Source organism: Myxocyprinus asiaticus, chromosome 31, assembly GCF_019703515.2.
Source record: "Myxocyprinus asiaticus isolate MX2 ecotype Aquarium Trade chromosome 31, UBuf_Myxa_2, whole genome shotgun sequence".
NCBI lineage: Eukaryota > Metazoa > Chordata > Actinopteri > Cypriniformes > Catostomidae > Myxocyprinus > Myxocyprinus asiaticus.
In genome coordinates this window covers 36,785,467-37,054,966 of record NC_059374.1, presented here as the reverse complement: position 1 = coordinate 37,054,966, position 269,500 = coordinate 36,785,467, and the positions used below count along the sequence as shown (strand labels likewise).

General features: G+C 39.0%; 8 protein-coding genes, 1 long non-coding RNA gene and 2 pseudogenes across 26 annotated transcripts; 8 read left to right on the top strand and 3 right to left on the bottom strand.

Moving 5' to 3' along the window:
* The first annotated feature begins 51,102 nt into the window (after positions 1-51,102).
* LOC127422476 (TBC1 domain family member 15-like) lies at positions 51,103-74,888 on the top strand. Of its 3 annotated transcripts, none has more exons than XM_051666022.1 (10): positions 51,103-51,811; positions 56,174-56,359; positions 56,527-56,645; positions 58,667-58,770; positions 62,808-62,875; positions 63,711-63,857; positions 64,030-64,120; positions 64,386-64,534; positions 66,024-66,165; positions 74,750-74,888. In XM_051666022.1, exons 1-10 carry the CDS (start codon positions 51,565-51,567, stop codon positions 74,757-74,759), a joined length of 1,263 nt encoding a protein of 420 aa, XP_051521982.1. In that variant the 5' UTR covers positions 51,103-51,564; the 3' UTR covers positions 74,760-74,888. The 3 variants fall into 3 exon arrangements, with proteins under 3 accessions (XP_051521982.1, XP_051521981.1, XP_051521980.1); XM_051666021.1 differs by lacking the exon at positions 74,750-74,888 and adding an exon at positions 69,939-71,087; XM_051666020.1 differs by lacking the exon at positions 74,750-74,888 and adding an exon at positions 67,501-68,228 and having other exon boundaries at positions 51,114-51,811.
* On the top strand, positions 74,861-87,275 carry LOC127422475 (heat shock cognate 71 kDa protein-like). The gene is made up of 9 exons (XM_051666019.1): positions 74,861-75,009; positions 79,550-79,759; positions 80,097-80,302; positions 83,369-83,521; positions 83,809-84,364; positions 85,354-85,556; positions 85,721-85,919; positions 86,073-86,305; positions 86,646-87,275. The coding sequence occupies exons 2-9, from the start codon at positions 79,555-79,557 to the stop codon at positions 86,820-86,822; spliced, it is 1,932 nt and encodes a 643-aa protein (XP_051521979.1). The 5' UTR covers positions 74,861-75,009; positions 79,550-79,554; the 3' UTR covers positions 86,823-87,275.
* A 4,250-nt stretch (positions 87,276-91,525) lies between these two features.
* LOC127422480 (chymotrypsin-like protease CTRL-1) lies at positions 91,526-94,593 on the top strand. Its single transcript, XM_051666026.1, has 7 exons — positions 91,526-91,676; positions 91,934-92,037; positions 92,460-92,539; positions 92,652-92,733; positions 93,566-93,746; positions 94,053-94,183; positions 94,285-94,593. Exons 1-7 carry the CDS (start codon positions 91,631-91,633, stop codon positions 94,444-94,446), a joined length of 786 nt encoding a protein of 261 aa, XP_051521986.1. The 5' UTR covers positions 91,526-91,630; the 3' UTR covers positions 94,447-94,593.
* Positions 94,594-107,673: 13,080 nt separating this feature from the next.
* On the bottom strand, positions 107,674-166,858 carry LOC127422483 (protein lin-37 homolog). 12 transcript variants are annotated; one of them, XM_051666034.1, is made up of 13 exons: positions 166,792-166,858; positions 164,724-164,791; positions 164,536-164,602; positions 162,473-162,523; positions 162,276-162,305; positions 161,569-161,654; positions 159,679-159,836; positions 158,165-158,296; positions 154,100-154,185; positions 152,073-152,241; positions 148,874-148,977; positions 144,325-144,402; positions 107,674-108,353 (listed from the first exon to the last, which is right to left on the bottom strand). In XM_051666034.1, the coding sequence occupies exons 2-9, from the start codon at positions 164,785-164,787 to the stop codon at positions 154,168-154,170; spliced, it is 606 nt and encodes a 201-aa protein (XP_051521994.1). In that variant the 5' UTR covers positions 164,788-164,791; positions 166,792-166,858; the 3' UTR covers positions 107,674-108,353; positions 144,325-144,402; positions 148,874-148,977; positions 152,073-152,241; positions 154,100-154,167. The 12 variants fall into 12 exon arrangements, with proteins under 12 accessions (XP_051521994.1, XP_051521996.1, XP_051521992.1 ...); XM_051666036.1 differs by lacking the exon at positions 152,073-152,241; XM_051666032.1 differs by lacking the exon at positions 154,100-154,185.
* On the top strand, positions 109,532-116,330 carry si:dkey-42l23.2 (C3a anaphylatoxin chemotactic receptor). The gene is made up of 2 exons (XM_051666025.1): positions 109,532-109,675; positions 114,464-116,330. Exons 1-2 carry the CDS (start codon positions 109,672-109,674, stop codon positions 115,522-115,524), a joined length of 1,065 nt encoding a protein of 354 aa, XP_051521985.1. The 5' UTR covers positions 109,532-109,671; the 3' UTR covers positions 115,525-116,330.
* LOC127422482 (chemerin-like receptor 1) lies at positions 129,793-133,631 on the top strand (annotated as a pseudogene).
* On the top strand, positions 138,588-143,303 carry LOC127422484 (uncharacterized). 5 transcript variants are annotated; one of them, XR_007894177.1, is made up of 5 exons: positions 138,588-140,219; positions 140,389-140,413; positions 140,544-142,514; positions 142,807-142,934; positions 143,166-143,303. It is a non-coding gene; the product is annotated as an uncharacterized LOC127422484 (long non-coding RNA). The 5 variants fall into 5 exon arrangements; XR_007894176.1 differs by having other exon boundaries at positions 138,588-140,413; positions 140,544-140,771; positions 141,258-142,514; XR_007894174.1 differs by having other exon boundaries at positions 138,588-140,413; positions 140,544-140,854; positions 141,258-142,514.
* A 78-nt stretch (positions 166,859-166,936) lies between the features above and the next one.
* LOC127422179 (uncharacterized) lies at positions 166,937-189,423 on the top strand (annotated as a pseudogene).
* Positions 189,424-189,556: 133 nt separating this feature from the next.
* LOC127422199 (alpha-crystallin A chain-like) lies at positions 189,557-191,613 on the bottom strand. The gene is made up of 3 exons (XM_051665531.1): positions 191,224-191,613; positions 190,447-190,569; positions 189,557-190,218 (listed from the first exon to the last, which is right to left on the bottom strand). Exons 1-3 carry the CDS (start codon positions 191,380-191,382, stop codon positions 190,051-190,053), a joined length of 450 nt encoding a protein of 149 aa, XP_051521491.1. The 5' UTR covers positions 191,383-191,613; the 3' UTR covers positions 189,557-190,050.
* A 6,696-nt stretch (positions 191,614-198,309) lies between these two features.
* On the bottom strand, positions 198,310-199,976 carry LOC127422045 (gamma-secretase subunit PEN-2). The gene is made up of 4 exons (XM_051665383.1): positions 199,861-199,976; positions 199,356-199,450; positions 199,168-199,272; positions 198,310-199,020 (listed from the first exon to the last, which is right to left on the bottom strand). Exons 2-4 carry the CDS (start codon positions 199,414-199,416, stop codon positions 198,881-198,883), a joined length of 306 nt encoding a protein of 101 aa, XP_051521343.1. The 5' UTR covers positions 199,417-199,450; positions 199,861-199,976; the 3' UTR covers positions 198,310-198,880.
* A 974-nt stretch (positions 199,977-200,950) lies between these two features.
* Positions 200,951-268,584, top strand: LOC127422178 (histone-lysine N-methyltransferase 2B-like). Its single transcript, XM_051665514.1, has 38 exons — positions 200,951-201,326; positions 210,584-210,662; positions 211,231-211,389; positions 211,423-214,506; positions 214,875-215,068; positions 215,229-215,333; positions 217,584-217,740; positions 224,957-225,167; positions 225,295-225,359; positions 225,863-226,114; positions 227,129-227,235; positions 227,352-227,462; positions 232,273-232,386; positions 232,860-233,006; positions 233,482-233,574; positions 234,147-234,264; positions 235,501-235,614; positions 236,380-236,585; positions 239,378-239,479; positions 241,229-241,339; positions 245,354-245,430; positions 245,988-246,193; positions 246,279-246,382; positions 247,882-248,019; positions 248,795-248,953; positions 249,073-249,190; positions 249,286-249,364; positions 249,486-249,646; positions 249,908-250,057; positions 250,155-253,200; positions 253,300-253,392; positions 253,785-253,894; positions 254,040-254,177; positions 258,529-258,781; positions 259,430-259,537; positions 260,939-261,022; positions 261,844-261,973; positions 265,867-268,584. Exons 1-38 carry the CDS (start codon positions 201,018-201,020, stop codon positions 266,140-266,142), a joined length of 11,268 nt encoding a protein of 3,755 aa, XP_051521474.1. The 5' UTR covers positions 200,951-201,017; the 3' UTR covers positions 266,143-268,584.
* Positions 268,585-269,500: the final 916 nt, after the last annotated feature.

Genomic DNA, 269,500 nt, shown 5'->3' with positions numbered 1-269,500 from the left:
CGGTTCATTCCAAACTTCCTCAGCCGTCTCAGGAAGAAGAGGCGCTGATGAGCCTTCTTCACAACGACTTCAGTGTGGACGGACCATGTGAGTTCCTCAGTGATGTGGACACCCAGGAACTTGAAGCTGCTGACTCTCTCCACTGGTGCTCCATTGATGGTGATTGGACTGTGTTCTCTGTCTTTTCTTCTGAAGTCCACCACAAGCTCCTTTGTCTTACTGACGTTGAGGGAGAGGTTGTGCTCCTGACACCAGTGTGTCAGAGTGTGCACCTCCTCTCTGTAGGCTGTTTCATCATTGTCAGTGATCAGACCTACCACCGTCGTGTCATCAGCAAACTTAATGATGGCATTGGAGTTATGTGTTGCCACACAGTCATGTGTGTACAGGGAATACAGTAGTGGGCTGAGAACACAGCCCTGCGGGGCTCCAGTGTTGAGGGTCAGTGATGAGGAGATGTTGCTGCCTATTCTAACCACCTGGCGTCTGCTTGACAGGAAGTCCAGGATCCAGCTGCACAGCGAGCTGTTTAAGCCCAGAGCCCGGAGTTTCTCATCTAGCTTGGAGGGCACTATGGTGTTGAATGCTGAGCTGTAGTCTACAAACAGCATTCTCACATAAGTGTTCTTTTTTTCCAGGTGGGAGAGAGCAGTGTGTATTGTAGATGCAATGGCATCATCAGTGGAGCGGTTGTTGCGGTATGCAAACTGCAGTGGGTCAAGACTGAGTGGTAATACAGAGCAGATGTAATCTCTGATTAGTCTCTCAAAACATTTGCTGATGATGGGGGTCAGAGCAACAGGACCCCAGTCATTTAAACACGTTATTTTTGATTGTTTTGGAACAGGCACAATGGTGGATGTTTTAAAGCATGTGGGGACTACAGACAAAGAGAGGGAAAGGTTGAAAATGTCCGTAAAAACACCAGCCAGCTGGTTCGCGCACGCTCTGATGACACGGCCCGGAATGCCGTCTGGACTCGCGGCTTTGCGGATATTCACCCGTCAGAAGGATCGGGTTACATCCGCTACAGAGACGGAGAGTGAACTAACCTCTGTAGCTTCAGCCGCGAGAGCTCTCTCCGCGAGGGCGGTGTTATTTCCCTCGAAATGAGCATAAAAAGTATTTAGCTCATCCGGTAGAGAGGCAGCGGTGTTCATGGCAGAGTTTTTATTCCTTTTAAAGTCCGTGATGATGTTAATTCCCTGCCACATGCTTCTAGAGTTGGTGGTGTTAAACTGTCCTTCAATCTTGCTCCTGTACTGGCGTTTTGCTGTTTTGATAGTTTTTCGGAGGGCATAACTGCTTGTTTATGCTCCTCCGCGTTCCCGGAATTAAAAGCGGAGGTCCGCACATTAAGTGCCGCGTGAACATCGCTATTGATCCACGGCTTCTGATTCGGATAGATTCGCACAGTTCTGGTCGGAATCACTTCCTCTACGCACGTTCTGATGAAACACATTACGCTATCAGCGTAAAGCTCGATGTCGTCATCAGAGGTGGACCGGAACATCTCCCAGTCCGTGCGATCAAAACAGTCTTGTAGCGTAGAGTCTGATTGGTCCGACCAGCACTGGATCGTTCTGAGGGTGGGTGCTTCCTGTTTCAATTTCTGCCTGTAAGCGGGCAGAAGCAGAATGGAAGAGTGGTCCGATTTGCCAAATGGTGGGCGGGGGAGGGATTTGTAGCCATCCCGGAACGGAGAGTAGCAATGGTCCAAAACCCGGTCCCCTCGTGTGTTGAAACTAATGTGCTGGTGATATTTTGGTGCGACTGATTTTAAACTGGCTTTATTAAAGTCCCCGGTCACAATGAACGCGGCCTCAGGGTGCGCGGTTTCCTGCTCACTTATACTCCCATACAGTTCCTTGAGTGCCCGGTCTGTGTCGGCTTGTGGGGGAATGTACAATGACCGCTGTGAATTCCCTCGGTAGCCAGAATGGTCGACACAGAAGCATAAGAAATTCCAGATCAGGAGAACAGAAAGACTTGATGGAATGTACGTTCCTCTGATCACACCAGGATTTGTTGATCATAAAACATACACCACCTCCTCTAGTTTTACCTGAGAGGTCTTTTGCTCTGTCCACTCGGAGCATGGAGAACCCCGCGGGTTCAATGGCTGAGTCTGGAATCTCCACAGACATCCAAGTTTCCGTAAGGCAGATAATGCAGCAGTCCCTCGTCTCTCGTTGGAAAGAGATCCGCGCTTTCAGCTCGCAGAGCTTGTTATCCAGAGACTGAACATTTGCCACTAGAATAGTGGGTAGCGGGGGTTGATTTACTCTGATGAGAACGCCGGCTCTGTTTCCCCTTTTCCTCCTGCGTTTCCGCGGCCGTGCTGCCCAGACAAAGGGCTCCGCTTGCGTGTTTGTAAACAGCGGGTCGGCATTGAGGAATGTGAAGTCCGGTTTTCGGTGTGAGATCGCTGAACCAATGTCCAAAAGTGTTTGTCTGTCGTAGACAATAAGGCAGACAACATCCAAGACAAAAAACATAAGAATTGTAAACAAAACAAACAAACCATTGCTATGTTGTGTCGGAGCTCGCAACGCAGCAGCCATACTCGGCGCCATCTTGAGTCCGTATGAGTCCCTCCCTTTCGAACGCAGCATGAGCAAACTCAGTAAGAGCCCTCGCGTTCGAATGCGCTGTTGTTGAGACCACCCAAATTCACACGTACAGCAGGTTTCCCCTTTCGAAGCTCTGAGTGGGCTTTTCCATTCAGATGCAGAGTGGACCCATGTTCAGATGCATGTTGGGCTTACCCGTTCGAATGCCGCGAGCTAAAACACTCTTTCTTTAGAGCAGTCTCCCGTTCGAATCGCAGTATGAGCCCTCCCTTCCGATCACAACGTGAGCAAAACCTCTTTCTCACCTTCACCGTTTGATTGCATGCTGGGCTTACCCGTTTGAATGCCGTGAGTTAAACTACTCTCTCTTTAGAGCAATCTCCTGTTCGAATCACAGCGTGAGCCCTCGCTTTTGAACGCAGTGAGAAACAATTCTCGTTCTCACCTTCCCCGTTCGATTGCTTGCTGGGCTTACCCGTTCGAATGCCGTGTGCTAAACCTCTCTCTCTTAACAGCAGTCTCCCATTCGAATTGCAGTGTGAGCCCTCCCTTTCGAACACAGCACGAGCCAATTCTCGTTCTCATCTTACCCGTTCGATTGCTTGCTGGCCTTACCCGTTCGAATGCCGTGAGCTAAACCTCTCTCTCTTAACAGCAGTCTCCCATTCAAATCGCAGTGTGAGCCCTCCCTTTCGAACGCAGCATGAGCAAACTCTCGTTTTCACCTTCCCCTTTCGAATGCCGTGAGCTCATCCACTTATATGATGAGTGGTGGTCCCCCGTTCGAATCGCAGTATAGCCCCTCTCGACCAGCCATCATACAAGAACACACCTTCAAACAAATGCGTAAAGCGCTCCCTGTACATAGCTTTTTTTGGGGGAAGAACAAAATTTTCAGAAGTATCCACTAAGCCAATTTACCATATAGAGTTGTCACCAGCTTGCTGTCCTAAATATTTCCTGCCATTGTCATGGTACCGATTTTCCACCTTAACGCCTTTTTGGGGGTAATCAGGACTCCAGTCGAGCCCTCCAGTATACGGTCAGCAAGCCAAATAAATAATAAATAAGTTTACCTCTTCTATACAAGATTACATTAACATACAAACTACTGCAATGGAGTTAATTAATAGTTCGGAAGGAGCATGTAATCAGGAGTTGAGTCTCGAGCTCCGAGCCCTCCAGTATACAGACTGTAAGCCAAATAAATAAATAAATACGTTTACCTCTTCTATACAAGATTACATATACATACGAACTACTGAAGTGTATTTTATGTGCTGAAGTGCCGCCTATAGGCACTAGAGGCCCCGTTGGGCTCACACATCTCTGACTCAAATGCTGAAGGAGAAGTACTGTTTGTTTACAAAACGCAGGCAGCATGTTACGGTGAAGCGTTACCGTGCAGTGACAAATTACTATTTCATTAATTTAATCAATCATGCAGCTTTGATGGATACCATACCGATGTCTCAGAGGAAAAAATCTGCAGGTTCCAGAGTGTTTTGAATGGTTTTCCTTTAAAGTATGTGCTACTTTTACTGTCACTGTTTGTAACATCGGTTTTTCCACATGAATGTGAAAATAACAATGAATAAAAATTAAATAATACATGGAGTGCCAACCCCTCTACATTCTGTGGATATTATTATTTCTGAATTGCATTTTAATTGAACAGTTTTGACCAAATGTGTGGTTGCACTACTTTTTCTCTGTGTCTGATTTTGAACAGGCGGATCCACTTCGCGTCGGGTGGTTCTTCGCCTCCATGTCCTGCATTTAAAATTGTTTAATGCACACCTAGCCGTGGATTAACCCTTACATGTAGATCTTCTTGTTGGTGTAATTCACTGGAATTTAATTGACTGGATATTAAATTTACATTTTAGGGTTGTTCCCCTTCTGTCACTCACTCGATGTTGTGTTGATGCAGTGACACTAGGGGTCACCCTTGAGAGCCCCGAACACCTCTATTCTTTTGAGAAAAGGCCATTGAGAATTGGCGAGTGAAATTTGCATGCCACTCCCCCAGACATACGGGTATAAAAGGAGAAGGAATGCCCACTCTCATTCAGATTTTTTCTTCAGAGCCTAGCGGTTGTACTACCAGCGAGCTGAATACTACGGCCACGGGTGCTGCCTCACGTGTCTGGGCAGTGATCACACTGAGGCAGCGTTTGTGGATGGTTCATGTTCTCATTGCGAGAATATGACCATGGCAACGTTGTGGTCGCGGCTTTCCATCTTCTGAAGCGGGAAAGCCACTCTAGCCGCCCCCCGCGGTGTGCCTTCTACCCACGGGTATGAGGCCAGCCCGGCTGGCACAGGAGGCGATTTGGGGAGTTCAATGGGTGCGGTCTCGCTGGATAATTCCCCGCGGACCTCCCGTTCCCCAGCACACTCGTTTGCTCCTGTCCGTTTCCAAAATGAGACCAGCCCGCCTCATGGCCAGCTTGACGTCTCTTTTGGGTCGCTGCATCTTCGATCGCTGCATCGGAGAGCGCACTGGCCCAACTGGCTGAGGACCCGACTGGGCTGCCACCTTCGGGTCTGCCCGCCCAGTCTGAGGCTGACGCAGTGCTGACCGCCATACTTGCCCTGGCCGCCGCAAGTATCGGGTTGGACTGGAACCCTCCACCATCCCCTGAGCGCTCGTGGCTTGATGATTGGTTCCTGGGTTCGGGGCACTGCTCAGGCACCTCAGCCGTCTAGGGCTTTGGGTCAACTGGGAATAGAGCAAGCTCTCCCCGGTTCAGAACATCTCTTTTCTCAGCATGGAGTTAGATCATCGGTAATCATCGGTCTCAATGATTGCATGCCTCACAAGCGAGCGTGCGCAGTCGGTGCTGAACTGCCTGAAGTCATTCAGATGGAGGACAGCGGTTCCACTGAAACACTTTCAGAGGCTCCTGGTGCATATGGCTTCCTCAGCAGTGGTCACGCCGGTCGGGTTGATGCATATGAGACCGCTTCAGCACTGGCTTCAGACTCGAGTCCCGAGATGGGCATGGAGCTGTGGCACACATCGCGTAGCTATCACACCGCTCTGCCGCCACTTATTCAGCCCTTGGACAGATCTCATGTTTTTGTGGGCAGGAGTTCCCCTACAGCAGGTGTCCAGATGCGTCGTGGTCACCACAGACGCCTCCAAGTTGAGCTGGGGCGCCATGTGCAACGGGCACGCAGCCGCTGGTTCCTGGACAGGACCGTGGCTGGGTTGGCACATCAACTGCCTAGAGTTGCTGGCTGTACTGCTCGCCCTTTGTAGGCTATTGCCGTTGATCCAGGGCAAGAATGTGTTGGTCCGGTCGGACAACACAGCGACAGAAGCATACATAAATCACCAAGGTGGCGTACGCTCTCCTCGCATGTTGAAACTCGCCCACCATCTCCTCCTTTGGAGTCAGAGGCGGCTGAGGTCACTGCGGGCCACTCACAACCCGGGCAGCCTCAACGCTACAGCAGATGCACTGTCGCGGCAGGCAATGCTCAGCGGAGAGTGGATACTCCACCCCCAGGTGGTCCAGCTGATTTGGAGTCGATTTGGCAAAGCGCAGGTAGACCTGTTCACTTCCCGGGAATCCTCCCATTGCCCGCTCTGGTATTCCCTGACGGGAGCCCCCCTCGGGACAGATGCACTGGCACACAGCTGGCCCCGGGGGCTCCGCAAATATGCGTTCCCCCCAGTAAGCCTACTTTCACAGACCCTGTGCGAGGTCAGGGAGGATGAGGAACAAGTCACCCTCATGGCCCCATAATGGCCCACCCAGACTTGGTTCTCGGACCTCACGCTCCTCACAACACCACCTCCTTGGCAGATTCCCCTGAGGAAGGACCTTCTTTCTCAGGGATGGGGCAACATCTGGCACCTGCGCCCAGACCTCTGGAACCTCCACGTCTGGCCCTTGGATGGGATGAGGAAGACCAAAGTGGCCTACCACCAGCAGTGGTAGACACGATCACTCAGGCCAGAGCTCCCTCTACGAGGCAGCTTTATGCCCTGAAGTGGCACTTGTTCGCGAATTGGTGTTCTTCCAGAGCCGAAGACCCCCAGAGATGCGCAGTAGGGTCAGTGCTTTCCTTCCTGCAGGAGAGGCTGGAGGGGTGGCTGTCCCCTCCACCTTGAAGGTATATGTAGCCACTATAGCGGCCCACCATGACGCAGTGGACGGTAAGTCCCTAGGGAAGCACGACTTGATCATCAGCTTCCTCAGAGGTGCCTGGAGGCTGAATCCTCCCAGGCCACGCTTCTTCCCCTCATGGGATCTCTCCGCAGTCTTCCTGGGCATTCGCGGAGCCCCCTTTGTGTCACTAGATTCAGTCAAGTTGAAAGCCCTCTCCTTGAAGACGGCCCTCCTGATTGCGCTCACCTCCATCAAGAGGGTTGGGGACCTGCAAGCGTTTTCTGTCAGAGTCACTTGCCTGGAGTTCGGTCTGGCAGATTCTCACCCCGGCTGGGCTATGTGCCCAAGGTTCCCACGACCCCCTTCAGGGATCACTACAGTGTTCTGGTGCAGAGATATGTGATTTGTTACTTGGTTGCTAGGGTAACCCCCTCTGGTTGCTAGGCAGTTACCAGGGTCATCCTCAAAAGGCTTCTTGCTACCCTAAGTCAAATGAATGAAACTGGAAGTCTCTACAATGTTCTGGTGCAGGGATATGTGATTTGTTACTTGGTTGCTAGGCTAACCCCAACTTGTTGCTAAGCAGTTACCAGGGTGATACTTAACAAGGCTCCTTGCCATCCTGAGTGAAAAAATTCAACCCCGAAGTCTCAACGATGTTCTGGTTCAGAGATATGTTATTTGTTACTTGGTTGCTAGAGTAAACCCATCTGGTTGCTAGGCAGTTACCAGGGTGATACTAATCAAGGCTACTTGCTATCCTGAGTGAAAAAAGTCAACCCAGAAGTCTCTACGATTTTCTGGTGCAGAGATATGTGATTTGTTACTTGGTTGCTAGGGTAACCCCATTTGGTTGCTAGGCAGTTTCCAAGGTGATACTTAACATGGCTCCATGCTATCCTGAGTGAGATAAGTCAACCCGGAAATCTCTACAATATTCTGTTGCAGAGATATGTGATTTGTTACTTGGTTGCTAGGCAGTTTCCAGGGTGATACTAAGAAGGTTGATTTCTGTCCTGAGTCATACAAGCCAACAATGAAGTCTCTAAAACATTCTGATCCTGAGATAATTCTAAGGGGAATGGTTGCTAGGGTGCTCTAAATGGTTGCTAGGGCGTGGCTAGTCAGTTACTATAGTGATTCTTATTGGCTGTTTACTAACCTGACTCAAAAGAGCCAATCCCCAAGTGTCTACAACATTCTGTTCTGAAGATATCCTTCTGAGCCATTTTGAATGGAAGTCTAAAGGGGCGGTTGCTAGGGTGCCATAAATGGTTGCTAGGGTGTGGCAACACCATTTCCAAGATGATCCTTAAAGACTGATTGGTAGCCTGAGTGAAATGAGCCCGCCCCATGTCTCTATGACATTCTGATTGGGAGATATGAGCCCACAAAATTCAGTATCTTGTCATACTAGGAAAAAACAAATGTTTTCATGGGCGAGACCCTTGCCATAGTATGCCTATGGGACATTATTGGGACGTTTTTTGCCCCCCAGGGGTGCACTATACCCCCAACTCCTTAGAAAAGTCATAGCACAGGTGTCGACGATAGGCCGGTCGATTTGACAACTAATTCATGGGTCTACTACAAACGGTGCAGGAAGAGTTAGGTGCCGAAGGTTTGTACGGAATAATAATAAGTATGTGAGATTATAATAGTGATGCTTTGCTCCGCAAGCACCACTAATAATGTGAAGCGGTTGCTGCATCAAGTGCTTTGACAGAGCACTTGTGCTGTTTGATGCGCAAAAGTTGTTTCTCTCCAGCGAATCACTTACATTTTACTGCTATTTTCTATGTTTTAAAATGTAAACATGTTATGAATTCAAAATCAGCCGCGTATTTCACAAAAGTCCTTGTTTTTACCACAAGCGAGTCTCGGTTAAACTCTAATAAGCAAGCGAGCATGTGCATAGGTGTCAATCAAATCGCAATGGAGAAAGGGAGCACAATCATTATGATTAAACTCTCCAACATCATACCATGATTCCAGTTTCAAACTGTAATCAATTTTGCAGCTTTCATGGATATCAGACTGAAGTCTCAGCAGTCAAGGTGTGCCGGTTTTTAAAGTGTTTTATTTTTCCAGCTCATGTAAGCGCATATAATACAATGCACTGAGATGAGTCTTTTCAGCGCGAGAGTGAATTTGCATAGAGTTTACAGATGATTGTACTTTATTAAACTGTATGTAATGATGAATATAATGTATTATAATTATAAGGGTCCTGATATTTTATTTTATCCTCCTGATAATGCCAAATGTAATATCTGATTTTACTAATAAATGTGTACTAATGGCAAACATTATTTTACTGGATAAACATACAACATTTTTTTTAAAAGAATAGTTAAATGTAATCAATGAAAATACTATTTTAAAAACTATAATATTAAAATACTTAAATGTATGTAATCAGTGACAGTGTACAAGCATATGTATCTAACATGATTATGTATATTATTAATATTTCTATTCTCGTATCACTGTTGCCCTCTGCTGGGCTGATTATTTTGTCCCACTCTGTGCCCTATGGATCATTTTACTCTTTAATGATGAGCATTTTTTGTTAAGTTTTACAGGTAAAGGAACTGTTTCGCATATGTCCTGAAACTAATAATAATAATAAATTCAAACTTAATGATTCAGGCTTTGTTCAAAGTTTTGTGAGAGTATAGAATTGTGAATTCAGTAATGTAAATCAGATCAAATTCTTACGCCCTTTATTAAAAAAAATTTTTAAATCATATTTTTATAAAATACAGGAAATAAAATGTTGCTTTACCCAATTAATCAATTAATCGTAGAAATAATCGAAGATTATTACACCAAGACAAGAATATATTTCAAGATTAAAACTGCAGCTCCAATTTAGGAAAACACGGTGAGGTAAGTTTTAGAGATTGTGACAATGTGGGTTTGTCTGTGTAATGGTGATCCTCATGCTTTTACATTTACATTTATTCATTTGGCAGATGCTTTTATCCAAAGCGACTTACAAAAGAGGAAAACATAAGCAAATCATTTTAAGGAGACAGTGGTATGAAAAGTGCTGTATTACAAAGTTTCACTAGCATCAGAATAGTATTCAAAACAGAATAAAGTGCAACAGGACATTTTTTTTTTAATGACTGGTTAAGTGCTCATGGAAAAGATTTGTTTTTAGTTGTTTTTTGAAGACAGAGAGTGAGTCAGCTTCACGGATGGAGTTGGGAAGGTCGTTCCACCAATGTGGTATGATGAAGCTGAAAGTCTCTTTGTGTTGGTACAACAAGGCGACGTTCCTTAGCCAACCGCAGGCTTCTAGTGGGCGAGTAGCTTTGCATAAATGATTTTAGGTATGCTGGAGCAGACCCAGTGACTGTTCTGTATGCCAGCATCAGTGCCTTGAATTTGATACGTGCATCAACCGGTAGCCAGTGGAGAGAGACAAGGAGTGGTGTAACATGCGCTCTGCACGTGTTGCTGCATTCTGGATCATCTGCAGGGGTCTAATTGCACATGCAGGGAGGCCTGCAATGAGAGCGTAGTCCAGTCTAGTTATGACAACTGACTGGACAAGCAGTTGTGTGGCATGTTCAGAGAGGAAGGGTCTTATCTTCCTGATATTGTAGAGTGTAAATCTACACGATCTTGCAGTCTTTGAGATGTGGTCTGTGAAATTTAGTCTGTTGTCGATGGTTACCACTAGATCTCTGACCGATTTGGAAGGCGATACTGTAGTTGCACCCAGCTGCATGGTGATGTTTTGTTCAACAGCAGGGTTGGCTGGAAAGACAAGGAGTTCAGTCTTGGCTGGGTTGAGTTGCAGGTGGTGCTCCTACATCCAGGCCGAGATGTCTGCAAGGCAGGCAGAAATTCGAGCAGTCACTGTGGTGTTGTTGGGCTGGAAAGACAAGTAGAGTTGCATGTCATCAGCGTAGCAGTGGTAAGAGAAACCATGTGCCTGAATGATGGGTCCCAGTGATGTTGTGTATATAGAGAAGAGAATTGGCCCAAGCACTGATCCCTGAGGTACCCCAGTAAGTAGCTGATGTGGCTTGGATACCTCACCTCTCCAGGCTACCTTGAAGGACCTATCTGAGAGATAGGAATTAAACCAGTCAAGCACAGTTCCTGTGATGCCCAGTGAGGAGAGGGTAGAGAGTAAGATCTGATGGTTGACTGTCTCAAAGGCTGCAGAAAGGTCCAGCAGAATCAGGATGGATGATCTGGATTCAGCTTTCGCCCGTCTCAGCGACTCAGTGACAGACAGCAGGGCAATCTCGGTGGAGTGTCCACTTTTAAAGCCTGACTGATTGACATCCAGCAGCTTGTTCTGTGAAAGATAGGCAGAGATTTGATTGAAAACTGCCCTTTCAAGTGTTTTTGCCATGAATGGGATGAGAGAGACTTTTATATGTAGTGTTCTATATGTGCGGGGTTAAGTGCGGGTTTCTTCAGTAGCAGGGTTACTCGAGCCTGCTTAAATGTAGTGGGGAAAAGTGCCTGTAAGTAGAGATGTGTTAATTATGTGTGTGAGTGCAGGTATGGATGGAGAAATGGCCTGGGGAAGGTGAGAAGGAATGGGGTCAAGTGAACAGGTGGTGGGGTGGTTGGAGAGGAGGGGTTTAGAGACCTCAGTGTCAGTCAGAGGAGAGAACATAGAGACAGAAGAGTTGCATACAGGAGACAGGTGTTTGACAATGTGTGAGAGATCTTGGCCTGGAGAAGGTGAGAAGGAATGGGGTCAAGGGAACAGGTGGTGGGGTGGTTGGAGAGGAGGAGTTTAGAGACCTCAGTGTCAATCAGAGGAGAGAACATAGAGACAGAAGAGTTGCATACAGGAGACAGGTGTTTGACAGGGTGTGGTGCTGAGAATGTATTGCTGATGGTTGTAATCTTATTAGTAAAAAATGTGGCGAAGACATCTGCTGTCAGTGATGTGTCAGGTGGTGGAGGGGGAGGGCAGAGAAGTGTTTTGAATGTTCTAAACAAGCTGCGAGTGTCTTGTTCTGGTAATAGGAGGGTTTTGCAGATTTAACGTTATCTGAAAAAGTTGCAAGCAGAGACTGATATTTACCTAGATCTGCTGGATCATTCGATTTCTGCCATCTCCTCTCAGCTGCCCTGAGGTCAGTCTAATGTTCACAAAGGACATCAGACAGCCAGGGGCTCGGTGGTGTAGCACATGCTGGCCTAGAGGAGATAGGACAGATGTTGTCTAGACAGGTTGTTAAAGTAGAGCTTAGTGTGTCTGTGGCACAAGTGTGGAAATACATTTAGTGTGGGAAGAGAGGTAGAGACAGCAGTGGAAAGGCATGAGGGTGAAAGAGAATGGCGGTTATGGTGAAAGGAATCCAGAGGTGGAGACTGTTTTAATGTAGATGGGAGGGTCATGTTGAATTGAACAAAGTAGTGATCAGAGACATGTAAAGGAGTAACAAGAATATTTGAGTTGGTACAGTTACGTGTAAAAATTAGGTCCAGCTGGTTGCCCAATCTGTGAGTTGCTGTGGTGTGTAGTCTTTCCAAGCGTGAATCAGTTTCCAAGCTTTTTAAGTGTGAATCTGTAACTGTGGGTTCTTATGACCTCAAGTTTCTAAGTTTGCATTTTTATATCAGTGCTGCAACACATCAGTGCCTACTGTATACATCCTTGTAAACATCCACGTTAAGTGCAAATGTTTTGCCCTGCCCATCCCGATTGTGAGCATTTCTGCATGTGCAATGTCGGCTCGCAGGCACGTGCACACATATACATTAAAGGGGGCTTGAGCACCTGCCCTTAGCTTTTTATATATATATATATATAAATGAATATACATATATTCCTGTTTGCACACAGTTTCCCTGTCAAACAAATATATTTATTGAAAACAAAAATCAAAATATCAGGTCGGGAGATGAGACTTTGTCGAGTTCCAATGCCCTCCCTCCTTCCCTCTCTCTCTCCCCCTCCTCGTCTCCCTCCGCATCTCCGCGCAGCAGTGCAGCACACATCGGCACATCAGACACACAGACAGGCAGACAGGCAAACAGCAGCCCCTCCCAGCTCCTATCCCAGTTGTGTTTTTCTTGGCTTGTGTGGAGGTGAGTGGTGATGAACAAAATACTAAGCTACCAGTGCCTCGACTTTACAGCTAATTAGCCAAAAGACAAAAGACAAATATAGTTAACTTGTGTCTTGCTAACATGCATGACTCATGAGCTACTAGCTAATGTAATAAGTTAGATAAAGTTTAGCTAAGGCAATATATCATGGACATACAGGCTAATGTACTGTACTTAATGGAGACACTACAGTAAAATTTGTGTCTAATAACGTCATCACAATCGCCACATTGATATGCAAATTAGGTGTAAACTAATTAAAATGCGCTAATTTGCATACATTTGACAAGGCACTGCAGGTGAACAGGATAAAATAGAACTTCCCAGTTAATGACTTACATCAAGAGTCTTTTCCCCTGAATTGTTATGTTTAAATATGCAGATTAGCTTGTTTTGGTTAATTTAGAAGAAATCTATAGATGCAAACAGACGGAGGGTAGTAGGCTTAAAACAAACACCATCTAAATGTGTATTTTGGAAGTTTTCTTTCCATTAGAGTAAAAGAAGACATGGAAGCAAAATAGACCAAAATCTCAAAATTGACCACTACACGAAAAAAGTGTCCTGCCTTAAACAGTAACTTCATAATTTTGATCGTAGGCTCCTCATTTAAAATGATTTATTGCCTTGTGAAAAATAAACAAATTATAAGTGAAACTATGTCCCTCTCTCCTTGGTGCAGTCATTTATTCCAAATATATACTTGAAAATAGTAGCATAGAAAACATGCACATTGTGGCATAGTTTCCTTTGCTGTTGACTGCTCTTGCGATAAACCTAGTGAATACTAAATAAGACCATGGTCTCTGTGTGAACTGATTATTTTGTAGAAATCTGTTGAGTATGAAACAATTGCGTGAATGTGAGGGAATTAAAATAAATTGGTAAGGAAGTCAGAGTTGTGTTATTATATTTAATGTTTTGTTTAAAAAAATTTTTTTAAATAAATAATTATGAGAAGTGCCCTTTTTTTCCACTTGAGCCTCTGCCCCCCAAAATGTCTTTGCACTTGTTGGCATATGCACAGTGTTTGACAGATGCGGGCAGCTTTGTCTTATGCAAAACAAGCTTCCAAACACAGAGATATGGTGCAATTTACCCTTAGTGTACAGAACTAATTATATAAATTCTTTCGACACTGACAATGCTGGACCGTCAGAACGCAGGATGTAAGTTGTGAAATAATGACAGAAGGCATGAATAAAGCATGATCTTGCTTTAGTGTATTATTAAACATCATATATAACTTGGGACTGTGTGACATTGTTTACGTTTTTCACCGTAATAATTACTAGAAAACGGCTTCCAAACTGCTCTTCTAACTGACAGATTGTCCAAATCTGAGAAGCATTCTTAAAGTGATAGTTCAGCCTTTAATTAATATTATATCAATATTATAAACAAGCTTGTAACAGTTTAAACATTTGTAAACAACTGCTTGGGCTGTGCTACTCTGCATCAAAGATAAACTGATCATTGGATTTTACAACTCAAAATTACAGTCGAAACAATAGAATTAGAAATACAAAAAGTCAAAAGCTCTTGCGATTGATCTGTCTTTACTTATTGAAAAAGTCTGCACAGTTCTGTTTTTAAGATCTTTTAAAAGTCTTTAGGTTTTCTTAATTTGCCACAACACAACAGAAAGGCTATTTTTAAATGGATATGAAACTTTGTCACCACCATTATTCAAATTGTGGTTAAATAAATGAATGCTTATCAGTGAAGTTGGGTGGTGTCATGTTAAACTGAATGAGGAACTGAAACAGACACAGTAAGGCTAGATTAAGAATGATGTGTGTGGGTCTTTTTATTTCCATTCTTTCGGTTTCTCTTTTTAACCAAAGTTACTTTCAAGGTTCAATTGTAATTTTTTAACACTGACAATCATTATGGTGATTAAGTTTCTTGTGCACTCCGAACTGAGCTGAAGTCCACAAAAATGATCCTTGCATATGTCCCTGGTCTGTCCAGATGTTGCAGGGACTGTGTGACATTGTTCACATTTTTCACTGTAATAATTACTAGAAAACGGTTCCCAAACTTCTCTTCTAACTGACAGATTCATCCAAATCTGAGAAGCATTCTTAAAGTGATAGTTCAGCCTTTAATTAATATTATATCATAATTTCCCCACCCTCTTGTTCTTCCAACCCCATGAAACTTTCTGTATTCTGTGGAACCCAAAAGATGTTAGACAGAATGTTAGGGAGTGTCAGTCTCAGTCACCATTCCCTTTCAAAATATGGAGGGGGAAAATACATGCAGTGAAAGTATATGATGATTAAGGTTAACATTCTCTCTAACATCTCTTTATAGGAATAATTTTTCCAAAATTGAAAATTCATGCATCATTTACTCACCATCATGCCATCCCAGATGTGTTTTTTTTTTTTTTCTTCTACTGAACACAAAGATTTTTAGAAGAATATCTCAGCTCTGTTTGTCATACAATGCAAGTGAATGGGTACCAAAACTTTGAAGCTCAGAAAGCACATAAAGGCAGCTTTAAAGGAATTCAAATGACACTGGTTCAATCTATGTCTTCAGAAGGGATATGATAAGTGTGGGTGAGAAAAATATCAATATTTAAATCCTTTTTTACTAATAAATCTTCACTTTCACATTCTTCTTCTTGTGTTTTTGATGATATAATTATTTGTGCATATCGCCACCTACTGGGCAGGGAGGAGAATTAACAGTAAAAAAAGACTTTATATATTATCTCATCCACAGCTATCATATTGCTTCTGAAAATCAAATAAACTCTCATTCAAAGAGTGGAATGAATTAATTTTATGTTGCCTCTATGTGCTTTTTGGCGCTTCAAAGTTCTGGTCACCATTCACTTGCATTGTATGACAAACAGAGCTGAGATATTTTTCTAAAAATCTTAATTTGTGTTCTGCAGAAGAAAGAACGTCATACACATCTGGGATGGCATGAGGGTGAGAAAATGAGAGCATTTTAATTTTTTGGTGAACTATCCCTTTAATATGATGGATGGAAAAAAAGAATTTCTATGGGTTTGGAACAACATGGTTGTGAATGATGACAATTTCCATTATTTACAATAATATTAATAGTATTATTATTATTAATCATTCTGTAATGAATGTTAAATGTGTATCATGTACTGGAATATAGGAGAGTAACCAATATCATTTATTTCTATCATTACCTTGTCTATTCTGTGTATTTTTCTCACCACAATTGTACAGAGCGGTTATCTGCATTACCGTAGACTTCATCAGTTTGAACCAGTCTGGCCATTCTCTACTGACCTCTCTCATCAACAAGGCGTCTCCATCCACAGAACTGCCGCTCACTGGATGTTTTTTGTTTTTAGCACCATTCTGAGTAAATTCTAGAGACTTTTGTGTGTGAAAATCCCAGGAGATCAACAGTTACAGAAATACTCAAACCAGCCCATCAGGCACCAACTAACATCCATGCGATTATCTACTATCGACTTGAATGTGTTTACTGTAGATTTGAATAGCCCAGTCTCACACCCCACACCCGCTCTGACCTTCATTTTACACAAACACCAACACCTCCTGCAACCCTTAAACTCCTTAAACTGTTGTAAGCTTTGAAATAGCACATGATGCATAATACAGATTTTTCTCTTACTGTAACTGTATCCAGTTTAAACACTTGATGTAAGCACATCTTAGACACACCTACCAAACTCATTTCCTTTGTTTTGGTTTCATGGGTCCTTGTCCCTGCTCTGTTTCACCCAGTCTACTACGGATTTCACCTCACCGAAATCTGGTTATTTCAAAGGCAAACAAAAAAATCACTGCGTTACACATTTGTTTAATCCAGTAAATGGTTTAAAAAGTTGTTGACTTTAAAAATCAGTTTAAAAGTTTGGCATTCCTCCTCACCTTTGAGATATTCTTTACAGCCGATTCTGCATTCTAAACATATTTATGAGCAATAAATATTAATCTCAGTAAATCAAGTTGCAGTTCATTTTCTTCATGCTGTGAATGAACTGCCCAACAAAACCAAAATGCATAAATGCATAATATAACCATTTTTTAAATCAGTGTTTTTTTGTTGTTTTTTTACTCTTGGTATAACACACACCACCTATTACTGTAATGCAAAACTGATCAGCTCAAAGATGATCAAAAGTGTGCTTGATATATTTATGAGGATATAAACCTGGGCCTTATGCATATTACTGGTTTTTGTAATAAGTTAAAGGGAAATTTCACCCAAGAAGGAAAATTCTAACATTATTTACTCCTTTCATGTTCCATGGAAGAAAGTCATATTTGGGATGAGAGTAAGTAAGCCAAGGGCATAGATTTGGCTTGAATATTTGGGTTGCAGCGTGAAGCATCTACATGTTTCTATTGATCATGGAATAAATATTGGGGGGGGTTGTACTTATTGTGGGGGGGGTTACCTATCATGTTTACACACTCTACTGATTGGTTGGGTTTAGATAAGGGGTTTGGGTAAGGGCATAATATTAATAAGCATGTCCTTAACACCTTGTGCGCGAAACTTGCGTTTACTTCCGCATTAGACATCTGGGCAATTGCACGTGATGAAATAGTACAAATTTATATGAACAAACATGTAGGAAACATATAAAATAGCCAACTCGTAAAATATGTATGAATTTTCATGTGACTGGGTTGGGTGTGGGAGACAGAGGACTGCAGGAACACCCTCCTCCACAGACTGCTTATAATGCAGCTCTGGTTTTAGTGCACTCTCTGCGTTATATGAATAATAAATCACATAATTCACAATTTACTACATATAGTAGTCACTTAGAAATCAGACTCTTAATAAAGGTTTTATTAGTTATTTTGTGACTGAAAGCTCCTCCCTGCTGCTGAACTTCTACGAATTACCAGTTGACATTTACTTTCAACTATATTTGTCCAAATATTAGTTTCACTGTTAGTATTTTAATTTGCTTAAAGGAGTGAAGATATGAGCAATACATTTTCCTTTTGACATTGTAATGGGGTAAGGGATGGACAAGGAGACGGGAACCGGCTAAACAGTCAATGTAAAGGTTAATGATAAATCTCAACATAAAACAAACAGAAACTAAACAGAAATGATCAGGGTGAAGTTCCGAATTTGGGTGTTAAAATGTTTATCAACATTTGAAAATATGAATTTATCATGCCAGAGTTTAACATGAGCCAGTGGAGTATAAAATCTGACACTGTAAACTAACAGGCCTGAGAGACCACAGCTGTTATAATCACATAATACACAAGCAGTTATTGACAAACTGGACAATTTTAGGTAATACTTTATAAAAATGTTTGATAGCATTAGCAAATATTACATAAGATCATTAACGTTATTATGGATATTTTTATTCATTTTTTAAATAGTCATATTTGAATAGGCCTACGTAACTGTTAAGCAGTAGGCTACAGCATTAGCTTACATGATGTTGATATGTAATATAACTGTGGCAGCGGGGGGTGGTCGAGCATTTGTCCGGAGAGAGAAAGCGGTAAGGGTACACACCAAGAGAACTATAATGTCTAACACCTATTTCTGATTGCAGTAAGCACTGGGGAGAGCAATACAAGGAAGGACCACGCCAGAGAAAAAGGGGAGAGAGCTAGACTCCTGCACGCAGAGACGGTGGTGTCTCATGTTATAAAAAGCGAGTTTATAAGTAGGAAAATAAATATTCCTTTTGAGTCTCACTTCCTCCTTCCATAAGACATGAACTTTGTTACAAAAATGTTTCTCAAATACTTGGGTAACACTTTACAATAAGGTTCCATTTGTTAACATTAGTTAACAACATTAGTTAACACAAACTCACAATGAACAATACTTTTACAGAATTGATTAATCTTGGTCAATGTTAATTTCAACATGTAGTAACAAATTTTTTTAAATCAAAAGTTGCATATGTTAACATTAGTTAATGCACTATGAACTAACATGAGCCAACAATGAACAATTGTGTTTTTATTAACTAGCATTAACAGAGATTAATAAATGTTGTAAAAAAAAAAAAAAAAAAAAAAAAATATATATATATATATATAGTTCATTGGTAGTTTATACATGGTAATGCATTAACTAATGTTAACAAATGGAACAGTACTGCAAAGTGTTGCCAATACTTATTATTCAAAATTATTATATATTTTCACCAAATTTTGTTATTTGTGCTTTAAAAAAATTGTAACATAAAGTAGTAGCTAAATAAATTAATGTGAGGTTATTGCAAGTCTATAGGTCAAGTGGGAAAATTTGCACTTCATATACGATCGCTTCAAGTCAGGGCCGGTCAACCCATTAGGTGACATAGGTGAGCGCCTAGGGTGGCGTCGCTTCGGGGGCGCCGATCTACCAAACCAATAAGTATGTGTTCAAACTGCGTCGAACAAAATGCGCCCTGTGTGTTCCGATGACGTGTTGTGGCGCCCCCCACGCAACAAATAGACCGTGTACTAAGTGCCTTACTACCATACTACTCTTACTGTTTCTGTTATACCTGTGTTTGGCAAAAAACAGTGAGAGTAGTATGGATTGTATGCCATTGTGAACACAGACATAGGCTCACGAGCGTGGGGCTCCTGAATCGAAGTGATGCCCAATGTGTGAATTAATCAGTCTTTTGAGTCAGTTCTTCTCAATGAATTTGTCTAACATGAAGGCTGAATCGTTTGAAGCTCTTTGTCACGCAGTAAAACAGTAACGGGATGCTTTAAAAGACAGAACAAAAACAACGCTGGCCAAGGGTGCCAAATAGGGTAGGACCGCCACTGACTTCAGTCAGTCAGCTACCTCATTGTATCATGATCAATTTGACTGGTTTCTATTGGGGATTGTAAAAGTAATGTTTAATCACTCATTGATTGATTGTAAGAGACCAGGTGATCCATTGTGTTTTATAATCCTATTGTTTTCCGTAATCTGGTCAAAGAACAAACATCTATCCAACACAAAACTGTTAATTCAATTTACTGAGAGGTGAAACAGAAAGTTCAGTACAAACTGGGGGTTCCCATCACTATTTATATCAGAATCCAGCTGCATTCCAGGAGAGACCTCCATTCAAAATCAACTCAGGTAAGGTCCATGACAACTTTTCCTTATTTATTTTTAGGCATTTATGTAATTTTTGTGTGCTGGTTTGATCATTATAGAGACTAAAATGACCTCACAATGTAACTTGACATTTGCTAGGACACCATTACTTGTCTCATTATTCAAATGGATTAATAAAGCCTACTAAATAATGTAAACATGCAAAAAGGTTTGTGTGAGGGTAATAAAATATAATTAGCTCAGTATAAAAACCATTACACCAGTGTAATGTCCTTTTAATGATAGGAGTCTCTCTTTGTGTGTGTGTGTGTGCATGTTTATCCTACATTGTAGGGACCCAATGTCCCCACAAGGATAGTAAAACCTGAGATCACCTACCTTGTGGGACCCAGCCAGCGGTCCCCATGGGGGAAATGGCTTATTAAACATACTAAATGATGTTTTTTTGAAAATGTAAAAATGCAAAAAGGTTCTGTGAGGATTAGGTTTAGGGGTTGGGTTAGGGGATATAAATTATCGTTAGATCTGTATAAAATCCATAGAATTCTATGGAAAGTCCCCACGATGATATAAAACAAAACGTGTGTGTGTGTGTGTGTGCGTTCATGTTGAATGGAGAAAACACAAATCGAGAGCCTATTGTGTGAAAGACATTGCTGTCATGCTCTTTATCATGTATGACTGTGTCATTTTTAAATGTGATCTAATCTAATTCACAGAAAATAAAGCTTAAAAAAAGAAATATCAACCACTTTTAGTTAATTAGCGGAGCTTGCTAAGGCAAACTTAGGGTTAGGTCTATTCAACAAAGCCTTAACTTTGAGTACTAAAATTCGGCACATAACACGTACAGCAAAACATATCATTTGTGCTAATACAGCACCTAAAATTAAATAATAATACTAATCATAAATGTATTATTAAAACAGTACCTGTGTGAATAATGCCTTAAATCAAGTGGCTTATTGAAGAGATGTGTGCTATTACTTTTCTAATAGATCAGACTTACAATTGGACTTAGCCCCTTTCACACATAAAGCCTTTTCCAGAAAACTTACTGCATTTATCAGGTTAGACATTGTGTGAACAAAACTTTTTTGAAAATACTGGTAAACTTTGTTCTGGCAATTTCCCTTAATGAGAAGTTGTATCATAAATTTCCATATTGATGGTATGTGTGAACAGCACATGTGGTACATTTACCAGTAAAGGCATCCCAACAATTTTCTTGTAATTCACCTGGTTGCATGTGTGAAAGGGACTACTGAAAGATCTGAGTCATATCTATGGGACCAGAACATCATAGAGAATTAGAGGTGGGCTCTTCTGACTTTATGTAACCAACTAGCAACCACCCATGACACCCTAGCACAAGCAAGCACTGCTCACATTTTCTTTAAAAAATTTACATTCTATTATATTTGATTATTACATTGGTTCCTGTTAATCCCCTTTATTATTCATTTCTTTATTACAGAACATTACATCTCCCTCCACCAGTCTCACAGTGTATCATGGGTAATGGCACATCAAACCATCTAATGAGCCAGGGTCCTGGAAAAAATATTCGAAGAAGTGAAAAGCTCACAAAGCATGTCCCAGAAGATAAAGCCCCTTTGGAGGACTTCCTGCAAAAACAAAACCATTGGAATGTACAATCAAAGAAAGACTGCCGTGTGGCAAAACTAAAGATCATAAGAGGTAGTCACATCCCTTACTGCCATCTGCCACAAGCGCTGGAGTCTGAGCAGGCACACTCTTCAAGACAGAACTGGGAACTATGCAACCCTGCCTTCACAGAGGAGAAAAAATCTAAAAACAAATCTGAGTATGCTGAGCTCTAGTGAACCAAAATAGAATGTCAGGACATCTTTAAGATCTCTAGATTTATGCAGGCAAGATACATATGAAGTCTGTTTTGGAAAAAGATATTCTTCTGAAGTCATATAAAAATATTTCCTACACGGTTCCTCTATCTATAAAATGAAAATGGAACTTCCACTTTTTTGTTATGTTATTTGGTGTTGCCAGTGGCAACTGGAAATTTTAATGAATGGCATTTCTGCAAACCATATCTGTTACTGGCCCAAAGAATCATTTTAAATATGCTTTTATTGGATGTGGAGAATAAACCTATGTATTCAAAGTCATTCGGCAAGGATACTATTGTGATTTAAATGTCTTAATGAAGTTCAAATATACAGTGGCTCCATATGTTTTTGGAAACTTAAAAATGTCTGAATGTCATTAGTAAAACATAAATAAATAAAATAAAAATACCAGGCCATATTGCATCTGCAAACAAATTAATCTAGACATTTTCACAGAACTAACTTTACTTTTGTTAGCTGTTTCTGAAATTACCATGGTGATTTTAAGTGAATGTACAGTATGAAGTCAGTTCCTTTTAAGTTCACTAAGGTGTCCTAACAGAGTAACCACACTGAAAAAAATAAATAAATAAATAAATTGTGGTGAAGTAAATATAGCAGGAAAAAAAAGTACTTTCTACATTGAAAAAGTTAGTTTAGGCCTGAAATTGAAAATATTAAGTAAATACTACATTTGTTTTAATTCAAACATATACAAATGAATGCTTCAGCTTATAAGTAAATATTATTGATGAGTATTTGTTATTTTTACAATGTGTTATCTAAAGTAGAAAACCTTGTCATATGTATTCGCTAATTTGAGCAAATTTCACTGGTAAATAAAATGAGCTTGCATGGTTTCACTGTTTGCAAGTTTATTTACAACATTTTTGTTGCTGATTTTCTTGTTACATTTGGTAACTTCCTATTTTGTGAAGTCTGAAGCTTTTTTCTACACAAAATTACCCTTTCATGATCAATAAAAATTCTGTTAATTGTAACCATCATCTTGTTTTGTCCGTTTTGATCTCTTTGCCAGTAATGCAAGCCAGGCGATGTTGTCTAATATAATACATAGCATGCATGGAGTTTTCCTGTGGAAAGCTTCTATATGTCATGTGGTACATTATTTCGAGTTAATAATGAAAGTTCAAAATGTGGAATTTTGTAGTAAAATGTTCAATTTAAGCTTATGTAACTTAACCATATACATCAAATTTATAAGTAAAATATATTCAATGTTTAAATTAAGTTTACTCTCTCACTTCAATAAAAACATTTGTCATGAAATTAAGTAGATTTTACTTAATTCTATACTATTAAAATTTACTTAAAACAAAAACTGTGCAAAAACTTGCGATATAAAAATTAAGTATATTTTACTCTTATTTTTTTCAGTGCATACAGTAGGTGGAGTTCATCACTTTAACTATGGACATAACCAGAAAATGTCCAAATACCCTTTAAAACATTTAAAGCATTTTTGTCAAATGCTTTATGATTTGTTATATAATGCAATTGCATTTGTAATTCCAAATACGCAAATACATTTGCATACCAAATATGTTTTGTGGAACTGTAACTGAATTTGAAGAAAGATTTAGAACGATCATGGTGTACTGTAGACACAAGCATCCTAAAACAAATATTGTAGTTTTTGTTTTTTGAAGACACTACTCTGTCACCATTTTTTGTTTTTGCAGCATACATCTTTTGCATCAAGTGTCATCTCTTGAGCAAATAAGTGAAAGGTCATTGCTGGTTTGACGATCAATATAATGACACTTGAAGTTCATGATCACACAGTGACTGCAGTCAGAGCACTGGTGTTGTATAATGACAAAATGCACACTGGTTAACACTTCTTTCAAAAGCAAAACCTCAGTTTAAAAGCCTCAGAATTAATACTTGTGATTGAAATAGTGTGATTTATTGTGATTGTGGTCTTTTTTTCTTTGATTTTTTTACAACAATTACTGTATGTCTCTTTAGTTTAAAAAAAGCATCTAGTTTCAAGGTTAAAAGTTGTTGTGGTGGTTTTCTAATGCTCTAATTCTAATGCTAATGCATTTGGATTTAAATAAGCAGATATTTAAGAGCCTATGATTGAAACATTATTGTAGTGATTAATATGTTTCAGCTGGCAACAATTCTTTTAACCCTAACTGATACAGTGTGCAGCATCTCATTTCTTAAACAACCATCTCGGAAGTCGTATCCCGTGGTCGTGGAAAAGGTGTTACTGTATTTCAGAAGGGGCAAATTATTGGCCTGCATCAAGCAAAAAAATAACTAAGGAGATCGCTGAAATCACTGGCATTGGGTTAAGAACTGTCCAACGCATTATTAAAACCTGGAAGGACAGAGATGAACCGTCAGCTTTGTGGAAGAAATGTGGTCGGAAAAAAATCTTGAATGATCATGATCGTAGATCACTAAAACACTTGGTGAAGTCACATCGTAAAAAAATCGACAGTAGAACTCACGGCTATGTTTAATAGTGAAAGTAAGAGCATCCACACGCCCAATGCAACAAGAATTTACAGCATTGGGGATAATGCTGTGTGGCCACAAGAAAGCCACTTGTTATTGAGGCTAATCTGAAAAAATTACTTCAATTTGCTAAAGGTTGGACAATGGAAAATGGTCATGTGGTCTGATGGGTCAAGATGTACCCTATACCAAAACGATGGGCGCGTCAGGGTAAGAAGGGAAGCACATGAAGCGATGCACCCGGCATGCATAGTGCCCACTGTACAAGCCTCTGGAGGCAGTGTTATGATCTGGGGTTGCTTCAATTGGTCAGGTCTAGGCTCAGCAACGTTATGCGGCAATAAAATGAAGTCAGCTGACCACCTGAATGTACTGAATGACCAGGTTATCCCATCAATGGATTTTTTCTTTCCTGATGGCACGGGCATATTTCAGGATGACAATAACAAGATTCATAGGGCTCAAATTGTGAAAGGGTGGTTCAGGGAGCACGAGGAAACATTTTCACACATAAATTGGCCACCACAGAGTCCTGACCTTAACCCCATTGAAAGTCTTTGGGATGTGATGGAGAAGACTTTATGGAGTGGTTCGACTCTCCCGTCATCAATACAAGATCTCGCTCCAAAATTAATGCAACTCTGGACAGAAATAAATGTTGTGACGTTGCATAAGGTTGTCGAATCAATGCCACGACGAATGCGCGCCGTAATCAAAGCTAAAGGCGGTCCAATGAAATATTAGAGTATGCAACTTTTTTTGGCCAGGCAGTGTATTATGCTGCGATACAAGAAAGTATTTTAACATCGAAAAAATTAAGGATCATAAACTGAAGAGTTCATAAGATCGTTTTCCTCATCAAACACAGTTTCCTTATCAGACATTCAACATACAGTACATTGTTTTCTTGCACAAAGCCAGCTCCAGCAGATGTTTCTTACATTGTTTACTAACTTTGAAATAAATTAAAGTAAAAGTATATAAACTAGGGTTCTGGACAAACATTTTTAGGTGACCCCATGGCCCCATAATTAGGCTATAACATATAGAAGACCTTAGTCTCTATCCCTAATGCCCTAAGAACACTTTATGTTAAGCTTAACGCATTTATATTTTTGAGACATGTCTATTACTAAAGACAATTTGACACACATGTTCTGGGTTTTTAGGCAGTGAAGTGAAGAGCTGTGGCCCTTTGGGAACTTCCTGTGTGATATCTACACAGGATACTGGTGTGTTGGTGAACATGAAATTATTAAATTATGCAAAATATATCCTATATATATCATGACCACTTGATTTGCTAAATTATTTTTGTTCTCCCAAAAGACATTTCTTAAAGAAAGTGGTTTAAAGGAAATGTTTTCTTTAATAGATAAATGAATCAGTTCAGAGGAAGTCTTTTAACATACGCTTAGTGAACATAAGACTGTACATCTGTCATGCTTTTGCTCTTGAATTTTTAAAAATGTAATATATATTACAGTAATTAAATATATATGCTTAAAATGCAACAATAAAAGTATAGAAAGTTATGCTTTTACTTTTCGAAGCGATCAGACTTATGATTTTTGCCTGGCAGATGATCCTGTTTAATGGATGAAAAAGAAAAATCCATCCACTGAATTAGATAGGAGGAGGGACCAAAGCCGTAGGAATCAGAATATCACGAAGACTTGGAGTAGGTTCATTTGACTTGGGCCAGAACACCCTAGCAACCACCTGGCAACCCCTCACAAACACAGCAATGCAAACATAACTCAGAGCTCCTTATAGTTACCACAGAATAGATGCTGCTCTATTTAAAATTGCTGAACTTACCTACATTCAAGATCTTCCTATATCCCTAATACAGTATTATAATATGGAGTATTGCTTTATAATAAAGTTATATAATTCACCTATTTAACACTCTGTAAAACAAGTAGAGACCAGGGTGAGCATATACAGCATGCTCACACTGAATATGTACAGCAAGTCTTCAAGAAGGAAACAAGTCAAAGGTGTCCTTGAGATAGGAAGTGATCCTGACCATACTAAATCCAAGATTACACACTGCCAGAAAAGGGGGAAGTATGCTCTCAAATATTTATCTTGGCAGTCTTGTGCAGATCAACTTAATGACAGGCTATAAAGTAGGTGACAAAATTAAATTATCAATCATTTTTTATGGCAGACACTCTCTATTTAAATGCATTTCTGATGTGATTATTCTTCTGCTTGTTAAAGGAAAGAAAAGAAAATACGTGTATTCTGTGCACGAATGGCACTTAAAATGTTTGCTACTTAGTTGGTCTGTTAGCATCTACAGTATGGATTGTTGTTGTTTTTTAATTGACTTTAATAATACATCTTAATGAGGTACTTGCACATTTCTGATGAGGCTGTGGGGATACACAAGACAAACATGGTTGGGAAACACTGATCTAAGTAAAAAATATTCAATCCTAGGTGCTCAACTTTGATTGGAAGATGGTGATTTTCTGGAGCTGTTTATGCACACTCTTTCTCTGGCTCAGAGGTTAGTAAAAATTAAAAATGACAACTACTTATTTATTTTTTATAAATAAACTCAGGCATGAAAGATCCTGTTTAAGGAATTAAACCTTTGAGGCATGACTTATTAAACCACAGAAAAACACAATTTTGAAACCCTTAACCTAAATAAAAATGGTTAATAACTGTGTAGACAATATTACTGAAAGTATCTGAGGTGTTTGAAGGACTGAATGGAGGCTGCATGTGTAGGGGTGTATGTGACTGCACATGCAGCCTCTATTCAGTCCTTCAAACACCTCACAACATGACACTTCAAATCAGAAAATCAGATTGTGAAAATCAGACAAAAAGACAAAGGTACAAGATGTATACTTACTGTCTTTCATGAAGGAATGAATTACATGAAGCACTGCGAATGACACACGAATTAGAAATGATAGAAAAATATACAACTATTGATTAAAAGTTGTTTATTGAATAATATTCAGATATACAAATATACTGTTTAAGTAATTTGAGAGTGTAGAGGAAATCAACTCAACTGCATCATTCACAGTGCGTCATGAATATGGATGGTTGCAGCTGGGCCTGTTCGGTGAAATTTCGCTTAAAGGTTTTTTTTTCATTTTTTTTTTATTAAGTAGAAATAACATGGACTGATGGCTTTAACAGAAGCATATATGAAAGGAATAATTGACGACGGACCATTGAATTCTTGAAAAACAATGCACACCCAGAGGTGGTAATGCGGCCATGACGATGTGCATAACATATTTTTTATAATTCAACAAGCCTGTAGCGAAGATGCCGGGGCAGTAGTGTAAAGATCCATGTGCAGTTTAATAAGGCAAATAAATAGTAAAAACAAAGGCAGGCAAGGGATCGGTACACAGATAGGCAGTCCAGAAAGGCAAACAAAGTAAGTCCGATAGGCAGAGGGGTAATCCAATAAACAGGCAGTAAATCCAAAACACTCACAAGAAGGCTGGGGAATTCAGAGAACAGGCAGGAGTCAAAACACAGGGTAATCAATGACAGTAATAACACTCGGAATTGTAGACTAGGCAAACAAGACTTCGCGTTGAATGCCTGGAAACTGGGAACTTAAATAGACAGGGTTAAATGTGATACAGGTGGAAGAGTAATCAGTCTGACTGGAGGATTATGGGAAATGTAGTTCGTGAAATGTTAAAACTCAGGTGATGGCGACCTCTGGCGGCGTTCGGGGAAGATGGCAGGCGCTGTGGGTGTAACAAAGCCGGAGTCAATTATATCGCTTATACCATAGGTACCACACCTTAAGACATTGCTCAGGGTTTTATATAAAGACATTTTCTGTTTTTTAGTCCCTAAAACGCTCTTGTGTGTGGAACTACTTTCTTCTGCCATGGATTCAGCTTTGATCTACAGTGGTCTAACTTTGATACAGCCCAAACATTCATTGCTAGTTTCAAAACGTCACTTTAGAACTAGCAACAGAGGATATGCTGCTTTTCAGCTTTGTAGTAATAAGGTAGTGTGTGCATTTAAGTATGCATGTGCATGTGTGTGTGTGTGAGAGCGAGATAAATAGAGAGATTGTGTGTGGAATTACCTGTGTTTGATGCGGCTCTCGTCGGCAATAACACCACTTCTGATTGCCAAGATGTAAGTTTAAGTATACTTCTCAGCAGCAGCGAGTGTCACCATTCTTGTATATAGCTTTTCTGTTGCTAAACAACTGTTTACAACCCCACTGAGTCACAGTGGTGCGCTGATTTTGCTCCCGAGTATGTGTGTGTGTCTGTGTGTGAAAGTTTGTGTGAGAGCTAAAAAGAGGGGGAGGGGAGCACGAAGGTGCGTTCCACTATGAGCTGAAATAAATTGAAACACTTGCATATATTAAAAGTTATTTCGGATAATACAGAAAATGTTGTATTGATCAAGTCGTGGGGGTGTGGCTCTGTTTGTTGGTCATGACTCGAGTCTCTATGTGCATGTGCGTATGTGTGTATGTGTGTCAGCATGTGTGAGTGTGGTTGAGTGTGGTTGAGATGAGAGTGAAAAAGAGAGAGAGAGAAAGGGAGCGCAAGGGCACTTTTCAACCGAAATTTAAATAGATTTAGGATATTATAGACAATGTTTGTCATTCTTATCCGAAGTACTTAACCAATGTCTTCGTTTTAATTACTTATTTTGTTGCGGTAGCCTGTTCGCTATTGAAATAACTGAAATAATTTGGCGAATTTTTATGGAACTGTTATGCGGTCAAGACCTGGAACTACTTCATAGCTGTGCGTTTACTGGAAAATAATAGAGTGCAACAGTGTCCGCCCACTTTTTCAGCCGTCTGGGTTCTGGAAGTATTTTCCCCATTCATTTCTTCCATATACTTTTAATAAAATCCTTCATAAAAAAATTTTCAGCCATGAATCACAACACCATAAACTTTGTTTTGAGGCAAACATGTATTTGAAAATCGGATATAAAGACAAAGGTAAAGGGCTGTGTACTTATTGTCTTTCATGAGGGCACAAACTACAATCCCATGAAGCATTGCAAATGATGTCATTGAATAAAAAAACGATGGGAATATATAAAACTAATGAGTTTAGATTGTTGATTATAAGTATAGAAGCAATATATTTTCTGTTTATTGCAAAATATTCCGATATATACAAATATATAAGTATTTTAATGGTGAAGGGAGACCGACACTTACGTCATTCACAGTGCATCGTGGGAGCGCACGGTCGCTGCAAGGCACGTTTCACGGGTTTCGTTGGCCACAGTTTTCTTATTGGTGGATCTTTCTCTGCTGTGCCATGGGTAATGTAGTTGTTTACCATTAATTCTGCTATCAAACATGATTTTTAAACAATGAAGTTGAAATAACGCAGACAGATGGCAACATCGTAGCTCACTGTAGGTCTGTCTTTAAAGGTTTATAAGTTATTGTTAATAATCAATTCGTCTGTGGGATAAATGAATGAGATTTTTACTTCCGGAGCCAGACTGCTGTGCTCTATTGCATGCCTTAGAACATCTGTCAACCAATCAGAATCAAGCATTCTAGAGACCTTGGTATTACATTGATTAACAACCTCTGAGCTCATGGTAGTCCTGTCTTTAAAGGTTTATAAGTTATCATTAAAAATCAATTTGCATATGGAGAAAAATGAATGGGATTTGTACTTCCGCAGCCAGACTGATGCACTCTATTGCTCTATTTCTTCAAAATACAAGCACTGAAATTTACAATAAGTCTTATAATTATCTTATAATTATGCATAATATTGTTTATTCAAATACTATTGTGAAAGCTGCAACAACTCTAGGTAAAGGTCAACTGTAATTCTCCCATGGCGGTTTGGATGAACATCACACCCTGAATGGGTAAAAATGGCTTTTAAAGAGGACACCATGCATCAGAGGGTTTTGGTCCTGTTTTTCAGTGACTCAGAAAGCAGGTCTATATTACTCAATTAATAATCTCATATTTAAGCCTAAGTAGAATTTAAAATATAACAGTCATTTCTCAGACAATGGAATTACAGTGAAGTTCCAGTCATCTATGGGAAAGAAACTATTAACTATACAATTTAAAAGAAATTACCAACACAAGTGTTTGGAGAAGACAAGAATTTTAGACAGAGGGCCATTCATGTTCCGGATTGTGATGGATTTGGTAAAGTACACATACAAGGACAAACACGTTTCTGTAACAGTAAAAGGTAAGAGCTGCAGAGAATATAGGCAGACTGTTAAAGACCCCAATGAAAGTAACTGTTGAGCGCAGTTCCCTATCTGTCACTCACTCGACGTTGGTGTCGATGTAGTGACACTAGGGGTCACTCTTGGGAGCCCGAGACACCTCTGGTCTTTGATAAAAGGCCAATGAAAATTGGCGAGTGGTATTTGCATGCCACGCCCCCGAACATACGGGTATAAAAGGAGCTGGTATGCAACCACTCATTCACATTTTCTCTTCGGAGCTGAACGGTCATGCTCGCTGAGCTGAATACTACTGTTCATTCACCTGCTGGATCTGACGGCGCATTTCAGCGGCTTCTCCCTCCTCTGCACTGGTGCACTGCAGAGAACGCCCCTGGGCGCTTCAGCAGAAAAACTAGAGAGTATGTTTTCTGAAAGAGCATTTTTCCCCTCTAAAAGTGTATATATTTCTCTAAAAGAGCGCACACACGGAACGTCTTTTTAAAGACGCGTCTTTTTAAAGATGCTTTTCCGATTGTGTGTTATTCCTGGTTGTGCTCGTTATCTCTCGCCTTCTAACGGTCACGATCACTGTCTTTCGTGTCTGGGCACTGCTCACGCGGAGACAGCGTTCGTGGATGGTCACGTTCTCATTGCGAGAATATGTCCATGGCAACGTTGCGGTCACGGCTCGCCTTCGTAAGAAAGCGAGCCACCCCAGATGCTCCCGCCTCGGTCCTTTTACCCACGGGTTTGAGGCCAGCGCGGCTAGCACTGGGGGCGATTTGGGGACCCCAATGGGACCGCCTCCACCGGGTATCCCCCCGCGGACCTCCCATTCCCCAGCACGCTCGTCTGCCCCGATCGGGCTTCCGGGTGAGTCCGCCGGCTCGTCTCACGGCGAGTTCGACCTCTTATTCGGAGCCCGCGAAAGTGATGAGCTCTCGAGCGCAGCATCGGAGAGCGGGCTCATCCAGTCGGAAGCCTCAGCTGGGCTACTCCCTTCGGGGTCGATCGCCCAGTCACAGGCTGACGCGGAGATGACGACATGCTTTCCCGGACAGCCGCGAGCGTCGGTTAGAGTGGATTTCACCGCTCTTCCCTGAACCCTCGCGGCTCTGTGATTGGTTCCTGGGCTCGCGGCGCCGCTCAAAGCCATGCCCCGCCCTGTTCCTTTCTTCCCGGAAGTGCATGAAGAGCTGACAAGGTCGCGGGAGGCACCTTTTACTGCCCGGTCCGGATCTTTTCAGCTTCCCCGCTCTCACTACCCTCGATGGTGGGGTGGCCAAGGGTTATTCGGCAATCCCCCGGTGGATAAAGGCGCTCGCGGTGCACCTATGCCCGCAGAGCGCCGCCACCTGGCGTGGGTGCCCAAAGCCCCCATCCAAGGCCTGCAGGTTTACGTCGTCTCTGACGGTCAAAGCCTACGGCGCTGCTGGACAAGCCGCCTCCGCCCTGCACGCCATGGCTCTCCTGCAAGTCCGCCAAGGCGCTAAAGGAACTGCACGAGGGTAGTTCCGCCCCGGGATTGATGCAGGAACTGCGTTCGGCGACCGACCTCGCTCTCTGAGCGACGGAGGTCACGGCGCGGTCTCTCGGGCGAACGATGGCCACACTAGTGGTCCAGGAGCGCCACCTTTGGCTCAACCTGGTCGAGATGGGTGAGGCCGACAGGACACAATTCCTTGCTGCCCCCATTTCCCAGGCGGGCCTATTCTGCGACACCGTCGAGGACTTTGCCCAGCAGTTCTCGATGGTAGAGCAGTAGATGGATGCTAGCCGGCTTATCCTGCCCCGGCGTGGCTCAAGATCCCGCACCCCATCTACTCATCGCCGAGGGCGTCCCCCTGCGGTGACTGCACCGGCTCCGCCGCAGCCCGCCCCTCTGGCCCGGCCCTGGCGTGGAGCCCACCGCAGGAAGCCGACGCCACCCGTCTCACAGCCGGCACCGAAGAACCCACGGAGGTCTTCGAAGCGCCCCTGAGACGGGCGACCCAGCGACAACGGAACCTGCTGCTCTGGAGCTGGTAAGCAGATCTTCATCTTTTTGTTACCTTTTGCATTTAATTGCGCTGCATGCCTAAGTGGCTGCAGTACTCAAGAGCTCCGCAAGAGTGGTTTCCTTGTTTCCTGGGTCACATATCCGGTGTGTACGGCTGGCATCACGACCACCGTCCACCACTCCATTTGGCAGGTTGGCGCTCCAGCGGCGGTCTCCCGCCCTGAGCGCCCAGCTGTGGCACAAATCCGCCCCCGATGTGACAGTCTCCACGGGTCATGAGGACAGGCCTCTTCCTCCCCCGTCCCAGGCTGTTCCGGGGGTGGTCACAAGGAGCCAGGTAAGTGCTTCGATGTCCTCGGACTCAGCACGGCCACGATGTGGTGTGGCACCTCGAGCTCCACCCCGCTGCGAGGCCCCATCGGCCGGTACATCCGATGACGTTGTCCCTTTGGTCCCCCTTGCGCAGAACTTGGACGCATGGCTTGCGCTTTCCAGTCCGTCACGAGGGCTGGTCCGGACAGTCCGACTCGGCTGCGCGATTCACTTCGCCGGGCATCCGCCCAGGTCCAACGGTGTCCACTTCACCTTGGTGAAAGTCGGAAACGCTGCTACCTTGCGTGGAGATCGCTACCCTCCTACGGAAGGACGCGATAGAACCTGTCCCTCCAGCCGAGATGAAGAAGGGTTTTTACAGCCCCTACTTCATTGTACCGAAAAGAGGCGGTGGGTTGCGGCCAATCTTGGACCTGCGAGTACTGAACTGGGCCTTACACAGACTCCCGTTCAAGATGCTGACGCAAAGACGCATTCTAGCGAGCGTCCGGCATCAAGATTGGTTCGCGGCGGTAGACCCGAAGGATGCGTACTTTCACGTCTCGATCCTTCCTCGACACAGACCCTTCCTGCGGTTCGCTTTCGAGGGTCAGGCGTATCAGTACAAAGTCCTCCCTTTCGGCCTGTCCCTGTCTCCTCGCGTCTTTACGAAGATCGCAGAGGCTGCCCTTGCCCCGTTAAGGTAGGTGGGCATTCGCATTCTCAACTATCTCGATGACTGGCTAATCTTAGCTCACTCTCGAGACGGGTTATGCGCACACAGGGACCTGGTGCTCTCACACCTCAGCCGACTAGGGCTTCGGGTCAGCTGGGAAAAGAGCAAGCTCCTCCCGGTTCAGAGCATCTCTTTTCTCGGTTTGGAGTTGGACTCCAGTCTCCTTGACATGGCACCTTACGAACGAGCTCGCCCAGTCGGTGCTGGCCTGTTTGAAGGCGTTCAAACAGAAAACAGCGGTTCCACTGAAACTTTTTCAGAGGCTCCTGGGGCATATGGCATCCTCAGCGGTGGCCACCCTGCTCGGGTTGATGCATATGAGGCCGCTTCAGCACTGGCTCCAGACTCGAGTCCCGAGACGGGCATGGCACCACGGGACACACCGCGGGCCATTACGTAGGTCTGTCACCGTCTTTTCAGCCCTTGGACCGACCTCTCGTTTCCACGAGCAGGTGTTCCGCTAGAACTGGTCTCCAGGCGCGTCGTGGTCATGACAGACGCCTCCAAAATGGGCTGGGGCGCTGTTGGCAACGGGCACGCAGCCGCCGGCCTCTAGACGGGTCCGCGGCTGCGTTGGCACATCAACTGCCTCGAGTTACTGGCAATTCTGCTCGCCCTGTGGAGGTTCCGGCCGTTGATCCAAGGCAAGCACGTGCTAGTTCGGACAGACAGCACGGCAGCGGTAGCATATGTCAACTGCCAAGGCGGTCTGCGCTCCCGCTGAATGTCATAACTCGCCCGCCGTCTCCTCCAACAGAGTTAGCAGCACCAAGTCGCTGCAAGCCACTCACATCCCGGGCAACCTCAACACTTCGGCGGACGCACCGTAACAACAGGTTACCCTCAAGGGAGAGTGGAGACTCCACCTTCAGGTGGTCCAGCTGATTTGGAGTCGATTCGGTTAGGCACAGGTGCACCTGTTCGCCTCCCAAGAATCCTCCCACTGCCCACTCTAGTACGCCCTCACCGAGGCCTTCCTCAGCATAGACGTGCTGGCACACAGCTGGTCCCCTGGCATTCGCAAATATGCGTTTTCCCCCAGTGAGCCTGCTCGCACAGACCCTGTGCAAGATCAGGGAGGATGAGGAGAAGGTCGTCCTGGTAAGCACCCTACTGGCCCGCCCAGACGTGGTGCTCAGACCTCACGCTCCTCGTGACAGCTCCCCCCGGGCAAATTCCCCTGAGGAAGGCCCTTCTTTCTCAGGGAAGGGGCACCATCCGGCACCCATGCCCAGACCTCTGGAATCTCCATGTCTGGCCCCTGGACGGGACGCGGAAGACCTAAGCTGTCTCCCACCTGCGGTGGTAGACACGTTCACTCAGGCTAGGGCTCCCTCTACGAGGCGCCTGTATGCCTTTTAAGTGGCGTCTGTTCGCTAAGTGGTGTTCTTCCCATCAGGAAGACCCCCAGAGGTGCGCAGTCAGATCAGTGCTTTCCTTCCTGCAAGAGAGAAGCATGATCTGATCATCAGGTTCCTAAGAGGCGCCAGGAGGCTGAATCCCTCCGGGCCGCGCCTTGTTCCCTCATCGGACCTCTGTAGTTTTTCAGGGTCTACAGAGAGCCCCCTTTGAGCTTAAGGCACTCTCCTTGAAGACTGCCCTCCTGACTGCGCTCACTTCCATCAAGAGGGTAGATGACCTGCAAGCGTTCTCTGTCAGCGAAACGTGCCTGGAGTTCGGTCTTGGCTATTCTCACGTGATCCTGAGACCCCCGACCGGGCTATGTGCCCAAGGTTCCCACCACTCCTTTTAGGGACCAGGTGGTGAACCTGCAAGCGCTGCCCCAGGAGGAGGCAGACCCAGCCCTGGCGTTGCTGTGTCCGGTGCGCGCTTTATGCATCTATTTGGATCGCACGCAGAGCTTTAGAATCTCTGAGCAGCTCTTTGTCTGCTTTGGTGCACAGCGGAAAGGAAGCGGTGTCTCCAAGCAGAGGATCGCCCACTGGCTCATTGACGCCATAACTATGGCATGTCTCGCCCAAAACATGCCGCCCCCGGTAGGGCTACGAGCCCATTCTACCCGTGGTGTAGGGGCTTCTTGGGCCCTGGCCAGAGGTGCCTCTCTAACAGACATTTGCAGAGCAGCGGGCTGGGCAATACCCAACACCTTTGCAAGGTTCTACAACCTCTGGGTGGAACCGGTTTCATCCCAGGTAGTGGCACGCAACACAAGCGGATAAGCCCGGGATAGCTGGCCGGGTGTATCGCTTGCACATAGCGCCTTCCACCTCCTTTTGAGCTGAAGATGTGCGCTGTTAATTCCCAGTAGTGTTCACAAAAGTTGTTCCCTGGTTGACTTCCTCCGAGCCCTGTGGCAGTCGAGTTTTCGGAGAGACTCGCTGCCGGCCCAGTACACGCGCTAACTAAGAGCCTGGTTCTGGGGTAGGTGCTCCGCATGTGGCGGTTCCCTGTAAGGCTAACCCCATGCGATCTATATCTTCCGCTAGTTCGTTTCCCTACTGGCAAACTGCGTCTTCCTTGGGCAGAGCCCCTCAGTCTCCATGTTGTAGTAACTCCTCCCCATTGGGCAGGATCTACCTTGAAGGCTCTCCACATGGTTGGAAAGACCATGTGATGTATTCTTCCACTTAAATATCCCCCCCTCTCTTGGGGCGAGGTGTGGTAATTTCATGGGGTCTTAAAAAATGGTCAAATCTTTTAATTATCAGCTTTGTTTACAAAACATCCATGTTCACCCTAAGTGTAAATCATGTTCATTTGAATTGTGGATATCTGTTTAGATGGTAAAATGGTACAATTTTGTCAAATTGGCTCTTGAACCATAGTTTGATGTTTACTATCCACAACAAAAATTTTAATGAATGGGTCTGGAACAACATTAAAACAAAAGTGATGGGGAAAAAAAAAAATTTGTGTTCCTACCACCTCATCAGATGCACCAGAACAACCAACTGTCTCTGTGGCAGAGGAAGTAGCATCAGGGGAACAGGTGACAGCTACCTGTGTTGTGACACATTCCTGTCCATCAGACCCCCAGCGTCTCACCTGGAGCCATGACGGCACCCACACGAGTCAATCGTAGGCACAAGATCACAGTCAATGGAAGATGACATCATCTCTCACTTTCAATCCATCTAGAGAAGACCATAATAAACCTCTCGATATTTTTTTCATGAAACCACAGGCCAAAGGTTATCACAATACATTTTTGTAACTACACCACTTCATGTTGCCCGAAAAAATTAAACATGTGTTTTGATCCTAAAGGAAACCGCTGCATCACACATTTCTTTGCATAATTGTCCATTGTGTATGTTGAATTCTGTGAATACAAATCTTTTTAACAACTATGTATAATTACTACATATACATGCACGGTTAATCCAGACACAAGGAAAAATATAGAGGTAAAAAGTACATTTCTCAGTTCTTTCCAAGTCTTAACTGAATTATTGTTAGATATGTTGCATTAATACAGATTCTATACATCCGGGTTTTGATTGAGAAGCAGATCTGTAATTAAAATTATACGTAACTATTAATTAACTGTATGCTTGTTATGATTTCTCTGCTGATAAATCCACCACACATAAAAAAAAATATATATTGCATTATTTTCCCTTATTTTTTTGAGTCAAGTGGCTTATTTTGAGCTTGTTTTTTTCAGACCAGGTTTCTGTTGCGAGATCTGACAACATGGCAACTGGTATTCACCCACCCTTAGCGCAGTACTGTCATTTAAAAAAGAATGTTATTAACCATATTATTTTGTTTTAACCAGTTACCATTTGGAAAGGAGTCTGCGGAACTTCTGAACCAAAACGAAAAAATGCAGTTTTTGCTCAGAACGAACCAAAATGTTAAACATTTAGTTTTTAGTCCCTGAATATAAATGTACTGGAGCAAAGAGAAGTTGCACAGAAAGCAATGTACTTACACTACAAGTCAAAAGTTTACACACACCTATTCATTCTTTACTATTACTGTAAAAGCTATACTACGTTCTTCTGTGTGCCATTCTGTCTTGCGCACAGTTGAGTGCTTAGCCTTTCAAAGTATACACTAGTATGCATGCTTTTGAAGCATTTGCACTAGGATTGATTTCTGGTACTTTTTAGGTTCCATTTAAAAATCTTCAGATTTGAGGCACATACCTTTGCATTACTTCTGCATTAAAAGTGCCACCTTCTCACGCACTCTGCTGAGAACAACTTGGTCTCTCCCTCATTCTGGTCTCTCCCTCATAAAAACTCTGCTGTGAACACTGCTGCCTCTCTCCCGGATGAGCTAAATACTTTCTATGCTCATTTCGAGGGAAATAACAAAGCTACAGAGGTTAGTTCACTCTCCGTCTCTGTAGTGGATATAACCCGATCCTTCCGACGGGTGAATATCTGCAAAGCCGCGGATCCAGACGGCATTCCAGGCTGCGTCATCAGAGCGTACACGAACCAACTGGCTGGTGTTTTTACAGACATTTTCAACCTTTCCCTCTCTTTGTCTGTAGTCCCCACATGCTTTAAAACATCCACCATTGTGCCTGTTCTAAAGCAATCCAAAATCATTTGCTTAAATGACTGGCGTCCTGTTGCTCTGACCCCCATCATCAGCAAATGCTTTGAGAGACTAATCAGAGATTACATCTGCTCTGTGCTGCCTCCATCACTAGACCATTGCAGTTTGCTTACCACAACAACCGCTCCACTGATGATGCCATTGCATCTACAATACACACGGCTCTCTCCCACCTGGAAAAAAAAGAACACATGTGAGAATGTTGTTTGTAGACTACAGCTCAGCATTCAACACCATAGTGCCCTCCAAGCTTGATAAGAAACTCCGGGCTCTGGGCTTAAACAGCTCACTGTGCAGCTGGATCCTGGACTTCCTGTCAAGCAGACGACAGGCGGTTAGAATGGGCAGCAACATCTCCTCATCACTGACCCTCAACACTGGAGCCCCACAGGGCTGTGTTCTCAGCCCACTCCTGTATTCCCTGTACACACATGACTGTGTGGCAACACACAGCTCCAATGCCATCATTAAGTTTGCTGATAATACGACGGTGGTAGGTCTGAACACTGACAATGATGAAACAGCCTACAGAGAGGAGGTGCACACTCTGACACACTGGTGTCAGGAGCACAACCTCTCCCTCAACGTCAGTAAGACAAAGGAGCTTGTGGTGGACTTCAGGAGAAGAGATGGAGAACACAATCCCATCACCATCAATGGAGCACCAGTGGAGAGAGTCAGCAGCTTCAAGTTCCTGGGTGTCCACATCACTGAGGAACTCACATGGTCCATCCACACTGAAGACGTTGTGAAGAAGGCTCATCAGCGCCTCTTCTTCCTGAGACGGCTGAGGAAGTTTGGAATGAACCGCCACATCCTCACACGGTTCTACACCTGCACTGTAGAGAGCATCCTGGCTGGCTGCATCTCCGCCTGGTACGGCAATAGCACCGCCCACAACCGCAAAGCCCTGCAAAGGGTGGTGTGAACTGCCAGACACATCATCGGAGGTGAGCTTCCCTCCCTCCAGGAAATATATACAAGGCGGTGTGTGAAAAAAGCTCGGAGGATCATCAGAGACTCCAGCCACCCGAGCCATGGGCTGTTCTCACTGCTACCATCAGGCAGGCGATATCGCAGCATCAGGACCCGCACCAGCTGACTCCATGATAGCTTCTTCCCCCAAGCAATCAGACTTCTGAACTCTTGATCTCCCACGATCAATATACATCAGCACTGCACTTTATTGATCTTATATCTCACATCGGACTGTCATAAATTATATTATATATTATATTCTCTCTTAACAGCACACTGGCAACTTACTATCAACCGACAGCCTGAATGTCAATACAGTACAATACAACCTACTGTATAGTTTATATATACTATATATACTATTTTATTGTATAATGTGTATTCTGTATTGTGTGTATTGTATACTGTACATTGTATGTTATTATTTGTATATTGTGTTGTGTGTAAATATGTGTATATTAGATTGTGTGTTAATCTGATGTTTATTGTAAATTGGTATATGTCTCATCACTGTCACGACTGCTATGTTGCTTGGAACTGCACCCAAGAATTTCACACACCATTGCACTTGTGTATATGGCTGTGTGACAATAAAAGTGATTTGATTTGATTTGATTCATTCACACACACTCACAGCGCAACATGAGATATGAACCTTGAAAGATGATGAATAAAACAAAGGCTTGGTTAAATTGTTTTTCATCTTTGTTATCTTCCAAAATGACAGACAGTATTTGGAATTATCTGTCAACGTTTAAAAAAAAAATGCAAAAGTGACGGAGAATTAGTTTAATGCAACCTCTGATTATTACAACTGCTTCGACTCGGAATGTTTCAGCATTAGCAGTTTTTGGGGGGCTTATTGTTGTGACATTCATTTTCCAGTAGTTTTTGAGCCACCTGTAGTTTTTATAACACCCTATAACAGCGCATAATTATCCAGACCCTTAGCTGCTCGCCATCACCAGTAACGTTAGTCTAGCTGATAAAACAACTAAGCGGAAGTGTGGAGCATCCGAGAGGAAGTCTCTCACCGCAATGGCGCAACCCATAGAGAAGTCAGGAAAAAGGTGGATACTGAGGCCATTTCCTGCACAGCTTTTAACACAGAGGGAAAAAACAGTTCCAGTCCACAGAAGCTTAACGTGTTGTGTAAGTAGTGAATATTGTGTGTAATGGATCCAAGTGTCTCAGTATTTAAAGGTGAAGTGTTTCTGTTCAGCGTCACCAAACATAATTACAAACATAATGATTGCTTTCAAATAGCTTTCACAAACAGACTGATCTCACAGTGAATTAAGTTCTGCAGCTGAAATCAGTCCTTTCTAACTGAAATTTGAACCACTGCCCCCAGTGGCCGAAGCTGGAAGTGTTGTTGAACGTATGGTCACGTGTGAGCTGCAGTTTTCATGTGAAATGTCCACAGAGTTGAGCCAAAAATTAGTTGCAAAGCAAGTTGTTTTTAGTTGTACATTATTTAGTACACTAAAAAGAAATACATATTTTGTTAACCATAAACCCTAACCCAAACCCCAACCTAACCATCTGTGGAGTAAAAATATAATATTAGTGGGAAAATTCAACCTCTGAATCGCACTGGTTATTGATTATGTGAACATGTGTGTGCAATTAGTAGTGTCTTAAGAAAATGTAGTGTCATAGGAGAACATAAACACATTTGAATTGATGCAAAAATGTCTGATGGGAGATTGAGCTTGCCAGTAACTCTGCAGAATGGGGTCGATGTCAGATCACAGAAACATTCAGTAGCAACATGCAACACAACGAATATAACACAACGCAGGTGTCTGGAGACTAACTTTTAAAAGCTGCCATTCTTTTAAAATCTAAGACGACATCTAAAAAACAAGGCGCTCCTGCACGAGGCACTGAAAAACGAGACATGCGTTGGTCAAAAACGTCCACCTAGAGAATGTTTACATAGAAAAACAATGGAAAAAAAGTGTGCAGACTTACGCAAAACCATGATCTTTGATCATTGCACCATGTACTCTGTTTTTTTCAGTGCCATGTTTTATAGACACTGTGTTGAGATCAAAAGCACTTTTGAAAACACATATCTAGACACATGGATTCTGATCTGTTTGTTGCACTGCAAGAATGCAGTTGGTCTGAACAGCCCCTTATTCTGAATTTGGCTGAAATTTCCATGTAATTTAATAACTAATGTTTCATCAAACTTTTATTTCTAACAGATCCTCCATATAATGTAAAGGTGGTCAGTAAGCTATCAGTGAAGGAGAACAGCTCTGCACAACTGACCTGCTCCAGTGACAGTAACCCTCATGCAAACAGCTACAAGTGGTTCAGCTTAAATGGGACTCTGTTAGGAAAGGAACACACCTATAGACTGGAGCGAGTGTCTCGGCATTTTGAAGCCATTTCCTGTACAGCCTTTAACACAAAGGTAAAAAACAGTTCCAGTCCTTGGAAACTTAACGTGTTGTGTAAGTACTCTATCTAGATTCAAGATTCAAAAAGCTTTGTTGACATGGTAGCTTTACATTGCCAAAGTATTAGTGACATTAAAAGTATACTTTTGCACATATACACACAAAAGAAAATAAAAGAATTGGAAATAAAAGTATACGTAAACAGTGGTAGCTATCTATCTATCTATCTATCTATTCTATAATATTCTTTAATTAGTCTACATTTCACATTTATTTGATCATGGTCTGTTGATCCTCCAGAGATACAAAATGGATCTTCCTGCAAGTCTGAGATGTCTGCAGTGTGTGTGTGTGTGTGTGTGTATTGTGGACAGCAACCCCCACAGTTAAGTCAAGTGGTTTAGTCCAGATTCCTCCATAACCTTCCCAACCTCCTTATAATAAATCTCTTATAATATTCACCCTACAGGGGAGACTCTCAACTGTTTTGCCAATAGCAGTGAGGGGAACTCTTCCATAACCTTACAAGTACCTCATAATGGTGAGACATCATAACCAGCCCATTTGATTTGTTAATGTCTTTTTGAAACATGCTATCATTATGGTTTGGCTGCAAAAAGGTAACTGGTTAAAAAAAAAAAAAAAAAAAAAAAAAAAAAAAACATATATATATATATATATATATATATATATATATATATATTTTTTTAACCAGTTACCTTTTTGCAGCCAAACCATAATGATAGCATGTTTCAAAAAGACATTAACAAATCAAATGTATGTATATATATATATATATATATATATATATATATATATATATATATATATATATATATATATATATATATTTCTTTTTTTTTTTTTTTTTTTTTTTTTTTTTTACAGGTGTAATAATATATCTTGCTGTTGCTGTATCTGTTATTGCAGTTATTTTATTGGTCATTGTAGTATGTGTAGTGAGAAGACCATGGTAAGAATCTCCTTCTCTCTTTAAATCTATGTGTCACTCACACAATCACTTACTCACTTATTCCATCTCTCTTGTTCCTAATATGTTCCCTGGCAACCTCCCTGCCTTTAAAATTCCAGTTTCTCTTAAAGCGGACGCAGAGCTACACAACAGCCTATAATGAGAATGAAGAATGAACAGAATGAAATGAAGACAACCACAAAGTCTTGTTTAGAAAGGTATTCATGTGGTAACTTGCAATATATATTGGGAATATACAGAGGGATTAAAAAAATCTGAGGCCACATTTTTTTTTTTTTTAGGATTTAGAAAAGAACAAACAGACAAAGAGAAGTTATGATATAAAATGAAGTAGAAATTATCTTCTGATTCTGCACTATTACTAATCAAATGTACCTGTGAGCAGAATTGTGACACTGACCAGAATGGTGGTCAGTGTCACAGTGGTGGCTCAGCGGTTAAGGCTCTGGGTTACTGATCAGAAGGTCGGGGGTTCAAGCCCCAGCACCGCCAAGATGCCACTGTTGGGCCCTTGAGCAAGGCCCTTGACCCTATCTGCTCCAGGGGCGCCGCATCATGGCTGACCCTGCACTCTGACCCCAGCCTAGCTGGGATATGTGAAAAAGAAGAATTTCACTGTATATGTGCAAATGTGTGATAAATAAAGAAAATTATTAATTATGTTAATTATTTTGTACAAAAGGTCAGATTTCCTTGCTTCCACTCAAACACAGGACATGTCCACAATGCGAAACCTCCATTTTCAGTTTCCTAACATCATTGTTTTCCAAAGCATGTGATTGTGGAGAGTGTTTTCGAAAGTCTCAGTTTTCAATGGACGAAAACGCCATTCCAGTGTGGATGAGAGGCGTAAACGTCGCAAAATGAATGCATTTTCAAATTAAAACATATCAGTGTGGATGTGGCCAAAGAAGATGCTTTTTGGAACATTCTCAAATCATGCTGGATAACATGGATCATCAGGTTTGGGACAACCTTGTGTCAGTAGTGTCTGAAGAGGTGGGCATACCCCCCACACACACACATACACACACAAAAAACATGCACCTGGTTATATACAGTACATACACCGATCAGCCACAACATTAAAACCACCCACCTAATATTGTGTAGGTCCCCCTTGTGCCGCCAAAACAGCGCCAAGCTGTTTAATAATTAAATTATTCTTCCCACCACAATTGCACAGAGCGGATATCAGAGTTAGCATAGACTTTGTCAGTTTGAACCAGTCTGGCCATTCTCTGTTGACCTCTCTTATCAACAAGGCATTTCCATCCACAGTACTGCCGCTCACTGGATGTTTTTTGTTTTTGCTTTTGGCACCATTCAGAGTAAATTCTAGAAACTGTTGTGTATGAAAATCTCAGGATATCAGCAGTTACAGAAATACTCAAACCAGCCCATCTGGCACCAGCAATCATGCCATGGTCCAAATCACTGAGATCACATTTTTTCCCCATTCTGATGGTTGATGTGAACATTAACTGAAGTTCCTGACCCGTATCTGCATGATTTTATACACTGCACTGATGCCACACGATTGGCTGATTAGATACTCGCATGGATGGTTGTTGGTGCCAGACGGGCTGGTTTGAATATTTCTGTAACTGCTGATCTCCTGGGATTTTCACACACAACAGTCTCTAGAATTTACTCCAAATGGTGCCAAAGACAAAAAACATCCAGTGAGGGGCAGGTCTGTGGATGGAAATGCCTTGATGATGAGAGGTCAACAGAGACTGGTTCGAACTGACAAAGTCTACAGTAACTCAGTTAACCGCTCTGTACAATTGTGCTGAGAAGAATATCATCTCAGAATGCTATTCTGAGATGCGGGTTGGTGCTGTTTTGGCAGCACGAGGGGAACCTACACAATATTAGGCAGGTGGTTTTAATGTTGTGGCTGATCGGTGTATGTAAAATGTGCAAAAAAATAAATACATTTTCATTAATGTTTTTTTTTTTTTTGTCTGTTGTAATAATAGTCCCACATGAATTTACAAAATGTATAACAGGGTAAGTTTCTTGCTGGAATTGTGTACAGAACAACTAAGAACCATGGTATTGTAACTAGATGTTAAATATGTATTTAACTTTATAGGTCTTATTAATATTCCTTTCATTAGGCTACTATAAAAATTACTCTATTTAATAAACTAATACATACATAATATGCAATAAACTGTTAAGCATTGTATAGCTTATATGAGTGCTAACACATTATCTAGTTTTTCCATATATAGCCAATGTAATAATTAATGTTTTTTTTTTAATTATTATTATTTGTGTCCTATAATGTGCTTTTCTGTGTATAATGAAATTATTTTTTCTACTAAGAAATATAAATGTAAATTATTTGATATCATGAGAAAAAGGCACCACCAACAGCAGTAAAATGCACAAAAAAAAAATAAAAATAAAAATTATATAATCAGAATCAGAATGAGCTTTATTGCCAAGTATTCATACACAAGGAATTTGTCTTGGTGACAGAAGCTTCCAGTGCACAAACAATACAACAATAACAACAACAAGAGTACATGTCTGCAAATTCAAGGCAAAGGGTGAGTACTTTGAAGATGCTAAAATCTAACACAGTTTTGATTTATTTTGGATTTTGTTTAGTCACAACATAATTCCCATAGTTCCATTTATGTTATTCCACAGTTTTAATGACTTTACTATTATTCTAAAATGTGAAGAAAAAAAAATTATAATAAAGAATGAGTGTTTCAAAACATTTGACCGGTAGTGTATGTATTTTGTGTATGTACTTTCATATGTTTATTTATGCAATGTAATGCTTTTTATGGTGCTGATAAAGCTTGTGGTTTCTTGAATCTTTTCTCCAGAAATGAAAGTGAAAAGAACAGGTGCACTATTAATAGAATACTGCCACAAAAACTCAACTGAGACCAGTTGAAAGTTGATTCAATTCTGTTGGGAAACTAAGATTTTTTAACTAAACCAGGCACTCCAGCAATCCCATTTACAACACTTTAAAGAACAAATACTAAAGTTTGGAAGTCGTGTAATTAACTATTATAGAAAGTATCTTTCTTGGCTTTCCCTTAGTGATTTTGAGTTAGGTACTGTATAAAGCACTGTATTTGTAGAACTTTTTGCTTGGACAAAGACATTTGCAATAAATTAGCCCAAAACAATTTATTCTTAAACTGGAGGTTGCTGAAACTAACACTATGTATTGTGTGATTTTTTTGTAATCTGGAATTGACAGGAATCTTGCTAAGGTCTTCACTGCTGTGACTGCCTGAAGTGTGGTCAGCTATGGCTCCACATGTCAAAATATTTCAAAGCAAGGTGCAAAACAGGAAACTGATTCAGTGAATGGGTCAACTGTATCTAAGTCATTCAATGAAAAGGACTTGATTCACTCATTTAATCTTCACTCTTTTAATCTACTAATGAAAAGGACTTCAAAATGCTATATCTTGTTACATATCATGGTTGCAAAATAATTTATGTGCAAATGTTTTGCAATGTGGAAATATTTATATTTATATAATCATAAGAATCATCTTTGAAATAAAGATATATATATATATATATATATATATATATATGAAGCAGGGCATAACCCATGGTTAAAAGTGGTGCTAACCCCTTTTCTAAATTACAAATGTGAAACTTTGCTTTACCCAGGGTTAAAACAGATCTTAACCCAGGGTTAAGCACAGTGTGAAAAGCCTTTTTACCTTTGGCAATGCAATTAGTGGTTAACCCCACAAAAGTGGTACTAACCCTTCTCTGAAGCAGGGTTTCATAACTCAGAGTTAAAAATGATGTAACCCAGGATTAAGTGTAGTGTAAAAAAAAACAGTTAATCAGTGAGGCAAGGATAAGTTATAAGAATAAAGTGCCATCTAGTGAATCATCGTCCAAATTAATCAAGTTCATCAAACCCTAGAATGCATGTTTCTATAAACGTGTGGTTAAAACCCTAAAATGTTCAATTGTAATCTGAATTAAATTGAGAAATATTTCACATGCTTTTTAATTTCTTGAGCAGCTAATGGAATGTGCAGCATTCTTTAATTCACCATTCATTAGCTGCTGTCCACAAATATATATATATATATATATATTCTCCATTTGATCTACATCCTCAACAGATTCAGCCTGACAGGAAAAACAAAAGCTTAGTAAGACGATTAGATCAGATGATTAAAAGTAACTGTAGAAAGTAGAAATAAAATCCAGTCATACCATATAAATATGGTAGGTGGATTAATTTACACTTAAGTTCTTCGAACAAAAATTACTTGCAAAAAAAAAAAACAAAAAAAAAAAACATTACATTACATGCTTGCGCAGTGACATGAATGAATTCATCATTATCTGTTCACAGTGATTCTTGATGATTATTCTCTTGAAATATTTCTCAGTACTGCTCAAAAACAGAAAACAGCTCAATGAAATAGATCACCTTTTTAACTTTAACTTCTACCTGTTGATGCAAAAAAACAAAAACAAAAAAAACAAGAAAAAAATACTGAGGGCACAATCTGTAAAAGTTAGTCTCACGCAACCCAAATCATCAAATGGCTTTTCATCCAAACTGTCTTACTGTCAAACTGTTAAAAGTTTTACTACAACATTTTTCAAACTACATTTTTTTTTTTTTTTTTTTTTGCATGAGTAGTATAGAACTATAGTACCTTCTACAAAAATGTACATATGTGGTTTTGCGTGATGTATATATATATATATATATATATATATATATATATATATATATATATATATATATATATATATAAAAGCATAATAACAAATTATTATTAATAATAAAAACAATCCTTATTTTTATGCATTTTTCATCTTGCAAAGTATGAATATATGTATATGTTTACATTATTTTAATGACTGTAGATCAAATATTCAAGGTTAAACTGTTGTCCATTTGTCTTTAATTAACATGACAGTTTGGTATATAGTAGGCTATAGTGCTACATATGTGCTCATTCTGTAGCAAGAAAACAAAGCTCACCTCATGTAAAATGCTGCTCTGAACCTCAGCAAAAATCCAAATCCAGATAATTTTGATCCAGATTAAACTTTTTGAACAACTTGGCTTAGAGGTACAAAACAGGAAATTAGAATCATCATGGCGCCGCCCAGTGGTTACTCAGGAAACCTGTGGATGTAGATATTAAAGTATGCAAAGTACATAAGTTCTAAACAGCCTTAAAAACTTAAAGACTTCTAAAACGTTTTAAAACTTTCAGATAGTTCTGAACATCATGGATATCACCCCACTCTAACAAATATATCAAGTTGTGAGTAAGTGTGAAATAAATAGCGGAATGCATTAATGCTTTTAATTGATCTGGTTTGGATATACTTCTGATTCTGACTGGCATGAGAAAAAACAAAATGCAAAAGAAAACCACTGGTTTCCATACCATTTCTTCTCTTGAATTCCGAAAACACCATCTCATATATGACCATGCATACAGTTTAACTGCACTGTACTATTCTGAATGCTTCAAAGAAAGGCAAGTCATTGGCACATCATAGACTTCCTGTTAACACATAACATTCCGTTGTGAATAAATTCAAAAAGGCACTTTTTTATTTTCTCTTTCTCTCATTTTCATTCTGTCTGCAAAAGCATTGTTTCAAAGCATTGCTATGGCCAACGTACAAACTTTGCAAGAGACCTATCTGATTCTTGCTAAGAGTGTAAAAACTGTTAAAACAGACATTGCTGTTAAATTGTCTGTCCTGTAACTAACAGGTAAATTGAACATCCTGTTCCTTTCTGAATACAGGAAGTGTGACCATATCAGATGTGTGAAAGCCCCCTCACAGACTGAATTGAGCATAGCATGTAACGAGTAATCACAGCCTGATACGAAGAAGAATATTCGCACATTATAGGAAGCCCCCTATTTCTGAGAAGCACAGAGGTAAGTCAAACAACAACAAAACAAAATGTTTCATAATTTATTTCAAAAGGTATCAGAGATCGTACCAAACAAAATGGCATATAAAGACTATCAGTGCCCATAGCTGGGTAAATGGTTTTTCAGAAGAAATAATGGTAAATGATCTGTCCTAAATGTTAATCCTAATGTTTCTATTATGTGGGTGTATCTAGCGAGCATCTGTAACACAAGATCTGTGTTTGATTTTTCCTACATACAGAGAAAGATATGCTGTTCCGTGATGTTGTCTTTGCTGCTGTCTTATTTGCCCTTTGTCTCTCAGGTAAAACACGTTTTCTCCATTTTTCTCAAAGTTTTCTTCTGTTTTAATCACATTTTCAGCTTTTGATTTTTTTAATTTACTGACTTCCATTCCATATAATGGAGCTTTCTTGTCCTTTGTCACAGGTAATGCGCACACTCAAAATTGGGTAAAGCAGTGGCCAGGTGATGTGCACGCTACACCTGGAGAAAACATCACCATACACTGTCAGATTAATGTGGAAATACAGGGGTCAATTTCCAAGTGCTTTATTGAGTGGTACGCCAAGAACGAAGACGGGACATATCCCGCAGTCGACAAGCTTCCTCAGTTTAGTGGGAGACACTGTGAGCGCAGAAATGAAAGCCACTGGAGCACAAGCCTTGCCCTGAGCTCCCTGGAGCTGAACGACACTGGCATGTTCTACTGTAATTACTTCTGCAATATTAATGGCACATATTGGCAGCACTATGGAACCGGGACTCGACTTTTTGTGCATTTAGGAATTTATAAAGAAAATGTCACTCTGGACCACCAAATTTGTACATCCAATATTACAGGTAAGAAGATCAGAGCATTTCAATTACTGTGCATATAAAATGCTTATAATAATTAATAAAAGATAAACAAGTTAATAAAGATAAAAAGCTTACTTGAGGAAAGACTGTTTGAACTAATGCAATACCTGCAGTTATTCTTGCATTTTCCAAATACATTTATTTACTTATTTTCAGATGGAGTGGATGGTGAATCCAGAGTTTACTTGCTCTACCGACTTCTTGTTTTTACTGTTTTATTGTTCAAATCTGTGATATTAATACTTATGTGTTCTGTTGCACTTTTTTCTCCACTTTAAATTGCACTTTCCTGTGAACGCTAAATCAGCAAATTTTGTTGCAACAATACATATTCACGTCATAATGAATCCCAGCAATTTTTCTCTGTTATGACAAAAGTAGAGGTGAGCCATTTTGTGGGCCCATTGTCGTTGCTCACACATGCATGGTGTTGAACAGTCCCTACATTCATTTCACTAAAACTATTGTTTTTTTCCATCAAGTTGTTCCAGTGACGACAGCAATAAAAGACTCTGACTTTTTTCCACTGCGAAGTCTACCACCTTCAAATATGGTTTCATATTTATACTTTCTACAGTTTGAAGGCATTGTGGTCCACCGTTCAGTGTGTGAGAATACAACGCTTTAAGCCTTGATTTGTGTTTGAATAAACATTAGCCAAATGGTGTTAGCCAGCCTGGTTCCAGATCAAAATCACTGAGGGTGCTTCTGAAAATAGTGGGGATGCAACGCTTTGGGGATGACGTACCAAAGTGTAGCTTATTCAAATAATCACTTAATCACATAATCTGCTTCAGTAGCTACTCTTTAAAGTTTATTTATATAACACATTTTATACACAGGGCTCTATTTTCGTGAGTGCGCAAAGCGCAGGGCAATGCGCTTCGACCGTGTGCAATGTCTAATCCAATATTCGTGAGAGCGCTAATTCTAAGTGCAATTTTGGTGCTGGCGCAAAGCACTACTGGGCGTGGGTGGGAGTGTTTGCGCTACTGTGGGTGCGCGCACAAACTGTGGGTCTATTGTATTTAAATGAAGTGGTGCAAAGCGCAATTTTTTTTTTTTTTCTCATAATTATGACTAAGCATCAGATAATTAGGACTTTTTGTCTCATAATGACTTATCTCATAATTTAGCGTTTTTATTTCAACATAATGACTTAGTATCTTATTTTTACTTTTTCTCGTAATTTTGACAAAGCATCTGATAATTATTATACCCTTTTACCTCATAGTGACTTATCTCATAATTATGACTTAGTATCTCATAATTTTTGACTATTTATTTCAACATAATGATTTTTATCATAATTTTTCATTTTGATTTCAACATTTTCATTTTTTAATCTCACAATTATGGTTTAGTATCTCCTAATTTTGACATTTTTCTCGTAATTATGACAATTTATCATAATTGTGATTTTTTTTCTCCTAATTATGACTAAGCATCTGATAAATATGACATTTTATCTCATAATTATGATTTAGTATCTAAAAAATTATGACTTTGTATTTTATAATTTGACTTTTTATTTCAACATAATTACTTTTTATCTCATAATTTTTCATTTAGATTTTTTAATCTCACAATTATGGTTTAGTATCTCATAATTTTGACTAAGCTTTTGATAATTGACTTTTTTTTAATCTCATTATGACTTCTCATAATTATTATTTTATTTTATAATTTGACTTTTTATTTCAATATCTTGACTTTTTAATCTCATAATTATGATTTACTATCTCATAATTTGACATTTGTCTGGTAATTGTGACTATAATGATTTTGACTTTTTTTCTCCTAATTATGACCAAGCATCTGATAATTATGACATTTTATCTCAAAATTATGACTTTGTATTTCAACATAATGACTTTTTATCTCATAGTTTTGACTGACTTACCAAGGCACGATTATTATTATTATTATTATTATTATTATAATTATGTGGCGGAATGGGCTTCCATAAATTTACAGTAAAGATGCAATTCGAAGTGACTGAACAAATCTTTTTGGTGAACAGAAGACTCGACTCACTAGGATGAATCAAAATCCAATGAAACATCGTCTCGCGCCTTCATGTCCCAGCGTTCAAACTAGGAAGGACAATGGCAGGGGTCAGACATTTCAGCATTTATTTCAGCACTTTCGGCTCTTGGGCTTTAAAACCCTGATGTCATGAGAGAGCATTCAAATGAGTCATATGACAAGTGGAGGGTGTGTGCTCACCTCATATTACGTTATCGTCCAAACATATTAAATGAGCTTTCCAAAAGACTGCCGAAAGTGCCAAGGGCTTTTACCTGTTGACTCTATCTACTATGACCTCAAAACAACTTTAATGTTTGGGAGAAAGAGTCTAAGAGGAGTTAAGCAGCGCCAACGCGATGATCGCATCTTGTGATGATTCACATGTGGAAGAGAACAATAAAAACCATCTGGAAAGTAATGGAAACGTTGGGAAAGTAAAGGGAATGAACTGCAGTCTTTCTGCGGGGAACAAGAGCATCTGTCCGTCGGTCGCAACGGTGATTGCACCTGAGTCTACCTGTCAACGCATCTCTCTGCCAGGTGTAATGGACGCGGAAGGCAGAGTGGACGAGTCCAGACTCAGGATGTATATATTTAAAAACGGTAATTTTTTAAATGGTGATCTTGAACTGGCACCTTGGTCATCATGCATATAGGAATTTAGGCTATATATTGATTTATAGTGTATAATAACCATTATCATGATAATTGGACAAACCCTTTTTTCTTTTTCTTTTTTTTTTTAAAAAAATAGATTTTTTTTTTATTTTATTTTTTTTTTATTAATTTCTATCATAATTAGGATGGAATCTGGAATTAAAAGCAAACCCTCTAAGAAACAAATAAGATCTTACTGGATAAACTGAAATTGTGAGAAATAAAATAGAAATCGGAATGTCAGTTTATGCAGTAGGATTGTTTTAATTCGTAGATCCTGATAGGATTGCTTCCAAAATATAATACACATCATTACATGTCTTATTTATGGATTATGACAAGGGAAAGGTAGGACAGAAATTATGAAGTAATTTAATCACTTTCATCATTCTATCTCACACTATCTCTCTGCCACATGTAGCCTGATCTAAATCCCTTTTTATTGTATTCAAATGGAAGCAATTACCTATAAATGCCTAGTTTAATACTAGTCTTGAATCAGTGGCATACCCAAAGATCCTCTTCCTGTCAAGTGCTAGTCAAGTGATATATTGCCCAACAAAGTGATGAAAATGTTTCTGGGCCATGTAGAACTACAGTCATAAGATTCATGTTAAATGCATTGGCCATACTTTAGATGTGTCACCAGAAAGCATGGTTGAGTTTAATTTACTTAAATGCTCCTTTGGAAAGTACGGTAGTAGTCAAGCAAGTCAGCAAAAGGCTTATTAAGTTACAGTTGTCTTGGTTTTACAGTAGAGTTGCAGGTCATGCCTGTCAGTAGTATGATGTTCATGGTTTTCTAGCAGATCTGTTTAGTTATAGTATCAGTAACTGAAAACTACTGTAGTAGCCATGTCAAGCAAATGGTGCTACCAGACAAGGAACAACTCAGCAAGAAACTGAGATAGGCCTACATGTTTCAAACAAACAAGGTTATTGGGGAAACCATATTGATACTTTGATCTTTCAGATAAACAACCACTCATGCTACTGTTAGGATACATTGTGTTGCGTGTATTCACATTCTTTAATCTGTCCTTTAGAATCAGAATCTTAAATATGTCTTCTTAATTTAAAGGAATATTCCGGGTTCAATAGATATATTAAGCTCAATCGACAGCATTTGTGGCATAATGTTGATTACCACAAAATGCATTTTGACTCATCCCTTCCATTTAGGCACTTACAATGGAAGTGAATGGGGCCAATCCTTAAACATTAAAATACTCACTGTTTCAAAAGTATATCCATAAGACGTACACAATATGTGTGTTAACATGATTTTAGTGCAGTAAAATCACTTACAAAGCTTTTCTGTGTAAAGGTATATCCAATTTTACAACTTCATTACCAGGATGATGTATTGATGTAAACCCTGTTATCTTGTAAAGATGATGATTTAAATAACTTTACAGCTCAAATAATACACAGAACAATTAATGTTAGTGCTTTTATAAGCATATAAGCTTCACATTTTTGCCTTTTAGACCCTCCATAAATTGGCCCTATTCACTTCCGTTTTGTGCAATTGAAAACTAATTTGTTTTGTTTTTAACGAAAAGGAGGAACAAGTCAAAAATGTATTTTTGTGGTAACATTATTCCACAAATGCTGTCGATTGAGCTTAAAGGGATAGTTCACCCTAAAATGAAAATTCTCTCATTATTCACTTACCCTGATGCCATCACAGATGTATATGACTATGAAGAAGATAGAGCTCTTTCAGGTCCTTAGAATGGATGTACATGGGTGCCAGCACTTTGACGGTCCAAAAGTCATATTTAGGCAGCATAAAAATAATCCACATGACTTCAGTTGATCAGTGAATGTCTTCTAAAGCAAATCGATAGGTTTTTGTGAAAAACAAATTGATAATTAAAATGTTATTGTCTTTTAAAAAGCACTTCCTGCCAGCAGCTGACATGAAGCTTGACATAAGCTCATTGGCGAGTTCACGTGAGAATTCGGAAGCAGCGCCCATTTACAACAGAAGAAGGAATGTCACGCGAGAGTTCTGACATTTCAAACTGCATCAGAGCCCTGGATGGAAGCGCCGACTTCAAATTAAAAACGTTTGGATTATCTAATTGTTTCTTACATAAACCTGTCGATTTGCTTCAGAAGACATTCATTGATCAACTGAAGTCATGTGGATTACTTTTATGCTGCCTAAATATGACTTTTGGAAGTGCTGGCACCCATGTACCTCCATTCTAAGGACCTGAAAGAGCTCTATCTTCTTCTAAAAACCTTCATTTGTGTTCAGCTGAAGAAAGACCCATTTAATGGAAATTAATGGTGACTGAGACTGAGCATTCTGCTTAACATCTCCTTTTGTGTTCAATGGAAGAAAGAAAGCCAAACTAGTCTGGAATAATATGAGTGAGTAAATGACAGAATTTTCATTTTTGGGCGAAACTCTTTAAAAAATACAATATAATTCCAATAGAGCCGAACCGCCTTTATTGCATTATTATTTTCAGAACATGCAGATAGGGATAATAATTACATTTCTTTAGCATATCTTATGCTCTGCATTTAAAGGGCTTCTCATCTTCAAAACATATTCCTCTTATTCGTTGACATGATATTTTGCAAAGCGTGATCAAGTTACATAATCAGTATCAGAATGAGCTTTATTGCCAAGTATACTTACACATACAAGGAATTTGTCTTGGTGACAGGAGCTTCCAGTACAAAGAAACAATCAGAATCAGAATGAGCTTTATTGCCAAGTATGCTTACATATACAAGGAATTTGTCTTGGTGATACACAGCAATACAATACAGCAACAAGACAGAGATGCTCCTTGAAACAACCACACCATCTTTTTCCAGAGCAGCCTGTATTTCTCCTGAGGTTACCTGTGGGTTTTTTTTTGTATCCCGAACAATTCTTCTGGCAGTTGTGGCTGAAATCTTTCTTGGTCTACCCGACCTTGGCTTGGTATCAAGAAATCCCTGAATTTTCCACTTCTTAATAAGTGATTGAATAGTACTGACTGGCATTTTCAAGGCTTTGGATATCTTTTTATATCCTTTTCCATCTTTATGTAGTTCCATTACCTTGTTACGCAGGTCTTTTGACAGTTCTTTTCTGCTCCCCATGGCTCAGTATCTAGCCTGCTCAGTGCATCCACGTGAGAGTTAACAAACTCATTGACTATTTATACACAGACACTAATTGCAATTTAAAAAGCCACAGGTGTGGGAAATTAACCTTTAATTGCCATTTAAACCTGTGTGTGTCACCTTGTGTGTCTGTAAAAAGGCCAAACATTCAAGGGTATGTAAAGTTTTGATCAGGGCCATTTGGGTGATTTCTGTTGTCATTATGATTTAAAAAGGAGCCAAACAACTATGTGATAATAAATGGCTTCATATGATCACTATCCTTAAATAAGTTTTTTTGTTTTTTTATATGATCAGTCATATTTTCAAAATCAATGCCAAAATTTCACAATTTCTGCCAGGGTATGCAAACTTTTGAGCACAACTGTATATACAAACACACACACACACATATATATATATATATAATATATTACATACATACACACATATACATATATACATACACATATACTGTATATATAAACATATACACACACACACACATACATACATACACACATACACATACATACACATACATAGTGCAAATATAAATACAAATCTGTTATATACAGTGCAAGGGAATGTAATTGGTCCTCTCAAGCTCTGTAAGAAGGGGGATAAAGCTGATATAGAAGGTGATTAGAGGTTGTTTTTGTCCTATGTGGACCCTCAAACTCTCTGCTCCAACCTGACAAGCACATTGTGAAATTCTGAATCAGACTTGCCTCTGCTGATCTAATGAGATTTGGTACGTTCCCTTTGGTGCAATACATTCCTTTAAAGTGATGCAATCAAATTGTGAAGCTACTTATCTTATGTGACAATAAGGATGCCTTGTCATTTTTTTTTACTCAATCTCAGGAAATTAGCTTAAACTTTTTACTGTTAATGAATCATTGCCATACTAATAAATTGTATCTGTTGACACTTATCAGTTAGTTGACGACTTCAAGAGATCCAATGTTTTTTTGTAATACAGTAGGCATATTTCTAAAGCAGTTTAAGGGGTTAATATCTTACATTTCTCTTTTATGAATTGAAATATGAATTATTTATTGAAATTCTTGCATTTTTCATTCTCAGCTTTTGACTATTCCAAATGTTCCTTACAATATCCCATGCAATATTTTCATATTATACCTGCAAATCATTTGCCAATGCATGACTTGTTCTGTTTGGGGGTGTCAGGTGGTGTGTCTCCTGAGGAACGGGGTCAGGTATGGCGCTTTCTTTTCGGGATGTATCCCTGCAGCTCTACGACTCTGGAGCGCCCCCTATTGCTAGAGCAGATGGCTGTGCGCTATCAGGTCATGAAGAGGAAATGGCAACGGCTGCTTCCTGGAGCCGTTCGCCTGCATCTCAATGGCACGGATGGTAAATTATATTCTTGGGCAGAACTAATGTGTTCTCCGATGGAACAATTAACCCTTAAAATTAGAACTGATCCCCCATTGATATGATATTTGAAGTGTTTTGGTACATTACTGATACGTTGTGGCAATGTGAAAGAACAGTACTAGACAAATTCTTTTTTTCCCTAGCGGAACTGCTGGCAGCTGTGAAATATTTTGACCAAAGGCAGGACAGAGAGTACAATCAGCAGCAGTACCGGTCAGAAGAGGTCAAAGAGAGGTTGTCTTTTTTGGAGCTGCAGGCTCAGGTAAAACATGCTCAACTTCCTTTCTTTCCTTAAAAGGTGCACTCAGTAATTTTTTCCTCATTAAAAAAAAGTTTAACTCCTAAAGACAAGAATTGTAATTTTGCAATACATGTAGGAAATCATGATAACTCACATTAAAATGAAGACTCCAGTCATATCAGTAACCTTATAAAAGCTGTTTTATTCTACATGGAGAAGTCCACATGGTGGCTGCCATGTTAGAGTCACATGACCAGCCGAATACTAACTCTCTTAATCTCAGTAACCGTCCTGTTATTTGACACTTTCACACTCATTGATTAAAGTAATCATGGCTGACTGTGAATACTAAATTTCTACAATGGCATCTGAAACTGAAAACTATTGATTTTAAATGATGCTGCATCCAAGCCGCTAGGTGTCAGTGTATGTCCAAGATGACACAAACACAAAAGTTACTGAGTGCACTTTTAAAGGGATCATGACATGAGGATCAAATTTTCCTTGATCTTTTGACATATAAGAAGTCATGGTACTTCAAAAACATAGTGTAAGTTTCAGAACTGAAAACTTCCTCGTTAATATAAAAGAATAATTCATTTAAACCAAGCTGCAAAAATGGCTCATTTGGAATTCATGGAACTTGTGACATCATAAGGACCAAATACATCTGCATATGCGACACCTATTTTTCCGTCATTGCACCCTTGGCCCCGCCCACTGGATCTCAGTCAGTCACAGGTGAAGAGGAGAGAGATTGGGCCTGTCATGGGGGATTCATCCATAGTGGACTAACACAGGACACTTTCATGTGCCTGTCTGGATTTAAATGTTTTTCTATATAAACATGCACAGACAGACGTCTTTGACCGCTTGATACAAATTTCGGGCCACTTTTAAAAGATGCATTGTCAAGTTACAACTCTAAAGAGGAGAAGCTCTCTGTCATTCAGCTGCTGCCTCACGTTCTTTCGCCCATCTGGGCTATTTTTAGTTGTTGGTGTATAAAAACATGATTGAATGATACTGGAAACTGGATTTTGGTGTGTCTTCAGCATATTTTAGAGTGGATTATATGTTCGGGTCATATCATACCAGTAATTATACGATTCAAGTTTTGCAAAGGAAATGTTATTGAAGGATGGGGCAGTTAAAACACTTGGACGTGATCGCAAAAACCATCAGTATACAGTATCATTCATGAACATTTCATATGTCATGACTGTGTGGAAGTTTATGGTGTTGACACTGTTTACACCGAGCACGTCCATTGACACGACGTGATGTAACAGCTTGAGGCTGTCTACACCGGGCATGTCAACACAAACTTTCTAAACCATTTATTTGTGTTGGTGGCAGTAGTAGCGCCACCGCGTGCTGCGCTAAATGGAACAGGACATCTGTTTACTCTCGGCGCAACGTGACGCACCGCAACGGACACTTCCATGGAAGACATCGTCATTGATTATAATGGGTTCTATTGCTTTTGACATGACTCTTACGTCCGGTGTAAACAGGGTGTGAGTGTTAACAGTTGTGCTTGAGATGAACAGTTTAATATATCCGGATGCAATGTGTTGGATGTGCGTTATGTGTAAACCCTGACATTTAGTTTTATAATGTTGTTGAGCTGGTTCATTCTCTTCCGATTGAGTTTCAAAAATGGCTCTATTCGAGGGATTGCACGATGTTAGCCATTCAGAACAGTGGGCTTTAAACGTTGAAGTTTTAAGGAGGCACTTAGACCAAAACCAAGCATTTCAGACAAAGGGCCAGAGACACTGTGCAAAATTATCATATATTACTAAATTATGCAAAATAACTGTACTAACATTATCAGTGGACCTCAGGGAAGATAATAAAACTATAAAAAAAAATTAAAAAAAAGAGCATTTTCATCATTTTGCCATCATTTATTCACCCTCATGTCAAAGACGTTTTTGTTTATTTTATTTTGGAATAACATTCACAATAAGACCAGTAAGGTGTATTTAAAAAGTAAATCAGGTCAGTTTTGATTTCATGTTGACTTTAATGTGCAGGTGCTGTTTGAACGGGTAAAATTTAACCTGGAAGAGCTTCAGGAGGCCATACGCATTATTGACAAGGATGTCCCCCGAACAGACAGAGATCTGCCCTACTACCGGTGAGAACTACCTATTTTTGGTGTTTAAAGGAAGAGTTCACCTAAAATTGAAAATTGTCTCATCATTTATTTGTGTATGACTTTCTTTCTTTTGCTGAACGCAAACAAAGAATTTTAGAAGAATATCTCAGCTCTGTAGGTCCATACAATGCAAGTGAATGGGTACCAAAACTTTGAAGGTCCAAAAAGCACATTAAGGCAGCATAATAGCAATCCATATGACTCCAGTGGTTAAATTCATGTCTTCAGAAGTGATGTTATAGTTATGGGTGAGAAACAGATCAGTATTTAATTCATTTTTTACTATAAATCTCCACATTCACTTTCACATTCTTCTTCTTCTGTTTTTGGCTATTTGCATTCTTTGTGCATAACGCCACCTACGGGGCAGGGAGGAGAATTCATAGTAAAAAAGGACTTAAATATTGATGTGTTTCTCACCCACACCTATCATATCACTTCTGAAGACATGGATTAAACCACTGGAGTTTTATGGATTGCTTCTATGCTGCCTTTATGTGCTTTTTGGAGCTTTAAAATGTTGGTACCCATTCACTTGCATTCTGAGGACCTACAAAGCTGAGATATTCTTCTTAAAATCTTCATTTGTGTTCTGCAGAAGAAAGAAAGTCATACACATCTGGGATGGCATGAGGGTGAGTAAATCATGAGAGAATTTTCATTTTTGGGTGAACTATCCCTTTAATATGCCAAATAAAGAAAATGCTGTATGTGGAACTTTTTGTTTACATCTTGTACTGGCTCTTTGAAGCTCAATACAACAGGGACAGACATTCACTTTGCAGGTCTAATTATTATATCGATCACTTCCTTAAATACTCCCTTGTTCAGATGATTGATTTTCTTTTGTTCATATTTATGGCTTTACCTTTGCTGAAATTGGAAACGGTCATTAACACTACCATTTCAGGGATAGTGTACATTTTTAAGGTTATAATGTAAAGTTTGATGGTTGTTGGGCTGTTATGCATGATGTTACTTTTGTCAAACAACACAGTTCCTCAGTATTCTTCAAAGTCAATAATTCCATGCTCATGTTTAAACAAACAACAAGGTGTGTGGAACAGATGGCTCATTTTGCATCACAAATGTTGGTTGCCAGTGCTAAGCAAACATTTGATTGCCACACCAGTTTATCAAACAACCTTGGAACTCAGCGCAACTAACACTCAGCTCTTATATCAGATTTGGAGAGACCTCTACCACACCATTTTACTGTGGTTAAACCGTAAATAGCTTATTATTTAAATAATGTCAGCTCAACTCACTTTGGCAGCTTATAGAAAATGTACAATTTACAATAATGCCAGTTTAGTAACAGTAGAAATGTATAACTCTTTCCTCAATTCACTGAGGCCTTAAGTTTTATGATAATATGTAAACATGGACATGAACAATCACTCTTGCAAAACACATTTATTAGTCAGGTATAAATGATGAAAAAAAAAAGTGTATCCCTGACTCTCCTCCATAAAAGCATTGTTAGATCTAGCAGGCTTTAATGACCTTTGCAGTGTTGTAAATGATTTTGACCAGACTCAAATTATTTGTGCAACGTGAATATTATTTGTTGTCAGTGTTAACTGTTAACCATTTTAAGTTTGGCTTTTCAAACTGACTGTGATTAATAAATTGTATAAAAATATGACATTTAAAACATGTGACAACCTGCCCCGATAAAAATGTGACAACATGCCTGACTTTTACAGTAAATACTTTTGTCCTAAGAACACATTTAAACCTTTCTGTAAAAAATCTGCCATCATTATATACATTAGTTATGCTGGTGTGGATTGTTTATGTTCGCTGGTTTACCCAGGAGCCAGGGGCGGACTGGCCATAGGGAGAACCGGGACTTTTCCGGTGGGCTGGCCGCGAAACGGGGCCGAACAGGCGGCGATAAGCTGAAACGGGCTGCCGCGTTATGCCGAATGGGCTGCCACTGTTTGAAGAGGGCCGCAAAACAGAGCCGCGATATGCCGAAGGGGGTCGCGATATTCAGAAAATGACAGCGATAAACTGGGCCGAATTCTCTTCCAAGTCTGCCCCTGCCAGGAGCTATAACAGAAATATAATGTTAGTGAAAATTAACATTGGAGGGCAGAATTTACAAAAATGATTCTAATTTAACAGGGCTTTGAAGTAGGTTTTTGAAACCAACATACAACACACACATTTGCATAGTTGGAGTTTTGACAAATCTTAGCGTGACTGAGATATACTTTCCCCGATGCCCTCAACACATTAACATTTTTGTACAGTGCATTCGGAAAGTATTCACAGCGCTTCACTTTTTCCACATTTTATGTTATGTTACAGCCTTATTCCAAAATTTATTAAATTCATTCTTTTCCTCAAATTCTACAAACAATACCCCATAATGACAATGTGAAAGAAGTTTGTTTGAAATCTCTGCAAATTTATTAAAAATAAAAAACGAAAAAAAAGAAATCACATGTACTTAAGTATTCACAGCCTTTGCCATGACACTCAAAATTGAGCTCAGGTGCATCCTGTTTCCACTGATCATCCTTGAGATGTTTCTACAACTTGATTGGAGTCCACCTGTGGTAATTTAAGTTGACTGGACATGATTTGGAAAGGCACACACCTGTCTATATAAGGTCCCACAGTTAACAGTGCATATCAGAGCACAAACAAAGCCATGAAGTCCAAGGAATTGTCTGTAGACCTCCGAGACAGGATTGTATCGAGGCACAGATCTGGGGAAGGGTACAGAAAAATTTCTGCAGCATTGAAGGTCCCAATGAGCACAGTGGCCTCTATCATCTGTAAATGGAAGAAGTTTGGAACCACCAGGACTCTTCCTAGAGCTGGCCGCCTGGCCAAACTGAGCGATCGGGGGAGAAGGGCCTTAGTCAGGGAGGTGACTAAGAACCCAATGGTCAGAGCTCCAGCATTTCTCTGTGGAGAGAGGAGAAACTTCCAGAAGATCAACCATCTCTGCAGCACTCCACCAATCAGGCCTGTATGGTAGAGTGGCCAGACGGAAGCCACTCCTCAGTAAAAGGCACATGACAGCCTGCCTGGAGTTTGCCAAAAGGCACCTGAAGGACTCTCAGACCATGAGAAACAAAGATTGAACTCTTTGGCCTGAATGGCAAGCGTCATGTCTGGAGGAAACCAGGCACCGCTCATCACCTGGCCAATACCATCCCTACAGTGAAGCATGGTGGTAGCAGCATCATGCTGTGGGGATGTTTTTCAGCGGCAGGAACTGGGAGACTAGTCAGGATCGAGGGAAAGATGAATGCAGCAATGTATAGAGACATCCTTGATGAAAATCTGCTCCAGAGCACTCTGGACCTCAGACTGGGGCAAAGGTTCATCTTCCAACAGGACAACAACCCTAAGCACACAGCCAAGATAACAAAGGAGTGGCTCCGGGACAACTCTGTGAATGTCCTTGAGTGGCCCAGCCAGAGCCCAGACTTGAACCCGATTGAACATCTCTGGAGAGATCTGAAAATGACTGTGCACCGACGCTCCCCATCCAACCTGATGGAACTTGAGAGGTCCTGCAAAGAAGAATGGGAGAAACTGCCCAAAAATAGGTGTGCCAGGCTTGTAGCATCATACTCAAAAAGACTTGAGGCTGTAATTGGTGCCAAAGGTGCTTCAACAAAGTATTGAGCAAAGGCTGTGAATACTTATGTACATGTGATTTTTTTTTTTATTTGTTTTATTTTTTTATTTTTTTATAAATTTGCAAAGATTTCAAACAAACTTCTTTCACGTTGTCATTATGGGGTATTGTTTGTAGAATTGAGGAAAATAATGAATTTAATCCATTTTGGAATAAGGCTGTAACATAACAAAATGTGGGAAAAGTGAAGCGCTGTGAATACTTTCCGGATGCACTGTATGCAAGCATCAAAGGTCCTGTCACTCATTGTTTTTTGTTTTTCTTTTTACTTTAGTCGTACATTAATTTAAATAATTGCTAAGAGAAAGAACTTTCTAATCCGCTGTTTTTTTGGGGGGGGTTATCACAGGAATGAAGGCTTGGGTAACCTGCTTGTGTTAAGAGATATCCTGATCACATTTGCTGCTTTTCACCCAGGTATTTGGTTCTAAACATATTTTACCTTTCTTATTGTATTTCTTTTTTTATTTTATTTTTTTGCTCCGATGTTTTTGTTTGCATTAAAGTAATAGTTCACCCAAAAATGAAATTCTTCTTTTAGAAGAATATCTCAGCTCTGTAGGTCCATACAATGCAAGTCAACAGGGTCCAAAACTTTGAAGTTCCAAAAAGCATATAAAGGCAGCATTAAAGTAAACAGTATGACTCTAGTGGTCAAATCTATGTCTTCAGAAGTGATATGATAGGTGTGGGTGAGAAACAGATCATTGTATATGTCCTTTTTTACTATAAATTCTCCTCCCTGCCCAGTAGATGACAATTTGCACGAAGAATGTGAATTGCCAAAAACAAAAGAAGAATGTGAAAGTGAAAGTGCAGATTGACAGTAAAAAAGGACTTAAATAATGATCTGTTTCTCACACACAAATAAATCATAGCGCATGTGAAGATACGGATTTAACCACTAGAGTCATATGGATAACTTTTATGCTGCCTTTATGTTCTTTTGGAGCTTCAAAGTTTTGGTACTCGTTCACTTGCATTGTAAGGACTTACAGAGCTGAAATATTCTTCTAAAATTCTTAGTTTGTGTTCTGCAGAAGAAAGTCATTCACATCTGGAATAACATGAGGGTGAGTAAATGATGACAGAATTTTCATTTTTGGGGAACTAGTCCTTTAAACCTATTTCTCCAAGGGAAGAGGGTGACATCTGGTGGTTGAATTGAAGTCTTATGTTTATTTTATGTTATGGTGTGTATAGTTTTCTTGCTGTATCATACATTTCTTCCACTCATTTTCTTTCTCTAAAGAAGTGAGTTACGCACAGGGTATGAATGACCTGTGCAGCCGCTTTCTGGAGGTACTAGACTCCGAAGTAGACACTTACTGGAGCTTCACCTGCTACATGGAGAAGTTTTCCAAAGACTTCCGTGCTGATGGACTGTATCGCAAAATGGGTTGGTTTCCCTTACGGTTTTCCAAGTATTCTAGATCTGTTATTATCAATATTGATTCTATGGTTTATCATGAGTGTTGCAACACTCTTAATTTTAAGTATGGGTCCATAATTGTTCTTATTAAAGCATTGGTAAAGATGGTGAAATGCTATTTCTGCTGTGATATTTTTAGAGCTGGAGGCAGCTTTACTAAAGGAACTGGATCCTAAGCTACATTCTCATCTGGTCACAGATAACATGGACAGACTCGCATTCTGTCACAGGTGTGTGTGTGTGTGTGTGTGTGCAGGGTGAATTTAAGTAAATTGGGCCACATTTTAAAATCTAAATAATTGTCAAAAAATGTCCCACTTTACTTGAAATCACCCTGCCTGCTCTCCTTTACTCCATTGTTTTTCCTAGCCCAACTTTTTTTCTTTTATTTGTCTCTCCTGCTTTCTTCACATACCTTCCCTTTCCTTTTTCTTAAAGTCATCAGTTGGTAATTATTGTAACATGGCCCCCAAACCTCCCTTCATGATCCGTTAGGTGGCTGCTGTTGGGTTTCCAGCGTGAGTTTGAACACAGTGATGCTCTGCGTCTGTTTGAGATTCTCAGCTGTGATCACCTGGAGCTCATCTCACAGCAGGTGGATCAAGCTCGATATCAGGAGAGACTAACACGCAAACAAAGCCTGGGTACGAATCAAAGTCATGGGTTTGATTCCCAGGGAATACATGGATGGATACAATGTATAGCTTGAAGGCACTGTAAATCACTTGGAATGAAAGCAACTGCCAGATGTATACATTTATATATTCTCCAAGTAATCAGATTTGGGATTATTGCCAAGTGGGATGATAGGTGCCTGATTAGTGGCTTCAAGTTTTCTGATTGGTTAGCATGCACGTTGCTATCTTTTTTGCTGTCTACTGAGTCTAGGGCTGTCACGGAGACCGGTTTGATATCTCAAAACGTCTGTTTCCGTTATATCTGTCACTTAATCGCAACAGCTTTAATATACTTCATGGGTCATTGACAAATAAGGATGTCCAAGGTGATAAAAATTAGAAATCTTTTAAGATTTCATTTAAAACACACGTCAAGTTTGAACAAAATGTGCTTTTTCATAAATAATGTAAAAATATCAGATTTATTTTAAACTTCACAGAGCTCTGTTTTATGTTTTGTCTTTTTCTTCTTTTTTTTTTTTTTTTTTTTACTATAACTACAAAGTGAAAACCATACATGTTGGTTGCACCAAAAGACTGATTTGGTCAACGAAAGTTTTTAAATAATAATAATCTAATTTAATAATTAAAAAAAGATTTATTTAAAAAAAAAAAAAAAAATGTAGTAAATGAAAATACAAGATTATTCTACACTACTCGTGCCAGTGTTTTTTTGTTTTGTTTGTTTCTTCAAAAAATGTCAGCTTTTAATAAGACTTTTATTTATTTATTTATTTATTTATTTATTTAAAAAAAAAAAAAAAATTCTCTGGATAGTTACACCACATGACGTTTCTTTGCTTTAAGCCCCAGAAAAAAATATCAGTAATTGAAAACATGTTAAATATAAAAAAAAAAAAATAATAATTTTTTTAAAACTTCACACAGCTTGTCTGGTTCTCAGCTTCACAGGGTCTTCTTTGTTTTTCGTTTTTTTTGACAACAAAATTAAAAAATACATGTTGGTTATACTAAAAGACCTTTATTTGGTGGATGAAAGTTTTTAAATAATAATAATTACACATTTTAATAATATTTTAAAATTAATAATAAATACTTTAAAATGTATCAAATTTATAAATTAAAATTTAAGACAAAATAATAAAAGATTATTCTGCACTACTCTTGCCAATGTTTTATTTTTTCAATAATTTCTGCTTTTAATAAGACTTTTTCTTTCTTTCTTTTTTTACCTTCTCCAGATGGTACACAACATTTCTTTATTTTAAGCCCCAGAAAAAATATCTAAACAAAAAAACTCAGTAATTGAAAACATGTTCATCATAGAAGAGGTGTAATCAAGTAATTGTTCTTTGTGAATTTCATTTTAAATATATTTTTGAATAACTTAAAAACACACAAAAACAAAGGAGCGTCACATCATTGACCTTCAAGCGTAATCATTTTAATGTGATTTTCTTAATACTGTTTTGATTTGTGATTGTGTGATCTCCAGAGGATGAACCTGTGATGGAGGCTCAGGCCATCAACACAAACTTCACCTTTGAACTCTTCATGTGTGCCACCATCCTGCTGGATAACAGAGAAACTCTACTGAGCTGCAGGAACGATGTGCAACTCATCCAGTTTACAAGCAGGTGTGTGTGTGGGCATGAGTTTTTGAAAGAAATGTTCCAGGTTCAATACAAGTTGAGCATAATCGACTGTATTTGTGGCATAATGTTGATTACAATGTTTCGTCTCGTTCCTCCTTTTCTTTAAAAAAAGCAAAAATCTGTGTTACAGTGAGACACTTACAATGGAAATGAATGGGGACAATAAAAGTGAACATGGCCAATTTCTGGAGGGTTTAAGCACAGAAATATGTAACTTATAACTTTATAAAAGCACTTGCATTAATTCTTGTTAAAACTTGTGTTTTATTTGAGCTGTAAAGTTGTTTCAGTTGTAATTTTTACAGTCGTTTTAGGGTTTGTTGACATTACATCGTCATGGTAACGAAGTTGTAAAATTGGCTATAACTTTACAGAGAAAAGGTTAATAAGTGATTTTATCGGGGGCCTGGGTAGCTCAGTGGTAAAATACGCTGGCTACCACCACTGGAGTTCGCTAGCTCGCTAGTTCGAATCCCACGGCGTGCTGAGTGACTCCAGCCAGGTCTCCTAAGCAACCAAATTGGCCCGGTTGCTAGGGAGGGTAGAGTCACATGGGGTAACCTCCTCGTGGTCACGATTAAGTGGTTCTCGCTCTCAATGGAGTACGTGGTTAGTTGTGCGTTGATTGCGGAGAGTAGCATGAACCTTTACATGTTGTGAGTCTCCGTGGTGTCATCACAACGAGCCACGTGATAAGATGCGTGGATTGACGGTCTCAGAAGCGGAGGCAACTGAGACTTGTCCTCTGCCACCCGGATTGAGGTGAGTAACCGCGCCACCACGAGGACCTAGTAAGTAGTGGGAATTGGGCACTACAAATTGGTGAAAAAAGGGGGTAAAATAAAAAAATTAAAATACACATTGTTTCAAAAGTTTAGCCACAAGAAGTAAACATGATTTTAGTCTGATAAAATCACTTAGTAATCATATCATTGGACTTCTATCCAGTATGATATCCGCTGGTAAACCCTGTGAGTGATTTTCTCACTAAAATTATGTTAACATGTATAATGTCTTGAGGCTATACTTTTGAAATGGTGTGTATTTTAATGTTTAAGGACTGGTCCCATTCACTTCCATTGTAAATGTCTTTACAAACGTCTTTTTGCAAATGATCAAGGGATGAGTCGAATATATTCTCTGTGGTAATCAACATAATGCTACAAATGCTGTCGATGGAGCTTAACTTGTTTTGAACCTGGAATATTCCTTTAAATATCCAAATACAATTTGGGGTCACTGTATAATTCAATGTATTCATGTTTCTCATGGAGCACAAGAAGTAGCAACAAATCTAACAATGCTGTCACTGGTCAGTCTGCAGGGCAAGCTGGACCTGAACAGCACCGTACAAAAAGCTGAGGAACATTTTTATAACTACTGCAAACGCTCAGCTTGGGACTATTTGAGTGGTCGCTATCGCCTCCGCAAAAGCAAAGAGGACAACTTCTTATGTCAACTCCGTAACCTTTTCTCCTGAGATCAAAAGGTCTGCATGGAATTTTCCTAGAAGAGATCTTGTTGACCTATACTCATGAGACTCTGGGTCTTGTGCTCCCATGGGACTATTTGATTTTATTCTGAAGAATGATGCTGCTTTTAGCCAGGGACTGGTTACGGATCAAGGACAACGAATTGTCCTTTTCAAATAATTCCAGTTCCTTCTAAGATAACTGTTGGATCTACGTTTATTAGCCTTCCATTATAGTGCCAGGATTTAGTTCTCACCCTCATGGTGTTCCAAACCTGGATGCTGTTGTTTTTTTTATTCTGTGTAATACAAAATGAGAAATTTAAAAGATTCATTACACGGCTCTTTTACATACAGCGACAATTCATAGTAACCATAGTCTATCAAGCTCAAAAAAAAGATAAAAAGAACACCATATGACTTTCATTTATTCACTGAAAGTCTTACCTTCTGACCAAAGCTTTCAAATGTCATTCAGTATGTATTTTGATTTAAAAATTGAGCACTGATGCATCTAGCCATGTCATTGACGGCAAATGCCATTGGTTCTCGTAAATGAACGTTTATTAATTTTTTTTTTGCTCTTTTTGTTGTGTTCCAAATAACAGCATACAGGATTAAACAACTTAATGACAGAATGTTCATTTTAGCTTGAACTATTCTTTTAAGAAAATCAAATAAGACACAAATTATGCTAAACACTTTAATATTACCACCGTAGTTTCACTTTCCTTTTACCTTGACTGTGCTTAAAAATATATGTAGCATTTGGGAATTTCAAAATAAGTGATTTTTTTTTGTTTTATTTTCTTTTTTTCTTTTGGTATCACTCAAGACTTGATTAAGCCCACTGACTGCAGATATGCTTCATTTGTTACAGTGAAGCATGGCCACATTTTGAACAGGATTTTTAGCTAGTTATCTAGTCTATGTGTGTATCTGCTAGGAAAATACAGGAAACCGAAATCCTGACTGCTTATCTAAGCAGGACCTGGCCTGTGAGTATTATTTAATCCCAGAAGTATCAAGTGCTCGCTTATGTGTAGGCCACATTAGAACACAATATAATTATAGAAACACATGCTGTTCAGATGAAGTTCTAAGAAGCTCTAGAAGAGTCTCTGTGGTGTTCCATGACCAAATGTAAAGTGTTCTCAAGTATCAACTCATCAGAAATAGCTCACTGGGTGTTGGGGAGACACAAGAACCCCCTTTACCCTACAGTAAGTCTGCACGCTTGTTTTAATGTAAAGGCCACAAAATATATTTGCACATGGGTATGTGGAATATTACATATTTATTTCAATTTTAAATAAGCCACCATGGATGAATCATTTCTAATATGTATATTTGGTTATTTATTACGAACTGACACAATGTGACACTACACATTCAAAGAGGGGGTGCTGTTAAAGTTTGTTTTCTTTAGTTTTTTTTGGGTAGAACATGACTAGAATGACTGACCAACACTTTTGGGATTGGGTACTGTTATTTTAGATGTTTGTATTATACTTTGATGTTTGCACATCATTTTGATTTTAAAGGAATGTTCAGGATTCAATACAAGTTATGCTCATTCAACAAAATTTGAAGCATAGTATTGATTAGCACAGAAAATTAATTTGAAAAAAAGGAAAAATTGAAGGCACTTATAATGGAAGTGAATGGGGACAGTAGCGTTAAAATGCACATTGTTTCAAAAGCAAAGCCACAAGACGTAAACATTATACATGTTAAAAAAATTTTTATGATAATATCTCTGTTCTGCATAATATTAGTGTGATAAAATTGCTCTCAGGGTTTACCAGCATTGTGTCGTCATGGCAATGAAGTTGTTATATTCTATATAAATTTCACTTTTAAGGTTTGTAAACTAAAATCATGTTTATGACTTTTGGCTATACTTTTGAAACAATGTGTATTTTAACGTTTATGGACTAGCCCCATTCACTTCCATTGTAAAAACCTTACTGTAACCGCAGTTTTGCTGCTTCTTTTTTAACCACAAAATATATACAGTGGTGTGAAAAAGTGTTTGCCCCCTTCCTGATTTCTTATTTTTTTGCATGTTTGTCACACTTAAATGTTTCAGATCATCAAACAAGTTTAAATATTAGTCAAAGATAACACAAGTAAACACAAAATGCAGTTTTTAAATGAAGGTTGTTATTATTAAGGGAAAACAAAATCCAAACCTACATGGCCTTGTGTGAAAAAGTGTTTGCCCCACCTGTTAAAACATAACTTGACTGTGGTTTATCACACCTGAGTTCAATTTCTCTAGCTACTCCCAGGCCTGATTACCGCCACACCTGTTCTCAATCAAGAAATCACTTAAATAGGACCTGCCTGACAAAGTGAAGTAGACCAAAAGATCTTCAAAAGCTAGACATCATGCCGAGATCCAAAGAAATTCAGGAACAAATGAGAAAGAAAGTAATTGAGATCTATCAGTCTGGAAAAGGTTATAAAGCCATTTCTAAAGCTTTGGGACTCCAGAGAACCACAGTGAGAGTCATTATCCACAAATGGCGAAAACATGGAACAGTGGTGAACCTTCCCAGGAGTGGCCGGCCGACCAAAATTACCCCAAGAGCGCAGCGACGACTCATCCAAAAGGTCACAAAGGACCCCACAACAACACCCAAAGAACTGCAGGCCTCACTTGTGTCAGTTAAGGTCAGTGTTCATGACTCCACCATAAGAAAGAGACTGGAGAATACAGGACTCATCGGACCAGACAACCTTCTTCCACTGCTCCAAGGTCCAGTTCTGACACTCGCGTGCCCATTGTAGGCACATTCGACAGTGGAGAGGGGTCATCGTGGTTTCTCTGACCAGTCTGCGGCTACGCAGCCCCATACACAGCAGGGTGCGATGCACTGTGTGTTGTGACACATTGCTCCCATAACCATCATTACAATTTTCTGTGACTTGTGCCACAGTAGACCTTCTGTCGGTTCGGACCAGATGGGATAGCCTTCGTTGCCCTTATGCATTGATGAGCCTTGGGCGCCCAACATCCTGTCACCGTTTTGTGGTTTGTCCCTCCTCGGACCACTGTCGGTATGTACTCACCGCTGCTGACCGGAAGCACCCCACAAGCCTTGCCGTTTCAGTGATGCTCTGACCCAGTTATCTGGCCATAACAATTTGGCCCTTGTTTAGTCACTCAGGTCTTTACTCCTGCCCATTTCTCGTGGAGTCAACATGTTGACTATGAGAACTGATTGTTCGTTTACCATCTAATCTACCCAGACCTTGACATGTGGCCTTGTTAGGAGATAATCAGCATTATTCACTTCACCTGTGAATGGTCATAATGTTTTGGCTCAACAATGTGTTTGTGTGTGTGTGTGTGTGTGTGTGTGTGTACATTTTATATATATATATATACAAATTACACACATTGTGAATAATCCAGAAATTATTCACAGTGCTTCACTTTTTCCACATTTTGTTATGTTACAGCCTTATTCCAAAATGGATTAAATTCATTCTTTTCCTCAATTCCACAAACAATACCCCATAATGACAACGTGAAAGAAGTTTGTTTGAAATCTTTGCAAATGTATTTAAAAAAAAATAAAACGAAAAAAAAAAAATCACATGTACATAAGTATTCACAGCCTTTGCTCAATACTTTGTTGAAGCACCTTTGGCACCAATTACAGCCTCAAGTCTTTTTGAGTATGATGCTACAAGCTTGGCACACCTATTTTTGGGCAGTTTCTCCCATTCTTTTTTGCAGGACCTCTCAAGCTCCATCAGGTTGGATGGGGAGCGTCGGTGCACAGCCATTTTCAGATCTCTCCAGAGATGTTCAATCGGGTTCAAGTCTGGGCTCTGGCTGGACCACTCAAGGACATTCACAGAGTTGTACCGGAGCCACTCCTTTGTTATGTTGGCTGTGTGCTTAGGGTCATTGTCCTGTTGGAAGATGAACCTTCACCCCAGTCTGAGGTCCAGAGCACTCTGGAGCAGGTTTTCATCAAGGATGTCTCTGTACATTGCTGCATTCATCTTTCCCTCGATCCTGACTAGTCTCCCAGTTCCTGCCGCTGAAAAACATCCCCACAGCATGATACTGCCAACACCATGCTTCACTGTAGGGATGTTATTGGCCAGGTGATGAGCGGTGCCTTGTTTCCTCCAGACATGATGCTTGCCATTCAGGCCAAAGAGTTCAATCTTTGTTTCTCATGGTCTGAGAGTCCTTCAGGTGCCTTTTGGCAAACTCCAGGCGGGCTGTCATGTGCCTTTTACGGAGGAGTGGCTTCCGTCTGGCCACTCTACCATACAGGCCTGATTGGTGGAGTGCTGCAGAGATGGTTGTTCTTCTGGAAGGTTCTCCTCTCTCCACAGAGAAACGCTGGAGCTCTGTCAGAGTGACCATTGGGTTCTTGGTCACCTCCCTGACTAAGGCCCTTCTCCCCCGATCGCTCAGTTTGGCCAGGCGGCCAGCTCTAGGAAGAGTTCTGGTGGTTCCAAACTTCTTCCATTTATGGATGATGGAGGCCACTGTGCTCATTGGGACCTTCAGTGCTGCAGAGATTTTTCTGTACCCTTCCCCAGATCTGTGCCTCGATACAATCCTGTCTTGGAGGTCTATAGACAATTCCTTAGACTTCATGGCTTGGTTTGTGCTCTGACATGCACTGTTAACTGTGGGACCTTATCCATGTCCATTCAACTGAATTTACCACTGGTGGACTCCAGTCAAGTTGTAGAAACATCTCAAGGATGATCAGTGGAAACAGGATGCACCTGAGCTCAATTTTGAGTGTCATGGCAAAGGCTGTGAATACTTATGTACATGTGAATTTTTTTTATTTTTTTCGATTTCAAACAAACTTCTTTCATGTTGTCATTATGGGGTATTGTTTGTAGAATTTTGTGGAAAATAATGAATTTAATCCATTTTGGAATAAGGCTGTAACATAACAAAATGTGGAAAAAGTGAAGCGCTGTGAATACTTTCCAGATTTTGTGTGGGGGGGGGGGGGTAATCAGTATTATGCTACAAATGCTTTTGATTAAGCTTAACTTGTATTGAATATTCCTTAAATCCTTAAGTTAAAAGCAATGTTAAATAGAGTAAATGAATTCCAGACTGATTTTCTTTTCATTTTCTCTTTTTTATTTTTTTATTTTTTTGGGGGGGGGGGTTACAGAGTTATGTCTCTGTACTTCATGTCATTCATGAACTGAGTGTGTGTGTGTGTGTGTGTGTGTGTGAGAGAGAGAGTGGGTGAGAAATGTTGAGAAGGAAGGAGGGGCTGAGTGTTTTATTTTAAGATTACTGTGACATTTAATCTGTGTCTTTCTAGTGAGTCCCTTCATAAAGAATAGGCTAATGCACACTGGCCTTTTTAGATGTACAAGTACTGTTTTAAGTTAAATATTCTTGTGAAATAAAGTGCGGCAATCCAACTATGTTTGCTTGACCTCTTACTAAGGTTTCTCTAAATGAAATTAAACAAAAAAAGCTGAGCTGTAATACATAATGTTTAAAATACTGATGCACAGAATACTGAATGCAATGCATAGTATATGGAGGACTCAACTGTGTCTTTTTGATGTTGAGTTGTCTTATCTTTGGACTTTTAAGTATGCTTTTAACTGACAAAAATGTGTTACTGTTAAAGGGATAGTTAATCAGTTGGGGCCTGGGTAGCTCAGCGAGTATTGACGCCGACTACCACCCCTGGAGTCACGAGTTCGTATCCAGGGCGTGCTGAGTGACTCCAGCCAGGTCTCCTAAGCAACCAGATTGGCTCGGTTGCTAGGGAGGGTAGAGTCACATGGGGTAATCTCCTCCTGGTTGCTATAATGTGTGGTTCTCGCTCTTGGTGTGGCGTGTGGTGAATTGTGCATGGATGCTGTGGAGAATAGCATTGGCCTCTACACGCGCTACGTCTCCGCGGTAACATGCTCAACAAGCCACGTGATGAGATGCACGGACTGACGGTCTCAGACGTGGAGGCAACTGAGTTTCGTACTCCGCCACCCGGACTGAGGCGAGTCACTACACCACCACGAGGACTTAAGAGTGCATTGGGAATTGGGTGTTCCAAATTGAAAAAAAAAAAAAAAAAAAGGGATAGTTAATCCAAAAAGGAAAACTCTGTCATATGTAATATGAAAAAAGTTATTTATAACAGAATGTCCAAGCTGCTCTTTTCTATACAATGATATTGAATGGTGACTATGGGTCCACGGCTGTCAAACAAGATTTTCAAGGCAAGATATCTGTTAAATAACGACTTAAATTTCAGATCCTCACACAGACTTGGAATATAGCACACCAGTAAAAGGTATACGGTTATAGAATAATTTACCAATAGAAATTAAAAGACAAACAGAGTTCAAAGTGTTCAATAGAACTGTAAAAAAAAAAACTGGCTTAAACAAAATCAGGGTTGTGAACATTGATGTATTCAGTCTCTATATTGTCTATTACATATTAAATATGTTTTTTTTTTTTTTTACTAAAAGCCTAACCAGGGACAGGTGTTGTAAATTAGCTATTAGCTAGAAGTCTGTGTGCAGAGCATCTGCTGCTTAAACATATGTAGCAGTGTTATTCTGTGTTGTCCCTGTCAAATAAACCAATAAATAAATAAAGTACGAAGTACTACTTTCATGGTGCTTTTCCCCTAATTATTAAGAGCTTGGCCACCCCTGATCCCCATCCACTTTCATTGTATCGAAGTAAGCAGCTTGGACATTCTGCTAAACTTCACTTGTTATGTTCCACTAAAAAAGAAATGCATGTGGATTTGGAAGGACATGAGGGTGAGTAAATGATTACAGAATTTCATTTTTGGGTGAACTACTCCTTTGTGTTTTAGTTCTTAACACTGTCTGACACTGTCTATCTTATGAGAGCATATGTTTATCTACATGTTGCACACTACTGCACTACCAGTCATTTTGAGGTAAAAAGCACCAGAAAAACATTCTAAACATACTTAAATCTGTCAAAAAGGAAGGGAACTCAACTTAAAGAGTTTGCACTACACTTAATGGAGACAGAAAATCATCTTGAATACAAACAAGTGCCTTCTGTGTTTCTTTGTCCCCCTGACACAGCTCTGAATGACAGAGATTAGGCTGGCGAGCCCACAGCACATGAGAGCTTCAGCCTGGAACTTTCTCTCTGCTCTGGGTCAGGTGACTGCACACTGAAATCTCTCCAGCTGGCGTGGCTATATACATAGTAGAGTCCAGGGCTTCTGTCTCTGAATCCAGCAGTGCAGGAGTGCGAGCTCTAGCTGGGCTTTGACCAAGGGCGAAGAGAAAGGACACACATTTCCACTCAGTTATCTCTCAAATACAACTTTGCCAATAAGGTAAAAGTTTTCTTTGAAGTGTTGCAAAAAGCCTGCAAAGATTTGACTTGGTGTTCTGTTCTGTCCGCTTGAGTCTGTTTTAGATTTGAATAGTTTTGATAGCTTTTTTTTTTTTTTTCTGCGTTTCTGTGCTTTTTGTTCATTTTGTGGCATTTGCTATGGGCTGCTACTAAACGGCTGCCATAAAAATGCAAAGCTTTGTGTTCAAGTCCAAAGTGGACTAGCTGTGCTTCAATCCTTCATGGCCCATAATAAACTTTTGGCGTGTGTGTCGTATAAAAAGGCACCAGAAGTAATTTTCCTCCCAAAAAGAAAGTGGCGATAATAGGAACTTGCTGTATAAGCATGCTTACATGTGCTAGAATGAAAAACACACAGAGTATACTAATTAATATATATATATATTTTTTAAATTGTATTTATTTATCACACATATACAGTGAAATTATTTTTTTTCACATATCCCAGCTAAGCTGGGGTCAGAGTGCAGGGTCAGCCATGATACGGCACCCCTGGAGCAGATAGGGTCAAGGGCCTTGCTCAAGGGCCCAACAGTGGCATCTTGGCAGTACTGGGGCTTGAACTGTCTGACCTTCTGATCAGTAACCCAGAGCCTTAACCGCTGAGCCACCACTGCCCCTACTAGGCCTACTGGTAAAAAGTTTGGACACGCCTACAAATTCTTTATTACTATTGTCCACATTTGGAGTAATAGTAAAGTTGTCAAAACTATGAAATAACCCAAATGTAAGTATCGGAATTATGTAGTGGCCAAAACAATTGAATAAAAAAAAAATTATTAAAATTAAAAAAATATGTTATATCTAATATAACTTATATTTGAGCTTATAGCTTAAGTATAGAGGACTTTGTCTAGATTACAGTACACTCTGGTTATTCTCTCAGTCAGCTTTATGAGGTGCATCCTGAAATGCTTTTTAAAAAGTATTGGAGTTCCCATGAGTATGTAAGCTACTCACTGGCTGTATTTTTCCTTTTCTATCCATTTCAAAAAGTTTTTTTCCCATACGTAGACACGTAAGCGTTAACCTTTAGATTAAAATGTTTATGAGATCACGAGAAACATAAAGTCATTCAAGTGTGTCCAAACTTTTCACTGTGCATGTCAGTGTTTCCTACAGAATTCAGCTCTTGCAGATAAAATTACATAGTTTATTATATTTGTATTATATATAAGTAACATTTCAATTTTTACATTTATTAAAAAAATGAATGCAAAAGTGTATCTGTAGCTAGCTACTCTGTCTTTTGAACATTGAACAACACTGATTCAGTGAGTTCAGTAAGCATTGTCACGTGCTTGTCCTTCAGATAAGTAAATTGGGTATTCACTTGTCCGAGTAAAAAAGTTGCTCATCCGGTATATTATGATACATTGTCACAATGCACTTTGTCTCGACACACGTACATGTTCAGCACACACACATAAGCTGATCGCTAGCGAATGATACAGTTATGCACTCTGGATTATTAATAAGAATGTTAACTTTGTAATATATGGCACAGGCCTAGACAATATCACAAATATAGCCGGTTATTTTTTGTTATTGAAATTCTAATCAGGCTATTTGTTCGGCTGAAATAAAAAACAAGCGTTAATGTCGACCCTTAATTACAAATGTATTATAATAACTAATAACAACAACCCTATTATTATTATACAAGTAATATTCTCTAATCATTTTGTAATTTGTACACAGCATTGCTATGGGATCTGGTAAAAAAAAAAATGCGGTAATTTTCTGTGTGAAGCCGCGTAACAAAAGCCATTGAATGAGCGCCTGTGAATTCCAATATGGTAAAATGCTCTCATGTCCACTTCTGTCCACAAAAACACCTGGTGTCATGAGATTTTCAATTTGTAATTGTATAGTAACTTGTAGTGGCAGTTAAAGTGAATTTAGAGCGCTGTAAATACAATTGAACGCAACACATCCGTTATTCTGTGCATGAGATGAGGTTCATAGAGGGAGACAGACAGAACCACCTCATGTGCGCTCAGAACAGAGCTCCGCAGAGCAGCACGCCGCGTGCAGACTGTTTGCTTGATTAAATCAGCCCTTTGCAGTTTAATATTCACAAGGTCATATCTTAATTTCGATTTTATTTCAATGGATCGTTCAGCCATACACAATGCAATAGAAAGACGTGTTGTTTTTGCGTTATTTCGCAAAATTCTCTTGCCGTGGCGCTGGAGATTCAGTAGCGGCGGAGCGCCGCTGATGAATAATGGTGCAGGAAACACTGGTGCATCTGTCTGTATGCAAATGTGCTGTTATCCTGTATCTGATGAATGTGACACCCTCAATTCATAGTCAACATACTCCTACTACACATTTTGCATACTTCTCTTGAGTCGCAGAACATGCAGACGCATCAAATCTTGTGGATAGTGCAGACCACATGACCCCTGTGTCAATAAGTTCTTTGTATCTCTCAGCTGCCTCAGTGTGCTCCTGTCAGATTGGCTGTATGAAGCAAAATTGCAGCAAAAATTATGCTTGATCAGGCGTGTTTTCTGGCAAAAATCCTCCATTTGATTTTCTGTACTGTGTGAACCAAATATTACAAATATAAAAATACATTTTCGCCCAATTTTTTTTTTTTTTTTTTTACCAGAATTTCCTTAACAACAGAAAGGCGGCACATTCAAACAGTTCTTTCACACTTTCAGAAATCAGAATTTATGCATTTTTTTTTTTACTATTTTATAAATATATATTTGAAGTCAAAGAATAATCTCTAATATTCTGGTGGGCCCAGTAGGTCTAATTTGCTCACCCTTGGCTACGCCACTGACATGAACGATCATACAGATGTAGGTAAAATTGCACCAGCTTGCACTACACACCGGTGTGTTCTTGTTGACTGATTTTGACTGATTGAACAACATAAACAGAAATGAATAAGCTGTCTGCATCAAGGTAGGTGGAGCTCCAGGTCACACCTAACAACGACGTGGACCAATGGCAGTAAGAAGGTGTTAAGCAGTAAGTTTGCCCAGGCGAGCATTTACGAACTACTGAAACAAATGCAAAAACATCGTCTTTTTGGCCAGATTTTGTTCTAAATGACATCACACCCATTCGTTCTTCGATTTCGTATGAAGTATATTTGGATCTTTAGTCATGGCATGCTACCAAGCAGGCAGTCCAGGGCTTTCTACAGCTGCTGACAACATGGGACAGCATGACTTCACTGCACAACGAATGTGGCTGCAGGTAGAAAAGTGCCAGTCTGTATACATTATACATTTCATTAATAATAATTATGCACATTCTTAGATATAAACTGAAATATTTTTTTTATTACTGATACATAGCCTATGATTTATATATATATATATATATATATATATATATATATATATATATATATATATATATATATATACTGTGTATATACTGTATATATATATATATAATATATACACTGTGTGTGTGTGTGTGTGATATATATATATATATATATATATATATATATATATTCACAGAACAAATTTTTAATTATTGTTTTATTTCTGCTCTTTGACTTTGACAATAATAAAAAAAATGATCATTACTACAACAACAAATAACATAAAATCACAACTGTATGACTGTACAGTTATACAGGCTAACTGTAAAGTCTACAATGCTATGCGTTTCTGACTTGAGAATGAATGTACAGTATGTTACATAAACGTTGAGGATTTTATGCAAACAATAACCTACATTTAATAAGTTATTATAAACAACGTTGATTCCTGATGAGCAATGCTGTTGTTGGAATATTCTGGGTTCAATACAAATTAAGCTAAACCGAAAGCGTTTTGTTACATAATGCTGATTACAAAAAAATAAAAAATAAATAAAAAATGATGATAATTTCAAATAAAAAAGTTACAGTGAGGCACTTATAATGGAAGTGAATGGGGCCAATTTTTGGAGGCAGAAATGTAAAGCTTATAATTTTATAAAAGGACTTAGATTAATTCTTCTGTTAAAAGTTGTTAAATCATATTCTTTTCAGTCATTTTTGGGTTTTCGGGTTTGTTGACATTACATCATCATGGCAACAAAGTTGTAAAATTGGCTATAAGATTACACAGAATAGGTTAGTAAGCCATTTTATCACATTAAAGTCATGTTAACACACATATTGTTTATGTCTTGTGGCTATACTCTCGAAATAGTGAGTATTTTAACATTTACGGATTGGCCCCATTTACTTCCATTGTAAGTGCCTCACTGGAACCCAGATATCTGCTTTTCCTGTTAATCAGTATTATGCCACAAATCCTGTCGATTGAGCTTAACTTGTATTGAACCCGGAATATTCCTTTAAGAGACCCAAAAAATGCCGGCTCTTCTCAATAGACCAATTAAGAAATGTAAATATGTGTTGACACACACCCTGGGTGCAATTAAAAAGCATAAGTTTACAAGAAAGAAAACATTATTTACCTGTCATTCATGATCAAAACCAAATCCTTTTATTCAAATACTTTTCAAAAATCTCTTTTGGTCATTTTATCTAGAAAGCATGTCAAAAGGTCCAGCCGTTGGAATTGATTTGGGCACCACCTACTCCTGTGTGGGCATCTTCCAACATGGAAAGGTAGAGATCATTGCCAATGACCAAGGGAACAGAACGACGCCCAGCTATGTCGCCTTCACAGACACAGAAAGACTGATCGGAGATGCAGCCAAGAACCAAGTAGCCATGAACCCCACCAACACAGTGTTCGGTAAGGAAGTCCATTCCAGAATTTGCATGCTCTAATTTAGATCTTCAAGACTTCATTCAAGCTGTAACATCTGAGGCACTCCATATGAATAGATAAAGACAACATGCAAAATAGAGACAGTTGTTAAGAACGTATGAGGTACATGCATGCACAAAGAAGACTTGTAACAAGATACATTTTTTAATGTCATTGACTTTTGTATATATTACTCTTCACCATTAGATGGCATTACAGCTTATATAATGCTAATACTGTAAGTCATTTGATACCTACTCTAAGTAGGTTCAATTATTTTTTTGCAACTACCAGCCCCTTTGCCATCTCATTGGTTCAACAGATGCCAAACGCCTGATTGGTCGACGCTTTGATGACCCAGTGGTCCAGTCTGACATGAAGCACTGGCCCTTCAAAGTCATTAATGAGGGTAGCAAGCCCAAGGTGGAGGTGGAGTACAAAGGAGAGATTAAGACCTTCTACCCTGAGGAGGTGTCCTCTATGGTCCTCACTAAGATGAAGGACATTTCTGAGGCGTATCTGGGCAAGGTGAGAAGGACTGGACATTAAGTTATTCAAGGACCAGCCAAAACATTTAGCACTCTAGCAAAGTTGCACATCTAAATACTTTCGCTTTGTAAAGATTTTGATCATAAGTCTGATCATTCATAAGTAATAGCACTACCTCTCCTCTGCAAGTTGATTTAAGTTATCATTCACGTCTGAAGCAATCGCCACTTATCAGAAACTGGATGAACATGCCAAAGAGAAGATTACATTGTTGTTAGATTCATGAGAAAATATGTGTATACACAGTTTGTATGAAAAGATGCATATGATCAACTAATGAGGATGTGGTGATAAATTCTGAAACATATATGCAATGTTTCATGCGATGATGAAATGTGCATACACAAGGACAGTTCCTAAAATTCTAGAAACTGGTGTTGTGAGGTCACATCATTTGTTCTGAAATTGCCCTGCAGCCTTCTACACCATTATTATAGTGTTGCACACAAAATAGTCAGACATTATAATTCTATATGCATGAAAATATTATATTTTTCTGCTATGTCAAACTCAAAAGAAAAGCAGAAAAACATAAGTACTGTGGTAAGGAATAACTTAGCTCTACATGTGGAAAGGTTTGCAAACACAGCTCTACACGTCTTTTTGTAACTTGCTGAAGAGCGGTTTTGAGAAAGTCACGACAGATTTATATCTGATGCTTCTCTGAAGATATCTTTCATACAAAAGGGAAGGTAAATATCTGCATTTTACATTTTGAATGTGAGGTTTTTGAAGATGAAGCCATTAGATAACACTGCAAAATAAAGTATTACTTTGATTACAGGAAGAATGTGTGCAGTGAACTTGATAGCAATCAAATAGCTTGTTTTTGTGAACCTATATTACTATACAAACTTGCATATCTTGCTAGAAAAGCAAGAAAAGCTTCTGAAAATGTTTGGGGGCCACAGTTTCTTCATGAGAGCTGTCATGAAAAAAACTGGTAATCATCATCACTAATGCAGAGAATCTTTCATTATTAATCGCATAGATAAAACCACAGAAATTAACCTCGAACAATTATGAACACTTCACATATGCGTAATCACGTAAACAAAAATCAAAATGTTTGTGTGAGGCATGAACTTGTTACATTTACATTACAGTTATTTGTATGTATTTGGCAGACACTTTTTTATACAAAGTGACTTACAGTGCATTCAAGGTAAATATGTTTTTATCACATTGGGTGTTTCCAGTGGTGGGCCGTGCATTTAAAGTCTAGGCCTTCAGTGTGATTCATGCCATTAAACACAGTTTCACAATGAATAAGACACCCTATGCCTTTGGGCATCATACATTATATCGCAGCTAACTAGTAATACCAATTGACATTTTAAAAACACGTCCACGCACGAAAGCCAGAACTTGAAACAACACTTAATGCTCAAGCAAGCCTAATTTTAACTGCAGCGTGACTGTTTGTGAAATGAACGTCTCCCGAACAGACATTCAAAAATCATAATTTTTCATATGAATCTATCAAGGAGGTCTATAATACCTGGAAAAATCTCTCTAATAATATTTGCGATTTAAATGTTGCTTGCAATAAATTTCATTTCATCAGGGTACACGGATATGCTGCGTTCCATTCAAGTTGGATGACGGATATTCCTACTTGATATCTCCGACCATAAATGCATTCCATTCCCCGATATTCAGGAAGATGACTTTTAAGGAAACAAAACTGCAATGCTCCCGTTAGCTTAGCAGGGGTTTGACTCTCATTAGAGATGTCTCCTAGCAACTCATCTGATAAACAATGCTGCAGCGCTAGCATTTGTGCTATGGGTGTACGATTATCAAAAGAGATTATAATTTACCATGTTTTACACACCTGTTTCTGCAGGCGTTTGTTAAACAAGCTTTAATATAATGTAATGTGGAAACGAACTAATTTATCGATATTACTTAATAAAGTGAATGTTTATCACTTACTTTGTGTATCTCCCTGAGTGTCAACATGTTTGTGTGACATCATGCACCTGCATCTCAGCGAAATCGGAGTTGAGAATTTCTGCACGAGCCTACAAGTTGTAATTCTGACTTCAAGATGCATTCCATTGCACTTTTCCTAGTAGGAATTTGTAAAATCCGACTTTCCGAGTTGAATGGAATGCAGCACTACTTTTCAAAACTTGATCCGACACTGACTGCTTAAGCAGCCTAATTTACACTTAGAAAACTCCTCATGTTGCTATAACAATGCAAAAAGCACTTACCAATTTACTTGAAGTGAAAATCAGTCCTCCTTTCCTGTTTAATAAATTAAGCAATCACACGGTCATGCAGAACATCTCGTGTTTTTAAATCCATAAGGATCTCTTTCTCAACGGCATTATCAGTGATGACAGCCGACTGTTAGCAAGACCTCACGCTCGTCGCCTTCTAATTACATCACTTAAAGCGTGATTGTGTCACTCAAGATCAGCTAGAAGGCCTCGACCGAGACATATCCTAAAGATCACACCCACCAAGAACAAATAAATCAATCTGATTGGCTGATGAATCTGACAATCTGACTTTAGTTGCCCATTCATTTGCACTGTTGAGGGATTCTGAAGAAATTCTGAAGGCTTGAGGGGGTGGAGCTCAAACTCACACGCTGCTTCGGCTTCGGGCATGCGATTTGTGAAACAGTTGTCACACTTTGCTTGTAAGCATCAAGGAATAAATTATGACTGGATAAACTTTTCGTTTTTCTTTATTTGTTTGTAGATTAATTAAGAGTGGGAAGCGATTAAAAATACATAGGCAAAAAGGTGATTGAGAATGAAAGGATGAACAATATTTATTTATTTGGCATGTTAGGCCAGCAGAGAAGGCTTTGCTGGCCCTGAGAATTCGCCACTGGGTGTTTCCTTGGGAATCAAACTTACAACTACAGCATTGCTAGTGTGATGCTCTTTACCAGTTGAGCTACAAGAACTTGTACAGTAGTCTACTAATTGATAAATAAGTCAAACTTAATGCTTGTTTCACAATGGATGCAGAACAAATTATGTGAACTATACTAATCAGGATTTGACCTTCTTAATATTTCAGACTGTATCAAATGCAGTCATCACTGTGCCTGCTTACTTTAATGACTCTCAGCGTCAAGCCACCAAGGATGCTGGAACCATTTCTGGCCTTAATGTCCTGCGTATTATCAACGAACCAACAGCAGCTGCCATCGCATATGGATTAGACAAAAAGGTACACCGATATCCTGAGCTATACTGACCTGGACTAGTACAGGGCTTTTATATATTCCTAGTTTAAATGGATAATTCAACCAAAAATGAAAATTCTGTCATCATTTACTCACACACCTTTAGTTCCAAACTAGTTTGTCTTTCTTCCTTCCGTGGAACACAAAAGGAGATGTTAGGCAGAATGTTCAGTCTCAACTTTCTCTTTCATTGTATGGAAACAAAATGTAATGAAAGAAAATTATGACTGAGGCTATCATTAGTCATTCAAATTGTGTCTTCTGGCTATAGGTTGGTGGTGAACGCAATGTCCTCATCTTCGACCTGGGTGGCGGCACTTTTGATGTGTCCATTCTGACAATTGAGGATGGCATTTTTGAAGTTAAGTCCACTGCAGGTGACACCCACTTGGGTGGCGAGGACTTTGACAACCGAATGGTCAACCACTTCATTGCAGAGTTTAAGCGCAAGTTTAAGAAGGACATCACTGGCAATAAACGTGCAGTTCGTCGCCTACGAACAGCATGTGAGCGTGCCAAGCGCACCCTCTCCTCCAGCACACAGGCCAGCATTGAGATTGACTCTCTCTATGAAGGTGCTGACTTCTACACTTCCATCACCAGAGCGCGTTTTGAGGAACTCAATGCCGACCTGTTCCGTGGCACACTGGAGCCAGTTGAAAAGTCTCTGCGAGATGCCAAGATGGACAAGGCGCAGATCCATGACATTGTGTTGGTTGGTGGCTCCACTCGCATTCCCAAGATTCAAAAGCTGCTTCAAGACTTCTTCAATGGTCGGGATCTTAACAAGAGCATCAACCCAGATGAAGCAGTAGCCTATGGAGCAGGTAGGAGGATCCATTTCCACTCTTAATGTGTCATTTTAATTACATCCCTGCTGATAAAACAGCTTAAACCAGCCTAAGAGGTTTTGCTGTTCTTAGCTGGTCTCATATCCCTGACAAACTGATCTGCTAGCTGTTTTTTGGGCCACTTTTCAAGGCCAGCTAGACCAACTTGGCCAGGCTGGGAGACCAGCTAGACTAGTTAAAGATCAGCTTGGCCAAGATAAAGGCCAGTCAGACCAGATAAATGCAAGTTTGGCCAAGATGGAGGCCAGCTGGAACAATTTAGCTAGACTGAGAGACAAGCTAGACCAGTTAAAGATCAGCTTGGCCAAGATGGAGGCCAGCTAGACCAGATAAAAACTAGTTTGTCCAGCCTAGAAGATCAGCTAAACCAGCTAATGATCAGCTTGGCCAAGATGGAGTCCAGCTAGACCAGCCAAAGATCAGCTTGGCCAAGATGGAAACCAGCTAGGCCAGATAAAGACCAATTTGGCTATCCAGGCTGGGAGACCAGCTATACTATTTAAAGGTCAGCTTGGCAAAGGTGGAGGCCAGCTAGATCAGATAAAAACCAGTTTGGCCAGGCTGAGAGATCAGCTAAAGATCAACTTGGCCAAGATGGAGGCTAGCTAGACCAACTTAGCCAGGCTGGGAGACAAGCTAGACCAGCTAAAGATCAGCTTTGCCAAGATGGAGGCAAGCTAGACCAGCCAAAGACCAGCATGGCCAAGATGGATGCCAGTTAGACCAGATAAAGACCAAAAAAAGCCCTCCTTGGCCAGGCTGGGAGAGCAATTTAAACTAACTAAGACCAGCAAACCATCTTAGGCTGGATTAAGCTGTTTTTAAGAGGGCATTAGGGTAATTTCAAAAGTTCTCTTTATCTTTTGCTTCCAAAATGTTTCCTTCTTCCTACTGTTTACCATATTTGTGTTTTGGCGTATTGCATGTGTTGATGATGTTCTAATCTTTCCCCAAAACCTATCCAGCTGTCCAGGCAGCCATCTTAGCAGGTGATAAATCTGAGAATGTCCAAGACCTTTTGCTGCTGGATGTCACCCCTCTCTCTCTGGGCATTGAGACAGCTGGTGGTGTCATGACAGTTTTAATTAAGAGGAACACCACCATTCCCACCAAGCAAACCCAAACTTTCACCACCTACTCAGACAACCAGCCTGGTGTACTGATCCAGGTAAATGAAAGTGCTTGTTGTAGATCCGTATTTTAATAGTTCCTCCTGAAACCATTGAAGCTATAGAGGTGTTTGCATTAGTTTGTCCTGAAACCATTTAAGTGTTTGCACTTTGTACTACACTTTGTAGTCCGTTTTAGTGATTTTGCCTTTCTTTTCATTAGGTATTTGAGGGAGAGAGAGCCATGACGAAGGACAACAACCTTCTTGGCAAATTTGAGTTAACGGGAATCCCTCCCGCCCCTCGTGGTGTGCCGCAGATTGAAGTTACCTTCGACATTGATGCCAATGGCATTCTCAATGTATCAGCTGTGGACAAAAGCACTGGCAAAGAGAACAAAATAACAATCACAAATGACAAAGGTAGGCTAACTTACACAAACCACTGAGACCTAGGCCAAACTCTGCATGAAGAGTTGACTTCATACAAATTTCACTTTAGCAAAGTCCAAATATCCAAATATTATCTAATTTTTCTGCCTTAAGTTTCCTTCTAATCTCTTCTGCTTCTTTCAGGTCGTTTGAGCAAGGAAGACATTGAGCGTATGGTACAAGAAGCTGACCAGTACCGAGCAGAGGATGATGCTCAGAGGGAGAAAGTCACAGCCAAAAATGCATTGGAATCCCTGGCCTTTAACATGAAGAGCACCGTGGAAGATGACAAGCTGAAGGAAAAGATCAGTGCAGATGACAAAAAAGCCATTACTGACAAATGCAATGAGGTCATTGCCTGGCTGGACAGGAACCAGGTAGGTAACTACATACACATTTGAACTGCAGAAATTATATGCAAATCTACAGGTTACACTTGTACTCAATCAAGATTATGTCATAAAATGATCTTTGGAACAATGAGATGTTCCACTAGATGAACAATTAGACCTAGAGGAAGTGAAAGCCATTTGTGTAGCCACTAAGAACAACTTCCACAATAACACATAGATCATTAAACAATGAGCCAACACAGAGAACAAAGAAATGTTTGTGTAATGATAATTTGTATTTCCAAACATTTAATCTTTTCTTTCTTTAATTTCCTTATTCACACTTTACATTCAGTGAGAATTTATTTATTTTTTTGTCCCACAGACTGCAGAGAAGGATGAGTATGAGCACCAACAGAAGGAGCTGGAAAAAGTTTGCAACCCCATTATTGCCAAGCTCTATCAGGGCACTGGTGGTATGCCAGGTGAAATGCCGGGTGGATTTCCTGGAGGTGCAGGAAGTGGCGCCTCCTCTGGCCCTACCATTGAAGAAGTTGACTAATCTCGACAGTATGAGATAAAGAGGAATCCAGGCTCACATGTAGTGCAATCAAACTGAAGAGTGATTTCCATCAGCATATCTCAAACAAGCTTCTTATGAATTTGATAACATTTATATCACAGTGGTCAGTGCCGAATGAGACCAACTTATAGCATGTGACCAAAGCAATTTGGCACACATTAGCTAATATTTCATAACAATATGTTTGCATAGACATTTGTAAGCTATTATATAATGGTTACAGGGTTACAAGGTAAGTCATGTTACACATAGCGATGAAAATACCAAGCTGAAGTGGATGGAGCACTGTTAGCTGTTCAGTAAGCCATTGCATTCTTTTTATTATGATTCTACACAGATAGGTTTTTAATTGCACCACTGCTTTATGGTTCATTTCAAGGAGTGTTTTACATTAGGACTCAAGGAATTTTAAATAAAGCATATTGGATCTTCCTCAAATCTTGTTCTGTGTTTTTGTTAAAATGGCCATTCCCCAGGGTTATGGTTAGGTTAGATCTGGCTCCCTTATTCTAGCCAGTACTTTTCCTCATATGACAGATACATGGGAGAAATGCATGGAGGCAGAAGATTGCACTTATTTATCCTGAGTGTTACAAGTAGTGGTCAACCGATATGGGTTTTGCATTGGCCAATGTCTATACCAATAACTCATGTGCTGGCCAATAACCAATATAATGTCAATATATGAAATAGGCTGATAACATTTAATTAAAACAAAAAAGATCTTTAAATGAAATACTGTACACATACAAAATAGTGAAACAGAATATTTTCTTGAATTCACTACGATACATGAGAAACACTACAATAAGGTTCTATTTGTTAACATTAGTTAATGCATTAGGTATTACATCTTAAACTAACATTAAACAATGACTTTTTACAGCATTTATTAATCTTGCATACAGTATTGCATGAATTAGTAGGAACCTATACAACTTTTAATGTAAAAAATTATTAATACCTGTAAAAATAACATTAACCAAGATTAATAAATATTGTATTGTTTATTGATAATGTTAACTATATGCATACATTTACTAATGTTAACAAATACAATCTTATTGTAAATTGTTACCAATATATGAAACAGAAACTGTACAATGTCCATTGACAAGGTAGACTTTGCATCTTACATAAGGGAGATCTACTACTATTAGTCATCTAAGTGGATAAGGTTATCAGCCAATCCAATTAAGCCTATCTCAAAATTGTGGGGAGACTGATTTCGGAGAATGAATTTAGAGGGGGGATGGTGTTCCACTGCCCTTTGTCCTCCCAGGTGAGAAGGATTTAGCTGCAAGCAGAGCTCCAAACCGCCATCAAAAATATACGGAGCCCATAACCTAACCCTTTCCCTAAACCTAACCGTGTGGAAGTGACGTTCCCTTTTGGAGTTGCTGCAACCCCCTTTTGGAGTAACCCTGCCCACTTCTGGAGTAACCCTGCCCAATTTTGGAGATTCTGCCCCCATTTGGAGGTCTCTGGCCTGCAGGCTGTACCTTGTCCCAGGTGCCCCCCTGGAGAAAGTAATTTAATTTGCATATATACATTTTTCCTGATGCTTTTTATCCACAGTGTCAAAGCTATTAATATACAGTATGGTGAATAGCACAACACTGTCTGCATGATTTTAGGTATTGTTGGTTTATGTAAACATGCGCTAGACAGCCATCTTCGGTTGTTGCATCATGTCTCTGTTTCGCAGGGCAGTGGATCATTAGCGGGAGGGGGAGAGGGCCAAGTAGGTATAGCTACAAGCTGGAGATCTCCAAATGTGGGCGGAATCTACAAAAGAGGACAGGGTTACTCCAGAAGGGGGAGGGGTTACTCCAAAAAGGGGGCGTCACTTCCACACATGCTAAGGGTTTGGGAAAGGGTTAGGTTAGGGGCTCCCTATATCTTTGCTGGCAATTTGGAGCTCGCACCCCCTTTTGGAGCTCTACCTGGGTCCTATGCTTGACCAGGTTCAAATGCGTCAAAAACGTGCATTAATTAGTATTGCTTGTGTGGGTCCAAACGTGTTAAAATTTGCATTAATTCATAAGGTAAATGGTACATCGTCGAGCTAACGTATCTAAAAATCAATACTTTTCTTTAAATTTGTTATTTAAATGTAAATGTAGGCTGTCCAATGGTTAGAATTTAAATGATAAAAATAAAGTGAACCCTTGAACTGTTGCTGAACTAAACACTGTATGAAGCAATCTGTCTGCTATCTGTATCTTGCACCCATTTTTTGTTTGTACTGCTATTCCTGTTCTGTTTCTAGAGCCAGATATTATATGCTCTCCTTGGAGAGTATACTATTGGGTCCAATTCTGAGCATCTGCAGATTATTCCCAGGGCATCAGCCTTCAAGTGATTAGCCAGTGGCAGCTGGTGCCCAAATTTTCAGGTGGGGCTCTGAGCCAATGCGTGCGCAGGAAAACAATTTGCGCATGTGCACGTTTTTTTTGTTATGGAGGCAGGTGGATTTATCAATAAATCCAAGTTCAGACAAAAATTGCGTTTTACACTGAATTCTCTTTTATTCTTTATATTATTTAATGCCAATATGTAACAATTTACAATTTTACAAACGTGTGTATGTGTATGTGTGTGTGTGTGTGAGACAGACATCTTATTTGTACAAGAATTTTGCTCTTCTGTCCTTCTGAGTGGCAAACTTCTCAATGACCCTGTTACTGAAGTCAGGAATGCTTTTGATATGTTTTTTCTCCATGGAGAGCATAGCCAGAGCATTCAGCATTTCACACAGTCAATTATCATTTGATAAAATGTGCCTATTCTTATCCACCTCTTCATTGTGCTTTCTTACCCCAATTCTGTGGCCTTCATCCAGTTGCTTAGCTATGTTGACTCTGCCAAGGATTGCTAGCTTGACAATATTGTCCATATGTGCTCTTGTAGACTCATGTTTCTTCATCCTCTCTGATAAATGTTCTAGGTCTCTTAATCCTAAAACAGTCCATGATCCATCTGTCCCCGTCATTTTAAAAAGTAGACATGGAAAGCAAAATAAGGCATCTGCATGACTACATCCAGCTAGCCAAGCCAATCTGCTGTACCAAGTATGGGAGTAGCATCGTGTGTACGTTTTGCTCTTTTCGCTAGCCTGTTGTTTGTCAGGTTGACCTGGGCCAAGCTCTTTTACCTGTAGTTTCTCCACCAAAGTTCTCCTCTCACATGGATTGTGCTGGAGAGATCTTATTGAATTTGGGGGCAGACTGGGCAGCTGAGATCCTGCTCCTGTGTCCGTCTTCATCATTGCTATAGTATTACAATCTATTGGCAGAGACTGTCAGACATCCAATGAGATGATGGTGAGAGGGAACGTCTGCGCATGCTTGGGGCGCTTCTCTCAGCACCCCTCAGGCCATAATATCGAGGCCGTTGATTGGCTACATTTCTTTGGCACATTTGAATATCTTGTGTCAGCATTGGTTGGCACTGCTCCACCGAGGGGTGCTGGAAAAAGCGCCCCAAGCATGCGCAGTCGGTGGTGGTCGGGACTCTTGATGAGAGAAGGGATGAAAAGGAAGCTAATTTCCCCTCATATAATGATTTATATTTTATATATTACACGTTATTATGCATTTTAAATGCACACATACCACCACTGTGATTAGCACAGGATGGCTTGTGCATTAACACAGCTCAGAAACCACAGGGTTTTCAATTCCTTCTGCACTGATAGTGTTGTTGCCCATTTAACACTATAGTGTTAAATAACCACAGAACACATCCTGCACAAAAAACACGAAATTTTCATAATTATCTGATAGTGAAGGAGACTCAATAAATATACTTTGAATGTTTTAAAAATGGGAGAATATAAGCGATGAAGTAAAATATAACAATGCATTTACCTTGGATAATTTAGCAAAGATGGAGAGGAAAACTTTTACATTTTAACACAAATTGCATTAATGCATTCGGGAGACACTTTATCAAAAGCTACACACACTTTACAATAGGTTTGTTTTAGTTAACATAGTAAGTGCATTAGGCATCACAAACTAACAATGAACAAAATATTTTAACAGCATTTATCAATCGTGGTTAATATTAAAGAATGAAAATGCAACTGTTCTTTTTTAGGTCACATTAGTTCATAATGCATTAACTGATGTCAACACAAAACTTTTAGTTTTAAAAATGTATAAGTACATTCTGAAATTAACATTAACTGAGATTAACGTGCTGTAAAAATCATTGTTCATTGTTAGTTCATGTTAACTAATGTTGTAAACTAATGTTAATAAATACAACCTTATTAAAACAAATTCCAAAATCATTCTATAATTAATGGTATTATGAGATTTTTCAATAATATTTTATATTTTTTAAGTTTATGATTTGCTGCACATCTGGTATTGAGTGTAAGAGAACTTTAGGCTTCATAGATAATGTCAATTTTAAAATTTCCATGCAAATAATTCCAAGTTATAAAATTACAGGTGAAAGAATGTCAAGTTGTCTCTTGAATGCATTCAACGAGAAGTACGGTAGTCAGCAAATATTTCAATAGTTCTTTTTAGTTTAAAAAGTGTGGGTGCGTTCCCTTTTTGATTAGTTAACCCAACTGTTCAAGTCAGCATATTTCAACACACCTTTCGTCACATGACTATATGAACGAGATATGAACGTTCCCGAATTGTGAGATCCTTGCAGCTGCTTGGAAGCACCTTGATGAATTCCCAGTTTTATCAGATGCTAGAGAGAATATAAAGCAGGAGAGAAAACCAATAGGAGCAGCAGGATATTAAGCGTTTGTCTTCACCATGATCTGGATCATTAGCTGTTTTGCCTTAGTGGCCTCCACTCTTGGTGAGTATATTTTGGTACAATTTGGAACAAAGGGAGTAGTAGGGGTCCATGAAAAAAAAAAAACAAACATCTAAAATGAATCAAATCAACCTGCATATCCTGGCCTAAAAGATACAGAATCTGAGCAATTAGCTGCTCATTATTTTAGGAATTTATCAGGTTCAAAGAATACACTATCATACCCAAATAAAATAAAAACAAATTAAGAGCTTGTTTACACATAATTGTATGTTTATGCATTTCTTTACTTGCCACAGGTTGTGGAGTGCCTTCAATTAAGCCAGTAATTAGTGGATACAACAAAATTGTGAATGGAGAGAATGCAGTCTCTGGTTCTTGGCCCTGGCAGGTCTCTCTTCAGGTACAGTGTTACCATTTTTTTTATTATTTTTTTTTTTACAGATTATTGATGAAATGGGTTGTGCTTGTGTACTTTGATAAAAAATGAACAGTTGATGAAACAGTTGATGAAAATGTGTCTAGTAGTGTGCTTGATTCTGTTCTTAGTGTTAATTTGACATGTATCTTTGCTGAACAATCAGCTTAATCTAGCCTAAAGTGGTTACAGGGTCTCCCAGCCTGCTCAAGTTGGTTAGGCTGGTCTTTTTTGCTGGTTTTAGAAGGTTTTGGGCACCTGTCAGCTAAACAGACCAACTGGGACAACCAGTTATACACCAGCTTCGTCGTGTGGAAGACCATCTAGACCAGAAAACCACCTTAGACTGGTTTAAGATGGGTTGTTTTCATGGTCATCCTTTATATTTTTTCTTATTTATGAACCAGCAATCCAATGGCTTCCATTTCTGTGGAGGATCTCTGATCAACCAGTATTGGGTTGTGACTGCTGCTCACTGCCGTGTTCAGTAAGAACTTCTGAATCTATTTAACTTCATAAACAGATTGCCTTTTCTTTTCTTTCATTCTAATGCATCTATTTTCACCTTTTCATGCCTTTCGATCTCCTTGTCTTTCTAGGGCCGGATATCACTTTGTTATCCTCGGAGAACATGACCGTGGCTCCAGTGCTGAATCTATTCAAGTCAAGAGTATTGCCAAGGTATCGGCTTTAATGTGATTGGCTCAACATCCCATTTGAGTCACGTTGCTGTAATTATATGATATATTGGGCATTACCATAGAAACCACAGTGTTGTGACAGCCTTCCATATTTGATTGTGTTTCTCTTCTGCTAAGAAATAGTGTGCGTCAGATGTACATGTTTGGCCATAGCATCACATCTCTCAGCTTATTTTCTTTCTTTTTTCTTTTTTTTTGAATACCATGTGTAAAATGTTCTACTACATGACAGATACCACTGAAATAGTTGTCCTGACAGATCATACTTGTCTCTGTTACAGACATAGACTCTATAAACTGCCATTAGAGACCGGGGGTAGCCCACTTGTTTTTAGCCAATCAGAAACTCTCTCTGCATGTGACTCATTATGCATGTTGGCGTTAGTTTGGCTGACTTGTCTTGGAGGACAAGGTTTTGGAGGGAGGGTATGCGGTTGAAGGGATGGGGGTTGTCTAATTCAGCAAATGAAAACTCGCAAATATGTCATTCCAAAATTCCACATTTTTATGTGGACTAAAAACTCTGCAAAAGACTTGATAAAAGACCTTAAGACAGTATAACCAATTGAGTGATTGAAAATCTTGTTCTGACAGCCTCATTTTCATTCATGTCTAATTGAATATGGCATCTACCTGACTAAAATTCAAAAAGGCTGGTTCACACTAGCCCTACAAAACAGCAACATTTTAAGGGTTCTTAAATTGGCTGTTGGATTAAGAATGTTTGGGGAAATAATTGTAATTTTCACAATGTCCCAACAAACACCAACACTGTTGTTGACACACTGAATTATTTCCTTCAAATTCTGTAGTCCATCACCCATCCTTACTACAACAGCCAGACCTTCAACAATGACATCACACTGCTGAAATTGTCCTCTCCAGCCCAGATGACATCCCGTGTCTCTCCTGTATGTCTGGCTTCATCCTCCGACAGCGTCCCCTCTGGCACCATTTGTGTCACCACTGGCTGGGGCAAAACTGGAACCACCTGTAAATCTCCTATTCTTATCACTTACTTCAAAACAATTCCTGTAACTTTCAAAGTATGGCAAACACCCATGTATTTACCATGAGAAACAAAGCAGTTGGTCCTCTCTGAAGGCCATGATACCATAGACCATATTCATTCATGTGCAGCCGTGTTGGGGAAGCTACTTTGAAACTGTAGCTTGCAAAGCTACTCATTATTTAAAGTAGTTAATCTGAAACCATGATACCCTTTAATAAAAGTAGTTTGCGCTACGCTACAAATACGACTAACTTAAGCTTGACATTCTGCTTTTGCTTTGTCGTTAGCAAGCCCTCGCATCTTGCAGCAGACCGCCTTGCCCATGATGAGTCCTGCTCAGTGCAAGCAGTACTGGGGTCAGAGCAGAATCACAGATGCCATGATCTGTGCTGGAGCCTCTGGTGTCTCCTCTTGCCAGGTATATGAAGTTATATATATATATAGTTTCAATGTGAAAATGTTACAATGCTTCAATCTCTGATGTGTCTTTGTGGGTTTGTGTCTCTGTGTTAACTCCAGGGTGATTCTGGTGGTCCTTTGGTATGTGAGAGTTCAGGTGTTTGGTATCAGATGGGCATTGTGTCATGGGGCACAACCGACTGCAATGTTCGCGCTCCAGCAATTTATTCCCGCGTCGCTTACCTACGACAGTGGATTGACCAGACTGTCGCCTATAACTAGAGCACCAACCTGAGGATTTTCTCTCTAAAGTTGACAAAAGAAGTCTGTCCACTTAAATGTATCCAAACATTTCACAGTGGTTGGTCCTTCTATGTCCTCTTAGAACATGATGCAAATAAAAAAAATAATAAAAGCACCATAAAAATATGATGGTTTATGACTCAAGTAATTTACAGTAACTATACCAATCAAACATTTCCAACTTATCCATTTAAAAATATATATATAGAAATAATTATAGGCTAAATATATGTTTTGTTTACACAGCTAATTTCAAGCATTTAAGCATAAGCCTTTAGATAAAATGTTTTAAAGATCATGAGAATAAAACAAAATGTAAAAAGTTAAAAAGTGAAAAAAGTTAAAAAAGTTAAAAAAGCGAACAATTGTAGTAAAAAAGTATATAAGTATTGTTTTGTTTCAAAAAATAATCAATCGTTTGGGTTCAGAAGAACTTTATTTGTCGACTGGACCCTAAATATGCATTTTAGACCATCAAAAAATGGAGTACATTCACTTGCATTGTTTAAAGGAGGAGGCCTGAAATGAAATCCTAAAAATCTTAAATTCTGTTTTGATGAAGAAAGAAACTCAGATGCATCCTGGATGGCTTGAGGGTGAGTAAATTATCAGCAAATTTTTATTTTTGTGTGAACTATTCCTTTAAGACATGCCAGTCTATTGCATACTGTGGCAACTCAAAAACAAACACAAAGACAATTTTAAGCTTCATTTAATGAACCAAATAGCTTTCAGCAGTGTTTGATATAATGGCAAGTGATTTTCTAAATGATCAATTTAGCATGATTACTCAAGGATAAGATGTTGGAGTGATGGCTACTGGAAATGGGGCCTGTCTAGATTTGATCAAAAATGACTTTTTTTTTCAAATAGTGATGGTGCTGTTTTTTACATCAGTAATGTCCTGACTATACTTTGTGATCAGTTGAATGCACTTTGGTGAATTAAAGTACCAATTTCCTTACGAAACAGCGAAATCTGTACATTATTCCAAACTTTTGGCTGCCAATGTATATACTGAAATATGCTGTATATTTCATCATCGGGAAGTAATTTACCCTGATCAGAAACTGGTTCAAGTGTGTCAAACCTGTGTATATCTATCAACTACTCAAAGTGAGAATCGCTATATACTTTACCATATTATATACTCATATCAATAAAACTAGAAGTTAATATTTGTTGTAAATTAAACACATTTCATGCTAATTTATTTCTTCACACACATTTGGTTGACCACGCACAAAAGCCACATTCAAACAGAGGTATTTCCAAACTATTTCCAAAGCTACATACACAATTATTCTTAGTACATCCTATGCAGAATGCCCACAAAATGTAATAATAAATTAGGGGCTTTCGACAGAAGCATGTTTTCCCTCCTACATCACCATCAAACTCCAACCGTGAATCTTCTTTTATATAAAGAGAACTAGAAAGAAAAAGTGACCAAAGGAGTGAGACCAGAGAGTTTGAAGCCTAGGCTAGGTGTTCAAAGGAATAAATGGCAGGAATGATGATGGTGGTTGTTTTGATGTCCTTCCTGTACACAGCAGCAACACCACCTCCCCGCCCCTCAAGACGAGGTTTGTTGATGTATGTTTAGGTCTACATGGTGCCTGAAAGCACTATTAAAGGGGGCATCCTTAATTTATTATTCAGTGTAATTACACAAAATTGCCAGTTTATTGAAAAGGAAAGCTTTTTAAAAATATTTTTCAACCCATCTAGTTGTTTTATTATCATCCAACTTCAGGATCTTTGCTTTGATTACACAGCACTGAATTAAAAACATGGACTTTAATCCCGTAGAAATCTATTTGTCATCACATAGCATTTGTCTCTGTTGCTGTTTCCTAGAGTATACTCCAATTTATAGACAGAAAAGCTAAAAGAAATAAAGGGGAGACCATGGTTAGTTGTTACACCTTTCACTCCAGTGAACATTTCTGTTTATGGTTGTTTTTTTAAAGTCCATTTCTGAATAGGCACATACCTTAAATTATTTGCTACAAAAAACCTATAACCATACGAGGGTGAATAAACTGTGACAGAATTTAAAATGTTGTGTATCATATCTTTAAATACAAAGTACAGTATACAGTATGCTTTATATAAAAGGGTAATCCAAAACCAGTCACTCACTTCATGTTTTCTCTTTTCTTTGAAGGAACCAGTTTAGGACATCATCATTTGACAACAATGGAGCAGTGACATCTTATATGCAGTTGCTGTGTCGTCTCTATAGTGGGTCTTATTTGGAAATGGGCTTGTCATATTTGTGATTGGCAATAAAATGATGATGACAGTCAACTTCATTTCGTTTCTCAATTTACTGATTGCAGACTTCTGTTTCTTTGTCGCAATCATAGGCATTGTCTCAGACTTTGGCAGTCGGCCTGGTGACTCTATGTGCAGATTTCTCTCTTTCATTACAGAGCTAAATACTGTATGTTTAATAGCATTGTTCTGCTGACAGCTATCAGTCTGGACCGATGCCTGTGCACATGGATGGTTGTGTGGGCTCAGAATATGTGAACAGTCATCAAAGCCACGATCATCTGTATGCTTGTGTTAGTTTCATCCATCAGATGCAGCATCCCTTTTGTCATCAGTTTCTGTATTGTAAATTTTGACTTAAAGTTTTTGATCACCTTTTGGTTTATAGTGGGCTTCCTCATCCCCTTCCTGATTATTGCATCTTCATACTGGAGTGGGAGTCAAATGCCTCAAAATAAAAAAGGAAGCTACGGCATTGGGTTATATTGGTGGTCCTGGCCTTTTTGCTGGTTTCCTATCCATGTTTATGACTTTTATATCATAAGTGCAGATAGTCACTGGACTGTCAGTGTTTAAGAAGTAGAATATCTAGTTGAATGCATGTTTTATCTAAACAGCTGTCTGAACCTGATTCTCTTTGTGTTCATGTGTAGAGGAGTAAAGGGGAAGAAGCTTAAAAAGTCCCTGTTGCTGGAGCCAGCTTTTGCAGAGATCTGGAGTTCAGAGGCATAAGTAATCAAATGACAGCACCATCTCCCTGTCTGCTGGCCACCAGGACATGTAAAAACACAGCCAAAACATCGCCCTCTAAAGACATGTCAGCCAATTGATGTGAGCAAACCCAAACATGCAAAATGGTTGACAGGCAGAGAGCATTTCCTATTAACTAAGTTTTCTGATTGGCCAAAAAGGGCAGGCCGCAGCACTCCCTGAACTCTTTTTGTTTACAGAACCTAGTCAAGTCCCTTTCAAGGTAGGTCAGTCCACTCAGTGGACATCTAGGGAACACTCCTTACAGAGGCAATTTTACAGATGGTGATGATGACATGTTTCCGCCTTATTTAGCAACGTAAATCTAGCTAAATTTTTATATTTTAATTTTTTTTTTTAAGTATTTACTGCACATTTATAACATTATACTTTGTGTTATTTTACCCTGTAGTTTTGAAAAACTAGTTGCCAGAGCTGTGATGGGTTTTCTAATACAGCTGCTGAGGGAGTGACAGTAAATTTGTAATCTTTCTCTCTTCTGACTGCCGTAATCCACCGCTCTTTATATTTTTCCTGTTTTTGCGTGCACCATCACGGCACGGCCACGCCCTCCTCCTCGTTACAAATGGTATCATAAATCATGCTTCTTTAGCTCAGATCACGGAAAAAAAAAAATACGCAATTTGTCAGGCTGGTCCAGCTAATGGACTTTCTTGCTGGTCGCAGCCAACGCCATGTACTTCGCATATACTGTAGATAAAGCAATTGTTGGCTGCTTCTTTGACTTCCAGGAAACAAGAGGACCATTTTCAGTTAGACTACAACAGTATCCAGTTGTACTTTGTCTGTCATTTAGTTCTGATGCCCAGTCAGCATCACTGTATGCCACAAGTTTTAGCTTTTCATCACCTTTCTTGTAATATAACTTTTGAATGATTGTACCCTTCATCACGAAGTACTTCATCACATGTATCGCTGTACATCAATTTTGTTCGTTTGGCTTTGACAATAACTGAGACAGGTCTAGTACATCATCACATAAATCAGACTGCCTACTGCTACATGATACTTGGTAGGATTAACAGGATTTTCATCACTGTTGTACTCTAGCTTTTGCTCAAATGGGGTTGACCTTGGTTAACAGTCTGACATATTGAACCTTTCTATTTTATACTGTATGTACTTCTTTTGATTCATTTTTACAACTCCACAAAATCAATACCTAGGAAACTCTTCAATTTACCAAGGTCCTTCATCTTGAATTTAGCTATCTTTTTCACATAATTTAGTAACTCGCTGTTACTAGCAGAAATAATCAGGTCATAAACTCAGCCTATCAGTATCACACTTTTTTTTTTTTCAGTTTGTGTGTTGTAAACACAATGGTCTTCAGGATTTTGCACAAAATCATTTACACACAGGTAATCATGTAATATTTTGTTCCAATTCCTGCCCATACATTGACTTAGTCAGTTTACAAATTAGCCTTCACCAGTGTCTGATTTCACCTTAATTCCTTCTGGCTGTTCCATATAATCCTCACAGTCAAGTGGAGCATGCAGGTAGGCTGTCTTTACATCCATCTGATCGAGGTCTAGGTCATATTTTGGGCATTTGCATTAAGGCATGTAGTGATGTGATAGAGAAAGTCTCCTTGTAGTCTACTCCCATTAACTGACTATAACCCTTAGCAACATATCTGGCCTTATATGTCTTAGACTCCTCTGCATTGTTTTTGATTGTATAGACCCACCTTCCACCCACTGCATGTTTTCCCCCGGTAGAGTGTTCAATGTGGAACTATCCTTTTCTCAGAGGGAATCTGTTTTCTCTTTCACAGCTTAAAGCCTGTGATTTTGTTGAACTCATAGCTTCCATGAAGGTTTGTGGTACATTACACACTCTGTAACAGTTGTCAATATCAGTTAGAATCTGTTCATCACACACAACAACATATATGTAGTCAGAAAAGTATTGAGGAGCTCTTCTGTCTCTATTGGGGTAACGTGCATTCTGAACATCTGTCTGAGCACCATCATGTCAATCAGCCATTTTGTTTTCACTCTCTCGAGTCTTCTTTGGACTCTGATCAGTAATGTTTGTTGTTGCTATGGAGGGAAAATATCCCTTTCCACGAAAATCATCATCTGCTATTAGCAGCTCAGTTTGGGTTTGTTGTTCAACAACACATTTCTTGTAAAACTTCACAAGCCTGTGTTTAAGAACTTTACAGTGTCTGGGTAACAGACTAGGTATGCCATCATACCCGAAAGATATCCCTATTTCACACTGGGAGTCTAGCTTCTTTTTTTCATGTTTGTATGCATAGTACACTGATCCAAATACCCTCATCTTTGAAAGTCAGGTTGTTTCCCCATCAACATACAGTAAGGAGTCCATTTCACTCTGCTATTAAATAACCTGTTACAGGGGCCTGGGTAGCTCAGTGGTAATGACGCTGGCTACCACACCTGGAGTTCGCTAGTTCGAATCCCAGGGAGTGCTGAGTGACTCCAGCCAGGTCTCCTAAGCAACCAAATTGGCCTGGTTGCTAGGGAGGGTAGAGTCACATGGGGTAACCTCCTCATGATTGCTTTAATGTGGTTTGTTCTTGGTGGGGCGCATGGTGAGTTGAGCATGGATGCCACGGTGGGTGGCATGAAGCCTCCACACGCGCTATGTCTCTGTGGCAACGCGCTCAACAAGCCACGTGATAAGATGCGTGGGTTGACGATCTCAGACGCTGAGGCAACTGGGATTTGTCCTCCGCCACCCGGACTGAGGCGAATCACTACGTGACCACGAGGACTTAAAAGCACATTGGGAATTGGCCATTCCAAATTGGGGAAAAATCCAAAAAATAAAATAAAAAATAACCTGTTACAAATTACTGCAGCAGTTAATAGGTAATTTGCTCTCCATGAGCATGCACCTTGTCATTTCAAACAGGGTTTGTCAATTTCTTTCAGCAGTACCATTTTGATGGGGTGAATATGGTGCTGAGGTCTCATGCTTTAAGCAGTTCTTGCTGAGCAGTCCTTACGAAAATCGAGAGTTCATGGCAAATTTGCTGCAAACTTGCTGCAAATTCACCACTGATAATTTTAACATGCAAATGAGCTTTGCGGCAAACTTGCGGCAAATTGTCTATTTTTGCCAAAGATTTGCCGGAGGTTCACCACTACCGGCAAAGAGCTGCAAACTTTAGTGGACATATCTTACCTTACAAAAAACTAAACTAGCAGCAAATTTGCCGTTTGTTATTTTCACATGCAAATGAGAAGTTTGCAGCTCTTCACCGGTAGTGGTGAACCTCCGGCAAACCTTTGACCAATGGACAATTGTCACAAGTTTGCTGCAAAGCTCATTCACATGTGAAAATTATCAGTGGTGAAATTGCAGCAAGTTTTGCAGCAAATTGGCCATGAACTCTCAATTTTCTTAAGGGCTGTAGTAGTCTTGCAGGACACAGACACTTCTACTTCAGCTGGATACTATTGTGGCAGTTCTTATACTTTCAGATGTCTATAAATATGTGTGATGTTTCTCCCGTTTCAGCCCTTTTGGTTTCAGTCAGTTAAGCTGATAGTCGCTCCCTTTGAAGACAAATGCATGTTCATCTCTGTCCTCTTTATCTGTTGCTTGTTTTATGCTGTCTCTCTTTTTGCACCCACAAGATACATATTTGTGTGTCGAGCTTTTGCAGTAGCTACACCACTGTGTCTGCCTTTTGCGACGTTCATTCGGACATGCCCGGGCCTTATGTCCCTTTTGAACACAGTTGTAGCATGTTTTGTCCGGGTTAACATTTCACTCTCTCCCCCTTCTCTTAAGGGCTGTGGCACTCGCTCTCATCACGTTATCATCATTTGAACTGACATGATATTTTTCAGTGTTCATTAAAAATTTCTTAGCTTAGTTTTGAACTCTGTAAAAGTTATATCTTCATCATTCTGTGTGATGTGGATGGCAAACGGCCTAAACGACTTAAACCTTTAAGGATCAATGCGATCAAAAGCTGTGATGGCCTTTTCTGCCTGAATAATGGAAACTGTATCATTTTCACCTGCAGCTTTCTGGAGGGATGTTAATTCTTTGTACAGGCTAATAACCTTTGGCTTCCCTTAAAGGATTAGTTCACCCAAAAATTATAATTCTCTCATGATTTACTCACCTTTAAGCCATTCCAGATATGTATGTCTTTCCTTTTTCAGCAGAACCGAAATGAAGATTTTTATAAGCAGCTCTGTATGTCCGTACAATGAAAGCGAATGGGTGCCATGACACTGCTTGCTGATTGACGGTCCAAAAGGCATATTTAGGAAGCATGAAAGTAATCCACACGATTCCAGTCGATCAATTAATGTCTTCTGAAGCAAATCGATAGATTTGTGTAAAAAATAAATAGATAAATAAAACTTTATTCACTTTCAAAAAACACTTCCTGCAACCAGTCGACCCAGTAAACACAATGGCACGTTCACGTGAGAAATCGGAAACGCGCTTTGTATACAGCAGAGGAACGAACGTCATGTGAGAGTTAGGCCATTTCAAACAGCAATACAGCTATGCAACGATTTAAAGTTAAAAACTTTTTAATTATCGATTTGTATCTTACACAAACCTATCGATTTGCTTCAGAAGATATTCATTGATCGACTGGAGTGTGGATTACTTTTGTGCTGCCTAAATATGTCTTTTGGACCGTCAAACTAACTGCCTCTGACCCTCCGTATCCATTCTGCCGAAGGCTGTGTATGACACACACTTTAAAAAATGACACATTGTTGCCTCCTTACGTGAAATTGGTGACGTATTCCCATGCTCCGATCCCTGTACTTGGTTGCTTACCTGTCACAGTCTCCAAGGATGATGTAACATGCTCCATATCTATCTTTGTAGTTGAATCCGGCACGGCTCTGCTCTGAATGGATCTAATAAAAGGTCTGCATCTGCGCTTTGAAGGCTGTTCTATTCTGCCAGCACCAACACCGTCATCGGCTCCTGTAATGTGCCTCTCGACTTCAATGTCTTCACCTGCTCTGGGTTGTGCCAAAGGCTTTGTGCACAAAGTAAACACTTCTACAGTTATTGCTTTTGTGCACCAAAAACTTACCCTAAACTGTCCGTAGTGCTGTCAGTGCAGAAAGTCCAGCGCCTCCTCAAATTAGGCATCGTCAAGAGAGTGAATGCCTCGCCATGGGTCTCCCCAAATGTTTTTGTACAGAAAAAGTCGGGTGGCATTTGTTTGTGTATAGATCTACAGGAGCCCAACAAAACTGTAATTATGGACTAACCCCCTCTAATACTTATGAGCCACTGACAAATAAGGTTGTCCAATGTGTTAAAAGGAGAAATCTTTTAAAAACAAATCTAGTTTTAAACATGTGTCATGTTCTCAGAAATGAAATCTTTGTATCCAATTTGGTTTCATACATTTTTAAAAAACCTTTATAGGATTTTCTTCAATAAAAAAAAAAAAATCAACATTTCAAATTGTCAAGTGGTGTAACCATCAATAAAAAAAAAGTATTATAATACTTTCTTTGCACCTTGAGTACATGAGTGTATAAACAACTTAATCATTAATTTCCAAAAAGTTTTCAAACACTTTTGTGAAAAAATATAAATATTATGAATTTTTGAGTCTAAAAGTTCTCAGGGTTACACCATGACTTGAACAAAATTTTCCTTTTCATAAAAATGTCAAAATAAATATCAGATGTTTTTTTTTTTTTTAAACTTCACGCTCAGTCTTGAGGGTTTAAATGTGTTCACTCTGTTTTATGGTTTTTATGGTCAACATAACAAAATGGCTAACTATTTTTTTTTCTCCCAATTTGGAATGGCCAATTCCCAATGTGCTTTTAAGTCCTTGTGTAGTGTAGTGATTTGCCTCATTCTGGGTGGGGGAGGATGAATCCCAGCTGCCTCCAAGTCTGAGACCGTCAACCTGTGCATCTTATCACGTGGCTTGTTGAGCACGTTGCCACAGAGACATAGAATGTGTGGAGGCTTCACGCCATCCACTGCAGCATCCATGCTCAACTCACCATGCGTCCCACCGAGAACGAACCACATTATAGTGACCACGAGGAGGTTACCCCATGTGACTCTACTCTCCCTAGCAACTGGGCCAATTTGGTTGCTTAGGAGACCTGGCTAGAGTCACTCAGCACGCCCAGGGATTTGAGCTAGTGAACTCCAGGGGTGGTAGCCAGCGTTTTTACCACTGAGCTACCCAGGCCCCTCTGGCTAACTATTTTTTAAGCATTTTTAATTTAATAGATCTGGACAAAAATGAGCATCACTTCATTGACCCTTAGGACACATGGCCATAATATGCACCCGTTACCCTCTGTAATTTTTTTTTATAATGAATCTTGTCAAAAGAATCCACGTTATGATCATGAATTATTTTTATTTTTTTTCTAAATCACTAGTTTGAACTAGTTTGGGCTGTTTCTATGAAGGATGCTTAAACAGTTCTACACACAAAAGCGTTTAATGGGTGAAACCCTAACATTTTTTGGAATTAAAAACATGTAGTGTAACTGTACACTTGTCATAGCAATATCTTCTGTCTTCTTTAAAATAAAAGGCAAAATATTTCCTTGAACTGTAATCTTGGCCATTTTTGTAAGTGTGCGAAACTTTTGAAAACTTGCATTACCTTCAGCGGCATGTTTCATGTGAACACTAGGAAAGACAAATCAACCCATCACTAAACTCTGACATACCTGTTTGCCAGTGTTTTCAGAAAACTGGCATCTTTTTGTAAAGGAGAGAGAGCTTGTCCCCCTGGCAAAATATATCGAAACTGTTCAAGTGTCAAGATCTAATTGTGGGATTTCACCAATAGAAATCTGGCAACCTCACCCATGTCCGGGAGAACCGGTTATTCACCCTTATTTAAAGTCTGTTGTTTATCAAACATAGGAAATAAAAAATTATACTTGCATGATTAGTTCTAAATAATACATGACACAATCGATCTAAAGGGGATGGTAAGGGGGATGGTGGTTTTACAAGAGGGATGCTTTTTGGCATTTCTTGCAACAAGGGGGATGGCATCCCCTCGCATCCCACCTCAACTCGAGCCCTGGCTTTGATACTAATTGATTATCACAGCAAGTGGCCCGAAGTGGCTTTCACCGCTTCCATCACGACCCAGAATGCCATAAGCTTCTTGACTGTCTTCAGTAGATTCAAAAATCTACGTTGCGTCGTGTCTGATAATGGATGACAAGTTCAGGTCAGCGGAGTTCTCGACATTTCTGAAAGGCATTCAACACATATGTACTTCTGTGTACCATCCTGCGGCGAACTGAGCCATCGAGCAGTTCCATCTAGTGCTCAAAAGTTGCATTCAATCTGCTGTTGTGGATGGGAAGCCGTGGAAAACCACTGTAATGGAATTTCTCCAAATCTACAGTGCCATGCCGCATTCTGCCACGAGTCTCCCTTTGAGTTGCTGCATAACAGAAAGATGCACACTTTCTTAATGTCCTCCCTCTTTTCGTCACTTGCATCGATGTCCATGCGCTTAGTCAGAGAGTTTCATCCTAGCAAAGGAAAATTAAAACATACACGGACTCTAAACATGGAGCTCACATTCCTGATTTCTAAAAGGGGGACTAGGTATGTTCGTGCATTCCAAGGCATGTTCTGAAAGCACACCCAAGATTTTCCAAACCACTTAAATTCATGCGCAAACTTGGTCCATGCATTTACCTGTTGTCCGACATGAAGAAGTGGCATGCCTCTCACCTTACACGATCTGTTGCACCTGTTGCGGATACAGCTGATATGGAACCTATGGACTTACCTCTTCAGTTTCCTCCTCCTCCTCTTCCTCCTCATCCTGCGCCTGAACGTCCTCATAAGGCCTTTTAAAGGGGTCATGACATACTCTTTTTTTTTTTTATCATTTTATTATCTTCCCTGAGGTCCACTTATAATGTCAGTAAAGTGTTTTTGCACCAAAACAGTCATCATTTAATAATATATTAGCTTTTTCCACCTTGTCTCTTGCTCTCTGTCTGAAAAGCTCGGTTTAAAGTTATCTGGCCCTTTAAGACTTCGTGCAGTCCCTCAAACTCAGTCAAAAGAAAATGAACAAACTTTACATTATAATTTATAAAACTACATTTCCGTGTTAACACATAACATATACCCAACATATTTCATCTGAATGTATCAAAATGTTCACTCAAGCACAGCAACTATCAAACAGTAATGACATTTGAAACATTCGTGAATTAAACTGTGTACGCACGGTCCAGTAGTGTTTAACTGCCTCATCTTTCAGTTCCTTTGCAAAGCTTGAATCATATTGTGACAATTCACTCTGATATGAGCCTACAATCCATCCAGAAATGTTGTGAATACGCAAAGGTAATACAGTCAGTGGTGATGCTGGGTGCTTCAACCGGCTTCAACAGGCCAAAGCAGAGACGCTGGTCTTCACCGGAGTGACATCTCACATCTTCCATGTTTGAAAACAAACAGAACAGCACGTGTTTCTCCCAGACAGCAGCGGCAGCTGAATGAGACGCGTTCTTAAAAGTTGTACTTGTACTGCTCTTAAAACGTGGCGCACATCGCCGGAAAAGCGTCAAAAACGTCCATATACAGTGGTGTGAAAAAGTGTTTGCCCCCTTCCTGATTTCTTATTTTTTTGCATGTTTGTCACACTTAAATGTTTCAGATCATCAAACAAGTTTAAATATTAGTCAAAGATAACACAAGTAAACACAAAATTCAGTTTTTAAATGAAGGTTGTTATTATTAAGGGAAAACAAAATCCAAACCTACATGGCCCTGTGTGAAAAAGTGTTTGCCCCACCTGTTAAAACATAACTTAACTGTGGTTTATCACACCTGAGTTCAATTTTTCTAGCCACACCCAGGCCTGATTACTGCCACACCTGTTCTCAATCAAGAAATCACTTAAATAGGACCTGCCTGACAAAGTGAAGTAGACCAAAAGATCTTCAAAAGCTAGACATCATGCCGAGATCCAAAGAAATTCAGGAACAAATGAGAAAGAAAGTAATTGAGATCTATCAGCCTGGAAAAGGTTATAAAGCCATTTCTAAAGCTTTGGGACTCCAGAGAACCACAGTGAGAGCCATTATCCACAAATGGCGAAAACATGGAACAGTGGTGAACCTTCCCAGGAGTGGCCGGCCGACCAAAATTACCCCAAGAGCGCAGCGACGACTCATCCAAAAGGTCACAAAAGACCCCACAACAACATCCAAAGAACTGCAGGCCTCACTTGCCTCAGTTAAGGTCAGTGTTCATGACTCCACCATAAGAAAGAGACTGGGCAAAAATGGCCTGCATGGCAGAGTTCCAAGACGAAAACCACTGCTGAGCAAAAAGAACATTAAGGCTCATCTCATTTTTGCCAGAAAACATCTTGATGATCCCTAAGACTTTTGGGAAAATACTCTGTGGACTGACGAGACAAAAGTTGAACTTTTTGGAAGGTGTGTGTCCCATTACATCTGGCGTAAAAGTAACACCGCATTTCAGAAAAAGAACATCATACCAACAGTAAAATATGGTGGTGGTAGTGTGATGGTCTGGGGCTGTTTTGCTGCTTCAGGACCTGGAAGACTTGCTGTGATAAATGGAACTATGAATTCTGCTGTCTACCAAAAAATCCTGAAGGAGAATGTCCGGCCATCTGTTTGTGACCTCAAGCTGAAGCAGACTTGGGTTCTGCAGCAGGACAATGATCCAAACCACACCAGCAAGTCCACCTCTGAATGGCTGAAGAAAAACAAAATGTAGACTTTGGAGTGGCCTAGTCAAAGTCCTGACCTGAATCCTATTGAGATGCTGTGGCATGACCTTAAAAAGGCTGTTCATGCTCGAAAACCCTCCAATGTGGCTGAATTACAACAATTCTGCAAAGATGAGTGGGACAAAATTCCTCCACAGCGCTGTAAAAGACTCATTGCAAGTTATCACAAATGCTTGATTGCAGTTGTTGCTGCTAAGTGTGGCTCAACCAGTTATTAGGTTTAGGGGGCAATCACTTTTTCACACAGGGCCATGTAGGTTTGGATTTTTTGTTTTCCCTTAATAATAACAACCTTCATTTAAAACTGCATTTTGTGTTTACTTGTGTTATCTTTGACTAATATTTAAACTTGTTTGATGATCTGAAACATTTAAGTGTGACAAACATGCAAACAAATAAGAAATCAGGAAGGGGGCAAACACTTTTTCACACCACTGTAGTCCATGTTTACAACAGATCAACAAATAAATATAGCACAGATGGGTCCAAAAATTGTCCAGGATGCCTTCAAAACAACAGGAAACAGCGCAGCTAAATGAAACACAATGGAGCTCTCCTTTTTAGAGTAATAACTTGATATAGCGTCTTTTAAAAGCGGCGCAAGATGCTTGATAACGGTCAAAGCCGTTCATCTAGTGTAGAAAAATATTTAAATCCAGATAGGCACATGAAGGTGTCCTGTGTAAGTCCACTTTGCTGTAGATGAATGACAGGCCCTCTCATATTTTCACCTGTGACTGACTGTGAACACCAGTACGCAGGTCCAAGGGTGCAATGACAAAAAATAGGCATTGATGTCTTGCTGGAGGCAGTCATTATGTAGATGTATTTGGTCCTTGTGACATCACAAGTTCCACAAATTCCAAACGGCCAGTTTCTAGAGCCTGGTTTAAATAAATGCTCTTTTTCTATTAAGGAGGAAGTTCTGAAATTTACGGTATGTTTTTATAGTACAATGACCTCTTACGTGTCAGAAGATTCCTCATGTCATGACCCCTTTTAAGGAACAGGAGAATATGTTGTGTTCTTTCATGTATTAACCGGCCAGTAGATGGTAGTGGTTCATTGATGTGGAAGCCTGAAAACAGAAAAGCAACTGAGTTAGAACAGCCTGTATTGCTACACATTGTGCACTGCTTATATACCTTGATTTTAGTTATTAAAGTTCCATGCCTTACGAGAGCCTCTTCATTGCTCCCTACTGTTGACAAAACGCCCTTTCAGCCCCAGCAAATGCAAGAGGCACAAAAAATGCTGAATTCTTTTCATCTCTTTTGAAACACAACCTATTCCATCGGTTACCTGCTTCCCTCCTGGGCCCATAACCGGTTGGCGTAGACAGCATAGCGTAGGATAACCAATAAATTGTTCAGAATTGACGAAGGTAATGAAACAGACGCTCACACCATCTCTCTCCTTGAACCAGAAAATAATGACTTTTAATTGACATATGTGCAGCAAAGAGACAACATCACGTACAGAGGTCAAGTAGGCATGACATCAGCAGCATGAGAGCACACTACATTCTAAAAACTATTAACAAACACCTTAACCATGGTAATTCGGAATAATAGACTAATGGAACGTAGTAAATCGCTGCTAGTGCCAGTCTTGCCATTTTCCATAAAATAATGTATAATGTGTCAGAAAAGGTTTAATTTGTTATTTGAAGTTTATGCATCAGTTTATAAAATGTATGAACAGGAATGTTCATGAAAAGATTTTATCAGCTTATCTGACCACATTTCAGTCATCAAAGTAAATCAAATTATGATTTACAGCATATGCAATTTATTTGTCTAACAAACCCATGGACGAGAACTGACAAACTTTCTGTGGATTGATTATTTTAATCGCTTGCCTTCACATTACTATTATTATCAGAAATGTGATATTTGAGATGCTTTTTATCAGGGAATATAGAAACAAAGAATAAGTAATAAGTATTTGCTCCATTCATTATGGTGAAACACCTCTAATGACACCCTCTGCAGTATTAAAACCTTGACAAGATCACTTGTTTATCACTTTGGGCAAGTCCAATTTGCATGTTTTGAATAATAGATGTATGCTCAAAACATCAGTATCAAATGCAGTTTCATTTTTAACTGCTATTCTAACATTCATTTTCGGACTATGTTTTCGTAATGTTATTTATGGTTCCATTTGGGGTTCTTATGGAAGTTCCTGTATCCTTAGAAAGTTGATATTCAAAACTGTTTTCTATAGAAGCCTATTTCCCTTCTTGCGTCATCATTCACCCCACCCCACACACTCTGTTTCATACAAGGGGAAACTCATGCAAGGGGAACCAATTGTTCATGCATAGACGTTGTTGTGGGCTTACACATCTCACACCTGAAGAGAGAAGTAAGGAAAAGCAAGAATAACTGAATATGGGTAAGAATCTATGCAATATTCTAATGGATGACTATATTTGGTATGCTTTTGCACATTTTATGATGCGGTAAATGAATTACTGTTTTAGAGACAGTCAGTGCACACTGCAAAAAAAAACGAACCGCACCATTGGTGTGACGGGCATTTTATCAGTCAGCTGAACTGCGTGAAGATGTGTTTATCACTTAAGAAAAAGGCAGGCATTTATTCTTTCCACACCTCTTTATTTGTTTGTCATTATCTAGCCTTCTTCAGAATCTGAGCATTGATCAAGATTATGCAGCATGACCACTAAGTTAAAAGCTTGGTCTCTAATAGACATCCAATAGAAATTGTCAACTGTTACCTGCTGATGTTTCTCAGTGTAAACCGCTATTTAAAAATAAAATAACAAACAAATAAATAATTATCATGAGTCACAGCAATACCTGAACAAAAAGTTCCTCAATGTGTGGTTTGTGGAACTATGCAGACCATGTGTTGCGTGTGAAACACATTTTAGTTTAGCCTGACCTGATCGTTTTGACCCGAACTTACACTTAAGCTGTAGACAATGGTGAAAAAAAAAAATATTAGATGAATAGCAGTACTCTTATTTATTACATTAGTTACAATGAGAATAGAGATTTCACACTTTTGAAAGACTTTTATTTATATATTTAATAGTCATTATAACTGTAACATTTTCAGTGTTATCTAGTCTACAAGTTTTCCCAACACACATGATATAATACAGTACATTCTAAATTTTGAGCCTAGTATAGGGGAAGATGGAGCAAGATGCCACCTGGTTTAATGAGTATTCACAACCGCCCTTTTAAATTGTCTTCAGATCATAGATTGCATCACATCACATCACATTTGTTGGCTTTGTTTGTTTCGTCCCATACAGAAATCTGATATATGGCAGTATAGGTAAAACATGCATATAAAAGATACGATCATATATGTTTTTCACTGAAAAAAAATCACATACTTGTACTTTAATATATACAGGTGCATCTCAATAAATTAGAATGTCGTGGAAAAGTTCATTTATTTCAGTAATTCAACTCAAATTGTGAAACTTGTGTATTAAATAAATTCAATGCACACAGACTGAAGTAGTTTAAGTCTTTGGTTCTTTTAATTGTGATGATTTTGGCTCACATTTAACAAAATCCCACCAATTCATTATCTCAAAAAATTAGAATACATCATAAGACCAATAAAAAAAAACATTTTTAGTGAATTGTTGGCCTTCTGGAAAGTATGTTCATTTACTGTATATGTACTCAATACTTGGTAGGGGCTCCTATTGCTTTAATTGCTGCCTCAATTCGGTGTGGCATGGAGGTGATCAGTTTGTGGCACTGCTGAGGTGGTATGGAAGCCCAGGTTTCTTTGACAGTGGCCTTCAGCTCATCTGCATTTTTTGGTCTCTTGTTTCTCATTTTCCTCTTGACAATACCCCACAGATTCTCTATGGGGTTCAGGTCTGGTGAGTTTGCTGGCCAGTCAAGCACACCAACACCATGGTCATTTAACCAACTTTTGGTGCTTTTGGCAGTGTGGGCAGGTGCCAAATCCTGCTGGAAAATGAAATCAGCATCTTTAAAAAGCTGGTCAGCAGAAGGAAGCATGAAGTGCTCCAAAATTTCTTGGTAAACGGGTGCAGTGACTTTGGTTTTCAAAAAACACAATGGACCAACACCAGCAGATGACATTGCACCCCAAATCATCACAGACTGTGGAAACTTAACACTGGACTTCAAGCAACTTGGGCTATGAGCTTCTCCACCCTTCCTCCAGACTCTAGGACCTTGGTTTCCAAATGAAATACAAAACTTGCTCTCATCTGAAAAGAGGACTTTGGAACACTGGGCAACAGTCCAGTTCTTCTTCTCCTTAGCACAGGTAAGACGCCTCTGACGTTGTCTGTGGTTCAGGAGTGGCTTAACAAGAGGAATACGACAACTGTAGCCAAATTCCTTGACATGTCTGTGTGTGGTGGCTCTTGATGCCTTGACCCCAGCCTCAGTCCATTCCTTGTGAAGTTCACCCAAATTCTTGAATCGATTTTGCTTGACAATCATAAGGCTGCGGTTCTCTTGGTTGGTTGTGCATCTTTTTCTTCCACACTTTTTCCTTCCACTCAACTTTCTGTTAACATGCTTGGATACAGCACTCTGTGAACAGCCAGCATCTTTGGCAATGAATGTTTGTGGCTTATCCTCCTTGTGAAGGGTGTCAATGTTTGTCTTCTGGACAACTGTCAGATCAGCAGTCTTCCCCATGATTGTGTAGCCTAGTGAACCAAACTGAGAGACCATTTTGAAGGCTCAGGAAACCTTTGCAGGTGTTTTGAGTTGATTAGCTGATTGGCATGTCACCATATTCTAATTTTTTGAGATAGTGAATTGGTGGGTTTTTGTTAAATGTGAGCCAAAATCATCACAATTAAAAGAGCCAAAGACTTAAACTACTTCAGTCTGTGTGCATTGAATTTATTTAATACACAAGTTTCACAATTTGAGTTGAATTACTGAAATAAATAAACTTTTCCACGACATTCTAATTTATTGAGATGCACCTGTATATGCAACATATATTCCAAAATACTTCAAAAATTGACATTTTCATACGTAAAACATTTTTTCAAATACTAGTGGAATGTACTGTAAATACGTACATATACTGTATGCTCAAATGCATAAACTACAGTTTTAAAATATATATATATATATATACTGTATATACAGTTGAAGTCAGAAGTTTACATACACTTATGTTGAAGTCATTAAAACTCATTTTATAACCACTCCACAGATTTCATATTTAGGACATCTACTTTGTGCATGACACAAGTACTTTTTCCAACAATTGTTTACAGACAGATTGTTTCACTTTTAATTGACTATAATCACAATTCCAGTGGGTCAGAAGTTTACATACACAAAGTTAACTGTGCCTTTTAGCAGCTTGGAAAATTCCAGAAAATGATGTCTAGCCTTTAGACAATTAGCTTCTGATAGGCTAATTGGGGTCAATTGGAGGTGTGCCTGTGGATGTATTTTAAGGCCTAACTTCAAACTCAGTGCCTTTTTGCTTGACATCATGGGAAAATCAAAAGAAATCAGCCAAATTGTGGACCTCCACAAGTCTGGTTCATCCTTGGGAGCAATTTCCAAACGCCTGAAGGTACCACATTCATCTGTACAAACAATAGTACATAAGTATAAACACCATGGGACCACGCAGCCATCACACCACTCAGGAAGGAGACGCATTCTGTCTCCTAATGTAGTTTGGTGCAAAAAGTGCAAATTAATCCCAGAACAACTGCAAAAGACCTTGTGAAGATTCTGGAGGAAACAGGTAGACAAGTATATATATCCACAGTAAAACAAATCCTATGTCGACATAACTTGAAAGGCTGCTCAGCAAGGAAGAAATCGCTGCTCCAAAACTGCCATAAAAAGCCAGACTACAGTTTGCAAGTACACATGGGACAAAGATCTTACTTTTTGAAGAAATGTCCTCTGGTCTGATAAAACAAAATTGAACTGTTTGGCCATAATGACCATTGTTATGTTTGGAGGAAAAATGGTGAGGCTTGCAAGCCGAAGAACACCATCCCAACTGTGAAGCATGGGATGGCAGCATCATGTTGTGGTGGTGCTTTGCTGCAGGAGGGACTGGTGCACTTCACAAAATAGATGGCATCATGAGGAAGGAAAATTATGTGGATATATTGAAGCAACATCTCAAGACATCAGCCATGAAGTTAAAGCTCGGTCGCAAATGGGTCTTGCAAATGGAAAATGACCCCAAGCATACCTCCAAAGCTGTGGCAAAATGGCTTAAGGACAACAAAGCCAAGGTATTGGAGTGGCCATCACAAAGCCCTGACCTCAATCCGACAGAACATTTGTGGGCAGAATTGAAAAAGTGTGTGCGAGCAAGGAGGCCTACAATCCTGACTCAGTTACACCAGTTCTGTCTGGAGGAATGGGCCAACATTCTAGCAACTTGTTGTGAGAAGCTTTTGGAAGGCTACTTAAAATGTTTGACCCAAGTTAAACAATTTAAAGGCATCGCTACTAAATACTAACAAAGTATATGTAAACTTCTGACCCACTGGGAATGTGATGAAAGAAATAAAAGCTGAAATAAATCACTCTCTCTACTATTATTTTGATATTTCACATTCTTAAAATAAAGAAGTGATCCTAACTGACATAAGACAGGGAATGTTTTCTACAATTAAATGTCAGGAATTGTGTGTATGTGTGTGTGTGTGTATACTATATATATATAAACGTAGAAGGATGGCACTTAACAAATTTGCTTAGTAAAATACATTTTCATAAAATATGTTCTAAAATTTTTATTATGTAGTATTATGTAACCATTTTCTAAAAGCAATGAGGCACTCAAAGCCGTGCTATATTGTGAATATATACTCAACAACACCATTTAGTTGTGATAATGTTAACAATATCACATGGTCTCTTGTACCTTATTGTTCACCCAAAAATAAAAATTCTGTCATCAGTTACTCACCCTCATGATGTTGCAAATCCGTATGAATTTCTTCTTTTTTGGGGGGGGTGAACTATCCTGATTACAGATTGAGTGTATAGTAGTGCATCATCAAGCATTTTAAACTAATGGACTCTTAAGATTTTATCTAGAGCATGTTTTACAGTGGATTGGTAATTTGTAGAGATGATTACTTTTTTTTTTCTATGTATACGTTTGTTTACATTTATCAAAAGGCATTTTCTCTCTTTTTCCTTTGTGTAGTGGGCAACGTTTCAGGACCTCTGAATATGACCAGAGACACAGCTAACAATTCCATGGATTTATCAAGCCTTGACATCTTCATTATATGCACGTATTTTGTCATCTTTGCTGTGGGTATCGTTGGAAATGGTCTAGTCATCTTTGTGACTGGCTACAAAATGAAGACGACGGTCAACTCCATTTGGTTTCTGAACTTGGCGATTGCAGACTTCATCTTCATTTTAGTCCTGATCCTCAACATCGTTACTACATTTAACAAGATGGCTTGGCAGTTCGGTGACTTAATGTGCAAATTTGTCTCCCTCGTAGCGGTGCTAAACATGTTTGCAAGCATTTTCTTTCTGACAGCTATCAGCCTGGACCGATGCCTGTGCACGTGGGTGATTGTATGGGCTCAGAATAAACGAACACTCGTCAAAGCCAGAATCATCTGCACATTTGTGTGGGTTTTATCTATCAGCTGCAGCATTCCTTTCTTCTTAAATCGCTCAGTATACGAAGACAATATTACTAAAATTAAATACTGCAGCTTTAGAAGCACCACTGATATTTTAAAGTCTCTGATCACATACAGGTTTTTGGTGGGCTTCCTCATCCCTTTCCTGATCATTGCATCTTCATACATAGCTATTGGTGTGCGGGCCAAACGCCTCAAAAGAGGAAAGCAACTTAGACCCTTCCGGGTCATTATGGCTGTGATCATGGCCTTTTTCATATGCTGGTTTCCTTTCCATGTTCAACAATTGTGTTACATCAGCGCAGTTCAGAATAAATGGAGTGCTAAGAAGATAATTGAAGAGTCAGGAATTTATGTTACCTTCCTGGCTTATCTAAACAGCTGTCTGAACCCCATTCTATATGTGTTTATGTGTGAAGAGTTTAAGAGGAAGCTTAAACAGTCCCTGCTCCTGGTTCTCGAGACGGCTTTTACAGAAGAGTATCTGAGCTTCCGTTCAACTCGCTTCTCCACTTGTTCACGCCTCTCAGAGTCACAAGGTGCCAAGCAGACAAACGACACCATCTCCTCCAATGCCAGTGGCCAGGACAAAATCAGCTTTTAAAAACACCAGTCTCTGAGTGATTGGAAATATTAATTCTTCATGTTATACTGTGGTGTCAGATCTAAAAAGCATTTCAACAAGCACTCCACGTTTGCTGCCTTGCTGGAACAGCGAGTCTCAGATTCATAGGCAATTGGCTTTAGACTTGACTTAGACTTCAGTTTGAAAGTCACAAACAACACAGACACGTCTTTATGTCTACAAGGAGAATTATGTTCTTTGAATATTGAAATACTGTTTAGATACAAGGGAGTTCGGCCAACTGCTCACATTTTCTATTAAGTCCTTTGAAATAATATATTTTTAAAATATATACTTATATATGTATGGGACTTATATTAGGCCTTAAATGATTTGTTACTTGACTTGGACTAATGATAAAAGACATGAGACTTTACTTGGAAACTTGTAAAAAACACAAGCCTTTATATCTACAAGGAGTAAAATGTTCTCTAAATAGTCACATACTGTTTAGATACAAGGGAGCTTCTCATGCACCCTTGGTTGCTTATTCCTGTGAAAATGAGGGAACATTTGCTCACCATTACATTTTTATTATTTTTTGTATTGTTCTGTATTTACATTTTTTTTCTTGTCTTTCCAGGATTTTGTTTTCTCATTGTCTTGTTTTATTCAACCACTTAGTGACTTTGTAAAACTGTCATTTCAGTGCTTATGTTACTGTCTATTTTTTATTGTTATGTCTATTGAATCATCAAACTTTAAAAAAAATAACTTTTGAGAAACACTTTGCCTGTAGTCTTCCACAACTTTTTTATTATTATAAAAACCATTTTTATGCTGAATTCCGTCTTTCCTTTATTTAATCAAATCTACAGTTAACTATGGCAAATATATGTAGATGACCTACATGTTTCAGGTTCCACAACATGCCGATTAAAAATGGTGGAGGGGTGACACACATATCGACTCACCGCAACTATCTCTCTCTGACGAAATAACAACATGAGTAAAACTGCAATTGCAGCAGAGTGATTTAGGGTGTTTACAGACCTGTAGCTTGCTTGACTGTTCTGAAACAGGGGTATAACTCCCCTGAGTAATTTCACGAGCACAAGGATTCTCTGATGACTGGCGATTTATTGACTGGTTCATAATCAACCAACTCAAGATGCCGTGAGAACTAAATACACAAATATAAAGTGAAAACAAAGAATATAAAACACATGAATATATTATATAAATAAATGTTGTCTTTGTAAACATTTTAAACAGAGTTAAGTTCACTTTAAAAGCTTAACTATAGTATTTGTACAGATATTGTTCTCTTCCACACAGCAAAACAATCTAACAATCACATATAATATAAATGAAAAACTTACTTCATTGGCTGCTTTTTACCAAAAGGAGAACTTAATCTTGCATCTGATGTCCTTTTTAACTTCATATGAGTAGAATGTAAATATTAGAACTTGAACACTCTTTGACTTTCCATGCAGTGCAGACATCTGTCTTTTTGAGCCACTCTGAGCTTTTTTCATAATAAAAGTCTCCACTCAAACCAGCGCTTTACTAAGCAGTTTCAAATTAAAGGTCCCCAACAAGACACTTTCAAAATAATTAAATAAACAAGAAATACAAACTGACTTCTAAGACAGTTACACTCCCACCAAAGCACTTTCTTGTGATTTTTGTAACTTCATAACACTTAACCAAAAATATTATAGACTAACCCAAGGAATGGTAGGAATTCTTAATCTGCTTCAATTAGGGTAACAATTTTCTGGATGGGCCTTTCAAGGTAAGTTGGGTTTGTAACACGCTTGCCACTTCTATCCAGTGTTGAATCACTGATCAATAACTTCACTGTTCTGACACAGCCATCTGTGCCAGTGTGCACTTTTGTCACCTTCGCTAACTTCCATTGACTGCATGGAGCTGTGTCCTCTTTCAGAATGACAATGTCATTGACCTTTGCATTTCTACGGCATTTGTGCCATTTCTGCCTTTGTTGAAGGTTTAGAAGATATTCTTTCCTCCAACGTGACCAAAATACATTAGCTAAAAATTGCACTTTGCGCCATCTTTTACGAAGATAAACGTCTTCGTTAACGAACTCTCCAGGTGGTGGTAAAATTACTGAAGACTTCATAGTCAATATGTGGTTAGGTGTAAGAGGTTGTGGACCAGATGGATCATTTAGATGCTCTGTTGTTAATGGTCGGCTATTTATGATAGCCATGACTTCATAGAGAAATGTTCTTAAAGAGGCACTATCCAGTCTTTGAGCTGACTGATCCAGAATGGTTGTCAAGACACTTCTTACTGTCCGAATTTGCCTCTCCCAAATGCCCCCTGTGTGACTGGCTGATGGGGTATTCATGATGAACTCACAGCCAAACTCCTTTAGGCTTTCTGGATTCATTTCTTTTAGTGCTTCAGCAAATTCTCGTCTTGCACCAAAAAAATTAGTGCCCTGGTCAGATCTAAGTTGACACACAGGTCCACGTATGGCAATGAAAGTACGTAACACATTAATGAATGCGTTAGTGGATAAATCATCCAACATTTCTACATGCACAGCTCTTGAGCACATGCAAGTAAATAGAAGCCCATAACGCTTTAGCTCTTTTCTTCCTTCCTTGATGTAGAAAGGACCAAAGCAGTCCATTCCGCAGTATGTAAAAGGAGAAGTTGTCTCCATATGTTCCTGCGGGAGATCTGCCATCCTCTGCTCTTCAGTGGGTCTTCTAAATTTCCTGCACTTAGTGCATTTGTAGATGTATGAGGAAACCGCCTTGCTACATCCCAAGATCCAGATACCATTTGAACGCAATTCGTTCATAGTCATCCCTCTCCCTTGGTGACGCACTTGTTCATGATAATGTTTGATGAGTAAGGATGATATCTGACTGTCCTTTGGGAGAATTGCAGGATGTCTCACATGCGGATGTAATGCAGCATGTGTTAGCCGACCTCCCACCCTGAGGATACCATGCTTATCTAAGAAGGGATTTAGCTGATGCAATTTTTTGTTGGATTTAATCTCCTTCTGATGTTTGAGACTCTGTATCACATCACAAAAGGCTGATTGTTGAACCATTTTGATAATGGTCAATTCTGCCTCCTTTCTCTCTTCAATAATTGAGGCTTCGTTGACTCTTGGATTGAGACCTGTGGCTTCCTTGGCACGTCTCTTAAGTCTCGCAATAGCTTTCACCGCTCTTGTCCAATCAAAAAACTTGTTGAGCTGATCAAGTAATGATTTTTCTTCATTTGTATGGGTATTATGAACCTGTGCTTTTCGAAACTCTGGGTCATCGACTTCGATATCTCCCACCTTAACATCTCTGGGCAATTCATTTTTCCACAGGAACTGTGGTCCTGTAAACCAATTGGAGGTGATGAGCTCTTCTGCTGTAAGGCCTCTGGATGCGTAATCAGCCGGGTTCTCTTCAGAGGTCACATATCGGTACTGGCACAATGGTGGACGTTTTAAAGCATGTGGGGACAAAAGACAAGGAGAGGGAAAGGTTGAAAATGTCTGTAAAAACACCAGCCAGTTGGTTTGCGCACACTCTGATGATGCGGCCCAGAATGCCGTCTGGACCTGCGGTTTTACGGATATTCACATGTCGGAAGGATCGGGTTACATCCGCTACAGAGACAGAGAGTGAACTAACCTCTGTATCTTCGGCCGCCGTAAAACCGCAGGTCCAGACGGCATTCTGGGCCGCATCATCAGAGTGTGCGCAAACCAACTGGCTGGTGTTTTTACAGACATTTTCAACCTTTCCCTCTCCTTGTCTTTTGTCCCCACATGCTTTAAAACGTCCACCATTGTGCCAGTACCAAAGCAAACCAAAATCACTTGCTTAAATGACTGGCATCCTGTTGCTCTGACCACCATCATCAGCAAATGCTTTGAGAGACTAATCAGAGATTACATCTGCTCTGTGCTGCCAGCTTCAGTGTCTTGTTGGTGACCTTTAATTTGAAACTGCTTAGTAAAGTGCTGGTTTGAGTGGAGACTTTTATTATGAAAAAAGCTCAGAGTGGCTCAAAAAGACAGATGTCTGCACTGCATGGAAAGTCAAAGAGTGTTCAAGTTCTAATATTTACATTCTACTCATATGAAGTTAAAAAGGACATCAGATGCAAGATTAAGTTCTCCTTTTGGTAAAAAGCAGCCAATGAAGTAAGTTCCCTCGAAACGAGCATAAAAAGTATTTAGCTCATCTGGGAGAGAGGCAGCAGTGTTCACGGCGGAGTTTTTATTCCACTTTGAATTCTGTGATGATATTAATTCCCTGGAGGTGGTGTTATTTCCCTCGAAACGAGCATAAAAAGTATTTAGCTTGAAGCTCGTAATGCTGAACATCCTTGATAGTTGTTGGCAGATAACATCGCTGAATCTTGACATCTGCCAAGCTTTGTAGCCCTGAAATCCAATGTTCCCACTGTGGTTGCAAGTCATCCTTAAGTGCTTCATCCCAACCAACTTTGTCTTGACACATCATCTGCAATATTTGCTTACCAACAAGGATGAAAGGCGCTGCAAAGCCAAGTGGGTCATACACGGAAGCCACTGTGGACAGGACTCCTCTTCTAGTAAGTGGTTGTTCCTTAACAGATACTAGGAACTGGAAACTGTCAGATGTGACACACCAATTCACACCGAGTGCCCATTCCATGTGAAGCTCACCCAAAGTTAAGTCATGCACCATAGAACTCTCAGCACATTCTTCCTGGGGAATTGATGCTATCACTTCTTGGCTATTCGACACAAATTTGTGCAAACGAAGTCTCCCTGTGCTGCAGAGTTCTCTTGTTTCCTCAATTAGCTGGATAGCTTCACCCACTGATGAGACACTTGTCAGTCCATCATCGACATAGAAATTTCTTTCTATGAATCGAATGGAGGTTTCACTGAAATTTCCTCGCCCCTGGGCAGCAAGGTGTTTGAGTCCATAGTTGGCACATCCGGGCAATGAGGCTGCACCAAACAAATGTTCCCTCATTCTATAGCCCTGTGGCTGGGATTCTAGAGCTCCTTTCTCCCACCAAAGGAATCTTATATAGTCTTGGTCTTCAGGCTTGACCTGAAATTGATGAAACATGCGCTCAATAATCGCACATGATTGCTACTGGACCCATACGAAAACGACAGAGAACGCCTACAAGGGTGTTGGTTAACTCTGGACCAATTAACAGATGCTCATTGAGGGATGTACCATGGAACTTTGCTGAGCAGTCAAAGACAACCCGGATTTTCCCAGGCTTTTGAGGATGATAAACCCCGTGGTGGGGAATATACCAAACAGGGTGCTTATCGATTTCTTCAACTGGGACTTTTTCAGCATCGCCTCGAGCAACTGTCTCATCCATAAAAGCTACATAGTCCTTATAGTATTTCTCATCTCTTTTTAGCCTTTTCTCTAAGCATCTGAGACAGTGCATGGCACATTCCTTATTGTTGGGCAGCTTTGGTCTTTCTTCCTTGAAAGGCAAAGGCATTTCATAATGACCATTTCCCTTGAGTCTGATGCCTGTTTTCAATTTTGATAGAAAACGCAGGTCTTCTTGAGAAACATGACTATGCTCTGATGCTTTCTCAATGAAATCAGACTCTAGCAATTTGATGACATTTGGTGGAGTGACTATTTCCTTGATCTGTGTTCTACAGATATATTTAACTTCATTCGTCAGATTGAAGGAAGATGGCAAACTTGGCATCACTTGTTTCACAATGATACGATGACTCACTCCAATGGCGTCACCATAGTCTACACAGGATTTACCACCACCAACAATGCTCCAGCCTAGATCCGTCCTTTGAGCAAAGGGCTGATTTTCTTTACCAGATACTATTTCTCTGGGCAGGAGAGCTTGAGGACAATTGTAGCCAATTAGAAGGCCAATATCACAAACTTGTTGAGGGACAATTTTCTCAGCTATGTGCATTAGATGTGGCCAAGCTCTTGCAGTTTTGGGTGTAGGAATGTGAGTTCTATTCGCAGGGATGAACTCTCTTGAATAAGTTACTGGCAAGGAGATTTTCTTGCTTGAATAAAATCCTCTCACTTGTAAGCCAGTTAACTTTTGACATGGAACAACTGTGCTTTTGGATACCATTGTTGAGAGTTTCAGTTGCACATATTCTTTTGTTGTATCAAGAGCTTGCGCTATCTCTTCAAGGATAAAGGTAGTGTCACTCTGAGTGTCAAGAAGTGAGTAAACAAGAACTTCATGGTTTGGTTCATTGGTAGTTGAGACCCATACTGGTACAATTGTAGAGGTATGAGTATTGTTCACATCCAGTACAACTCGATTGGATGTTGCATCAAATGTGGTCTCTTTATTCTGTGTCAGCTCTTGATTTCTTTTCTGTAACTTCTCATTTGTTTGTTCCAATTTTGAAAACTTCTTTGTTTCTTTTGTGCGGTCTTCATGTAGACATGTAGGGTGCTTCTTCTGACATGTCTCACATACACTTCTATCCTCACAGTTCTTTGAGCGATGGCCAGGCTTCAAACAGCCAAAACATAACTTATTCATTTGAACAAACTTAATCCGTTCAGCTACATTTTTCTCTGTAAACTTCCGACATTTGTGAATAGCATGTCCTGGTTTATCACAGAAAGCGCATTTTGCATCTGTTTTCTCACTAGACTGAACAGCTAACACCTTCACTCTAGTGCCTTGATTTCTTACTACCTTTCCTTTTCCAACCTCAGTACACTTTAGAGCATGAAGGGATGTCACTGGGTTGCAAGCGATCTTAGCTTCTTTTGCAAGAAACTCCACAAACTGACTGAAGGTAGGAAACGTCTTAGTTTCTTCTTCAGTCTCTATTACCTGACGATTCCACCTCGAGGCTAACCAATCAGGAAGTTTGGAAAGGATCTTGTGGTTTTCGTTACAGTCATTGAGAACTTTAAGGCTTTTAATCTCAGTCATAGCTGTTTCACAGCCTCTGAGAAAATCAGTAAATTCCCTCAGCTCAACACTGTCCTTAGGACCTATCTTGGGCCATGAATTAAGCTTGTCCCTAAAGGCTTTGGCAATGATGAACGGATTTCCATACCTTTCTTCTAGAATAGCCCATGCTGCATGATAAGCTGACTCTGTGCCCAATAGGAAGTAACTTTCAATGGCTTTCTTAGCTGGTCCTTCAACATACTTTCGTAAGTAGTAAATCTTTTCACTTACTGGTATGTTCTTTCTGTCAATCAAAGTTTGAAAAGATATTTTCCAATCACTAAATCTGAGTGGATCTCCATAGAATGTTGCAGGTTCTGTTATAGGAAGACAACTTGAACTGATTGATTCTGCTAACATCCTAACAAGGTCTGCAGTGCTATCTTCTTGATGTGATTTTGTTACTACTTTGTGTGGAGGTGTGTGCTTGAACAAGGAGCTGCTTGATTTAGGTATGTGCTTCTTCTGCACAGGTGCACAGTCATGGAGTAACTCTCTGGTTTCATCCTTTGAGTTTTCTGTCTGCTCATAGACTTGCATCCGTGCCTTTGCAGCATTTAACTTCTTAAGCATCTCCAAGCATTCTAGCTCTCTGCGCTTGTCTTCCAATGCCTTCCGTCTGGTGGCATTTTCAGCTTCAAACTTTACACACAGTCTAGCTTCTTCTTCTTCTCTTTCTAGTCGACGCTTATAAGCTTCTGCTTCTTGTTCTGCTATTGTCCTTTTCTCTTCAGCCTCAAGTCTTTGGAGTTCCTCTATTTCACGTTCTTGTTGTTGTAATATTTCTAAAGTTGCTTCAGTTGCAGCAATTTCTGCAGCAGCTTCTTGTTTCTTAACATAGGACAAACTTGAACCTCTGGAGCTGACGCTTGAGTTGTTTAAGGACTGAGAAGAAGACTTTTCTAGAGTCGGTGGTGTTGAACTGTCCTTCAATCTTGTCCCTGTATTGGCGTTTGGCTGCTCTGATTGTTTTGCGGAGGGCATAACTGGCTTGTTTATGCTCCTCCGCGTTCCTGGAATTAAAAGCAGAGGTCCGTGCATTAATTGCTGCACGAACGCTATTAATCCATGGTTTCTGGTTAGGGCAGATCCGTATAGTTTTGGCACTACATCATCTATGCAATTCCTGATGAAACATGTTATGCTAACAGCGTAGACCTCAATGTCGTCATCAGAGGCGGACCGGAACATCTCCCAGTCTGCGTGATCAAAACAGTCTTGTAGCATAGAATCTGATTGGTCCGACCAGCAATGGATCGTTCTGAGGGCAGGTGCTTCCTGTTTCAGTTTCTGCCTGTAAGCGAGCAGAAGCAGAACGGAAGAGTGGTCCGATTTGCCAAATGGTGGACGGGGGAGGGATTTGTAGCCTTCCCAGAAGGGAGAGTAGCAATGGTCCAAAACCCCTCGTGTGTTGAAACCGATGTGTTAGTAGTATTTTGGTGCTATTGACTTGAAGTTGGCTTTGTTAAAGTCCCTGGTCAAAATGAACACGGCCTCAGGGTGCGCGGTTTCCTGCTTGCTTATAAACCCATACAGTTCCTTGAGTGCCCAGTCTGTGTCGGATTGTGGCGGGATGTACACAGCTGTGATAATGACCGCTGTGAATTCCCTCAGTAGCCAGAATGGTCGACACAGAAGCATGAGAATTTCCAGATCAGGAGAGCAGAAAGACTTGAGATAATGTACGTTCCTCTGATCATAACAGGATTTGTTGATCATAAAACATACACCACCACCTCTGCTTTTACCTGAGAGGTCTTTCACTCTGTCCGCTCAGTGCATGGAGAACCCCGCGGGTTCGATGGCTGAGTCTGGAATCTCCGTAGACATCCAAGTTTCTGTAAGGCAGATAATGCAGCATTCCCTCGTCTCTCATTGGAAAGAAATCCATGCTCTCAGCTCGCAGAGCTTGTTGTCCATGTGTGTGTGTGCGAATGTGAGTGCATGTTAGCGTGTGTGTGCGTATGTGCGTGCGTGTGTGTGTGCATATGTGAGTGCGTGTGTGTGCAAATGTGTGTGTGTGCGTATGTGAGTGTGTGTTAGCGTGTGTGTGTATGTGAGTGTGTGTTAGCGTGTGTGTGCATATGTGTGTGTGCGTATGTGAGTGCGTGTTAGCGTATGTGAGTGCATGTTAGCGTGTATGTGCATATGTATGTTTGCGTATGTGAGTGAGTGTGTGTGCATATGTGTGTGTGTGTGCGTATGTGTGAATGTGAACATATGTGTGTGTATGTGAGTGCATGTTAGCATGTGCGTATATGTGTGTGTGTGCGCGTATGTGAATGCATGTTAGCGTGTGTGCGTATGTGTGTGCGTATGTGTGTGTGTGTGCTTATGTGAGTGCGTGTGTACCTATGTTAGTGCTTGCGTGTGTATGTGCGTATGTGAGTGCGTGTGTGTATGTGTGCGTATGTGTGAATGTGAGTGTGTGCATTTGTGTGTGTATGTGTGTGTGTATGTGAGTGCGTGCGTATGTGTGTGTGTGTGCGCGTATGTGAATGCATGTTAGCGTGTTAGCGTGTGTGCATATGTGTGTGTGTGCATATGTGTGCACATGTGCGTGTATGTGACTGTGTGTGCGTATGTGAGTGCATGTGTGCGCGTATATGAGTGCGTGTGTGTGCATGTGTGTGCTTATGTGAGTGCACGTGTGCGTATGTGTGAGTGTGTGCATATGTGTGTGTGTGCGTATGTGAATGCATGTTTGCATGTGTGTGCGTATGTGAGTGCGTGTTAGCGTGTGTGTGCATATGTGAGTGTGTGCGTATGTGAATGCATGTTAGTGTGTGCGTATGTGAGTGCGTTAGCGTGTGTGCATATGTGAGCGCGTGCCTATGTGAGTGCGTGTGTGTGTACGTATGTGAGGGTATGTGTGTGTGTGTGCGCATATGTGAGTGCATGTTAGCGTGTGTGCGCGTATGTGTGTGCGCGTATGTGAATGCATGTTAGTGTGTGCGTATGTGAGTGCGTGTTAGCGTGTGTGCATATGTGAGTGCGTGTTAGCGTGTGTGTGCATGTATGTAAGTGCGTATGTGTGTGTGGGCGTATGTGTTTGTGCGTATGCGTATGTGAGTGTGTGTTAGCGTGTGTGCGCGTATGTAAGGGCGTGTTAGCGCGTATGTGTGTGTGTGTGTGCGTATGTGAGTGCGTATGTGTGTGCGTGTGTGCACAAATTGAAATAAATGTAGGTTGTTTTAGACATTGTTTGATGTTCTTTTCAGATGTACTTAACCAATGTCTTTGTTTTAATTGGTTATTTTGTTGTGGTAGCCTGTAGGGCTCTTTGAAATAACTTAATTTGGCAAAGTGATATGGAACCGTTATGCAGTCAAGACCTGGAACTACTTTATAGCCGTGCATTTCCTTGAAAAATAATTGCACACCTTAGAACATCCATCAACCAGTCAGAATCAAGCATTTATCAGACCCGCACTAACATAGTTTAGATAAGATTTTAGATTTTGGTTAACCCTTTTGTGTGTGTGTGTGTGTGTGTGTGTGTGTGTTTAGGTTACAAACTGGTAATTACAAGGGTATTATACTATAAATGTGGTTTATGAGGACATTTCTAGTGTCCCCATAATTCAAGGTTAGGTGAGGGTTAGGGTTAGGGGATAGAATCTATAGTTTGTACAGTATAAAAATCATTATGTCTATGGAAAGTCCTCATGATAGCTGCACCAACATGTGTGTGTGTGTGTGTGTGTGTGTGTGTGTTTCAGCCTCTTGAGCAAATATAGTCAAAATGATTAAGTATATGTTCAGTCTCTGGATAACAAGCTCTGCGAGCTGAAAGCGCAGATCTCTTTCCAACGAGATACAAGGGACTGCTGCATTATCTGCCTTACAGAAACTTGGATGTCTGCGGAGATTCCAGACTCAGCCATTGAACCCGCGGGGTTCTCTGTGCACCGAGCGGACAGAGCCAAAGACCTCTCAAGTAAAAGCAGAGGAGGTGGTGTATGCTTTATGATCAACAAATCCTGGTGTGATCAGAGGAACGTACATTCTGTCAAGTCTTTCTGCTCTCCTGATCTGGAATTTCTCATGCTTCTGTGTCGACCATTCTGGCTACCGAGGGAATTCACAGCGGTCATTATCACAGCTGTGTATATTCCCCCACAAGCCGACACAGACCGGGCACTCAAGGAACTGTATGGGATTATAAGTGAGCAGGAAACCGCGCACCCTGAGGCCGCGTTCATTGTGACCGGGGACTTTAACAAAGCCAGTTTAAAATCAGTCGCACCAAAATATCACCAGCACATTAGTTTCAACACACGAGGGGACCGGGTTTTGGACCATTGCTACTCTCTGTTCAAGGATGGCTACAAATCCCTCCCCCGCCCACCATTTGGCAAATCGGACCACTCTTCCATTCTGCTTCTGCCCGCTTACAGGCAGAAACTGAAACAGGAAGCACCCACCCTCAGAACGATCCAGTGCTGGTCGGACCAATCAGATTCAACGCTACAAGACTGTTTTGATCACACGGACTGGGAGATGTTCCGGTCCGCCTCTGATGACGACATCAAGCTTTACGCTGATAGCGTAATGTGTTTCATCAGAACGTGCGTAGAGGACATCGTTCCGACCAGAACAATACGGATCTATCCGAATCAGAAACCATGGATTAATAGCGATGTTCGCGCGGCACTTAATGTGCGGACCTCCGCTTTTAATTCCGGGAACGTGGAGGAGCATAAACAAGCCAGTTATGCCCTCCGAAAAACCATCAGAACCGCAAAATGCCAGTACAGGAGCAAGATTGAAGGACAGTTTAACACCACCAACTCTAGAAGCATGTGGCAGGGAATTAATATCATCACGGACTTTAAAGTGAATAAAAACTCCGCCATGAACACCGCTGCCTCTCTACCGGATGAGCTAAATACTTTTTATGCTCGTTTCGAGGGAAATAACACCGCCCTCGGGGAGAGAGCTCTAGCGGCTGAAGCTACAGAGGTTAGTTCACTCTCCGTCTCTGTAGCGGATGTAACCCGATCCTTCCGACGGGTGAATATCCGCAAAGCCGCGGGCCCAGACGGCATTCCGGGCCGCGTCATCAGAGCGTGCGCGAACCAGCTGGCTGGTGTTTTTACGGACATTTTCAACCTTTCCCTCTCCTTGTCTGTGGTCCCCACATGCTTTAAAACATCCACCATTGTGCCTGTTCCAAAACAATCAAAAATAACTTGCTTAAATGACTGCTGTCCTGTTGCTCTGACCCCCATCATCAGCAAATGCTTTGAGAGACTAATCAGAGATTACATCTGCTCTGTATTGCCTCTCTCTCTAGACCCGCTGCAGTTTGCTTACCGCAACAACCGCTCCACTGATGATGCCATTGCATCTACAATACACACTGCTCTCTCCCACCTGGAAAAAAAGAACACTTATGTGAGAATGCTGTTTGTAGACTACAGCTCAGCATTCAACACCATAGTGCCCTCCAAGCTAGATGAGAAACTCCAGGCTCTGGGCTTAAACAGCTCGCTGTGCAGCTGGATCCTGGACTTCCTGTCACGCAGACGCCAGGTGGTTAGAATAGGCAGCAACATCTCCTCATCACTGACCCTCAACACTGGAGCCCCACAGGGCTGTGTTCTCAGCCCACTCCTGTATTCCCTGTACACACATGATTGTGTGGCAACACATAGCTCCAATGCCATCATTAAAGTTTGCTGATGACACGACGGTGGTAGGTCTGATCACTGACAATGATGAAACAGCCTACAGAGAGGAGGTGCACACTCTGACACACTGGTGTCAGGAGCACAACCTCTCCCTCAACGTCAGTAAGACAAAGGAGCTTGTGGTGGACTTCAGAAGAAAAGACAGAGAACACAGCCCCATCACCATCAATGGAGCACCGGTGGAGAGAGTCAGCAGCTTCAAGTTCCTGGGTGTCCACATCACTGAGGAACTCACATGGTCCATCCACACTGAAGTCGTTGTGAAGAAGGCTCATCAGCGCCTCTTCTTCCTGAGACGGCTGAGAAAGTTTGGAATGAACCGCCACATCCTCACACGGTTCTACACCTACACTGTAGAGAGCATCCTGACTGGCTGCATCTCCGCCTGGTACGGCAATAGCACCGCCCACAACCACAAAGCACTGCAAAGTGTGGTGCGAACTGCCAGACACATCATCAGAGGTGAGCTTCCCTCCCTCCAGGAAATATATACAAGGCGGTGCGTGAAAAAAGCTCGGAGGATCATCAGAGACTCCAGCCACCCGAGCCATGGGCTGTTCTCACTGCTACCATCAGGCAGGCGGTATCGCAGCATCAGGACCCGCACCAGCCGACTCCATGATAGCTTCTTCCCCCAAGCAATCAGACTTCTGAACTCTTGATCTCCCATGATCAAATACATCAGCACTGCACTTTATTACCCTTACTCTTATATCTCACACCGGACTGTCATAAATTATATTATTATTATATTATATTCTCTCTTAACAACTGACTATCAACCGACAGCCTGAATGTCAATACAGTACAATACTGTACATTCTATATATATATATATATATATATATATATATATATATATATATATATATATACACACTTTTTTATATATTTTTATTTTTATTGATTAATGTGTATCTATATAGTGCATATTGTATACTGTACAGTGTATGTTATTTGTATACTGTTGAGTGTAATTATGTGTATAACAGATGTTTAATTGTGCTGTGTTAATTTGATGTTATTGTAAATTGGTATATGTCTCATCACTGTCACAACTGCTATGTTGATCGGAACTGCACCCAAGAATTTCACACACCATTGCACTTGTGTATATGGCTGTGTGACAATAAAGTGATTTGATTTTGATATATGTATTCCTTCTAAAATGACATTGCAATTACAATACACTACCACAACAATTTAAAATATCCTGTAGCAATGTTGCATTTTCCGTATTGCTAGGGAAATATCTATAAACACTGTCCATTTCTGGATTTCTCTGCCCCCTTCAGCATAGGACGTTTTGTGGCCCATTCTGCTTATCGTGGCCCATTCAGCCCCGTTTTGCGGCCAGCCCTTCGGGAAAAGTCCTGGTTCACCTGATGGCCAGTCCACCTGTCTGTCTGTCTGTCTGTGTGCGTGTGAGTGCATGTGTGTGCGTATGTGTGTGTGCACACTCACAATACCATCTGGTTTCTGAACCTGGCAATCGTCGATTTCCTCTTTACATTCTTTCTGATCTTCAACATAATTAACGCATGCCATAATTTCGACTGGCCTTTCAGTGACTTCTTGTGAATGTTGAGCAGCCTAGTGACAGTGCAAAATATGTTTGTTTGCAGCTTCCTGTTGTCCGCTATCAGTCTGGATCGTTGCCTGTCCACATGGTTGGTGGTGTGGGCCTGGACCAAAAGAACAGTACTGAAGGCAAAGGTAATCTGCATACTTTTATGGTTAGTGTCAGTGGTCTGCAGCCTTCCTCTGGCCATTTTTAAATCAGAGTTAAATCAAGGCTGCACATGCTGAATCGCAAAAGGGGTACAACAAGGAGGTTAACTAAAAAGATTATGTTGAATGTTACAAATGACAATTTTAAATAAATGCATTTGTCAATGTACAAAGATATTTAGGTGAAGTTTCATCCTATACTTTCTGTAACACTTTCAAAAGATATAAAGGGTTTGTTAGTAACTTCTCACGGACTTTAAACTTTATTACTAGTGTTTGGCATGTACTGGCCATTGAAGCTTCCAGTTAAGGACCTGTGAGTCCATTTCTCAAACAAGAGACTTTGATGTACTTGTCCTCTTGTTGTTGTGTATTTGGACAGTCCACTTTCTCTCTATGTCCTGGTTAGATCCAGTTTGTTTATTAAGTCAGAAGTGCATGGAATAGCCTTTATCTCTTGAAAAACAATAGACTGGTGAGTTTCATGAGAAAAGTGTTTTTTTTTTTTTTTTGGTCATTCTAAAACCAAAATTTTACTTGGTTTGTGTCCTCAGTACTTCAGCACTTTGAAAAAGACACTGTATTGCAATGTCTATAATGCATTAATTATCACACCCATTTTCAACTTTTTTTTAAATAAAAAGTTTCTTGAAAACCAAATTAGCACATCATAATTATGTAACAGTGTTTTCTAGGTAGACTGGAGTAATGACTGCTGAAAATTGGGCTTTTTTTAAATATTAATTTAAAAATGTAAAACGGTTATTTAAAACTGTAATAATTATTTTCCATTGCTAATGTCTTATTTGTCATTCACATGTCATTCACATTTGCCTCTTTTCACCAAAGATGCATTAGTTTCTTTCAAAAACATAAATGTCTTAGTGTTACCAAACTTTTGAATGGTAGTGTAAGACCTCACAAATTATCAATCTTAAAGGGATATAATAAAAATCAATCAACAGTGAAATTGACTAATTTATTACAACTTAATTTTTTAACTTCAACATAAACTTTTCTATTAAAGATTATTGCGTAAGCCATTAGATTTTCTTATAGGGTAGTATTAAAAGTGTAAACCTACATCATTAATTACAATGCAAAACAGTTTATAAATGAATAAATGTGTATACTGTACATCTATGCTTTGTATAAAATATGAGTCCTGGTTCCTCCCAAGATTTCTTCCTCAACTTATTTACTTGCAACTGTCACCTTTGGCTTGCAACTGGATATTGTAAGGCACTGATCTTTGTAAAGCTGCTTTAGAATTATTTGTATTGTGAAAAGCGCTTCACACATAAATTTGAATTAAATTGGATCTATAAAAAGAACTCTTGCACAAACATGAGAGATACTTTTCCAGAAAATAAATCCTCTTGAAAGCCTCTAAAGACCATCAATATTTGAAATTCAATTTATTTATTTATTTTAAATAGGAGAGATATCAGTTTTAATGTTACAAGTAGGACAAACCGTTCATTTATTTATTTATTTTTAACTACTCATCCAAAAATGAGCAGCTCAGTTGGGTAAAAGTGTGTTCGTATATTTTGGAAAGGACAAAGAATATTTAACTCTTCTTTTGTATTACTTGTGATACATTAATGCAATTTATTAAATAAAAAAACATATAAAATTCCTCTTCCATTTAGTACTAAAATGTATTAAAAGAGAAGATGAGAGAAATCGAATTAAAGGTGCACTCAGTAATGTTACCCTTATTAAAAAAGTTGAACTCCTAAAGACATGAATTGTAATTTTGCAATATGTAGGAAATCATGACATTAAAATGAAGACTCCGGTCATATCAGTAACCTTATTAAAGCTTTTTTATTCTACATGGAGAGGTTCCACACATGGGGGCTGCCATGTTAGAATCACATGACCAGCCGAATATTACTCGCTTAATCTCATTAACCGTTCTGATATTTTATGCTTTCGCTTATTGATTAAAGTAATCAATGTGAATACTAAATTTCTACAATGACATCTGAAACTGAAAACTATTGATTTTAAATGATGCTGCATCCAAGCCGCTAGGTGTCAGTATAAGTCCAAGATGACACAGACAAAAGTTACTGAGTGCACCTTATAAATCAGGTCATAAAAGAGCTACTTTTTTTGAGTTAATTGGGTAACACTTTACAATAAGGTTCCAATTGTTAACATTAGTTATTAGTTTGTTCATGATACCCAATGCATTAACTAATGTTAACGAATGGAACCTTACTGTATAGTGTTAACGTTAATTGTTTCAGGTTTAATGGGTTTTGCAAATGTTATTGTTCGACAATATTTTCATATGCGCATTGGATCATTATTGATTCATACACATTGTACCTTGGTTAAATGTAAATAATAACCAGATTTTATAGACTTACGAACGTCTAAATATGAACAGTTCTCGAGAACAGGCAGGAGACTCGAATCTTATTGCACATAACTTCATCAGTATTTCACAACGTTCATGATATCTAAGATAAAAACATATCAAATAAAAAAAAAATAAAAAAAACATATTAAAACTTACATGAACAGTCTTTTCACGTTAAATTTCTTAAAGGAGACACAGGCAGCAGGCATTGTCCCCTCGTGATTTTGATTCAGATTCACGAATCGATTCGCTAAACGAATTGTTCAGTCAGCTTTTTAAAACAAAATGGGGTTCAAATGCATCAAATTGATCAAAGGAGTCAACCAAAAGGACTCGATTGCGAATCGGACATTACACCAAGCTGCATGCAGTTTACATATGCAGCAGCAAACTTGTTTACGGTTTTCAGTCGCAAAAGTAATGAAAGGATCTGGAAAACGCATCAGAGTAAAAGTATTACTTTTTCCTTCAAAATCTAGTTAAGTAAAAGTGTAAGTCAACAGAAATATTTATACTCGAGTAAAGTAGAAAAAAACTGTACTTAAGTAGGCTACATTATCAAAGTGTTTGAAGCCTACTTCGTTATAGACCTCTGTATAGCAATAACTGCTTGTGGTACATTTTGTCTCTCTTTCCTTTGTGTAGTGGGCACCAGTTTGGGACCTGAAAATGAGAACATAGTCATCCCGACACATAATTCAACAGTGCAAGATGAGCACTGTAAAATCTTCTGTATATGCCTCTCTGCAATAGCTGTAGTGGGTCTCGTTGGAAAAGGGCTTGTCATATTTCTGACTGGTTACAAAATGAAGATGACTGTCAACTCCATTTGGTTCCTCAAACTGGCGATTGCAGACTTCATCTTCCTCTTGACCCCAGTCATAGGCATGTGCATGATGTTTAACACTTGGCATGTCAATTACTTCTTGTTATAGTTTTTCATGTTTAATTTTTCCTGACAACTATCAGTCTAGACCGATGCCTGTGCACATGGATGGTTGTGTGGGCTCAGAATAAACGAACTCTGGTCAAAGCCAGGATCATCAGGATTTTAGTGTGGCTTTTATCGATCGGCTGCACTATGGTCCTCTTTAAAGTGGACTCCATGTCTATGGTCACATGCAGGTTTATGCTAGGCTTCCTCATCCCATTCCTGTTAACTGCATCTTCATACATAGCTATTGGAGTGCGGATCAAAAGCCTACAAAAAGTAAAGCAGTTCAGGGCTTTCCGGGTCATTATATCTGTGATCCTGGTCTTTTTCATATGATGGTTTCCTTACAGTGTTCTTTATTTATGGCTAAGTGCATCAGAGAATCAGCTGAGTGCTCTACAAAATGTTCTAGATATTGTTAATTAGTTACAGTGCATCCGGAAAGTATTCACAGCACTTCACTTTTTCCACATTATGTTATGTTACAGCCTTATTCCAAAATGGATTCAATTCATTATTTTCCTCAAAATCCTAAAAACAATACCCCATAATGACAACATGAAAGAAGTTTGTTTGAAATCTTTGCAAATTTATAAAAAAAAAAATTAAAAAAAAATACATTTAAAAAAAATCACATGTACATAAGTATTCACAGCCTTTGCCATGACACTCAAAATTGAGCTCAGGTGCATCCTGTTTCCACTGATCATCCTTGAAATGTTTCTACAACTTGATTGGAGTCCACCTGTGGTAAATTCAGTTGATTGGACATGATTTGGAAAGGCACACACCTGTCTATATAAGGTCCCACAGTTAACAGTGCATGTCAGAGTACAAACCAAGCCATGAAGTCCAAGGAATTGTCTGTAGACCTCCGAGACAGGATTGTATCGAGGCACAGATCTGGGGAAGGGTACAGAAAAATGTCTGCAGCATTGAAGGTCCCAATGAGCACAGTGGCCTCCATCATCCGTAAATGGAAGAAGTTTGGAACCACCAGGACTCTTCCTAGAGCTGGCCACCTGACCAAACTGAGCGATCGGGGGGGGAAGGGCCTTAGTCAGGGAGGTGACCAAGAACCTGATGGTCACTCTGACAGAGCTCCAGCATTTCTCTGTGGAGAGAGGAGAACCTTCCAGAAGAACAACCATCTCTGCAGCACTCCACCAATCAGGCCTGTATGGTAGAGTGGCCAGACGGAAGCCACTCCTCAGTAAAAGGCACATGACAGCCCGCCTGGAGTTTGCCAAAAGGCACCTGAAGGACTCTCAGACCATGAGAAACAAAGATTGAACTCTTTGGCCTGAATGGCAAGCGTCATGTCTGGAGGAAACCAGGCACCGCTCATCACCTGGCCAATACCATCCCTACAGTGAAGCATGGTGGTGGCAGCATCATGCTGTGGGGATGTTTTTCAGCGGCAGGAACTGGGAGACTAGTCAGAATCAAGGGAAAGATGAATGCAGCAATGTACAGAGACATCCTTGATGAAAACCTGCTCCAGAGAGCTCTGGACCTCAGACTGGGGCGAAGGTTCATCTTCCAACAGGACAACAACCCTAAGCACACAGCCAAGATAATAAAGGAGTGGGTCCGGGACAACTCTGTGAATGTCCTTGAGTGGCCCAGCCAGAGCCCAGACTTTAACCCGATTGAACATCTCTGGAGAGATCTGAAAATGGCTGTGCACCGACGCTCCCCATCCAACCTGATGGAGCTTGAGAGGTCCTGCAAAGAAGAATGGGAGAAACTGCCCAAAAATAGGTGTGCCAAGCTTGTAGCATCATACTCAAAAAGACTTGAGGCTGTAATTGGTGCCAAAGGTGCTTCAACAAAGTATTGAGCAAAGGCTGTGAATACTTATGTACATGTGATTTTTTTTTTTTGTTGTTGTTTCATTTTTTTATTTTTAATACATTTGCAAAGATTTCAAACAAACTTCTTTCACGTTGTCATTATGGGGTATTGTTTGTAGAATTGAGGAAAATAATGAATTTAATCCATTTTGGAATAAGGCTGTAACATAACAAAATGTGGAAAAAGTGAAGCGCTGTGAATACTTTCTGGATGCACTGTAACTGGACTCAAGATGGCGCCGAGTATGGCTGCTGCGTTGCGAGCTCTGACACAACATAGCAATGGTTTGTTTGTTTTGTTTACAATTCTTATGTTTTTTGTCTTGGATGTTGTCTGCCTTATTGTCTACGACAGACAAACACTTTTGGACATTGGTTCAGCGATCTCACACCGAAAACCGGACTTCACATTCCTCAATGCCGACCCGCTGTTTACAAACACGCAAGCGGAGCCCTTTGTCTGGGCAGCACGGCCGCGGAAACGCAGGAGGAAAAGGGGAAACAGAGCCGGCGTTCTCATCAGAGTAAGACGCAGCGCAAATCGACCCCCGCTACCCACTATTCTACTGGCAAATGTTCAGTCTCTGGATAACAAGCTCTGCGAGCTGAAAGCGCGGATCTCTTTCCAACGAGAGACGAGGGACTGCTGCATTATCTGCCTTACGGAAACTTGGATGTCTGCGGAGATTCCAGACTCAGCCATTGAACCCGCGGGGTTCTCCATGCTCCGAGCGGACAGAGCGAAAGACCTCTCAGGTAAAACTAGAGGAGGTGGTGTATGTTTTATGATCAACAAATCCTGGTGTGATCAGAGGAACGTACATTCCATCAAGTCTTTCTGTTCTCCTGATCTGGAATTTCTTATGCTTCTGTGTCGACCATTCTGGCTACCGAGGGAATTCACAGCGGTCATTATCACTGCTGTGTACATTCCCCCACAAGCCGACACAGACCGGGCACTCAAGGAACTGTATGGGAGCATAAGTGAGCAGGAAACCGCGCGCCCTGAGGCCGCGTTCATTGTGACCGGGGACTTTAATAAAGCCAGTTTAAAATCAGTCGCACCAAAATATCACCAGCACATTAGTTTCAACACACGAGGGGACCGGGTTTTGGACCATTGCTACTCTCCGTTCCGGGATGGCTACAAATCCCTCCCCCGCCCACCATTTGGCAAATCGGACCACTCTTCCATTCTGCTTCTGCCCGCTTACAGGCAGAAATTGAAACAGGAAGCACCCACCCTCAGAACGATCCAGTGCTGGTCGGACCAATCAGACTCTACGCTACAAGACTGTTTTGATCGCACGGACTGGGAGATGTTCCGGTCCGCCTCTGATGACGACATCGAGCTTTACGCTGATAGCGTAATGTGTTTCATCAGAACGTGTGTAGAGGAAGTGATTCCGACCAGAACTGTGCGAATCTATCCGAATCAGAAGCCGTGGATCAATAGCGATGTTCGCGCGGCACTTAATGTGCGGACCTCCGCTTTTAATTCCGGGAACGCGGAGGAGCATAAACAAGCCAGTTATGCCCTCCGAAAAACTATCAAAACAGCAAAACGCCAGTACAGGAGCAAGATTGAAGGACAGTTTAACACCACCAACTCTAGAAGTATGTGGCAGGGAATTAACATCATCACGGACTTTAAAGTGAATAAAAACTCCGCCATGAACACCGCTGCCTCTCTACCGGATGAGCTAAATACTTTTTATGCTCGTTTCGAGGGAAATAACACCGCCCTCGCGGAGAGAGCTCTCGCGGCTGAAGCTACAGAGGTTAGTTAACTCTCCGTCTCTGTAGCGGATGTAACCCGATCCTTCCGACGGGTGAATATCCGCAAAGCCGCGGGTCCAGACGGCATTCCGGGCCGCGTCATCAGAGCGTGCGCGAACCAGCTGGCTGGTGTTTTTACGGACATTTTCAACCTTTCCCTCTCCTTGTCTGTAGTCCCCACATGCTTTAAAACATCCACCATTGTGCCTGTTCCAAAACAATCAAAAATAACGTGTTTAAATGACTGGCGTCCTGTTGCTCTGACCCCCATCATCAGCAAATGTTTTGAGAGACTAATCAGAGATTACATCTGCTCTGTATTACCACTCAATCTTGACCCGCTGCAGTTTGCATACCGCAACAACCGCTCCACTGATGATGCCATTGCATCTACAATACACACTGCTCTCTCCCACTTGGAAAAAAAGAACACTTATGTGAGAATGCTGTTTGTAGACTACAGCTCAGCATTCAACACCATAGTGCCCTCCAAGCTAGATGAGAAACTCCGGGCTCTGGGCTTAAACAGCTCGCTGTGCAGCTGGATCCTGGACTTCCTGTCAAGCAGACGCCAGGTGGTTAGAATAGGCAGCAACATCTCCTCATCACTGACCCTCAACACTGGAGCCCCACAGGGCTGTGTTCTCAGCCCACTACTGTATTCCCTGTACACACATGACTGTGTGGCAACACATAACTCCAATGCCATCATTAAGTTTGCTGATGACACAACGGTGGTAGGTCTGATCACTGACAATGATGAAACAGCCTACAGAGAGGAGGTGCACACTCTGACACACTGGTGTCAGGAGCACAACCTCTCCCTCAACGTCAGTAAGACAAAGGAGCTTGTGGTGGACTTCAGAAGAAAAGACAGAGAACACAGTCCAATCACCATCAATGGAGCACCAGTGGAGAGAGTCAGCAGCTTCAAAGTTCCTGGGTGTCCACATCACTGAGGAACTCACATGGTCCGTCCACACTGAAGTCGTTGTGAAGAAGGCTCATCAGTGACTCTTCTTCCTGAGACGGCTGAGGAAGTTTGGAATGAACCGCCACATCCTCACACGGTTCTACACCTGCACTGTGGAGAGCATCCTGACTGGCTGTATCTCCGCCTGGTACGGCAATAGCACCGCCCACAACCGCAAAGCACTGCAAAGGGTGGTGCGAACTGCCAAACACATCATCGGAGGTGAGCTTCCCTCCCTCCAGGAAATATATACAAGGCGGTGTGTGAAAAAAGCTCGGAGGATCATCAGAGACTCCAGCCACCCGAGCCATGGGCTGTTCTCACTGCTACCATCAGGTAGGCGGTATCGCAGCATCAGGACCCGCACCAGCCGACTCCATGACAGCTTCTTCCCCCAAGCAATCAGACTTCTGAACTCTTGATCTCCCACGATCAAAATACATCAGCCCTGCACTTTATTACTCTTTTATCTCACACCGGACTGTCATAAATTATATTACTGTTATTATATTATGTCTCTCCTAACAACTGACTATCAACCGACAGCCTGAATGTCAATATAGTACAATACTGTACATTCTATATATATATATATATATATATATATATATATATATATATATATATATATTTATAAATATATATATACATACTTTTTTTTATATATTTTTTAATTTTTATTGAATAATGTGTATCTATATAGTATCTATATAGTAAAAAAAAAAAAAAAAAAAAAAAAAAACAGCATATTGTATACTGTACAGTGTATGTTATTATTTGTATATTGTTGAGTGTAATTATGTATAACAGATGTTTAAATTGTGTTGTGTTAATGTGATGTTTTAAGTTGAGTGTAATTATGTATAACAGATGTTTAAATTGTGTTGTGTTAATTTGATGTTATTGTAAATTGGTATATGTCTCATCACTGTCACGACTGCTATGTTGATCGGAACTGCACCCAAGAATTTCACACACCATTGCACTTGTGTATATGGCTGTGTGACAATAAAGTGATTTGATTTGATATGATTTGAACTGCCGGGCTTATCTAAACAGCTGTCTGAACGTGATTCTCTATGTGTTCAGGTGCACAGCAAAGCTGCCGGTGTTAAAATCCCGGTGTTAAGTGATTTTTAGAGTAAAGAGATGATATTTTGTAGTTAAACTTCAAAGAATGATGCCATTTAGTGTAAACATTGCCCTGTGTCTATTGTGAAATTATGGAGAGTTAATTGAAATTAACTCTCGCAGTGTAACTGGATACATTTATGCGCTGTGTGCCGAAACTTTCTTGACAAGCACCATTTTCTTCTGGTCTCAGCTTCGAGCAGGTAACGGAACAGGCGATTTTATCGACAGGACAAATAGTAAAGTAAGTGGTTTTGAATTTAAATTATGTTTTGTTTATAACATTAGTTGTTTTACTTAGAATTAAACAATAATTGCCTTCAGAGCTCATCCGAGTTTGTTAAAATTAATGTAGGTGTGCTTGTTGTCTTAGTTCACAGGATAGTCATTTCAACAGTTGATTTATCTAGACCACAAAACCAAAAAGAGCAAGAGTAAGTTGTAAATGTGTTTGTTTCTCCTTCCCTACTTTAAGAGTTCAGTAAGAGGTCAAAATGATCATCAAAGCACAATTTCGAAATCAGAAGTATATAAAAATGACTTTATAAGAGTGACTTTCTTCATCATCAGTGTTATTTAATTCACCCGTCATTTAAAATTACAGGTTTATATTCCTCTATCTTTGTGTTGATAAAGCAAAACTATTTTGGAAAAGAATGTTTTATGGTATAAATGGTATTGTCTTCCACATCTTTTATTGCAAATTATTACTTCTAAATTAGACTTGTGTTAATTAAAATGATCTGTAGATTATAAAATTAATTTTAACACCACTTTAAACATTTAAAGGTCCGTCCACACCTCAATCTTCAGTCAGTTTTACAGATACACTGTCCATAACTTCAAGAAGCAGTGATGACAGTGACTTGCTTAGTCCAAAAAGAGTCAGAAGAGAGGATGAGGCTTCACAAAGCTCAGAGGCGAGGGATGCGAGTCTCATTAGCCCTACACTGGGGGTTCAAACAGCATCATTGTACAGCATTCGTGCATACTTGTATAATTTTTTTCTCCATGCAGTTGTATGGAGATTTTTGTTTTTTTTTGTTTTTATATAAACCAATGTAGTAATGGTCCATTCCAGATCAGGAAAATGGTATCACAATAATATGTCTCTGTTTATATTGTTTCTGTTTTTATAGCTAATAAAACAGATTCTACAGACAAAACCAGGTGGAGCTAATGTGCTTAAGGAGTATGAGGAAAAATTGACAATTAGTGGTGACACGAGAAAAGTGATGGTGAACATCTTGGTTGCACACATGATTGAGACAGAAGGGTACATTTTCAAATATAATTCAAAGTCTTGGGATGTTGAAATGCAATTTCTCTCTTTTTTGAGAATTAACATTGAGCTTTCCCAGTGCACAAGAGAATCCCACATCGACTTACCTACTTACCAAGCAGAAGTATGCACTGGGAATAATCACTTTGTTTCCCTCACTCAGAGATCCTCAAGGGAGGACTGGATTTGTAAGTTATTATCAGTGATCATTTGATATTTTGGTTTAGAAATGACTTCCCAATCAGTTGTTTGATTATTAATTGGGGGGGTGGGGTGTAATTGAACCTTGCGTTTGAATTTGTCTTATTGTTTTGTCAGGAAAATTTTTTATGATGGCCAGAAAAACACTGGATTCTTGTCATGGCACCTAAAGACAGTTCAAAGGGGAACAAAACCCCAAAACCATGCGAGTAAGGATGATCCAAGAACAGAGGAAACAGGTGGTCCGTTGCTTGGAAGACAGACGTGTTACCATGATGATCGAAGACTAGAGGCCATCTCTTTGATGAACCATACAAGTGACAGAGAAGTCATCATACAGAAGATGTGAGCAACTTTTGAATACAGACAGCGCCTTGTCCATGATCCAGAGAAATCCTCAACCATTTTCTCAGGGAACTAAGGGATTGGTAATATTTTGTCATCCTTTTTTCTTAAACCACAATATTTTAAACCGCTATTTTCAAAGAACTGTCAAATAGGGCAGGGGGATATGACAGAATAATCATATATCGACGATATCTCACAAGTGCCCTGATGTCAACTGCAACAGTGAGTTAACAGACGGTTGTGTCTATTTTCACTACACACACCGTTTGCCGTGGCAGTTATTATAGCCATAGCCCTATTCGGACAGCAATTGTTTTACATGGGGACGTGAGGTAATTTCAGCATTTACAGGGGCTAGTAGTCTGTGATTTTATTCCCGTCTGAATCCAAAATTTCGCCATCTGCCAGAGAATTGTTTTCTAACATGTCATTGCATTGAATGATTTATGGCTGTTCATATATGTTTTCTGCAAACTGCTTCAGATTCTTCAGGACTTCACGCTCCTCTTTGGGTCTGAAACTGCTTCCAGACTTTTGGAAAAGTGGCAAACTGGTTTCAAAGCAAAAGTTATCAGACAAGCAGAAACCTTGACTTCCACTGCTTTGCTGAAAAGAACATACAGAGCAGCGAGCCACAGGAATCACCAGGTAGAGTTGTACAGTTGCAATTTGCAGTGCCTGTGCAGTTGGGTTTGTCAAGATGGCCTCATAAAGAAGAACTGATTCTGACAGAATCTGGGTTCTGGTCTGACTGTTTATTGATATAATGCTGACAGATTCAGAGCCATTTGCATTCATTCGGCAGTATTAGGGATGTACTGCTATGTTTCATGTGATACTTTGTTTTTTATATAAACTCAGCAAAAAAAAGAAACGTCCCTTTTTCAGGACACTGTATTTTAAAGATAATTTTGTAAAAATCCAAATAACTTTACAGATCTTTATTGTAAAGGGTTTAAACAATGTTTTCCATGCTTGTTCAGTGAACCTTAAACAATTAATGAACATGCACCTGTGGAACGGTCGTTAAGACACTAATAGCTTACAGACAGGAGGCAATTAAGGTCACAGTTATAAAAACTTAGGACACTAAAGAGACCTTTCTACTGACTCTGAAAAACACCAAAAGAAAGATGCCCAGGATCCCTGCTCCTCTGCGTGAACATGCCTAAGACATGCTGCATGGAGGCATGAGGACTGCAGATGTGGCCAGGGCAATAAATTGCAATGTCCGTACTGTGAGATGCCTAAGACAGCGCTACAGGGAGACAGGAAGGACAGCTGATCATCCTTGCAGTGGCAGACCACATGTAACAACACCTGCACAGGATCAGTACATCCAAATTTCACACCTGCAAGACAGGTACAGGATGGCAACAACAACTGCCCGAGTTATACCAGGAATGCACAATCCCTCCATCAGTGCTCACACTGTCCGCAAAAGGCTGAGAGAGGCTGGACTGAGTGCTTGTAGGCATGTTGTAAGGCAGGTCCTTACCAGACATTACCAGCAACACCGTCTCCTATGGGCACAAACCCACCTTAGCTGGACCAGACAGGACTGGCAAAAAGTGCTCTTCAATGATGAGTCATGGTTTTGTCTCACCAGGGGTGATGGTCGGACTTACGTTTATCGTTGAAGGAATGAGCGTTACACCGAGGCCTGTACTCTGGAGTGGGATTGATTTGGAGGTGGAGGGTCCATACTGCAGTACTTAATGCAGCTGGTGGCCATACCAGGTACTGACTGTTACTTTTGACCCCCCCTTTGTTCAGGGACACATTATTCCATTTCTGTTCAGTTTATGTCTTAGTTGTTGAATCTTTTTATGTTCATACAAATATTTACACGTTAAATTTGCTGAAAATAAAAGCAGTTGAAAGTGAGAGGACATTTCTTTTTTGCTGATTTATATATTATTATTATTATTATTATTATTTCTATGTTCTATTTCTTTGGTTACAATTTATGATTTAGAAGCACTTTGTATTACATTGTAAATATTTAACAAATGTTTTTTTACTTCTACAGAATGGGACAGTGACATGTCATCCTTCCTTTTACTTCTGCATCTCTTATCACCCCAGGCTTCAGGAAGAAAGAAAACCCAGAAGATCAGCATTGTTCAGGCTATTGATCATCTGGTCGTATTTCATAATGTAGGTAACTGGTGGAGACATATAAGGGCTATAACTTATCTTTGGAATTGATCTGTTAATTTATACAACAGACAAATCACCTCAGTAATTAAACTGTAAAGTGGGGATAATACAGTGACGTGATAAACCTAATTGATGTTTATAAATAGGTAACCAATCCACAAGCCATTTGGTGTATGCATCATGTTGTTGTTGTTTGTTTTTTTGTCTTTTCCTGTGTTTGTTATTCAGTCATGCCGGAGTCTTCAGGAACACACTGAGACTGAAGAGAATCGTCAACCGTATCTTCTCACCTCAGGGACCAGCAAGGACGCCATCAGTCAGTTCTTCATTGTGGTTGATTAAAAGCTTATCCCCTGTCAAGCATCCTCTTCACTGGCAGCAAAAGCTTATCCCCTGTCAAGCATCCTCTTCACTGGCAGCAATGGATGAACTTTTAAGGTCCACTTTGTTTTCAGCATTTGTTATGATCTTCCACTCAGAAACATGTATATGTTTCTCCAGACTACAGTCTACAATATTGATGTTGGCACCACCAGTGAGAGCCCAAGAGTAAAGGAACTCCGAGCCAAATTCATGAATGATGTTTAGATGCTACATCTGTCGATCACTGTTTGCCACAACTGTTAAATTAATTTGTTACCTTAAGCTTTTACATGGCTTGTATCCAGGCAAGAAATTTGAACTAGTTTGTGTTCAGGATGGTTGTTCATTGCAATTCAACATTTTTAGAGCACAGGCAGCGACTGGGGAACAACCTCCGTGGTCGTGTACATGGTTAGAGACTTGGGAGAAGGTGTATTTTCCTTCTCCTTTTCCGGACAGCTGGGAGCATAGTTATGGGAACGGGTGAGGCCACAAGTATTGGCTCTGGGACGATTGAGGCTACAGGCATGGGCGCTGGCTCATTGGCCGTGGCAGGCAGAATACAATAGCTTGGAAAAACATTGAAATTCATGCCAGACTTAAATGGTCTTTTCAGCATGGTATACAGCTTCATGAAGTGCTAAGTTCTAAAATTATGTGCTTTGTAACATTCTGTCATACCCCTTTACAACTATTTACCTTTAGATGTTTGGTCATTCTCATGTTCTCTATTCATTATTCTGAATCAAACGAAAGGCACAGTGTCTGTTTGTCAAAAATGTATGTTGTCTGCATTTTTACAGTGCAGCATGGCATGAAAATACATCTAATCTGGGTATATCATAATTTAAAGTCATAATTTAAATTCATTGGTCAGCGCATTCATACATTATATCACCACAGCAAATTCCTCTTCAGTTCAGTACTTCAGATTTATTCAAAGATTAAAACTAATAATTTGAGCACACAAAATATATATTTTTAGGTCAGTTCTTACTCAGTTACATTTAATTGTTTCACTCACCTCTATGGCATCATGCCTGGTACAGCTTGGTGCATGCAATGCCAAGGTCATGGGTTCGATTCAGGGAACACAAAAAACCTGATGAAAAAGCATACCATACCAAGTTGCTGTGTATAAAAGCAACAGTCAAATGCATAATGTAAATTTAACGCTAATACATTTCCCTCAAAATTCTATACTCTCGCTGTATTCTATCCTCCTTCCACTTAAAACAGAATTATAGAATGATAAATAAAAGGAGCGTGGGTAATAGCTATCTGCTGCAGCATCCCTTTGTTCATTAATTACCCAACACTTTGTCATAAACGAGAGAGTTGAGTAATGCATCATAAATGAGCACACACAAGGTACAAGTAATATGTATGTAATCTGAGGGGTAACTGAGGGTCTGGCCCATGCCAGGAGTGCAGTAACAGTGATTACTCATTTAGCCCGGCTTCCGGAGAATGTGCATTTTATGTTGTATTGCATTTATTCCACTTCTATTTCATAATGAATCATATACCCTATTTAATGATTTGATTATATTAAGGATTGATTAATCACAAGTAGTAATCTAAGAGAGAGAGAGAGAGATCGTTGTTTTGATTTTTTGTTATTATCTTTGGTTCGTAAAAGTAACCATGACTGGACAACACATCTACCTCATGTCATCAATGAATTGAAACATGAATTTACTTCCTGACTTTACTATATAGTAGGCAACTAGATGCAGCAATTGTGTGCTCTCTTGTGCTCTTATTTGTCCTAAAGTTCCACAGATGGTGAGGCCCGGCATTCCATCAAGTTTGGGGAGAAGGCCTCTATTCCTGAGAACAAGATAATACCTACACATTGCATGTCTAAATAACTCAAGTTTCTGAATAATTTACGGTTATTGTGTCCTCTCACATGTGACTGTACCATAGTTAAAAACAACTTCCAAGGATTTTAATTGCTCTCCTTGGTACCCCTTTGACATAAAGAAATAAGGAGTAGCCATAACTGATAGCTAACCTCTGATATCTGACCATAAGTTTGTTTCAACCAAGGATGGGAACTCGATTCATGTTGTGGCTAACAATTATTGTTTGCACGAAGACGAAAACAGTCCATATTTGTAATATGTTAAAATGTTTGAAGTAATTAACCTACCAGAATGCTATAAATTGTGGTACGACACCCTTAATGTAATTAGCATATGACTATAATTGCTTTGGAAAGTCTGTAAAACCACATCTTTCTAACTGTTGTATCTCATTGACTTGTGACGCCTATTGAACCTACAGATAACAATCAGTAAACTCTCTCTCATTTGATTATTGCAAAACCTGACTCTGAGTTTTTATTCTTCAATATCCATATTGAGAACCCAGCTGTCGCCCCCTACAGCCCCCCTACTATAGTTTCCTCTATATATTTATCTGTTGTATCTTAGTTTTTATTCTTATTTCACTGTTTATGTATATATGTTTATATGTATATTTAAAATGTTTGTATGTATACAGTCGTGCTCAAAAGTTTGCATACCCTTGGAGAACTGGTAATATATGTACCATTTTTAAAGAAAACATGAGTGAGCAGGCAAAACACATTTCTTTTATTTCTTATGGGATTCATTTTCAACTGTAGGTTATAACAGAATTGCACAATCATAAAACAAAACATGGCAACAAAGAAAAAAATGAAATGACCCCTGTTCAAATGTCTGCATACCCTTAGTTCTTAATACTATGTATTGCCCCCTTTAGCATCAATGACAGTGTGCAGTCTTTTGTAATAGCTGTCTATGAGGCCCCAAATTCTTGCAGGTGGTATAGCTGCCCATTCGTCTTGGCAAAATGCCTCCAGGTCATGCAAAGTCTTTGGTCGTATTGCATGAACCGCATGTTTGAGATCTCCCCAGAGTGGCTCGATGATATTAAGGTCAGGAGACTGTGATGGCCACTCCAGAACCTTCACCTTTTTCTGCAGTAACCACTGGAGGGTCAACTTGTCCTTGTGCTTAGGGTCATTGTCGTGCTGGAAAGTCCAAGAGTGTCAGATGCCCAGCTTTCGTGCAGAAGAATGCAAATTGACTGCCAGTATTTTCTGATAACATGCTGCATTCATCTTGCCATACATTTTCACAAGATTCCCAGTGCCTTTAGAGCTCACACACCCCCAAAACATCAATGAGCCACCACCATGCTTCACAGTGGGGATGGTATTCTTTTCACTATAGGCCTTGTTGACCCCTCTCCAAACATAGCGCTTATGGTTGTGATCATAAAGCTCTATTTCAGTCTCGTCACTCCAAATTACAGTGTGCCAGAAGCTGTGAGGCGTGTCAAGGTGTTGTTGGGCATATTGTAACCGGGCTTTTTTGTGGCATTGGCGCAGTGAAGGCTTCTGTCTGGCAACTCAACCATGCAGCTCATTTTTGTTCAAGTATCGTCATATTGTGCTCTTTGAAACAACCACACCGTCTTCTTCCAGAGCAGCCTGTATTTCTCCTAAGGTTACCTGTGGGGTTTTCTTTGTATCCCAAACAATTCTTCTAGCAGTTGTGGCTGAAATCTTTCTTGGTCTACCTGACCTTGGCTTGGTATCAAGAGATCCCTGAATTTTCCACTTCTTAATAAGTGATTGAACAGTACTGACTGGCCTTTTCAAGGCTTTGGATATCTTTTTATATCCTTTTCCATTTTTATAAAGTTACATTACCTTGTTATGCAGGTCTTTTGACAGTTCTGCTCCCCATGGCTCAGTATCTAGCCTGCTCAGTGCATCCAAGTGAGAGCTAACAAACTCATTGACTATTTATACACAAACACTAATTGCAATTTAAAAAGCCACAGGTGTGGGAAATTAACCTTTAATTGCCATTTAAACCTGTGTGTGTCACCTTGTGTGTCTGTAACAAGGCCAAACATTCAAGGGTATCTAAACTATTCATCAGGGCCATTTGGGTGATTTCTGTTATCATTATGATTTAAAAAGGAGCCAAACAACTATGTGATAATAAATGGCTTCTTATGATCACTATCCTTAAATAAAAGACAGTTTTTTTGCATGATCAGTCATATTTTCAAAATCAATGCCAAAATTTCACAGTTTCTGCCAGGGTATGCAAACTTTTGAGCACAACTGTATATTGTATATTGTATAATGTATATTATTACAGTTTTTATTTTATTCATTACCTGGCACCTTATTTTAATTCTATTTTTATTGTTAATTGTTACTGTTTTATTATTATTATTTGTCTTGTCATTATCTGTTTTGTGTATTAATGCTCTGGCAATATTGTATGTAAACAATCATACTAATAAAGCACTTTAAATTGAAACTGAATTGCAAGAGAGCGAGACTTAAAGCAAATTAAAAGGTATACAGTAGTTCACCCAAAGATGAAAATACTCTCATCATTTAAACGCCTTCATGCCATCCCAGATGTGTATGACTTTCTTCTGCTGAACTCAAAGATTTTAAGAATATTACAGCTCTGTAGGCTCTCATAATGCAAGTGAACAGTGACAAGACCTTTCAAGCTCCAAAAAGCACAAAGTACACAAAAAGCAATCCATATCACTCCAGTGGTTAAATCCATGTCTTCAGAAGAGATATGATAGGTGTGGGTGAGAAACATCAATATTTAAGTCCTTTTTTTACAATAAGTCTCCACTTTCACATTCTGAAAGTAAAAGTGGAGATTTATAGTAAAAAAGGATTGAAATATTGATCCATTTCTCAACCAAGTGATCACTGAAGACATACTGTAAATTAAACCACTGGAGTCGTATTGATTACTTTATTATTCCACATCCACACTAATCAGTTTAAGTTTGAAAACTCATTTTCGGTTTCATAATATCAAATGTTTTCCAAAGTATTTGTTTAAGGAGAGCATTTTCAAATGCTCTGTTTTCAGTGCAGTTACAGTGAGGAAAAGAGCTGTTAATGTAGCTAAATTAATGCGTTTCCAAATAAACATTAATTCAAATATTGGTGTGGATGTGGCATTAGGATTTTTCTGATTTTTGATTGTTCGTTATGTGAAAACCTTAAGTCCGATTAGTTAGAAAAGACTACTCCACAGCAGTCTGAAGGTCTGTACCAAGTTTGCCAAATGTAGCTTGAAATCACTAGGAGTTAATATTAGAAATTTTGGTCTCAGTTTAGGGATTTTGAATAGAATAACACTAGAATAGCAATATGTTTTTCAAGCCAAGATAACTTCTAATGCTGTTAAAAAAAACAAAAAAAACAAAAAAAAAAACTTTAGTTTCTTCCATAAGACATTGCATGAAGTGACAGTAAACGATTGTGTGCATCTGGTGCACCGCAAGGCTGTTTGCTTAAACCACAGCTGTAGACACATGCCCACTGCCATACCGGATACAGGTATTGACATACTTGATGTAATCACATCATCAAGGGTGCTGATGACACAACATTTTAATACCTTATTGGTAACAATGACAAATCAGCCTATAGGGATGAAGTGCAACGGCCTGGAGCTTCATATAAAACCAACAATTTGTCAACAAGACCAAGACGACGGACCAAGACCAAAGGAGCCATTTACCTTTGAAAGACTTGGCCGTTCCAGATGCTTGCATCAACAGTTCAACAGTGGAATTAGTGCAGTTTCAATAAACATGCAAAGTTGTGGGCTTTGACAACAAACACCTGAAAAAGAGAAAATAAGTGTTTAATCCGTGCAATATTCCTATTACTGCTTTAAAGATCATTTTAATTTGTGAGAAATAAAAAAATAAAAAATAAAATAACATGAATGGCATACAGTTAACATTGCAGCTTGTATGATAACTATTCTTAATAACACTAGGCCTGAAAAGAAAATCGTATGAGAGAATTGAAAAATGTTATATTTATAATGCATAATTAGCATTATTTCATAAGTATCTAGTTAAAAAATACTCTTGACTCAGCAGATCAATATATTTCAGTAAAAATGGGCATTCTTATTTCACTATCCAATAACGGGGTAAAGGTTAAGGAAGGAAATGATTAGTCATTTTGACACTTCTGATCCAAAACCAGTTGCTGAATTTCTTTCTACATTTTGTGTAGCGTGTCTCAAAGCTGGAAATTTGACCACATATCAGTCGTCAACTCTCAGAAAGATTTAGCATGTGAATGACAGATTTAAAAGATATTGGTCTTGGCAGACTAGATCTGCTATGCTGCTGCAGAGCAAGTACGGAGATTTGCTACTGCTAGAAAAACACGTACATACTGAGTTAGTGTAACAGTAGCCAGCTGGTAGGTAGCTGTGCAGTGTAAACCTCCCTCCCCTGGCCTCAAGAGGCACACCAGTGATTGACGTTAGAGATTGTAGCCTTTAGCCTCGTCATTAGCACGCCTGCCTTCTATGCTGGAGACCCCGGCTCGAATTCCGCTCTGAGCGAGCTGAGCAGGACCTGTTACAGTGGTGCCGTGACCTGGATGGGAGTAGGGTTTGGGTGTAACGGTAGCCAGCTGGTAGGTAGCTGTGCAGTGTGTAAACCTCACTGGCCTCAAGAGGCACACTAGTGACTGACGCTAGATACTGCAGCCTTTAGCCTCCTCATTAGTATGCCCCAGTTTGCAGCGGGTTGAGCAGGACCGGTTACATTACCATGTGGACAAAATGACAGACATACTGCATCGAACATGTTACAAGCTGCTGTACAAATAGACAAACAATCCCCCCAACAAAGCAGGGAAGCTGCACAAACACATAACACAAACAACCCCCACAAGCAGATCTGTCGCCAAGACATATGTACTGCTGCTGCGAAGAGCCATGTGCACAGGGAGTATGCAAGCTAGGTGTGCCTATGCCACAGGCCAAATGGCTTAACGCTAATTAACTCAATTTCTATGTGTGCCTCAACCTGCTTAGCCGGATAGCTTAAACGCGAGTGACCTAACTCATAATGTGTACCTGAGCTAGGAACGCCCGAAGATCATTTAACTAGTGACGTAAACTAGCTATGTGTGGATTTATTTAATCTAATGTCCTAAGATAGCAACATGTGCCAGCCAGATTTGTCTAAGGCTTACCTTATTAAGACACTCTTCTATGTTGCATGGCCAAAGCAGACCTTACCCTACAAGCTGATAGAAGGAACCCCCAGCAAACCACCAGAGTAAATGGCATTTTCAGAAGAAAAAAGACTCTCACAGTGCACTGCAGAGAAACCAGCTTAACTGCAAAATAAGCCATTTAAAAAAAAAAAACACACACAAAAAAACAAAGAGACCCAAGATGATTGGCTACCCGATAACAAGTCAGAGAACCAATCAGCTTACACCATGCGAGCTGATTGGCTTAACATGTCACATTTGAGGGAACCGATTGGATAACAGATAACAAGTCAAAGAACCGATCAGCTTATGCCACATAGAATTGCATGGCTGAACTTTGGTCATTTGTGAATTTCACCATGCAAATCAAGTGGCCATCTTTATAGTGGGTCTCATTGGAAATGGGATTGTCATATTTGTGACTGGCTATAAAATGAAGACACCAGTCAACTCCATTTGGTTCATCAACTTGGCGATTGCATTTTCATCCATTTTCATCTAAACTCCAGTTGTATACCTCTTCTCTGGATTTGGTGAGGGGGACTTCAATGACTCCATTTGCAAGTTTCTTCATGTTGTGCCAAGGCTGAACATGTCGGCTAGCATTTTTCTGCTGACAACAATCAGTCTGGACTGATGCCTGTGCACGTGGATGGTTGTATGGGCTCAGAATAAACCAGCTCTGGTCAAAGCCAGGATCATCAGCATTATTGTGTGGCCTTTAACCATCAGCTGCAGCATCCCATATGCCATAACATAATTTGAGTTTAATGATTAACTTTTAAAAATCCTTAAGCCTCTTGGGTATATGGTGGGCTTTTTCATCCTCTTCCTGAAAAGGAGAACCTATCTCAGGTCTTTTTGAGTAATTTCTGTGGTCCTAGCTTTTTTATATGCTGGTTTCCATTGCATGTTTGTCTACTTTGTTTAATAATTGCAGCAGAGAATAAATGGTGGAGTAACCGAGTTCCAGAGGTAATAGCACTTTTAGTTGAATGCTTGTAAAACAAGTACAAACTGCAGCCTTGATATCCACCACACTGTGACAGATTAGCTTGAGATAAAGACTGAAATTTGGACGTCCAGAGAGGGCACATACCCTCTAAAATATAAAATAAGGCACTTTCCTTAAGAATTTACACAGCGACTGGTTTATACTGAACTTCAAAATAGACCGATTTTTTTCCAGTGATTTTCTCATTGATTTTAGTGTGATACATTTTACACATAAGCAATCTAAACAAGTGTATGTTCCATGAATGCATGACTGGATCCTTTCCATAAATGTTTCTCATGAAATGCATTCTCAAAATGCATTAACCATGCAATTGATGTTTGTGTTTACTTAGGCCACAAACAAACTATCAGTTCCCAATTCTCACACTGTATTACAACAGACATTTCATAGAGAGTTAGACAGTGGGTAAATGACAGTAAAGGAAGGAACGCATACTGAGCAGGGCAAATAGTTAAGAAAAAAGCCAAGAACTGTCATAAACACTTTTAAATTAATTAATGAAATATTATTCAATATTTGATTAATAATTATTCAAACCAAAACATTTAATTCCTCTTCAGGACAGTACTGCAGATTTATTGAAAGAGAAAAACAGAGCCATAACAAAAATCAATTGCTCACACACATATAGTTTTTGTTGTTATAAGTTCACAGTTTTGGTTAAACTACTTACATTTTTTAAGGCTTCATTCAAGGCCATTTGAGTGTCTTTGTTTCCCTGCCTTAACACATCAGCATTTGTTCAGAAGTGATGATGTGTAAACTAACGCTCATACATTTCCTTAAATATTTTTATGCTCTCGCTGTATCTTAGCTGGTTTTTACTGGAGGCCTCCTTCCACCTAAAACACATATGTTAATTATCTATTAATTCATATGTGATTTCACTTGGAAATATCCAAATACAAAGATTCACTATATATATATATATATATATATATATATATATATATATATATATATATATATATATATATACATACATATACATACATATACACACACACACACACACACACACACACACTGATCAGCCACAGGCACCTGTCAAGGGGTGGGATATATTAGGCAACAAGTGAACAGTCAGTTCTTGAATTTTGTAACAGTGGCAGGCCCGAAAACCAGAATAAACTTTTAAATTTAAATAATTACAAAATAATTCAGGCGCCAGACAGGTCTAAGCCTGTCAACTGGTAGAATTTAAACCCTAAAGAATAGCTCACAAAAACCACCAGTTACATATACAAAACAAAAAATGAAACACCACAAACAAACTGAATGCAGTTCAATATGATATATTTTTTACCCCATCCATAACACAATCATAAGCACAATGTTCGACAAAATATAGTTATAAATAAAAAATTAATTATAGCTGAAAGTCTATCGGTGATGCTGGACTCCTGCACCTATATTTTTAAGTCAAAATCGGCAGATTTTCGAGTGTCGCGTTCACTTAAAAGTATCAATCCCAAAATAAAACCAAAAAAAACAACAACAGGGAGAAAAGAAATAAAGAAGGGTTAATTAGATCTGCACAAAAAATTTTACTGAACTTAAAAGAAAGAAAAACTCTAAGCGCTACACTCACTCTGAGCGAGGCGCGAATGTGGGGCTGTGAATGTATGCGAAAAGGTGTGTTTGTGTGTGTGCGTGTTTGTGTGTGTGCGTGTGTGTGTGTATACCACTGACCATGGATGGCAGGGGAAACTATTCCAGGGAAGCTTGAGGTTCCAGAGAAGCAGACACAAGTCAAAATACCTGAATTTGTTACTTGTCAATGCTCTTCAGCATTAGAAGACGACAACACTGCAGCCGGCATCAGGAAGCACGTGCGTAACCCCTTCACTCCGGCGTTAACACCGGCCAAACACAGCATGTGTCCCGCTCTAGCTCAGGAACTCGTACACCCCAGGTAATCCGTGCACCTCTCTTTTTTCTAGATCCTCTTCACTCTTCCTTTTCTCCATCTTTACATTCCTTTTACCATTTCCGCCTAATTGTTTCCGTTCCATATAAGGGCATGGATGGGGCGGATTCTTTCCTTCGTTGGAAGCAAGGAAAAATGGGCAAGCGTAAGGATCTGAGTGACTTTGACAAGGGCCAGATTGTGATGGCTAGACGACTGGGTCAGAGCATCTCCAAAACGGCAGGTCTTGTGGGGTGTTCCTGGTATGCAGTGTTTAGTACCTACCATAAGTGGTCTGAGGAAGGACAACTGGTGAACCAGTGACAGGGTCATGGACGCCCAAGGCTCACTGATGCACGTGGGGAGCGAAGGCTAGCCTGTATGGTCCGATCCCCAAGAAGAGCTACTGTAGCACAAACTGCTGAAAAACGTAATGCTGGCCATGATAGAAAGGTGTCAGGAGACACAGTGCATCTCAGCTTGCTGCGCATGGGGCTGCGTAGCCGCAGACCGGTCACAGTAACCATGCTGACCCCTGTCCACTGCCAACAATGGGCACGCGAGCGTCAGAACTTGACCATGGAGCAAAGGAAGAAGGTGGCCTGGTCTGATGAATCACATTTCTTTTAGATAATGTGGACGGCTAGGTGCGTGTGCATCGATTACCTGGGGAAGAGATGGCAACAGGATGCACTATAGGAAGAAGGCACGCCGGTGGAGGCAGTGTGATGCTCTGGGCAATGTTCTGCTGGGAAATTCATGTGAATGTTACTTTGACACATACCACCTACCTAAAGATTGTTGCAGACCACGTACACTCCTTCATGGCAACGGTATTCCCTGATGGCAGCGGCCTCTTTCAGCAGGATAATGCGCCCTGCCACACAGCAAAAATTGTTCAGGAATGGTTTAAGGAACATGACAAAGAGTTCAAGGTGTTGATTTGGCCTCCAAATTCCCCAGATCTCAATCTGATTGAGCATCTATGGGATGTGCTGGACCAACAAGTCCGATCCATGGAGGCCCCACCTCGCAACTTACAGGACTTAAAAGTTCTGCTGCTAACATCTTTGTGCCAGATACCACAGGACACCTTTCTTTTGTCTTGTAGAGTACATGCCTCGATGGGTCAGAGCTGTTTTGGCAGCACGAGGGGGACCTACACGATATTAGGCAGGTGGTTTTAATGTTGTGGCTGATCGGTGTGTATATATAGTGTATATGTGGCAATGATAACACTTGTTTACTAATTAAAAACAAATAGGATATTTCACAAAGAAGAACTCGTACTTCTGTCTAATTTTTTTCCAGCTTTGATGTGACTGAATCAAACTGCCCTGCGGCAGTTTCTAAAGACTGACAAAGAAGGAAAAAGATGCTTAGGAACTGAAAAAATAAAAAATAAAATGCACAATTTGATACGGATATGTTTAGTACACAATTAAAGGGATAGCTCACCCAAAAATTTACATTTGGTCATCACTGACATTTACTCACCCTCATTTTGTTCCAAACCCTTATGGCTTTCTTATGTGGAGCACATAAGTAAGGAGATATGAGGCAGGATGTTGCCACAGTAACTTCGGCAGTTGCTATTCATTTTATTTTACAGAGAAAAGATGGAATAAAAGTGAATGAGACTAACATTTTGCTTAATATCTTCTTTTGTGTTTAATGGAAGAAATAAAGACCCCATTTACACCTGGTATTACGATGCGTCTTGGGTGATCCGATCACATGTGGTCAGGTGAGACACGTTTCTGTTTACACCTGGTCACTTAAATGCATTTTCTGTGACCACTTGTGTTCGGATTTGGAGAGGGGGGTCTCTGTTTAATGACGACATGCATCAGTCACTTTGTCAGTGTGTTACTGAATGATATTAAAGCGCTACAAAGTCAGAAAAGACAAAGAAAGCACAAAAAAACAAAAATGGCACGCTGTTTCTTCCAGATGCAGTTGAAATTTAATCTAAGCACAAACGCAACGTCAAGCAGAATTATTCGTTATTTTAGTGGATTACCTGTATTAAAGGAGCTTCAGGTGTTTGTGCTTCTCATCTGTATTGATATCAGACACACTGAAGAAGATCCATGAGGTTCTTGTGATTGTGTATGTAAAATATTCAGACTGAATTTCCTTTTAAAGCCGCTTGTAAATGGCAAAGTTTCAACCCTTGTTGTAGCGCAGCGGTTGATTGACAGGTGTGGGGTGGTGCTTCACTGCTGCCGGGACGCATACAGGACGGATTAGCGTTTACACCTCAAATGCGATATGGTCACATGCGTTTTTGACCACATTCGTATGGGGTTTTTGTTATACGATCAAAAAAACTTTAGACCCCTTTAGACCTGTATTTAGGGCTGACCACATGTTATCGGATTACCCAAAACACATCTTAATACCAGGTGTAAACGGGGTCAAAGTCATACAGGTATTTGGAAAACATAATTATAATTATATAATTATTATATTATATTATATAAATGATATAATTATCATCATGATGGCGCCACAGATGGCTGCCTCGGTGTGGAGCTCCTCGGTCCTTTTGTTGTTTTTGTTTGTTTGTCCTGTGTTTAGTAATCTTTTCCAGTCAGTTTTAACAAAGACGAACTGCTGAACATTCGACAGCATGTACCAGACAATCTTTTCCCGGTTTTCGAATATTCAGACGTTTTGCTAGACATTTTAGTTGGAGGCGCAGCTCTGCTGTTCAAGAGACGCAGGCGAGGGAGACGAGCTGGTGCGCTGGTCAAACGCCGTCGGCATGGATTTCGAACAGCGCTGCCGAGTATTCACTTAGCGAATCTCCGCTCTCTTCCTAACAAAACGGACGAACTACATTTCCTCACCCACACAAACAAGGACTTTTCAACCTCTGCTGCCTTGTGCTTCACAGAAACCTGGCTGAGTGAAGCCATTCCGGACAGCGCATTACATCTGCCAGGCTTCCAGCAGTTCAGAGCGGATCTCATCATGGAGTTAACGGGGAAAACGAGAGGCGGTGGAACATGCTTTTACATCAATGTAAGTTGGTGTACAGATGTAACTACGTTAAAGAGGATGTGCTGTCCTAATTTGGAAGCGCTCTTTATTAAGTGTAAGCCTTTCTACTCGCCACGGGAGTTTTTCTCGTTTATTCTGGTGAGTGTGTATATCACACCAAACGCGTGTTTGAACACAGTGCTGCAACAGCTGGCTGATCAAATCACAGACATGGAACAACAATACCCGGACTCAGTTATTATATTCTTGGGGATTTTAACAAATCTCACACGTGAACTGCCCACATACAAACAGCACATCACATGCCCCACCAGAGACAGGAACATACTGGATCATTGTTACACAATAATAAAGGATGCATATCACTCTGTCCCTAGAGCAGCTTTGGGACTCTCTGATCACTGTCTGGTTCATCTTCTTCCAACCTACAGGCAGAAATTAAAATCAACCAAGCCAGTAGTAAGGACTGTAAAGACATGGACCAATGAAGCAGTGCGGGAACTACAAGCCTGCATCGATTGCACGGATTGGAGTGTTTTTGAGGCTGCAGCCACAGACCTGGATGAGCTCACAGATACTGTTACATCATATCAGTTTCTGTGAGGATATGTGCATTCCTACTAGGACTTATTTAAAGTTCAACAATGACAAACCCTGGTTTACAGCAGAGCTCAGGCAGCTTCGTCAGGCCAAAGAGGATGCTTACAGGGGTGGAGATAAAGTCTTGAGCCGCGTCTTTCTGAAACAAAAGACGAGGAAGGCTTCAGGCCCAGCTGTCGTCTCACCAGCGTGTCTTAGATCCTGTGCTAACCAGCTGGCCCCCATCTTCACACAGATCTTCAACAGATCACTGGAGCAGTGTGAAGTCCCATGCTGCTTCAAACGCTCAATCATTATTCCTGTCCCAAAGAAACCAAAAATCACAGGACTTAATGACTACAGACTGCAGATCAATAACTGTCTGGTTTGGTTCAGCTACGAAATCAGACATCAGAAGACTACAAAGGACAGTTCGGACTGCTGAGATGATTACTAGTTGCCAGTAAAACAAGCCTAATGTCGTGTAGGTCACCCTCGTGCTGCCAAAACAGCCCTGCCCCCCCTTCAAGAACTATACACTTCCAGAGTAGGGAAAAAGGCTGGAAAAATCACTCTGGACCCCACTCACCCTGCCCACTACCTTTTTGAACTGTTGCCTTCTGGCCGATGCTTCAGAGCTCTGAGCACCAGAACCGTCAGGCACAGGAACACAGAGTTTTTTCCCTCAGGCTATCCATCTCATCAACAGTTAAACTGCCCCATTGAGCAATAACTATGTGCAATACACAGTTTAGTCTTTCTTATATTTATCCAACACATCCAACCTCTTCTGCCATTTCATTCCTCTGAGAAAAAAATAAAAAAATAATAACATTTGCACTGTACATAACAGATTTGTATTTGCACTGTAGATAACAGATTGTATTAGATTTGCACTACCCATGTTTATGTGTGTATGTATGTATGTGTGTGTCGGTACGTATGTGTATAATTAGCTTTATTTTTTTATTATTATCTATGTCTTGCTGCTATTTTTGTATTGTTTTTGTATTGTTGTACACTGGAAGCTCCTGTCACCAAGACAAATTCCTTGTATGTGTAAGCATACTTGGCAATAAAGCCGATTCTGATAAAGGTGAGTAAATAATGACAGAATTTTCATTTTGAGTGAACTATCCCTTTAAGAGTGAGCATTAGTGCTGTCAGTTTAGAGGCAACTTTATCTTCCTTTCAAAAGGAGTTGCTTAAATACAATTACAGATTATTAAAGAAAGATAAGCATTTCCTGTAGACTGCAGTGAACATACCTGGCTCTCTGCAGGTTTCACTACAGGAGGAATTCTGAGACTAACAGGTTCACCAGCAGAATTGAATGAGCAGGAAACAGGTGGAGGAAGCCTGTACACGTTCTGACCTTTGCCGTTCAACATGTCAGTCATCTGAAAGAATGAGAATCGAAGAGAACTTGAAACAATCATTTCATTTTTCTCAGCAGTTTCCCTTTATTGTGAAACTTCTCATGGCATAAACCATTTTATAAATCGGTGGAAGCAAGGATGGTCCTCAATGGATCCAGGAGCCATCTGGACAAATTAAAAGGAAAACAAGATAAATTTATCACTCCACTGGGTAAGTGAATTCAGAAGGGAAATTGAAGCAAGATGTAGCAACTTATTTAGCAACAATGATTTAGTTATGATATCCACACAATTAAAAGGTTAAATAACAATTATATAACATATTATGCCGCAGTGAGCCAAGGCATAATGTTTTATTCTTTGTTTGCTTCAAGGATACACCTCTGCTAGAGAGGTAAGTGGCGAGCTAACTGTACCTTAAAGGAATGTTCTGGATGAATTACAACTTAAAGGTGCTGTAAGCAATTTTTTTGATGGAAATTTATGCAAAAAAAAAAATTCACACTCCCTGAAAGATATTACTGAAATAAGTCTCGTGAGATATCTCACTGGTCTGTGACAGCTCTAGGCTCTGTAAACAGCAAACAGCAAACAAAAATGTGTCCCTGGGCCGCGGTCTCTGACGCTTTCGACCAGTCAATCATTTTGCGAGTTCTCATTGTATTGTAGTTTCAGCGAATTATTGAGGCTTACTGCCATTTTTATGCCATATTGTTCATAACAGTTGTCAGGTGAGGGCGCGATTTTGATGCTGTTGTTTTTAACAACTGTTTCTGCAAAATGTTGGCCTCAATAAAGCTTATTAGGCATCTTTGGAGTGCAGGGTTTTGGAAAGAGGGGGCGTGGCTAATTCAATGGCTCAGTCTCGTGGAAGTAGAATGGTTAAAAACGCTTACGGCACCTTTAAGCTCTATTAATAGCATCTCTGGCATCCTGTCTATTTCCACAGAAAAATAATTTAGACCCATCCCTCAATTTGTAAAAACAAAAAAAACGTTTTTTTAATTAATGGGGTCTATGGAGCTACCTCTAAACACTGGAATAAACAAGTATCATACTCTTTCAAAAGTATAGCCACAATACATAAAAAAAATAGAAATTTTTTTTTATAAAAATTGTGTGACAACAATACAACATACGCATAGATATTAAACCAGTAACCAGTAAATATGTGATCACATCATCATTATACTGTATGTTGTTCATTGACATGGTTATATTGGCATGATTATCTGTGCTTTCCACATTTGGACATCACCTTCTGAGAAAATCAATACACTAGATTTCCATGTGCAGTTCTAGTCTGGAATAAAACCGTGTTATGCTGACAAGATAAATAATCTGGTTAATGGCAAATGCTAATGAGTATTTAAAATCATTGCAGAAAGAGTAGTAGGTATGACCTCATCCTCCCCAGAGCTGTGAGGGGGGCTGGGGGCATTTCTTTCTCGCACAGCAGGGTTGTTTCTCATCCATGCCCGACAGATGGGGTAGAGCAGAATGGTGGTGCCAAACTGTGCCAAGTCAACACTATGGTCAAATAACTTGATGATATATACATCTGATGGAAATAAATTGAGGAACGTAAGAAAAAGGGAAATGAATCTCACAAGATAAATATAAAATGTTATTCTCCAAAATTAGGCTTGATATAAAAAAACGTCTCAACTTTCCACAGAATGTTCTTTCTTCTACACTGATTTGACAATAGATTGGAAATACACTCAGATTTTCATAGAACTGGTAAAACATGTTAATTATCTTTAGACTCCAAAATTGTCAAGATGCATATAAACTCAACAAGAAAAAAAAAGGTCCCTTTTTCAGGACACTTTATTTTAAAGATAACTTTACAGATTTTTATTGCAAAGGGTTTACACAATGTTTCCCATGCTTGTTCAATGAACCATAAACAATTAATGAACATGCACCTGTGGAACGATCGTTAAGACACTAACAGCTTACAGAGTGTAGGCAATTAAGGCCACAGCTATAAAAACGTAGGACACTAAAGAGACCTTTCTTCTGACTCTGAAAAACACCAAAAGAAAGATGCCCAGGGTCCCTGCTCCTCTGCGTGAACATGCCTAAGGCATGCTGCATGGAGGCATGAGGACTGCAGATGTGGCCAGGGCAATAAATTGCAATGTCCGTACTGTGAGACGCCTAAGACAGCACTACAGGGAGACAGGAAGGACAGCTGATTATCCTCGCAGTGGCAGACCACATGTAACAACACCTGCACATGATCGGTACATCTGAATATCACGCCTGCGGGACAGGTACAGGATGGCAACAACAACTGCCCGAGATACACCAGGAACGCACAATCCCTCCATCAGTGCTCAGACTGTCTGCAATAGGCTGAGAGAGGCTGGACTGAGGACTTGTAGGCCTGTTGTAAGGAAGGTCCTTACCAGACATCAACGGCAACAACGTTGCCTATGGGCACAAACCCACCTTCACTGGACCAGACAGGACTGGCAAAAAGTGCTCTTCACTGACGAGTCGCAGTTTTGTCTTACCAGGGGTGATGGTTAGTTTTTCGTCGAAGGAATGAGCGTTACACCGAGGCCTGTACTCTGGAGCGGGATCGATTTGGAGGTGGAGGGTCCGTCATGGTCTGGGGTGGTGTGTCACATCATCGGACTGAGCTTGTTGTCATTGCAGGCAATCTCAACGCTGTGCGTTACAGGGAAGACATCCTCCTCCCTCATGTTGTACCCTTCCTGACATGATCCTCCAGCATGACAATGCCACCAGCCATACTGCTCGTTCTGACAGGAATGTCAGTGTTCTGCCATGGCCAGCGAAGAACCTGGATTTCAATCCCATTCAGCATGTCTGGAACCTGTTGGATCGGAGGGTGGGGGCTAGGGCCATTCCCCCCAGAAATGTCTGGGAACTTGCGAGTGCCTTGGTGGAAGAGTGGGGTAACATCTCACAGCAAGAATTGGCAAATCTGGTGCAGTCCATGAGGAGGAGATGCACTGCAGTACTTAATGCAGCTGGTGGCCATACAGATACTGACTGTTACTTTTGATTTTGAGTAACACATTTTTGACACATTATTCCATTTCTGTTAATCACATGCCTGTGAAACTTAAGTTTATGTCTTAGTAGTTGAATCTTTATGTTCATACAAATATTTACACGTTAAGTTTACTGAAAATTAAAGTAGTTGAAAGTTAGAGGACGTTTCTTTTTTTGCTGAGTTTAAAGTGTGCTCTTTCATTTAGTTAATTATTACACAGGTGTTCAGTCTCGCATACGTTTAATCTTTTGGCTCTTACTTTGTTTGTGCTGGTTGGTTTCAGCCAAGCTATCATCCATCTCTTTGCGCTTCTTCCTTCTATGTTGTGGGAATCGTGATGATGGTCTGTGAGAGGCAAAAGTGCATTTAAATTTCTTAATCTTTGCCAAACCTATATTCTTTTAATCATAAAATAAACTCTGAATATCTGCTGTTTGTTTGGATTGGATATGTAAATATTTACAAAGCATTCTTCAAATGGTCTTAGGGTTCCCACACTTTTAGACTAGTGACCTTTGATTTTTCAATGTCCTTTCCAGTTATTTGTAAATCATTCAAATCCAGACTAATTCTCTAATGTATAATTTAAACAAATTTTTGAATGATTTGACCAACTCATTAAAAAGAACTGACTCAAAAGAACAATTTGCTCACAAATTGGACATCACTACAGCTTGCGACCAAGTTTACTCAGCGTAAGTTTACTTAATTTCCATGATTTTTCTAGGCCTAGAAAACACAATTATTTCACATACAGCTAGGTAGTGTCTAATAGGCCTATTTATTCTCCTATGAGATAAAGAATTCCTTTGTTTTCAAGGGCTCGTTTAATCAATTATATATTTCAGGCTATAAAATGCATTGCTGGACTACTTTTGATTGTTATTAATGTGGTCATTAAACAAATCCAATGTTTTCACATCCATTAAAAATAAAAGAATAAAGATCAGAGAACATTTTGCTTGCCTTTTCTCAACAGAGGAAGGTGACAAATATCTGTTAAAGAGAAAGAAGAAGAAGCATCTGCATTACATAGGATTGCTAAACAAACCATTTTATATCTTAAATGTATGGCTCGTATTTAAAAACTTCACTACAATTTTCTGGCATAGGGTGATAACTGTTTTATGATTTATGTTAGTCACGCAAAGATAAGTGCATACTTGCTCGAAGAGTCTACCACTATTTTCCCAGAATCCTCCTCATTTTGCTCTCTGGACCAGAAAAGAGAGCACAGAAGATTATTTACATGCCAGTTTCCCTCCAAAATGCAAGCTTTAATTTGTTTATTTCCAATAATTACTAAGGCACATTTCCCTTTCCTGAATCAATTTCAAGGTTATCTGAGAATGAAAGCATTACTGCTGGTGCTTATTTAATGTAACTTGCTAGTAAAAGATTCTGAGAAGTAAAGTAATCAATGTAATTATAGCAGTTAACAAGACCATTAGACTGACATTCGATTAACATAAATGCTGGGCTGTAACAAAGAAAGCTAATAGACAATACTTTTTTAGTCTGAGTAGTGGAACTTGACACCCTTGAGATGCTTTAAATGGTCATTATGTGTCCATTGGCCACATTCCCTAAACACTTCCTGTTGGCCTATTTTTTTATTCCTGATTTCCATGTGAAGTCTAAAACATATTCCAAATAGTTTCCAAAGATTCTGGGAAAACATCTAAGAATGTGTTTACATTTCTGTCAACTTTTCACATTAAAAATTTGGTATGTTTTTCTTACTATTTTAGGTTACTCTTTGACACTAGTGTGCTATTTTGTTGGGCTCTCACACTACCCAGAATACAGCATCATAGTTAATGTGGTTATTTAAAGGGATAGTTCACTGAAAAATTTAAATTCTCTCATCATTTACTCACTTTCATGCCATCCCAGATATATATGACTTTCTTCTGCTGAACACAAACGAAGATTTTTAGAAGAATATCTCATCTCTGTAGGTCCATCTAATTTTTTAATTAGATTGGTGACCAGACCTTTCAAGCTCCAAAAATCACATTAAGGCACCATAAAGTAATCCATATGACTCCAGTTGTTAAATCGTTGTCTTCAAAGTAATAAGATAGGTCTGGGGGGAAAAAGATCAATATTTCAATCCTTTATTATTATTATTATTATTATTATAAATCAGAATGTGAAAGTGGAGATTTATAGCAAAAACGGACTTAAATATTGATCTGTTTCTCACTTGCATTGTGAGAGCCTACAGAGCCGAAATATTCTTGTAAAAATCTTTTGTGTTCAGCAGAAGAAAGAAGTCATACACATCTGGGATGGCATGAGGATGAATTAATTATGAGAAAAATCACTAATGTGATTTATTTATTTTTTGCCAAGTAATATATAGATTGGTACAGGTACCAAGTTAGAAAAAAAAAAAAAAGTCAAAAAACTACAATAAGATTAGATCTTATCTTAGTGAAATACTGTAATAATACATAAAAATGTTCAACATAAAAGTCAGCGGTGTAAAGGCTAAAGGCCACCAAGCACCTTCAATAGTCACAAAAATGTTGACCTAACCAAGCGATAAAAGCCAACTCTACCATGTAAATCTGCGTTTTTGTCCAAACCAGTCGTGACCTTGACATTTTGTCAGCTTCTTGGTTTATATTTTTGTAGCGTTGCACTGAGTAGCCTCACCCACAGTGAAATCCCAAAGGATAAAATCCTACTTAACGGCTGTATATTTCGATTGGCTGTTTTTGCGTGCGTTGCACAGCATTTTCTCCTTCATTGTGGACAAAGAAATACTTGATACTGGAAGTTTGTTGTGCCTGGTAAGGATACTGTTAAAGGAAGCTCTATTTCTACATAGTCAGAATTAATTCAAAGTCAGTTTCATTGCTCAGTCCCAATGCAATCACTAATGTCAAATAAAAATTGACAACAAAAGGGCACAACAGGACATTTATGAGATTCCTATGGCAGTGTATTATGTAACGTCAGAACATGCTCAAAGGGATAGTTCACCAAAAAAAAAAAAGACAATTCTGTCATTTACTTACCCTCATGTAGTTCCAATCCCATATGATTTATTTCTTCCATGGAACACAAATAGAAATGTTAGGCAAAATGCAAGCCTAAATAACCTTCACTTTCATTGCAAAAAAGAAATACATGTTTAGAAAAAACTTGAGTAAATGATCATAGAAATTTAATTATTGGGTGAACTATCCCTATAAAGGCACATTAATCCACTAACCTCTCACTGTCAACCAGAACTTGCAACACTGCATCAAGGCAGTTTCGAGCTCCAGGAGTCCCAGCATCTGCAAAAGAACACCACATATATGCATATATCCGAACAGCATCTATACAAAAATCCGAAGAAGCATAACTTTGAACTTAAAATCCAAAATGTCATGTGATGCTTTTGGTGTGCACTCTCACCTGTTTTCTCAGTCTTGATTTTACAATGAAGCATTATACAGGGATCCTCTTCCTTCACTTTCATACAGCTGAGGATATAACCAATTAAGTTATTCACTACTTGATTCATTTATTTACTTTTATTGTAAAATATCTGTGTACATTTGAGTAAATTGTATATACTTATAAAATATTACAATAATTACTATTATTTTGTTGGTTAAAGCTACACTCAGTAACGTTTTAGTTAATGTCGTCTAGGACTTACACTGACACCTAGTGGCTTGGATGCAGCAGTGTTCAAAATCAATGGTTTTCAGTTACAGATAAGGGTGTAACGGTACACGTATTCATACCGGAAATTTTCGGTATGGGGCTTTCGGATCGGCACGCATCTTTTAACCACTGCACGTGCAGAACTTCTGTGTGTGCAGAACTTAATCTGAAACTCCGAGTTTCCCCTCTAGCAACTTTCGCAACGGACCGGATGTTGTTGGTTCAGCTACCCAACAAAGCATGCACGAGTAGTTATGGCGAACGCAGTTAAACCAGAACTTGAAGATCCTCCACTATCATTAAAGTCTCCTGTTTGAGAACATTATGTTTTCTAAGTTAACTACAATGACGACGGAGAAAGGCAGGTGGATCGGACGAAGCTATTTGCCGGCATTGTTCAACTGTCCGTCGAACTTGCTCACTCATTTGAGACAACATCACCCGAATGTGAACATCACTGGTACAAGGAAAAACTGAGTGGAGTGCAAACCCAGCTCACCATGGCATTTAAATAGCCTCTCGCTAACAATTCCGACCGGGCCAAAGCTATAACAATTGCCACAGGTGTTTTTATAGCAGCGGATATGCGACCATATTCTGTTGTCGAGAACACAGGGTTTAAACACATGTTGAATGTAATCAAGCCCCGTTACGAACTCCACAACGGGAGACATTGTTGGTGCCAGCAGATCTACCCTTTCTGCAAACAACGTGGACAAGTTAATTTTTCTGGAAATAAAGAAAGAAAGAAAAAACGAAAGAAAACACAATGAATCGCAGTACAAGCTGGGACTGTTGCACAGCCATAATGTGACTGCTAATGTGAATACAAGTACAGTTAATTTTCTAAATGCTGCACCTTAATGAATACTTATTTTATTATATTTTTATTTATTTGAGAGAATATTTATTTAGATTTTAAGTAAATGTTACTTTTTTATTAGTAGGTTGCAGCAGTATTGACAGATTTTTTATTTTTTTTAAGAAAGACATAGCCATAGTTTGTTCAGTATACCACTGTTTAATAAAACAAGGAAAAAAAAGAAGCAATTTCATGTTTTGTTTTTCCCCCTGCTGTACCGAAAACATATCGAACCATGACTTCAAAACTGAGGTACGTACCGAACCGTCATTTTTGTGTACCGTTACACCCCTAGTTACAGATGTCATTGTAGAAATTTACTATTCACAGGTAGTCATGATTAATTTAATCCACTAGTGAAAGTGTCCAATAACAAGGCAGTTACTGAGATTAAGCAAGTAGTATTCGGCTGGTCATGTGGTCTCAACATGGCAGCCCCCATGAGGGGACCCTTTCCATGTAGAATAAAACAGCTTTTATAAGGTTACCGATATGACTGGTGTCTTCATTTTAATGTGAGTGCTCATGATTTCCTACATATGTTTCAAAATTACAAATAATTTATTTAGTATTAAAACTTTTTAATGAGGAAAAAACTACTGAGTACACCTTTAAGAACCATGCTTGAAGTGACATTAAAAACAACAACAACCCTTGCAACATTGGCATTCACAGTTACAGTTACTTTGTAAATTAACAGGAAAACATTTGAAACTGGTAAAACACAGGATGTATGGAAACTAAGTGAAAATAATGATCGTATTATTTTGCTAATCAGCTCTCATGACTTAAACAGCTGACGTTTGCTAGCCAGAAAACACTAAAATTATTGATTTACGACATTAAATAGCTTCTCCGTCTACATGAATGCGTATATAATAATACAATGCTGTAAATAATATCAATAAGAGTTAATAACACTTTATGATCACAAAATTAACCCTTATTCACCTTTAAATGTTTAGCTGAGAGACTGACGAGCCGCTTCTTCTGTCTCAATTCGACATTCCTCTTCCGCGCGCAATGACGTTTCTAGCTCGTGATTGGACGCAGCAGATGGGCGTGTATCACTCTTATTGGTTCGTCTTAATGTCGATCACAAAATACGAAACAGTTGTTGAACGGGCTTCGTCGACAATGTAAACAAAATCGAGGATGTGCAGGCACACAATTCGAAAAGTAAGCAGAGACACTTTCCTTAGAAATATCAAAATATGTGACGTATTTATATTGAGTTGTGGTTATTTTGATGTGTTGTTTGTTTTTCATATAGCTTATGGCATATTAATAAGTGTTTTATTTTGAGCTAAACGAGTGTTTAATCCCTTAGTAACGTAAACACGCGACGGTTAAGAGGCAGTTCAGGTTCATGCAACATTCTGATCAGTTTGACATATTAAAACTCTGTCCTCTTTTTCTCAGTGGTGCAGCTGTTTTCTCAAGACAGAATCCATTTCCACCTGATCCTCCTTTGCCCAAAAGCCACTGCAGAACATCTAGAGCAAGAAAAATCCCAAAGCACTGAAAAAAGCTTGTGAGAGGAAGTATTTGCTTTACACTAAATGCAGTATAATAACAATAAACTTCATGTAGCGCCTTTAAAAGTAGCTTCTCAAGGTGCTTTACACAGTAAAAACAAACATATAAGAATACAAAACATTAGGATTAATGAAATATATACACTGGCAGCCAAAAGTTTGGAATAATGTACAGATTTTGCTGTTTCGAAAGGAAATTGGTACTTTAATTCACCAAAGTGGCATTCAACTGATCACAAAGTATAGGCAGGACATTACTGATGTAAAAACAGCACCATCACTATTTGAATAAAGTCATTTTTGATCAAATCTAGACAGGCCCCATTTCCAGCAGCCATCACTCCAACACCTTATCCTTGAGTAATCATGCTAAATTGATCATTTGGTACTAGAAAATCACTTGTCATTATATCAAACACTGCTGAAAGCTATTTGGTTCATTAAATTAAGCTTAACATTGTCTTTGTGTTTGTTCTTGAGTTGCCACAGTATGCAATAGACTGGCATGTCTTAAGGTCAATATTAGGTCAAAAATGGCAAAAAAAGACTCGTCAGTCAATCATTGTTTTGAGGAATGAAGGATATACATTGCTTGAAATTGCCAAAAAACGGAAGATTTCATACAAAGGTGTACACTACAGTCTTCAAAGACAAAGGACAACTGGCTCTAACAATGTCAGAAAGAGATGTGGAAGACCAGATGTACAACTAAACAAGAGGATAAGTACATCAGAGTCTCTAGTTTGAGAAATAGACGCCTCACGTGTCCTCAGCTGACAGCTTCATTGAATTCAACATCAGTTTCATGTACAACAGTAAAGAGAAGACTCAGGGGTGCAGGCCTTATGGGAAGAATTGCAAAGAAAAAGCCACTTTTGAAACAGAAAAACAAAAAGAAAAGGTTAGAGTGGGCAAAGAAACACAGACATTGGACAACAGATAATTGGAAAAGAGTGTTATGGATCTTAAACCCATTGAGCTTTTGTGGGATCAGCTAGACTGTAAGGTGCATGAGAATTGCCTGACAAGACAGCCACCTCTATGGCAAGTACTACAGGAAGTGTGGGGTGAAATGTCACCTGAGGATCTGGACAAACTGACAGCTAGAATGCCAAGGATCTGCAAAGCTGTCATTGCTGCACATGGAGGATTTTTTGATGAGAACTCTTTGAAGTAGTTTAAGAAGTTCTGAATTTTTTTTTCAAATTGTAATAGTAATTTTTCAGGTTATTAATGTCCTGACTATACATTGTGATCGGTTGAATGCAACTTTGGTGAATAAAAGTACCAATTTCTTTCCATAAGAGCAAAATATGTACATTATTCCAAACTTTTGGCCACCAGTGTAAACATGCACATCAAAATACAATTAATAATAAATCAGAAACACGATAAAACATGCATATGAGAATACATAACATAAAAATATAAAAGCAAAACTAAAACAATCAATTAAAAGCTAACCTGAAGAAGTATATTTTTAGATATGATTTTAAAAAGCTCAAAGTATGTGCTTCTCGAATATCAACTGGAAGTGAACGACAATTTAGGAGCATAAGATGAAAAAGCCCCGTCACCCATGGAACGTAAGCGAGTTTGAGGGACAGCCAAAAGACCAGATTGGAAAGAGCGCAGATTACACTTCGGAGTGTATATTGTTAAAAAATCAGACAAATACTGAGGAGCCAGACCATGCAGTGCTTTATATGTAAGCATAAGTATTTTAAAAACAACACGAAACATGACAGGGAGCCATTGCAAGGATTTCAAAATAGGAGTAATGTGGTCACTTGTTCTGGTCCTACTCTGGATTCTAGGTGCTGAATTTTGTATATATTGCAATTTGTTAAGTGTGGATTTAGAGACCCCAACAAGAAGTGCATTACAGTAGTCAATGCTTGAAAAGACAAAGACGTTGATCAGCTTTTCAGCCAGAGAAAAAGATAGCATAGGGCGTAATATTGCAATACTTCTGAGATTAAAAAAAAGGAAGTCTAAACAGTATTCTGCACATGGGGATCAAATGTCAAACTAGCATCAAAAATCACTCCCAAGATTCTTCAGTTTTCTTTGAAACTCAAGAATAGAGCCATCAACAGACATAGTTGTAGTACCAGCTTTACAAATCTGATGAGGATTATTATTGTTACTTATTACTGTTTAGACAGAGAAAATTGTTAGTCATCCATATTTTTATCTCAGAAATACAATTTGAAAGAAAATAAACAGCTACATTTTGACCATGTTTAGAGTGGATGTAGATCTGAGTATCGTCTGCATAAAAGTAATAGTTATGACAGAGTGATCTGAAGAGCTGAGCAAGAGGAAATAAATAAATGCTAAAAAATAATGGGCCTAAAATTGAACAATGGGGGACACCAGTATGAACTAAACCAATCTCACTAAACCAATCTTTCTAAACCATAGAAACAAACTGGCTACGATTAGAGAGATAGGATCTAAACCAGTTTAAAACGGTATCAGAAACACCAAAAACAGTTTCAAGGCAGGTGAGTAAAAGATTGTGATCAACAGTATCAAAAGCGGAACTGAGATCAAGAAGGATAAGAATGGAAAGTGAGCCAGAATCAGATGCTTTTAATAAATTATTGGTGACCTTAATCAAGGCCGTTTCTGTGCTATGGAATTTTCGAAAACCAGACTGAAGGGGCTCAAAGCGATTATTATCAGTAAGGTTATTATGTAGTTGAGAGGTAACAACATGTTCTAGGATTTTTGCCTAAAAAGGAAGATAAGAAATAGGATGGAAGATGTTAAATTGCCCAAATCAGTGTTTTGCTTTTTTGGAACTGGATTTACAGCAGCAAATTTTAATGCTGCTGGCACAACACCAGTGCACAGGGAGTCATTTATTATGCAGAGAACAGCCAGACACAAGGAGTCAAAACAAGATTTAAATAATCTTGTAGGTAGAGGATCAAGTATGCAAGTGGTGGCTTTCATACATGATACCTCTTTAATAAGTGAATCAGGGTCAAAGTGGAAGAAATTAGAAAAACGAGTACCAGAAAAACTGGACAAACAGAGTGGTGAGGTAGAAGTGACAGATGGAGTAAGAATATGTTTACGGGCATAGTCGATATTGTATGTATATGTAACCGGTCCTGCTCGACGCACTCTGAGCGGTATTCGAACCGGCGTCTCTGACAGTGGTGGAAAGAGTACTGATTTTTATTTACTTAAGTAAAAGTACTGATACTGAAGAAATAATTCACTTGAGTACAAGTAGAAGTACTGAGAAATATTATGACTCAAGTAAGAGTAAATAAGTAGTTTGCCAAAAAACTACTCAAATTACTTTATGAAAATTATATTGTATATAGTATATATGCTTCCATTTTTAGAACACAAAGACATTTTGGTTCTTGAAAAAAACGTATGCTTCCTTTCACCAATGATGCATTAAATTGATAAAAAATACTGCCAAAATCATTAATTGCCAATATTATTATGGTTTGAAATAATTGTTTTAAGTGATATTAATCCATTTTTTTCTTTACCCATGATGACAAACATATACTGTGTCACCTATTCCTTACAAAAGCATTCTAAAGTGCTAATTTGGTACTCAAGAACATTGTCTTATTATTTGAACAATTGAAAATGGTTGCACTACCATGCAGAAATCACAATACAGTGGGGACTAGCAGCTTCTAAGTGCCAAAGACCTGCATTGCTGCAAGAGGATTCTTGGACAAACAGAAAATTTAAAGAATACAACATTTATTTAAATAGAAATAGTGTTTGTAACATTCTAAATGTCTCTATACTACATAATGTGCATTGTGACTGATACACATTCCTATTTCAGGTTTATTCTCATTCACATATGTCCAAATATTTTGGCTATTAAGTTAGCATACTGTACAAAACTAATATAATGCAATATCATAGAGGAGGAAATTTATCCTCTATGATATTGCAGCAAATATCCAGATATGGAATGAGATTATTAAGCAAACTGTTATCAACCCCTACATTCCAACTGAATAAAATAAGGCAAAAGGAAACATTTCACACAGTGTTTGGTGAGAGACATGATTGATTCAAACACTAAAAGTGGCTGTTCTGTATATGTATTGTTGTATTACAGCTGTAAGTCTTAATTAACATTATGGCTATTTAACATATTGAGATATTATTATTATGTTAATTGTAGCATTTGGTTTCATTATGTTTTGTGATTTCTTATACCTTCTTTTTAGAACATCCATCTCTTGTGCACTTTGGCCTCTAGCGGGTGAAACAGGGCAGGTAAGTACAGTACAGCACCGTGAGCAAGAGTGTTACCATCTAGGACAGTTAATTTTGAACAAGAGGGGTGAACGGTTACAGAATTTAACGTGGGAGTAAAATACCGAACTGATGCGGATTGATAGAAGGGAGAGACCGTCTGTGCGCACAATAGTGCGAGGAAACGGAAGGCGGGGAAAAATTAAAACTTCATAAACTCATTCAGCTCGCTAGTTTTTGCGTCTCTCCGCTCTCACACTCCGCATGTTACCCTGCCCCCACTCACTCGCTCCCGTTTTCTGGTGCAACATGGAGGACGACACAGCCACAAGGCAAGATAGCAACAATGAGCTGGTTTATAAGAAGAAAAACAATGGCTCAATCATTTGGAGATGGTTCGGGTTTAAATGGTCGGATGAGCAACAGAGTAAGGTAATACGCAGAGAGTGCAATAAACATGTCGCAACACGTGCTGGAAGCACTACAAACCTCTTTCACCATTTACAACAGTGACATAAACTATAGTACAAAGAATGTATTAAACTTCGTGGAGGTCATGCTGTTGCAAGCCGGACTGGAAAGCCTTCTGCCCCAAAACAAACCTCTTTACAAGATTTATTTACTCAGTGTGTGCCCTATGAAAAGAAAAGTGCCAAGTGGCGAGATATAACGGAGGCGGTAGCCTACCACATTGCTAAAGATATGGTCCCTGTTGCAACAGTTGAACAAGCTGGCTTTAAAAAGCTGCTGAAAACAATGGATCAAAGATACGATTTGCCCAGCCGTCACTACTTTACAAGAGAAGCACTACCAAAAATGAACTGTGAAGTCAGATAAAAACTATCCGACCGGCTCGCAAAAGTGACACACTATGCACTGACAACAGATGTATGGTCGAGCAGAACATGCGAGCCATATATGAGCTTGACTGTACATTTTATTGAAGATTGGGAGTTGAAAAGTGTGTGTCTCCAAACAAGCTACTTTCCCCAAGACCACACTGGAGAGCATATGGCTGAAGCCCTGCAGGATGCCCTTACAAGCTGGAAACGATGAAAGGGGACTGGTTGCAATAACAACCGACAACGGGACCAAAATTTTCAAAGCGGTGCAACTGACTAAGTGGCTGAGGATGCAGTGCTTTGGTCACCGGCTTCATCTTGCAATTGGTGAGTATGCTGAAGGAGTTGACTGCGTAACAGTTTTAAATTAATACAAATATATAAATATTATACATATAATAATATAAATATAAAATGTGAAGAGAGGGACTGGTTTAAGTGATGTCAGAACATATTAACGTTTTTGTTATCTGTTAAATAAATAAAAATTTAATAAAGTTAGAAAAATAAAATTAAATAAAAACGTATTCAAAAGATTTTTCTAAGGCATGGATGATGACCGCATCTCTCGGGCTATTTCCCTGTGCAAGAAAATAGTGAGGAGCTTTTCCTATAGCTGGGAGAAAAGGAGAGAATTGGCTGAAGCTCAGATTCAGCTGGGTCTGACCACTCATCAGCTCATAACTGAGTTCGCTACGAGATGGGGAACAAGGCAGCAAATGATTGAGAGGGTTCTGGAGCAGCAGGGCGCCCTTGCCAAAGTCTTGTCCGCTGACAAGAAATCCAGGCATCTAGTCCTTACCTGGCAGGATATAGAGGTCCTAGAGGTGGTCCAGAAGGCTCTCAAACACCTTCAGGACTTCACAGATGCTCTGTCTGCTGAGGACTATGTTACTCTCTCATATGTCAGACCTGTGCTTCATCTTTTTAATACAAGTCTCCTGGCACATGATGAGGGACCACCATTGTGGATTATCTCAACACAAAGTATGCTGACCCAGCCACTAGTGACAAGATCGACATGTTGAAGCGCAAAGCTGTCTCTGCTGGCTGATCAGAGATGCTTTCGGCCTGTGCCCACTGTGTCCATGCCTGCAAACCAAGAGGAAGCAGCATTTGTGTCACCACCAGTTAAGAAGACACTCTCAAGCTTCTTTAAGAAGAGCACAGCCACCACCAGCACCAACCTGACACAGAGGCAGGCTATTGAAAATGAACTTTCAAGATACTTAGAGTCAGTCAGTGTAGAGAGTGATACAGATCCTCTCAAGTGGTGGAAGGAATATTACATTTTCTTTCCAGCACTGAGCCACCTGGCAAAGAAGTATCTTTGTGTCCCAGCCACCAGCACACCTTCTGAGAGGGTTTTCAGTTGCAGTGGTAACATTGTAACCTGCCACAGGGCATCTCTCAAGCCTGAGTCTGTTGATAGGCTAGTGTTCCTTGCACAAAACTTGTGAGAAAACTACAGAGCTACACACAAGGAAAGGTTTTGTGTTCAGATCAGTAGAAAACTAAACTACTTTCTCAGAGCAAGTAGTCCAGTTTATATTTTATGTTTACTTATTCATTGTTATTTGCACAGGACAGGAAAACCTGTATTTTGCACTCTTTTTTTTTGTTCTGTCTTCGTTATTATGTTAAATAACGGAAGAGATATTCTCAGAGATGTGCATATTTTTATTCAGTATATTTTATAAAGATTTTTTATTTACATTTGATATTTGCAAAGCTGTGTATCTTGTTCAGCAGGAAAGGATAGCCTGTATGTCTACTTTTTCAATCAGTCTGTTATTGTGTTAACAACTGAAGGAGTATTGTCAGAGATGTGACTATTTTTGTTTTATATATTTATGTAATTTTTTATTTACACAGCTGTGTGTATTCTCAAACAGGAAGAGGAACCCTGTATTTGCATTTTATTTTGATCAATTTCTTATAAATAAAGGTGTTTGTGACACATGTAGTTGGCTTACAACTGAGAATTTAACCCACATAAACAATATCGAGATATATATTGTATATTGCCATTCAGCCCAAAAATATCGAGATATGACTCTTGGTCCATATCGTCCAGCCCTAGCGGCCTGAAAATTTTAGTCTCGTGCTGATGGAAAAATCCAAATTGAAGATTTGTTGCTATGTTTTATTTATTTTATATTGAATTACATTTTCTTGTTATTTGGCATGACATTTACTTGGGTAGAGTGAGAGTGAGAGTTGGCAGCCCTGTCTATGTTACGATAATGAACAAACACAATCTGTTTTAACTAATAACATCATTGAATACTTCACTCAAACATTCACAGCGTATGTTGGAAAAAAGTATGCGAACCCCTAGGTTAATGATGTCAACAAAAGCTAATTAGAGTCAGAAACTGGCAAACCTAGCATCCAATTAATGAAACAAGATTGGAGGTGTTGGTTAGAGCTACTTTGACTTTTAAAAAGCACTCAGACATTTTGAGTTTGCTATTCACAAAAAGCATCTGCTGACGTAGACCATGCCTTACAAACAAATAGATCTCAGAAGACCTACGATCAAGAATTGTTGCTTTGCATAAACCTACAATGGGTTACAAAGTTATTTCGAAGAGCTTTCGATTCATCTGTCATTCATTCACAGTTAGACAAATTGTCTATAAATGGAGACAATTTAGTACTGTGGCTGCTATCCTTAGAAGTGGCTGTCTAGCCAAGGTGACTCAAAGGGCACACCACAGAATGCTCAGTGAGGTAAAAAAGAACCCTAGAGTGACAGCTAAAGACTTGAAGGAATCATTGGAACTGGTTAACATCTCTGTTCATGAGTCTGCTATACGGAAAACATAAAACAGGCATGGTGTCCATGGCAGGACACCACAAATGAAGCCGCTGATTTCCAACAAAAACATTGTTGCGTGCCTGAAGTTTGCCAAAGTCAAAGACCACCTTGATTTTCCACAAAGATACTTGGAAAATGTTTTGTGGACTGATCAAACTATGGTTTAATTGTTTGGGAAGAACACACAGAACTACGTATTGCATAAAAAGGGCAGAGTATACCAACATGAAAAAATCCTAACAGTGAAGTATGGTGGAAGGAGCATCACGATTTGGGGATGCTTTGCTGCTTCGGGGCCTGGACCGCTTGCCATCATCAAGGGAAAAACTAATTCCCAAGTTTATCAAAATCTCCTACAGGATAATGTCAGAGTGGCTGTGTGCCAGCTGATGCGCAGTAGAAGCTGGGTGAGGCAGCAGGAAAATGATCCTAAACATCAAAGTAAATCTGCTACAGAATGGCTTTAAAAAAAGAAAAGCCACCTTGCCCAGACAGAGCCCAGACCTTAACCCTATAGAGATGCTGTGGAATGACTAAAAGAGAGCCTTTCACACCAGACATCCTAAGAATTTGGCTGAGCAGAAGCAGTTCTGTGAGGAATAATGGTCCAAAATTCCTTCTGAACGTTGTGCAGGTCTAATCCGTAGCTACTGGAAACGCTTGGTTGAGGTTATTGCTTCCAAAGGAGGATCGAACATTTATTAATACCAAGGGTTCACTTACTTTTTCCACAGCACTGTGAATTTGTAATGGGATATGTTCAGTAAAGACATGAAGGATTATAACTGTTTGTGTGTTGTTAGCTTCAGCACATTGTTGTTTGTATATACTTTTGACACTGATGAAGATGAGATCACATTTTATGACCAATTAATGCAGAAAACCAGCTAATTCAAAAAGCGTTCACATACCTTTTCTTGCCACTGTAAGTGTTCTTTATGCATAAAATACCCAAATGACCTTCTACCTAATATGCAGTATTCACTATTACTAACATTTTTTGTCCGGCTCTATTAAGTTATTCAAAAAAGCATTAAAAATGCAAATCATACAAATCTTCTATGATGAACCTGTTTTCATTTACTGAGTTCAAAGTCATTTTGATACTTTTTTCTGTGGCTTAAAGTATAAAATATCATGTGGTATAATCGACTAAAGACCATAAAAGATTAAAGTCTTAAAAAAATAAATCTTGGCGTGAGTAGTGCAGAATAATCTTTCATACAATTTTCTTAAAAGAGAGAGAGAGAGAACTGCTTAAGACCTGTGTGTGACTTTTTTTATGAAAAGTCATGTTTTGTTCAGAAAACATTATCAGAGAAAACTAGTTCGTATTATTGACTCAAACATTAATGATATTTGGAAAAGTCATTAATTAATAAATGTTTTATTATTATCATAATGAAGCCAAATTGGACTCATTTATTTGAACTTGACGTGTGTTTTAAGCTAGATTTTAAAAGATTTACTTTTTATAATTTTATCAACCTTAATTCAGTAGGTAGTAAGCAAACTTTCAATCCTAAACACATTCTGAACCTTTTCCTGTCCCCAGTCACATGATCTCCTCTGAACAGCAATAACAAGTTATCAGTTATGATCCAGATCACCCAATGCGATTAAAAACTGGTGCAAAATCCTAGCAACGTTACAATAACTAAGGCTGTAACTTGCGATATCGAATTAGTTTTCTCATGTGGTTTTTCTCCTTTATTCTTTGCAGGCCTTGAGTCCTGTCCGATTTGTGCAGCCACTCAGTCCTCCAGATCCTCCAACTCAAACGTCACATCTGAGAACAGAGGGCCAGGTCTTCCATGAAAGATCACAGTTTCCTTCTCTGCCCTCCAATATCTACAGAACACCAGTTTAGCTTCTCAGAATCCTGGCCATGTACTGACCTGAGTTGTTCTGTGGTCAACACTATGTCTTCTCCCCACCCTGAAGCTCAGTCGCACACCGTGAGAAACATGGTAGCAACAGTGACAAGTGGACAAGAACCCTGCTTTCTTGCAAAGTATGAGAAATTATTGAGCTCAGCACAAGTGTTATAATCAACAGGATGTGGTCATTTAGTTCTGTAGTGATTCTGATGATTAAACAACTGTTTGAACCCTTCCAAAACATTTTAGCAATTAAAACATTTAGCTTTTTCATGAAACACCAACAGAACCCATTTCTGTGTAAATCGTATGCATTGTGGTGTCAAAAAAAACAATTGCATACATTTCTGAATTGAATTATGTATGATTGGATTTACACATAATTGTTTTCTGTTGTGTTTCAAGAATAAGGCCAAATGTCTTTTTTCCTCTGTATTTTTGGAGAATTTCTGTACAAGTCTTTTTAAAGGACCTCCAAGGACTTGCATTAAAAGAAGAGCAAAACTTTGTCTAATGTTATGTTGCAACAGTTGCTAAGGTATGATTGGTAAATAACGTTTTAAGGCGCGGATTTGCAAAGGGGCAACAATACAGCTTTAAAGTTTACCCATTAAACGTGTTGTTGTCAATAGTAGTTTCAGTTAGGCCAACCGTTCATTTAGCAATAAACCACAAAATTGATATGTCAGCAGTTTAGCTTCCATAATTTAGGGGGATGCTGGTATTCTAGAGAAATGTTGCCACATTTGATGATGCACAGTCCCAGTGGGTCAAATGTGTTGTGCTCAGGCTTTTAATGTAGTCTTCGTTTACCTTTATGTTTACATGCAGTCTTTAATTGTTTAAAGGTATGTTGTTGCTTTTCCGTTATGTGACATCCTTCTTGCAATGAAATCTTTTTAAGGTACATTGAGTGCTTCCGTTTCGGAAAGCCACAGAGTCGAGAGGAATGACAGCATCAGGCCATTGAGGAAGAAGAAGACCAGCTGTTTCGGTGGACTTCCACATCCCATCCCTCCAGTTCAACTCCAACTCAAACATCAGAGAAATATACCAGAGGTGTGCAAACCCAGTTATTTAATTCTGGACCTACTGTAAAGTAAACATGAGATCAGAATTGACCCTATTTACTTTCTTAATACATATTCCTGGTCATATGATGATCCTGATGATCTCAGTAAATATTGGTACATGATTGATCAATTAATTAATCACCACATCATGTGATTAATTCGATTAAAAATATTAATCGATTCACATCCTATATGTATATATATATATATATATATATACATGTGAATCGATTAAACAATTAACTAATCACAGTTTTCTGTAATCACAATTAATCATGGTATATGGTACATTAAAATATAATCAAATATATTTACCTTATATTTTGCCTATAAATTTAAGCGTACATTGCCAATGCATTATTAGACACTACACATACAGATATAAAACAAACTGAATGCTGAAGTTTCATTGGCTGAATTTTACAATCTAAAAAATATTATTTTCTCTGGCTCTGAGCAAGTGACCATTTTCCAATAGTACAAAGAAATACAGCAGCTTGCCCTAATCTCTCCCACACCTGGCTCACCGCTTGCGTGTTAAGTCTCCATACAGTAAAGCCACTCCTGTGTTTATTATGCCTGGGACCTGCGTCGTGCTTAATGAATAAGCGTCCACTGCTCCACACAATCAGTTTCTGTGCTAGGATGTGCAGTCGAGTCGAGCATGTACCTCCTGGAAATGTATTTATGTCAATTTTATCCACAGAAAGTGAGGGAAAACACTAGTGAAGTTTCAGGAAGTGAAAAAAAAAAGGTCACTGCATTAATTACGTACATTTTTTCAATGCGTTAAACAGTCGCAGTCCCAAAAATGAATACATTAAGTTCCCCAGCCCTAATATATATAGCACAACTTTATTTTACTGCATTCAGCAGCAATCAATCGAAAATATTTTATAACACATCTTACATGGCACATTTGCAAGCTTAGTTGACACTAAAGCTGGATATGACATAAGCCAGATACATTTCTTTTACATATGCAAATTTGTCCAAATCATCTGATATTCAAATTTGCTGAGCTGAAAAGGCTGTTTTTCCTGTGTGTGTGTGTGTGTGTGTGTGTGTGTGTGTGTGTGTGTGTGTGTCAAGTCATTTTTATTTGTATAGCGCTTTTCACAACACACATCGTTTCAAAGCAGCTTTGCAGGAAAAAATGCATTAACAATAAACTAAAATAACATAAACTGTAATATCTATAAAGTCTTAGTGTGATCATTGTGTAGTTTGATTAAATATGATTGTAAATTGTGTGTAAAAATTAAATAATAATTGTATTTAGAACCCCTATAAGCAAGCTGAAGTAGTCTATGTACTGTGTGTGTGTGTGTGTGTGTGTGTGTGTGTGTGTGTGTGTGTGTGTACTTTATGTGCTATAGAACCACTTCATGAAGGATGGTCCTACCAACACCCACAGTCCCATCTCAAAGCCACTACATGCTGAAACCCCTCTGTCTCCTGCTAGAGGTGAGCTCGACCTCAGTATGCTGGTGAGTTTTGCTTAAAAGTCAGCCAATGTCATTTTAACAACATATTAAGGATTTCTTTAAGAGTCCGGTCATTTATATTGTGCAGTCTGTTGTTAGCAAATTTTCAAGTACCTAATTACTTTAATGTATAATGTATTAAATATTTACTTTGCATTAAATTAACAATGCAAGTTTTTTCAGAAAAATCTAACTTGAGAGTTATTGTTTTTTTTTACCAAGTATTAAAATAATACAGTTACGATTTTCACAAAACATATTGTACCAAAGCAGCTGCACTAAAATCATGCCACATAACCAGTGAGGAAGCTCAAAGGCAACTGTGGGGATGAATAAACTTGCTAGAGAGATACAAAAATCTATGCAGATTTGTTTTTATATTTCTTACTGTTAAGAGGCTTTATAAAATAGTATTTTCTTTCTCACATTTTTTGTTGATAGACTGTGTGGTTGATGACTGTTTCCATCTAGTGGTGGTAGCTGGAAAATCTTTGAGTGTTCTTTATTTAGAGCGCTACCATTGATGGAATTTTATGGCTCTAAAAATGCCTCGGCATTTAAGGAAGAAGAACTCGCTTGCATATAATACCACACGGATATGAAGTGTCTGTTAAGTGTCAAACTTTATGTATTTAAAAATTCTCCAGAAAGAGCAGAGAACTGTTATGCAACCCTTGGCATAGTTTCCCAGTTTTGAATTACAGGAACTCATTCGTGGTCTTGTCTTCCGAATGATTGAATGTACCTGATGGAAACTTTCCCAGCCAGGTTGTCCGTAAATGTCGGTACTAGGCTTTGAAGCATAGCTGTATTTGACATTTATGGTTAAAGTTATTACTAGTGACAGGATTACTAGTGGTGCTTACTAAGACTAATACTTTGCATTTATTTTTACATTGCTCATACTTTTGAACAATTTGAACAAAACCCCAATGCTACGTATTATGTTTCGCTGCATAACTTGTCCTGCACCATTTGCTCTATGGACATTATACCTCAAATGATGCGGCTTGTCAAGGAGAGTTCTGCTATTTCTTTTTTAAATGTTCCGTTTTTTTATCTTTGCCTGGAGGACGATACAACAGGCAAAAAAAACAACAAAAAAAAAAAACATTACTGAAACATTTCGCATTTATTCATTTAACAGATGCTTTTATCCAGTGTGTCTTTCAAAAAAACACCCTAACAACATACTGCAACTACAGGAGCGGGCCAGTCATTTATTGCAGAGGAGGTAAAACCCTCACCACACATAAACACACACTCACCCTGACCAGTGCAGAGGAAATGTCGTTTCACGTTGATAAATGACTAATGGCACGTTGAATGTGTCATTACTGAATGTTCAGGGTGGAAACCAAGCCTATGTATGTGTTGCACAATTAAGAGCTACAGTACAGGGTGTTTTAGAAACACAATGGCATTTCATTTAGCTATTTTTTTTTTTTTTTTTTTTTTTTTTTTATGAGATCAGAGATGTCTTAACTCATAAGCATTTAATGTATGTGTTTTCAGTGAGCATTCTCTCAGCAGTGGATCAATCCCTATCAGTTCTGAGGGTCTGGGCTGCTCTGATTTTTCTTCCCCAGTATGCACTGATGAGCCTGTCCGCAGACCTGTCATGCCGATCTTAATGGATTCAACCAACTGAAAGTCACAGGTGTAACACATAAAAGCAGCTTGACACATTAAGTGTACATTTTGCAACCTGCCACATTTATCTTTTTAGTGCATCTTTGTAATTGCATAAACACATCTTCCTTATCAGATTAAAATGCACAGACGCCTCTAACCACAGGTTGAGCTGAAAGTAGGAAAAAAAATAAGTAATTTTGTAGACACTTTCTCTTGACTTCAGTTCAGTGAAAAGACACTGAAAAAGAAGTAATAGGCAATTTAGTTTGAATCATATCAGAATCACTTTTATTAATCTTATATTATTTAACCCTTGTGTGTCAATTTAAAAAAGTTACTCAGAGGTCCTTAGAGGACAAAAATGTCTGTGTCAAAAAACTGCCATAATATTTTTATATGAATATAATTTTCCACTTTCAGTGAGTTAATGTTTTTAACCAACATCAGTCCTGATCATAACCACCAAACATTCGTTCATTTTCAAAAGTTTAACCCTTTAAATGCCAGTTTGTTTATATAATGCCACTGTTGTTTTTTATGGGAAACAAAATATATTATTTTCCATATACTAAATGCTAAGGGGAATTTATATATATATATATATATATATATAAATATATACATATAATTTATTGTTTATTTATTTTATTTTTTTGGATTATCACACTCTGGGATATGTCAATGATTAGTAACAACATTGATTTTGATCCATTTATTTTTTGTGCAGTGTTAGATTTAAATAAAAAACTCACACTCAGGACCCTAGACGACAAAAATGTCTGCATCAAAAAACTGCCATAAAAATATTATATATTAATATTATTTTCCACTTTCACTGACTTAGATTTTTTAACCAACATCACTCCTGATCATAACTACCAAATATTCATTCATTTTCAAGATTTTAACCATTTAAATGCCAATTTGTTTACATAATGCCACTGTTGTTTTTTACACACACACACACACACACACACACACACACACACACACACATACACACACACATTTCTCAATACACACATACAAAACGCACTCTGTCTCTGGCATCCATACCAACACACCCACACAATTTTAGCTGCATCATTTATTCAGTTGGCCTGCAGTGCTCTATAATACAGCAAACAGAAAATAGGAGAAAAATATATTTGCTCCATAGGCTAAACATGAGAAAAATGGCGCCATCTGGTGGAAAATATTAAAAACGTACATTTTGAAGCCAGGGCTCCAGAATGAAAGCATAATATCATAGAATTCATGATTTTATGCTTTAATGGCACTGGGATAAAATATTGCAGTTTTAATGGGTTTCAATGGGGACATTTTTATCCTGAAGGTCCTGAGTGTAACTATTTTTTGTACACAGTGTATTATACACAGGTTGAAATATCAAAATACCCCCAAAAACACACACCTTTGGCAAAATTTATGCCGTTGGCATTAACACAGCCAAAATGATCGAAAAAGCAAAAATGAAAAAGACAAAAATGTCCCGAAGGTCGCACAAGGGTTAAACTATTTGGATAATCTTATAAAGGGATAATTCACACAAAAATTAAAATTTTGTCATAATTTACACTAAAGGAGTTGTTAAGCAAAATGAAAGCCTCAGTCAACATTCACTTTAACTAAATGGAAAAAAAAAAAAGATACAGTGAAAGTGAATGGTGACTGAGGCTAACCTTCTGCCAAAAACTTCTTTTTGTGTTTCACGAAAGTGATAAAGATTTGGAACATCATGAGGGCATGACATTTTCTTTTTTAGGTGGACTATCCATTTAAATATGTTTTGTTGGTAACACTTTACAATAAGGTTCTATTCGTTAACATTATCTAATGGATTAGGTATTATCTAACTGATCTTGTTAACTAATGTTTACAAATGGAACCATATTGTAATGTGTTACCATTTTGTTTTAGTTTGTCAGGTATTAACATTGTTACACTAAAAACTTTTTTACCCTCTGTCTCTTTAAGTGGTTTTAGAGCACAGTTTGTGTGAGGGAACATCTTTTCCTGCTCCCTTTGCTGTTGGTTCCATGGGGTCAGCTGTCCGCCACAAAGATGACATCCTTTTCAGTGGCGTCTAAGGAGGAAGATGGAACAAGCCAGACAGAGATGTCAGGAAGCCCCTTCCCACAGTTCTGTTCTCCATATACCCTTGACACACACTCTGGGACCAGACAGGTGAATAAATATCAAGGTTGATTCTGTTTCAAACATCTTAAAAAGAGCAAATGCACATACATTCTAGAAAATAATGTTGCAAAAACATCTGCTAACCATCGTTTTAACATTCGACAGGGAACATTTTGCTTCTTGCAGATACTGTAACCAGTGCAAATTTGTACAGTTTTTTGTTTTAGTTTAGTTTTAGTCATAGTTTTCAGTTTGACAAAAATGTCCTTTAAATTTATTCAATATTTCATTATGTCAAATGTATTTATTTTATTTATGTTTGTTTTACTCTAAATACAGTGGTACATCATTTTAGTCAACGAAAATAACACACTTTAGTTGATGAAATTACAAAAACGGGTGTCAAACTGTTTATAAACTGATTAATAAACAAATTAATTTAAACATGTATCAAATATATAAAAAGATCTCTTGAAATAATAGCATATCATCAATATACTGAAATAGGCCTGTTAGCTACTTTTTAGAAGTTGCTGTATTCTGAATTCTTCATGTTTTTGGAGACTGTTAATAACTTTCAGAGTTTTGCCACTTTAGGATATTGCGTGATTTTACAGAAACCATGTATACACTAGGAAAATTTAAAAACTTAATTTCTACGATTAATAATTGACTGTTTAAAAAATGTAAGCAAAGAATGCAGTATTCATTTTTCTCCTCTTCCTGAGGCTAAAATTACCATATATGAATTTCAAGGCGGTACACGCTCTACTCGACACTCGAATCTTAGCACAGCTATTGAAAGTTTTGAAACACTCATTCTTTATTATAATTTTTTTTTTCACATTTTAGAATAATAGTAAAGTCATCAAAACTATGGAATAACATAAATGGAACTATGGGAATTATGTTGTGACTAAACAAAATCCAAAATAAATCAAAACTGTGTTATATTTTAGCATCTTCAAAGTACTCACCCTTTGCCTAGAATTTGCAGACATGTACTCTCGACATTTTCTCAACCAACTTCTTGAGGTATCACCCTGGGATACTTTTTAAACAGTATTGAAGCAGTTCCCATCTATACGCTGGGCACTTATTGGCTGCTTTAAGTCATCAATTTCAAAAACTTTTTTTTTTTTTTAATTAAATTTTAGATATATATAATGAAATAAATTTATATGGTAGCACAATTATATTTTTGTCTACAAAACTAATTTCAAACATTTAAGAATACGCCTTCAGATCAAAAGATTTTTAAGATCATGTGAAACATTTAAGTCAAGTGTTTCAAAACCTCTGACCGGTAGTGTATATATAGTTTCTGTAGATGTTTTGTGCACTTGTAATATCTGTGTTATTTTTTCTCATCTTTTCGTCAACAGTATTCTTTTATTAAAATCTGTAAATCTTTGTCATGATGCATCTTTTTTTGTTTCCTTTGTTATTGTTGACGTTATCAGTAAACCCTTAGTCAGCAAACATTTTCATCAGTAATTTTGTTGGTGAGATTAACACTGCAGATGAGCAAACATTCTTAAAATGACAATCCACAAAATAGCATAGCTGTGCTCTTGTCTAGACTATTAGTTCTCAACTGGTTTTGCTTCAGGACCCTGATTTAACATTGAACATTGAATGGCTGCCCAACACAACACCAAACCTGTTACCTGTATTTAATGCAATCTAGTCATATATTCTTTTAGTTTAAATAGTTTTTCTGATGGTTTGAGGAAGAAGGCATCATGCAGCCTCTCCTTGTTGGCATCTGACTAATTTGGTTAGCTTCTACCAAGAAACAGATTCATTTATAATACTGAAGAGTTTGTTTGGACGCACAGCTTTTGACATCAACAACAAAAGATTTGGGAAGCGTTCTCTACTCCCATTTTTAGAAAATGATAAAGCTGTTTATTTTGCTATCCTCAAGGCACCCACCAGTTTAGAACCACTGCACTAGACCATTACCTTAACATCATGCAAATGTAAACAAATTCGTGAACTTCAATACATTTATGAAAATGTCCTACTGGTTTTTATTTCAGAAGTCACGCGACAGACTCAACAACATGACCCTTCTGAGAGCAAATTGCTCATTCACATCTGTCTCCTTTGCTAGTCTTGATCCTCCAGTCCCTGAGTTAGTTCTCCCTATTTCAAGCTCCAGTGTCTCCAGACTCCAGACTGATGCCTCATCCAGGCCCAGAAGCAACCTGACCTCTATATTCGACCCAATCTCCTCCCCCAGCTCTCGGGGGAGAGTGTCACAAAGAATCTGGAAGTACCTTCTGTCCTGCCACCACATAACAGAACACAAGTCAGCTATGTGGGGACTGCAGCAGAGAACAGCAGAAGTCCTCTTCTCTATCTCCACAGACTTCTGATAGCACAGAGGAGTGGTGGATAGCACCTCGGGTGAAGAAAGGCACGGCACTCAAAGGGAAAACCGTGAATGAGACGTGAGAAGACTGCGCCTTCAAGCCGAAAGTAAAAGTCTGATCGGTACTTCAGATGTTATGTCTTGTGTTTCTATGTCCTGGCATGACACTGATAATTAAAGCTGAAGCATGTAATTTCTGCGCCACTAGTGTCACCAAACGGAATTGCAGAAATATTAATTGTTTTGAAACTACTCTCCTAAATACTCCCTCCTCCCCCCCCTCCCCCATCTGCCTTTGGTTAAAAGATAACAGATCCTTGTCTCAAACACACACCATTGGTTGAGTAGTTTTTGCTGTCTCAGGCTGGCTGGGACGCTCAAACAAATAGCGCAACAGATTAGAGAACCACAGTGTTTACACTTTTCAGGGAAATCATTCTACAAATGACTGACTTACAGTTGTCTCGCACATTAGGCTAGGATAGAGTATTTTAACGTGGGCAAAATTACAAACATCAGCTCCTGTAGCTCAACTGATGGCGTTCGCAATGCTAAGGTCATAGGTTCGATTCCCATGGAAAACACAAACTGAATAAATGTATAACTTTAATGCTCTGTAAGTCATTTTGATAGAAGCGTCTGCCAAGTGAATAAATGTAAAATGTACATGTAGTGGCACTAAATGGAATTACCAAAAATACTTTTAAGGGTAATCAACCTACTAATATCTTACTTATAAATTCATATTTGGCTGGGATAGGAGATAGTATTTTAATATTGAAACAATTACTTCAGCTTTAATCATCTGTACATGCATTGTTGTTTAAAATGGTTGTTTATTGTTATTGAAATGTTCAATCTCTTCTGTATGTCTGTGTAGGCAGAGTGTTGAGCAAGGCAGCAGTCCAATGAGGGATAGACATTTCAGGGGTCATGAAGGGTTCAGTCACAGAGCTGAGGAGCCACGTGCAAAAATCAGGTGGCAAGAAGAGGGGGAAAGATCAACAGGAGGAGGACGTTCGAGATCGAGCGCCACCACCCTCACCAATACACAATGCTCTGGGACAGGTTTGTGTGTTACATTTACTGCAGTGGCCTCAAAAATGTATTTATACATTTAAACCACACTTTAAATATCATTGCAATAGAAAACAAAGCATAAAAATCAAGTTTTGTCTGCACACAAATAATGCTTGACTTTTTGTAAGAACCATTTTTGCAGTTACTTTTAACCAGCAAAGTTGATTTTTAAAGGCTATGTGAAGTCAGTTCCCCATAAGTTCTAATTGTCCACTTCAAATGCATTTTGTCTTCATTTTGAACAGTATCTATTGATTTATAATTTAAATCCTAACAAACTTCTTTTTCTGAAATCTTTTGCTTGAAAAGTGTATTTTTGCTGTCTTCAAAATAAATTCCACTTGGCTATATATTTTGTTATCTAATGTATTGACTTGGTTGTTGCCACTGGTGGAGACACTGTTGTTTCAATACTGAAGCTGTTGATACAAATCCTTCCCTTGCTGAACAATGTCACTTAGTTAAAGGGACAGGTTACCCAAAAATGAAAATGTTCTCATCATTTACTCACACTCTTGCCATATCAGATGTGTATGACTTTCTTTCTTCTGCTGAACACAAACAAAGATTTTTAAAAGAACAACAGGGTCCAAAATTTGAAGCTCAAAAAAGCATATACATGCAGCATAAAAGTAATCCATATGACTCCAGTGGTTAAATCCATGTCTTCAGAAGGGATACGATTGGTATTGGTGAGAAGCAGATACAATATTTAATATATAACATTTAATTTAAAAACAATATTCAAGTCTCCTTTTTTGCTATAAATTCTCTCTCCTGCCCAGTGGGTGGAGATGCCTTTATGTGCTTTTTGAGCTTCAAAGTTTTGGACCCTGTTGACTTGCATTGTATGGACCTACAGAGCTGAGATATATTATTCTAAAAATCTTTGTTTGTGTTCAGTAGAAGAAAGAAAGTCAAACGCATCTGGGATGGCATGAGGGTGAGAAAATGATGAGAGGATTTTCATTTTGGGTGAACTGTTCCTTTAAGTAAATGCAGTTAAAATGTTAATTCAATGCTTATTTTGAAAACGGCCGATGCAGCCATGCATGAAACCTTTACACATATTAGACTACTGAACAGTAGTTCTTGGCATTAACAGGTTGTCTCTGAGGTGCTCTTTTCCAGTGCAGATTCCCCAAACCAGTGCAAGACTCCCAAGTTTTTCAGATTCCACAACATATACCCTACCTCCACCACCACAATCCCCTGTTGCCTCTCATTCTAGTGTACAGCAACCCTTTGAGGTCATAGATCAGCTTATGCAGAATGTAGGAAGGCTGCAGTATTGACATTCATATACTTGTTTTAAACTGTGATGACGTTGATATGACAAGTCATGTTAGGGTTGCATGATGTAGCCTGAACCTGTTAAACAGCAGGTTTGCCCCTTTAAAAGTTCATCAAGTACAACAGAATGTGTATTTTCAGCATTATAGATGTTTTTAAAAAAAAATGTTTTTATGTATTTTCATATAATTGTTTCCCCCTTAAAAACACTGAAGAAAGTTCTGTGGACTGAAGTTTCCTTTTTACCGTTTTTGCACTGTATTTATATTATATCTACAGTATTTACAACTCTCCAGTACAATCAATTTGACCGCAAAGCAAATGTCTTCAGGTTATTCGTTTCATTATTAGACTTTGTGTGTGACAATTAAACAGTCTCCATTGCTTCATTTTCTTCAAATCAGCATTCTAAAATATGCATATTTTTTGTAGACATTATCCATGGATTTTCCATTTGAATATCCTGAACTCACAATCTTGCACACGGATTCAGACGGACAGGAGTTTGAAGATGATCCCTTACTGCAAGTCCTCAGAGCGCAGAGGGAATGGGTGAAGGAACAACTTTGGTGAGAAAATTGACAGTTTAGCTGTTAAAGACATCATTTAATATTTGACTTAAACCTGTATCAGTCATATTCTACTCTAAACAAGTCAGACCAAATGCTAAAATGTTAAGACTAACATGCAATTTTATAGTTGAACTGTAAATTAATTTATTTTTTTTGGTAAGACTTTACAATAGGGGGCTATTCGTTAACAATAGTCAGTGCATTAGGTATCATGGATTAACATTGAATAATACATTTTTACAGCGTTTTATTAATCTTGGCTGATGTTAAATTATGAAAATACAGTTTGTTAATTGTTAGTTAATGTTAGTTCATGATGAATTAACTAATGTTAATGTAGTCAATTTCTAATTTAAAAAGTGTATTATTATATGTTCAAATTAACATTAACCAAGATACAGTATTTAAGTGTAAATTTACAATATTATTCATTGTTAGTTAATGTTAAATAATGGTGTGTACTAATTTGTTTTTTTTAAATACAACCTTCTTGTAAAGTGTTACCATTTTTATCTCTCTCTCTTGCAGTGAGGTTGATGTGATGCTCCAGCAGCTCCTCCCATTGGCTCCTCCCACAGGCACATGATTAATATATGAAGATGCAATATTTCAAACAATCATGTTTATTTTTGCGACTACTTATGTTGTTTTAATATGTGGTGGATTTAAACGTGTACAAATGCATTTAAAAAATAAATAAAAAGACCCTTGCAAACAAAGGGTGTCACATTATATTTATTGATATTCAAACTGTACATCACACAAATTAATTCATGATATTAACACTTATGTTATCATTTGATTATTTAAAAGTATATACAATCTCAACATAGCAATTTGTGAGTAAATTTGATACAACACAGGATAATCTTAGATGGGCCCATCTCTGTACATACACTAAATTCATTCTGAGCATGAGTTTGTGTATTTGACTGTGTATGAGTGTGTTTGGATCAAAGGAACCTGTTAATATAAGGATACATTTGTTGGACTTGCAGATTGTGTGCTAAACAAGAGAATCTACTTCGTTGGCTTTGAATCAGATGTTTGAAGCTGGTTGTGAGGTACTCTGCCACCACAAGAGGAAGTGAGAATTGGTCTGTTTTGGTCTGCCCTTGTATTCGAGATGAGACCTTTTAATGCCTTGCATTAACACGTTTAAAAATGAACACAAAAGACACCACACAGACATATGTGTGTCTGTGTGTACACATCATGGTCCAGTGTGATTCAATAGTCTGGAATTCTCCCCTTGTTGCAGAGGTGCCGAGATTACAAGCATTCCTTCCGGTGACATCGCTGATTCCAGAGCCATGATGTCCACTCCATTTGGGATCCGATATCTGCGATTAAACTGGCGCGTCACCAGTCCTGAACCATCCTACAGTTAAAGATACTCACATCAGCTCTCAAAAGTCTTACCAGTCACGTGTCTCCAATGTCCAGTACAAAGTGTTTAATTGCAGGGTAACAGCTGATGTTAATAAGGTCATTGCATTGTAAAACATAAGTAATAATGGGCAGGTGACATAATGCCTATCCAAATCTAAAAATAAAATTACTCTGAGTGAACATATTATAAAGAATAAGAAAGCACGGTTTCACTTACCTTTCTTTGCTCATGCTTTCCCTCCACTACAACATAATCTCCCACTACTTTAACCAGCAACTCCTCAGGACTGAAGTGTTTCACATCAACCTGAACAGTAAATCCATTGTGATCACAGGTAACCTGTAGAGAAAGTTAATTTAATCAATTCCCCTTTCAGAATTTCATGCCAACTTTCTCACTGAGCTTTTAAAAGGACCTTTTTGTCCTGCGACTTGTATAATTCTGGCATAAATCGAATTGAAAGCGCTAAATGTCAGCAAACACGTCATTTTCAACATTTGGGTTACATTTTACATTATAGTGTTCATGTTATATTCAATTTATTTAAGTAAACTGAGTAATAAACTACTTAATATGTAATTGTTTTATTGAGCTGCTTATAAATATAGCTAACTTTGTCAGTAGCCCAATATAACTGTAATTTAATATGAAGAATATTTAGATAAAATATATCTATATTTTTACATAGCTTTATATTTTCTATAAACACTTATTCTTTTACTTGTGTTACTACTAATTCTTTTATTTGCTTTTTTTACTTTAGACAGATGTAGACCTATAAATTTGGGTATAAACATAGTTTTTATAGTTATAACAGTTAATATGGTCAAATTATAATATGGGATCTCTCTTTTTTTTTAAAGCGTAAGAACGCGTTCTGATTGAACGGCCCCTCATAATAGTCTACCTGTAGTAGCCTCCGCCTAACAATGATAGTTTGGCCGAAATTATGGTTACAATGGTACATTTCTGTAAGGTAAAAGGTTACTCCACCTGTGCTGCTCCGGTCTGCTCGGAAACTGGGATGAGAAATTCGGTCGGGGTCCACGAGTATGGTCCAAACGTCCCATTTACCCGGGGAAATAACGGAGGGAGCACCCTTTCCCACTGGATACCGCTCACGGGGAGAGAAGGAGGTAAATCAAAATCCATTCCTCTGGGATGAATGTTAGGAATAACCACTAAATAAGTAGCCTACTGTTTCAAAAAGAGTTTGTTGCTGTTTAAATATTAAAAGTGCAAGCAGATGTGTCCTCAAAGGGGAACCTGTCTCGTAGCGCAACTCTAGGATAACGCAGGGAACATTCTTGCTCTCTAGGTTGGTTCGAAGGTTTAAATAACTTAGAAAACACCGCCCCTTCACATGAGCCCTTCCTCTAAACAAATTCCATAAATAAATGGACTGATTGCACTTGAGGGATCTTTTCTTGCACTTCTTTTTCACACCGAAACAATATATGAGCACGCTATGGAATGCCAGTGACATGGGTCAAGGGCGTAGATTTGGCTTGAACATTGGGGGGTTACCTTCCCCCATCCCCCCTGGAATCTACGGCCCTGACAGGGGCGGAATCTGGTCCGTCCCCTCATTCCCATGATGAAACCTCCATTTAATTATCTATTATGTTGCTCTTATGTAACATCTCAGTTGGGGACATGGTGTCTGGGTGAAGAAAAATCATCCTTGTCATCACATTGGCTGTTTTATAGCTAAGAGCGAAAAATGATTTATGCGACTATTCAATGTCACAGGGTTGTCAGATGAAGCTAATTGTGAGGTCGTCCGGTTAAAAATAAGTTGGAAAGAGTTCAAACCGCTCTGGTCCACATGAAGCAGCACGTGCAGATTCTTACAATAAAAAATCCCCATTGTAACCAAATATAGATATTATAGCATAGGCCTTCTGGAAAAAAAATCATTATAAATCAATATGTTATGTCTTTCAAACGGTGTAAAAAAACAATTATGTATAGGCTATTATGTATTTAATTATTTACTGATGGTTAATATCTATTATTTAATAAGTTCAATACAGTAAACATTTCATGGAGGACATTTATAAAATGTGTTATCAACAGTGTTGGGTAAGTAATCCACGACAAATTACTAGCCACTTCTCAGATTACTTTACTACTTATTTCTTTGGAAGTAATCACATTACGTATTACTTTACTTTTAAGTTACTTTCTAAAACACTTGTCACAAACTGTATTTTTTTCTGCTCAACAAATTCAAATTAATGTCTATTTTCTTCTGTTTATTGTTGCAAACCTTTCAGCTGTCACAGAAATGCAAACAGATGTACATATGAAGATATAAATTCACATTTGAATTGTATTATACATAAATTATATTTTTTTAGACATTTTTGTAACCCAAGTAATGTACTTAAAAGTAATTACTTTATTTGAAAATCAGTAACTGTAATCTGATTACAAGAATTTAAATGTAATGATTACACTACTTTTTGTGCCTAAAAGTAATAAGATTATAGTAGCTAATTACTTTGAAATCCAATTACACCCAAGTAGAAATTGTTTATATTTTTCTAATCATCTTAGGAACATCTTAAATTTCAAACTGCTACTTCAGTTTCATGTATCTATTTGTGCAATTTAAAGGGCTTTTTTTTTTCTCCCCTTTTTCTCCCCAATTTGGAATGCCCAATTCCCAATCTAAGTCCTCGTGGTGGCAGAGGACAAATCTTAGTTGCCTCCACGTCTGAGACTGTCAATCTGCGCATTTTATCACGTGGCTTGTTGAGCGTGTTACCGTGGAGACATAGTGCGTGTGGAGGCTTCACGCTATTCTCTGCAGCATCCATGCACAACTCACCATGCGCCCCACTGAGAGCAAACCACATTATGGAGACCATGAGGAGGTTACCCCATGTGACTCTACCCTCCCTAGCAACTGGGCCAATTTGGTTGCTTACAAGACCTGGTTGGAGTCACTCAGCATGCCCTGGATTCGAACTCGCGACTCCAGGGGTGGTAGTCAACGTCTTTACTCGCTGAGCTACCCAGAACCCCTTTAAAGGGCTTTCTTCAATTTCAGGAACTTTTTGCACTGTGGATTTCTAGAAAGTAAAACACATTTTATCTACTAACAATGTAAAAAATATTTGTTGGTTGGTTGGTCATTTTTGTCTTTTTTTTTTTTTCTTTTCTGAATGTTATGAAAATTCACACCACAGCATTTCTACCACATCTCAAATTGTATTGTGTTTGATAGAATCCCGTAGTGGAAATGATGGTGATGGAAATTACATTTATACATTTTTTTAAATAAAACTGCCAACTCTTTTATCTTGCAAAGGCTGATTTCATAGTAAACATTTTATGTGTCCTTTCCTATACACACAATTACAGAATATTTTCAATTAAAATATTATATCTGTAAAACACCTTTAATTTTCGTTGTTTTCTTCAAACATAACGTCTCATATTTCAGCCCAAGCTTGTTCTTCGCTGACACTTTTGTCGATTTGGTCAACAAGTAGGTTACGCTAACTTTTGCCATAACTGTGGGATGGTAGTATTTTTGAAAAATTTATAGAAATCATTTTCACACAATAAATATCAAAAAGTTTTACTATTTCACTCTTTGTTTAGATTATCATAGTTTTCAAGGAATATTCTGGGTTCAATACAAGTTAGGCTCAATTGACAGCATTTGTAATTTAGACTTGTCCCTCCTTTTCTTAAAACTTTTTTTGCAAAATAAAAGCAAAAATCTGGGTTACAGTGAGGCATCTACAATGGAAGTGAATGGGGCCAATCCATAAATGTTAAACTAGTAACTTTTTTAAACATATAGCCACAAGACGTGAACAATATGCGTGTTAACATGGTTTTAGTGTGATAAATCGCTTGCTAACCTTTTCTGTGCAAAATTATATCCAATTTTACAACTGTGTCGCCGTGACGACATAATGACGTAAACCCTAAAATGACCTTAAAAATGATGATTTAAACAACTTTACAGCTCAGATAATACACAAGTTTTAACAGAAGAATTAATATAAGTGTTTTTATAAAATGATAAGCTTCACATTTCTGCCTTTAAACCCTCCAAAATTTGGCCCCATTCACTTCCATTGTAAGTCCCTCACTGTAACCTCGATTTTGCTCCTTTTTCTCCTGTCAGCCAACATTATGCCACAAATGCTCTAGATTGAAATTAACTTCTATTGAACCTGGAATATTCCTTTAATAATGTAATTTGTATTTTTATAATGGATTTTCATAGTTTAATGTTGAAAGTCTGGGTCTGGGATAAGACTAAAACAGTAAAATCTAGACATAAAAGGCATTTGAAAAGTACCAAAAAATAAATGATGAAGACATGGTGAAAAGTTTCCAAGTCAGCTTTAATGTGACCTTCATGTAAAACAAAGTAAAAGTTTTAATAAAAAAATACCATTAAAAAGGCTCTCAGAGCAACAGAACATGTCGAACCTTTCCAGTGTGCATATTTTCACCGCTTCACCTTTGATTTATCTGTCTGCTGCTTGTTGCCAGTGTTAGTTACGTAAGCCATGCTCCCCATATAGCAACCACACGAGCTCTACGTGGAGGGGCTTCATAATAGAATTAACAAGGCATTGGCATTTTTTGTGTTAGTGTTAATGAGAAATGTGTTTGGCAGGCATTCCTATGAAATGCATGATGCCATTAGTCTGTTTTCAAGTAACAAGTTCAAGGATGAGTTCAAGCTATCATTGCGTAATCTGTGACAAATTCAAATCCTAAACCGTAAATAATCGTAAAAAAGCTTATTAAAAATGATCTTGTTTTAACTGTTAAAAGATATTAAAATAATAGAAAAGAAATCATTTGGGCCTAATACAACACAGATTGCAGCAAGAAGGCTGAAAAATCAACACATTTTGACATTTCAAGACTTCAGAAGGTCTTAAATCACTGGAAATGTTCTGACAAAGGAATGAAGGGAATTATAATGGCGTTATTATGCCACACTAACCACATTGTCCCACTGCTGACCTCTAACAACAGAAACAAACCAACAGAATAATTCACACCTCATATTAAGGACATCTACTCTGTAGAGCTTCATCAACTGCTGACTACACGTGGCTTCTAACTTGGAAAATACAGCTACACATGCCTTTGAATGTGAAACAGACCAATGACCAATGTACTGGCAGGAGCATAAGTCATTGAAGCCGAGGATAACATGTCCTTCTCCTGTTGGCATCTGCTGGTAACAGAGGCAGAACTTTCTGTCCGTGTACTGGCTATAGGCGACTAAAAACAGCACCAATGAAGATCCACGGGGGGCTTAGTGTTCGCTCGAAAGTGGGGTCGAGTTTCATAATAGGTGCCTATAAGTGGTTACACATGAGACAGAGGCTACATGCATCAATATTACAGAGTCTGGATTGTAAGCTATGTTGATAAGTAAGCAAGAAGAAAAAGGGAAGCTTGTCCCTCATGTGGATTTTGTTGGAATGCTCTGGGTAGTCTCTTTTGTTTTCCATCTACAACAAGCTTTGTGAATGGCAAATGGGCAGTTGATTGGACATGGACTTTTTTGTGTAAAGAAAAGTGTATATTTTTAGATGCTGTTACTGGTCACCATTTCTTTTAGATTTTCATCACTTTAAATAAAGCTTTTGATTTCACTAGTTCAGTGGTCCTGCGGTGTGAAAAGTGAAAGTCTCCATTAATATGAGTTAATGAAAACTGCATTCACATATTGTGATGCATTACTATATCCTCCTGAGACCTGAGCGTGACTGCTGTGTGCATTTTCCATTTCCCTTTTTGATTTGTAACCAGTAGCCTCTAACAAACATGCAAAAAAAAAATAAAATCAATACAATTTTTAGACCAAATAGTTTTCCTAAAAATGTATGTCCACATACAGTATGTGGACAGTGGGACTAAGTTGTGAAATTTTAAATAATACCAAACTATAGAAAGTCAGATTTTATTATGTTACCAGGAGTGTTGGTTGTTCATGTTTTTGAGACATTACAGACATTACATCAAAAATAAAAAAATTGCATAAATCATTCTGATTCAAAGTAATGGCCAGCATCATCCAATCACTGCCAGCCATGTTTAAATAACATTTTGCATGAAAACTGTCTGAATCTATGTACTGAGTACCATTGTCTGCCAAACTTCTTGAGTGGTCCAAACATCATCTGCAGCCTGAAACTGAACTTTTGACCGGATGTTATGAGTAAATGCACTTAGCTGCATAGGAAAGCTATTGGATGCTCCTTTGCTCCCTAATTAGGGAATGACTTAACCTCCGGTGTGCTGTCTGTCTGCACTGGTTTCAGAACAGTTTGAAATGGACCTTATTTTCATCCTAACTCGTATACAGCCTCTGAAAGCATCATTTTCCAGCTTTTGGATGCATCCACTGATACTCAATGTGATAATGCACAATGAATTTAGGAAATATTAAGGAATTTTAAATAGGATATTTTAAGGAAAATTAGCCTATAGTCCATGCATGTGGTCATTGTGTTTTACAGCATGCCGTTTCATGACAAATCCATGACATTTTTGACAGGGCATATGGGATGAATCTAGAGACTCTACTCTTTTGACTAAAACAGGTTTTAATGTAAAAACTTAATACGGTTTCTTACCTGATGTAGTTTTGTTGCCGTTTCTCCCAAAGACAAATTCAGTTGAGATCGGCGCCATGTTCTTTTGTCACGTGACTCGGTGCGTCAAAGGTTTAACCACTGATATACACAGTATATAGAACTGGATCGCTGATGCAACGGTAAACTGCCAGCAGGAGGTGAAGCCACCGGAAGTGTTCGAGCGGCCATCTTAGTGTGCCCAAACTCAGAGCATCAATGACTAACAGGCGAAAACACCCGTTTCACTGTCTCTGACCTGCGGATACGACAGTTGCATTTTGCCCTCTAGTGACAATCATGTTTAATATTTAATTTAACTTGTTATGGATAATATTCGTTTGGAGGGAGAAGATATATCAGATGTCAGGGCATTCACCTGCCCAGTGTTCAGTCTATCATTGCAGCACAACGATCACGGAAGGAAGCGGGAAAACTGTCCACAAGTTGTAATGTCAGTAGGAAAAGCTGTGATAGCTGCTTGTTTAGGGTGACAATACTTCCTCACCCCCGAAAGGGACGTTAAAATTGTCAGACCAGGATTTCTAAATCCCCTTAAATGCCCGGGATTTGCTTGTTTTCATATTGAAGTGCTCTCTGTAGTCATACATGGATACATGTCATAAATAAATGTTCATTTGCCATTTAAATCTAGCATATCAGTTTAATTTTAACCAACTTTGCTCTGCCTGTCTCCCTCAATCTCAGCACCCGTGCACGTGTGATAGAGGGAGAGACAGCGCGCGCTCTTCTTCAAGTGACCGCGAGAACAAGGCATTTTTTGATAAAAAACATAAAGCAAGTAACTCTGAACAAACACTTCCATGATCACATATATATATATATATATATATATATTAATGGGTTTAACCCTTTAATGACAGCCCACAGTCTCCTTAACTGAGATCAGTTGTTTATATGAAAAATTATGCATTGCTTATAGCGAAGCCAAAAAGCAATGTCCACACATGTGGACGCAGAGTCTCAGGAGGATATACAATTCTATATATTATCTTATTTTGACACATCATTTGCAATCGTTAGATTAAAAAATGCTAACTTCCACACAAGTAAAGATTTAATTTATTTTATGCTTATTAACACTGAAAATCTCTCTATTGTGTGGTCACACTGCAGGACTGAATAGATGAACATGGAAGTAATTCCATATAAACATTGCAAACTCAATAATTTAAAATAGTCATTTGAAGAAAAAAAAAAAAAAGACAGAAATTGAATCTCCCTCTTCCTTACTTCAAAGCTTAAAAATATATTTTTTTACTTCCTGTTGTGGTCCTGATTAAAAAAGATAATGACTCAATGACTCAACGGTATTTCTATTCATATTGTACGTTTTGATACATGTATCAATGTTTGATTGTCATAAGACAAACCACCAGACAATTTCCACATTAGACTTGAAATTTACTTCAAATTAAAACAAAATTCAAACAGATAATTTCATATTTATTGGTCAAATCTGTTCTTTGCTGCTCAGCCAAAGAAAAATAAATGAATGGCTCAATTTTTCATTGCGCACAGTAAAATTACATGTCAAATCAACTGACTTAAATATATAGTTCAAAGACTTTATTTTGGATGGCCCTGCCTGGCCTGAAGTTTATTATTTTAATACATTCTCTTCAATGCATTAAGAGGTCATGATCAGCATTGGTCATACTATTGGTGTTATCTCAGTTATAACATAATACACATTCCGGCTAAAATGTAAAAGTAAAAAAAGAGAGGGAACAGGTATTTTATTAAGTAGTGTAGGAAATAAAATTGCTTGCGCTTTAGCATAGTGCATGTGTCCATAATATCTCACTCAACCAACAAATGAATTCATGAGTTCATAAAATACAACAACTCCCAGACTGATCCAGTTTATCTTGTATGCAACGACAGTGGTAAAAATAGCCAGGGAGCATCTTGTCAATCAGAGGAGAAAAATAGAAAGAATAAAAAAAAAAAAAAAAAAAAAAAAAAAAAAAAAGGTATTTTAATGCAGTGCCATCTCATCAGGCTGTCCCGAGTGGAATGGTGAAGGAGAGGTAATCGCCCACCTCCCCCCACCTTGCTCTGAAATGTTGGAATATGGTGATCCACGTCGTCAGCACGGCCACCCACAGTAAGAGCCCCAATGCGGACTTCTTTACGTCTGTTGAGAGCAGAAGAATACTTTACATTCTAGATGTCATACACTGGAACACAGAACACCTTAAGTTATGTGGGAGTACACATTACATATAACGTTCCTCAAAAGCCTTAAGTGTTATGGCTCACGTGTTTTCTGTCACATACTCACAGGATTTAATCTGCGGTTGTTCTGTGTAAGCAGGCTTTAAAAAGGCCTCTTTGAGAAACCACACCACATTAACCAGCCAGAGAAAGGGGAGGAATGCAAAACCACCTGTGGAAGAAATTGACAGCATTGTCACTACATGTGTAAATGTACAGAAAACATAGTACAAGTCATGCAAGTGGTCATCATACCTAGATAGTATCTTCTACAAAGGCTAAGTTTCTCCTCATTGGGAATACGTTCAAGATTCATAGTGGAATCAGTCTTTGATGTTGTGGTGGGTTTCCTGGGTATAGGGAGAAGTTGATCATTGACACATAAAGCCACAGATATCCTATTGAACTGATCAATCTATTGAAACACTGCTGCCATCTGCCTACACAAGACAGTACTGCCAAAATACAGTGATTTAAATGAACGCTAGAGAGAAATTGGTATTATTGTTAAATATCATGCATTACAGGCCCTATTACAGCCTTGTCATGAAATCAAATCTTCTAATCTAGAATAAAACAAAGACTCTGTTTGGAAAATGGTAAAGGAGGTAAGAGCAATAAGATCAATTTCCACCTATTCTGTACCTCAGTCGAAACAACTCTACAGAACAGCGAGCAAGCTATTACAGAAAGCACACATTAGATTTCCTTATGTATAATCTTAAAACGATCATTTGATTTATTAAAAATGGGTGGCTACCTTAAACGCCGAGTTCAGACGACAAAACGTATGGTTTATCACAACAAAGGCGAGGGTGACACAACTTTTATGGTTCCGCTTCCTGACGAAAACTTCATATCATATGACGTCAACTCTGCGGCTTTGCATGATGGGTAATGTAGTTTACAAGGTGTGGAAAAGGGGGAATCTCACAAAACATGTCCAGGTCATATTTGAGCCTAAATGAAAGGACAAAACTGTCGTATTTTAATATTTTCATGAAAAATACATTTATAGTAGCTTACTGTAGCTATTTTATTTTTTCATTTAAGTCAGCATAAATTAAAGGCACACAATACAAACATGATGTATAGCCTAAATACTTCACATTTTCAATAATATATAGTTCCATAATTTTCCTTCGCATTACAGTTAATAGAATTTGGTGGACATTGTGTCTATTTGAAAATGAAAATAATGACACAATGAAAAAAAATTATTGGTCCTTATTTTATGTAAAAAAAAAAAAAATACGAAAATGAAAAATATTTTCATGACAATGAAATGTATATTAGGCCTACTGCAGCTAATACAATTATATTTTTTCATTTAATTCAGCATAAATTAACGGCACAAATACTAACATGATGTATAAATACTTCACAATTTCAATAATATATAATTTCAGCATTTTTCGCATTAATATCACTTTTGCATTACAGTAATAAAAATTAGGTGGAATCGAAAATTAAAAGAATGTCACACTACAAAAATATTAATGCTCCCCTTTTTTTTTTTTTTTTTTTTACCTTTTTATTACAAAATAAATAAAATCACACTTATGGATAAGTGGTCCAAGTTCATCAAATAATAGAAATATAAAAAAATCGTATTTTAAAAAACGAAAGATCTGGTCATGTGTGTAAGATTATATATATATATAATTTTTTATTTTTTTTTATTTTTTTTACATAAAATAATAGAATGCATGGGTCTTTACTGTCGTGATTTAGGTAGCTTCAGTATTTCTCTAGACAGTTGTGACCATTTAAATGCTCCTTCAAAACTACTATTACAAAACGTTCCCAGCCTACATTTCCCATACTGCACCTTGCGCCTTCCCCCTCCCTCTCCATCTGGCGCTTTCCCTCTTCTCTCACCCTGAGTTCCTATCTATCGGTGTTGTTGTTGAAGCTATGATGGCGGCAGCGGGATGCGGATCAGCAACCGCGGCTGCCGTTGTGGGTGCAGGCGGTGTGGGCGCGGCGCGGGGTCGCTTCCCCGGGCGGCCTTGGTCGTCGCGGAGCCGTTTGCGCTCGGAGAAACGATGGCAGCTCGGCCGCTCTGGGACAGATGAAGACGAGAGCTGTTCCAGCGGAGGCCCGAGGCCCACCGGCCTGGAGTTCGCGCTGAACGAGGACCCGTCGCACTTGCGCCTTCTCGGCATAGAGGCGAGTTACACGAGGCTAGGAGAGGCTGGATATAGCTCCAGTGGAAGCGAAGAGGTGAGTGTATGTTTGAACGTTGTTGTTTTTTTAACAGTGTTATACTAATGCACAATCGTGGCCTTGTTTTGCATTGCCATGTTTCATTGGAAGGAACAGGAATACAAGTTTAGTTGCTCTGCAATCGCAAGCTGCGTTGAACAAAATGGACATGCGAGCAGCAGCACATCTGCCCTATTAAAGGGGTTGCTAAAGGGGTGTATGGCACACATAGAGGACTGTTGCTACACTAATGTTGTTTAAAATTGTAGTTGTATCCATGCGTTCGCTCGTTACTGTGTTTAAACAATGTTTCCGCGACTGCAGTGTCTGCTGTTACATTAAAACATGGAGGGGGAGGGGGTGCAATTACTTTAGCATTGTAGCTCACAACAGAAACAGGGGCATAGATCATGCAGTTTGCTATTTAATGTATATACCCATCGATGCTACATATACATGGCGCTACTCTATTTTTATGCACAAAGAAATACTCTTTATTTATAGTAAGCATGCACCAGTTGCAACTCCCAGTTTGATTCTTGTGGCAGATTGCTGATAACGTCATTCAGTGTGGTGGGATTACCTGCAGGGAAGAACAATGATGTTAGTTTGATGCTTGCTTGAGAGAATAGCAGGGGTCATCCTTAGGTAGACTGAAGCACTGGGTCATGTGTTAAAATCACTGAGCAGGTTGCAGATTGCATGCATGGTTAAAACTCTATGCATGCATACTGAATCTGAAGTTGGTCAGTCAGTGTTATGCACAGGGTTACAATAGTTTCCAAAACATAGAAATGTCAGGGAATTTTAAAACTGTGATTTCCAGGCCTGGAAAACTCATTGAAATGGAAAAAAAAAAAATCTTTCAAGTCGTGGACATTTTTGTAGTAACTATAAGTTTGGTAAAGTTATGCACTGCTCAAAATATTTCATTGGCTAGAAATTGCTCTTCATGAGTGCAATTTCTATTGCTTTTATATGCTGGAGCACTTGTTCTGCTGGGCGTCGCGTACCACTGGCGTGGAAATGGTTACACTGTGTTCTGTGAGCAGAAGCGTCCAACTAAAATGGGGAAAAAAAAGTGATACTTAGAAGATGAAGGTCAAAGTAGTCTCATACTGTATATGGGGTCATTGGACTGATATTGCTCAGTTCAGAGGTTTTGATAATGTAGGCGGCAATTGTCATACATAAGGGTGTAACGATTCACTCATCTCACAATTTGGTTCGGTTTACAATTTTAAGCCTGAATCAAGAAATGTTAAGATTGAATTTTTTTTAAAATTGTTTTATTATTACATTAAAGCAATATGTAAAACAGTTCCTTCCCTTTAAAATTGAGCTAAAAGTACTGTTCTTAAAAGGGCTAAATGATCCGTCAGTGATGTACTGGGACTAAAATTCAGCCCAAAGCAGGACAAAGGTGACTCCAAATGGAAATATTAGATAATAATTCTGCTTACTGAAAATACGGAATTATGTTATATATATATGATGCTTACAAACTGTCACTGATTACATTACATGCATATTTAAAATATTTTTCATTAAAATTGTATTTTTTTCAAATAAAATTATCTCTTCATTACATCTAAATATTCCTTTCCAAAATATTTAGTTAATGGACGTGCATGCTTATCCAGTTCCATAATAATAATTTACTGATGAAATAAATCAGACGTGGCATTTGACATTAGGATTATATTCCCCATAGCATAATGTTCAGCATTATACAGATAAAAGGAATATTCCAGGTTCAATACAAGTTGAACTCAGTTGACAGCATTTGTGGCGTAATGTTGATGTCCACAAAAATTTATTTTGACTCATCTCAGCTTGTTCCTCCTTTTCTAAAAATAAAAAAAATGGTGATGCACTTAAGTGAATGGGGCCAGTTTTTGGAGAGATTAAAGGCAGAAATATGAAGCACACCTTAATTCCTCTGTAAAAAGTAGATTTATAGTTTGAGCTGTAAAGTTGTTTAAACTGTTATTTTTAAAGACATTTTAGTGTTTTAAGGTTTGTTGACATTACGTCATTATGGCAACAAAGTTGTAAAATTGGCTAACTTTAAACAGAAAAGGTTAGTATGTGATTTTATCACACTAAAATCATGTTAACATGCAAATTGTTTGTCTTGTGGCTATACTTTTGAAAAAGTGAGTATTTTCATGTTCAGAAATTGGCCCCCATTCCCTTCCATTGTAAGTGCCTCACTGTAACCCAGATTTGTGCTTGTTTTTTTAAAGAATAGGAGGGGCAAGTAAAAATAAATTTTTGGGGTAATCAGTATTATGCCACAAATGCTGTTGATTGAGCTTAACTTGAATTGAACTCAGAATATTCCTTTAATATGGCACTATCATTAAACCTCTCCAAACGTTAATTTTCTCCTTCTCAGAGCAGATTCACTCTCGCGCTTTAAACGGACATCCCTAGTAATACCTAGTTCTCTCATCAAATCTTTTTCAGCCACCATAAGAGCATTACTGCATTGTTCTGTTTGAATTCTTTGTTGTTAACAAGATGAATCTCACAAGATGCTCACCTGACTTCACCTACAATATGCCTAAACTCCTGGTACGCTAACAAGCGAGTCTCAAAACCTTTTTGAAATAACCCCTTTCTAAATACATAATTGTCTCTTAAAAATTGTGTGCTGCTCATTTTTTTAATGTTCTACATTTTAGTAAAACAGAAAGCATAGATATCAAAATTAGTGGGTTTTTATGTCTCATTTATTTCATACCCTGTCACTTTTTTCTTAAAAAAAGTGTCCCATATCTACACTTGAGCCATTTTACAAGGTCAGCCCTTTGAAGAAAAAAGTACAGGGAAACGTGTTACATACACCAATCAGCCACAACATTAAAACTGTTGTGTGTGAAAATTCCAGGAGATCAGCAGTTACAGAAATACTCAAACCAGCCCATCTGGCACCAACAATCATGCCACGGTCCAAATCACTGAGATCAAATTTTTTCCCCATTCTGATGGTTGATGTGAACATTAACTGAAGCTCCTGACCTGAATATGCATGATTTCATGCACTGCACTGCTGCTATACGATTGGCTGATTAGATAATCGCATGGATGATTGTTGGTGCCAGACGGGCTGGTTTGAGTATTTCTGTAACTGCTCATCTCATGGGGTTTTCATGCACAACAGTCTCTAGAATTTATTCCAAATGGTGCCAAAAACAAAAAACATCCAGTGAGCGTCAGGTCTGTGGATGGAAATGCCTTGATGATGAGAGAGGTCAACAGAGAATGGCCAGACTGGTTTGAACTGACAAAGTCTACAGTAACTCAGATAACCGCTCTGTACAGTTGTGGTGAGAAGAATTGGCACCACAATTGGGTTGGCACTGTTTTGGCGGCACAAGTGGGACCTACACAATATTATGGGGCTTTTCCACTGCACGGTACAGCTCGACTCACTTTTTGGGGATTTTCCACTGTGGATAGTACCTGGTACTTTTTTAGTACCACCTCGGCCGAGGTTCCAAGTGAGCCGAGTCGATATTAAATGTGACGTCAAAACCCTGCAGATCACTGATTGGTCAGAGAGAATTGTCACTACCAGCTTCACTGGATTTGCGACACGGGACATCAACCCACTAATTTTAAAGTTAGCAACAGCGATAACAATATCTGTTCACGCGACTTTCGAATTGTTAAAAGAAATGGCTGTGCGCAAAACCATGCCGTGGTCAATAAACGAGGTGCAGGCATTCCTCTCGTTAGCGACGAACGAAACGATGTGAAACAAAAAAGTCTTTCAGGAAGTGTCTCAGCTGTTGGCCACACACGGCTACCACCGGACCTACCAACAGTGTAGGGAAAAGTAAAAAAAAACGTAAGTGACTACAGAACCATCAAGGACCACAACAAGTGGAAGTGGTTCGACCAAATGGACGCTATCTATGGCAATAGACCGGCGAGCAATGGGAGGGAGAGTGCCCTGCACTCGGCGTTGTTGGAGTCCACAATGGATGATGGTACGTTTTTTTACGTTAACTCTATATTCTGCTTGAAAGCTTCACTTTATTTAGTTGACCAGCTACTGGAAAGCTTGCTTCTAAAACAACCATGCAAAATCACCATGCAGCAACTGCTTTATGCAGCACAATGAGCAAGTAGCTAACAGCAAGTGGTCGTGTTATTGTTTATGGTCAGTAATGTTTGTGTCGCATTTAAGATGATGTCACGGCAGTAGAGGCGGCGCAACTATGACGATCAGCCTATAATCCCACCCACGTTGAGACGGCACTAAACTGCAGTGGAAAAGCAAGCTCAGAAAAGTAAAGTGAGCAGGGTCGAGTGGAACCGTAACGTGCTGTGGAAAAGTGCCATTAGGCAGGTGGTTTTAATGTTGTGGCTGATCGGTGTATTAGGGCTGTTCAAAATATAGATACAACAATATATTGACATGTTCTCCTTGCCAATGCACTTATCGATGCAGCTGCATCTGAATCAATACAATGCAGCACTTTTGCAATGCAAGTTGGCCGTTTCAGTCACCTGAGTAGTACTAGACCACCACATTTAAATTTGATGAGAGTTGCTACTGCCAACAAAACAAAATTCTAAAATCTATGTGCATTTTGGCTTTTTGCCTAAACCTAACCGGCAGTTAGGAGTAAGACCTGACTCATGCGATATACAAATACTGCAAAACTAAAGTACCTTGAAATGCGACTAATCTCCATCTACCAGTACATATGTTAAGATAAGGTTGGTGAAATGCGCTTCTTTTACTCTTAACCAAGGTATGAAATTAACTAAAAGGAGGGTACTTTTTGAACAGTGGAAGGTAAGTTATTGCACCTGTATTTAGTGTTGGCCACTTGTGATCGGGTCTGAACTAGGGCTGAAACGATTAGTCGACGTTATCGACAGCGTCGACAATAAAAAGTTGTCAACAAAAATTTTCGTTGTCGAATAGTTGTTTGATCTCATTTTAAAGTAATGCCCTATGATTATTAATAATTAACATATACTGTAGGTGCACGACAGCGCAGCCAGACTGCTCCTGTCTGTACCATTAACTCAGTGCTTCTCAACTGGTTTTGCTTCAGGACAGATTTTACATTGGAAATCAAGTGGCGACCCACCATAGTAAAAATGTAACCTGTATTTAATGTATCCTGGATCACATTTCCTTTTATGTTGCATAGTTTTGTTCATGGTTTTCAAGTACAAGGACATGCATCAAGTGACATTATTTTTGTTGTTGACGTCAACAATAAAAGCGACAGGAAGTTTAACTTATATGAGCCCATTAATATCCCGTTTTTTTCCTAATTTCAAACATAATTCAAACAGAACATACATATTACACAGGAGGAAAGGCTCCTCATTACCATGGTTAGGTCAGTGTAGCTAGTCTTAAATAATAGTAATAATAATAATAATAATAAATTATAGTATTTATGAAAAGATAAATACTAGCTGAAACACATCTTGAAACTTTAACTACAACTGCCACTGTTGATATAAAATGAGGTCTAATAGATTCTACCTTTAGATTATTTCACATGAAACTATAACATTTTGTCAAAATATAACAGTTACTTTTAATCATGTAAAATCGTGAAACAATTTTGTAAAGGTGATGATGTGTAATGATTTTATTTTATTTTATTTTTTGGCGCATAGCACAGTGTTGCTCTTTTCCTCCTCATTGTGGTTTGGCACGTCGGGTCTGCCTACTGTTTGAGAGGTTCAACTTCGTAACGCTATAAGCTAGAAAAGTCTCGATAGAATTGAAATTGGTCACATCAGTTTTGAGGTCTGCGCTCCGCAATATCGAGGGAAGCCCGGTTGTTGCACGCTTGCGCCAGAGAGAAGAGCAGATCATGATCACAAGCTGGTTCCGTTAAACTCGTGCGAAAGTGCAGATGAGAAGCCTTTAGCTGATTGCGAGATTATCATTAAATCTGCCTCGGCAGTCCTAAATAGGCCATCACTTGGGCGGCCGCCGAAATATCTTCAATGGGAGAACCATGGCATTGTTCTTTCCCTGCTGTCCGTGACCCAGTCCGAATAGACCTGCGACCCACCAGTTGAGAAACTGCTTTAACTCACACACTCACTTATGTCAGACCCCCTCACCTCGCTTATCTCTGACATTTTCTCTGCTGCATGTGTGTGTGTGGCGCAAGTTGACGAGTCTAACAGGCAGTCGAGGAGGACAGGAGGTGCGCATGCACTGGTGAGATTCTCCATCCGGTTGCATTTTTTTTCTAAATACCGTAGATAAGCAAATGTACATGGCATGAAAACCGTCACTTTTCATACCGTGAAACCGGTATACCGCTGCAACCCTAGTAACTATAAACTCTGAAACTGGCATTTCTCTGTGCGGTCAGCGCCTCTGCTATGAGTTGTGCGAATGTCCCGATCTAAGGGGGAGAGATTGAAACTGCACCCGGCTGATAAACACTATCGTGGGGATGTTCATCCCTCAAGCGTGCGCTTGCTGCAGCTTGATTATAACGTGATGGCTCGCGACTTATTGAATCATAATATATGTCACTGTGCATTTCTTACCATGATGAAAATTGGCAATACGCAGCTTTATTTAGTTTTTCTTTTTTTTTTTTTTTTTTTTGTGTGAGTTCAAGATGGATTGAAGTGAACAGAAAGGTGAGAGAGGATAGTCATCGCCCCATTATACACTGCAACAAATTACGTTTTGTATTTGTTTTTATTTTGCCTTTAAAACAACTTACATTTTCTTTAGCAGCTAGACTGCAGAATAATGTTTTTTTCTATCAGAGAATGTTGAATATATTATTAAAAATACAAATATTTTTAAATATCTAAAAATCCTTAAAAAAAATAAAAAAAGATGCATTCACCTGAGAAGCAGCATATAAGATATTTAGATTTGCTTTTAGGGAATAGATCTTGAATATAAATATATTTGGTATTTACTGCACTCGCAGAAGTATAACCAAGTGACAAAAAACACTTGATAACAATAGGACTTTTTGCACTGAGTTAAACTTAATAAAGTATTTTTGTGCCTTTTAATTTAGTGATTGTCATTTAGAGGTATTTTTAAAAGATGATTTTGAACTCTTTATTGTTAGTAAGCATGTTTAATACAACCTTTTAAGTCAGGGCACAAGCTGAATAGTCGGTTAGCTAATGATTAATTGTTGCAATAATCACCGAAAAGTCGAATAATCATTCTAATAATCGTTAGATTAATCGATTATCAAAATAATCGTTAGTCGCAGCCCTAATCTGAACAGGGCAAAAGTGACATTTGACAAGAGATGTCGTTGCTTAGACACAAAGTAAAAGATGGACGTTGTTTATTTACTTTCCAACATTGTGTCTCACCAACTAGGTAACAACATAGCGTGAAATCGACACTCAACAGACACAATCCACCACTGCACCATTGTCTGCTGAGCTGCAAAAAGATGCTCTGATGTTTACCTTTCAATCTGCTACATTACTTACTGCACTGACAAACTATAGCTGGCTAACAGCAAACAGATGTGATATACATGAGTGACATGGTTGTCAGGGACAGGGTTAATGTTATATTAGTTATATTGAAAAGGGAAAATGATGGGGTCATTGTTTATTAACTTTCCAGTATGTATTTCACAAACTAGTTAGCAACTTGCCGAGAAGACACTGCTTAAATCCGCACTGTCTGCAGAGCCACCATCAGCTCAGAGTCAGCTCTGTTAACAATGGAGACAGCGCGCACTCTGCTTCTAAAGCATTGTTTTCTGCATTATATGTTCTGAAAAATAGTTTTCATATCTGCGCATATCGTTAAACATATACGCCGATACAGATATATCGGTGAAAGGCTAATATCGGCCGACCGATATATCGGTCGGGCACTAATAGTGAGGATGTATTCAAAAATAATGACATAAATAGTTTTCATTTATCACTTAATGTCATACAAATCCAGTAAACATAAAAAAGCTAAATCAATATTCGGTGTGACCACCTTTGCCTTTAAAACAGCACCAATTCTCCTAGGTACACATGGATACAGTTTTTCTTGGTTGTTGGCAGATAGGATGTTCCAAGCTTCTTGAAGAATTCACCACAGTTCTTCTATCTGTTTAGTCTGTCTCAATTGCTTCTGTCTCTTTACGTAATCTCAGACTGACATAATGTTCAGTGGGGGGCTTTTTGGGGGCCATGACATCTGTTGCAGAGCTCCCTGTTCTTCTATTCTAATCTTTTCTATTTGCAAAAGTAATGTTTGGGAGTCTAACATTTATATTTCCTATTGACACACTAAAGCTAAAGATATAAATAACCATCTTTAGACAAATGCTTTTGTGAAACATCTTATGTGCCTAAGACTTTTGCACAGTACTGTATATGCTGAAAATAAATGTTTTTACTGATATAAAAAGGTCACTTATACATACAGTATATTTAAATATGATAAAAATGGCCATTTTCATATGTAACATTTGTTTTAAGCACTTGTGGAATTTAAATTTGTACATAAATGCTCAAATATATTAACTCTAATTGTATTTGTTTGTATATGGCCATATATCAGATTTCAATATCAGACAATGTAATAATTGCAACAGGCCTGATGAATCCTCATTGATGTTTTTAGTTTGCATATTTATTGCACATCTATTTTAAACTTAGACAAAGTCTAAGAAACTAAGTTTTCTTGCTTTGGCTGGGGCAGAATATTTAAAAACAAAAATAATTTAGGGTCTTCCAGTACCCACAGGATTCACCTAAATGTATAGTAGCCTATTTTTGTTTAATTATTTTTTTTCTTGCTAACTGAATATTCAGTTATTGTGCACTAAAATATTACATGTAATTGCATTTACAATGTAATTAACAAAATTGCAAAGGTATATAATGATGATTTGTGAGTTTTCACTGCAAAACAACCCCAAAAATGGCAAAAATTGCATCGCAAAATTTGAGAAAAGCCGCAGCAAATTCAGTCATTTTGGGCCGTAAAATCAGGAAAAAGTGCCACAAAATCCTGGTGGAACTGGTAAATTGCTTTTTGGTAACATCATTATTTATTTTGCTTTTCTTATGTTTATGGACCATATTGTGTTTTGATTGATGAAAAAGTATATGTTTTGTCAAAACTGTTTTATAAACTGCTGTTAAGCTAAATTATGCTTAGGAAAAATTCAGTTCAAAATTAACATGTATCGTGATGCGTATCGTAATGTTGTTCGTGATACCCAGTCCTATTACATAGATGTTAAATTCACTCAATTCCATTTTTTTACTTTCAGGGAGCTGAATTCCAAGGCTTTGCAGTTGAAAAGGCAAACAGCAATGTTCCGTTTCCCTCTGGACGAAATCCTTGTAAACGTAAGTGTGGCTTCAGATGCAAATAATGATAACTTTCTTCCAAAGTGTTTCATTTTGTTTGCATCATTTTTATTGATCGTACATTTATCCCATGTTATTTAACACTTAATAATAATAATAATAATAAAAAAATAAAAAAAAATACCATCATTTTTTTCCATGTACATCAGAGTATCACTTCAAGTACTCCAGAATAAAGAGTGTTGGCATAGTTTATTTAAAAGATACATTTTATCAACTTGATATTCAGTGGCAACTGCTACGGACACTTTGGAGATACATTTTTTATTTTTACTCGCCAGACTTTTGACGACATGGAAGCGTAATGTAACTGAAAAAGATATTAAGAAATATTTACTAGCCAGTGGTTAATAATAGACATTTTTTGTCACATAGTGCAAAATTTGGTCGACTGGTTGAGTGATTTACTCGCAGTGTAGAGGGCTGCATGTTTTTTGAATCACTTGAATATGTTTAACCACTGTGGGATCATGGGATTAAATAAAGATCATTTAAATCTAATTTAAATCAATTGAACCTAATTGTATCTTCAATTGTCCACTTTTAGGTGATCATGCAAAGTCATCTAAGAGGATACGTCAAAGGCTGGATTGTGCAGTGGCTCCAATAACAGAAAATGCAGGTTCACAAGACCCTCAAAATGATTCAGGTTCTGCACTGCAACTCCATAGTCAAGAGCTTCCAAAAGACACATTAGTAAATGATGGTGGTGGTGGTGGTGGTGGTGGTGGTGGTGGAGGAGGAGGAGGAGGATCAGAGAAGTCTTCTAAAACCAGGAGTAAAAGAGGGTCAACAAAACGGGACACTAAATCAACTCCGAGGATTACCATCAAATTGGTGACTAAAAAGACAGTGACAACAGTCCCGTCATCACAACATAAACCTGGTAAAAAGAAGAAAGGAATCAAATTCAAATCTGAAGTTGTGGAGAGTCAATGTGCCCAAATCTCAAGTGCTCATGTAAAATTAAAGACTAACATACCAGGAAGGGAATGCACAGCTGGTGAGGTAAAGGAGGAGGTTTGTACCAGAAGGCGAGGGAGATCTGCTGACAGGAAATCAGAATCCACTCCACAAACAGATCCTGAAAAAGAGGCCAGTGACCAAAAAGCAAAGTTAAGAAAATCAACTCGAAAGTCTCAAAATTTACTGTCCAGTGAAAGTACGGTACCAAAAACTGATGAGAAGTTGGTACAAGAGGGCTCTGAAGTAAATAAGCTTGTAATTAGGAGACAGTGGGGTAAGGCCTCAAATCTTACACCGGAATCTGGAGACCAGAGTTTGACAGAGTCGTTGTTGGAAGTCTCAACATTTGATGAATCCAGGTCACCTTCCAAAAAGAAAAAGGAAAAAAAGAAGAAAAGGAAGAAGAATCATAAGGAATCGAAAAAGAATCAGGAATCCCATTTACCATCAGCAACAGATCTTGGTCACACAGCAGATGATCCTCATGGAAAGTTCTCTTTTGACAGTGATTTTGTTGGAATTCCTGGTCTAAAACTGACCAGAATACGAAACCCCAAAGCCCGATCTCGCAAAAAACGCTGCAAGTTTGTTTGGACTCTTACACTAGTAAAGAGCAAAAGCAAAGATACCCATGTCCAAGAAAATCTAGATAAACCAGCAGACAGCAAAAGCAAAGATTCCCAAATTCAAGAGAATCTAAGCAAAATGCTAGAAAGCCCTAGCAAAGAGACAGAACCTTCTAAATATGCTGAGGGAGTAGATGTTTCTACAGAAGAATCCACATCCACACCTTCCAACACATTGGAGACTGGCACTTTGCAGGGGCCACAAAACTTGGAAAATACTGCCAATACTGTAACTCCCGAAAGCCCAGAGAACCCAGTGACCATTGAGAATGTTGAAGAGTCCTCGACAAAGGAAAATGAAGATGTCGTCGAAAGGTCCAAAATTATCAGTGAAGCACATCCGGAGGAGGCCACTCAGACAGACCCTGAAGAACTGATCACTAAAGATATTGTTCCACCACTTCAAATAAAGGTTGTCTCATCACCGGGCAAAAACAACAGTTTGAAGCAGTCATTTTTAATTCAGCAAGTCACAATGTCACCTGAAATAGAAGAACTCGCTGAAAAAGTAGAAGACCAATCACATTTAGAGAAGACGGAGAGCTTATTGGAAATTACTATTCCTCCTCCTGTCCACAAAGTACGGAACAGGCAACGGCAAAATGCTGCCAGGAAGAAGCGTGCTAAACATAAACACTGGACAATTTACAGACGAAAAGTTAAAACAAACCCATCTGAAGAAAACCCTGCTTCTGAAATTGTAACTGAAACTGAATCTCAGGTGGAGGAATCATCAGTATCACCAACAATAGTGCCAGCACCTGTAGAATCAAAACCAAAAATGAAAATGGGTGAAGTTGCACTTAAAAGAGGAAAAAAGTTAATTCAACCAAGTACAGAAACTTTACCTGAAGCAGCTGAACCTCAGGTAATTGAACAGAATGTTGAATCAACTCCAACCAGTCCTTTCCTTGGGACGGAGGCCCAGCAGGAGATTAAACTGGAGGAGATGCCATCAACTGTGACTAAAGAGGTTCTGGTTTTAGAGCCTTCGGTTAGAGATGAGGTTCCTTGTTCTCTGCGTAGGCGAATTAAACAGGCCCGACGTAGACGAAGGGTTTTAATTGGACGCAAGTTAAAAAATCCAAGGCTGCGACAGGAGTTGGTTGAGGTAAGTGAAGATTGTCCACCAACGACTGGCTCTGAAGAAGGTGAGCCTACACTTGTTGGCATATTTTCAACTAAGTACAAGAGGAAAGGAATTTCGAGTCTTCAGTCCATAGAGGGTAGAATAAAAAGAGTTAAGCTCTTATCCAAGCCATTGGAGGACACCAGTGGAGATCAGTTATCCGATCAAGCAGAAAAAGATTCTCTGAACGAGAAACTGGACCAAGATCAAGATATTCAGCGCAGCAAAGCGAAGTTCATGAAGAACATACGACATTTCATAATGCCAGTGGTGAGTGCCAGATCCTCTCGGGTGATCAAAACGCCAAAAAGGTTCATGGATGATGCTGGTATGTCTGAACTGCCCCGAAGAAACTCCCAAAAGAAACTAGGTCTACAACCGAGATCGAAGAAGCAAGATTCTGGTGAAAGAGGTGAACCTGGAACCCTTCAATCTCAGGATGAAGATGATGATCTGAGTGAAACTCAGACTGATCTCGATTTGTCTTCCATTTGGGAATCAAAACCTAAATCACCTGATGACACAGGGAGCCTCATTGTGGAAAAGCCGTCTGGGAAAAGACGATCACTTCTCAGAAATCCTGGTTTCAAATGGCAAGCCCTGGAGCCGACCACTGAAGACATTTATACCTTCGATGAAGACCTTGACAAAGAGTTGGAGACCTTGCTATCAGCCAAAGATTTTCCAGTGGATCCACTTGTAGATCCACCCCAAAAGAAGAAAAGATCCACAAAGTTCAAAGTGCATGCGTCAAAATTGAGGTTATACAAGAAACTGAAACTTAAACAGAGCCTCGCAAGGTGTAAAAAGACCCCAACAGATAAAATGGAGAAAGCTGTTTCATCCCCTGCCAAGGCACAGAAGATAGAGTTGGAAGAAGGAGCCAGTCTAATACAGTCCCTTAGAGACATGAAAAAGGAAAAAGCTAAACTTAAGATTGAGGATCTCAACACACCTGGGGTTGTTCGCAAGGTCTCCATCTGTGTCCGAGCTCTGAGTTCCAAGTTGCTGTTGCAACACCAGACAAAAGATATCCAAGAGGATGAACAGCCAGACGAATTCTCCATTCATACAGACATTTCACTTCCCAATAAATGTAAAGGTAGGTAAATATTGTTTTTATGGAATCCTTTATTTGTAAATGAAGGTTCACTGCTGTTCTCTTTTCACTGAAGTCAACAGTGACCCTGTCTACTTTATAAATGCATATAAATATAAATGCTCTCGAGGGTGAACTTGATCTTCAGCCTCTTCAAAAGTGGGTCCTCCATAATCAGCTGCAAACTCGCATTCAGTTCTGACCCTTTTCGGGTGTGGAATGCCCAAATGCAACTTTTCACAATCTAATTAATTCTAATCTAAGTACTGCCTTACATATTTTTCTCACTTAACTTTAAGGCTTCTAAAGTTTCTACTTTTATGCACAAGCATTGACAACATTTTGGTCCAATCGTTTCTTTAATATCTCAGACTTTGAGAAACTGCATCTCACAGAATCAGAAGGAATGATTTCGGAGGAAGCTGAGGAACATGCTGTTGAGGAGAAGAACACCTCCCAGCGTCCTCGCCTTACAGGAGCTAACAAGCGCATGTTTAACCTCTTGAAGAAAGCCAAGGTTCAACTCATCAAAATAGACCAGCAGAAACAGCTGAAATCATCTGGGGTAAGTCATTAAACTTAAAATGGATGGCTAAATATGTACCTTTCCATTAAATGTTTTTTTTAATTTTTTTTTATGACTATGCTTTTTAGTCAGATTTCTAATTGAAGGGCTCTTAATATTGTTTCATATTTTCTCACACCACTTTTCTTGATTTTGGTAGCTCCTGCCTGAGAGTAGAATCACTGCAACAAAGAGGCAGAGACGAAAACAGAAGGAGCGCATTGAAAATGCCTGTCCTAACAAGACTGACCCCTCTCCAGAGCAGGTAGTGTCACGTTTATGTAGAACTGAACAAACAATTTGAATGAATATGCCAAATAGATGGCTTTAAAAAAATAACCCTTTAGGTGCAGGATTACTAATGACATTTCTATCATTATTTGGAGTCAATCCTTATGGAATCAAATAAGAATCCAATAGAAAAAATGAAGCAAAGTTCTTTTTTTTGTCTTTTTTTTCTTTCAGAGTTTCAGAATTGTATCCAATAGAATCTTCCTTTTCTTAAAGGATTCTCATTTGATCCCATTATCCTTTAGGATTGGTTCCAAATTATGAAAAAAATTCTCTTAACAATCCTGTCCTGTAAAGCCCAAAATGTACTTTGGTTTTGACGTGAACGCTTAGCGTCTGCGTACAGTCGATAGCCTTTCAAAGTATACTTCATTTCACTGTGCGCACATACACAGGCGATTGCCGCATGCACGATATGACTGCTAGCAGATACTGGACTATTTGTCTCCAAGAGTTTAGACCCTTAAAGATGTCTTTATATTCCTTCAGGCTTTAGTTATACAAATGCAGGTATCTCCTGACCTCCTTACACATGCGTTCTTGACATGCACATCCACTGTTGTTGTTTCTACCTTTGTCTCCTGATGTTTAATGGCAGTTACATCTTCTAGTGCTTCTCTGTGACAGGGATGACTCAACTGTGAGTGTTGTCAACTTGTGGACCTACTAATTAGTGAATATAATTCCAGGCGTGTGCACATACTGCTCGATCAGAGTACACACGATTAGAAAAATTGGGGCGCACGCGTTCAGTGCTCGAGCACTCTGCTGATGGCGAAATTTGCAGCACGCTTCCTGTACGCAGATGCCTAGCGTTTGCATCTGCCTGAAGTATACTTGGGGCTTAAAGGAATATTCTGGGCTTAATACAAGTTAAGATCAATTGACAGCATTTATTGATTACCACAAAAATAAATTTTGACTTGCCCCTCCTTTTCTTTAAAAAGAAGCAAAAAATTTGGTTAGTGAGGCACTTAAAATGGAAGTGAATGGGGCAAATCCATAAACGTTAAAATACCTAATTGTTGGGGGCCTTGGTAGCTCAGCAAGTAAAGACGCTGACTCCCACCCCTGGAGTCGCGAGTTCGAATCAAGGGCGTGCTGAGTGACTCCAACCAGGTCTCCTAAACAACCAAATTGGCCCGGTTACTAGGGAAGGTAGAATCGCTTGGGTTAACCTCCTCGTGGTCGCTATAATGTTGTTCTCCCTCTCAGTGGGGCGCGTGGTGAGTCGTGCGTGGATGCTGCAGAGAATAGCGTGAAGCCTCCACACGCGCTATGTCTCCGCGGTAACGCTCAACAAGCCACGTGATAAGATGCCTGGATTGACTGTCTCAGACGCGGAGGCAACTGAGATTCGTCCTCTGCCACCCGTATTGAGGCGAGTCACTAGGCCACAACAAATAGCATGAAGCCTCCACACGCGCTGTGTCTCCTCGGTAAGGCGCTCAACAAGCCACGTGATAAGATGCGCAGATTGACTGTCTCGGACACGGAGGCAACTGAGATTCGTCCTCCGCCACCCGTATTGAGGCGAGTCACTATGCCACAACGTGGATTTAGAGCACATTGGGAATTGGGCATTCCAGATTGGGGAGAAAATTAAAAAAAAAAAATTAAATACCTAACTGTTTCAAAAGTGTAGCCACAAGACATAAACAATATGCTTGTTAACATGATTTTAGTACGATAAAATCAGTTCCTAACCTTTTCTGTGTGAAGTTATATAAAACTTTGTTGCCATGACGATATAATGTCAACAAACCTTAAAATGACTAAAAACAAAATCGTTTTAACTGAAGAATTATTGTAGGTGCTTTCATAAAATGATAAGCTTGACATTTCTGCCTTTTAAACCCTCCAAAAATTTGCCACATTCACTTCCATTGTAAGTGCCTGACTGGGACTCTGCTTTTTTTTTTTTTTTTTTTTTAAAGAAAAGGACACAGGATTTTTTGTAGTAATCAACATTATGACACAAATGCTGTCGACTGAGCTTAACTTGTATTGAACCCGGAATATTATTTTAAGTAATAAGTCTTGGTTATTGCATTGTAATGTAATAATATTTACACTCCACCAGTAATTGACACAGATGTGACCAAAATGAGGCTAAAATCCCTCATTATGAAAGTTTATTCATAAATGATTATTATATGGCATCAAGTCATTCTTCTGAATTTGTTCTGTGCTTTAGTTGTTTACATTCAATTCTTTCCGCAAGGAGCCTGCCAGAGGAGGTCCTCGCATTAAACATGTATGCAGAGCTGCAGCTGTGGTTTTGGGGCAGCCTCGTGCCATGGTTCCCGATGACATCCCCCGACTCAGTGCACTACCCCTGCATGAGAGATCAGACATATCCCCTTCACCTGCAGATAAAGGTACTGTCACATACTTGTACTCATGCACATACTGCAAACTGCAATCAAAAGCAAAGAATTATTAATGAACAAAAGAGAAAAGCTGATAATATACCACTGTTCATTAAAGGTGCTGTAAGTGATTTTATCCGTTCTACTTGCACAAGACTGAGTCGTTGGATTAGCCACACCCTCTCTTTCCAAAACCCCACACTCCAGAGATACCAAATGAGCTTTATTGAGACCGACATCTCACAGAAACGGTTGTTAAAAACAACAGCAGCAAAATAGCGCCCTCAACTGACCTCTGTTATGAACAACATGGCTTAAAAATGGCAGTACGTCTCAATAATTTGCTGCAACGACAACACTATGAGAACGTGCAAAATGATTGACAGGTCGAAAGCGTCATTGTCCACGGTTCACGGACACATTTTTTTTTGCTGTTTACAGAGTCTAGAGCTGTCACAAAGACAGGTGAGATACAGTGCATCCGGAAAGTATTCACAGCACTTCACTTTTTCCACATTTTGTTACGTTACAGCCTTATTCCAAAATGGATTAAATTCATTATTTTCCTAAAAATTCTACAAACAATACCCCATAATGACAACGTGAAAGAAGTTTGTTTGAAATCTTTGCAAATGTATTAAAAATAAAAAACGAAAAAATCACGTTTTTGCTCCTTTGCTCAATACTTTGTTGAAGCACCTTTGGCACCAATTACAGCCTCAAGTCTTTTTGAGTATGGCACACCTATTTTTGGGCAGTTTCTCCCATTCTTCTTTGCAGGACCTCTCAAGCTCCATCAGGTTGGATGGGGAGCGTCGGTGCACAGCCATTTTCAGATCTCTCCAGAGATGTTCAATCGGGTTCAAGTCTGGGCTCTGGCTGGACCACTCAAGGACATTCACAGAGTTGTCCCGTAGCCACTCCTTTGTTATCTTGGCTGTGTGCTTAGGGCCGTTGTCCTGTTGGAAGATGATCTTTCGCCCCAGTCTGAGGTCCAGAGTGCTCTGGAGCAGGTTTTCATCAAGGATGTCTCTATACATTGCTGCATTCATCTTTCCCTCGATCCTGACTAGTCTCCCAGTTCCTGCCACTGAAAAACATCCCCACAGCATGATGCTGCCACCACCATGCTTCACTGTAGGGATGGTATTGGCCAGGTGATGGCGGTGCCTGGTTTCCTCTAGACATGACGCTTGCCATTCAGGCCAAAGAGTTCAATCTTTGTTTCTCATGGGCTGAGAGTCCTTCAGGTGCCTTTTGGCAAACTCCAGGCAGGCTGTCATGTGCCTTTTACTGAGGAGTGGCTTCCGTCTGGCCACTCTACCATACAGGCCTGATTGGTGGAGTGCTGCAGAGATGGTTGTTCTTCTGGAAGGTTCTCCTCTCTCCACAGAGAAATGCTGGAGCTCTGTCAGAGTGACCATTGGGTTCTTGGTCACCTCCCTGACTAAGGCCCTTCTCCCCCGATCGCTCAGTTTGGCCAGGCAGCCAGCTCTAGGAAGAGTCCTGGTGGTTCCAAACTTCTTCCATTTACGGAAGATGGAGGCCACTGTGCTCATTGGGACCTTCAGTGCTGCAGAAATTTTTCTGTACCCTTCCCCAGATCTGTGCCTCGATACAATCCTGTCTCGGAGGTCTACAGACAATTCCTTGGACTTGGCTTGGTTTGTGCTCTGACATGCACTGTTAACTGTGGGACCTTATATAGACAGGTGTGTGCCTTTCCAAATCATGTCTAATCAACTGAATTTACCACAGGTGGACTCCAATCAAGTTGTAGAAACATCTCAAGGATGATCAGTGGAAACCGGATGCACCTGAGCTCAATTTTGAGAGTCATGGCAAAGGCTGTGAATACTTATGTACATGTGATTTATTTTTTTTATTTTATTTTATTTTTTTATAAATTTGCAAAGATTTCAAACAAACTTCTTTCACGTTGTCATTATGGGGTATTGTTTGTAGAATTTTGAGGAAAATAATGATTTAATCCATTTTGGAATAAGGCAGTAACATAACAAAATGTGGAAAAAGTGAAGCGCTGTGAATACTTTCCGGATGCACTGTAACTTTTAACAATTACGGTGGGTTGCACCTAGGGTTGCAACGGTATGAGATTTTCACGGTACGATAACCGTGTCAGAAAATATCACGGTATACGGTTTACACAATATTATCAGTTACAGTGACCCTTCAGTGCTCAACACTAAGGATTTGTTCTACTGGCCTGGTCGGGCCAGTGCTTCAGATTTTTACTGGCCCTGCCAAAATTTTCACTGGCCCAACATGGTTTTTACCATCATGGCTTTAAAAATGTGTCCCAAGATAAATATTTTTTACATATTATTTTTTTAAGGCAATGTCCCACAAAATTTAATCACATTTATAATTTGCAAGATATGATTTATGGCTTATATAATCCCATATAAGTGCTTTACAGATATAAATTCATAAATATATCATATTAACCTCAGCTGTCCTGCCATTTACACATGAGTTTTTAAGTGAAGAGTTCTGTTGTGCAGATGATGGGTTTTCGGTCACCCGTTTAGTCATGCTGTCATGCAACTTTTGGCCATGTGTAGTGTATTCACACACAGGATCAAAGATTTAATCAGTGAGTTAAAGATGTGATTATTGGCTGAATGTAATAAACATATGAATCCCTAAGAAGAGACTTGCTACCAAATCGGCTGTGACATGTAATATACATTAAGGAGATATTAGGCCTAATCTGTGAATTAACACTGTGTACTGTATATAACATGAAATCAGACAACCTAAAGACCAACACAGACTGATGCACAAAAACAAAAATACCTGTACGGTCCGGAAATGAGAAATATAACCGGTGTTTTATGAGGATGATATGAAGTAGACTGTTTTGAATATTCATCTTCACCCTGCAGCTGAACAGCTCTGATAATAATAGCCTAATACCCATAGTGATTTTGCTTCTTTTCATATCAAACTCTATTATGATGTCGAATTAATGTTTGCGTTTTGAAACAAACCTAATTAAATCTATACATACATTTTGGATATTGAGCAGCTTGTGATTTCCAGACACGTGTATAACTGGGGTTTAACAAAGTTTATTACGTCTCATTTGGCGCTTCATCTCTAAAGGCGAATTAATGAGAGAAAACGTGGTTGTTTTTTTTACAGTCGGATTAAAACTAGCTCTCAGTCCCTTTCCGAGAGCACATGCATGTTAAACAGTCTACGCTGCATGGAGAGAGATGATGATGATGAGTCATATGCATGGAGAGACATGGATTTTCAGTCCTATAGAAAGAAACTGTTGATTTCTTGTGTTCCAATGTGAGGATTACTGCTTTTCACCAACGAAAAATTTGGGGATTTCACGCACTGTGAACACGGAATGTGCAAGGATACTTAAAATGTTGCGCAAGACATGCAATCCCGCTACGAAATTCATTAAGTGGGGTTTTTTCCCTTCAATTTTCTTCACATTGGTAATAGCTGCTGCTAAGACACTTGGAAAAGAGCGAGGACAGTACTAGGAGAGTGCACTCGGTGTCTGCACGCGACTGTGCCTTGGCGCGTCCAGTATATTATCTTTGCGAGCTAAATAGAATCGCGCTCGTTCGTCGGTTAGTTCGCTCAGTGTAATTTTTGTGCTCTCTCACTCTCTCTGCACTAATGTTATAAATGCAGCACTGGCCCGATCGGGCAAGTGACAGTTCTAGCAACTGGCCCGAATCTCTCTCTCACTGGCCCCAGGCCATCGGGCAGTCCTTATTGTTGAGCCCTGCCCTTAAAAGAGTGAAAACAGAAGGTTGTTTTTTTTTTTTTTTTTTTTTGGTTGAACAAACACTTTATTATAATTGAAACTTGAAAACATTTTTTTTAATGGATGTGTAAAAAAAGCCTCCCTTTTGAAAATAAATCAAATAAGAAAGCTAAGAGAATTATAATAATAAACCGAATTATAAACACGATAAAAAAAATAGCATGTAACTATAACGTTATATAACTGAAGCTTGTTAGTTTACATGTTAGCATAGCATGTTAATTTAACTACTAAATGAAAAATAACATTAACTTTGTGAGCTTTTAAAGTAATGCCCTATGGTTATTAATAATTAACATATACTGTAGGTGCACGACAGCGCAGCCAGACTGCTCCTGTCTGTACCATTAACTCAGTGCTTCTCAACTGGTTTTGCTTCAGGACAGATTTTACATTGGAAATCAAGTGGCGACCCACCATAGTAAAAATGTAACCTGTATTTAATGTATCCTGGGTCACATTTCCTTTTATGTTGCATAGTTTTGTTCATGGTTTTCAAGTACAAGGACATGCATCAGGTGACATTATTTTTGTTGTTGACGTCAACAATAAAAGCGACAGGAAGTTTAACTTATATGAGCCCATTAATATCCTGTTTGTTTCCTAATTTCAAACATAATTCAAACAGAACATACATATTACACAGGAGGAAAGGCTCCTCATTACTATGGTTAGGTCAGTGTAGCTAGTCTTAAATAATAGTAATAATAATAATAATAATAAATTATAGTATTTATGAAAAGATAAATACTAGCTGAAACACATCTTGAAACTTTAACTACAACTGCCACTGTTGATATAAAATGAGGTCTAATAGATTCTACCTTTAGATTATTTCACATGAAACTATAACATTTTGTCAAAATATAACAGTTACTTTTACTCATGTAAAATTGTGAAACAATTTTGTAAAGGTGATGATGTGTAATGAAACAAAAATTAGCACATAGCACAGTGTTGCTCTTTTCCCCCTCAGTGCTGTTTGGCACGTCGGGTCTGCCTACTGTTTGAGAGGTTCAACTTGACTTCCTTCGTAACGCTTTAAGCTAGAAAAGTCTCACTAGAACTGAAATTGGTCACATCAGTTTTGAGGTCTGCGCTCCGCAATATCGAGGGAAGCCCGGTTGTTGAACGCGCATGCCAGAGAGAAGAGCAGATCATGATCACGAGCTGGTTCCGTTACACTCGTGCGAAAGTGCAGATGAGAAGCCTTTAGCTGATTGCGAGATTATCATTAAATCTGCCTCGGCAGTCCTAAATAGGCCATCACTTGGGCGGCCGCCAAATTATCTTCAATGGGAGAACCATGGCATTGTTCTTTCCCTACTGTCCGTGACCCAGTCCGAATAGACCTGCGACCCACCAGTTGAGAAACTGCTTTAACTCACATACACACTCGCTTGTGTCAGACCCCCTCACCTCGCTTCTCTGACATTTTCTTTGCTGCATGTGTGTGTGTGTGTGTGGCGCAAGTTGACGAGTAACAGGCAGTCGAGGAGGAAAGGAGGTGCGCACGCGCTGGTGAGATTCTCCATCTGGTTGCATTTTGTTTCTCAATACCGTAGATAAGCAAATGCACATGGTATGATAACCGTCAATTTTCATACCGTGAAACCGGTATACCGCTGCAACCCTAGTTGCACCATCCAGGATTAATCTTAAATTTAGATTAAATCAAGGTTTATCTGATAGTTCTGTTGCACCAAACTTTAAACCATGTTTAAAAATAATCAGGGTTACATTTTAACCATCGATTTGATCCTGATTTAAATTTCACAGTAAATCTGAATTAACTTTAATCCTGTTGCTCCAATACTTTAAACTCTTATTTAAATCACAGTTAGGGATTAACTTTAAATTTGCAGCTGTGGTGGTTTAAATAAAAAACGGACCTACAATTAAATATGAATGACTAGGTAAATGAACAGTGGATGTGCCGTCAGCCCTCTGAGAGATGTTTATCATATTATTTATGTTTATTATGGTCTGAAATCTTGGGCCATTGGCCACGAAGCATGCTTTCAAATACGGCGGCTCGTCACGGTGGAGACGCGATTACCTGCTTCCCCATCCTTTACATGCGTGGACACGGGACCGAGACGGGTCTCTCGAGGAGAATTGAGAGGAGAGCGTTATTCGGCATTTAACGAGCGCAGTAACAAGCAACAGGTGATCGTTATTTCTCTACTCATTTCAGTCGGCAGCCAGGGCTGTTCATTTCTGGCATCAACAGTGGTGCTGACGAGGGGAGGCGGTTGATCCGAGACCTTTGTGTTCCTTTTTTTTTATTTTATTAGTATGCCGCCATATTTTAAAGCTTGTGACATTTTACATGCAGCTGTGACATTTTTTTAAACTGCTTGATCAGCCCCGTGTACTAACGATCTAGAGCTAGGCTCAGAATCCATCATGGCGGACAAAATTAATCGCAGGTGAAGGTTTTAATCACTGGTTAAAAGTTTCATCTTTGATTTGTTTAACCGTATTTAAAATTAAGTGGCGCAACTCAAATTAAAATAAAATTTAGATAGCAAACCCTGGATTTGCTCTAAACTCTGCCTAATTCCTTATTGGTGCAACCCACCCTTATTACAGTAATGTCTCTCAGGGAGCAGGAACATTTTTTGCATACCTTTCCATGAAGAAAATCGCTTACAGCACCTTTAATGATAAAATCGCATTTAACCGTAAAATTATTATTTTGATATTATTTAAACACATAGCCTGCTATATTGACAGTATAATAGAAATTAACTGATGCTTTTTATCATGCTGTTAATATATTCACATATATTTGTTTTATTATTTGAGTAATAATAATGTGTGTATGTGTGTATATGTATGTGTATATATATATATATATATATATATATATATATATATATATATATATATATATATATATATAGATAATTAATTGAATCATATGTTATTATTCTATTATACAAGGATTATTTATAGCTATAGTATGTAATATATCAATATAATAATTCATAAATATAATGTGTTATGGTTGTTATTATTATTCATAAAAATAAAGAATAATCATCTTTGTTTCAAAGCCTATTGACCTGCCTTTTAAAAAGTACCATTAAAAACTGGGAAAATGTTACCCAAAATGTGTAGGTATTTTATGTAATATATGCTTGGTAACATGCTAACATCAAACTCTATTTGTGTGGTGCATCGAGTTTCGGTCTATGCAAAGCATTCCAAATCAGGCACTTACGTGGTTTCATTTCAGTTAGGATGCTGCCTTAGAAGGCAGCTTTCTATGGAGGGAGTACACGGCTAGGCAGCTTCCTAGGGTTTGAAAGGAACAGAGCTAATGTGCTGATGGTGTCTGATACCTTTATTTTTTAATAGTGTATTGAGGTTGTGTTTCGACATTTTCTGTCATGGTTGCAGGTGTTGAGTCACACTCTGACCCAGAAAGCCCTGTGTTACAAGAACACAGGAAACCAAAATTTCACAAAGGTAGAGCGCACTTGTTTGGGCCCCGGTCCCGAAGGTGTGGTGAGTGCAAAGGTTGTTTCCATGAAGAAGATTGTGGCAAGTGCATAAATTGCCTGGACAAACCCAAGTTTGGTGGTCCCAACACAAAACGTCAGTGCTGCGTGTAAGTATGATAGATGTCTATTATTATTTTGGCCAGAATTTTCAGGGACTTGACTAACAGTTTTTTTGGTTCAATTTTCAAGGCCTCTTTCAAGGCCCTAGATTTTTCAAACTTCTTTGTTTTAAAGATACAAGAGATGTGATCAAGTTGAGGAAAGGAAGGCCTTGAGGCTGAGTGGCAAGTTACAAAAAGGTAAGAAAGTGCTTAAAAGCGATGCATTTTTTCAACAGAACACTGGAGTAGAAATTGTGAAGAATGTCAACACTGTTCATTTTTCCATACAGTGAAAGATAATGGTGACTGAGGCAAACAGTGCCTAAAATTTTTCGGTTAAAATGCTTTTTCCTTTTCCAGCTTAATATGAAAGGGATAACTTTAAAATAAGCCTAGCTATGTGGCAGTTTCTACATATCTGTTTTTGTTTGTTTGAACATCTCAACCAGCCCGCTATAGCAACATTGGCTCAAACAGTGTTGTAAGTTTGAGGTGGGGCCATGTTTTGGTCTGACAGTTACAGATGGTTGTAGCGCTACAGAAACCTGTTTAAAATAATTAATTTGCCAATTCCTGTTTGGTGCCACTAGTGGTGCTGAAATTCCTATTTTAGCTTTAAGAGTGTAAACTAGCAAAATTATGGATGCAAAAGTTCATTTTATACATTTTCAAAACAACAGCCTGTTTGCAACTTTTTGCAGGGCACAAGAAACGGCGTTCATCGATCAGTGTGGGTCACTCAAGTAATGAAGAGGGTGAGGGCAACGATGGGATTGGGCGAACGTTTCCACCCTCTCTAGGTGACAGTCCATCTGTGCGGAAACAGCCACGGCGACATGTAAAACCACGTTCCTACTGCGACCTGCTGGATTACGATTCTGACTTCGACTGGATTGGAGGTTCGAACTCCACCTCTCCAGCCCGCAGGAGAACTCCTGGCCTTCGCAATGCAGGTTGGACCTCTCGATTGATTAGGAATGGAAATTGAGAACCAACTTCAATGCCGGTTCCATTTTTTAAAACTGGAACAGAAAGATTTTCATGACTTGAGTTCTTGTATGAGTTTTTGAATGTCTGCTTTATTCTGCAGATGTGGATGTATACAAATATAATGATAAAAATAAAAAAATAATATATTGTATTTTGATTTAATATTAAAATGTATTTATTGAATTAAAAACCAAAAATAGTGTGATTTTTAAATAGTAAAAATAGTAATTTAAACAAAGTATTATTTATTTGGTGTTTAGGACTACTTATTTGGGGGTGGGGGTGTTTCTTGAAAAGTACTAAAAGAATTGGTAATGAAATCTTTAGGTGAAATCAGAAACAGAACTGTTGGGGTCTGGGTAGCTCAGCGAGCATTGGCGCTGACTACCACCCCTGGAGTCGCGAGTTTGAATCTAGGGTGTACTGAGTGATTCCAGCCAGGTCTCCTAAGCAACCAAATTGGCCCGGTTGCTAGGGAGGGTGGAGTCACATGGGGTAACCTCCTCTTGGTCATGATTAAGTGGTTCTCGCTTCAATGGGGCGCGTGGCAAGTTGTGCATGGATTGCGGTGAGTAGCATGAGCCTCCACATGTTGTGAGTCTCCGCGGTGTCATGCACAGCGAGCCACGTGATAAGATGCGTGGATTGACTGTCTCAGAAGCGGAGGCAACTGAGACTTGTCCTCTGCCACTCGGATTGAGGTGAGTAACCGCACCACCATGAGGACCTACTGAGTAGTGGGAACTGGGCATTCCAAATTGGGAGAAAAGGGGATAAAAAAGAAAAACAAACAGAACTGTTACATTTCTCACAATACCCATCCCTACCATAGGTGCATTAAAGAAATCAACAGCTATTTATGGTGTCATATTTTAGAAGACATGATGGCATTTATTTAAATAGTGGTTACTTTGCAATTAAATACTTGCATTGTTTATATCTAAGCCATAATTCCATTTCTATTTAATGCACCAAAGATTTTGTGTCATTGGATGACTTCATTGGTGACGCTTTTGACGAGGGAGTGCGGCATCGCCGGTCTGGCTTCCACAGAGGTCAACCTCTCAGACGTAAAGTAGAGAAGGTATTTAGACTGTACAAGCGTCAGATGAGATCTGTTGACTTATAACTGTCCTCATTCAGCCAACATCTCGATAGAAAAAGAGTTTAAGCAAATTCTCTTATTTCTTTTGTTTGAAGAGCCCTCAGGAACAGACTCCTCCCAGCGTCCTCGCGGCACTTGCCAATGGTTTTGAACAGAGAGAGCAGGAGACCGCTGAACCCACACACAAGATCTGTGTCAATTTTAAGGTAAGTTTCTTTAAGCTGGTCTTGGTTGGGTAAATCAATTCTGTGATCCTCAAAAGATAATTTATGTAATTTTAAGCTGTTTTCAGGCTGTTGTGTGGTTGGATGATAAAGAATGTCCATTGTGCAGTGGTGTTATTTTGTTTGGTATCTCTGCAAAAACTTCCAGATTTCTGCACTAAAATGCTTTGCCACATGGTGACAGCATTTTATTGTAAATGAAAGGATCACCAGCAAAAGAGTTCTCTTGAACACTTCAATAAATCTACACCAGTCTTGATGTTGTGTTGTATTTTTATAAAGTAGTTCAGATTGCAGTTTTTAAATATGAAGAGAAGATGTTTTATTCTCTTTAACATGTTGTCCATGCCCAAAGACAGACCAAACTTGAGTGGTCATCTTATCTTTTCTGCTCAAAATGCAAAATGTTTGCAAATCCAGATGCTCAATAGTGTTTATCAGAATGTTTTACATTTTACTGTCTGTAATATTTTGCGTTTAAAGGTCAGGGCTCTGCAATAAGGACTGCCCGATGGCCCGTGGCCAGTTGCTAGAACTTTTACTTGCCTGATCAGGCCAGTGCTGCATTTCTAACATTAGTGCAAGCAGACAAGCGAGAGAGCACAAAAATTACACGGAGTGAACAAAGCCTTCTAACGGAGCACTCAGTTATGGTAACTGAGCACTCGGAGATGAGGGAGCGCGATTATATGTAGCTCGCAAAGACGCGCAAGCGCATAATATACTGGACGCTCCAAGGCACAGTTGCGTAAGCGCACAAGAGCGTGCAGACACAGAGTGTGCTCTCCTAGAACTGTCCTCGGTCTTTACCAAGTGTCTCAGCAGCATCAATTGCCAATGTGCAGAAAATTGCATGGAAAAAGAAACCACTTCATGAATTTCGGAGCAGGATTGCACGTCTCGAGCAACATTTTAAATATCCCCGCACATTCCATGTTCACAGTGCGCAAAATTCCCACATTTTGTTCGTTTTAACCTGTTGGTGAAAATTAGTAATCCACACATTGGAACACGATAAATCCAAAGTGTCTTTCTATTGGACTGTAAATCCATCTCTCTCCATGCAGCGTAGATATTGTTTAGCGTGCATGCACACTCGTAAATGGACGGAGCACAGGTATTGTTCCCACAGTAAAAAACAAAGCACATTTCTCTCATTATTTTGCCTTTAGAGATGAATCACTGAATCAAATGTAATAAACTTTTTTTACACCCAAGTTATGCACATGGCTGTTCACATACTGAGCAGCTGTTCGGAGCTGCTCAGTATCCAAAATGCAAGCAAACATTCAATTAGGCAATGTTTCAAAATGAAAACATTAATTCGACATGCTAATGGCATTTGATATGAAAAGAAGCAAAATCTCTATGGCTATTAATTTCAGAGCTGTTCATTTAAAACAGTCTAGCCTACTTCATATCATCCTCGTAACAAACCTGTTACATTTCTCATTTCTGGACTGTACAGGTATTATCTTTCTGTGCTTTGTGTATCAGTCAGTGTTGGTCTTGTTTGGGTTGTCTAATTTCGTGGTTATATCCACATTCTTAATTAATAGATAAGGCTTAATATCTACCTACTATATATTACATGTCACAATAAATTTAGTAGCAAGTTTAGTAAACAGTCTCCTCTCTCATCGTCGTCATAGTTGGCTAAACTTGACTGGCGGTGAATGGGGGGCCACAGCAACTTACATTTTTGCTTACCCGTTTGCTCCAACAGCAAAAAACAAAAAACCAATTACACTTTCACAGCTTTGCAAAAGAAGATGTGAACATACAGTGCTGAATAAAAGCAGTAATAAGAGAGAAACAGGCCATATTATTTGGTCCAAGTCATCAATTAAAAAAAAATAAAAAATTATTTATAAAATTGTAGTTTTATAATGAAATAAATTAATATGGCGGCACAATTATATTTTTGTTTACAAAACTAATTTCAAACATTTAAGCATACGCCTTCAGATCAAATGATTTTTAAGATCACGAGAAACATTTCAGTCAAGTGTTTCAAAACTTTTGACCAGTATATTTACAATTATTTCCATTGATACTCATGCTAATGGGTACTGTCTCTTTAAATAGACAGCAGCATCTGAGGATGACAGGTGATTTTGTTCTTCACATATATTTTGGTGGCTTAACGTGAGGAAAATTTCATATGTATCTCATGGCGTTCTAGACAAAAATAACATTTAGGCATCATAGATAAACATCTGATGGTAAATTTTGAACTGAAGTCAAATGTTTATACAGTAGATGCGTGAATAGCGGCAGATGTTGACAGTTTGATTTGAATTGTGCACGTCACTTTATTAAGCAAGCATCTGATTGTTGTTCACTGTTTAAAGAAAAGCATGTAATGATGCAGTCACCACCTGGTGAATATTTCCATTTTATTTTCTATTTTATTTTCGTTTTTGTTAAGGGGGGTGGGGATCGCTAACATGGTAGGGGGCAAGGCTTATTATAGGGGAGTTTCCCATTTTTATAGGTGGAAATCAGAGTATTGCAACGTTATATTCCAGAAAATAACATCTTATTACTATATTGATAATATAAAGGAATATCAATGAAGCCTTTCTGTGGGCCCCCCTCCAGTGATCGCCCTTGTTACTCAGGTCCATCATTACCCACGGTCCGACGCCCCTGGATGAAGCAGTCATTTTAAGCTCACATGACCAGCCAAATACTATGTACTTTATTTTATTATTGGACAATAATTATGATTCTTATTGGATTCTCTCTTTGCAGAATAAATTAATCATTGGTGACAAATACAGCAATGCATGTGGTATTTTCATACTGGCATTGGTAATCGAAAACATATTTCTTTGTTGCTGCTTAGTGCACCTTTAAACAATACTTGCAAAAAGTTTGTTTGAAAGATTTATATTTCAGAACATTTTAGTTTTTCATCATTTACTCCATCATGAAAAGTTATGTAAAATGGAGTGTTTGTCAAACGTTAAAACTTTTATGCAGGCACTGCTTTTCATGTGGAGTTCAAAGCGGCAAATCATGTAAATGCGGCTTCACGATTGCTGTAGCAAAGTGGATAGCCACTATTAATATTGTGTAGGATGAGGGTTAAAGAGATTTAATGTCCATTGCAATGAAAATGCGAACTACAGGGACTAGATATTTCAATTAGTTAACCTCCCACTTAGACTGGCAAACGTTTAATTTTACTTTAATTGGTGCTATTTTAGAGCATTTCTATCTTTTATACTGCAGAATGATTTGTTTGGAAAATGTTAAAGGGATTTTTTTATAGTTTCATTATATGTTAGTAAAGTTTTTTTTTTTTAAATTTACAAAAACAGTCATAATTTAGTAATATATGATCATTTTCCACCCTGTTTCTGGCCATCTTTCTGAAAAGTTTCAATGTAAACTCCCACTGTTATGACTGGCTAACAGCATGCAGCCCTTCAAAATCAGCCATTTTTTAAACTCAGTCGGAAGAGAATGACCAAGCACCAAAACATAATAAATTTCACGGTTTACATATAATGCACATCCAACACATTGCATCCGAATATATTAAACTGCTCAACTGAAGCACAACTGTTAACACTCGCATCCTGTTTACACCGGACGCGAGAGGCACGTTGCGTCAGAAGCAATAGAAGAACCCATTATAATCAGTGATGCTGTCTATCATGGAAGCGTACCTTTGCAGTGCGTCATGGCAATAGTAAACAGGTGTCCAGTTCCTTCATGCGCTGGCGCTGCTACTGCCGTTGCCAACAACACAAAGAAACTTTATAGAAAGTTTGCGTCAACACGCCCAGTGTAGATAGCCTCAAGCCGTTGCGTTGCGTCAGCGGACCCACCCAGTATAGAGACAGTGTCAGCATAATAAACAATTGAATGAATGGAACTGTTTACTTCTCTTCAGTGTTGAAACTTGACGTTGCATCTTTTAAAAGCATGCCAGAGACATGACAACAGTCAAAGACGTCTGTGTAGGGCATGCTTGTATACAAAAATGATTCAGAATAGTCCAGATGGGTCCCATTTGGCATTCAGGAGTAGTGAGGCCACAGTAGGCCTTTTTGTCCTTCTCTCTGTTTATGAAGTGAGCACCAGTGGGCAGGGCCATGGGTGCGATGATTCTAAAGTAGGTGTTGATGTTGTTGCTGTAGAGGTGGTAATGAATAAATGAGTACCATTTGTGACATCACTAATATATGGATGTAGAGAACAAGGTGTTTTGGCAGTTTGGTTTCAATAAATGCTTTTATATTATTGGGGATTAAGTTTTGAGTTCTGAAATGTACAGTATGTTTTTATAGTAGAAAGACCTCTTTTTGTGTCAAAATATCAAGGAAAATTTGATTCCACATGACTTGACCCCTTTAATAAACCATTATTGTTACATATTGTTTTCTTTTCCATAAAGTAACAATGCATTTTAACAAGAAAAGTAAATATAGTTTCAAATTTCACCACTTTAAAAATCTGCGATTAATCGCATTATTTTTCATAGTTAATCGCGATTAATCACATATTTTAAAGTAGTGAAATTTACACTATATATACTACTTTTTCTGTCAAAATGCATTTAGTTTTAGTAACATTTAGTAACTATGAAAAATCATGCTATTCATCGTGATTAAATATTTTAATCGACTTACAGCACTCACATTTTTGCATTTTCATCATTAATCTGTCCTTTGTGAAATCCATCTTGAAAAGTTTTCTCTGGTCATATCTTCAGGTGAAAGTATGCTGCATGGCTCTGTGGTGCTAGAATGTTCCTTATGTTTTTTCTCCTTCACAGGAGGACTGTAGTGTGCAGAGCGTGTGGGCAACAGGCGGTCTCAGTATACTCACCTCTGTACCCCTTGTGCCCCAATACGTCTGTCTGCTGTGTGCCAGTAAAGGCCAACATGAGGTATTTCCGAAACACTCATGCATTATTAAATATTTGGATCCTTCTAAAAGAGATTCAAGTTATACTTCCCTAAAGAGTAAACATTATGGTAACACATAGAATGTTGTTCTGTTTAAGCGGCCCAACATAGCAGCATTGACTTAATATTTGGTGTGAGTTTGGGGTGGACTATCTGTTTGTCCAACCAGTGGAAGAAGGGGAATTTTTTATGAAACCTGTTGGAAAACAATTATTATTTTTTCTATTTTGTTTGGTGCCGCTAATGGCACAGAAATTGCACACTTCGCATTTTAGTCACGAAAAATGTACTTGCAACTTGACGTAGACTCAAAGATTTGAGACTTGACTTGGACTGTACTTCAGGGACTTGTGAACATGCCTTCTAATCATGCTTAGCTATGTTAAAACACCAGGAAAGTCTGCAGTATTGTTCTGTATTTTAATATTTCAAATAGTTTTTGTTATTTTTGCAGATGCTGCACTGTCAGGTATGCTGTGAGCCTTTCCATTGTTTCTGCTTGGAGCCTTCTGAGCGCCCCCTGGAAGAGAACAAGGAGAATTGGTGTTGTCGCCGCTGCAAGTTCTGCCACGTTTGTGGTCGCAAGAACAAAGAATCCAAGGTTGTTTGCAAAGCAACAGACATGAGCATGATCTTGGGCACTTCAAGAGATAATTCACTTTCATTGTATGAAAAAAATTAACAGTGTCGACATTCTTCACAATTTCTACTCCTGTGTTCTGCTGAAGAAAGTCATAGAGATTTCGAACAACATTTGGGCGAGTAAATGACGACAAAATTTTCATTTTGGGGAAATTAACCCTTTAACCTAAGTAGATCTCATAACCCAGGAATAAGAAATGAAAATTACAGTGTTTGAGCTTCCTGCTTTTAGTTCTTTCATTGTTCCTCAAAGTTATTCACGATCTCTGCATTAGTCTATAAAGCAGTTTTGGTATATAAAAAAAATAAAAATTGTGTCATGCAGTTCCACTCCCTGTTTAAGGGGAATTTCTGACATTTTCAGTGGAAACATGTGTTTTACCACAGCCTTGTGATGTTATTGATGTGGTGTTTTATGCTTAATTTCTATACAGCCTCTGTTGGAGTGTGAAAGGTGTCAAAATTGTTATCACCCTGCCTGTCTTGGTCCCAACTACCCCAAACCCAGCAAACGGAAGAAGCCCTGGGTAAGTTCACTACATTGGGACTTTTCTCAACATGCAAGACTTTCAGTATGGGGAAAATCTCAGTATGGTTTGCTATGACATTGGAAACCAAGAAAGAAACCTTTTGTAGCATAAGGGGGAAAAGTGCTTCTATTAGGGCCAGGTTAAGTATCAAACATGAGACATTGAAGTACAATTTTAAGTAGCAAATCATGTCTGATCTTGTAGGAATAGTTCACCAATAATAAAAGTTCGGTCATTTTCTCACCCTCATTTTGTTCCAAACCATGTGCTGTTATTTTTTTCTGTGGAGCACAAAAGTAGAATGTGTTTAAATAATCTTTATAACAGGTGTTTTTCTTAAAAAGAGTAGTGACCACAGCTGTCAAGCTCCAAAAAGGACACAAAATCACCAAAAAAACAAGCACCATAAAAGTCTACGCTAAATACCAAGTCTTCTGAAGCCATATGATAGCTTTCTGCGTGGAACAGGCTGAAATGTATATCCTAGATGTTGATGCATACTTTTTGTGAAATATATATACTTTTTATTAAATTAACATTTGTTTGACCAATTCCTGATCTTTTTTCAGGTGTGTATGATGTGCATCAGGTGTAGAAGTTGTGGTGTGACCCCAGGAAAAAGCTGGGACACAGAGTGGAATCATGACAAGGGTCTGTGTCCTGACTGCACTAGATTGTTTGATCAAGGTGAGACATGTTGGTTCTTATTATCTGATGGACAGTTTCACGTATAGGCCTATTATTGGTGATTATCATGGACAAAAATTGGTTTCTCACAAGCTGCACCAGGATGTCCATTGCATATACATAAAGTTTACATGTATCACCCAATCAGTCAGAATAGCTTTGAGGAAAACCCTACTTAAAGGCTAAGTATTTGTTTAAAGTTATGATATGACTATGAATTTAGCTGGTGTTTGACTAATCTCCACAGCTGTTTTAAGCAGCTGACTAGGGTACTTTATTTTGCCAAGTTTCCTCTTTTTTTTGTGGTTCATAAACTATTACAACATTTGAAGTATAACATAACACTGAGGCTGCAGTGGGCACAGGCTCACCAAAACTGGACAGTCTGATGAATCTTGATTTCTGCTGAGGTACACAGGTCGTAGGCCCACTGCAGCATAAGCTTTTTGTTCTTGGCTGACAGAAGTGGAACCCGATGTGGTCTTCTGCTGTTGTAGCCCATCCGCCTCAAGGTTGGACGTGTTGTGCATTGTGAGATGCTATTCTGCTCACTACAATTGTACAGAGTGGTTATCTGAGTTACCGTAGCCTTTCTGTCAGCTCGAACAAGTCTGGCCATTCTCCGTTAGCCACTCTCATCAACAATGCGTTTCCATCCGCAGTTTTTTGACACCATTCTGAGTAAACTCTAGAGACAGATGTGCATGAAAATTCCTGAAGATCAGCAGTTACAGAAATACTCAAACCAGCCTGTCTGGCACCAAAAAATCATGCCACAGTCCAAATCACTGAGATCAAATTGTTTCCTCATTCTGTAGGTTGATGTGAACATTAACTAACTGAAGGTCCTTACCTGTATCTGCATGATTTTATGCATTGCACTGCTGGCACATGATAGGCTGATTAGATAATCGCATGAATAAGTAGGTGTGTATTATATGAAATATAAATTTCTTTTAATATGTGTAAATTAAGGATAATGTTTAGTGGTCAGCTCGTTGATGGCCATGTTTAAGGTTGTATAGGGTTTCATTTGCAATGTTTGCAATCTAAATTGGGTGGCACAAGCAAATACTGCAAAACTGGAGCACATGAATTTACAGTGGACTAAAAAAAAACTGTTAACCCCAGAGAGGGGATTTTACAGTTTACCAAAACCCAATGACCTTTTACCCTATAAGTGAAAAAAAACAAAACAACGTCTGCACAAAGTTGCTAATATTTGTTGTTTTCTAGGTAACTACTGCACCATGTGCTTCAAGTGTTATGAAGATAATGACTATGATAGTCAGATGATGCAGTGCTCCTCGTGTAACCACTGGGTCCATGCTAAATGTGAAGGTTTGACAGGTGAGAGAGTACACCAGAACTCTTCTGCTTAAGAGTGGACAGAAAGGAATGATCAGCAGACAATTGGTCTTTCAGCCCAGTTTATGAAAAATCGCTATAGCCTCAGTATGTATTATTACTATGTAAACTTTTAAAGGGTGCCTCACTTTATTCACCAATACAAATATGCATAATTAAAATGCATTATGCATAATATGCATTATGGTGGTTAATTGAGCATTATATGATTATTGCAAAGTTGTTTATGCAGTTGAAATGAGAAAGCATTCCTTCATAACTTCATAGGAATAGTAAATGTGGCTTGATAAAAAACTAAGAATGCAACATTTAAGTAGTGCACCATATTATTTCTTCTGTTTTAAGCAGTTATTGAAATCTTGAAGACTTCACATGCAAAATGTTTTGCAAACCTCCCATTTCTCAATGATTATAAGTAAAATACATTGGAATTTCCCACTGATTTCACATTTTCCAAGTTATGCATGATAGCCCAGTCATTACTATACTAACCAGAATGTTTGGCGGTCAAGGTTCATTTAAAAATAATTTTGTATTATTTTTTTTAATACATTTTTTGCATTCAGGTTTTGTTTAGGGATTTTTGTAAATTACTTCAAAAATATGTTTTCGGAATATTATTAAAATATGAGCGTTTGAGAAATACTGGGAAATTCTTGGGAAAATTTTGTTGCTAGCTGAATCAACATTAAGAAATCTCCTTTTTGCTGATGCCTTGCTTTGGTTTCATTATGCATCTCCTTACAGATGACATGTATGAAATCTTGTCCAGTCTACCTGAGAGTGTGGTGTACTCCTGTCAGCCCTGCCTACAAGCACAACCTGATGGAGGTGAAATGAATGGAGCAGGGTGGAGAGAATTGCTTGATCAGGAGCTGAAGGCGGGTATAGAGAGAGTGCTGGCTTGCCTGCTGAGCTCCACCTTCACCAAACACCTGGTCGTCTGCAAGCAGGTGGGCGTCAGATCTTTTCCAGTCGTATTATATTGTAATTTTAAAGGTACATCTACCTGTAGGCATTCATTATACCTAATGTTATTGGGACCAGAGTATGTGAGCGGTGCAAAGCAGGAAGCAAAGTTGCGTGATTTTTGCCTGGAGATTTTATTTTATTTTTTATCCAAAATCACTCCGATACCACTTCATCACACACATAACTCATGTTAACGGCCCATAATGCACTTGCTTGTCAGAAAAATGTACTATGCGTTAAAAACAGCGTTAATAGACTATTAGCAGTCGGAATGAAAGAGAGATGGATTTTGTGAAATATTATCCATAAGACAATAATCAGAAACACAAAATGTTAAGTGAAAATTATAGGCAGAGAGGGTGAGCTATAGTCCGATATATAAGTCAGAGTTATAGTTTTTTTTTTTTTTAAGTTTAGTTTCTATTTCTATTTTTGTTTTCAATTGGTCTTTTAATTTTAGTTTAGTTTTAGTATTTAAGGGCTCCCAAAGTTAATGCATTAATCATATAATTTAAAGCTACACTATGTAACTGCATGTGTCTTGCAGAAGAACATTGTTTTGTTTGGTTGTGGTTTGGCTCTGCTCCTCCATGCGGATGAATGTGTTTCGAGGCACCGGTGTGCACATGAATACAGGACATCTTATCAGAGCGAATGGACAAATAACGAAAGAATGGAAAAGATGGATATCTGAAAACATGTCATCTGAGCAGATAACTGCCATATCTTATGCTGGTGTTTTGACATATTGGAAACATTGATGTTTTGAAATAAATGACTTTACAAAAGTTAGGCAAGGTTTGTTAACATTAGACATAATGATTGCTAGTCTGATAAGGTCAAACGTTATAAAGTTTTTATAACTGCAGGATATTCTGGCCAAATAGATCACGAAAGTAACTAATTTATAGATTGTCATTGTTACCAACCAGTGGTCAACATCATTTCAAGACTCACATATCCTTGGCAAGCCTAGGACTTAAAGATTTATTTATATAAATGATTGCTGTTATAAAGAAAATACACACGTGTGCTAGCAAGTGAAAAGTTCTGCACCGATTACAGTATAATAATTGTATTTCACTACACACATACAGACGTGTGTGTGTGTGTGTGTGTGATTACACAACTATACATAAAACATATCAATAAAATATTTTAGCTGTTGAGTAAGAATAAAGCCATCTCTGGGTCACTTTCAATTTTTTTTGTTTTTGATTTTCTGGACATTTTGAATGATCCATGGTCAAGTTTTTCGTTCTTTGTGACAAACTTTCAGCTTCAGCTACTTCCACACGTGTGCTACAGTAGCCGGATCTTATTTTCTCTGTTTATGGATATGACATCAACATGCACGGGCGAATGACGCATGTATGCAATTTCCCACGAAATCCATCCCGACAGCTCTAAAATATTTATAATATCATTATCATAGGTGTATCAAAGTGTATTTGGGTAAAGACATGGTTTGGAAGATGCATTTTTGTTGCACTCAATAATATTTTGTTATTTTTTAATTTAAAAAAAAGTTACATAATGTAGCTTTAAGTATGTTTAACAACATAAAATTTTGCATAGCGGTCTAGTGTTGTCTCTATTTAGTGGCATTTCTATTTGTAAAGGGATAGTTCAGCCAAAAATGAAAAATCTCTCATCATTTACTCACTTTCATGCCATCACAGATGTATTTGACTTTCTTCTGCTTAACCCAAACAAAGATTTTTAGAAAAATATTTCAGCTCTATAGGTCCATTCAATGCAAGTGAATGGTGACCAGAACTTTTGAAGCTCAAAAATCATATTAAGGCAGCATAAAATAATCCATATGTCTCCAGTGTTTTAATATGTCTCTTCTGAAGCAATGAAGTCACCTTTGTGAGAAATGGGTCAATCAACCACTAGATTCATATGGATTACTTTTATGCTGCCTTTATGTGATTTCTGGAGCTTGGAAGGTTTGGTCACCATTCACCTGCATTGTATGGACCTACAGAGCTGAAAAAATCTTCTAAAAATCTTTGTGTTCTGCGGGATAAACACATCTGGGATGCATGAGGGTGAGTAAATAATGAGAGAATTTTAATTTTGGGGTAAACTATCCCTTTAATAAAGGCAGGTTGTCATTTTAATAGATGTATTTAGTTTTGGAGTAATGAAAATATTTTGGAATTAAAAAAAAAGAGAAAGTCGAGAGAAAAATAGTGAAGTGTTCCTTTCACTTATGCAAATAAAATCATAATACTTGACTCTCTTTTACAGCTGTACATAAGGATGATTTCAACTGATACATAATACATTTCTATAAAACATAGTGTGTTCCCAGACATTCATGATTTAAAAAAATATCTTGAAAGAACTTTACAGTGGAGTGGTAATGGAGGGCAAATGTTGGTATGAAGTGAACTCAGAGTGGGAAATTGAAAAGTGGAGTTGATGTGGAGTGATTGCAAAATGCTTTAGGGAGTATGGGAAACTGCTGTTTCTCCACTAACGTTCTCTAGTTGGAATACTGCAACATTTTAAATATCACTTATGTGTACATTCTGTAAATATGTTTCCAAAACATTCACTGTGACAAGCATATGCCTTCCCAAGTCATGCTCTTATAGCTTCTTATCCCAGTCACAGCATTACAGTAATCAAGGGATAATGGGACTGTTGTCTCCTCTGTTTAAACATTTGAAAATTTATGTCTACACATTTATACTCTAAATGGAACCTTTGTAAATAGGAACACTAGTCATTGCTTACAATTCCTGGTCTTCTTTTGTAGTGTTCGATGCTGGGTTCTCCAGACACTAGTGCTGAAGCCTTGCCTGTTTGCGACTTCCGTGCTGTGGGAAAGAAGTTTGATGAAGGCTTGTACACAACCCTGGTCAGTATCTTAAAAATGTTGCTTAAAGGAATAGTTCATCCAAAAATGAATTTACCTTTAAGCCATCCCAGATGTGTATTACTTTCCTTCTTCAGCAGAACCGAAGTGATGATTTTTATAAGCACATTATCAGCTCTGTTTGTCCATACAGTGCAAGTGAATGGGTGCCATTAGACTGCTGGCTATTTGACGGTGCAGAAGGCAAATTTAGGCAGCATAAAAGTAATCCAAATGACTCCAGTCGATCATTTAATGTCTTCTGAAGCAAACCGATAGGTTGGTGGTAGAAACAAATAGATCATTAAAATGTTTTAATTTTAAATCGGTTCTTCTTCCAGCGCTGTATTATTGTTTGAAATGACCTAACTCTCGCGTGACGTTTGTTCCTCCGTTGTATAAAAAGTGCTCGCTTCCGACTTCTTGTGTGAACGCGCCGTTGCGCTTACATCACTGATGCATCGACTGCTGGCAGGAAGTGATTTTTTTTAAAGTTAATAAAGTTTTAATTATCGATTCATTTTTTTACACAAACCTATTGGTTTGCTTCAGAAGACATTAACTGGAGTCGTATGGATTACTTTTATGCTGCCTAAATTTGCCTTTTGACCAAATAGTCAGCAGTCTAATGGCACCCATTCACTTGCATTGTATGGACAAACAGAGATGAAATGTGCTTAATCATCACTTCAGTTCTGCTGAAGAAGGAAATTCATACACATCTGGGATGGCTTAAAGGTAAAGTAAATCATGAGAGGATTTTCATTTTTGGGTGAACTAAACCTTTAAGAGCGAACTTTTTGATCCAAAGGTGCAATTAATAATTGTTCTTGTTTTTCTCTGTGCCACAAAGTCTGTTGTTTTGAAAGCAACAAACAGACCAAAAAATTTTAACTATTAGAAGCAGAATTCTTGTTTTAATTAAAATGAGTTGTGTGGTTGAAGCTGGTGGTTAAAAAAGACCAGCCTTGCTCTGTATTCCGCGGTTTCAGTTTGGCAACGCAGTTCCATAACACTTTTGTAGTGTTTGGCTTCCCATACTGCTCACAAACTAAATAAGACAGTTTTCATGAGTACAGATCATTACTCTACAAAGTAATTTTCCTTGCAGATGTAATTAAACCTAACCCAGCATTTTAGTGGGGTAGTTCACCCCAAAATTAAAATTCTCTCATTATTTACTCACCCTCATGCCATCCCAGATGTTTATGACCTTCCTCCTCCTGCTGAACACAAAGTTCTTTAGAAGAATTTCTCAGATCTGTTGGTCCATACTGTGCAATGTGAATAGTACCAAAACATTGTAGGTCCAAAAGCACACATAGGCAGCATAAAAGTAATCCATAATACTCCATTGGTTAAATCCAAGGGATATGGTAGGTGTGAGTCTGAAACAGATTAATATTTAAGTCCTTTTTACTATTTTTATGCTACCTTAGTAGTTTTTGGACCTTCAAAATGTTGGTACCCATTCATTTGCATTGTGAAGACCTACAGAGCTGAGATATTGTTCTAAAAATCTTCTTTTGTGTTCATCAGAAGAAAGTAAGTCACACACATCTGGGATGAAATGAGGGCGAGTAAACATTGAGAGAATTTTCATTTTTGGGTGAACTATCCCTTTAAGTCATTATGCTTAAGTTTTAGGCACAGAAATGAATGAAACTGCATAACCTTTAACTGTTTTTATTTTAATTTTAGAAGGAACAGAAATACAGAATAACAAATATGAGTTTCTTTTTTGCTGAGCAGACATCCTTCCATGAAGATGTGGTTAAGGTCATTCGTAATCATCTGGACGAAGAGGAAGCTTTACCAGAGGAACAAAGACCCACTGCCCTTGCACGCTCGTACTATCTGACGGTCAGATTCTTGTATATTATTGATGCTTTTTTAAAATAACCAATATAACAAATACAAGTGATACTAGATAAAAAAGTTTGTCAAGACAAACTGATGTTGGCTTGAGAAAGCCTAGCATGAAAGTTTGAAGTAGCTGTAAAAGCTTGAAGTTTGAAGGTTTTAAGTTTGAAGTAGTTACAAGTTTAAGTAGTAGTTTTAAAAGTTTAAAAATTATAAGACCATTCAGTCTATCAGGTAGATAGATAGATAGATAGCTCATTTGGTTGCTAGGCAGTTACCAAGGAGATACTCAAAAGGCTCCTTGCTACCCTGAGTCCAGTGAACGAAACCAGAAGTCTTTGTCGTTCTGGTGCAGAGATATGTGATTTGTTACTTGGTTGCTAGGGTAACCCCGTCTGGTTTCTAAGCAGTTACCAGGGTGATACTTAACATGGCTCTTTGCTATCCTGAGTGAAATAAGTCAACCCGGAAGTCTCTACGACATTCTGATCCTGAGATACCCATCTTAGTGATTTTGAATGGAAGTCAATGGTGTTTGGTTGCTAGGGTGCTCTAAATGGTTACTATGGCATGGCTAAGTAGTTCCCATGATGATATTTGAAGACTGATTGCTCACCTAGTTAAAACAAGCCAACTCTCATGTCTCTAGGACATTCTGATTCGAAGATATCACACTCTAAGTGAAAGCAATAAGAGTTGGTTGATAGGGTGCTCTAAATGGTTGCCAGGGTGTGGCTAGCCAGGGAACAGAGTGATTCTTATTGGCCGCTTACTAACCTGACTCAGTGGAGCCAATCCGCAAGTCTCTAAAACATTCTGTTCTGAAGATATCCTTCTGAGACATTTTGAATGGAAGTTAATGGGGGGGTGGTTGCAAGGGTGTTCTAAATGGTTGCTAGTGCATGGCTAGCCAGTGACCAGAGTGAATCTTATTGGCTGCTTACTAACCTGACTCAAAAGAGCCAATCCCTATGTGTCTACGACATTCTGTTCTGAAGATATCCTGAGCCATTTTGAATGGAAGTCTATGTGTGCGGTTGTTAGGGTGCCATAAATGGTTGCTAGGGAGCGGCTATACCATTTCCAAGATGATACCTAAAGACTGATTGGAAGCTCGAGTGAAATGAACCCACCCACATGTCTCTACAACATTCTGATTGGGAGATATGATCTGTTAACTTTCTTGCATTGACTGCCATAGTAGGGAAACACATTTTTTTCATGGGCGAGACCCTCGCCATAGTATGTCAATGGTACATTTTCGGGACATTTTTTGCCCCCCAGGGGTGCACCTTACCCCCAACCCCTAAGAAAAGTCATCGCACAGGTGTCGTCAATAGGCCGGTCGATTTGACACCTAATTCATGGGTCTACTACAAACGGTGCGGGACGAGATAGGTGCCGAAGTTTGTACAGAATAATAATAAGAATAAGAATAACTAGATAGGTACATTTCCTGAAGAAAATGTGAGTGGTGCTTGCCGTGGCAAGATTTCTCACCACTATGTCCCTCCAACTGCCCCAAGTTGAAAGAGGCAACCCCCATGACAGTAGGATGTTCTGGTGCAGAGATATTGGTGTTGTTCTATGGTTGCTAGGGTGTTCCATCGGGTTGCTAGGCAGTTACCAGGGTGATACTCAAAATGCTCCTTGCTAGACTGAGTCAAACAAACCAAACATGAAGTCTCTACGATGTTCTGGTGCAGAGATATGTGATTTGTTACTTGGTTGCTAGGATAACCCCATCTGGTTGCTAGGCAGTTACCAAGGTGATACTTATCAAGGCTACTTGCCATCCTAAGTAAAATAAGTCAACCTGGAATAATAATAATAATAAGTACGTGAGATTACAATAGTGATGCACCACTAATAATAAGTTTAAATAGTAGATCAGTATTTGGTATAATTATAACCCAACCAATCAGAGTTGTTTAAGCTCAAATACCTCTCGTGTAAACCCTACTAATCATTCACTGTTTAGAAACACAAGCTCTGGAGTATTTATTCATAGTTAGGAAATGACTGTGACTTTAGTTGGTATTTGTCTGACTTCAGCAGCTGACAGATACAGTTTTACTGTCTTATGTTTCCTTTTTTTTTATATATATATATATATATGACTGTAGATGCGTCATTGGTGTACATTTTTGACGAGCTCAAGTTTTTTCTAGAATACATTAAACCAAGTAATGCGCTACAGATACTTATTTTTGTCATATGTCGGATGACTTTGTCCTTTTATACTTGTATATATTGGACATTGGGGTTTAAAAATATGCGACCACATTGAAAATCTGTTGTTGTTGTTGTTGTTGTTGTTTCTTCCATTTAAACTAAGAAATAAACACATTTTTATGATTCTGAAAATGTTAATCAGAAAGATTTATGTAAAATTAAGAAGGCATTTGAAGATTCTGCACTACTACATTGTGGGAATTTTTCGGAAGCTAACATTTCTGTGCACTGGAAAGATTTAGCAATTTGGACAGCCCTAGAAATGGCCAACTCCCTGATCAGTGCTCTGACTACTAAACTAGAGAGTTTAGTGACACTCACCCTAAGAAATTATTTCATTCTTTTTTTATATTTGAGCTTATGACTCAAATTGATATGCGTATCATTTGTAATACATTTTATTTATTTTTTTTCTTAGGAAATGTTGCATAATAGACACATTTTTACTAGGGGTGTAACGGTTCTCGGTAAAAAAACAAACCATACAGTTCGCCACCCATGGTTCGGTAAGCATTTGCACTGCGGTTCATCTCAAGTTTAATGACGCATCTGGTTCATACAGTTTGGCGAAGAAAATAAATAGCCAAACAGACAAGCGCTGTTATAACCTCCACTAATGCACCTGTATTGCTCTGTAGACATGCTCTGCCTGTTTCACATGGGTCAACTTTGTACAGAGATAAGCTGTCCTCTTAACTGTAAGCATGTTAAATCAGTTGATGACATCGCAGTTCTGCATGCGTTAGTGTGAAGTTGAAAATGGCAAGCTAAGAAAATAAGTCGCAAAATAGAGAAGCACCCGTGTCATTCAAGTCTCCTGTCTGGGAACTTTTTCTGTTTGCAGGCAGTCACAACAGCAAAGGCCATAAAACCTTTACAAAACAGGCACTGTTAGCAGACACTGCTCAACACGAGTGCCTGGTAATACATTGATGTTTGATTAGATCGCACGCAATACACACAGAGCTGCAGGCGTGCCTGAAACTGCACCCCCTCCCCTCCGTCTTTTTGAATGAAGATGTGGGATTTCCACATATGATTAAAACACTCGCGTTTCGTTACAACATTCCTTCCTGCATCCATTTTAACAGCAAGGTTTTTCCTTCTATAGTCATGTACAGCTTCCGAATGTTGAAAATATGTTGTGTTGAGTATGAAATGCACTTTGTGTTGATGCATGTATCATAAATGCAGGTATTAAGTTAAATGTTGAGTTAATAATTAGAGAAAAAAATACATTTAGTTAAGGACACTAATGAAAATAAACAATGGTTTTATTCAGTAATTCTGTAGTAGCCATATAGTAACCATGGTTTTACTATAGTAATATTGTAGTAGCCATGACTGCTGTCACCATTGATTTCTTGGCAGAAATCATAGTTTTTATACAACTAACCATTGTTTTACAACAGTAATTCTGTAGTTTCCATATAGTAACCATGATTTTACTATAGTATTGTAACCATGACAGTAACCATGTTAATTTTGTGGTTACTATGATTTTACTACAAATACCATGGTTAAACTATGGTTACTGTAGTAAAACCATGGTTATTTATAGTGAGGGCAAATCTCTTGAAGCGTTTGTTACCAAATAGAATATTTTTACTTTGGATTTTGTTATACAAACTGAACCGTGAGAAATTTGAACCGTTACACCCCTAATTTTCACTAATAGTTTCATACTTTGTATATCATCAGACACTGTATATCATATCATTTTTATCATTTTTTTAAATAGTGTGATGGTTTTAAAATGTACTTTTCACTCCTTTCCAGCTCTTCGAGGACGTTTACAGTTGGTTCAACAGTCAAGATCCAAAAGTGTGGGATCCACACTCCAAACATCTGCCAGCGTAAGCATTCGCTGTCAGATTTACGGGATTTTAGTGTTTGCCTTTCTTGGCAATCACAATGGATATTCACAAATGGATCCTGCTTGCCCAAATATTATCTTGAGTAAAAAACAGTGATGCAGTGGTGTTTTATTATTATTTTCTTCTTTAGGACTAATTGTATAGCAATGTTAAAGGTATAGTTCACCCAAAAATGAAAATTCTGTCATTATTTACTCACCTTTATGCTGTTCCAAACCAATATGACATTCTTTGGTGGAACACAAAGTAAGATATTAGGCAGAATGTCAGCTTCAGTCACTCTTTACTGTTATTGTATGGAAAAAGGTGAAATGAAATTGAATGGTGTCTAAGTCTAGCATACTGCCTAACATCTTCCTTGTTCCACAGAAGAAAGCAAGTTGTATGGGTTTAGAACAACATAAGAGTGAGTAAATGACAGCATTTCTAGTTTTGGGCAAACTATCCCTTTAAGAAATTGACCTCCAGTTGTCCTGTTGCATATTTGATAATCATACATGCTCTCTTTCCTTCTTGCACCCTCCCTTGTGTTATAGTGGGATGCTTTCACATGCTGTGATGCCACCAAATTATGAACATGTTTATGCACAATGGCGGGAGCGAGATGGCTGTAGTAAGGTGTTGGATGACACCTTGCATGTTTTTGGAGGACACACTGATGTTAAGGTGGGGGAAGAACCAGATTTGTCCACACCTTTGGGCCATAGTCACTATATGGAGATGAGGGCATTAAGACTGAAAGGTAAATAAACACCTGCAGTATTAAATGCCAATAGTAACCATTGTGGGTGAACAAATGAAAAATTTGATTATGGTGGTTTGTTCAGGCAAGAAGGGTCGACCAGCTAAAGCAGACCTGGACACAGGTTGGTCAAAAGAAGACGAGAGGCAGTGCGCTCTGTGCCAAAAATATGGTGATGCAAAGGCCAGTGTAAGTACATTAAAGTTTTTCATTGACGGTGAACTTGTTAACTATGTTCCTGAACATAACATGATGACGTTCATGGTATGCAGTAAAACAAACCTTAAAGGACTTAATGTTCTCAGATTATTATTATTACTATTATTATTTACTTTTTTGGAGGGATTGTATCATCTGGACTCAAGATTCTCACTTTAAGATCTTCATGTCTATAGAAGTAATATTTTTGCCCTATTGTTTTTATAACCTTATAATAGATAACATACAAATATATATATATATATATATATATATATATATATATATATATATATATATATATATATACACACACACTGGCGGCCAAAAGTTTGGAATATTGTACAGATTTTGCTGTTTCGGAAGGAAATTTGTTACTTTAATTCACCAAAGTGGCATTGAAATGATCACAAAGTATAGTCAGGAAATCTAGACAGGCCCCAGGAGATCAGCAGTTACAGAAATACTCAAACCAGCTCATCTGGCACCAACAATCATCCATGTTTTTATCTAATCAGTCAATCATGTGGCAGCAGTGCAGTGTATAAAATCATGCAGATATGGGTCAGGAGCTTCAGTTAATTTTCACATCAACCATCAGAATGGGGGAAAATGTGATCACAGTGATTTGGACCATGGCATGATTGTTGGTGCCAGATGGGCTGGTTTGAGTATTTCTGTAACTGCTGATCTCCTGGGATTTTCACACACAACAGTCTGTAGAATTTACTCTGAATGGTGCCAAAAACAAAAAAAACATCCAGTGAGGGGCAGTTCTGCGGATGGAAACGCCTTGTTGATGAGAGAGGTCAACAGAGAATGGCCAGACTTGTTCGAACTGACAGAGCCTACAGTAACTCAGATAACCGCTCTGTACAATTGTGGTGAGAAGAATATCATCTCAGAATACTATTCTGAGATGCGGGTTGGTGCTATTTTGGCGGCACGAGAGAGACCTACACAATATTAGGCAGGTGGTTTTAATGTTGTGGCTGATCAGCGTATATTATGATGACTTAAAGACATTACAGACATTACATTTTCTGTTAGAGCATAATTTCCTGTAAAGATGCTATGAAAAGATGTGTGTGACTTGACAACAGCTTGTTTGTACAAAATGTAACAAGGCATTACCATGGATTTTGGGTGATGGTACCATTGTATTAACATCTTTTTTGTCTTCTTTTTTTATGGGAATATTACAGTATTCTTTGAAACACTTTAGAGTACCATGTAAATACCATGGCATATAGATATGGTAATCATTAGTACCATTAAATATATCAAAGTAAGTGTTACCATCTGGTAACATCACTTTGCTGCGATACTGCCATAGTACGTTTTTGTAAAGGTGCTAATGAAGTTGAAATTCTCAGGTAACATTTAATAAAACTAGGGAAAACAAGCCTAACTGTGATGCAAGTAAAATTATATTAGTGTCACTAAAGCTGAAATTACACCTCTTATGACATTTACATTTTTCTTGCCAGGATGCAGGAAGGCTGCTTTACCTTGGGCAGAATGAATGGGCTCATGTGAACTGCACCATGTGGTCTGCAGAGGTGTTTGAGGAGGATAATGGTTCACTTCTACATGTTCACAGTGCTGTAGCACGAGGTCGTCTTATGGTACGTTATCTCCTAAACCTCTGGTTCAATGGAATCGCTGCTCACACTTTTTAAGAACTTCAACAATATTATGACATGATGCTGAACAAATCATAAATTAATGGAGATTAAAATAGATATAAGTAATAATACATTTTGACTCATATATTATCCAGGGATTCAAACTACTCCTTGTAAAACAGAATATGTGATTCATGCAGATCTGAGTGTAGACAATTCATTTTGCTGAAACCGGGTGGTCTTAATTCAGGATTTTATATGAGCCTTAGAATATGATGAAAACAGAATCTGTGGAGGTCTTAAATGTTGTGGAATAGGGAAAGTAATTTTTTCACTATAATAATGACAACACATTTTTCAAAACCTTCTCGTTTATACAGTGCATCCGGAAAGTATTCACAGCGCTTCACTTTTTCCACATTTTGTTATGTTACAGCCTTATTCCAAAACGGATTAAATTCATTATTTTCCTCACATGTACACTGTATTTGAGAGATCCGACCACATCCGTTTAAATTTTTTTTTTAAAGATTGGATAAACAATGGCACATCCATTTACACAAAGTCTTTGCTTTAGTTGGAAATGTAATACAAAAATTAAACATGTCCCAGGACCACCTGTGACTGTCACTTTTTTTCTCCTCTAATGATTTTGTATCCCTGATATTCTTATACACTCATATTTGATCTGTTAAGCTTTCTAGAATGTTTGTTTACTTAGATGTGAATTTATTTGATTAATGGTTTTGCAAATCATCCATCTTCCCTTCCATAGCGTTGTGAACGATGTAACCGAACTGGGGCCACGGTCGGTTGCTGCCTTACTTCATGCCAGAGCAACTACCACTTCATGTGTGCCCGCTTCCGCAACTGTGTCTTCCAGGATGATAAGAGAGTCTTCTGCCACAAGCACCGTGACCTTATAAGTGGAAAAGTATGCTTTCAGTTTATTTGCTTGTACTTTAGTTATAGTCTAGTTAGTTATAGGCGGGGGGAGGGAGGGCAGGCATTGAACAGCTAAATTGAGAACACTTTTTGTCTTTAATTTTCCAGATGATATCTGGTCAAGGGTTTGAAGTACTCCGCAGAGTTTATGTGGATTTTGAAGGGATAAGTCTTCGCAGGAAGTTTTTGACTGGGTTGGAGCCGGAATCTATCAATTTAATGATTGGTTGGTTTCTTTATGTTTTAAAGATACAAAGATACGGTCTCTCATAATAATATTATATAATGTGTAAATGAATAATGTAATTTTGTATTGTTCAGGTTCTTTACTTGTAGAGAAGCTGGGAAAGCTAAATGAATTATCGGCTTGTCATGGAAAACTTTTCCCTGTGGGTTACGAGTAAGTCAATTTTGATATCATCTTGTTTTAAAAGGCATTTGCTCCAGATATAATGTATGTATACCTTGATTGCACATTAACTTGCACATTAAGATTTTGTTTTTGTTTTGTTTCATTTTAGATGCTCTCGTTGGTATTGGAGTACTGTAAACCCAGTTCATCGCTGCAAATACACATTTCGTGTTAGGGAGGTCCGACCACCTGTTCAGGAAAAACCAGTGGAAGAGTTGCCTTACCAGGGAGAAAATTGCACAATTGCCCACAGTTCATGCACCCACTCAGGTAAGTACTACACAATGTAATTGCCTAAGAAGTTATAGTTTGGAGATTTTGGGATTTTTGGAGAACTGGTAGATCATGGTGCTAGCAACAACAAGGTCATGGGTTCAATTACCAGGGGACACACAAACTGATAATATATATATATACCTTGAATGCGCTGTACAGAATAACTTTGGATGAAAGCATTTGCCAAATACATATATGAAAATAAACATGGGATGACAGCAGAAATGTTCATATAAACATATATACTTCCATTAGAATCTGAAAATGCAGAAGTGGATTTGACTTCCACAAATTCTTCCACATCTGTCTTTGCCAAACCGTACCTTGGTGCACGCCCCAAAATCCCTACATATCCTCAGAACAGAAGACCTGCTGGAGGACTGTTCAGACCTCTACCCTGTCCAGGTAGTCAAGATCAAATCATTGAAGTAGAATAACACCATTCATCTGAAGAATGTTGTTATGAATTTTGCTTGTTGACCATTGATGTGTTTTTCCCCAGGAACTGCCCCATCTAAGTCTCACCACATCTTGACTATCAGTGATTTGGATGACACACGAAGGCCACGACGCCATAGCCCACACTCCCATAATAGTGGTACCCGCAGTCACATGAGCTCCCCTACTCTTGGGTCCCCAGCGGGCACAGTTGCATCTAGAGCAGGTGGTTCCCTCCACTCAAACACCTCCCAGCCTACCTCCCCAGTTTTCCCCCTTGGTGCTACTGAAAACCTGCTGACCTCTTCATCATCTCGCCCTGTTGGTCGAAGTGCTTCCTCAGTTCGGGGTTCTGGAATATTGACACCCCATTCTACCTCAGGACTGCTCTCACAGTCCACATGGCAAGGTGGCGTTGGCAGCACCCCTTGCACCAACCGATCCCTCACCTCTCCCACCCACCTCTCCAAGAGATCACGGCCTTTTGAATTAAATCAGTTAGACTCTCTTGAACTTCCACACAATTTCATAGCATCACCACAAGAGCATCCAGCAGAAAATGGTGCCTTTCTATTAGGGGACTCTTTGTGTATGCAAAACCCTTACACCACCTTCTGCTTGGAGACAGACCTGACTGTGGTACCTGAGCTGAAATCTGAGCTTGAAATTGGAGAAACAGTGCTAAATGAGGGAGTTGCTATGAACTGCAGTGCACAAATTGTAGTTGAAGGTGAAGACAACCAGGAGGACTTCTGGGAGCCACATGAAGAGAAATCCACAATGTCTGCCCAGAGATTGTCTTGTACTGTTAACCCAAGGGAAGACTGGGGAAATAGTTCCTCTGATGAGGACATGGAGAACTACTTCAATTTCACTCGCACTGTTGTGACTTGCAAGGCTCAAAGGGATGCCTCTCAAACACCTAAATCTCCATCATTACGGCATATTTCCCAACTTGATGGTGTAGATGATGGGACAGAGAGTGATACAAGTGTAGCTAATAATGATAACCAGAGCATGAAGAAGTCAAATCAGGCCCAAAAGCCACACAAATCACTTAATTCTGAACCTCACGAACTGCAAGCCAGCAATGGGCTATGTTTTCCAAGTCCTGTCTCTGATATTTCATCTATTGGTTGTCGGTTAGAACCTGTGTCCAACTCTGTTGACACCCATTCCTCAGAGGTTAATGCTAAGCAAAATTACTTTGGTATAACTCAAACATTGCAGTCAGACCCAGTGGTAGGTATACTCCCACAAGACGCTTTGACTAATTTTGTTGACCCAAACACAGCATTTTCTACATATGGTAATGATTGCCATGACACTAGTTTAGTTGTTGAGCCAGAGATACCCTTGTTCCTTGAGAGATGCGATCCACCTTCACCCAATGCACATTTCACAGATCTGGTCCCAGTTCAGGAAGATTCTGTTAGTGAACCCCAAGAATCTACAGAGTCAAAGGAAATATATTTGGATCCTAGTAGTGGGCACTTTGTATCTTCTATGGATGGGTCTACAGTTAATTCAAACCACTTGCCTGGGGATGCTCCTGACCTTTTAACAGTGGGCCCAGTTAATGGAATTCAGACGTTACCGCAGCAAACTCCTGTCCTTTACTCAGGGTTGCCCAAATATACATCATCTCCTGAACCTTTATCTTCCAGCCCCTCTGCACATGTTACTTGTCCAACATTCCCAAACCAGGCACCTTTGTTAAATGTTCCCCTGTACCCTGTTCAAACTCCTGAGGGCAAGACAGTCTTGCCACCCATGGAGAGTTTCAGAACCAAACTACATCCACTTACAGATCCAAGGCATCCTGCCCCCACAGTTTCTAGAGGGACAATGCCATGTGTTCCCACAAATTTGCCACAGAAACCAGAGTCAATGCTCTCCATGCCATCAGCAACTGGTGTGCCCTTTGGGACATATGGGCCAGTTTCAGGTACAGTGTCTGTTCCACTGTACCCCACGTACTCACAACCTATTGGCTCTAGAACAGTTGCTGTAGTGTCCTCATCTCCCTCCATGACCTCCCAACCTTCCTTGCAGTGCCAACCAATGCCTTCTTCAATTCAGCCAGCCTCTGGTCCAGTTGTTGTGAATGGGTACAACACAATGCCTATGCAAAGAGAAACTGCCGTAGGACGGAGGATTTCCATAAATTTCTCAACTCCCAGATCAACAATGGAACCCCAACAACCGTTGGTTACCCAAGCATTACCAGGTCATGCTATTCTTACGGTAAAGGAAGTTGGTGGACCCAATGTGGATCCCACTCCACATATTTTGCTCGTTAATCGTCTTGGTCAGATTTTTGTCAAGAACCCCGAAAGCAACACCTTCCAGCTGCCATCTCCAAATTCCCCTTCTTTCAATTGTGTCACCCAAATTGCCAGCCTCTTGCAAAGCAATGCCTTGTCGGCAACGCTTGCAGCAGCTGGTAACTTGCCTATAGTTGGAGGGGCCACTATTCCAACCCAAGTCCCACAAATTGTGACCCCAGTGGTACAGACCTCTAACACCATTTCCCAGCTACTCACTACCAGTAACAGTGGAACAGCTTCATTACCGGCAAATACTAAGAAGCCACGCAGGTGTACCAAAGCTTCTGGAGATGGTTCCACATCAGGAATAAAGAAGCCACGAAATAAGGAGTCCTCCACACAGAGGAGGATGAAATCTGCTAGCACAACAGCCCACACAAGCAAACAATCTGCAGTGCAAACAACAACCTCCTCAGATGCATCTAATCAAGCAGAAGGTGCCCAAGCTATTATCAACCAAGCTATGGCTGGATATTATGACCCCAACAAGACTGTTTCCTGTATTCTTAGCCCATCATCACCTCATAACACTACCCCTGTTGGGCGAACTCAAACAACGAGTTCTGTAGTTTTACCCCCAGATCTCTTTGTCGAACCAGATGCAATGACTTCCCCACCAGCTTTACCAGAAGCAGCACCTCGGCCAAAGCAGGTTCGAATGAAAAGAGTGTCCTCCCTTTCTGACCGAATTGCCACAAAGAAATCAAAAGCTGACTTTTTAGAGCCAGACACCCCTTGTGGATTGGAGGAACCATGCAAGTCAAGCTCAGTATCAGCCAGGTAAGCAGAAATAGTTAGCATTTGTTGCCGTCTTGATATACTTTCAATACTCTCGAACAGAATGGAATCTAAATCATCTAGTCCTTTTTCCCATTGCAGGTATGGAGTACGCATAAAAACACCAACTGTCAAGGGAATTCTTGATTTAGACAAGCTAAATGAAGAGCAAAGTAGTGACTCTGAGAGTGCAAGGTAAGCGTTCAAATGGAAAAGTGGGGAATTCAGAGCGAGTTTAACTTTTAGTCTCTAAAAAAAAAAGTCCTAATGTGATTGTTATAAAGAAAATGTCACATTTCAGCTGGACCTACTTGTATTTCCATTGGCAGTCACATTCTTCAATTTTAAAAAGAAAATGACACATTTTTATGGTACATCATGCCAGCTGTTTTATGTTAAGGACAATTTATCCCACCTTTTCCACTAGAGTATGTAATTCAAAAGAGTGGTAACGATATATCATGTTAATGAAAAGAAAATGTTCATTAGTGTAGTAAACTCTACAGTGGCATGACTAAACCACTCATTTGTGGCTGCTGGTATATAGCTTTAAAATACTTCTGCATTTCAACATCTTTTTATTTTAGGCCTGGGCCTTGGGATCGTCTTTCATTGCCTCGAGGTGGAGACAGCAACAAGCCAGCAACTTGGGATTCTGCTAACCGCAGTGCACTAACTGACTGGAACAAATACTCAGGTATACTCTTATTTCTTTCATACTTGTTTTTTGTTGAGTTTTATTTTTTGTTTGGTGTGTTTGTTTGTTTTGTTTTTTCAGTTCAGGGTCTTTCAATTGAATGAAACATTGATGTTAGTTAAAAGACATTCTTCCTTCTCGTTAGGGATGCTGTCCTGCTCAGATGACGAGTTGCCTCTCTCAGAGAGTGAAGAGCAGAGTCCTCCTTGCCAAGATCAACCCCGCCTATGCTTTGAGATCATAAGTGATGATGGCTTCAGTGTAGAAGCAGACAGCATTGAAGGTATGAGGTCATGTCTTTCACTGTGTTTGGAAATATATTTGTTTAAGTATGATGTGTTTAACTCCACCCTAGTGCAATATTGCCTGTAAAGTTTTTCAAGACTGCTTTTATTGTAGAGTTAGAGTATACACAGATCAGCCACAACTTAAAAACACTGAAAGGTGAAGTGAATAACATTTATTATCTTGTTACAATGTCACCTGTCAAGGGGTGGTATATATTAGGCAGCAAGTGAACAGTCATTTCTTGAATTTCATGTGTTGAAAGCAGAAAAATGGGCAAGCGTAAGGACAAGCATTGTGATGGCTTGACGACTGGGTCAGAGCATCTCCAAAACGACAGGTCTTATGGGGTGTTCCCGGTATGCAGTGGTTAGTACTTACCAAATGTGGTCCAAGGAAGGACAACCGGTGAACCAGCAACAGGGTCATAGGCGCCCATGGCTCAATGATCCACGTGGGGAGCGAAGGCTAGCCCGCCTGGTCCAATCCCACAAAAGAGCTACTGTAACTCAAATTGCTGTATAACTTAATGCTGGTCATGATAGAAAGGTGTCAGAACACACAGTGCATCGCAGCTTGCTGTGTATGGGGCTGCGTAGCCGCAGACTGGGCAGATTGTCCATGCTGACTCCTGTCCACCATCAAAAGTGCTTGCAATGGTCACGCAAGCGTCGTAACTGGACCTTGGAACAGTAAAAGTAGGTGGCCTGGTCCGATGAGTCCTGTTTTCTTTTACATCATGTTGACGGCTGTGTACGTGTGCATCGTTTACCTGGGGAAGTGAATGCACCAGGATGCGCCATGGGAAGACGACAAGCCGGTGGAGAGAGTGTAATGCTCTGGGCAATGTTCTGCTGGGAAACCCTGGGTCCGGCCATTCATGTGGACGTCTATTTGACACGTGCCACCTACCTAAACATCGTTGCAGACAGGTACACTCCTTCATGGTAACGGTATTCCCTGATGGCAGTGGCCTTTATTCAGCAGGATAATGCGCCCTGCCACACTGCACACATTGTTTGGGAATGGTTTGAGGAACATGATGAAGAGTTCAAGGTGTTGCCCTGGCCTCCAAATTCCCCAGATCTCAATATGATTGAGCATCTCAGGGATGTGCTGGACCAACAAGACCGATGTGTAGATTCAGAAGTACTGTAATCGTCACGGAGCACGTTTGACATCTTGAGTGGCTGAAGGGAATTTGGGCGGTTGCTCCCGGGTCCCAGTGCCTGCCAAATGCAACCTCTGTCAACGCAACTTATACAGAATTTGTTCACTAACAAAACATTTTTTTTTCTCAACAACGCGATTTTGACCCAGTGCGACTTATAGCCAGGTGTGACTTAATTTCCAGAAAATATGGTGTGTGTGTGTGTGTGTGTGTGTGTGTGTATATATATATATATATATATATATATATATATATATATATATATATATATATATATATATATATACACACACACACACACACACACACACTGATCAGCCACAACATTAAAACCACTGACAGGTGAAGTGAATAACATTTATTATCTCATTACAGTGGCACCTGCCAAGAAGTGGGATATATTAGGCAGCAAGTGAACAGTCAGTTCTTGAATTTCATGTGTTGGAAGCAGGATAAATGGGCAAGTGTAAAGATCTGAGCGACTTTGACAAGGGCCAAATTGTGATGGCTAGATGAGTGGGTCAGAGCATCTCCAAAACAGCAGGCCTTATGGGGTGTTCCTGGTATGCAGTGGTTAGTACCTACCAAAAGTGGTCCAAGGAAGGACAACCAGTGAACCAGCGACAGGGTCCGGGTGCGTGTGCATCGTTTACCTGGGAAAGAGATGGCTGCAGGATACACTATGGGAAGGCAGGCCAGCGGAGGCAGTGTGATGCTCTGGGCAATGTTCTGCTGGGAAACCTTGGGTCCTGGCATTCATGTGAATGTTACTTTGACATGTACCACTTTCCTAAAGATTGTTGCAGACCACGTACACCCCTTCATGGCAACGGAATTCCCTGATGGCAGTGGCCTCTTTCAGCAGGATAATGCGCCCTGCCACACTACAAAAATTGTTCAGGAATGGTTTGAGGAACATGGCGAAGAGTTCATGGTGTTGACTTGGCCTCCAAATTACCCAGATCTCAGTCTGATTGAGCATCTATGGGATGTGCTGAACCAACAAGTCCAATCCATGGAGGCCCCACCTTGTAACTTACAGGACTTAAAGGATCTGCTAAAGTCTTGGTGCCAGATACCACAGGACACCTTCAGAGGTCTTGTGGAGTCCATGCCTCAACGGGTCAGAGCTGTTTTGGTGGCATGAGGGGGACCTTCATGATATTAGGCAGGTGGTTTTAATGTTGTGGCTGATCGGTGTGTGTGTATGTGTGTATGTGTGTGTGTGTGTGTGTGTGTGTGTGTGTGTGTGTGTGTGTGTGTGTGTGTATATATATATATATATATATATATGCAGTGTCTGTGTTTTTTTTTTTTTTTTTTTCTCACTTCCTACATTTTCATTAATTTCCAGTGGCTAAAATTTGCATATATAATTTCCAGGCGGTACATGCTTGACTCAACTGTAAATAAATAAAATAAAAGATTATTTGAGACAAAGAATAAAGTAAATATATTTATGGTTATATTTTAAAGTTTGTTTTAATGTACCATGATTAATCGGGATTAATCACAGAAAATTTTGAGATTAATTAGTTAAAATGTAGTTATTTTATATATATATATATCTCAGCAAAAAAAGAAATGTCCCTTTTTCAGGACACTGTATTTTAAAGATAATTTTGTAAAAATCCAAATAACTTTACAGATCTGTATTGTAAAGGGTTCAAACAATGTTTCCCATGCTTTGTTCAAAGAACTATAAACAATTAATGAACATGCACCTGTGGAACGGTCATTAAGACACTAACAGCTTACAGACGGTAGGCAATTAAGGTCACAGTTATAAAAATGTAGGATACTAAAGAGACCTTTCTACTGACTCTGGAAAAACACCAAAATAAAGATGCCCAGGATCCCTGCTCATCTGCGTGAACGTGCCTTAGGCATACTGCATGGAGGCATGAGGACTGCAGATGTGGCCAGGGCAATAAATTGCAATGTCCGTACTGTGAGATGCCTAAGACAGCGCTACAGGGAGACAGGAAGGACAGCTGATTGTCCTCGCAGTGGCAGACCACGTGTAAGAACACCTGCACAGGATCGGTACATCTGAATATAACACATGTGGGACAGGTACAGGATGGCAACAACAACTGCCCGAGTTACACCAGGAACTAACAATCCTTCCATCAGTGCTCAGACTGTCCGCAATAGGCTGAGAGAGGCTGGACTGAGGACTTGTAGGCCTGTTGTAAGGAAGGACCTTACCAGACATCACCGGCAACAACATCGCCTATGGACACAAACCCACCTTCGCTGGACCAGACAGGATTGGCAAAAAGTGCTCTTCACTGACGAGTCGTGGTTTTGTCTCACCAGGGGTGAAGGTTGGACTCGCGTTTGTCGTCGAAGGAATGAATGCTACACTGAGGCCTGTACTCTGGAGCGGGATTGATTTGGAGGTGGAGGGTCCGTCATGGTCTGGGGGCGGTGTGTCACAGCATCATCGGACTGACCTTGTTGTCATTGCAGGCAGTCTCAATGCTCTGTGTTACAGGGAAGACATCCTCCTCCCTCATTTGGTACCCTTCCTGCAGGCTCATCCTGACATGACCCTCCAGCATGACAATGCCACCAGCCATACTGCTTGTTCTGTGCGTGATTTCCTGCAAGACAGGAATGTCAGTGTTCTGCCATGGCCAGTGAAGAGCCCGGATCTTAATCCCATTGAGCAAGTCTGGGAACTGTTGGATCGGAGGGTGAGGGCTAGGGCCATTCCCCCCAGAAATGTTCAGGAACTTGCAAGTGCCTTGGTGGAGTGGGGTAACATCTCACAGCAAGAACTGGCAATCTGGTTCAGTCCATGAGGAGGAGATGCACTGCAGTACTTAATGCAGCTGGTGGCCACACCAGATACTGACTGTTACTTTTGATTTTGACCGCCCCCTTTGTTCAGGGACACATTATTCCATTTCTGTTCAGTTTATGTCTTAGTTGTTTAATCTTTTTATGTTCATACAAATATTTACACATGTTAATTTTGCTGAAAATAAAAGCAGTTGAAAGTGAGAGGACGTTGCTTTTTTTGTATGTATCTTATAATGTTTTATATATTTAAACTGTTCTTTCCGTTTGAGCATTTTAATCAAATCCTGTGTCAAAGTAGCAAAGCAAATATTGTGCACCTCACTTGTGTAGACTTCATGGTTTTTTCTTTGTATCAAATCCTTTGCAGTGGCTTGGACAGCTGTTATCGAGGGGGTGCAGGAGGCCCGTGCTGTTGCTGGTCTGAGACAGCTGTCTTTCTCTGGGATGACCGGGGCTCGTATGATGGGAATGCTGCATGATGCTGTAGTCTACCTGGTGGAGCAACTCCAAGGGGCCAAATGCTGCCAACGTCACACCTTCCGCTTCCATAAGCAGGCTAGTCAGGAGGACGATTTACCCATTAACCCAAGTGGCTGTGCTCGCTCTGAAGTATACCTGAGGTCAGTTCACCTGTTTGTGTTCATTTAGTGCAATTACTTATTTATAAAAATAATAATAATGTCATAAAAATTACATTTAATCATGCCCCATCTCTTGAAAAAATTCCATAATAAGGATTTACAAACTATGGCAATATTGACAATGACCAGATCAATGATATGGAAATGAAACAAACAATATATTGACTTCTAAAGCCATTTTTAATGCCCTTTTCGATACTTTATTCATCTGTCACATTAATGTAATGTCTTTCAATTGTCTTCATTTGAAGGCTTTTCTCACCTATGTTTATTTTAATTAATTAGATGGTTACTGGGATCACCCTTGTGCAAGGGACTTGAGCACAAGTTGTGGTAGTGGGTTTGTCTGTAGCACCTGCTTTGGATGAGAATGTGTTTGTTAAATGACTAGCAACAAGTGAGTAGGTGTTACAAAGTTAAGTGTTGCCTGGTGCAGGAAAATATTTTGCACAATGGTTGTGGGCAATAAGCAAATGTGTAGGGGAGTTTGGTTGTGCTATGTATCAGTCTATGAATTCATGACCACAGTGATGTTATCTAGGAGCAGAAATTCTGACGCAATTTAGTATGTCTAAAAAAAGGATGCTTTCTGAGTAAAGAAAATTCACCTACTTATGTGTTTCACAGGAAGTCAACCTTTGATATGTTTAACTTCCTGGCGTCTCAGCACAGACAGCTTCCTGACACTGGCCTTTATGATGAGGAAGAGGATGAAGTTCTTCTCAAATCCACAAGGTTTGAATATTACTGAATGAAAGTTTGAGTTGTACTCCTTATAAGAATTATAAGAAAAACATAGTTAAGGTTCTCATTAAAAAGAATAAGTTCCGTCCTCCACTAATACGTTATATCCGTGATAATGATGCATAGAAACCATTGATGTTTTGTTTGTTTCATTCAACCATTGTCAAAATATTAATAACTACAGTCTTGACCAACACAAAATAGGTATAGTTTGAAAGCTTAGATGCTGTACTTTACAATGCTTGTAGACATTATGTCCAAAACGGAACAAGTGCTTTGAAATTTGCAGACAAATCAGAAGTGTTCTGTTTTGATCATTTGTTAATAATTTTGCACTGCACATATTATTGTAATCGGTAAAAACATCAAACTCATCAAATAGGCATGTGTCATATGCTGTTAAAGAGGAAAGCTTTTAAAGAGTAGAATACAACAAAAAAGGGTTGCTTATATGCCGCGTTTTCACTTATAACTTCATGAAAAAGGAGGCTCCCCTATGTGACTATACCCTCCCTAGCAACCGGGCCAATTTGGTTGCTTAGGAGACCTGGCTGGAGTCCCTCAGTACACCCTGGATACAAACTTGTGACTCTAGGGGTGGTAGTCAGCGTCAGTACTCGCTGAGCTACCTAGCCCCTATGCTATAACTTTTGATTGCTTTGTTGTATCAACAACATTTTTCTCAGTTACAGTTGACATGACTGGGAACAAATCAAAAGCTGTTTTTTGGAACCACCTTATTTATACCCAGATATATATATAATGTAAAATCAGAAAAATATGAGGAAAAAGGTACATTTTTGGCTAATTTTTTTTTTCTTCTCCTAGCAGTTTCTTTGGCTCAAAAATTTATCATAATCTATTTCATTAAAAAATTAGAAAAATGTTCTTTACAATGATGCCAAACACTTGACCCTACTTATTTGTTTTGTCAAGTTATAAGCCTTTAATTTTGGGTATGCCACTGAAACTGGAAATCTTTAAAAACCCCTTCAGAGCTTAAAGGGATAAATAAGAGTGGTATACAATAATCAATAAATTTAGTTTTACATACATATATACATATATATATATATATATATATAAATGAATTATGTAAATTAAAATTTTAAATGTTTTAATTTGAAATCAAAATAATTAAAATGTATTTTAAATAAATGTAAAAAAAATAAAAATAGTAAACGATAATCAATTTTAAAAATAATAAATAAAGTAGAAATGAATACATCAAAAAATGTATAAGAACACTGTGTTCCTACATCTTGTTCCTTTTTAAGTCTTTAAGGTGGTGATGGTGTTGTCATTTTTCTTTCTTGGTGTAACTCTCAGTATTGTTATTTTAGATGATTGATGTGATTAATACACTTCTTTTTTTACCATTATGTTTTACAGGCGTGCAACAAGTTTGGAGCTTCCAATGGCTATGCGCTTTAGACATCTAGAGAGAACATCCAAAGAAGCCGTTGGTGTTTACAGGTGGGCTAACAGATTTTATTTTAACCTTCAAATGAGGTTCTGAGTCATAGTTTCATTAACCCTCAAGTCTGAAAATTATCACTTCGTCTGGCGAACATTTTGCAGAAGCCACATCAGAATGGTACCATGTACAAATATGGCAATAGCAGGAAGGAAATGTTTGTTTACCGTACCCTAGTGATTTCTTAAAAATATATAAGAAGCGTGTTTTATATATTTTATGAAGTCTGATTTACAGTTGAAGTGTGTAAGTGTGTGTTAAATGATCAGTGTGTTTGTAACTTGGCAGCAACTCAAGGGAAACATGATGTCTAAAAATAAACTTTGGAATCAAGTCTGCAACCCATTGCCAAATTCTTGCTGGTGCTGTACTGTTTGTTTTAGAGTTTGTTTATTGTTTTGTTAATGATAGTGTGTTATTTCTTTAATAGCATCACCAAACAAAATAGCAAAATAATTACTATTTTCAAACAGGATTAATGAACATTTCCGCTGCCTAACGTTGGTTGGGACAGTCAGACAGTATCGCCCCAAACTCACACCAATGATTGAGCCACTGTTGGACTATCTGGAATGTTCAAACAAACGTTATATTTTTACTTGTTTAAACATTTAGTCAATATCGAGCTATGAAATGCTTATTTATGTTATGGAAATGAATACTTGCATCACTTTTCACTTTCTTAATCCTGACCCCTCTTTTGCAGTTGCTGAAAGCTAATGTTGTTTTAGATGTAAACTACAATATTTACTTTGGCAGGCTAAATCTCTCATTCACATGTAAGTCACATTCATTCCTGTAACTCTCATTGATGTCTTAGGTCTGCGATCCACGGAAGAGGACTTTTCTGCAAGCGAAACATAGAGGCAGGAGAGATGGTCATCGAGTATTCAGGCATTGTCATTCGTTCGGTTCTTACAGACAAGCGAGAGAAGTATTACGATGGCAAGGCAAGTGGAAAGGCACAGATGTGTCATGTAAAGAGTGTATTTATGATTTCAAAATCATTATCACTAGGTTAAATTACATACATTTATTTTGGGTGTTTAGATCACTATGTTTTTGCCCCTTTTCAATGTTGATCCCAAATTGATCTATGGGTCAATCTCACAAAACCGAGAACACTTTCGGAACATTTTTGCACCCTAAAATCAAAAGAAAGGAAGATCAATATTTTTTGTTATTATTAATATTTTGGTTATTTTTAGGACCATTCCGACATTGTTTTCATGGCAATTAAGCAAACCTACCCTCCAGCTGTCATTACTGTAATGGAAAACTAAAATCAGAAATCTCATTCACCTTAATGTAATGCCCCCCAAATTTTTTTACATAGTCAAGTATTTTTACATCATGGTTGTAATTGTTGTATTGCCTTTTAGCCCTGCACAATTAATCGAAAATAAAAAATAATCAAGATTACAATTACACCATTCCATTTAGGTGTACTCCCATTGCGCCAAAATTTTCTATTTACAACATGAATGTAGAGGCAAATTTGACGTGTTTAAATGAGACTAAAGCATATCAGTAATGCTCACTTTTTAAATTATACTGTGTACAGTATTTTTATTTTACATGCAATTCAAATATTAAAGCAATTCAGGAACAAAATTCTCAAGTTGTTTTGAGGCATAGCCTACACAAAGAATATGGCATGCAACTTCCCCTCACAAAATAAGTATTTTTATGTAAATTCTATTAAACTAAATTAATAATCGCAATTACAATATCAAAGGAAATAATCGGCATTTATGATTTTCGTCATTTCGCCTTTCTGCCTTTATTTTAAGCTGAATTAAAAATAATTGTATTAGTTTTTTTTTTTTTTTTTTTTTTTTTTTTTGCAGTGCACAAACAATGCATTTCAACAATAAAAATAACCACTGAAAATAGTGGGAATTACAAAAAAAAATTCCATAATTGATATAATGTCAGTATTCAATATTAAAAATTGTGGATGCTACAAGGGGTTCTGAAATAGACTTAATTTTCTATATGCAAAAGATGTTTTCTTTTGCCAGTTCTCATCACCATTATGCAAAACAAAAAAATCTCACTCTTATTACCGTATTTCACAGTTTTATTTATTTATTTTTACATTTTCAAGTATTTATACATCATGATCGTTTTTGTTGTACTGCATTTCATTTATGCGTAGTTAAATAAAATGAAATCATTGTATTGCCGTAATGTAATACTATACTTTAATGCAGTAAAATGTTATTGTGTTGCAGTAATGAGAATAACCAGTGAGAATAATTCCCATTATGTGTATAACGTCACAGTGTAAACAAAAGTGCTGAAGAGCGCTAAAATAATAAGACATCTGGGCGCTGTTTGTGCGGCGACTGGCAGGGCTGCGTGTGTGCTTCAATATTTGTACGTTAACGTGTCTTTTAAGGTGTTTTTATTTATTTATTTTTTTCCTTTAATCTCATGAGTGAGACGTTTCTGTTTAAGTGAAGATAATAAGTTTGTGGAAGTTAGTGCTTTTGTTGCTGCTGATTAACTGGGGAAGAGCGGCCTCAGTTTTGGCGTTCGGAGGAGTTTTTCCAGAGAGCGTGCCTGTGATGACCAGGGAGTTCCTGTTGGGTTTGCGTTTAAATGCTGGTCCTGTCGATCCCGCTTGGAATATTCCTGAAGAACTAACCCGGCCTTCTGAGAATACCCGGGGTCTGAAAAGGAGAATGAGGAAACGCGCGAACCGCGGTGGACTTCGACGCAGACTAAAGAGGGCTCAAAGATTCACCCCGCTGCCTGGAATACTCTTAGGCAATGTACGCTCGTTTCGCCATAAACTGGACGAACTGCAGGCCAATGTGAGTTTTATGCACGAATACAGAAATATGCACATGATGGTGTTTACTGAAACTTGGCTGGATGACTCAATTGATGATAGTGGTTTATGGATTGAGGGTTTTGGAGTACCTATCCGGCTGGACAGAGATAAACACACAACAGGGAAAGAATGCGGTGGAGGTGTGTGTGACCTCTTTGGTCATGAAGGCTTTCGAAATAGAGATCAAAAAGCATATGATGACAGTTACTAGTTGGGCTTTAGATCCGCAGATGATGCAAAACTGTTTCTGTTTAATACTCTTTATCAACATCTGGAAAAAAGTGAGGCGTTTGTGGACTTCTCGTCAGCATTTAACAGTCTGCAACCTGTAGGGGGCCTGGGTAGCTCAGTGGTAAAATACGCTGGCTACCACCCCTGGAGTTCGCTAGTTCGAATCCCAGGGCGTGCTGAGTGACTCCAGCCAGGTCTCGTAAGCAACCAAATTGGCCCGGTTGCTAGGGAGGGTAGAGTCACATGGGGTAACCTCCTCGTGGTCGCTATAATGTGGTTTGTTCTCGGTGGGGCGCATGGTGAATTGAGCGTGGTTGCCGCGGTGGATGGCGTGAAGCCTCCACACGTGCTATGTCTCCGTGGTAACGCGCTCAACAAGCCACGTGATAAGATGCGCGGGTTGACTGTCTCAGACGCGGAGGCAACTGGGATTCGTCCTCCGCCACCCAGACTGAGACGAATCACTATGCGACCACGAGGACTTAGAGTGCATTGGGAATTGGGCATTCCAAATTGGGAGAAAAAGGAAAAAAAAAAAAAAAAAAAAAAAAACAATCTGCAACCTGTTATTTTAGGGAAAAAACTTATTAGTCGGTTTAATTTGAATCATGGTGTAGTGTCATGGATTATGAACTTTTTAACAGATAGGCAACAAAAGGTTAGGGTTAATGGGGTTTTATTGGATACGTTAAACACTTTTATAGGTTCACCACATGGTTGAGTACTTTCTCCAATCTTTTTTATATTGTACACTAATGATTGTCAGAGTTTACATGGTAACAGTTATCCGGTAAAATATGCGGATGATACTGTTCTTCTTTCCTTGCTTTCACATTCAGACCAGGTATATGGTCTGGCTCTACACAGTTTTATCTCTTGGTGTAATAGTATGAAACTAGACTTGAATGTCTCAAAGACTAAAGAGATGGTTAACAATTTTAGTAAGAAAACACTTTCACTTCAACCTGTGATTATTAATGGTACACAGGTGAATGTAGTAGAGGAATACAAGTATTTAGGGACAATTTTTGATAACATGTTGAAGTTTGATAAAAATACTGGTGCCATTATTAAAAAATCACACCAAAGATTGTTTGTGTTGAGGACGCTTAATTCCTTTAATGTACGGAGACCCATTCATAGGTCTTTTTATAATTCATTTGTTGAAAGTATTCTGTATTTTTCTTTCATATGTTGGTTTTCTTCATTGTCTATGAAGAACGAAAATCATCTGCAAGGTATTGTAAACATGTGCTCAAAAACTATGGGTGTTTCTTTACGTAGTCTTACATTTTATTTTAAACAGCAAGTGTTGAGGATGGCGCATAAAATATTGGGAGATAGCACACACCCTTTGAACTTTTAATTTGAGTGGATGCCCCCTTGAGCGGTGTTTAAGGACAATCAGGTGTTCCACAAACCGTTACAAATTTACTTTTGTGCCTGAAGCAATTCGTTTATGTAACACACAATTTATTTTTTTTCCTCTATATATTTTATGTATTTTGAGTATTTGTATGTATGTGTATTAAGTGTTGTCTATATATGTGAAGCACCATGACAGTCTGAACTAATTGCCCCATGGGGATTAATAAAGCTCTAAACAAACAAATAAGCTTCATTTTAATTGTGGAAAATACAATTCCGGGGTGAAATGTGACCTTGACCTGTTTTCGTGAGATTCACCCCTAAATCAGGTTTTGGGATTAGTCAGAGTCTGAATATTGCTGTTGTTTGCACTTACAACCTCTTCTTACTCTGTTCATTCAGGGCATTGGATGTTACATGTTCCGCATTGATGACTTTGACGTGGTAGATGCCACGATGCATGGTAACGCAGCACGCTTCATCAACCACTCCTGTGAACCAAACTGCTACTCTCGAGTCATCAACGTGGAGGGTCAGAAACACATAGTCATTTTTGCCTTGCGGAAGATCTACCGTGGAGAAGAGCTAACATATGACTACAAGTTCCCCATAGAAGATGCCAGCAACAAGCTCAGCTGCAACTGTGGTGCCAAGCGTTGTCGACGCTTCTTAAACTGAGCAGAAGTAGATGGGTAAAAACATTGGAACGAGGCCAAGCAGAAGGTTTCAGAAGAGAGAGAGAGACAACATGGCTAAATGGAGTCAACACTTCAATTTGGAGGTCTCTACAGGTCTGACGGCACATATTAGGAGATTTCTGGAGAATTGGAAAGGAAGACACCAACTTGCAAGAGTTTCAGCTGAAAAATATAGAGTTTCGTGAGGAGAGGCAACAGAGAAATGGAGGGCTAGCTTATCTCAGCAGAAAGGAAACATCAAACATTGCAAGAACGTTGTTATTCTTTGATTGGCAGAGTTGTAGAGTAATTTGTGGCAATTGTGGCAACTTTTTACATTTTCCTTTAATCTTTTTAAAAGCTGAATGTTTTCGGCAGGGCTGTTCCAGCAACCAGTTTCTGAACAAACCTTTAAACCCATAACAATGAATATCCCCCTCCCCTTTTTCCACTAGCCCACCTTAATGTGTTAGATTCTCAAGCTCATGTGCTTGAGAAACATTTTATAGTGTGGACCACATAGTGTGCAAAACCTTAGTGGCAGTGAAGATACTCTGTATAAACATGCATACTACTAATTAAATGATGTAAATGTATAATTGAGGACTGTTTATCTATAGTTTTAATTCTAGACCACACAGTCTTGTGTGTAGCTGAGAAAGACTCAAACTGCTCAGGACAACACTGTATAACCCCTTAGTATAACCCATCAATTTACTTCTTGTGCATGGCAGTCGGTAATGGACATGTTCATTGCATTTCACTGTGCGTCTCTGGAGAGCATCTTTGCTTGAAAAACCCTACTTTTTTCTCTCTTTGTACCAGTTTTTTAATTATTTATTTTTGGTTTTCTTTGCATTTTTACAGGCAGGTGTAACAGACTACTTCATTCTTTTCGCAAAAGCTTGTTCTTTGTTTTTTGCGCTTGTGGTGTGGCGTAATACTGTATAGTTTTTTTTACAGTCCACTTGAAGGCCTCAATGGTGCTAAGCCTAACATGAGTCCTAAAGAGGAAAAAACGTAGTTCCTCTGTCATGTTAGAGAACCGAAAAAAGTACATGCTATATTTGGAATGTCTGGAGCTATAAAAGCAAGCGAAAACACAAACCTTGTGCCCATATATGTCCATGGTGTCTTTAAACAAGCAAACCCCATTCCGAATATTCAGCATGTTTGTGATCATCTGAGGATTTCAATTTCTTTTGCAAACAAGAGCCTTGTGTCAATACAGAATCATGCCTGGAGAGTATATAAATATTTTTATTTTATGTTGTAAAGTAGAGGACACTACTTAAGCTAATTGTGACTGCTAAACGCATCCTCTTTGCATCACAGCTTCTAGAGGTGTGATGACATCATGCAATAAAATTATTTCTTTGCCACAATTGCACATACAATTGGAGCATTATCTTGGGATTTAGAATGTTTAAATGTGTCCTATAGAAATAGGACTGTATACTGGTGACTTACAAAATCTCATTACTGCATTAAACTGTGCAGCAGAAATATATCTATATATATTTATAGAAGAGTTATTGAGATGGTGACCTGGCACTCAGCACCTTAGAGTTTCCGTAAATATTGAGTCGGTTCCGCTTCTCCATGCTGAAAAATCGACAAGCTGATGCCATTGTTCATTTCTTAAGAGTATAAAAAATTGCTCAAACTGTAGGAGTGTTGTATTTATTCCAGTATGTCTTTATGGGGATTACATACCTATAGATCTGTGCTTCGTATGTGGCCAAGGTCTTATCGGAATTTTCTTCAGGGTTTTTCGTTGTTTTTAACCGTTTTCCGTTTTTCTTTCCTTTGAACATTGTTTGAGGATGAGTTCTTGCAACGTGACCTTTTTAAGAAGTGATGTTTTGAGCCAGCTGTATTTCTTTTAATTGTCATGGTCTTAGTTGCTTGTTTTATTTGGATTAGTCAGAGGAGCAGTTAACAGACTTCACATCCTGTGCGTTTTTCCCCCCAATCACATTGTCGTCTCCTGCTTTATTTCCTTTTAAGGGGGGGTGATCGCAGTCAAGATCCTGAAATTTTATTTGAACCTCCCAGACTTGCAAGGATTCTACCTCAAGCTGTTCAGACAATATCGAGTAATACTAATGCAAAACTAGGTGAGAATAGAAAATCGCTTGATCTGTACTGTCATGCAGAGTTGGCTTGTGTGCAATGAAGGATGCAAAGCACTAGTCAGGGCCTCCTGTGATGATGCGTCTCCTAGAGCTTATTGGGAAAAATCAGTCTGTTTCTGTGTAGGTTATTTTAAAAAAAAGTTAAAAATGGAATAAAAAATTGTCTTTGCTACCTTGTACAAATGAACCCTAAGTTTGTAAATAGTTGTATACATATTTCTAAACCTGTTTAATTTTTCTATGCACTTTTTTTTTTTTATTTATAATGTTTTTTGCTTAATAAAATGTACAATGTTTGAACAAAGGTTAAGTTTTATTGTGATCTTTGGGCAGAACATACAGAAAAGCACAAGTTGTGTGGATAATATCATACAATTTGAAATGCCAGTAATAATAACTTAATAAATGTGTTTATGTGGCCAGATCCTTTGTCAAGAATTAAATTTAGAGTTTCAAAACTTGGAGTAATCCATTGCCAACAGTTCTCTCATATTCATCCTCCTGAGACCCAACAATGTGACAAAACAACATGGTGCCTGTCTCAGCTGAGTTTGTCTTTGGGAGAAACGGCAACAAAACTACATCTGGTAAGAAACCACATTACGTTTTTACTTTAAAACCTGTTTGAGTCAAAAGAGTAGTCTCTAGTTTCATCTGATATGCCACGTTTTACATTTTATTGTTTTTTTGCGAAACGGCACGCTGTTAAACACAATGACCATTTACGTGGACTATAGGCTAATTTTCCTTAAAATCTCCTGTATTCACTGTGCATTATCACATGAGAATCAATGGATGCATCCAGATTTGAACTTCAGAGGCTGGATATGGAGTTGGGATGAAAATAAGGTGCATTTTAAACTGTTCTGACTGAGACCAGTGCAGACAGCACACTGTTAAGTAATTCCTTAATTAGAGAGCAAGGGAGCATCCTGTAGCTTTCCTATTCAGCTAAGTGTGTTCACTCCTAACATCTGGTCAAAAGCTGTCTCAGGCTCCAGATGATGTTTGGATCACTCAACTTTGGCAGACATGGGACAATGGTAATCGGTATATAGATTCAGAATTTTTCATGCAACATTTTATTTTAACATGGTTGGCAGTGATTGGATGATCCTGGCCAATACTTTGAATCAGAATTATTTATGCTAATTTCTAATGTCTGTAACGTCTAAAAAAAAAAAAAAAAAAAAAACGGACTTTCTACAGCTTGTTATCATT

Coding starts and splice junctions, on each gene's coding strand:
- LOC127422476 (XM_051666020.1), top strand. CDS start 51,565: ATGATCGCATCTTGTGATGATTCACATGTGGAAGAGAACAATAAAAAC. Junction 56,646..58,666: donor TTTTGGAGCTGCAGGCTCAG/GTAAAACATGCT, acceptor TTTAATGTGCAG/GTGCTGTTTGAACGGGTAAA. Junction 64,121..64,385: donor AGACTCGCATTCTGTCACAG/GTGTGTGTGTGT, acceptor ATGATCCGTTAG/GTGGCTGCTGTTGGGTTTCC.
- LOC127422475 (XM_051666019.1), top strand. CDS start 79,555: ATGTCAAAAGGTCCAGCCGTTGGAATTGATTTGGGCACCACCTACTCC. Junction 84,365..85,353: donor AGCAGTAGCCTATGGAGCAG/GTAGGAGGATCC, acceptor AAACCTATCCAG/CTGTCCAGGCAGCCATCTTA. Junction 85,920..86,072: donor AACAATCACAAATGACAAAG/GTAGGCTAACTT, acceptor TGCTTCTTTCAG/GTCGTTTGAGCAAGGAAGAC.
- LOC127422480 (XM_051666026.1), top strand. CDS start 91,631: ATGATCTGGATCATTAGCTGTTTTGCCTTAGTGGCCTCCACTCTTG. Junction 92,734..93,565: donor AAGTCAAGAGTATTGCCAAG/GTATCGGCTTTA, acceptor CAAATTCTGTAG/TCCATCACCCATCCTTACTA. Junction 93,747..94,052: donor GGGCAAAACTGGAACCACCT/GTAAATCTCCTA, acceptor CTTTGTCGTTAG/CAAGCCCTCGCATCTTGCAG.
- LOC127422483 (XM_051666030.1), bottom strand. CDS start 164,787: ATGAAAGTGAAGGAAGAGGATCCCTGTATAATGCTTCATTGTAAAATC. Junction 162,524..164,535: donor GTTCTGGTTGACAGTGAGAG/GTTAGTGGATTA, acceptor TTTCTGGTCCAG/AGAGCAAAATGAGGAGGATT. Junction 158,297..159,678: donor ACAGCTCTGGGGAGGATGAG/GTCATACCTACT, acceptor TCATTCTTTCAG/ATGACTGACATGTTGAACGG.
- LOC127422199 (XM_051665531.1), bottom strand. CDS start 191,382: ATGGATTTTGATTTACCTCCTTCTCTCCCCGTGAGCGGTATCCAGTGG. Junction 190,570..191,223: donor AGCAGACCGGAGCAGCACAG/GTGGAGTAACCT, acceptor CTTTCTCTACAG/GTTACCTGTGATCACAATGG. Junction 190,219..190,446: donor GAAAGCATGAGCAAAGAAAG/GTAAGTGAAACC, acceptor CTTTAACTGTAG/GATGGTTCAGGACTGGTGAC.
- LOC127422045 (XM_051665383.1), bottom strand. CDS start 199,416: ATGAATCTTGAACGTATTCCCAATGAGGAGAAACTTAGCCTTTGTAGA. Junction 199,273..199,355: donor TTGTAGAAGATACTATCTAG/GTATGATGACCA, acceptor TTTCTTCCACAG/GTGGTTTTGCATTCCTCCCC. Junction 199,021..199,167: donor ACAACCGCAGATTAAATCCT/GTGAGTATGTGA, acceptor TGCTCTCAACAG/ACGTAAAGAAGTCCGCATTG.
- LOC127422178 (XM_051665514.1), top strand. CDS start 201,018: ATGATGGCGGCAGCGGGATGCGGATCAGCAACCGCGGCTGCCGTTGTG. Junction 225,360..225,862: donor GAGTGGCAAGTTACAAAAAG/GTAAGAAAGTGC, acceptor AACTTTTTGCAG/GGCACAAGAAACGGCGTTCA. Junction 248,020..248,794: donor TAGCACGAGGTCGTCTTATG/GTACGTTATCTC, acceptor TCCCTTCCATAG/CGTTGTGAACGATGTAACCG.